This window comes from Meles meles, chromosome 5 (assembly GCF_922984935.1).
Source record: "Meles meles chromosome 5, mMelMel3.1 paternal haplotype, whole genome shotgun sequence".
Taxonomy (NCBI): domain Eukaryota; kingdom Metazoa; phylum Chordata; class Mammalia; order Carnivora; family Mustelidae; genus Meles; species Meles meles.
The window spans coordinates 65,057,987-65,346,344 of record NC_060070.1 but is presented as its reverse complement, the minus strand read 5'-3'; the positions used below and the strand labels follow the sequence as shown (position 1 = coordinate 65,346,344).

Below are 288,358 nucleotides of genomic sequence, written 5' to 3'. Positions count from 1 at the left end.
TTTGGTATGAAGTTGTTCCTCTGAAGTATCTCTGTCTCTGAGGAAGTTGGGTGAGAAGGCCACCACCAGGCAGCAGGCCACACACTGGCTTCCCAGCAGGCCTTGGCTTTCAGACCCACATCATTTCAAAAAATTTCCATGGTCTCTCTTCTTCACTCTGTCTTTTCAGTATGGCTTCCTCTGCCTCACTCATTCTTTTTCTGCCCATAATGTTGGAACCATTTATTTAAAAATCACCCTACAATAGAATGCTTTTATCATGGATCCCTTTAAAGAGGCTGAGCTCGTTAAAGAACTAGAAGGATCAGGAACAGGGTCAAGAATCATGATGGCAAGGCCAGCACTAGAGCAAGACACGGCTGAGATGGAAAATCATTTTATAAACTTCGAAAAGTGAGTTCCTTCAAGCTTTGCACACCCACATCTTCTAAAGGGCAAACTACAAAGAAGTAAGACTTGATTTAAAAAAAAATAGAATAGGTAAGCCCTCAAAATCAACATCTTAAATACCAAGATTCCATCTCTGACTCTAACATGATTCAGTCATGTGGCAGTCACCAGGAGAGTGGACACCCTTCCAGAAATGCACACTGAGCTAGGCACTTGTATACAGGTGCCAGCAACTATTATTGAGGACATGCTGGTGAACATAGGACACCCAGGCCTTTCCAGTTTGTCTCAGAGCCAGCAGCTGTCATTGATGAGCCGTGCTGGGGGTGACCCCTCTCTGCAAATGTTTTTAGGAACTTCAAAACTGACTAGAAGACCCCTGATCTAGATCAAAGCACCTCAGAAAACACCCAGGTGAACTGAAGCCAGCTTAGGCAATACTGTAATATGGAGGAGAAAGAACATTAAAAAAAAATGTGCTATCAATCAGAACTGTTTCTCTGCCCAAGTGTGATGAACTCCAGACTTATCTGGGAAGGAGCTAGGTGCTACTCTTGTGTGATCCACCCTCTGCATATATGGTCTGAGACCCATAACAACACAAAGGGATGAACAGCTGACTTTCCCTCATTCTATTCTTCCATCCACAAACCCACCCTCATGTCATGAGTGAACCAGGGTCAGAGAGTTCCTGGGGTTGCCCATTTGTGTGATAAGGTTGTAGAAACCATGAACAGACAACACAGGAGAGGTGCCCAGACTATGGGTGCCAGAAGAACTCTGCTGATGACAGACTAGAACAAAGTAGTCACTGAGGCTGTGTGAAAAACACTTGTCGGGTGTAGAATTGGTCAGCATGGGCTCCAGACCAAGGATGATTTCACCTCCAGGGGGCATTTGACAATGTCTGGAGACATTTTTGGTTGTCCACAACTGGGACGATGTTCCCAGCATCTGGTAGGTAGAGGCCAGGGATGCTGTTAAACATCCCACAAACACAGGACAACCCCCCTCAACAAAGAAATGTCAATAATGCTGAGGTGGAGAAACCCTGCTTGGGAACATGTCATCAGCCCTACCCTGAGCAAAAAGTAGGGAGAGAAGATTCAGAGAATTATCATTGGTTCTCAAGTAAGCAGAGAAGTATCCTGGGTTTGCAGTTGGCTCCAAGGAGTTCTGTCAGGGGTATCAGTGCTTCCCAAAAGCAGGGAACTAGTCATAATGTGATTAGGTCTGTCCTGTTGAGGTCTTTGGATTAGACATAGTATTTCTTACTTCAGTCCTTGTCAACAGTTATACAGGGAAAACTATGAAATGGAATTCTTGCAGATCCCTTATAGAACAGCTTTAAAAATCCCACTTTTTGTTTCAGTTAACAGAAAAGATGCAACTGAAGAGCAGGGGGTTTTGTCTGTCTTATCAACTGATATACCCTAAATTCCTCACAAAATACCCCCACACGTGGTAGCCACTCAAAATATATTCATCGAGGCCTCAGATCCACCCACCCAGAATCTTCCTCAGACCTCCTCCTCACTGGAAAAATAATACTTAGTAGCTGACATGTCTTGATTTTTAAGTGCTAAGAACTGTGCTAAATGCTTATCATATCTAAATTAATTGAATCAATCCTCATGACCTCTTTATGAAGTAGGCACCAATATTACCTCGATTTTACAGAGGACAATGAAGCAAAGAAAAGCCACATAACTTGTCCAAAGTCACACACCAGTAAGTGGTAGAGCCAGGATGCAAACCTAAGCAGTCTGGCTCCAGAGCCTGGACGCTGACACGGAGGCAGCACCATTTTCCCCAGAGAAGACCACATGCAGGGGTGGAATGCTGCTGTGTCTGGCTCAACACTGGTGAGAAATATCCCAAAAGGCAGAAAAAAAGAAAATAGTTCTTAGCCTAGAATCAAGCCCTGAAATTATGATGAAGGTGTAAGTCCAGAAAAGGGAAGAGTTGGAACACCCCTGTTTCCAAAAGAACCAGAGGAGACTTTGATGCTGGGAAATGACAGATGGGTGGGTAGAAGACTGCAGTGATTTGCCTGGTTCTCTCCTTCACCCTTCACCATGGGCCACAATCTCCAGCCCTTGGTGCCCACCCTCCATCTCAGTTGTGCCTCAGCTTCATTAGGCAGAACTAGAGGCCCTGTGCTCAAATGACTTTGCTTCACTTAGACATTAAGTTTAAGATCCAAATAACCCCCAACCCTCATCCCAGTTCCTGTAAGCCAATAACCTTCTTAAATTCTGCCAGTCCCTTCTCTTTCCCAAGATGAGAGCTTTACATTTGAAACCCCATTTTTGTTTCTATTCTGTTAGCTTCTGCAAGATCATCTGCTTGACCAAATCTTAAACAAATTCCCTTCGCTCAGCTGCTCTATGCCCACAAGCTGCTCCCCTGATGGTACTCTAACCTCCCTGGTTAGACCTCTCTGTTGCTGTTACCTGCTTAGACTGCCACCTGGCAGTAGTTCTCATCCTTTTCACAAACCGTGTTCCACCTTCCCAGACATCCCACTGCTTACAGTTGTGTTTTCCCTGGAGCATTTGCCCTGCCCCATTGGGACGGGTGTGCCAGTCTCCACATTATCTCTTCTGGTCTGTCTGGGGAAACTACCTTTTGAGAGTTGACACTTTATCTATGGTGCTGCTTGGAATGAAAACTGGACCAAAGCTTGAAGTCAGCATAACTGCATGTCTTCCCTCCACCCACATAGAGTTGTGTCACTGCCTTGTAGCTGTGAAGGTTTTCCTAAATCTCCCAGGACAAGTTGACCACTCATCCTTGGTGAACCCAAGCACCTTGGGTAGATCTCTAGGAGGACACCTATCACTATAATGACATTTACTTTTAATATGTGTGACAGGATAAATGAATATTCTCTTCCTTAGCAGCAGTCAGTAGATTTCTCTTGGGTCAAGAACTACTTTTGTTGGGACGCCTGGGTGGCTCAGTGGGTTAAAGCCTCTGCCTTCGGCTCGGGTCATGATGATCCCAGGGTCCTGGGATCGAGCCCCACATCGTCCTCTCTGCTCTGTGGGGAGCCTGCTTCCTCCTCTCTCTCTGCCTACTTGTGATCTCTGTCTCTCAAATAAATAAATAAATAATCTTAAAAAAAAAAAAAGAACTACTTTTGTTGTGAAATATGTTATTAACATCACTTGGATTTTGTGAGTTTCTGACAAGAAATATCTGGTGTTAAGGCCTCAGAGAATAGGTTGAGATTACATCAGAGAAGGAGAGGAATTCATTTGATCCTCAGAACAAATGAGAAGAATAAAGGAAGGAGAAACATGGACAGGAAGTTAAAAAGTAAAGCCAACAATATACAGAAGGCCACACACTATAATGAGACCCTTTCCCCTGGGAAAGCCAACCAGCTTTATAATAAGTGGATTGTTGTTAGCAGCAATGAGTTGGGAGTTAGCATCTAGGTGCATCTGAAAGAAGTCAGAAGTGTGACACCCACCTGGGCGGCTCAGTTGGTGAAGCATTGGACTTGGTTTCAGGTCATGATCTCATGGGTCAGGGATGAAATCCTGCACCAGGCTCCATGCTCAGTGGGGCATCTACTTAAACATTCTCTCCCTCTGCCTTTCCCCCAACTCTCTCTCTCAAATAAATAAATAAATCTTTAAAAAAAAATAATAACAACAGGATTCAGAAATAACATGTGTAGACATGGACCCAGAGTCAGAGGAATAATGAGATGGCAAGGAATTAGTTGTATATATAGATTTATCTTCTTATATCTGTATGTCAATAGATAGATGATTGAGAAAGAGATAACATCTTGGGGAGACTTAAGGTTTCTCAGCCACAATTTGGAGATCAAGGTATTCCCACCGCACATCAGAGATATATGGGAAGTAGGCGGCTGACATCTGAGTAGCATGGGCCTCCTCTATGACACATAGAACTTTTTGGAAGAAAAGACCACATCTTATTCATCTCTGTTTAGCCTTTATTTACCACAGTGCCGGTCTCACACACAGAAGGTGCTCAGCAAATATGTTGTGAATTAGTAAATTACTGCATCTCTTCTGAAGGCAGGCCCACCTTACAAAGTTTCTACAAGATGCCCTTGTATTTTTTCCTGTATTTTCAGACTTCCCCCTGAATAATGTCTATCACAGTGGGTGAGAAATCACCTCAGGAAAGTTACCAAGCCAGGGAGATATGTTTTGGTGCCTTGCTTGTTGGGGCAGAGGGCACAGAGCCCTGGGCAGAGGGGCCACCATCCTCTCAAGCCTCCGGAGAGTGCTGAGGCCAGCTTTCCTGAGTCACCCCAAGGGTGTGACCCATGTGGAGGGCCCCAGGTGAAGGGTGGGAATACTTGTCAAAACCTGGGTGGGGAAGGGCGAGGTAGGGCGGGGAAGAGCCTTGCAGCTTCAGTATGTGCCTGTTCACTCAAGTCTTACAAATACTGTCCTAGACTAGAGGCAGGTGTGGAAGGTAGGTACTGTATGAGAAACAGAGGGGACTCTGGAGGGGGTCACAGAACTAGAGTGCTTCAGGATTATTAGCCCAACCTAAAAACTTGCACTTGGCCCTCTCCTGTGTATCCTATTCCTTTGCCTGGCATCTGAGGCCCTCCTCAGTTTGGCCTAATTTACTTAGCCAACTGATTTCCCAACTTCAAAGAGAGACCTTCAGAAGTTGCCCTCACTTGCTAATTTGGAGGCTATGTAGGTGGGTCACAGGTGATAAAATCCCCACAGAAATCCTAAGAGCAGGGACTCTGAGAGACAAAAACCTTGGTCTTATAATTGAATGAGCCAACCATTTATTTCTGGGGTTGTTAGTCACTCACTCTGTGTTCTAACCAAAAGACAAGGTAGCTTCTATTTAAAGAGCCAGTTCACCTGATTTCTCATGGGCTGATTTCTGTGGGCAGTTCACACAAATGAGTACTCATGTACTTTCTGGATTGTATCACTGGCACGTGAGAAACTCAAGCAATGTTTATATGTGTTAAGTCCTATAGCAGATTATTTTCCTGGAAACAATTACAATAAATGCTACTTACTCCCTCTAATGAAAACATGCCAGCCTATGTATCATTCAAGAAGATGACACGTAGGTCTTAAAATGTCCTGAAGGAGGCTCTAGTATTCTGGCCACACTGCCTCTTCATAATCAACTTAGTTTTAAGAACGAGTAAACAGTCACTCACTTTGGGTTTTCCTTTAGCCAGAGGCTGACGTCACTCCTGCTCAGGCTGCCGAGGGTAATAGTCAGGTAATAATAACTAGAGTCATATAAGGAATATTTATACTCCATAGCCTGAGGAAAATGCTTCTGTGAATCAAACACCTAGTTTTCTCACAGTTCTACTGTAGGTCTCTCAAGACTGAACACAGCATCCTCTTCCACAACTGGTTATGAATAACTTTGATCTTCGAGCACTTATTCTTTGCAGGTGCTGTCTCTGGGGGGCCCCAGGTATTGACTCAGTTAATCCTCACAATCTAATGATATAAACACTTTGTGACTTTTGCCAAACAAGGAAATAGAGGCTTGTGCAAATTAAGTAATTTATCCAAGAGTATAGTTGATACATTATAGAACCTGGATTTGAACTTGGGAAGCCTGACTCCACGAGCTACAGGCCTGATGGTATGCTACTCCAAAATTAGAGAGCAAAGAAATGAAAGTTCCTGGGAAGGATGATATGTAAATGTAATATAGAACTAACATGAGTAAAACCATTTGAACTGGAAAAACGGAACAACAACAACAACAAAAAGAAAAAAACCAGAGAAGAAAAATTGCCCTTTCATTAGCTCTGTATTCTGTCCATTTTGGTCTATCTGTACTACGGTGGAGACATGGAGACCAAGTTAAAATACAAGGGGAAACCAAAGTTTGCTTTATGGATAATGTAAAGAATTTTCATGGATAATTTTATTATCCAGTATTTTTCCTTAGATATCGAGTTGAGACCCCAACTTCCTAAAAAATCTGACTCCATTCATTTGATGTAACTGATTTTGAGCAAATCTTGAGACATTTCTCTCATCACGAAATCATAGTCAAGAGGCATCATGAGAAACACCAACTTTGTGCTAGGCTGGCATTCAGAGCCATGCCTTCTTTCTGTAAGGCTAATAAGGACCTTGCTCCTACATAAATCATTGGGCCCGGTAGACACTAACATAGAGCTCACCAAATAATAGCAACTAAATAAAAACACAAATCTGCAGTCATAGATTGGTCAAAACTCCATTGAGCATTTCTTCATCATACATAAATCACCCATTAATAAGACTGGCTTCATCTGGAGCCTGTTAGTATTTTCATTCAACTATACAACAAAACATCTGTCCACAAATACCCAATGCTAACTGCTCTTCCACATTGAAAGCTATTTCCACTAAACAATGTCCCTAGTGTCATTTGATGAAGGCATTTTGCCAAAAGTATGTTGGGTCCTCCTCCTGAACATAATATTAGTCATTATCTTTGCCTCTGGTTTTAGAAGCTTCTCAGCATAACTCAAACTATCTTTGCTCTAAAACAGTTCATTTAGTATCAGTCTTTAGATAGAGAGCCCCAGATGGGAAGCTGAAATTAAGAACACTGCATTCAGAAGCCAATGAAGAGGGGTCAGTCTTTTGATTTAGGCCCATAGCTATTTATCATACTTCAGAATTACCTGAGGACCTAGATAATAATAATAATAATAATAACTCTTGAGCCCTACTCTAAAAGTTCTGACTCTCTAAGTCAAGGACATGGATACCTGGGAACATTTAAAAAGTTTTACAGGTAATTCTGTTAATCAGCAGAGACCAAAGCTCTATTGAAAAAAATAATACATTTCAGAAAACGCTTTATATTAAAGTTCTTTTCTATTAGTTTTAGATCTATCATCAAAATGTAATTCTTTTAAGGTCTAATGTTCATAAAAGATGAACTATTATTTAGCATCTCTTCATGAGAATTTAAGGTTATAAAATTGGCTTTTTAACACAATGTCTGTGTTCTGTGTTCTCTTTCAAAATCAAACGGAAGAGTACAACTTGGAGAAATTCTACATATTGACCATATTGACCATACCCTTGTGGCAATCACTTCCTGGTTATCCCTAGCAAGAAAGAGACTAATGAATTTAAAATGTTCCCTAAATAAGAAAGGAAGATGAAGGTACCTTAAGTGCTCTCTTTGGCTTAATAGTATTGCTCCCCTCATTCACTGCTTTCCTTTGGAAAACCAGAAGGTATCTGGGAATGGCAAAGTAGAATGCACTACAAACAAATGAATATCAAATATAGAAGTTGTTCTTCTATTTTTTTTATCCTATGATTTTCTCAGTGGTGGTGACTATAAACATGCTGGTTTCACATCAGAAGCAGGAGACATGGAACAGTGCCCAATATGTTCAAAAAACATTTGACCAAGTGTGAATTCCCTTACTCTATGGGGAAATATTAAATCTATAAATGAATTTCATTGGTTGATTTGACTATTGAATTTTAGTAATAGTTTGGGTTTCATTAATCCAGTTACTGGTATCTACTTAAAACATTGATTCTGGTTAGTTTAATAATGAAAAAGAGGTTTCTAGAACAAGGTTTCTGTTGTCATCCCCCTAACCCCCACCCTGAAGCTAATCCTACTGTGGACAAGCTCCTAATTCAATCTAAATATCAAGGACTGAATTCCTGAACCATTGGAAAGCAAGGTGGCCTCTGCCATATGCACTCAGATTAGGAGCTGGAAAGTAAATCCACAATCCAGGATCTGTCTTTCTTCCTCATTCCACAAAAAAGGGCATATTCTCAAACCAGACACAGGCTTACTATATAAACCAGGTCATTTTGACCCATAGATTCATCTGTATTTATTTCCTTCATGTAACCCCCCATGGTCAATAAAGCCTTACTTGAATGTTCTGCCTGCTTCAGCGATGCTTCAGGAACTCTAGGGGAGTATCCACATGAACCTGACGGGTCAGAGAGGAAGTACTCCTTTAAAGGCAAGGATGGTGGTGAATTGAAACTTGAGGCAGAGAGTAAATTTCAGGATACAGAACAGAGTATTATGGCCCAACTCTACCTCCCCATCAGGAAATTCTTCTTTTCAAAGAAACCAATGAAGAGGTTTGGCAATTTTTTCCTTATTAAGTAAAGTTGTATATCAGATGGAAATAATATCCCCATCTTACAGAATAAATACGTGAGGCCAAGGTCAATTAAATTTCTTTCCCCAAAACAACACAGCTACAAGTGGTAGTATAAGGAGTGAGAATTTTACCACTTAGCATTTCATGTCACTGGTTTGCAAACTTCAGGAGTACAGCACACCTCTGTAAGTCTTTCATGAAACTGTAGAGAAATACATAACTATATATACACATACAAGTTCAGTATAATGTTAAGTTTATGCACATTGTTGTGCAAGAGAACTTTATCATCCTGTAAAAGTAAACTCTATACCCATGAAATAACTCCCCATTTGCACATCCCCTCATCCCCTAAAAACCAACATTCTATTTCTGTTTCTGTACATTTGCCTACATTCGATACCTCACATAAGTGGAATTATACAGTATATGCATTTATTTCACTTAGCATGATGTCCTTAAAGTTCATTCATGTGATAGCATGTGACAGAGTTTTCTTTCTTTTTAAGGATTCATATTCCATTGTACATATATAGGGTCACATTCTCTTTACCCAGTCATCCACCAGTGGACATGAGGGCTGCTTCCACTGCTGGACTGCTGTGAATAATGCAGCTGTGAACATAAGATCGCAAACACCTCTTCAAGATCCTTCTTTCAAGTCTTCTAGGTATATGCCCAGAAGCAGAATTGCTGGGTCATAGGGTGATTTTATGTTGAAATTTTTGAGGAACTACTACTTTTGAGTTTTTTTGAGGAAAAACTACTGTTTTCCATAGTGGCTGCACCATTTCACATTCCCTTTAACAGTGCACAAGGATTCCAGTTTCTCCACATACTCGCCTATACTTTTTATTTTCTTTTCTAAATTTTTTTAATAGTAACCATCCTAATGATGTGAAGTGACATTTCATTGTGCTTTTCATTTGCATTTTCCTGATGAGGAGTGATGTTTGAGCATCTTTTCACATGCAGGCCGGTCACTTATATATCATCTTAGGAGGAATGTCTATCAAGTCCTTTGTTCATTTTTTAATTGATTTATTTGTTGTTATTTTTGTTGTTATTATTTTGTAGGGTTCTTCATATATTCTAGACATTAACTCCTTATAGATATATGATTTGCAAATAACTTTTATCATTATGGAGGCTGCCTTTTCATTACATTGATTGTGTCCTTTGATGCTCAGGGGTTTTTAAGTTTGATGTCTCATTTGTCTAGTTTTATTTTCATTGCCCATGTTTTTGGTGTCATATCCAGAAATAGTTGCCAAATTCAGGGTCATGAAGTTTTTCCCCTATGTTTCCTTCTAGGAATTTTATAGTTTCAGGTCTTAATTTAGGTTTCTTATCTATTTTGAGGGGTTTTTTGAGGGTTCTTTTTTGTTTTTTTTTTGGTATATGCTCTAAGGTAAGTGTCCAATTTCACTCTTTTGCATGTAGATATCCATTTTTTTCAACATCATTTGTTGAGGAGACTGTCTTTTCTCCTATGAGTGGTCTTGGCACCCTTGTTGAAAATGCTCAGTGCTCGAGCAGGGTTGCCTTAAAAATATGATTAAATCTCATGCATGTTGTAGTAACATGAATTATTTCTCTAACATTTGGCTGATTTGTTTCACTTAGCGTAATGTCCTTAAGATTCATTCATGTTGTAGCATGTAATAGGATTTCCTTTCTTTTTAAGGCTGGATCATATTCCAGAGTTTGCTATTCCTTTACTTCTTAGGTGTGCATTTCAACATCATTAATCAGGGCAAAAACAATAGCTGCTTATGCACTGATCAAAATTTGGTTACAGGGCACCTGGGTGGCTCAGTGGGTTAAAGCCTCTGCCTTTCACTCAGGTCATGATCCCAGAGTCCTGGGATCGAGTCCCACGTTGGGCTCTCTGCTTGGCAGGGAGACTGCTTCCTCCTCTCTCTCTCTCTGCCTGCCTCTCTCCCTACTTGTGATCTCTGTCTGTCAAATAAATAAATAAAATCTTTAAAAAAAATTGGTTACAAGCCACCAACAGGATTGTGATGGACCCGTGTGCCCCAACATGCCTGGTGAGCACCACCATTCTGTAGTGTTGTCTCTCATGGAAGGTATTTCTTGGAACCCTGAGAATATTTTGCCCATCCTTACTAAGCTAAATAATTACATGAATTAAATAAAAAGGATTAAGTTTTCTGACTTTTGTGGAAGACATTACCATGTTAAAGCAAAATACATACATAAAACTAAAAAATGGCTGCCATTTCATAAAAACAGACACATAGACAGGTGGAACAAAGTAGAGAGCCCAGATATGGAACCTCAATTCTATGGTCAAATAATCTTCAACAAAGCAGGAAAAAATATACAGTGGAAAAAAGACAGTCTCTTCAATAAATGGTGCTGGGAAAACTGGACAGCTATATGTAGAAGAATGAAACTAGACCATTCTCTTACACCATACACAAAGATAAACTGGAAATGAATAAAAGACCTCAACATGAGACAGGAATCCATCAGAATCCTAGAGGAGAACATAGGCAGTAACTTCTTCGATATCAGTCACAGCAACTTCTTTCAAGATATGTCCCCAAAGGCAAAGGAAACAAAAGCAAAAATGAACTTTTGGGACTTCATCAAGATCAAAAGCTTCTGCACAGCAAAGGAAACAGTCAGCAAAACAAAGAGGCAACCAACGGAATGGGAGAAGATATTTGCAAATGACAGTACAGACAAAAGGTTGATATCCAGACAAAAGGTTGATATCCAGGATCTATAAAGAACTTCTCAAACTCAACACACACAAAACAGATAATCATATCAAAAAATGGGCAGAAGATATGAACAGACACTTCTCCAGTGAAGACATACAAATGGCTATCAGACACGTGAAAAAATATTCATCATCACTAGCCATCAGGGAGATTCAAATTAAAACCACATTGAGATACCACCTCACACCAGTTAGAATGGCCAAAATTAGCAAGACAGGAAACAACATGTGTTGGAGAGGATGTGGGGAAAGGGGAACCCTCTTACACTGTTGGTGGGAATGCAAGTTGGTGCAGCCACTTTGGAGAACAGTGTGGAGATTCCTCAAGAAATTAAGAATAGAGCTTCCCTATGACCCTGCAATTGCACTACTGGGTATTTACCCCATAGATACTGATGTAGTGAAAAGAAGGGCCATCTGTACCCCAATGTTTAGAGCAGCAATGGCCACGGTCGCCAAACTGTGGAAAGAACCAAGATGCCCTTCAACAGATGAATGGATAAGGAAGATGTGGTCCATATACACTATGGAGTATTATGCTTCCCTCAGAAAGGATGAATATGCAACTTTTGTATCAACATGGATGGGACTGGAAGAGATTATGCTGAGTGAAATAAGTCAAGCAGAGAGAGTCAATTATCATACGGTTTCACTTATTTGTGGAGCATAACAAATAACATGGAGGACATAGGGAGATGGAGAGGAGAAGGGAGTTGAGGGAAATTGGAAGGGGAGGTGAATCATGAGAGACTATGGACTCTGAAAAACAACCTGAGGATTTTGAAGAGGCAAGGGGTGGGAGGTTTGGGGAGCCAGGTGGTGGTTATTAAGGAGGGCACATATTGCATGGAGCACTGGGTGTGGTGCAAAAACAATGAATACTGTTACGCTGAAAAGAAATTAAAAAAAAAAAGAAAGAAAAAAAAATGGCTGCCATTTGATTCATGGATGGGTAGGAAGAATGTTGCTCTGCGTATCTTAACAGATTTAACTGAAGTCTGTATCACTTCTTCTTGGGTCCTGTCCTCCTCAAAAGAATAAATTTTGTTATAAGTAATTGAGAATTAAGAAGTTTGGTGTTGTGATATTCTGGTCCAGGATGTATTACAGACAAAAAATCATCAGCAATATCTCCAAGATGGACAGATCCTTCTATAATAGAAGTGATGTGTGTGCCCTACTGTACACTCTACAGCGGTTTCTGTGCCTGTCCAAAGGCAGCCCAAAGGATAATAGCAACTCTCCATTTATCTGCCAACCATTAGCTCATCCACATAGCCACAGAGTAGATTATCTTCAGTTTTACAGAAAAGTAAATTTTAGGTCCAAGAGATGAAATACTTAGAGGATGCAGGATAAACAAGAAAGCATGGCATTCAAATTCAGATTCTTATTCAAGTATTCCATATTCCAGTAACTCATTTTCATTGCTCTGTTGTTTCCTTGATTTTAAAAAAGTTATCAAAAAATTTTGCATTAGCATTTACTACATAGCCTTTAAAAATACTAAGTGCAAACATTGTTTAGATATTATTTTTCACATATTCTCTTTTTTTTAAACAGCTACCATGATGCTGCTCACCTAATTTTTCTCCTTCCTCATTGGTAGCCCCCTTCTCAATGCCCTTTATATGTCTAGATGTTGGTAGACTTCAGAGTCTTGTCCTTGCCCTTCCTTTTTCTATGGAATCTAATCTAGACACATGGCTTTAAATAAAATCTTGTGCTGAGACATGACTTCTCCTCTGAACTTTAGGTAGATATACCCAATTGCATACTGAATTTCTTTACTTGGATGTTTAGTGGGATTTTTGCAAGGAATATGTCCAAAGAGAATTTTTGGTTTTCTTCCCCAAATCTGCTTCTGCCTTAGACTTTCTACTTCACCAATGTCCAGCTGCTCTGACTAAGAATGGAGGCATAATCGTTTATTATCCAGTTTCCCTCATTACTCACCATCCTCACAAACCATCACCCTATCCAAGCAGGTACTGTGAACTCCACTTCTGAAATATATCTGGATTCTAGCCACACCTCTTTACCTCCACCACTACCACCTCAGTTCACACCTCCATCTTCTCTGTCCTGGACTACTGAAGCAGTCTCTTAACTGGTCCCTCTGCTTCTAATTTATCCCAAGCTCACCCCTCTGTTCACAGTCCATTCTCCAGTTAGTAGACAGATGATATTCTAAAAGTATAAATTAGATAATATCATTCCCCAGCCCCCTCCAATACTCCCCATTGCATGTAGAATAGAATCTAAAATCTACATGATCTGGGTTTTGGCTCTCTTGCTAAACTCATACCTTACCACTTTCTCCTTATTCATTATATCCTAGCTACACTGGCATTCTTTCTATTCCTCATCCACGCCAAATCCATTCCCATCTTGCTATTCCCTCTATCAGGAACACCTTTCCCTGAAATTTTTTCTTGGCTTCGTACTCATCAACATTTTTTCTCACCTTTTCAGAGAAGCCCTCTGGATCAGGTAGAAGAATTCCCATAGTGCCACCATCCTCTCTCCCATTACTCAGATTGGTTTTTAATATCATTTATCCTTATCTAAAATCATCATGTTTGATTTGTTTGTTGACTATCTCCACCCATCAGAATGCCAGTCTTCTTTTTCTTTTCTTTTTTCATGGAAAACACTACTTTTTAACAAAAGTAAATCAGTGTACATGTTCCTATGGGCCAGAATGCTGTCTTAAGAGGGTAGGAAATTGGCCTATCTTGTTTACTTCTGAATCTCCACTGCCTGGAATAGTATCCACCACAAAATATATGTGCAATAAATGAGGGAATGAGTCGCAAAATGACAAATAAAGAAAACTTACAAAACATGGAGAATCATTAAAAAAATTTTAACCTCATTATCCAGAAGTAGCCACTCTTTAGACATTTTCAGGATTATTATTTTAACCACTCTCCATTCTCTCTACCTGTCTCCTCTCTCCTTTTCTAGCTCCATGTTCATATGTATATAATAATATATATATGTATTGTACATACTATTTTATAGCCTGCTTTTATCACTTGGAAATAACTATTAAACCTATACCCATAATAATAACAATTATTATAACATTTAGATGTGCCTGTTTTAAAAAAAGGTTAAAAAAATAATGAAAGTCATACCCCACTCAATCCAGTTCTCAGAATTAACAACTGTTAAGATTGGTATATATTGGGATGCCAGGATGGCTCAGTCAGTCAAGCATCTGCCTTCGGCTCAGATCATGACCCTGGGTTCTTGGGAGAGAGTCTTGCATCGGACTGCTTGCTCAGCAGGGAGCCAGGTTCTCCCTCTGCTGCTCCCCTGCTTGTGCTTTCTTTCTCTTTCTCTCTCTCTCTCTCTCTCACACACACAAATAAATACATAAAATCTTAAAAAAAAAAGGTTGGTTTATATTATTCCATGGTTCTTTCCTTGTCTATTAAACATACACACAAATACATACATTATATCTGTTATATAACATCATATATATGTAATATGTATGTGCAACTATATATGTATATATATTTATATATGGGGAAATAAGATCACAAAAATCAAATTTGCTTTTTGTATTTCAGAATAAACTGAGCTCTTCCCTTGTCGGCACATGTTGAAATTTTTAAGGGCTTTTTGGTCTTTAAAATGGCTGCAGGGTGGGGAGAGAGGTAAGCCAACAAGAGGCAAGCTGATTCCTGCTTCAGAGAGGTTCAGGAATTAAAGACAAACCCTATCTCTGAAGGCAAAGACTCAGCATGAGGTTTAACACAGGAGGATAGATTCAACATTTTTACAAGAAGCATATCAAAGCCCAGTTTCCTTTCTCAACAACACAGCTAACATCCTCAACCTTGGCAGAAGACTAGAAATGTGCCCAGAGAGTATTGAGGACAAATCACAGCTGAGAGCAAAATAAGGCACATGCTGTAAACAGATGGATTAAAGTCTACATAGTCAGCAGTGAAAGTTCCAGCTCATTCTTCCAATGACTCCTTGAGTAATAACAATGAGGCTCTATCTTCTAGGCAAGAGATGGGAAAATTCCACTCTAGGAAAACTGATCTTCCCAAGAAACAAGACGTACATATATTGGCAATTTGGAGTCTTTCAAACCGGGTTCATCCCCTTAACCAATGACAAGTCCCACCAGTTGAGCCCAATCAACATACAAGGAGTTTCCAGATACAAGACATACAAGACATAAAATGTCTTGTATCTTACTCTGAAATATAAATGAATAACCAAGGATCACTAAACATTCAAGAAAAGCCTCAAAATTGAGAAACAGAGACCAAAACATAATGCATAAACAATCAATAAGAGAGTTCAAAGGAAAAAGAGACACAAGCCAGAAAAAGACTTCAAAAACTTTTTATTAACATGGGAAATGAGAGATTTTGCTTCCACAAAATAAGTCAGAGTAATTATTTTTTAAAAGAAGAGAAATAATTAAAGAATAAGAAAAATCTCTTGGAAGCTAAGTCTATGTTAGAAGAAAATTTTTTAGATTCCAAGATTGAAAGATTAATATTGAGAAAATCCCTGCAAAGGAGCCATAAAAAAAACAAAGAGATGAGGACTGGAAGAGAAAGTAAAACCAAAAAAAAAAAAAAAAAAAAAAGAGAGAGAGAGAGAGAGCAAGAGATGGAACAATGGACAGAAAATTAGAAGATGTAACAAAGAGGTCCAACAAATGACTAATAGGAGTTGAAGAAAGTGAGAACAGAGACATGAAATACAACAAACGGATACAAACCAACACTAAGGGACATCAGAGATTTCAGAACATGGAAATAAAGAGAAAATACTGAAATCTGCCAGAGATGAAAAAATGAGTTATAAGCAAAGGAAATCAGATTGACACGACTTCTCAGGAACAATATGGAATCTAGAAGGAATGCCTTCAAATCCTGAGAGAAATTATTTCCAACTTGAAATTCTCAGCAAATGAAAAATGAGTCAAGAATTCATTATAATAGGGGTGCCTGGGTGGCTCAGTGTGTTAAGCCTCTGCCTTTGGCTCAGGTCATGATCTCGGGGTCCTGGGATCAAGCCCCGTATCAGGCTCTCTGCTCAGCAGGGAGACTGCTTCCCCCCCTGCCCCTCTGTCTACTTCTCTGCATACTTGTGATCTCTGTCTGTCAAATAAATAAATAAAATATTTTTAAAAAGAATTCATTATAATAAAATCAAAAAGTTGGGGGAGGAAACGAAATCATTTGCTATGAGAGTAGGCTGAGAACTATACTTACATAACCATTATAATATAAAATATGAGCACTTATGTAACATCACTGGGAATTTGGAAAAGGGTCTGTATGCGTGCATATGTGCTTCTGTGTGTGTGTCCACATGCACACCCACACATGTGTAGGGGTGAGTGGGATGGATATAAAATATGGATGGGTATATCCTTATCTTCCATGATAAGATGTCAATATAAAATTAAAAACTCAAGGGAAAAAGCACATGATTTGAAGAATGCAGGTAAATATCAGAAGAAATAATTAAAACAGTTTTCTGTGGTTATTGCTTTAGGAACATGGACATGAAGGGCAAGGAGAGAACAGGTAGGGCCTGCTGTTTTCATAACAAGCTTCTTGAGTTGTATGACTTTTAAATTGAGCATATGTATCATTTTGACTTGTTTTTTTAAAGGGTACAAAAACTTGGGAAAATATTTGCAGTGTTTCTGGATAGGATAAGTATTTCTTAATGGGCATTAAGTTTCAAAAATAAAAGATACTAATATGTTTGCTGTCATGAAAAGTGTCACAATTTTTGAAAAGTGAGAATTCTTGCAAACTGGAACAAAATTTCAATTTTGTCTATTATAAAACCTTTTTTGTGTTTTGTTTTGTTTTGTTTTTTGGTTTTTTAAAGATTTTATTTATTTGAGAGAGAGAGAGGGCACAAGTGGGGAGAGGGTCTATGGGAGAGAGAGAAGGAGAGGGAAAGAATCTCCAGCAGACTCTGTGCTGAGCCTGGAGCAAGGGGTAAGGCTCCATTTCACGACTGTGAGATCATGACCTGAGCTGAAACCAAGAATCAGATGCTTAACTAACTGAACCACCCAGGCGCCCCAAGACTGCATTTTCTACATAAAACCCCTTAAATTTATCTATGTTGATACACATAGATTTAGTTCACTTGTTTTAACTGCTAAATAGTATTCCATTGCTTAAGATTCATTTATCTAGGGGCGCCTGCGTGGCTCAGTGGGTTAAAGCCTCTGCCTTCGGCTCAGGTCATGATCCCATGGTCCTGGGATTGAGCCCCGCATCGGGCTCTCTGCTCAGCGGGGAGCCTGCTTCCTCCTCTCTCTCTGCCTGCCTCTCTGACAACTTGTGATCTGTCTGTCAAATAAATAAATAAAATCTAAAAAAAAAAAAAGATTCATTTATCTAAAATATACTTATCCATCCCCCTATTGACAGATGTTTAGGTTGTTTCCAGTCTTTCAAATCACAAAAGTTGTTACAGTGAAAGTGTGGGGAAGTGTCTCCTGGTATGCACAGCTGAGAGTTTTTCTGGGGTTTAACCCCAGAGGTTGAATTTCCGGTTAGAGAATATATACATCTTCAGCTTTTCTCAATATTGCAAAAATATTTTTTCAAATCACTGAGGCCATTTGCACTTTTACCAGCAGTTTATGAGCAGTCTAAGACCATGGAGTTATTTAAGCGTTGCCAAGGTTTCTGATCTTGCCAGTCCAGTGGGGGTGAAGTAGTGTATCATTGATCTGATTGTCATTTATCTGAAAATAAAGGAAGTTAACCATCTTATGTTTCTTGGCCATTCAGCTTCTCAATTTCTGAATTACCTACTCACATTCTTTGTCTGTTTTTTTCCTGGGGTTATTTATTTGGGTTATCTTCTTCTAATTCATTTGTAGACATCTTTTAAAGTATATTCTGGGTGGTACTAATAATATTTATGTATATTTATATAAAACTTTTGTTTTTTAATGACTGTATGACTGTATGATAGGAAATTTGGGTAATACCTAGAACTGGCAGTACCATAAGGCCTTGGAAAGCAATATGGAAGAATATTTCAGAAATGATAAGCACTTACTGAGTATTTATTAGATGGTAGGTTTTGGAATATCTCATTTAATCATTTTGGCAAACCTATGACATTGTCATATCTTTCCTTTTTGCATGTACACAAACTAAAGGTCAATTAGTCAAACCAATTGCTTGGGCCATGCCAATTACTAGTGAAAGAGGTAGGATTCTATTTGATAACAAAGTCTATACTTTTTCACAGCATTACCTTGGCTCTCTTTAAAATACAATCCACTCCTAACAGCCTATTCCCAAAGAAATAAATCTAGCAGATAAGTGAAAATACACAAAAATGTCTATTGTAACATTTATTGATAGTGGCAAAATATAAAAAGCTACGCCCTGATATAAGGGAATAATTTCCTAAGCCATCCCCCATAATGCAAGTGACTGTGAAAAATAAACAACCACCCACTCTCAAAGAGACTCCCTGCTAAAGCTGTTGCCATGTAACAAAAAACTAGCTCTTTAGTGAATGAAGACAATCCATGGTGATGGCAGATGACTAAGAAATTGATTAAAGTACCTTTTTGTGCATGAAAGAGGCAAAGGCTATAAGCAATTCATTTGTTAATTCATCTGTTCATTCATTCATTTGTTCAAGAGGTGCTAATGAGTCCCTCTTGCACCAGACGTTATGTTCTGTGTCAGTAATGAAAAACTAGTCATGCTCTCCGCCTTTAGGGGGCTGGCTGTTTAGCAATGATGAAATGGAAGCATAGGGGAGGAGGAGTCAATATTCGCACGCTGTGAGCGATACAGGTATGCCACACAAATAAAACTTAGCTCTTGTGCTTTCCATAACTGATCTCACTTCGCCCCTTCATGATGGCACAGGATGGGAGGAGGGAGAAGTGCACTTAAAATTGCCTGTGAAAGGTAACTTAGCTTGTTGCTATTTAAAGTCTGCCTTAAGTGACCTTCATTCCTTTAGAGTAAACACTTAGTTATCCAAAGTTCACACTTCTTTGTTTTAGCCTATCTTCAAACATCTTTCCATCCTTCCATCTCCCCTTTCACAGGAAGACAACAGGGAGCATTCCCCGCTTTGTGGGGAGGTGTAGATTTCATACTGAATTAATCCTAATCTTCCCCACTGAGTCCATCTTGCCTCCATCTCCACTGGCAAAGGCTCATCCATGGAGTGACAAACAGTCTGTTTCCTTGGTTCTAGCAAGACACAGAGTCAATTCTCAGGGATGCCAGTCATCAACTGCTGCTGACATGGTCCCTCCTTGGCTTCTGCAGGTACTGTGGATACCTGGAGCCCTTACATGGCCATGTGACAAAGAGCCTAAAAGAATAGGCTTTCTTGCCAGATGGCCTGAGGTTGAGTCCCAGTCTAGCCAATTACTAGCTTTGTGATTTTAGGCAAGTTACTTCACTTCACTATGCCTTGGTTTCTTCATCTGTAACATGGGGCTAAGAAAAAACATTATCTATCTTATGGATAGTCAGGAAGATTGAAGTAGTGCATTTAGAGGTGCATAAAACTGTATCTGGGGTTCTGGGACTGTTCCAGCCCTCCTGTCTGTTGGCAGGATCGTGCATCAGCTCTCCCCAGCAATCAGAGGCTGGAAACTCTGGATCTGGGCCAGAATGTCTTGGGGCAGAGTGAAATAATGATGCTCTTTGAAACTCTAAAACAAAATAATGGCCCCTTAAAGATGTTCAGGTTGAAGACAGATGAATCTACTGTGGAAATCCAGAAACTGTTGAAGGATGTGAAAGACAGCAATCCAAAAGTTGACAGTTGAATGCAAAGATACCAGAAGAGCCAGAACCTTATGTGGTCACTTCCCTTTCCTGAACATGCTGAGCTCATTCTCTAGTAATTACAAGTCTCAAAGAGTGACCTGATATCTCCAAGACACCTCATTAATGAAGACCAGATGGTCAAATGTTAATTACTGGTCACAATGTAGAATTTAGATCTGGCTTTCACGCTCTGGTTTATCTAGTAAATTCTGTACAAGTCACATGCCCACTTTATGTCAAAATGTTTGTTATCTCTCACAAGGATACAAGGACGATAAAAGGCAAGAATTCTGTTTGAAAAAAAAAATGTTCAATAAGTGTGACCCATTTTTCTAGCCTCTGACATCACCAGATCATTAGATAGCCCCTTCATTCCCCCTTGGCACTGTCAGGTACATTGTGGGGAAGAGGGTGGGGAGGACTTGGATCACTTCCATACCTGGTAAGCTGAGAAAGAGAGCTTCTTTCTAAAGTTTTCCTTGGGAAGCTAGGCACAGGATACTACACACACACACACCCATGAATGTTAGCTCTCCTCTCTATTTCTCTGTGACTTTTATTCTTTTTTGATTCCTCTTTTCAACCCAGAGTTTTATCCTAAGAGGAGAAGTCAGATGTTTAAACTATGCTCTTCTTTTACCCACCATTCCTCTTTTGGAGCAAGAAGTTCTTTCTCTTTCTGTTTAGTGGGAACTTGACATAAATCACATTCTGAGCTCTCTCGACCTAAGGCTTAGAGTTAAGACTTTGTAATCAGACCTCCCCACTTTGCTCTTCATATGTAGGAGAACTTTTAGAATAGAGACATTCTTTTTCTCTTTCAAGTAGGCTGATTTCACAACGAGGGGAGACTCAAGGAAATTGGACTGGAGACTCAAAGCTGGCCAACTACTTCCTTATTTTGTGTTTCTTATCCTCTGTCTAAAGGGGTGAATGCTGCATCCACCCCTACACATTATTAGCTTCCCTATTTTTCTCTTGATTCCTATTCTTGATTCCCCTCTTGATTCCTATTCTTAGACTAAGGAAGAGCCCCTGTAAAACAAGGCGGCTGGGGGAAAGCAATGTTAGAAAGTGTTCCCAAAAATCATTCCCAACGTATACACAAATGTTGCTTCAATTTCTTAAATACTTGGTATGTGTGAAGTGTTGTGCTTGGCTCTTTTCATAGCATCTTTCAATTAATTCTCACAGCAATAATAACTACCCCCTTTTGACAGATAAATAAACAGAATCTTAAAGATACTATTTACTGAATGAGCAATCTCAGAGTTTACTCACAATCACTGTGCTATTTTGCTTTGTAAAGATGCAATGATGTGGCATAAGATGATTTGGTGAGCCTAGGAGGGGCAGAGCTTGGTGGCCAGCTAGTGTCAGGGCTTAAGAGAAAAGGAAAAACAATTCTAGATAATATCAAAGAAGATTTCAGATCTTTGGAAGGAATCCAAAAAGGAGAGAATGAAGAAAGATAAAGACAGTGGTGAAGAGAGGAACTTCTTTCAAGATAGAAAAGCAGACAGAGCCAGAGCATGGAGGGTTTTGTGGTTTTGTAAGCCATGCTATTGAGTTGCAATATAATCCTATGGGCTATGAGAAGCAATGGAAACGAATGGGGTAAATAATCCAGAGATGTGTTTCCCAGCCAGACTTCTGCTACATGATGATAGGATCATGTAGCAGATGCTGTTGAAGCCCACCTTGAAAGCCTGTTGGCCCACTGCTGAGTTCACCCCACAGCTGTGGTGGCTGGTTCCCACGCATGTCCCAAGCGGCCGTGTCTCTCTGCCTCTTTGCCTGAGGGATTTGCCTAGCTTGCTAGCTCCACCAGAGGACTCCTCTGAAGTGCTGAGGATTTTATCCTCAACCATTCAGGGACAGAGGTCAGTTGATAAATACTTTACCTTCTGCATCTGTCATGGGACAGTCCTGTCCGGTTGCTCAGAGGGTCTGTAGCAGGATCAAGTCCCAGTTGCTTACAAAAGTAACCAGAAGTAGTACACACACTTTATAGGCTTTTCTCCCTTCTCTGTATTACTTTCCCCACTTCCTCACTTGAGATTCCTGGGATCACCTCCCAGATACTACCCGTACCTCAATGCTTGTCTCATGTTCTCCTTTGGGGAAAAAATAATCTAAGATAAGTGGATCTGGGAATGGCACCAAGATGGAGCCTGCCATTGGCTCACTCCAGTCAGAGTGCAGACAGAATTGCCCTGCTGGTGATATGCACTCCTGCAGTGACTCCTGACAGGCTGGAGCACTTACTAAAACACAATTTACTCTTATACTCTTACTAAATTACTAAATTTACTAAATTACTAGAACAATTACTAAATTACAATTACTAAATTACTAAACAATTACTAAATTACTATTACTAAAACACTCTCTGTGATGGTTGGAAGAGCAAGCACTGGCTTATTTGCTCTCTGAAGCACTTGAAAGATATGAGGGCAACAGTAATGACAAGGATAGTGGGATTGTGAACTGGAGAAAGGGAATAAAAGCTTTGGGTCAACCAAGCATCAATTCACTGTGGCACAATATGAAAGCCAGAGATCCTCCTGGAAAATATTTAAAGAGGTTCTGACCTCCGATATCTATAAGGCAAGCTGTGTTGGAAATCCAGCCTAAGGTTTGATATAAGGGTGATAGACATACAAAGGAGACTGAAACACAGTCATAGGTCTTCCATTTTAAAAACTGGGCTCTGATAGGGAATGAGTTGGACTCTAAGACCTGGGGTGGGGTCATTGGGTGCAAAGCTCCACACTAACAGAGAAATCTACCTCCCATTGCCTGGAACCGCACAAGGCTCCTTATTTGACACAGATGCCTCATGAAGTGATAGTGTCCTTATCGTTGTTCCTTCCCTCTTTGCTTCTAGACCAATAACTAGGGTGAGGTTTTAGGGTATCCTGAATGGGAGAGTAAAGTTCATGCCAGAAAGAGATGGCCTATCCACCAAAAGAGCTGCAGGGCCTGGTTGATCTATCCAGTCGGTACTGAGGGAATACACATGGGAATGGATGTTAGATTGAGAGACAGGTTGGTGGATGAAACACCCCTCAAAAAAATAAACCACGCACTTAGAGACATCAGACCTTTCCGTCCTGGAGCAGGCAGCAATTCATCCTATCAGAGTTGATGTTTACTTCTGTTTCCCTTCCCTGTCTACAGTGCCCCTACCAGCCCCATTATCCAAGGACTTACGGAGATATTGAGTTGTTGACAAGACATCCTATATAACATTTCCTTAAACTAAGGGAGCCAAGGGGACCATGAGGTCCACTGGTCTTCCCATACGCTATCCCTCCCAGAAGCTGCCAGACTGATAAAATATTAAAGTAGCCTTTCACAATCTTAGCTAAGCTACCAGCTCACAGACGTTTCAGGTCTGGGATCAGCCACTGGAACCTTTACTCCCAGTGTCTTGTTCGGGGGAATTTGTGCCCCCTCTAATAGAAAATTTGGACTATGCAGAATTAGAGGTCTAGGTCTCCAAGAGGAGGTAAGTTTCAATGAGAAGGACATAAGAAGGGTTCCCCTGAACCTAAAGCTACTACCACTGGTCCCTTGGGGTTCCTCAGGCAGGTAGACCAATAGGTCGATAATACAAGTTCATATGCTGGTGTTAATTGACCTTCATCATCACAAGGGGATATGGTTGCTGTAATGAAATATCAGTGAAAGCCTCAGCCAGAGTTGCAATTATGGGGACGATTCTTGGTTTCATAAATCCTCCCATTTTTAAATTCTGCTTAGAGCCCGTGGTCCACAGCTACCTTGAAGTGTTAAATACCAGAGTCCACCCAGGGCAGGACAAGGATGATCTAAGCAAAGACAGCAGTGAGGGACTATAGCAAACAATGTAGATGTCCAGCCATGTCTCCTTGACTCCTCTCTGATTAAGTCTGCAGCCACAGCGGGCAGTTGGCTTACACACTGACAGCTTCCCACCCACCCCAGCATCTACCTCTCTATCATTGGCCTGAGCGCTCTACCTGGTGCCTTGAGAGCTTCGCACACAGTCAGCCCAGCCGTGCTAGGAGGTAAATCCTGGGAACAAATCTCTACCATGAAAGACAGAGTCATGAGCTAAAAAGCCCAGGCTGCTTAGGCTTCAGGACAACTATTTCGAGGGGCATCATACAGGCTTTTCAGCAATCGTGAGCCCCAGTTGTAGTGATCTGACCACACACACACTTAACTTGTCTTTTTTCCTAATTTGTTTCCCCTCATCCCTTCGTTTGTGCTTCCTAGGATCTCTTCCCAAATAAACTCTGTATCTCTAAGTCCTTATCTCAGGAATCCAAATTGAAGCAGTGTGCCATGAGAAAAAAAAAGTGTTCTGATTTCAGAACCTCTTGATGATGTATAATTCATCTTAGCATATTACTAGTTCTGAAATTTATATGATAATAAAAACAAAAAGCAAAAAAATCTTTAATTTTTTAAAGATTATATTTGTTTATTTGACACAAAGAGAGAGAGCACAAGCAGACAGAATATCAGGCAGAGGGAGAGGGAAAAGCAGGCTCCCCACAGAGCAGGGAGCCTGATGTGGGGCTCGATCCCAGGATCCTGGGATCATGAGCTGAGCTGAAGCTAGGTGCTTAACCGATCCAGAGTGACTCAGGTGCCCTAAAACATAATTCTTTAAACCTTATTTACCTCTATATTTCCCAAATACATTTGTGTTCGGTTAAGAGAATGGGTTTGGAATCAAATGCACCTGGCTTGAATGATGACTCCATTATTTCCTTTGGAAGTCCCTAATGTCCCTAAATCTCAGTATCCCAAACTCTGATTTGGATGTGATCATGTGTCTGCCTAATGGGATTACTGCTATGATCAAATAAGAGCCTGGCACACAGTAAGGAAGTGAGACAAGGTAGGTATTATTACAATTACTTGACTGTAGAATCCTTTTTAGTAATAACTGCTAATATCCAGAAGAGGAATAGGTTTTGGAACTTTCTATATTCATCTCTCTTGTGAAAATCTGACCTCCCATCTTCTGCAGAGAATAGTAGTCAATTCTATATGGTGATTTCCTTTTCATAAAAGTCTTAAGAGCATTTGTACATTCTTACCAGTTATTTCTGCAAATGAGAAACCTATATTGAACATGCCAGCTTGGCACAGAATATAAGCCTTCCGGTGCCTCTTTGCAGATTCTCATTTTGCCTGTTTTCCCACCTTCTTTGGTCAATGGAAAAGGTGTTTCAAGAGAAAGCTATGCTTCAGAATGTAGGAGGTGTCTACACTTTCCCACCAGTCCTAACTCATGCTGTGAGGACTTGAGGGACAGTTTGAGGGGACAGATTGGACTGTTCTGTTACCAGAACAAACACAAGTCTCAAACGGTGCTTTCCTCATGGAGGACCGGCTAAGAGAAAGACCACAGCAACAGGCTGTCTTGTGTTTAATAGTCTGCCACTCTTTGTGTAGTTCCCAAAGTGGCCTTAGGATTACACAGCCATCAGTTCTAACACTTTCCTTACCTCTTCTTAGAATAAAAATCTGTTGTGTAAAAGCATGTGAACAGCTAGGCATATTTTATACAGAAGCCCCTGGGGACCGGCCCAGGACTCAGGTGGAAGGTTAGCAGACTCCGTGCTTGAAATGGCTTTTCCTTCAGCAACTCAGCTCTCCCAGAGTCCCAGGGCAGCACCCCTTTGTGCTCAAGCAGGGGTTCCCAGAGAGCCCCACTAGGACAATTAGGCTAAAAATCAGCCAGTTGTGACTGGAAGCTTCTTGTTAGCCTCTCAGGGCGGAAGTGTGCAGGAGGACTTCTGAGCTTAGGAATGTTATTGGGGTATTTATTACTTCTTAACATATCGTTCAATGTGTAGTTTCCCTTAAGGTCTGTGTATTTGCAGCACGTGTGACTAGAAAATGACAAACATCACTTGACTCAGTTTTGACTTTAATTGGTGGGTTTTTTTTTAAAAAACAGAATCAGTGTTTTCTCTCTTTTTTAAAGATTTTATTTATTTATTCATGAGAAACAGAAAGAGAGAGGGACAGAGAAAGAAGCAGGCTCCCTGGGCAGCCTGATGCAGAGACTAGATCCCAGGACACTGAGATCATGACCTGAGCCAAAGGCAGCTGCTGAACCGACTGAGCCACCCAGGTGCCCTAATTGGTGATGTTTCTGAATGTTGCATTTACCCTTTAAAGACATAAATTGGAGAACGGGGAGTGTGTTTGCAAGTCCTTGAGTCGATGGTGAGAGCTGCCTCTGTTTCTGAGCCTCACAGAGGAAAATCTGAGGAGGCATGTGGGGGTGGGGTGTGTAGGGAGACATGGAAGAAGGCTTGACTAACTTCTCAAAACAATCCTGGTAAGCAATTTTCATTCCTCCCGGGGCTCCTCCTTAAAGTGAGGACTGTTCCACTGTGGTATCTGGATGCCCTGATCTCCCAGCCAGGGCTGCTCAGTGGGACTCCTCCTAAGGGATGGCGCAGCCCCCACCCAAAGAACCACCCCAGAGTGGGGGCTGGGAGCGTCCTGCGTGGCTAATGTGTCACTCTGAGACAGAGGCATTTGTATTTGTTTGGGGCCTGCCAAGAATTCATTTCTTCTCATGGCGATGTCTCCAGTCTTGATGAACCCAACTTCTGACCACCTAGACATCTTCAGAAGAGATGATCGTTCCAGTGGTCTATCAACATGAAAGTCATCCTTGCCAATGCCGGCTTCCTATATGCACTTCAGTTTTTCAATCTTCTCTGTCTGGACTGAAATCATTTTTTTTTCTTTCTGTTGTATGTGTTTGTTTGTTTTTTCCTTGAAAAAATACGTTTAGGCATTGTGGTGTTACTTGACTAGAAATTGGGTAGGGTAGCATTTGGAAGCACCCATTGTCAATGAAGCATGTTAATTAAAGAATATCCGCTGTCAACCAAACAGAAAATATAGAAAGAGAAACAGAGGATTCACATATGGAACTTGCTTTCAAAGTCTCATTAAATTGACTTTTAGTGATTTAGTTCAGTTTCTGTTTCAAATCTAAGTGTTCCCTCTTGAAAGTAACCCATTCAAAAACAGTTGATAATTGCAGGCCAATTACCTTGAATCTTTGTACTGGAAAAACTGGCTGAGCAAACCATTGTACAACTGTCTATTAAGATTATTTGGTGACTCATTATCATTAAGACAACCTTATTTCAGTTAAATTAACAGGGTTCCATTTCTTCACCAGAGAGCTAGCTTTACACACCACACACACATACACACAACTTCTGAGTTTTTCTTTATCTCCACAGCTAAGGAGAGTAAATTCCTAGATCGACAATGAAACACAGAAGAGTACAAGTGGAACATCTTTAACGTGACAGGATCTGAGCCTCTTTTAACTTTCCTTTTCGGCTGTCTTTTCCCACACCTGAGGTGTGGCCACACCCAGAAAATACACCCAGATAATTAGCAGACTTGTGAAATCCAGGAACAATGAGCTGTACATGTGACAAGGCAAGCCCAGTTCTGGAAGAATGATCTCAAACATGACTCTGAACATTGACTGGCAGGTCCCAATCTCTCTCTCTCTCTCTCTCTCTCTCTCTCTCTTTTTTTTTTCAGTGTTCCAAGATTTATTGTTTATAGGTCCCAATCTTGGTCTGTCTTCAGGAGTTTTAAAACCCGAAACAATATCCACAGGGGTGAGATACAGCAATCTTTTGATCTCAGTAGACTTGTTGTTAACACTCCATTGGAAAACAAAACAAACAAACAAACAGTTGCAAAAGGAGTGAGGAAAGGGGAGAATTCAAGAGAAGGAATTCAAAAAGCTGGAATGCAGTCTCTTCATACCAAGTTCCCTGAGCTATGTACTCTTGCCCCTGATGGAGGAGTGGGATTCCTTACTTCATGAGTGTCTGAAATATTCTGGTTCAGAGTCATCCCTCTTTCACAACAATTTAGATTTCAAAATTGCTGGAATTTCTGTTATGATTTTCCTGGTAATTCTTTGAATTTCTTTCTACGGAAGGGAATTAACTACTAGAGGACTATTATAAACATTTACTCATATCTTCCACCTGAATCAACGTGAAGGTACTGGAAGTTCAAACGATGCATTCTAAGGAGACAGTGATGTCCCCAAATAGGTCAAATTTCATTCATATCTGCTCTATTTTATTTGAAGATTTGGAGAAGGGAGGTGGAGAGTTGAATAACTGTGATTCAAAATATTTTTATATTAAAAGAAGCATGGCTATATTTCAGATTAAACAGTTATGTAGACAATCAGGTGAAACTGCGAGCTGTGTACTCACCTTCCTATGCTAAGAGTGCTTAGGTGAAAAAGATCTATACACAGTGCGGCAGAAAAGTGAAAAGGAGCCCTTTTTCTATTTGTTTCTATTTCTGATAAGGAATACTCTCTAGCATAACAAAAGCTGAAGGACAAAATATGGTCTATCTATATCTAGGTACTCTATATGTTATGAGAATACTATGTGTTCACACATATTTAAAGGTTGCCTAAAAATAAGGAAGGCTCATGACATTCTGTAATGTATGGATGATTCTAATGTCTAAAAAAGTTAAGACCAGCAATCTGCGATATCAAAAGCAGCACATGTTAAGAGGACTAAAAATAAGTGCTTCAGAAAGATGCTGCTGGGTTTTTATTTAGGAGGCCCTCTCCATCAAGCCACCAAGTCAAGACTGGATCCTCTCGTCTCAGTCACACCTCTGGGATAATCTGGAAAATGGCTTATCCCTGCAACATTTACAATCACAGAGAAGTGATCTAAAAGAAGAGAGCACAATCATGAAAACTCAAAACAGTGTGGACTGAATTCCTCCAACTCCATGCAGTGAGATACACAGTTCCTAGAAATCTATTATTAAATCCCTTTTTTTCCTTTCTCCCATTTATTTTCTTTAGCTGCCCCCACCCAGACCTAGCCCTTTATGCTTCTGGCCCTCCACCTTCTCCTTTACTCTACACCTTCCCATTACACAATCCCTCCCCGCCAGTCCCCCAAACACACTGGGAAGGCACATCCTTCCCTAGAGTATGGAGAAGTAGACGAGGTTAAGGGCCCCACACCAATACAGTGGGGGAAGGGGGAAGCCTACCAGTACTCATCTGGTAGTATTACCTACCAGACTATTCTCCACTACACCAAATACCATAACACCGTATTTTGCACTTATTATTCCTATTATTTACTAGCTGTCTGATCTTGAGAGAGTTACTTCATGTTCCTATGTTTTCATTCCTCCTTTGAACGAGTAATAATAAACTAAACCCATATCAGAGGGTCAAGATGAGTTTGTATGGGTTAGTACATGGGAATAGACCATACTACTTAATAAGGGTGATCGTCATCTCTGGGTTTTGCCTACAGGTCAATTGTTCCCTTCTCTAAGGCGTAGGAGAGTCTGGTGGGAGGAAGGGGGAACAGACCAATGGGCACACTCTTCATGGAGCAGACCAATTGCCCTGATTTACATCCTCCCCCTTTCCCAGGGCTACTCTTTTCTCTGCCAGCTCCAAGCTCTGCACCTCTCTTTTTTTTTTTGTAAGATTTTTTAATTTATTTTTTTGACAGAGAGAAACACAGCAAGAGAGAGAACACAAGCAGGGGGAGTGGGAGAAGGAGAAGCAGGTTTCCCCCTGAGCAGAGAGCCGATGCGGGGCTCAATCCCAGGACCCCGGGATCATGACCTAAGCCAAAGGTAGACACTTAACAACTGAGCCACCCAGGCACCCCCAAGCTCCACACCTCTTTGCCACTTATCAGGCAGCACAGCTGTTAACTCTCCAACAGCCAAGTCGAGTTTATTCAGGGTGGTGGCTTCACTCCAGTGTTGACGATATCACTCATTTTTCATCTTCTCAAGATGAAGCCTTTGACAAAGGCTCTGGTCCCCTAATGGACATTTATCTTGATATGGACTTAATTCCTCTAGTACTTATTTATTATTCTACATTTTTCCCATATTGGTCAAAAATGATGGATTTAATGGAGTCCACTCTGTCATCTTGAATCAGAAGTTCCCTGGAATATACATAAAGCTTTTCTTCTAAGCTTTAGGGTTACTTGTGCTCATGGTAGAGTTCACATTCATTTATTTAGTGGTTCTTCCAACTCTAGGAATCTTCTTTTATTTTCAATTAAAGAAAATTCTGTCACAGTATTAAAATTTTAGTCATTGTCTCTAGCTGTGAAAGTCAGTTTGGAAAAAAGCCACATTAAAAAAAATAGCCTCACTTTACCCTATTTGCTTTTTCCCAAGAATATTTAAGTAAATTAACAAATACAAACACACCGAATCAAAGAATTTTGAAGGAGAAAAGGATCATTTGCAATCATTTTATGCATGAGGTTATAAGGCTAGGGGGAAGTAAACTGCCCCAAGCCTGCACAGCCAGCAGGTGCCAAAGTTGGATGAGTTTCAAATATGGCTTTTTCGGGTATGCCTAGAAAAACAAAACAAGTTGACTCAGCATTCGTGTTTATTTTGTGAATAGGACTGTCTTGGACGTTTGTAGCAAAAATCAACATAATGAAGATATTAGGACTATATTCTCCCACTGTTTTCATTTCCTTAGAAAAGGAAAGCCTATCAAACTTTATTGTCAGTTCTGCAGTATATGGTTTTGAAGCTAAAAGTAATTACACTCCATAGTTATCTTGTGTGACCACTGAAAGAACTTGGCATATTACTTCTTCGTTACGTTCAAGAGTAGATGGCACCAAGCATATCTGACTACTTATACCATGAGCGTGAGATAATTGTTTAGGAAGCTATAACTGCTTATTTAAAGGGTGGAGACTCTTGATATAATTACAGAGCCAAAAGTCACCTAGCTTTACTGGGGGAAATGCCATGCAATATGTTGTTAGTCTTCAGATGGTTTCTTAGTCAAATTCTTCATTACTCTCCAGAATGCTCTGGAATTCTGTAGATCCATTTATGACATAAATGTATCTGTTCTGGTGAAAATCAATCAACAAGGCTATTCCTGAGCAAGGCTGAAAGAAGTGGAACATTTTAGCCAAAGTAACAACACTCAGTGTGTCTTTGTTATAAACATTTCAAGTTGAAATTCCTCTGTTAATATAGACCATTGGTCCCAGGAAGCCATATTTTTTTTCTAAATGTGCATCATTAGATATAGTGTGTAACTTATTAAGGAGGTGAAGAAGAAAGCTGGACAGGGAAATATCCAAAGACAGGAATGCTCACTTTAGAGAACCTTGTATCTGAGAATACTTTTGAGGTATAATGGGTGTTCTAGTTTCTTAATGTCTAGCTACTCATTCTCTTTTGAGTTACTTCTGTTTTAGAGGATGACATTTTTAGCATTGTTACTTATCACTTCAAGTCCTCTACCTGCCATGGAATTTTTGAAAATTGTTGGTATAAATAATCACCCAGGTGCGTTTCTTCTAAATTTATGATGAGAAACATTAACCTCGTGTTTTGAAAAACAGAAATAAATTGACCACCAAGGGCCAACTAGCCAATAGAAGCACTAAGAAGTATGTCTAATCTCCCACCATGCCACCCAAAAACCCATCTTCACATTTCCACACACCAGAGGGGAATTAACCTACAACACATACTGTAAAACCATGATTAGATGGGAATGTGGACAAGGGGAATAGAAGAAACTGCTTGCTCTCTCACTCCCTGAGTGGAAGAAGATCCCATTTCAAACAGGAAGATGAGAGAAGAATGAACTTTGCTAAGCCATACAAACATTCCCTGGCATCTACACCTATGAGAAGTCTCTTAGGCCATTTCCCTCTGGTGGTACCACTGGATAGAGGCTGTATGGGATCTGTGTGCTGGGTATTGGTCATTGAGGAAGAAGTCCAGGGAGCAGACTCCCTGAATCCATGAAAGTCCCTTCGAACATTAACCTAAAATAAGCAAGATCCTTCAAGTTAAGAAAAAGCTACTTTTCATTTTATCCCATGTTCTTATTATTTTGCCCCATCCAAAGCATCTTTTAAAAATTCCCTTCCCCAGAACTGAAAAAGGAAAAAAAGCAAGACCAAAAACTACAAACTAGGAACAAGATTAAACACCTGGTTTATTGGGAAAAATTCATAATGAAAACTGCAATTGCTTATCCTGCAACTTACAAAATAATAATTTGATATATAAAATGAATTGGTTTTCACTATGTAAATACAAATGGTAAAAAAAAAAAAATCATAGTCAATACAACATATCCTCTATATGCCATTCAGAGAAATCTCACATCCCTGAATTCTGTATGTCTTACATCAGGTATTTTGTATCTCTTTTTCCAAGGAAGACCAGGTTTGTAACTACATTGAAGGTGTTGTTTACAACTGCAATCTACCAGAAGCTGTGTCTATATGATTAGAGTCCAGCCAAACCTGAGATGAACAATTCAAGCCACTTCCTCTCCTTCGGCTGTTTTAATGACACTTTGTGAGAGGAATGGAGCTCCGAAAGCTTTACTAAACCATTGGTTCATGCCCATCAGTCATGATGAATTAGACCTACATACTAGAATCCATCTACTGTGTTCCTGAACATATAGACACAAAAGAATACAGATTTATTAATACAGCATTTTCCCACACCCCAACCCTATAAACCACTTTAAAAGAAAAAAATTCATCTTAACATTTCACTACATAAGGAAGCCTTAATAATGCTGCAGGCTTTGGCTATGAAAGAATACTTTCCTAGTTGCCATATCATGGTAACAGAAAGCTTCACAAAAAGATCAGGATATTAGTTAGAAATTCTCACAAACAATATGCATTTAGGAAGCTATTTCGCTTCTTTAAATAGGTGAAGGCTTGGAAAATATTTATTTTTTTGCATTTCTTTTAGGATATTTGGTCACTGACAATTTTTACTAATGTCTCTCTCTTCTCGTTGGCTCTTAATGGACCCAGTCCATTCCACCTTGGAAAAGTAGAAACTTGATCAGGTCAGTCCTATCTTTGAAGCCTTCTCATTTTTGCCTTATACAGTGGTTACATTTCATATTCATATTCTTTTACAAATGTCGTATAAATGGTATTTATAGATATAAGGGGATATCGGCATATTATAGGTCATTAGTCTAAAGAAGTAAGCTTTGTTTACAAAATATATATAAAAGATGAATATGAAACTGTAACACCATTTAAGAAATATTTTCCCCCAAATTATTTTAGCATTGACTAGTTTAATGAGATGAACACTGCCCACAAAATGGGTTCAAAGGATGCTGGAGAAGGCAGTTTCTTGCTCTGGGATCCATTTTGGCAGCAGTGATCTTCTGCTCACTCCCCGCCTTAGGCAGATGTGTAGAAGTACCTGGGCTTGGCATTACCCAAAAGGTCATCTTCATAGTTGGGAAGGCAACAGAAGAAGAAGGCACAGCCGATCAGGATGATCGTGGCTGCCCACCCAAAACCATAGGCCCAGTTGTAGATGTAAGTGACAGCAGGGTTGGCATGAAGGTTGAAGGTCTGGGTGTACTTCACAGGGTAAATTACCAGGGAGATGATCTGGAATACAGCTAAAGGTAAGAAAAACATCCCAAAGTGAATACAAATGCACAAATGAATGCATGGGAACAACAGGTCAACTCCCTCTTCCACAACTGGTTTTTGGCTTTAAATAAGTGTTAAATCCACTTCCTGTCAATGAAAGGGACTTGGGGGGGGGCTATTCGTCATGAGCCAAAACACATTATTGACTCTTGTATGTCAGAGACCTGGTACTGAGCAGAATGCTGATTATATGAAACACAGACGGAAGGCAATTAGAGAGCCCCTCTTTAGTACCTGTGTAAGCATTGTGTTTACTAAAGTAAAAAGTGCAAAACTATGGTGTACCACTGAAAGCAGGGTGGTAGGTTTTCATCTTGGTATTTCCTGTGCCAAACACAGTAAATATTTTCAGGGCTAGCAAAAATAATATATATACACCTACACACGTGTGCGCACACACACACACACACACACACACACACACATATTTGACTACTGATATTTAACAGTACATGATTGGAATATTCATTTAATAAATGAGTAACTGAATGAATCAAGCCAATGATGTGAATGATCAACAGAGAAACATCAGGAAAGCCTGCAGAGGAGGCGAGAATCTGAGGAGTAAATAGAAAGGGAGAGATGGAGGTCAGAGGGAACAGCATTCCAGGCTGGGGTAAGAGAAACACAGAAGTGTTTCTCTTGGGGGAATGTAAGGAAGATCTAAGAAAGAAAACACAGGTCAAGAAGACTCCTACTCTCTTGGGCATTAGAGTCACCCTATTACAATTACTATTAATCATATTAGCACTTTAAGCAACTTTAAAAATAAGAACTTGATTAAATTGACTTTTTTTCTTTTTTCATGAACATGCATAACTCCATGGAGCTATAATGAGCACACACATGCTATGTTGTGCTCTGTATTCTTTTCACATCACATTTCCCATGTCTGTTGCCACGTCATAGGGCAGGAACACATTTTCACTCTGTAACATTAAGACACTAAGTCTACACCAAGCGGTGCCAACCGGCTGTGTGAGATCCCTAGTTCTGGTATTCCATTAATAAATGTTCACTCTGACCACACCCACCTGCATCACTAAATCTCCCATGCTGCAGAATCAGCAATATGATACAAGTTCCGGACCTGGCCCCTCCTAAGGTCTCCTGTCCCACTGCAGAAAAACTGTCTAAGACCCGCCACATCATAAGATTGTAACATTCCTTCTATAAGCAAAACGGCCTCAGCATGGGGCTCACAGGAGGACAGCCCTGGGGCCACAATGGAAACAGTGCAGTGAGTCAGCCCTGTGTCAGCTCTGGTCCCTCAAAGCAGGGGTGTCACTGGACATGGACGTGGGGTCACACAGCATGGACGGGGAACATGGGGTACTGCCTGAGACACAGGAGGAAAGGGACCTACACCTAAAAGCCCATGTCTCCGTTACTTCTGCGCATGGTGATACATCTCCTGACAACAGACTCGGAAGTGTAGTTGTCAAGGATTGTGGGTTGGATAGTACTACAGTGAGGTCTACTGAAGGTAAGAATGAAGAACCTGTCTTACCAGCCAGGGCCAGGAGGCCTCCAATCACTCTGAGAAAGACGAGCATCTGGGGTCCGCAGAGGGCAAAGAAGGACAGGATGAAACAGATCACCAGGATGATAAAGCCACAGAAGAGCATGGCGGCTGCTGCCCTTCCCCACGCTGTAAGAGAAAAGAAATGAATAAGACACACAGGCCACATTTAAAAATCACCTATCAAAGTATCAATAGACAATAGAAGTTTGGTTTGTTTTTTTTTCATTTTCTACTACTTATATTTGGTAGAAAGACATTGTTTTTGACGGGAATTAAGCATCTCCATATCTCAAGGGAAGAACAGGCAATTCATATGGAGGGCATTAATATCTTGCTTGTGGTAATACCTTCTCCCCTCAGACTTGGGGCAAATGTTTCTTGCTCTGAAATGAAAGTCAGAATTCATTCAACTCTTTCTCATGTAATAAAGAGGCCATATAAACAGGTATATTTAAAAGGCTCTCTCCTTCCCCTCCCTACGCTCATGCTCTCTCTCACTCTCACTCTCTTGTGCTCTCTCAAATAAATAAAATATTTTAAAAAATAAAATAAAAGGTTCATGCAAGTCCTAACATAACATATAATAAACAACACTTTTGGTATTGAACAATTAAGTTATAATCTCTTTAGGAAATGGTTCAAATACCTTCAAAAAGATCTTTGTTTTGTATTAATGTTTGGTTCTGTGCCAAAATAATCATTGAAAAGCGTACTTATGACTAAGCAGAGAGGTGCACTAAAGTGATTTAATTATAAAGAAGCTGTGATTTTTATAATAAGTTTAGGTATAAACATATCCCATTGTTTGTCTAAATGTTAACTCCTGAAGTATTCAGAATTTATAGCACGAGAGTTCTTAATAATGGATAGGACTCTTAAAAACTATCAGGATGAAGTGAAAATTGAGTTCTGGTTTTGAAAATCTGCGTGGGCACCTCCAGTCCTGTATTGTTCTACCTTCAGCCCGCGGAAGTAGGAGAGCCATGATACCCAGCTAACAATTCCAGTCAATAATTCCCGTTGTGCAACCTGCACTGATTTCAAAAATCTCTTCCAACACAACCTGCTTTCTAGAGGGCTTAACTGACATTGATGATGTAATTGCCCTGGCCAGGCACTGTGCTAAGAACTAGACATGCATTCACTAAATCTTCACAATAACTTTTAATGTCTTTTTTTTTTTTTTCTAAGAGAGGGAGGCGGAGGAGGAGCAGATGAAGGGGAAAGAAAATCTTAAGCAGGTTCCAGGCTGACTGCAGAGTCTGATGTGGGGCTCCCTCTGACGACCCTGAGATCATGAACTGAGCCTAAATCAAGGGTCAGACGCTTAACCAACTGAGTCACCCAGACACCCCCACAATACACTTTAAAGGTTCATACTACCATCATTTCTTTACTGGGGCACCCGGCTGGCTCAGTTGGTGGAGCATGGGACCTTTGATCTCAGGGTTGTAAGTTCAAGCCCCACGTTGGGTGTAGAGATTACTTAAAAATTTTTAAAATCTTTATCATCATTTCTTTAGAAATGAGCATATACTAAGGCTTTGAAAGTTCAAATGACCTGCCCATTGTCACATAGCAATTGCCACTGTGAGTGGTTCAGGCAGAGTTTGATTCCCAACCTGGCTAAATCCAAAACATGACTCTTCTCAGATATGTAATTTATATCCCATAAAATTCATTCTTTCAAATATATAATTCAGGGGTCTCTACTATATCCACAAGGTGGTGCAACCTTCACCGCTTACAATTCCAAAATTTTCATCACCCCCAAAAGAAGCCCCATATGCATTAGAGGTCATTCACCATTCTCCCCTTCCTCCAGCTTCCAGCAACAATTAATCTAGTTTCTGTCTCTGTCAGTTTGCCTTTTTTTTTTTTATGACTACCACCAATCATTACACTCAACTAAATCCAACTATTAAATTCAAAGAAGCAGATACTGATTTTTCCTTTTGAGTTCACAGGTTACAAACCACAATAAAAGGTGACATCTTCATAGGCATGCAGAGGAATGCAAACGTTGGGAAAAACTGCATAGCAGAATGTGAATTTTCAATAACAACAATAAAACTTCCTAACAAGGAACATATTTTGATAACCAAATTTTGACAGTCACAGATTAAGGTTTTGTAAGTATAGCTAAATAAGTCGTGCATGATGTAGCCTCGAAGAGTAACATCAATAATTACTCCTATTTATTTGGGGAAGATGAATACAGACTATTGCTATTACTACTCCTTCTAATGTGATAGCTGAGGTGTAATTTACAGTAGTTTGAAGTACTTGAAAGAAATTAAGAAAACAGTAAGCCAGCTCACCTAACCTGAAACCAACAGGTGAGCACAAACAGAAATACAGCCCATGTTAAGCACCTGGCCTATGCTATGTGAAATAATTCAGTCGTGGCTTGTTTGCTTAACATGCTGAGTCTAAAGAAAATCAAAATGGCAAGTTAAGTGGCTTCTTGTCTTGAGAAAGGCTTCTCTGGAAGTAGAAGGCATGTAACCTGCTCCTACAGCATGGGAACACCCAGAATGAGTCACTTAACTATCACTGAAGACCCAGATCTTGGCACGGTTTTGAAGATCTGGCTGATGAATACCAAGTAAGATGACCTGCCTTCTCATATCAATGACTATGTTGCTGTAAAATGATGAGATGGACCCTCCCAGGTCTGAGCAGGGTCAGCCCAGCCCAATATTGTGCCCGAGAAGGGGACCAACAGCCATGTAAACTTAGATCTTGGCAAATCTCCATGACATACATTTTGAAAAGCTGAGATAAGTCTGTACCCCCAAGTACCTTTGGTCTCACCTAATTACCCAGAATGAGCTTAATACCTGCAAATTTACCCAACCCTTTGGGGAACTATTTATATTTTTATATTATACCATGATCTAAATTATACCGTTATCTACCAACCCCAACAGAAAAACATCATTTTTTTAAAAAACTTGTCCATGACTGAACAGACAGATGGTCTTTGGCTCTTCAAAGGCAGAATGTGTTTCTTCATTGTGAAGACAAGTCTGTCCACCATTATTATTTTATATGCAAATTGTATTGCCTTTCCTAAATGTGGTTTGTGATAGAGGGCGGGGAGGATTCTTGTTCTCAATTAGCACTCTCTGAACAGAGACCACAAATCATGTAGGACTCCAGGTAACCAGATGCCGTGTCTCTGTGCAGGAATGGTTTCTGTTTGTTCTGCCCCCTTAAGGGAAGATGAATTTGGTGTTATATATGATTTGTTATGTCCTAATTTTTTTTTTCTAAGTGCCATTTGGAGAAGTTCCTATTATCAAAGAAACCAGCGGCCTTATAAATCCACTTGTAAATAAGATTCATTAAAGATCCATTTGGATGAAGAACAGCTTACCTAGTTTTGCCATCACTTGCAAAGATTAAACCTTAAATCAACACTAATGGTCACTGAAGAAATTCTGATTTTTTCCTAGGAAATGCTTTTAAGCTTTTTGTATGAGAAAAATGCTGTATCTTTTTTCCAGTGATGACATGTGAAAACACAATGTTACAAGTCAAATACAGCTAGGAAAAGCCCAGTGAGGTCAACTGATAAGAGAGGAGACAAATAAATAAATAGGTAGACAGTAGAAATAAATAAATACCTTGAATACCAAGCTAGAAACCATTAACCAAACTGAAGCTTGTGGCGGGTGGCGGGGGGCGGGGGGGACAACCAACAACAAAAAAAACTGTAAGATGAGAGCACTATTAATATTTTTAGTATTGTGAGCAACATTTTGCAGACTGTCACTAACCGTTCCTCCAAAGTTAGTTTTTCTTTTAATGGATTTGCTACATTCTTCAGTAGATTTACACATGGCCACCATACCCTGACCAGAACAGTCTGGCCTAGCCCCTTACTTAGCGTCCTGCAGACACCAACCTGCCGCCCAATTTGAGTAGGGTTCCTTTCCAGAACAGATTCAGCTATTAATAGTACAAAGGCCCTACCTAGTAAGTCTGAGAACGGGTCAGATCTCATACTGGTTGTATAGGGTTCTTTATGTCAGATTCTTTAGGTCATAGAACTGAAAACTGGATAAAATCATGGGTGAAAAAAATTAAAAAGTTAAAGATAACCCATGGGTGGAGTATATATGCAAAAAGACCGGGGTGTGTCCGATGAGGAGGTAATGGGCAGGAACACAGGCTGGGGCCTCTGAAACTGGAAAGCATTTACAAATCGCGTGGCTCTCTTGTGAAATATCAACCTTCCAGGTGATGCTGATGCCCCTAATCTGGACACGGTGATTTGCAAAAATTGAGAGGACAACTTATCACAGGCCTCCAAAAAAATCTACATCGAAAAAGCGATTTTGCAGAAGCTTTAGAAGGCAGTAAAGCAAGGTCAAGGTCCCATGGGATGGCATCCAGCTAGTGTGAGATTCTTCACATGCTCCGCATTTTCTCCGGAAACTGAGCCTGATGATAACTACTTACCACTGGGTTTTTACAGAACCGTGATACGTTCTCTCTTTATGGTCTTCTTATAAAATCTCAGCGGGGAAACCACCCTACCCAGGAAGATGTGAACACAGGGATTTGTACCCTGAACATAGACAAGATAACTAGCAGGGAATCGGGGAGCAATCCTCACAGACTTGAAAGTGGGTCAGATGAAAAAGGCTGGGAAGTAGCATTTACGTGGAAGCATACTCGAGCTCCATCAGTACAAGCCAAGTACTTTTAGACAGATAGCAGCGTCCAGAGAACTGAATTAAGTTGTGAACAAAGGGAAGAGGCTTAGCTTGTCGTGGGTGGTGTTGATGAGCACAGACTTTGGTGAAAGCTTGAACAGGTGTGCTCTTACGTTCTTTTATTATAGCCTGGGAGTCTGTGTCCGCTAGCAGGGAGAAAACAAGTTATGCCATTTAAAGGGAGTGAGGCTCCCAGGCAGTTCCGGCTAAATGAAGCCAGTGGGCCACTCATTGGTTCCCACACATCTGGATCTTATAAATCAATATAAATTTATATTTTTTAATTATGAAAATCAATTGAGTAGCCAATTTTTTATTTTGCTGTGTAAAAACCATGAACATCCACCCATAGTGAATAATCTGTACATGAATGCCTAATTTCATAAAACCGTAACATTTCTATACCTCACCCTGCCTCCCCGTCAAAGGGTCTCACGAGCCTAATCTCAACATGAAGTCCTTTAAGTTGAATTTAGCCCAATATAAACCTATTCCCTTTGTGCTTATCTTTCTCATTTCCTGTACATTTAAAAACCATAGGGCTAAATGATCTAAAAATATGTCCTATAATACTCTGATTCCTGAACTTACCTAAGACTGATTTCATGTAAAAGCAAAACAAACCAAAAAACAAACAAACAAACAGAAAACAGAAAACAGCACATTCAATGCACTGTGCCGTATTCAAAGGCGTCTGGTAAAAAGGAAGCTCTGTACTTGTGAGGCAGGCACTCTAACTGAGCTGCCCTGGGTCCCCACGGCCATTCCTGGCGCATAGACATCACCCTTAGTCTCCACCCTGACAAGTAGGTGCCTGCTTGGGATTTGAAATCTGTATCACTGATATTTAAAATAACCTCCTGATGTATTTTTTTCTTAAAACTGGAGAAGAAAGGGTGCTGGCAGAACAAAAACAGGATGCATGAACATGCATGCAAATCCAAGTTTGCATTTTATGTACCGGTGAAATCGGACCAATCATCGCAATGCTCTCTTCCTGTCTGGACAAATATAAATGTGAGATTCTCTCCATGCTCTACATGCTCATGATTTTGTTTAAAAATTAAATGGGTATTTGTGAAACTGGGTATTTCTGTAGTTGTTAATATCATGTAAAAGCAAATATTCAGGGGATAATTTAGTTCAATTATGAGGGAAAATGAGGTGATGTAACAATCTGAAATTCTTTTAAAAAACCGTCGATAACTCTGCGGAATATAATATTCTGCATTTTACATAGTTCTAATGGGTAATATCATGTTCTGCATTTTACAGAGTTCTAAGAAACTATTTCCCTTTACAAAAATGTCTCTATTATTAGTATTATTGCCAAGACTTGCCAGAAATAATCCATGCTTTTAATATCAAAATGAACACACTAATGTTATGAATATCAATTAATAGAAAGAGATGGTCAAGCACTTTGTAATAAAAAGGTATACTTTCTTAATAGTATTTACTCAATGTAAATCACAACATTTACACTCTAGTACATATCAAGAAGTTTTTTAAGAGTCGATACACACATTCAATCATATATATTAAGATATTATTTGATTTTATGTTAAGATTTTATTTATTTATTTGACAGAGAGAGTCACAGCGAGAGAGTGAACACAAGCAGGGGGACTGGTAGAGGGAGAAGCAGGCTTCCTGCTGAGCAGAGAGCCTGACGTAGGGCTGATCCCAGGACCCTGTGATCAGGACCTGAGCCGAAGGCAGATGCTTAACAAATGAGCCACCCAGGCACCCCTAAGATATCATTTTAATTAGAGCCATCCACCTTATTCCTTATTGTGTTTATACATATGCGGGAGTGTGTATAAACTGCTTACTACATTTTAGAGAAATCTCCTGTAAACATATTGTTTTCCAACCCAAAAAGCCTCCTGGTTATCTGAGAATCTCCAAAGTTAGAGATGCCTAGAAAATCGCCCTACAGTGTAGGAATACACAATTTCGATATTTGTGAAGCAAAACTAGCCAATAGTCAATGGCAGAAAATGAAGTTTAAGTATAATAAACACTCAACTCATCCATCTCAGGTGGACCTCTCTTTGGGGGGTTCACATCTATATCCTTCTTCCCACAGACGAATAATGACAGTGGATCCTGGATTCATGATTTGATTCTAGGTCTTGCACAAAAACTTCGTCTAACGTGTCACTGACACATACTTATCTTTGCAAAGGTCATAGGAGTAACTTAATTGGGATGTTAAAGCCACCACCCACTTAACGAACATCAGTCTTGCTGCATCATAAAGGTAGCAATAGATTTTTTTAACTTGGAAAACTGAACTTTACCGAAGACCAATTTCTACATCAATTTGAAACATATTTTATACACTGGATCAGCGTCGCGTTTACACTTAAAAGAGTTAATGCTTTAGACTTCTAATTAAAAAATGAAACCAACAAAACCTGTTTATTCCCTTCCATATACAAAGCTCAAGACACCACACCCTACGAAGGTGAGCTCATCTTGCCAGTCAAGAAAAATAAAAACTGTATTGTAGTGAGTTTCCCAAGAGGGCTGGAGTCACAGCCAGAGCCTTGCAGGCCAGATCATGTCCCAGCAATAGCGCTGCTGCTAGTGGTTCCACCAGCTCCTCTTCTTCCTGTGGTGCACTAAGTTGACTTCATATGCGGGGGATTGCAGAGTGCTCTTTGGGTCTGTACTAGTCTTTGTTCTGAAGTATGATTAACAAGTCTGTTTAAAAACACACCTGTTGAAGCAGTCCTGTTAAGTTTCCCTACAAGAGACTGAGCTCCAATGCGTTTTAACTAAAAGATACAGATACATTACTTCGAAGATATTAATTGCCTTTTAAAACCTAAAAGATCTGAGATAATAGAAACACTGGCAGGCGCTTTATTTGTTTTAAGAGAGGAAAAACACGGACGTTAAGGAAAGGAGAAATTCCATGCAGTCTTTACATTTTATTAGTTGCTAATGAGGACCATGCCTCCCTTTGCGGGAAAGCTCATAGTGGGAATTTCCAAACAGTCCACAGTAGATAAGATACAGCACCAAGCTCTGGATAGGGGCCCCCAGAACCACAAATAAACACTGTGTTTGGAAGCCGTGTGCCACTTCAGAGTAAAGAATCAAATCAATGGTCCTAGGAAGGGAATGAGAAATGGCAGGGTAGCCTTCTTTCTGAGTTTAAAACTATTAAATTCAGTTGCTAAGGCCCATTCAGTAGCATTTAGCTTTAAGTTTGGATTATGCTCATACTGAAACCCTCCTCTCCCGCACCCCAGGCAAACACTGCTAATCACAATAGATCCCTGCTGTTCTTCCCCACTATCCTAAGAAGGGAGTGGCAGCAGACAGAACTGTGCTCCTCTCCAGTCCTGCCTATTACGTAGAACACCCAGGCTTGCCCCCACGCTGGAAAAATAAAATACTCGATCTGCACTATATTAAATTTTTCAACTCCGGTTCCTTTTGCTGGTGTGGAAGATGTGTTTGCTGTGTCGATTTCAAATCAGATTAAAATAAGTAAGTTTTTCTAAACAACAATGGCGGACTTAAGTCAAAAAGACACCCCCTAAAGCTAACAAAAACTAGCCTGCTGCTTAAAAATACTGCGGTCCCTCTTGAAATCATGACTGCTAACACTTGGATGGAAAGGGCCTTTTTAATGGAAGAGTTGCTTTCACTTAGTTCCGGTTAAACGATACACCGACCTTGGGGAAGGCACATATTTTAATATTTTATTTTAATCTCATGAGGAATCAGAGGAAGAGGTGTAATGGTAAGAGAGTTCAGTAGGTCTTCAAGAAAATAGTTTGTTCATTGTATTTCCTCGCCTAAACCTTTTCCACGGCTGAAAATCTCTTGCACCTAACAGACAAACCCTACACGAAACATAGTTTGAACTAGGGCCGTTTTCGCTCCAGTGTTGGGTCTGGTTTTGGCCACTCAAAGCTGCTACTGCTTTCCTCTGTTCAGGTCGGATGCCTGAACCTAAGTTCTAAACACACTCCTCCCCACCCCACTGCAACCACTCACTACCGCTGCCCCAGTTCAGTCCTTTCACTTGGGGCGGTTTCCGAAAGAGGCGAAGGCCCAGCCGCAGCCCGGAGGGCTTCCCGGAGGCGGCGGCACTCACCGTACTCCATGAGGCTCTGACAGCCATCGTCGTAGGACCCGCTGCCGCCGCCCTCATGGAAGCATCGCCACCACAGCGAGGACGTCTGGATGTGGTCGCTCGACTGCAGCCAGCCGCGGCCGGCCAGCGCGATGATGTCGAAGGCGATGGCGCTGAGCAGCAGCAGGGGCAGGATCCACCTGCAGCGCTCGCAGGCCAGGCCGCAGCGCAGCATCTCGACGGTGGCGGCGCGGAGGAGAGGAGCGCGCGGGGCTCGGACGCCGCGGAGACTGGCCCGCGAGTGCAGGCAGTGCGACAAAAGGGAAGAGGCCGCAGGGAGGCGGCTCCCGGGAGGACGCGGCTCGGGGCGCCCGGGCCCCACCTAGATTCCGGTGACTCACCGCCCGGACCTGCCCGGCCGGCCCGGGTGCGCGCGGGGAGAGGCGGGGCAGGGCTCGGGTTACACGGGGCGTGGGGGAGCCTAACCGCCCGCGCCCGGCCTGGAGCGGCGGGGCGCCCCGCCCGGCTAGGGATGGGGTCCGGGGGGCCGGGCTGCAGCCGCCCGCGCCTCCTTGCCTCCCCACTGCCTCATTTCCCGCTTTCTGGAGCCTCTCACGCCAAATGTGGTTTTCACAGTGCCTCACCGGGTGCTCGTTTTAATCCGTGCAAACCAGCTAAATATTCAGTCTCTGCTGTCGGATAATGGTCTGACTTTAAACAATCCCATATTGGGGCACCTGGGTGGCTCAGTGGGTTAAAGCCTCTGCCTTCGGCTCAGGTCATGATCCCAGGGTCCTGTGATTGAGCCCCGCATTGGGCTCTCTGCTTGGCAAGGAGCCTGCCTCCCCCTCTCTCTGTGCCTGCCTCTCTGCCTACTTGTGATTTCTGTCTGTCAAATAAATAAATAATATAAAAAAATAAATAAATAAACAATCCCATATTTAAGTTTCAAGCAGTTTGAGATGGGTGTTCACGTTGTACCTGTGTGTCAATGCCGCACTGCGTTTGAACGTGTGTGCGCAACCCAGGAGCCGGTCCCTGAACTTCCTAGGCAGAGGTGGCCACTTCCTCCGGGGCTGCACCTTTGTACCTTGTACCGTAGCTCACTTCATACTCTTATCTGCTTATGTACCCGCCTAACCTGCTGGGTCTGGAGCTCTTTGCCAGCAGAGGCCATGTTTTATTTATCTGTGTATCCCTGGTGTCTAGCACTGTGTCTGGATGTTGGTGGGGCAGGTTGGGGGCTCAATTAACATTTAATGCATGAACGCACAGAGTTTAACAGATGCTCACTTAGGTCTTGGAAGAGTTTCATCCGCCTTCCGGGAAACCTTCAGGTCCCATCTGCAGCAGTCCACCCTCCCTATCACAGATCTGTCGCTATTTAAGCCCACTTAATCTACTCTTTTCGTTTACTATTTTGAGGTTTCTCCAAATAAAAACCGTATGCCAACATGCAACCAGCACCTAAACCCCCACCTCCAGTGTCCTGGCCCTGTCACCACCATTGACTCAAGTATGGGGCTGGGGGAGGAGCTGGAACCGCAGCTGGGAGTAGCACTGAGAAGAAACAAAATCTCAGCGCCAGGCTCCACGGTCGCCTTGGGCAAATCAAGAAAAGCGTCCAATGAGAGTCACATTTTTTTAATGGAGGTCACATCTCACCTTGTACCTTCAGAGCTCTCCTCTGAATCCCTTGCTTTTCCCACCAATTTAATATAAGAGAAAGGGGAATATTTAGCAAAGTTTAAAATTTAGTTCTCTGTATTTCAGTTTGGTATTCTCAATAGAAAAAGAATACTATTTTGTCTTACGGTTTTCTGGCAATTTTTGAGAACTGTTACAATAAACGTGCTGAGAAAGTTCATGTTTGAAGCCATGTGAAAAAAATCTCTTCAGCCTTAGTCTGACATAAACCAAATTCCCATATTTTCCTTAGAGGCAAATACTTTCACTTTGGAATAATAGCATAAATGGGGCTGGAAGGCTTCTGCCAAGAGTTAACTGCATACAGTGTAGATTGTATAAAGAAAATATGCTCTCGGGGTCTTCAAAAGTAATGCAATATTTGTTTAATTAGCTGTGTCTATAAGATATTTGTGAGTGGGGGGAAATCACATTCTTACAAATAAAAAAGAGAACTGATCAGGAGCCAAGTGGTTTCAGACCAAAATCAGAGTTTCATGGGTCTTAAGATCTCTAAAGGATTTTGGACAAAATACAACTTCTTTTTCTTGTTCCAGTAGATACGAGGAAAAGAGCTCATTCATGTTGAAGTGAAAGCAAGGAAAGTAGCTCTTCAGAATTTCCGGAAGAGAGTAAACCCAGCCTGGTTGGGTTCTAACTAGAACATACCTAATATAGGCCTCACAGACTGTGGAACCAGATGACTTGGGTTCAGATCCTTTCTCATACCAGCTGTGTGACACTGGGACACTTAACTTCTTTGTGCCTCAGTTCCCTTATCTCTAAAATGGATAGTGCTCACCCATTGTGTTGTAATGAGTATTAAAATGCTAATATATGTAAAGCACGAAGAATTGTGCCAGCATACAGCTAAAATTAAAGGGGTGGTGGTGGTGATTTTCACGTTAAGTTCCCACTTTACTAAGATTGGAAAGGGGCCTTTACATGTTTATAAGGAACAGATTCTTTACAAAAATATCAACTGTATAGATCGTTAAGTTTTCTCAGACAATGCAATCATTCCTCTTAGCCGTACTAGTGAAATGACTGCTTATAGTGGAGAGTAGGCAGCTCAGTAGTTCCCCCTGCTGGATAATCTAGGAATCGCAGAGCGCCTGACGATGTAAAGTATCTAAAAAAGGGTTTTATTTTTATAATTTTGGATTTTTATGGTTATAAAAGCAGTAAATTTCACAAATGAGGTATGTACTATTATAATCTTCATATATATGAGAAGACTGGGGAACAAAGTTCAGTAACTTGCTCAAAGTCACAGTCCCTGAGTGGCAAACCCTTGGCTCTTTGTCACCAGAGCCGGTGCTATTTACCACAATAACCATTTGTAAGAATCTGGAAAATATTCCTCCATAAGTTTCCTTCTTTCTTCCCTTTTCTCTGCCTTTGTAAACATCCAACCCACTACCAGTTCTCTCCTGAGCTTAATGAAATGGTCCCATTTATGCTGCCATCTTCTCACTAGTAAACCAAAGTAATCACGTGCAGGTGGAATGAGCACAGCGGGACAGGAAATCAGGTAGTCAGAAGTCTTCTTCTCACTGCTGACCCTGTGTTTCACCTCTAATTCTTGTCCCATCTCTCTTTTCCTCTGTTCCTGCAAACGTCTAACTGTCTCCACTCTCTCCCCTCCTATTCCTTCCTGTCTAGTCTACCCTGGTGTGATGGTAAATGTTTACCAACTTCCTGACCCCCCAAATCCTTGCTCTGTAGCATTTGCCAATTTCTATCATGTAAAACTCTCTCAAGCTGATTTCCATCTATCACCTGATGTCACTGAACACAGAATTGGAAAGAAATATACATAATTATCTCTCTCAAGCTAAAAAAGCACACCCTTGTGTCTACCCCTGGTATCCTACCAAAGCTGTTCTCACACTGGTCACCAGTAAGCTCCTATTTGCCAAATTCAGTACACATTGACCTTGTTGTTCCACTAGATACTGTGATGTCTTCCTCCATAAAACTTTTACTCTCTTGGCTTCTATAAAGATGTTAAAGCCTGGTGTTCAAAGATCATCATAAACACATCTATACTGGGGCACTTGGGTGGCTCAGTCAGTTAAGCATCTGCCTTCAGCTCAGGTCATGGTCCCAAGGTCCTGGGATCAAGCCTCCCATCAGGCTCCCTGCTCTGTGCTGGGGCAGGGGGTGGGGGGGTCTGCTTCTCCCTCTGCCTGTTGCTCTCCCTGCTTGTGCTCTGTCTCTGTCAAATAAATTAATTAAATATATTTTTTTTAAAAAAACACACCTATAGTCAAATAAAGTTAGATTTGTTCACTCTGCAGCAAAGCACACAGCATACCATGGGGTACTCTGGGGATGTCCCAGTGAGAGGATGTTAGGAGATCTTAGCCACAAAGATTAGGCTTATGTCAGGTGATTTAAGAGGGGGTTCAGAGATGTGGGTGTTTTGTTCTGAGTTACATCAGGAAGAGCGATATCTTATTTTGTAGTCACGTGGTGGTTTTTTTCTTCCTGCGTTCAGATATGATTATGGAATGGTCTTGTTTTTATTTTGTTCTATCACAATGACACAGTGACCTCATCTGATGTTTATATTCTGTGAAGTTACTCATGCTCAGCATTGAATTATCATGGCCTAGCTATTGGCTGCCAGAACAATTACCACCTGCCAGGGACTGGCTTTTTCTTTCTCTTTCACTAGGTCTCCATGAACCTCTCCACCCGTCCCTTCACGCCTTCTATAATGTGCTCGTTCTCCTCTGACCTCCGTCCTCACTCAGTAGTGGATTATCTGGGATTCTTTCCCATATCACTCTACTGTTCGTTTTCTTTGTGTTGCATTATCCACTTGGATGATTTCAACACCTACCTATATATTCATGATGTGCAAATACACACACTTTTCCTCAGCGCTTCAGAATTTTGTATCCAACTGCCAGAAGGTGGCGCCACCTGGATTCTCCTCCCCCTCCTCCCCAACCACTTTAGCATCAACTCGTACAGAGTTCCATTTGCTCTCTCCTCTACACCGTTATGTTCTTCCTGTAGACTCCATATCTCCTCCATCACCTTGGTCACCAAAATTAAAACTTCAAGATCAGCCTTGACTCCGTCTATATCCAATTTAAACCCAGCAATGTAAAGTTTTGCCAGCAGCCTTAGCTCCCAAGTACTTCTGCAGTGCACTCTCTGCTCTGCCCCTCCTCTGCCTGCCCCGGGGTCATTGACCTTCACCGCCACAACTGCCCCTCACTGCTCTCCCCTCTCCCTAAAATCCGTCTTCCATAAGACAACTAAAGTGATCCAGCTAGATGCAGATCTGAACCTCACACTCTCTTTGACTCACCCCTCACTGGTTCTTCATTGCCTCTGCCATCAGGAATGAGATTCCTAAAAGTGACACACAAATTCTCCTGTGGTCTAGCCCTTTTGCCTCTCCAGCCTCTCCAGCCTCATCTGTCCCCTCTGCTTGCCTTCTCATCTTTTAGGTTCTTCCCAGCCTATCACAATCTGATTCTGCTCATGCCACCACGTTAGAACAGCTCTTAATAAGATTATCAGAGTATTCAACAGTGCCGATGACTTCCTCTTGGAAACCCACACCTCCCTCTGCCATGGTGCTCTCACTTTTGACCTTTCTGACTGTCCTCCTCATTCTCTTCTACTGTTCACATTCTCCCTGGATGACTCAGTCCAGTCTTTTTCTTCCTCACATTCATGATACCATATTTGCTTTTATTCCTGATGTTATTTCTCGAATAACTTTCTTCCTAGCACCCTCCCCAACCACCTAGTTAATTCTTACTGATCTTGAAAGATCTGCTTCAGACACCATGGCCTCCAGAAAACTTCCCTGAATCTTGGCATATTCCTTCTATCCCTGCCTCCAATCTAGGGTAACTATGTGCTCTTTATGCTCCCAGAACACATGAACCATATGGAGTATTCATTTCATTTTATAGTAATCGTTTTTTTCATTTTATAGTAATCTTTTTGTGTGTTTCCATTAGACTGTGAGATCCTTAAAGAAAGTGACCATGTCTTATCTGTCTTTGTATCCCCAGCACCTTTTCTAATGCAGGTGTTAAGTAATTGACAAATAAATGAATGGATGGATGGATGGATGGTTTTATCAGTAGTTATGAGACTTGGCTTCTCTGAACTTTAGTATGTTCATTTATTTGTTGAAGTGACTAAAAAATAAACTGCAAGGAAACCTGTAGCTCTAAAATGCTATGAAAGCATTTTAAAAAATTCTTAAGACTTGAAATTGAAAAAAATGTATGTATTTGGAACAGTAGGTGGCAGTAGAATACAGTTTTTCAGCATAGTGTTTGCAAGACTTAAAATTGATCTAATCCATAGAAAAACTAATAGCCGTATAGCATATTTTAAATGTTTCTATACTTTAGTTAATAACAATGTGTCCAGATTGGTTTCCTAACTCCAGAAATGTACTATACTAGTGTAAAAGTCAATAATAGGGAACAGTAAGTATAGGGGGCTAGGGGAATTCCGTACTATCACAAGTTCTCTATAAATCTGAAACTATTCTAAAATATTTTAGAATATTTATCTAAAAATATTTATTTTTAAATACCTCTACACTGCTTAGTATATTGTTTTTCTCATACAAAAAATATGAAACCCCAATATCAGTCATTTCCTCATATAAAATTATAATAAAACCCATAATCCATCATTAGTCTTCAAGTTTTAAAAATAAGTTTTTGATATTCAGAAATAAAAGCTATTTATTTATTTAAAATGTTATTCTTCTGTTGTAATTATAAATGTATTATTTTAGAAAATCTGAAGAAGACAGACAGTATAAAGACCCAGTGCTGTGAAGTGTATAAACCTGGCGATTCACAGACCTGTACCCCTGGAGTTAATAATACATTATATGTTTGTAAAAAAATTTTTAATTAAAAAAAAAAAGAAAAGAAAAAAAGACTACATCACCCATAGACAATTGCTTCTTTCTTTTCAACCAGAGTCCATTGCTGCTAATATTTTGACCTTTTGTTTTAGACTTTTTCCCTGTGGGCTCTAATAGCTGAGATCCTCTCTTGGCTCCTACTAGCACACATTCTTCTTGTTTCTTCCCAGCCTGCCACAGGTTTCTTCCCTGGAACCTGTGGTCAAACCAGTGGGGTTCATCAGGATTTGGTCCCAGCAGCTTCTTCTCCCCCGCATTCTCTCTTTAGATGACCCTAACTACTTCTGGCTTAGACAGTATGCTAGAAACTTCCAAGTTTATTTCTGGGCCAGACTTCCCTTCTGAGCTTCAAGTTGAATGTCTCACAGATAATATCAAACATAAAACAGCCCAGACTGAGCTCTTTCGTCTTCATACCTCCTTCTTTGCCTTACTCATATTAGTAAATGGTATCAGCATCTTCTAGCTTCTAAGAAACCATCCTCTACCCATTTGCTCCACATCCAACCCATCAGAAAATATTCAGCTGCCACCTGCAAAAATGTATCTCAAATCCATGCAAGTTCATTATCACTACCCTATTCCAAGCCACCATCCTTTCTCACCTGGGCTACTTTAATAGCTTCTTCATTGATTTTCTAATGTCCATTCTTATCCTCTTAGAGCAGCCAAAGAGATGTTGAAAGATACAGTTCACTTTCCTACATAAGATTTTAATAAAACAGCAATGCCCATGGCACTTGGAATGAACCTTGTCCCACTTGCTGAGGTCTTCAGCAGCTGGCTGGTCCCTGCCTGCACCTGTTAAAAGAATTGGAGTGCCTTCATCTCCTGATAGAACTCTGATACAATTTTTAATTAGTGAGAATATAAGAAAGAACATGTTAAATCCTCATAACGCTGTTACCTACACAGAAACACAGTTAATATTTTCATACATTTCTTTCTACTTCTACTCTTTTTTTCTACATGGACATACTCCTACATATACATGTGTATACAGTATATTATAAACACATTTGCCTTTAGGATTCCACTCTATAATTTTCTATCCTGGTTTTTCATTTTCACTTGATAGGTTTTGCTAACACACATTGCCATTTACAATGGCCACTAACAAGCACTTAAGATCTGTCCTCCCTTTGCTATGTTTGATTATTTCCCCTGTTTGGACCTTTATATTCCTGTATCATGCTGCTTATAACATTCATTTCTCTGGGAAGCATTTATTGAGTTCATTTCAAGCTCACAGCACCGTGTCAGGAAATAGTGTAGAAATACAGAGGTCAGGCCCCATAGCCACCCACACAGTGGTCAGGGGCGGGGGAAGATGTCGCCAGCAAGTCATGCCGGAGCCGAGGAGGGGAGGCTGCACTCCCGGCCTTGGAGCAGTTGGCTCATTTATTAAGAGTGGGAGACAGGCAAGTATCATATGGTCTCACTTATTTGTGGAGCATAACAAAGAACATGGAGGACATGCGGAGATGGAGAGGAGAAGGGAGTTGAGGGAAACTGGAAGGGGAGATGAACCATGAGAGACTATGGACTCTGAAAAACAACCTGAGGGTTTTGAAGGGGCGGGGGGGGGGCGGGGGGGAGGTTGAGGAACCAGGTGGTGGGTAATAGGGAGGGCACGTACTGCATGGAGCACTGGGTGTGGTGCAAAAACAATGAATACTGTTACGCTGAAAATAAATTTTAAAAAATGGAAAAAAAATAAATAAAAAATAAATATATACAAGTATTTAAAAAAAAAAAAAAGAGTGGGAGACAGGGCTGTTTTCAGGCCCAGGTGCTCTCCATGAACTAATTCTACCTACATTCAATGCCATACTCCTCCCTAGGATCATCGGGACAACTTTCCGAAAGGGACTCACTGATAGCCTTCCAGGGGTTAGAAGCAACTAACATTTGTTTAGAAATGCTGTGGTCAAAGGACTCCCCAAAGTGACACGTGATATCTCTTAGAATTCTCCCGCCTGTCTTCAAGTTACTGTTATGCCCATTGCAGAGGCGAAAAAACTGAAACTGAGCTACTAAGTAACTCATTTTAGCCACTATTCTCATGTCTTTGGATATTATGCTGGAAACTTCCAAATTTGTTTCTGGTCCAGACTTTTTTCGTAAATCAGGGGGCTCGAGGCCCACCTTGCTTGTCCCACATCTGTGCTCTGTCCCTTCTAACAGCAGCAGTTTCTTACGTAAGCACAGCACTTGGAAATGAAGGGTCAGCCTAGATATACATTCTGTATAGAACGTAGTTATATCTCAACATCGTTTCCAAGCTTGGAACTCATTGAAAACAGAATGAGATACTGAGCTCAAACCAGGTCATCTGGAACCCCAGCTTTAATTAGAGATAATAAGCGCTAATATTTATTGAGCACTTCAAAGTGTGTAGCACTAGTCTTTGTACATGAGAGGTATGAATTACTTTATTTTCAGCATAATCCTAGGAGGTAGATACAATGATGACCTCTACCTTGCAAATACAGATATTAAAATAGAGTTTGAATTACTTGTTTAAGATCACCTAACAAGTTCAGCTTAACCAGGGTTAAAGCCCAGGCCAACTCTCCTAAGGTCTTGGCACCTAACCACAATGCGAATAATAATAATAGCAACTAATCATGTAAATAATAATAATAATAGCACCAACCCTTAGCATGTACCAGTGCCGGCTTCAAGCTCACATGCATTTCTCTTGTCCTTGCAGTCCCGTGAGCAATGGACGACTATTGCTACAATATCACGGATGAAGAAACTGAGGCACAGAGAAGTTAACGACTTTTCCTGGATAACTCAGCTAGTAAGTGGCAGAGCTGGGCTTTAAACCCAGACATTAGGTTGCAGAGTCTGCCCAATTAACACCTAAAACTCACTTTTAGTGTGCACAGTCTTTAATCTATTGGGGTACCTTTTAAATTTATAGCGCATATCCCGTCGCTGGTCTATATCTGAGGACTAGTCATGTTTCCAAGCCTAGGCCGACTGTGCTCCGTCTCTCCCTCTCCCCACCCGCCCTCTAGTACGAAGATGATTATTGTGCCCCTGGGACGATCACTAAAATGCATGTTGTATATTCTAGGGTTATTTCAGCCTGGAAAACTTCCAATAAATACTCAGCAAAGACCTCAATGTGCCAGTTGTGCTTTTAAAATACACTTTTTAAAAATATGCTCTCAAGATAGGGAAAGGAATGAAAAGCCTGGGCCCAGGATGCACACGGTGGCATCGAGAATCATGGATTTGTTTCTTTAACACTTTGAAGGAATCATCAGTGTTTGGAGATTTGTTGTTGTAGTTAAAACTCACACATTTCAATCTGTGGCTGATGCAGACATTTTATTTTCTTTGGTGCTTTCTGCGAGTTCCTTCCTGTTTACGACTGAGCCACTGTGTGAGCCCACCTCAGCCCAGCCCCTACGGGCCTTGTCTCCTGCCTCCGCACAGGTCTCCGCATTCTCTCTCCAGCTGACCTGCAAACCTCCAGCGGGCGGTTTGTACCTCTCTGTGTTCCTACGGCGTCCCCTTAACCTGCCAGGTGCCATAGCTCTTGATTTCTGAAAATATAACTGCCAGATAATAAATTGGATTGCCATAAGGGTAGAGATTAGAAGGAAAATATATTCTTAAGAATATAAATGTTAGGTAATATTTAGTACCTCTACTGAGGACAAAACAGCTGTTCCTCAGCTCAGGGAATCAGCCTGCTCTGACTCATATGTCCCCGTGAAGCAGATGGAGAGATGGTGTGGAGCAGCAGTCTAAGGTCATTCATTTATTCATTGATTATTTAATTATTAATTAATTATTATTTATCAATCATTTATTAGTGTTCAATTAGTGTTGAAAGAAGCGTTTTGGCTCTGAGAACTCACATGGAATATTAAATAGAATACAAGAGTAACTTCGGGCACCTGGGTGGCTCAGTGGGTTAAAGCCTCTGCCTTCGGCTCAGGTCATGATCTCAGGGTCCTGGGATCAAGTCCCACATCTGCTCAGCGGGGAGCCTGCTTCCTCCTCTCTCTCTCTGCCTGCCTCTCTGCCTAGTTGTGATCTCTGTCTGTCAAATGAATAAATAAAATCTTTAAAAAAAAAAAAAAGAGTAACTTCAAGTTGTTCTGTCAAATTTGCAGATTGATTTTTCTGGGGATGAACTCAGCAGAATGACTTTTCTTGTCCATTATTGCATTGTTGCCACTGTTTCGGTTCACTGGACTCACATGAGGAGGTCTCTGCTTTTCATTCTTTCTCTCATCCTGATGCCCTGTACACATGATTAGGCATCACACACAATATATGACATAGGAATGCTTTGTTTTAATAAGCCAGTGATAAATTTCTGGTTTGAAAAATTTAGTAAATTTGAGATTATGTCATTTGCAAAACTTAGAGAAATATTTATGTATCCTGTATAGTCTTGGCATATAGCTGGAGAATCCTAGAGGGCGTTAAAAAAGCCTGGGTCACTCAGTTGGTTAAGCATCTTCCTTTGGTTCAGGTCATGATCCCAGGGTCCTGGGATCGAGTCCCACATCAGGCTCCTTGCTCAACAGGGAGCCTGGTTCTCTCTCTGCCTGTCACTCCCCCTGCTTGTGTGCGCGCTCTCTCTTACTCTCTCTCTATCTCTGAGAAATAAATAAAATCTTAAAAAAAAATCATTGAGATCCCAAATGGTAAAAATTAATCATGGGGTCTTCTGGATTTGTTTGGTGTTTCCAAACCATTTGATGAGTTACGAAATAGTTTACAATCGATGTGCAATTTGCAGTTTAATTATGGTTGTTTTCTTTTAAGAGGGTCACTTTTGTACTTTTCCAAAGATGTAAAGTAGTGTTTCTTTTAAAATAGTTATGAGTTAATCAGGCACTTTGTCAGTTGGTTACGTGGCACCTAGAAAGAAATATAGACCCCCACCCCTGTTTCCTTTGAGTTTACAATTTAATTTGGAGGACAGCATCTACTGGAATATACATGAGAACAAGTAGCATTAAAAAGTATTTATGACTCAGTACTTAGCGGAGATCTATTGAGGAAGAATTCAGAGGAGAGCTGGAAAGAGAATTATGGATAGGCAGGTATGTGAGTTTTCTGTTGCTGTATAACAAATTACCACAAACTTGGTGACTTTAAATAACACCCAATTGTTAGTTCCCAGAGCCGAAGCTCTGAAATCCTGGAGGGCTCACACTACTATTCAGAGTTTTCTCTACTTAGGGTCTCCCGAGGTGAAATCAGGGAGTCAGTTAGGTCTGACTAGGCTCAGGGGAAGAGCGGGCTGCCAACCTCATTCACCTTGTCGGGAGAATTCGGTTCTTTGTGACTGTACCTCCAAGGTTCCCATTTTCTTGCTGGTTGTCAGTCAGGTCCTCGCTCTTCCTGGGGCTCCTCCGTCTTCAAAGCCATCTTCAGAGCCACAGTGCATGGAGAGCTTCTCACACCTGAAACCTCTCTGTCTTCTGCCACCAGCTAGAGAAAACTCCGCTTTAACAGGCTTGTCTAATTAGATTGCACCCACCCAGATCATCTCTCCTTGGCTATATGAGGTGACAGGATCACAGATCCCAGGTTCCACCCCACTCAAAGGGGGGGGGATTACCCAAAGGGGAGGGTTACTGGGAGCCACTCTTAGAATTTACAGAACAGTTCACACAGAGGGTGAAACCAGAATGCACCTTAAAAGAAAGCCAGGTTCTAGATAAGTAAGTGTGCTAAAAGGTTTATTCAAGAGGGAGGAACTGTTTAGTCATTTAATAGATATTTATGAAATACACTGATATCTGATGATTGGGATATAAATGATGAGCAAAGGAGACAAGCTTCCTGGCCTGACAAAGTGGACGAAAGAGAGTGACCACTGATAGATTTGTATGAGTCATGCTCAGGGACAGTGAACAGTCCACAGTTTGGGGGACAGGAACAACTCCTCTTAAGAGATAGAGTATGGAGTCATGTGGGTATGTTTGTATTAGGTGTAGATGTGGACACTTAAAGGCTTTTAGGACGAGGCAGGAGGTTTTGTATACGCAGCTCAGTGGCTTTTGAAAGGAAGAAATAGAGACATCTAACCTTTCTCCTGGAGACCTAAGCTGTTAAAAGCTGCCCGGGCGAGCCGAACACCCCCTAGCCCAGTCCACTGGCAGGGATGATCAATAAAACCCTGAATTTGAAAACACCATAAAGACAAAACAGGGTGGCCCAGCAGACTGGTCCCCACACTGAGTCGCTTGGTCGCAGGGAGAACAGTGGCTCTGGGCACATAAGGGGATGGCGTCCCACTCACATCCCACCTCAGCCTCCTGGTTGGCAAACAGGCACCCGGGGACGAGGTGATGTGAGCTGGGAGGGTGGGAGCCTGGCTCAGTATGGCAAGGAGCATATGTGACTGAGCTGGGCACTGATCCTTGACAGAGCTCCATGCCGAAGATGGAGGTCGGAAGAGGATGGTGGAGAGGTTCTCAACGGGCACTTCAACCCAGCTGTGGCCGCTGGCTGCAGAGAATGTCCGTAGGCTGTCAAGGTCCAGCAACTTGTTCTAGCAGATAATGACACTTCTCTAGCCTCAGAGGAATACAGGTTTAGGCAACTACACTTAGCATCTGTTTCAAAATTTCCCTGGGGCACCACAAAGTACGAGGAAGGAGGTGATGACCTTGTAAGAAGCATCACTTAATGAGTGCCCACGGTGAGTCAGGACTTGCGACAAGCAATTCCCATGTGTGCTCTGCACTCCTTCCTTCTCCAAACCCTAACACAGAGATACCGGAACTCTCACACTGCAGGTAGGGACACTGAGGCTCAGAGAGGTTAAGCACGTGCCTAAGGTCTCACAGAGAAGAATCGGTACCTAGGACTCTGCTCAGTCTGTTTAGTAAAGCCTGTGGTTTCTTACCTTATACATCACTGCCTCTTGAGATCATGTTCTAAAAAGGATGAAATGTGCTTTTAATGATTCCTAATTTTTCAGCTATCTAAAAACTCATGAAACAGCATATGACTATGTTACTAGTTGCCATAAAGGCAATGTCAGAGATGAATTTACTGATCAGAGCATGATATAAGTAATCTGGGGTGAAAAGAACAATTCCAACTGTCAAGAATGTTAGGGAGCCCTCACTAAAGAAATTCTGGGGCTTTGCCCGTATTATGTCTTGCAAACACCAGGACAAAAGCATTGGACTACTTAGGAAATCTAGGATATAGCCCAGTTGGGGTTCTAGAATGCTGGCTGTTGGCTCTCCCGACCAGAATACTTGGGAAGTTCTGGGACCTGAAGGTCAGCTACCCCATGGTGGGATGAGGATTAGAACGTGTCCAGGCTAGCAGAGTTCTGAGAAACTTGCCCTGTACTTCCAAAGGAAAGAGAGATCAGAGAGTGAAGATCAGCTAAGAATAGAAGGTGGGGAGATGCTTTCTCAGTGTGCCTAGTAAGTAATGGTGGAATGGATTTAAAGTCCCCTTCTCGGGCATGTGAGTGGTGTAGTCAGCTAAGCACCTGACTCTTGGTTTTGGCTCAGGATCGTGGGATTGAACCCTGCATTGGGCTCTGCACTCAGCACAAGGTCTGCTTGGGTTTCTCTCTCCCTCTCCTTCTGCCTCTCCCCTTGACCCCTTTCTCCCACCACCCCCCTACTCCCCACCACTTGCAAGCTTGTGTGTGGTCGCTCTCTCTCAAATAAACAAATCTTTAAAAAAGAGTCTCCTTCCAAGAGACCAGATGGTACCATCCCTAAAATGCGGATTCTGCACCATATTTAGCTCTGACCCAAAATCTCAGAACACTAGCCTGGATTTCACTCTTCTCAATTGATCTCTGAGGCAACATTATGGAGAAAGAATTGGACCAGGAAGTAACTGGAGTTTCAGTTGATTTTGCAACTAATTCTATGTCTTTGGAAAACACACTAAGTCTCTCTGCAATTCATTTTCATCATCCGTAAAACACTCTGCTAACACAGTTATAAAAATGGAATGTAAGGTGAAATCAATTATCCAGATAATCTTACGCTGAAATAGTTTTCTCCTGAGATAGCAAGATAATTAGGGCAAAGATGTTGGAGATGATTTCTGAGACTCTTCTAGAAAATTCCATAAATTTACCTCCTTATCTTTTATCTTTACATACAGTCAACATACAGTAAAATTGTTGTTGATGGAAAAAATAAACGTGACACCCAACCGACCTATACCTGAATATTTGGGGAGCCTGGGATGAGACTAGGAATGGAGGCCAAAGAACACATTTTAAATATGTAAAAGTTATAAATCAAGGCAACAAACTGAAATAAAATCTTTTCTATCCTCCTATCGCAACAAATATAACTTCCTAACAATTTGGAGGGACAGGTTTGAATTTAGAAACCATGGACTGTTGATTCCCAACCCACCCCCACTCTTTCCCATCTCTGGCTCCTTTCTGTATTGCCAACACCTTGTGCAACCCCGTGTGCGCACCCTATCCCACATGACAACCTCTGGCCAGAGTCCCTGCAAACAGCTGCCCCTCACTACCACATAGGCCTAAGGGTACCCATTGGGACCTTGGCAAGTATGTACCCAAGCTCAGGCAATCAGGACAGGGAATTTATGGGACACGGGTACCCAGAACCTGGTCCAGAGAGAACCAATGAAGGCAATGGGTGGCTGTGTCCCCTTGGCCTTGTGGATTCTTTATTCCAGGTGGAAGGCACAGTCAGGGGATGGCCAGTGTATGGCCCTTGAAAGCCAGGCCAGGGCAGGGACCTCAGGTGCCCTTTGTCGGCAAGGATTTGCAACTGGTCTGACACATCTGCCTTAAAGACTGACATCTAAGCATCTCTTTCTTCTGCGGACCTGGAGGGAGCTTCCGGCCACACTCTATAAAGCCCCACTGCAGTCAAGAGGAGCATCGTCTGAGAGGTCAATGACCCCTGAAGCTTGCATGCATCTCACCATCTTCTCTGCTCAAGCATGGGGTGGGGGCAGTGTTACCCACCTGTCCCTTCCTTGTTTCAAGAAGTCTGTTCTGCCACCATTCCCTAATTGTAGCTTTTTTCTTTATGATTTATTTATTTGTTTGAGAGAGAAAGAGAGAGAGTGCAAGCAATGGGGAGGGGCAGAAGAAGCGGGAGAGAGTATCTCAAGCAGACTCCTGCTGACCACAGAGCCCAACATAGGGCTCGATCTCATGACCCTGAGATCATGACCTGAGCCAAAATCAAGAGTCAGATGCTCAAACAACTAAGCCACCCAACTAAGATAAAACAGTATCTTCGTATGCCTGAGGAAGGACTGTGAGGATACAGGATATATGTTAACCACTGTTAACATTTGGGTGGTAAGTTATAGGTATCAAGAAATTTCTTAATTTTTTAAGTGGTTTTTATTTTTCACTTTTAAATTTATCTATAGTTTCTGTAGTGAATGTATTAATTTTAAGAGAAAGAAGCACAGGTTATATGATTCCTTCTGCAGGTCATTTAGGCACATAGAAGTACGTGACACACAAATGGTATGATACAGTTCATAAGGCTCTGCTTTTGTGACTTAATTTTTTATACTTATAGATACAGTTCTTCTCATTCTCTTTTCATTGCGCACCAGAATCCCATTATATAAAATACCCATAATTACGGCAACCCTTCTTCTATTGATGGATATTGAGGTTGTTAGCAGCTTCTTGCTTCTTACAGGCAATGCCACCACAAATATCCTCTTGTGTACTCATCCCTTGGGAAAAATCTTTAGCAGTGGAAATAATGGATTAAAGATGATATGTCAACTGATGGATATTAACAAATTGCCCTTCAAAAAGGTGGCACCTGTTTCCATTTCCACTAAGAGCGTATGAAAGTTCTGACAAGTGCTTGCCAACATTGCATTTTATAAATGTTAATCATTTTTGCAAGTCTGATAAGTAAAAAAAAAATGGTGGCACCCCTTGATTTGATTTTCAGCTCATTTTGAGTAGGGTAGGATGTAGGTATTGGACATTTGTATTTCTTAATAACTTAAAATTGAGATTCTGCCCAGAACTGAGCTTAAGGTGACTGCTACTCAGAACAAAAACATATGGGGAAAGAATAATGTCTTCCTTCTCTGAACTGCATATTCGGTGCCCAAGGACTCGTTTTATTTGGTGATTATTTCTTGTAAGATTTACATGCTTCTGCAATAAGACTGTGAGCCCCTTGGTAAAAATGACATCAGGTGCCTGCGGTTCATGTGTAGCAAAATATAACAGAAACAGAACTGGGTGTAACCTCACTAGGCAAGACTCATTTGCTTATAATGAAACCTAAACTCTTTCCTGAGACCTAAAGGCCTCTCCTGACCTGGTCCTTACTAACCCTGCCAACCCCACCTGGCACCACATTGCTTCCACTCATCAGGCTCAGTACTGGCCTCCTAATTTCCCTCCAACCCACCGACAACTTTGCCGTCCCCAGGCCTTTTCAGTTACTATTGCCTCTGCCTGGAACACACCTCCCTGTGCTCTTCACATGCCCAGGACACTCTCATCCCTCAGTCTCCAATCCATTCCCCATCTTAATGAGGCACTTTGCCTCAGTGAGTCTAACACATCATCCTGTTTATTTCATTGAATGTGGTCACAGTCAGACTCAACAACTTGCTGGAAGGAATCATGAAGCTCAAAGAGTTGTTTTATTCATGGTTATGGTTTACTACAGTGAAAGGATATATTTTGTTGATCAAAATCAACAAAGGGAGAAGGTGGATGGGCAAGTCACGGGGAAATCGGGGCATGCTTGCAGGTGCGCCTCCAAGTGGAGACACGTGGAAATACCCTTAATTGTCCCAACAACAGTGTATGCCAGTACCTGTGAGTATGGCCAACCAGAAAAGTGCACTGAGGCTCGGTGTCCAGGGTATTTACTACAGATCAGTGATGCAGGCTTGTAGTACCCATGTGACTGACCTTATTACTCAGTCTTCTAGCCCAACAAAGATCAAGCTGACATAGGATGGCCCAAATAAAAACACTGTTACCAGGCAGGATATTCCAAGGGCTCAGTGGTTATCTCCCAGGAGCCAGTCAAGGGTGAGTCTTCCTGAAGACAGGACTTTTTTTTTTTTTTTTTAATGTGGAGGGTTTGAACAACTTGGGGCTGCTAAGCTGGGCCTTTACTGCCCACCCTGAAATGTCTTGTTTGTTCATTCATTGTTTGTGGATTGTGTATTTCCCTCCCTAGAAGACGGTTCCCTTAAGGCAGAAAGACCCTGTCTGTATATTCCAGTGCTGCACACCTGGAAATTAGCCCAGTGCCAGACACTCATAACTATTTGGTGAATGAATAAGTGAATGAGTAAATGAAACACTTGAGTAAATATTTACAATAAGTTCCTCTCCCCTTCCGCTTCTTAGAAGAATTTTGGTGTGCTTGTACACCTTGAGAGCTTAGAATAAATTTATAAAACATAACACTTTCACAGAAAAACAATCCTCTAAAGCAAAGCCTTTATTAGCATAAGATTCCAAGCATTCCTTCAAGCAATTTTTAATTTCATAATTATTTGACTTGGCATGAGATTCTATCTAAATATGTCAGAGGCTTGAAAAATAATTTTGGCTTTGTAATGAATCTCACTTTATTACAGTCCCTGCCTTCCCTCAAATGATAGTAATAATTCTCCTATAATGCTTTCTGAAACATTTATGAATTCCTTTAACTTATACTTCAACGCCATCTTAATCTTTTGAACTTCCTGATGTGGAAATATCTCTTTATCTAATGTCATAACTTCTCGCAATGCATTCCAATGGAATAAAAGAAACTTCCATAAATGAAATAAGTTTTCAATATAGAACATTTCTGCTTTTTTTGAGGGGTGGGGAGAGTGTTTTATGATGACATTACCTGATGCTTAGCTCTTGCCATCTGCTCTGCCCACAAATTATAAATGACGGGAGAATAATTCACAAACATATAAGAGATAAAAATGATTTAAAACCTCTGTATCTGTTTCGTTCATTAAAAAATGCTGCTAAGACAATGTTATTCATGATTATTCATGATTCAGGCACAAATTACAAAACGAACTGGTCATACACGACAGACCAATTTATTTTCTGGACTAAAGATTTCTCCATGCTCACAGGATGCTGGAGAATGACTTCACTAAACGTTCATGACATCTTCTGTATTAAGGCACAACAGAAAGTGAATTATTTAAGGGCTGTTGCTTATGGCAGGGTTGATGACACAGATAAATAGTTGCGACTGCATTCACTTTGTGGGAATCTGTGTTTTGAGATGAAAAAGCATTTAGAAAAAGAAGGAGAATGAGAAGTGAGGATATATATAAGCAGATTTGCATAATCAGAATAATAATAAATCCTGCTGTAGTAAAATAAATCCTATGCTGGCAATGAATTCAAACCCTAACTAATAAAGCCAAGTCTCATGATATCCACACTGCTCTTGTTCAGGCAAGTGCAGGTCCGTTGCTTTTGGAAAAATCATTGATCTGCCCTGGTAAGTCAAATACGGATAGAATAGGCTCTATGCTGAAGCTATACTTTGGTAATCATAAGAATCACCAGGGTGCTTATTAAAATCATGACTTCCTAGACTCCATGCTGATAGAATATATTTCTGTAGTAAGGGAGGGGTGCATAAAATTTATCTTCCAAATGTTACTCTGGGCCAACAAGAAATGTCCTGGGCAAACGGAGCCGTATGGTCGTTAACAGTACGTCTGGGTGGATATTCACCAAGAACTCCACGTGATTCGTGTGAAGATGGAATGGGACTCCTCCTGAGGGAATCAATCTCCCTCGATCCCTCAGGACCTACAGCACTTCTAGGAAGCATTTCTGCCTGGAGGGAACCATCTGCTATGTAACAAGGAAGGGCCTTTCAGACAGAGTCACCAAATGTCCCAGTCTGTCTGAGACTGAAAGGATCTCCGGGACACAGGACTTTTAGTGCTAAAACGGGGATGCCTATCATAGGCAACCAGGCAAAGTAGAAAGTAGCTTTTCCAGAGCCTAGGAAGAAACACCAATAAGAGAAAAAGTCAGAAAGAGAACTGAGAACTCTCACAGGAGTGACGTATCATTTCTATCCAAAGAGAGGGAGGTATGCAAGAATCCCTTCCCTTCTGAGTGTTTCCATGAATTTCCTGGGGCTATCATAACAAAATACCAAAAAACTGAGTGGCTTAATATAACAGAAATCCTCTCGCAGTTCTGGAAGCTGAAAATCTGAAATCAAGGTGTTGGCAGGGTCATCTAAAGGTTCCAGAAAAAAATTTTTTTTTCCTTTACCTCTTCCCAGCTTCTGATGGCCAAGAAAAGTCTAGGATTGCAGATAGCCATGAGAAGCTAGGAATGCTGCACCCATTGTCACATGGACATCTCCCTTGTGGAGTGTCTGCGTATGTGTCTCCAAATCTCCCTCTCTTTTCTCTTATAAAGCCACCAATCCTTAGATTTAGGGCCCTCTGGAATCCAGCATGACATCACCTTAAGTGCAAAGACCCTATTTTCAAATAAGGGCTCGTTCTGGTTTCTTGTGAATGTGAATAGTGGGGTAGAGGGTGGGGAAACAATTTAAATTAGTCCAGCATATACGCTACACTAATGGAAAAAGAACTGAAATGATTTTCAAAGATGGTTCCTGCAGTTCGTTTTGTTTGGAGACCTCACTACATAGTGTTCTTCCTTGAAAAGATTTCCGTACCCATCTAGAGGTCCACGCTTAGCATCCCCATTGCACAAGCTCGAAACCCTGAAATGACAATCCTCACTCCCAACACACGAAGAACGGAGGCAACTGGGTACCAGTGTCACCATCTGAAATGTTGAATTCTGTTTCTTGGCATCACTGTGCCCTTACAGAGGTTTGCCGCTAGGTCCTCAAACATGAACTAAGAAGTGTATACTGGGGGCACCTGGGTAGCTCAGTGGGTTAAGCCTCTGCGTTCGGCTCGTCATGATCTCAGGGTCCTGGGATTGAGCCCCACATCGGGCTCTCTGCTCAGTGGGGAGCCTGCTTCCCGCTCTCTCTGCCTGCCTCTCTGCCTGCTTGTGATCTCTCTCTGTCAAATAAATAAATAAAATCTTTAAAAAAAAAAAAAAAAGAAGTGTATACTGGACAAGCAGGCAACTGGGTTTTTTCACACATACTTTTGGAATTTGAGATGGAAAAATAGAATGAAACTAGCATTTATTAAGCATTCAACTCTACTAAGTACTTCTCATCTCTTACTTCATTTACATTCATAATAACTCTGTGATTGGCATTATTAACTCTCACTTCTTTCCTCGAAGTTGTTTAACAGTTCTTATGAACTCATTTATTCCCAAGACCTCTCAGAGGTCAGCAGGGATTGGTCACTCTCTGCTTGGAAGCTTAGAGGAGCCAAGTTGAGCCAAACACAGAAGTTCACGTATTTGTTAGACTTATTTTCCCAAGTAGTAACAAAGCTGTCTTCCCTTCATTATTCAAAACACTATACTCTTGCTGCAAGCCTCAGTGAGTCTGTTAGCTCTCCTCTTGCGTCCGGCCATCGATAGTCTGTGAACAAGTCTGTCCCCCGTGAGGTGCGAAAATGGGGATTAGAGGCTAAGGGAGGGCAGAGGGTCAGTGGAAAAAGAATTGGGAGGGAAGGCAGGAGTACACCTGTGCAAGCTTAGAGTCCCGCTGGGCGGGCAGCAGGCCTGTGCGCATGCGCGTGAGAAAAGCGCTGTGGACTGTAGGACTCTGGCGCCAGGAACTGCCCCACTCCGGTTAGAGCCCCTTTGCCCCCGGCCCCAGGTGCGGTGGTCTCCCTCAGCGGCTGCAGAAGCGGGGATTCCCACTCCCGCCTGGCTCCCGAGTGGCAAGGGTAGTACCTGTCAGCCTCTGCAAGAGGTAGTTATGTGAGTAATCGCCGCCGCGCTGGGTCTTTACAGAATGAGGCGCTTTGCAATGCCAAGTAGTGCATACTTTCATTTGAACGTTCAGTTTTTCTGTTTTTTATCCAAGATTTCAAAAGATATTTTCTTTAATGTATGGAATGAGAAGGTTCCCTAAATCACAGTCAATTTAACTTCTTACAAGGGCATCATAATAGCTCATTCTGATGTATCTTTACGTGTCTGACAGGAAACATAGATCAAGTGTGAGGAAATTGTAATCTTTTTTTTTTTTTTAGATGTATGAACCAAGTCCTGGTTTTTTCAGGATTGAATTTAAGATAATTTAAGTTGAAGTTGAGAGAGTTTCAGATATACCTAAGAAATAAGTGTATAATGTCATAAAGATTTTTCTGTTTTCTTATATGTGGCAATAATTTTGCTTCTAAAATATTTTTTTGAAGGAGGGACAAGTGCACACTGGTGAATTTTATAAACATTGGGTCCTAATGTACAGTGTATTAACTATTTGAAAAATGACTGGGTAAAAGCACTGGTTCCAAAAGTCAAGATTTCTGGGTTCTCACTAGGTCTCGTGTAACTAACCATGTAAACACAAACTTCTCTAGTATCTTTGTGCCTTAAAAATCTTTTCTGTAAAATAAATATATTCAGTGAAGCTAGTTATTGTCAAAGTGTGCCTCCCTTGCCCCCCACACCTCAGCTAAGCTTTCATTCTGACTTCTTACTCATTCTCACTAGGAATTGCCAGAGGTTAATAAACAACCCTACCTTCATCCCTTTCTGTGTTAGTAAATGATTGAATGATCAATGAAGGAACTAGACAGATGGAGGGCAAAATCAGGTTTTGATTACTGATAGGAGCTGGACCAGTAGGAGGGAGTAGAGGGCCACCTTGTGCACTTATCAACACTGGCCACTGGGCCACCTCAGGCCTTATCAGATGGAGGGACGGAGAATGTATGTGTTCTGCAGAAGGGCTGGTTCCAAAAGGAACAGAAGCCCAGAAGAGCCCAAAATACTCAGTCCCTTTTTCTTTTCTTTCTTTTTTTTTTTTTTAAGATTTTATTTATTTATTTGAGAGAGAGGCAGTGAGAGAGAGCATGAGCGAGGAGAAGGTCAAGGTCAGAGGGAGAAGCTGACTCTCCATGGAGCTGGGAGCCCAATGCAGAACTTGATTCCGGGACTCCAGGATCATGACGTGAGCCAAAGGTAGTCGTCCAACCAACTGAGCCACCCAGGAGTCCCTCAGTCCCTTTTTCTAAATGTACCAACCGGTTAGGTCATCAGCTTGTCATGGGATGGGGAAGTAAGTAATCAGAAGCTAGGCGGTTTCCACCCATATTTCTCCCTCCTGGGAGTTTGTAGTAATGATGGCAGAACTCTGAAAATCTGAAAAATCAATAAACATTATAGGTTAAATGGGTAAACTGTGTGGTATATGAGAGTTGAATCTCATAAAGCTATTAATTTTTTTTAAAGATTTATTTATTTTACAGAGTGAGAGCACAAGCAGGAGGGTCAGATAGAGAGGAAGAGAGAATCAAGTTGACTCTGCACTGAGTGCAGGGCCTGACACGGGGCTCAGTCTCAGGACCCTGAGATCACGACCTGAGCTGAAAGCAAGAGTCTGATGCTTAATCCAATGAGACACCCAGGTGCCCCAGTTCTTACCATTTTATGCTTTCAGTTTTGAACATGCAGCTTAAACACCTTTTCAAAGATTTGTTGGTCATTTGTATTTCTTCTTCTTCTTTTTTTAAGATTTTATTTATTTATTTGACAGAGATCACAAGTAGGCAGAGAGGCAGGCAGGGGGAGGGGGGGGGTGCGGAAAGCAGGCTTCCCGCTAAGCAGAGAGCCTGATGTGGGGCTTGATCCCAGGACCCTGAGATCATGACCTGAGCCGAAGGCAGAAGCTCTAACCCACTGAGCCACCCAGGTGCCGCATTTGTATTTCTTCTTATGTGACTCCTTCTTCTCCTTTCCCATTCAATTTTCTCTGGTATTACTCTTTTTCTTATCTACATAACACTATACTATTTTTTTAAAGATTTTATTTATTTATTTGACAGACAGAGATCACAAGCAGGCAGAGAGAGAGGAAAAAGCAGGCTTCCCGCGGAGCAGAGAGCCCAATGTGGGGCTCGATCCCAGGACCCTGGAATCATGACCTGAGCTGAAGGCAGAGGCTTTAACCCACTGAGCCACCCAGGTGCACCCATAACACTATATTATTAGAGATATTAAACCTTTGTTGTATATACTATAAATGTTTTTTCTCATTTTGTCATACATTTTTTGGTCATTTTGTATTTATCTTTATTATTTTCTATAGGAAGAAACATTTTTATGAAGTCTCTGTGTTATAAATTCTCGCCTAAAACTCAAAATTCGGAAATGAATCCATCAAAATCACAGAGGATTTAATTGTAGTTATCAGTCAGTCAGAATCTTTATCCCAGGAATTCATATTTTTAAAATCTTCTCTGCATAGGTAGAAAAAAAAAACTCACCTACATGACAGTGTGGATAACCTTGTATACAAGATGGTGAAAAAATTGAATTTTCATGGGAAATGTCAACTTTGTCATTTTTTCACATGGTATTTAATATATGTGAAATATTAAATATATATAAAAATATATATTTATATGTTATTTAATATATTAAATATAATATATATTAAATAACATATAAATATATATTAAATATATATTTCCAATAAACAAGTTAGAACTTTCCCATTCTTTCAGATCTTACCAAAGTCCTCAGAGTCAAATTACCTGCTCTCCAACACCTGTCAAATGCTGATATTCGGCAGAAGCGGTGTATTTCCCTCCGTAGAGGGGGTGGGGTGAAGGGTGAAAAATTAAAGAAGATTAAGAGGTACAAATGTCTAGGTATGAAGTCAGTAAGTCACAGAAATGAAAAGTACAGCTTGTGGACTACAGTGACGCTATGTGACAGACATTTTTTAAAAGAACGAAATGTTTAAAAACTACTACATATACAAACATCTTCTGACTTGCAATAATACTTACAAAAATACTTACAAATGAATAACTACTACCACATGTCCACAAGTCCTCTCCTGTCTCTGAAATCTTCCTCCAGGAATCTCCCCCCATCACTGACAACTTTATCCAGGATTCCTTCCCCACCACTGCTGGGAGACCACCAGGAACGCCTGTCTGGGTGGGGCCTCTCCAGCCCATGGCACCTTCATGCGTTCTTCCTTATGAACAAAATCATCAGGGCTCAGGAGTCTCAGGACTCTCAGGACTTAGGGCTTAGGATTCAGAGTATGTGGTGATGGTCAGGTGTCTCTTTCTGGGAATACTAAGAGCTACACTTAGAAATATTTCATCCTCATGATGGATTAAATAAGACTTTGTGAGTTTGAGAATGTAGCCATATTTATAACATTTCCAAGCATAGACCCAACAAAGTATTTTGGGGTTTATAAGTCATTCATAAGTTGGGAGTTACCTATAAAGTGAAGATTAATAGTTACAATAATATTTTTATTTTTATCTGATGAAGTATTAAATCAAATGTACATTTTATCTTTAATATAAAGCCCAGGCCAATTGTAAAGATAAAAAGGAAAGTGTTCCTTTCTGGGCATGCCTGCAGCTAATTCAAGGGACCTTCCAGCCATAAAGGCAAACAGAATTTCTTTCCCCTTCAAACACATTGCTTGTTCATTCCCTTCTACATTTGTTTTTGTACTAAAACCATAAGCTTCTGAGGGAATGACCTGTGCTTATAAAACAATATACATAATGTTTCCCCTAAATTAAAAAAAAAAAAACTAAGTCACAGAGGAAAAATATTCATCCTTGCTCACCTCTGGATTTCTAAAAAATCTCCTTAAGTTTTGTGAAAATCGAACATTTCTGCAGCAATAAATATCTAAGTGTCACAACGGCAGATCAGAAGATTGCTCTAGAGGACATTGCTGCATAGTTCTGTGCCTAACACACAACTTTCATTTCCTCCTAATCCTGGGACCAAAAGTGTCTTCTTTAAAAAAGCCTTGGTGCCTAAGTTGGCTGACCTTCCGACTCTCGATGTCATTCAGGTGGTGATCTCAGGTCATGATCTCAGGGTCATGGGATGGAGCCCTGCATCAGGCTCTGCACTCAGTGTGGAGTATGCTTGAGATTCTCTCTCCTCTCTCCCAGCTCCTCCCCTGCTGGTTATCAATATCTCTCTCTAAAACAAATAAATAAATTAAAAAAAAAAAAAAAAGGCAGGCCCATGCTTAGAACTCTTCATTCTCCGAACCTGTCCTCTCCCCCAGCCAGTCAGCTCAGCCAGCCATTTTCACCATCAGTCAGGGACTCCCAGAGCCTCCACTGCACCCAGTAGAGCTGTCATCAGGAGTAGCACATTGCTGCCCTAGTTCCTACAGGTCAAGTGTGCTTGATTGATTATAGTTCTCTTTCTTTGCCCCTCCACCAATAAGGTTAGAATCACTGGAGTTGAGAGAAATGAAGTCCGTTTTGCTTGGTTCTTTCTTTCTTATTATTTTTCGTTTTAATTCCAGAGTAGTTAACATGTAGTAGTAAATTTGTTTCGAGTGTCCAACATAGCGATTCAGCAATTCTCTGCATTGCTCAGTGCTCATCACGATAAGGGTACTCTCAGTCCCCATCACCTATTTCACCATCCCTCCCACCAATCTCCCCTCTGGAAACCATCAGTTTGTTCTCTATAATTAAGAGTCCATGTCTACTTCTTGGTTTGTTGCTCTCTCTTTTTTTTCTTTGCTTATTTGCTTTGTGTCTTAAATTCTGCATATGAGTCAAATTTTATGGTGTTTGTCTTTCTCTGACTGATTTATTTCACCAACATTATATTCTCTAGCTTTATCCATGTTGTTGCACATGGCAAGATTGCATTCTTTTTTATGGCTGAATAATATTTCATTGTATTTATGTACCACACCTTCTTTATTCATTCATCTGACCATGTACACTTGGGCTTCATCCATAGTTTGGCTATTGTAAATAATGTTGAAGTAAACATAGAGGTTCTTGTATCCCTTTAAATTAGTGTTTTCATTTTCTTTGGGTAAATCCCCAGTAGCTGTGAAGTTAGTGGGTGCTATGGTAGTTCTGTTTTTTACTTTGTGAGGAACCCCCACCCTATTTTCCACAGTGGCTGCACCAGTTTGCCTTCCCACCAAGAGTGCACAAGCTTTCCTTTTTCTCCACATCCTTGCCAAAATTGTTGTTTCTTCTGTTTTTGATTTTAGTCATCCTGACTGATGCGAGGCGACATCTCATTGTAGTTACGATTTGCATTTCCCCGACAACAAATGATGTTGAGCATCTTTTCATATGTCTGTTGGCCATCTGTATGTTTTCTTTCGAGAAATGTTTGTTCATGTCTTCTGCCCATTTTTTAAATTGGATTATTGGTTTTTTAGGTGTTGAGTTGTATCAGTTCTTTATATATCTTAGATACTAACCCTTTTTAAGATATGCCTTTGCAAATAATCTTCTCCCATTCAAGGTTGCCTTTTAGTTTTATTGATTGATTCCTTCGCTATGCAGAAGTTTTTGTTTTGTTGTAATCCTAGTAGTTTATTTTTGCTTTTATTTCCCTTGCCTCAGTGTGGGAAGCCGCGGTGGGGCTCAAGACGAGAGCCAAACCAGGCTCGGACTTGTGCCTCCTCCAATGTCTCACTGCCTGATTCAAGGCAGAGGATGATGGAATTGAGTTGCATTTGAGAAAGAGCCTGTGCCATGCGCTGCTTGCTCACCTACATGACTTCTCACACGCCCTCTAGATATTTGACCTTCAAAACAACCCAGATGCACTCCTTAATCTTCTAGTGGTTCTTGCTGTCCTGTTAGAAGCTATGAGATAATCTTTCAAGTGTGTTTCTAGTGGATGATGTTTACCATCCACCACCTGGCGCTGGTATGTCTGTAGGGAAAATTTTATGAAGCTGGTGTGTGAACCTTTAATCCTGCAGCAACACTTAGATAAGTCACCCTTTCGCTGTAAGACTTCTATATACTCTCTTGTTTTTACTAATAAAGCGGCATTGGTGGAAATCATCCCCTATGCTCCTCCTGCCCCCATGTCTTTGTCTCTTTAATTTCTTTTCACCATCCTCTTACCCTTGCGCTTCCTGGTCGATTTGTCACGTGGGCCGTGGCACCTCAGGAGACTTAATTTAGAAATATGTTGCTACAGCTGATGTCAGATGAACTACTGCCTGTGCTCTCTTCTAAGATTTTTATGGCCTCAGGTGTCACATTTATGTCTTTAATTCATTTAGAGTTTATTTTTGTGTATGGTGTAAGAAAGTGGTCCAGTTTCATTCTTTTGCATATTGCTATCCAGTTAAATCCATTTGATTCAGTGTGTCATTGGGAGCCACTCTTGCCTTATTCATTTTCTGTTTGTCCATTGATGTAGGTGGGATGTTAAAGCCCCCTACTACTATTATCCTACTATGAATTATTTCCTTTATGTTTGTTATTAACTGTTGCCTGTATTTGGGTGTGCCCATGTTGGGTACATAAATATTTACAATTGTTGGATTGTCTCCTATCTTATTATAGAGTGTCCTTCTTTGTCTCTTATTACAACCTTTGCTTTAAAGTCTATTTTGTCTGAAATAAGTATTGCTACCCCATCTTTCTTCTGAGAGCCACTTGCTTGATGTTTCTCTGTTCCCTCACTTTCAAATTGTTGGTGACTTTAGGTCTAAAATGAGTCTCCTTTAGGCAGCATATTGGTGGGTCTTATTTTTTATCCACTCTGTCACCCTATGTCTTTTGATGGGAGCATTATTCTATTTACATTCGAAGTAATTACTTATATGTATTTGTTGCCAACTTGTTACTTACTTTGTGGTTGTTTCTGTAGTTTTTTTCTGATTCTTTCTTTTTTTTTTTAAAGACTTAATTTATTTGACAGACAGAGAATAGGCAGAGAGGCAGGCAGAGAGAGAGAGCAGGGAACCAGGCTTCTGGGTGAGCAGAGAGCCTGATGTGGGGCTCGATCCCAGGACCCTGAGATCATGACCTGAGCTGAAAGCAGAGGCTTTAACCCACTGAGCCCCTCTGATTCTTTCTTTTCTTCTTCTCTTTCATAGTTCACTTTCTTTAGTGATATACTTGGATTCCTTTTTCTTTATTCTTTGCATATCTATTACTGGTTTTTAATTTGTGGCTACCTAAGGTTGGTATACAACCTCTTCTGCATATAGCAGTCTATATGAAGTGATGGTTGCTCAAGTTTGAATTCGTGTTTTAGGTATATGGTGTCATATTTTACAACCTTTTATTCTGTGAATTCCTTGGCTGGTTTTTCAGATACAGTTTTTTTTTCTTTTTACCACTTTTATGTTTCCTACTTTTCATAGTCTCATTTATGGCCATTCCTTTTCTTTCTACTGAAAGAGACCCCTTTAATATTTCTTGTAGGGCTGGTTTAGTGGTCAGGATCTTCTTTAGTTTTTGTTTGTCTGAGAAACTCTTTATCTCTCCTTCTATTCTGAATGATAGCCTTGCTGGATTGAGTATTCTTGGCTGCAGTTTTTATCCCTTTCAGCACTTTGAATATATGGCTGAAAGCGCTTTGGATATATGGCTCCTTTCTGGCCTGCAAAGTTTTTGTTGAAAAATCTGATAGCTTTTAGTATTTCCCTTGTATGTAACTGTCTTCTTTTTTCTGCTGCTTCTAATTTTTTTTTTCCTTAATTAAATGACTTTTTGCCATTTTAATTAATAGGTATCTTGGTGTGGACATCCTTTTGTTGATTTCGTTGAGGAATCTCTGTGCCTCTTGAATCTGGATATCTGTTTCTTTCCCCAGATTAGGGAACTTCTCAGCTATTATTTCTTCAAATAAATTTTCTGTCTCTTCAGGGAAATACAAATCAAAACCACAATGAGATATCACCTCACACCAGTCAGAATGGCTAAAATTAACAAGTCAGGAAATGACAGATGCTGGCGAGGATGCGGAGAAAGGGGAACACTCCTACACTGTTGGTGGGAATGCAAGCTGGTGCAACCACTCTGGAAAACAGCATGGAGGTTCCTCAAAATGTTGAAAATAGAACTACCCTATGACCCAGCAATTGCACTACTGGGTATTTACCCTAAAGATACAAACATAGTGATCCGAAGGGGCACGTGTACCCAAATGTTTATAGCAGCAATGTCTACAATAGCCAAACTATGGAAAGAACCTAGATGTCCATCAACAAATGAATGGACACAGAAGATGTGGTATATATACACAATGGAATACTATGCAGCCATCAAAAGAAATGAAATATTGCCATTTGCGATGATGTGGATGGAACTAGAGGGTATCATGCTTAGTGAAATAAGTCAGTCGGAGAAAGACAACTATCACATGATCTCCCTGATATGAGGACATGGAGAAGCAACATGGGGGGTTAGGGGGATAGGAGAAGAATAAATGACACAAGATGGGATTCGGAGGGAGACAAACCATAAGTGACTCTTAATCTCACAAAACAAACTGGGGGTTGCTGGGGGGAGGTGGGGTTGGGAGAGGGGGGTGGTGTTATGGACATTGGGGAGGGTATGTGCTATCGTGAGTGCTGTGAAGTGTGTAAACCTGGCGATTCACAGACCTGTACCCCTGGGGATAAAAATACATTATATGTTTATAAAAAAAAAATTGGAGGGGGAAGTGAACCATAAGAGACTGTGGACTCTGAAAAACAACCTGAGGGTTTTGAAGGGTCAGGGGTGGGAGGTTGGGGGAACAGGTGGTGGGTAATAGGGAGGGCACGTTTTGCATGGAGCACTGGGTGTTGTGCAAAAACAATGAATACTGTTACGCTGAAAAAATAAATAAATTAAATCCTGAAAAAAAAATTTCTGTCTCCTTTTCTCTCTCTTCTTCTTCTGGGATCCCTATAACATAAATGTTATTATACTTGACGAAGTCACTGAATTCCCTGCTTCTATTCTCACTTTGCATAATTTTTTTCTCTCATTTGTTCAGCTTCATTACTTTCCATTACTCTGATTCGTGGCTGCTAATTCATTCCTGTGTCTTTTCTAGCCTGCTATTTATTCCACCAAGTTTATTTTTAATTTTAATTATTGTGTACTTCATCTCTGATGGGTTCTTTTTTTATCTCTGAGTTAAGGATCTCACTGAGGTCTCCACTCTTGTCCCAAGTCCAGTGAGTATCTTTATAATCATTACTTTAAATTTTCTATCAGGCGTATTATTTAAATCCATTTCGCATGGGTCTCTTGCTGTAATTTTGTCCTGTTTCTTCATTTGGGACATATTCCTCTGTCTCTTCATTTTGCCAAACTCTCTATGTCTATTTCTGTGTTCTGGTAAGTCAGCTATGTCTCTTGCTCTTGAACGTAGTGGGCAGGGCATGCACTATTAACAAGATATCACTGGTCCCCTTCTACAGGGGACTCACAGCCACTGTAGAGGCTGGGGTAGCTGGAGTCACTCTGTTAAGTGCACACATATGGGTGGAGGTTGTGTGTTTTTGTTTTTGTTTTTGTTTAGATTTATTTATTTATTTATTTTAGAGAGAGTGAGCAAGATGAGGGACAGAAGGAGTAGGAGAGAATCCTCAAGCAGACTCCCCACTGAGCATGGAGCCTAACACGGGGCTGATTCCAAGACCCTGAGATCATGACCTGAGCTGACATCAAGAGTCACCATTTAGCTGGCAGCCACCCAGGTGCCTCATCAGAGGGTGTAGTTTTAACAAGGTGGTTGTGTCCTCTGTGGGAAGTTGGGAGACACAGTGTTGGCAAGGTTTGCACCAGTCTTCCTGGGGAGGGGACCAGAGGCATGAGGACTGAAGCAGGCCCAGCTGGAGAGGGCAGGGCACAGTCAGTATAAGCAAGTTAGGTAGTGAATACCTGTGCAGGGCTGGTTCCTGCAGGAGGCTGTAAGATTATGCTGGGGAAAGTGGGAGGGTAATGGTGCCTGCCAGTTTCTTTGTTCCCCGAGAGGTCCCTCAGTGAACTCCGAGATTAGTTACTAACTCTGCCTCCCATATACCCCAGGAGTTATGAAACTGTTGTTTCTAAGCTTTATCTTTGAGGGCTGTTTGTTGCACTGAATCTTTAAGGGCAGGGACTCAGCTTTCTATCACCTTCTGGGCTCTCCCAGAGCCACGCCTATTGATTTTTAAAGTTCTAGGCTTTAAGTCCCATTGGTTATAAGACCTCATGAAATTTGGCCCCTCTGATATTCAAAGTCAACTGTTATGGGGATTTGTATTCCCTGGCAGCCTCCTGATGTAATAGTCTGATTCTCATCACTCTCCATACCCACTGCTCCCTCCCTCTGGTGGCCAGAACTCCCTACCACATCTCTGCCCTTCCTGCCCTCTTGAGTGTGGCCTCTTCTCTACATTCAGTTGCAGAGTTGGTTCTGACAGTCTCTTCCATTCTCCCTTTTTCTGGGTTATTTGAGCTGAGGTGAGTGTTACGGAGCTGTATCTGTGGGACGAGGTGAGCTTAGGGTCCTCCTACTGTGCCATCTTCCTGGAAACTCATTTTGTTTGCTTCTTATATTCACTCCTTAGTGCCCAGAGAAAATCGCTTTTCTTCCAACCACTAAATTACTGAGTCAGTGAGTCTCTCAGAGTTTGCTAACCAAATGCAATCCTTTATCTAAATGATGTCCTTTGACAGATGAATGGATGAAGAAGAAATGGTATGTATATACAATGGACTATTACTCAGCCATCAGAAAGGATGAAATCTTACCATTTACATAGATGTGGATGGAACTGGAGGGAATTATGCTAAGTGAAATAAGTCAATCAGAGAAAGACAATTATCATATGGTTTCACTCATATGTGGAATATAAGAAATAGTGCAGGGGCACCTGGGTGGCTCAGTGGGTTAAAGCCTCTGCCTTTGGCTCAGGTCATGATCCCAGGGTCCTGGGATCGAGCCCCGCATTGGGCTCAGCAGGGAGCCTGCCTTCCCCCTCTCTCTCTGCCTGCCTCTCTGCCTACTTGTGATTTCTGTCTGTCAAATAAATTAAAAAAAAAAAATAAATGGAAAAGCAGAAGAACCTGGGCTTAGAAAACAGGCCAAATCCAAAGGAGACCAAGTGTAGAGGTTTCCAAGTCAAGTCTCCAGGCAGAGGATGGATTAACCAGCCACCCCACACCTGGTTCCACCTGGCTATTGCTGCCAGATGCTGTAGGAATCATTGCGTTTCGGTGCGGGAATGATTCCAAACCATCCCTTGTCTCTTTGTTAAGTTGTAAGGGGAAATCATACCCAAAAAGGGGGGGGGGGGTATAACATTTATGTACAGTTTAAAGAATAATAAAGTGAACAATTTTATAGCTACTGCTAAATCATGATTTTGAAGTTTCTTGAGTACGTTTCTAATAACTTTCCTTATCTTGGAGGAAACTGAAATCCTGGATTTTTTATACAGTTTTATTACATATTTGTGTCCCCAAACTCTATACAGCTACCACTTTTTTTTAACTTATATAAGTGAAATCACATTTATATGTTCTTCTGTGACATGTGAGATTGTAATTTATATATATACTTGGTCCTCCTCCCATATCTGGCATAGAGCTTTTAAAACTCTTAAAATTTCCTAAATGGTGAGAGCCCTAAAGGTGTTTTTTTGTTACATCAATGCATTAATGCATGACTTCTGGTCCCCATCTAAGGATGAGGGCTGGTTGCCAGTAGACACAACCATATGACTGGAGGGTGGGAATTTGTAGTCCTCCCATCCTTACCTAAGCAGAGGGGTCAGGAAATCCTCCCTCTCCCCTCTGGTCCTCTGGAGAGAGGTGCGGTGAGGGGCTAAGAGCTAGAATTAGAATCAATTGCCAATGATCAATGATTTAATCAACTGTGTATAATGAAACCTTCATAAAAAACCAAAAGGACAGGGTTCAGAGGACATCCAGCCTGGTGAACATGTGGAGATTTGGGAAACCGGGCTTGCCTAGAGAGGGCATGGGAGCTCAGCACTCCTTCCCACCTACCTTGTCCTATGCAGATTTATATCTGGATGCTCCACATTTTTTATATCTTTTGTATCTTTTTATAATAAGCCGGTGATCTGTAGTAAGATGTTTCTCTGAGTTCTGTGAGCCACTAAATTGTGGCAAATTAATTGAACCTGAGGAGGGACTCAAGGGAACCTCTAATTTATAGTCAGTCAGTCAGAAGTACAAGTAACCACCTACACTGTGATTGGCATCCTGAGTTGGAAGAGTCATTGGAACTTCAGGTGGGTAGCTGGTCAGAAACACAGATGACGACGACCTGAGCTTGGGACTGGCGTCTGAAGTGGGATGGGTCAGAGAGGGCAGTCTTGCAGGACTGAACCTTTGATCTGTGGAATCTGATGTTGTCTCCAGGTAGATAGTGTCAGAATTGAGTTGCATTATCAGACACCATCCAGGTGGTGTCTGAGAATTGCTTGTTGTATGTGTAAGAATCATCAAAAATGTTGTGGGTTTTAAGACCTTTGGTTTTACAGCAGCATGCATAGCTAATTAAATTTGAGAAAATATTTTCCTCTAATTTAATTGCACGATCTCACAAATTGTCTTTACTTCTAAATTTCTTTTAATTTTTTAAGATTTTTACCCATTTCTCCCACCTCCAGTCACCTGTATCTGGCAATCACCAATCTGTTCTCCATATCTATGAGCTTGGGTTGGTTTGTTTGAGATTCACTTGTAAGAGAGATCATATGGTATTCGTCTTTCTCTGATTTATGTCACTTAACATAATGCACTCATGATCATGCATGTTGTATCAAGAAGCAAGATTTCATTCTTTTTTTTGACTGAATAATATTCCACTGCATGTATATACCATAATTCTTTATTTATTCAGCCACCAATGGACACTTGGGTTATTTTCATATCTTGGCTATTGTCGATAAAATTGCAATGAATATGGGGTGTATATTATCTCTTTTTGAGTTAGTGTTTTCGTTTTCTTTGGATAAATGCCCAAAAGTAGAATTGCTGAATCATATGGTGGCTGTGGTTTTAATTTCTTACAGAAACTCTAAACTATTTTCTGTGGTGGCTGCACCAATTTACATTCCCACCAACAGTGTACAAGGGTTCCCTTTTCTCCACATCCTCATCAACATTAGTTATTTGTCTTTTTTAAATAACCCTTAAAGCAGGTATGAGGTGATTTCTCATTGTGGTTTTGACTTCCATTTCCCAGATGACAAATGATGCCTAGCATCTTTTTATGAATCTGCCAACCATCTCTTTGTCTTCTTTGGAAAAATGTCTATTTAGGTCTTCTGCCCACTTTTTTTTTAAAGTAAGCTCTATGCCCAGTGTGGAGCCCACTATGGGGCTTGAACTCATGACCCTGAGATCAAGACCTGAGCTGAGATCAAGAGTCACATGCTCAACTGACTGAGCCACCCAGATGCCCCATCTTCTGCCCATTTTTAAATCAGATTCCTTGTTTTTGCTATTGAGTTGTAGGAGTTAATTATACATTTTGGATATTAGCCCTTTATTAAATATATTATTTGCAAATATTTTCTTCCATTTAGCAGGCTGGCCTTTTCACTTTGTTGGTGGCTTTCTTTGCTGTGGGGAAGTTTTTTAGTTTGATGTGGTTCCCTGTGTTTATTTTTGCTTTTGTTGCCACACTGTCAGTGTTGGACTAAAAAAATTATTGTTTAAGACCTATGTCAAGGAGCCTATGTTTTCTTCTAGGAGTTTATGGTTTCTGGCCTTAGATTCAAGTCTTGAATGCATTTTGAGTTAATTTTTGTGTATGGTGTAATATAGTGGTCAAGTTGCATTCTTTTGCATGTGGCTTTCCGGTTTTTCCAGCATCATTTATTGAAAGAGACTTTCTTTTCCCCATTGTATAGTCTTGGCTATCTTACATGGCTGCATAACAAAACTAAGGTAGCTAAAACAGTGTGATATCAGCATTAAAACAGACACATGGATCAATGGAACAAAATAGCCCAGAAATAAAACCATGCATATTTGGTCAATTAATTTACACAAAGGAGCCAAATGAATTTTAAATTAAGCCTTTTGTGTTCCATGAAAATACCCACTGGGAATTTCACTAGAATTGCTCGTCGTCAAATATTTTTTCTTTATAGAAGCAAGATATGTCTCTCTATTTACTTGAATCTTCTTAAAATGCTTCAGTAGAGACATAATATTCTATACAAAAGATCTGTACATAATTTCTTATACTTATTCCTAGATGCTTTATATTACTTTATGCTGCTAAATTTCTGTTTGTTTCTGCTAATAAGTAAAAATGCAATTGTCTTTTTATATTGATACTACATCTAGAAATCTTGCTAAACTCATTAATTCTGACCATTTTTCTATATTCTTTTGAAGTTTCCATGTAGATAATTACAATATCCACAAATAATGACAGTTTTATTTGTTCCTTTCTTAACTCATGTACTTACTGTCTTGTTTCATTGTATTGCCTTATAATCTTTAGTCAGTCCACTGTTGAAGAGAAGCGGTGACAGGAACATTCTTGTCATGGACCTATGTCATTTCCTTCTTTTTGGTGCTTGCTTCAGAGTCAGCATCTCCAATGGATGCATTGACGAGGAAGAAATAGATGCCATACATTGGCATCCACAGGATGACAGGGTTTTTCTCTAAACTTCTGAGGAATCGATCCCCAAATGGTAGAATATTCAGATGCCAAACAGTGCAAAGTAACCTGTAAGTGTCTGGATGCTTGCCTTTATCACAATGTTTCCACCTGTCAGTTTAGTCAGCACTCATAATAATGTGTCTGTAGGCGAATGTATTCTTTACTTCAAATTGAGACTCTAAGAGCACACCTCCCTTTGTTGCACACATAATATCAGAATTGGGGATTCTCCCCTTTCTAAATCATTAATAGAAGCTGCTGTGGCCTATTGCAGGGTCTATTTAAGAAGCTAAGACTTGGAATGGATGACGGTGAAGTACAGAGCATTCTAAAGAACAGGAATGTTCTACTAATATAAAACCTTAGAGGAGACTTTACAAAGTTACATTTACAGTAATTCCCTTTCTCTTCTCCCAAGGGTTTATCTATTTCTGTCATCACCATATTGCCTATTGTAGCACTCATGTTTTCTTCTGCCTAAGGTACTGATGAATACAACACAATCTCCTTTGCTTTTACACCTGTGAAGAAGTTCATGTTCCTTCATGGTTTTCTAGAAGATTACTTCTGGCAACAATGAGAAAGAGACTTAATAAGGAGGATTCTGCTACCAAAGTCTCTCTCTCTCTCTCTCTCTCTCTCTCTCTCTCACACACACACACACACACACACACTTTGAAATGTCTATGTAGTGATTCATAAAATGAAAAAACAAATTACAAATTTAAGAAATACATTTGCATTCTTTATGACAAAATTACTACCCCTGATATAAAATCAGCTCTTACAAATTAATAAAAAGAGGTAATATCCTAACTTATTAAATGGGTAAAAGACATGAATGGGCAGAGATGAGGCGATAAAAATAAGATGTTCAGCCTCATCTTTTAGGTTTAGTTATAAACTAAAAAAGAATTAGAGAACAACTTTCTCACCACTTCAGTTGGTGAAAGGGGAGAAGATTTTCAATATGTTGTGAGGCTGAAGAGTAGAAATACGGGTTCTTCTGTGCACTGTTGGTGGAAGCAAACATCCGTGTTCCTTGAATCTCGTTTGCCAATATGTCATCAAACACTTTAACTGTGTGTGCCTTTTGACTCACAATTTTTACTTCTAGAGATTTACTCTAGGAAGATATTCTAATAGGGAAGTCATGTAATAACCACAGAAATGTTCACTGAAGACTTCTCTAAATGGTAAAAGTGGGAACCAACAACATGGATTGATTAAGCTTTGCTAGGGTCATACAACAGAAAAATAAGCAACCATTTAAAAGGAAAACTTCCTGTCACATACCACTGAGTGAAAAGAAGCAGAATGTATAATAAGAGCATATATAATATTACCTCACTTACATAAAAGCATATGAACATGTGCATATACATATACACATCTGCACACATAGACATACCACAACTATGAGAAAGGCTATTTATTAAAATTTTATTAATGAGCAGGTGTCAAGTCTTTGAGTCATGCATTTTATTGTTTATAATATTATCTATACTTTATGTAGCCTTCACACTGTTGTGCTTTCCTTTTCCCTGGCACCTTGGTTCCTCAAGTTCTAATTGTCTTAATAATTCAGAACTCCTAGCTTTGTTTTCCCAGACTTTGGGAACTCTGACATCGCTAGGCCACCATGTTTGACTTGACTTCTATGTACTGTGACATACTGGCAGTGCTCCAAGGGAAAAAAGAGAACATCTGACCCACTTCTATGCATTCCCCTTCTCTCCAGGATCTTGGCCCTTAAATCCTGATGCCTTCAAACAAGCAATCTTAATTTTTTAAATTCAGTTTTATAATGTCTTTCAACAGTAAGTTTGTTCTGATAAAAGGTCCTTGAATCATAGCCAGAAGCAAAAGTTCAATTGTATCATATTTAAGTACACAGATAACATTAATTTTTACTAAAATAGAAACTTCTTTGCAAACAAAGGAATTATTTTAAATGTTAATAATTGTTAATGTTACCTATTTGGGGATATTTGAAATATTTCCCTAAATAAAGGTACACTATATTTTATACAAATTACTTAAAATGTATTGGAAGTAGTCATTTGTTTTTTTAAAATGTTCAAGATCACTAATGATTTTGTAAGCCATCTTCAAATTAAATACTATTTTCCTAGACTGAATTTAATACAACACTGAATTTAATCTAAAATCATGCTTATTTTACTTCCAGATTATACTGGTGCTTGTTTGGGTTAAACAATATTGTGAACAAGTTTCTTCAGTATACTGTGAATTAGGTACCAGAATAAGTGAAAAGATCAATGATTTGCATATTAGCCAAAATAAACTTGAAAGGAAAATTCGAACTGGAAATTTGGATTTAGCATCATCAACATGGATGGTCAGCATCTGAAGCAATAATAGCACAGTCATGAGATATCACCAGACTTGGAAATTTTGCTGAATTGGGACTGGTCCATAAACATTCATATACAGGGAATTTCCAGGGCCCTTGTCACTTGAAGGAGGCTTCCTATGCATCCTCGCACACCTCTCTTTCCCATTTCCTCTATTTACATCTCCTAGATTCACCAAACAAGGTATCACAAATCCCTAAACACACCAAAACCCAGTCTTCCATCCTCCCCTCCTTACTTAGAGGTTGGTCTTCAGACCCTCCTTGGACTGATGACTTTCTGTACACTAAATGTGATCTTTCCCTCCTCTTACAATGCCTATTTCACCTGTTGGATTGGCTGCCTCCTACCTATTCACTTCTACCTTTAAGTCTCTTTTCTGTCACTATATAAATATACTTCTCACCGATAGACTCTTTAAATCTCCCATTGGTCTAGTGTTTTCCAAATTTCAGGTTTACCCATTAATGGGTTGTGAAATCAGTTAGTCTCTTTCACCAGAATGTGTTCTTTTTAGAAATGAAATATTATGGAATCTTCAATATTGGAATGTGACACTTACATTCTAAGTCATGCTGTTCACACTGTAGCAAATACTGGGGTCAACTGAGTTGAGTGACAGCTGATGGAGGGGATGTAATGACTGTGTGCATTGGCCGGGAGCCAGCTGGCCATTGGCTTTTCTGTGCACTGGTGTTTCATTTGGTTTTCTGTATTTGATCATAATTGTATCAGGAGAGTTAATGGTTTATAGTTTAATTTGTGTCAGTGTAATTTGCAGTTAATTATGAAGTGAGGTTTAGAAGAATTTATCCACTGTTGGCAAGGGCAGAAAGAGTTCCTATTAACTTTTGGTAGTGAGTTAATAATTTTCAGTGTGAATTTTTGGATTAGGCATAAACATTAGGCATTTTTTGACTTTGCAAATAATCATGCATCTTAATCAAACTTGCATAAATTCTTCTTAAGATAGTTTATTTTTATTTCATTATTAGAAAAAATAAGAATGATGATGTTAAAAAACACAGAAGCATGTTTTGGTTGAACTGCCAAATTTGGACTTATGAATAGTGAAAACATTAGGACAAATGTCTCTTCTACTCAATACATTTTTTTAAAATCTGAGCTTAGTAAAAAAAAAAAAGTTTTAAGTATAGCTTTCAAATGCTCAAAACCACTAAAACACTAAAAATGTATTACTTACAGTGACATTCTTTTTTTAAGAGATCATTATTTTTTTCTAACATTTGCCAGATAGTTGAAGGTATTAAAAGTATTAATAATCAGATATTAGCTGATAAAAATATATATTAATATATTAAGTAGTATTTTTAGAATTTATTTTTTATTGAAGTATAATCGACAAGACCATATTAGTTTCAGATGCAACATAGTGATTTGATGTTTGTGCACATTGCAACATGATCACCACAATAAGTCTAGTTAGCATCCATCATCATATAAAGTGGCAAAGTATTTCTTTCTTGTGATGGGAACATTCAAGATACATACTTTCTTAGCATCTTAACATCTTTCACATTTGTAATACAACATTATTTTTTAATTTTATTTATTTATTTGACACAAGAGAGAGATCACAAGTAGGCAGAGAGGCAGGCAGAGAGAGAGAGGAGGAAGCAGGCTCCGTGTTGAGCAGAGAGCCCGATGCAGGGCTCGATCCCAGGATCCCAAGATCATGACCTGAGCCCGAAGGCAGAGGCTTAACCTACTGAGCCACCCAGGTGCCCTGTAATACAATATTATTGACTCTAGTCACCATGTTGTACATTATGTCTCATGACATTTATTTTGGGGTTTTTGAGGGGGTTAAAGATTTTATTTATTTATTTGACAGAGATCACAAGTAGGCAAAGAGGTAGGCAGAGAGAGAGAGAGAGAGGAGGAAGCAGGCTCCCTGCTGAGCAGAGAGTCCAATGTGGTTCTCGATTCCAGGCTCCTGAGATCATGACCTGAGCTGAAGACAGAGACTTAACCCACTGAGCCACCCAGGCGCTCCTCATGACATTTATTTTGCAACTGGAAGTTTGTACTTCTTTTTTTTTTAAGTAAAGGCTTTTTAAAAAAATTTTTTTAATAAATTTTTTTATAAACATGTAATGTATTATTAGCCCCAGGGGTACAGGTCTGTGAATCCCAGGTTTACACACTTCATAGCACTCACCATATCACATACCCTCCACAATGTCCATAACCCCAGGAAGTTTGTACTTCTTGATCCCCTTCACCCATTTTGTCCACCTCTTAACTCCCCTCTCCTCTGTCAATCACTAAGCTGTTTTCTGTATCCGTGAGTACTGTTTTGTTTGTTTCTTTGCTTTGTTTTTTAGATTCCACTTTATAAGTGAAATCATATGGTACTTGTCTTTTTCTGTCAGACTTATTTCACTTAGCATAATACTCTCAATGTCCTTCCATGTTGTCCTAAATGGCAAGATTTCATTCCATTGTATGGCTGAGTAGTATTCTATTGTGTAAATGTAAATACCACATCTTCTTTATCCATTCATCAGCTGATGGACACTTAGGTTGTTTCCATACCTTGGCTATTGTAAACAATGCTGCAATGAATGTGGGATGCCTATGTCTTTTCCAATTAGTGTTTTCATTTTCTTCAGCTAAATACCCAGAGGTGGAATTGTTGGATCATATGGTAGTTCTATTTTAAATTTTTTGAGGAAACTCCATACTATTATGCATAGTGGCTTCACCAATTTATATTTTCACCAATAATGCATTTCCCTTTCTCCATATCTTCACCAACACTTATTATTTCTTGTTCTTTTGATAATAGTTATCCTAACGGGTATAAGGTGACATTTCATTATGGTTTTGATTTTCACTTCCTTGATGATTAATGTTAAGCATGTTTTTATGTGTCTTTTGGCCATCTCTATGTATTTAGAAAAATGTTTATTCAGATCTGTCCATTTTTAATTGGATTGTTTAGGATTTTATTTGTTTGTTATTGGGTTGTATGAATTCTTTATATATTTTGAATATTAACCCATAAGTGGATATATGATTTGCAAATATGTGTGTCTTCTCCCATTCAATAGTGGCCTCTTAAAAATTTTGTATTAACATATAATGTATTATTTGCCCCAGGGGTACAGGTCTGTGAATCATCAGGCTTACACATCTCACAGCACTCACCATAGCACATACCCTCCCCAATGTCCATAACCCAACCACCCTCTCCTTGCCCCCCACCACCCAGCAACCCTCAGTTTGTTTTGTGAGATAGAGTCTCTTATGGTTTGTCTCCCTCTCAATCCCCTCTTGTTCAATAGTGGCCTTTTTATTTTATTGATGGTTTCTTTTGCCATGCCAAAGATTTTAAGTATTTTGCAGTCTCAATTGTTTTATTTTTGCTCTTGTTGCCATTGCCTTGGGAATCAAGTCCAAAAACAATATTCCCAAGACCAGTGTCAAGGAGCTTATTACTGCCTATGTTTTCTTCTAGGAGTTTTATAATTTCTGGTCTTACATTCAAATCTTTAATCTATTTCAAGTATGGTGTATGGTGTATGGTGAAGCTAGTGATCCAGTTTCATTCTTCTGCTTGTGCCTGTCCAGTTTTTCCAGAACCATCTATTGAAGAAACCGTCCTTTCCTTATTATACATTCTTGCCTCCTTTGCTGTAAATGAATTGACTGTATATACAGGGATTTCTTTCTGGACTCTCTATTCTGCTCCATTGATCTATGTGTCTGTTTTCATGCCAATACCATCCTGTTTTAATTGCTATAGCTTTGTGATATAATTTGAAATCAGGGAGTGTGATGCCTTCAACTTTGTTTTTCTTTCCAAGGTGCAATGATATTATTGAAAATGAAAATTTAAAGTCTTACAAAAAGGACTATAAACTTGGAAATACAGCAAGTCAAATTTGTTGATAAGGCCCTCACATATTTTCAAAGAAAGAAAAAAAGACAAATTTGTCAACACTATTTTACCCTTTACATTAGTTAATCAAGAAGTGTTACTATCATATTTAGCTGTATAGGTGTGGCCAAAGAGAAAGTTACTCACATAGTTGCTGAAAAACAAATTATTCTTGGCATAGGTGGTCATGGTGAGTATGATTTTTGATGATAAGTCAGCTGAGAAATTTAAAACCATACTGTTAAGTGATAATACAGCCCATAGAATATACAGAATAGCATTAACACTTATTAGCCAGGCAGGAGCAGGTATAGGTTGCATGATTCTACCTAATGAGAACACTAATACTTCAAGTTACTACACATTCAGTTTATGTCAAATATATGTGACAAGTTTTATGAAGGATTTATTGTATTGTTTCAATTTAAGCTAACACATAACTGGTTTAGGTAATTCAATAGAATTGGAAAAACACTGTTTGAAAAATATAAATTAAACTGGTAAATTGTAATAGAATTGAAAGTGATTCGGAAGTAAATATAACTAGGAAACATAGCAGAAAAATTTAAAATATTATTAGGAATTTCCTTCTACTTCGCTACTTGAAATCACTGTTCACACATGTTCATACATTTGGCATCCTAAGAATTCTGCTGAATCTCTGCTAACTCTCTGGAAAACAACTGTAGCAATAGTTGTTAAATTTCATTAAGAGAATTGTTATTTTTTGATATGTTTTGTTCAAAATGGAGCTGTTACTGATATTGGTGGCCGTCCACCAAATCCTCCTCCCTCTGCCACAGGAAGAGATCTGCGGTGGGGGCCCTGAGGTCCCAGATAAACTATATGGTATCCAAGTGCATCTCTGCAACTGTCCTCACCAGTGGAATATAAGGGAAGGAATTTGCGTGGCTTCTGCATCTGAAGCCTGGGCTCATATACTCTCTGTTCTTCTCCCTATCAGTTAGAATGCAACCTGCCTAGGTCCCATCTTGGGGAAAAAATGCCTTCCAGGATGGTGGAGCAGTAAGATGTGAGGTATATCGTCCTCGAATGATCTCCCGGAGCTGCTATGCTAACCCCCATCACTGACTCACGACTTAGTTTAAACTATAAATAAAAGTCTATGTTCTGCCAACCACTGTATCATTGGGTCATTGTTAAAGTAGCTTAGCCTTTCCCTTAGCTAATATTTGCATGTGTTATGTTATACTGGAGTTATTGGCTGGTATGAGAAAAATATTAAGCGATATGAACACAGGAATGGGATTCACTTTTTTTTCTGTTTAAAAGCAATCTCATTTGGCTATCATTTTTGGAGATGGAATTTTAGCAACAAAATTGGCACGTATAACTCATATTTTTAACATTTTTTAATTGTTGGATTTGGAACCATAGGGAAAAAGTTACACTCTATTTCAAGATGCCTAATATATACAACAGTTACAAAATACATTTTAAGTAGTCACCATGGTTACTATATGTCCTCAACCTTTGCAACACAGAAAGAGAACATTATTAGTAAAGACACTCTGAATGGAATAAAATTAAAGACATTAGAGATATTGCAAGTCTCTGTTTCAAACTTTAAACATTTTCAATAAAGAAATTTGAAATACCAAGAAAAAAACATTTGGATAAAAGATTCATTGTTTTTCAAAATCCTGAATCCATATTTGCATTACAGTTGATGCCCAAAAAGGAAACCTACTTACTAATGCTTTGTTGAATACATATTATTGAATGCATTGAAGAATGATTATAAATTTATCACCATTTTGGATTAAGATTAAAGAAGAATCTGCTGACATTTGTAACTTCAGTTGCTAAGTAGTGTGTATTGTTATAAGTAGCATACACAGCAATGTGTTTCTGTGAACCAGAATTTTTAACCAAAATAACTGAGAAGAGTGGGAAGGAATAGACATCAAAACACAAAACACCTGGCTTGTGCATGCAGCATTATCCTCCTGTCTCCAGCCTGGAACAGATTTAAGAACAGGCAAGCATGCCCATAACAATGAATCAAATCCTATTTAATAGTAACTCTATTCTATTTAGCAGCAAGGATTGTTTTATAAATAAAAACTTTGTTTGAGTGATCTCTGCTGGCTCAATCAGTGAAGCATGGGACTCTTGATATCCGGGTTGTGAGTTCTAGCCCCACGTTGGACGTGGAGATTACTCAAAAAAATCTTTTGCTTCAGTGTTTAAATATATATATATATACATATATATATATATACATATATACATATACATACATATATATGTATATATATATTTCTGGGTATACTGGGGGTGGTGATGCAAAGGGTATTTTCTACTAAGGTGATGTTTTTTTAAAAAAAGTGTTTTGACTATTTTACTCTTAATGTCCTTCATAGTCAACAGTTTGAGTGAGTTGTTTATACATGCATTTCTACCTGCTCTTAATTAATCTACTGCAACCAGGCTCTGCCTTCATTATTCTTCTTAGGCAGACTTCCTATCTAAATTCTTGTGCCCATTTGATCCATTTGTATTTATCTCTGTCCTCCCATTGCCTGTATACTACTTTTATTTTTTTTTTCTATCACTAAAAACAAAACACTTTGCAATTATAAAAAGAAAAATGTTTATTTTCCTGTGTGTGCATGTGTATTTTTCTTTAAAACTCCTATGTACTTCCACATTAAATATTTAAATAATAAAACTGGGCTCAGTCAGTGCATGGATGTATGCAATAGCATATTACAACTTCCTTATTTCATTTAACTATGTGGTACCAACCACTTTTCATATCATTGAACATTCCTCTCCTACATTATTCTTAAAGGCTATATATAATATGCTGCTTTGTGGATACATACATCATGGATTTTTTTTTTTTTTTTTGCCCATTTCTTTACTGTTGGACATGTAGATAGTTTTCAATTTTTAAAAAATGATTGAACAGCATATTGAAATTCTTGTAGAAAAATCTTTATCCACTTCTATAATCACTTGCTTAGGATGAATTCCTAAAAGTAGGATTGCTGAATCGTAGCCATATCTGTGCTCTATACATATCTAGAATCCCTCCAGGATGATCCTCCCACTAGCATCCATGACACAATAGGGTCCAGTTGGCCAGCTCTTAGCCAATTTGATTGATTTTTGAAAAATCACACTTTACTTGAATGTTTGTGCTCTTTTGATAAGTAGGTGTTTGAATATTTCTCAAAGGTTATATAAGTTATTTGTATTTGTGGGCTGACTTCACAATCATTGCCCATTTTTTTAGAGTGTGCAAATGCATCTGTTTTTTAATACTCTGCAAAAGCTTTATTAGAACTTTCTAATAGCTTTAGAACAAAGCTATTAGAACTTTATATCTGTTATCACCTCACACCAGTCAGAATGGCTAAAATTAACAAGTCAGGAAATGAGAGATGCTGCCAAGGATGCTGAGAAAGGGGAACCCTTCTACACTGTTGGTGGGAATGCAAGCTGGTGCAACCACTCTGGAAAACAGCATGGAGTTTCCTCAAAATGTTGAAAATAGAACTACCCTATGACCCAAAGCAACTGTACTACTGGGTATTTACCCTAAAGATACAAACGTAGTGATCCTAAGGGCACGCGCACCCGAATGTTTATAGAAGCAATGTCTGCAATAGCTAAACTATGGAAAGAACCTAAATGTCCATCAACAGATGAATGGATAAAGTAGATGTGGTATATATATACAATGGAATACTATGCAGCCATCGAAAGAAATGAACTCTTGCCATTTGCGATGACGTGAATGGAAATAGAGGGTATCATGCTTAGTGAAATAAGTCAATCAGAGAAAGACAACTATCATATGATCTCCCTGATATGAGGAAGTGGAGATGCAACATGGGGGGTTAGGGGGGTAGGAGAAGAAGAAATGAAACAAGACGGGATTGGGAGGGAGACAAACCATAAGTGACTCTTAATCTCACAAAACAAACTGGGGGTTGCTGGGGGGAGGGGGGTTGGGAGAGGGGGGTGGTGTTGTGGACATTGGGGAGGGTATGTGCTATCGTGAGTGCTGTGAAGTGTGTAAACCTGGCGATTCACAGACCTGTACCCCTGGGGATAAAAATACATTATATGTTTATAAAAAAATAAATAAATTTTTAAAAAGAACTTTAAATCTCTGAAATTACTACATTTTCTAGTAAATTTCTAGTAAATTTGTTTTTAATCATAAAGTAATAATAAATACTCTTAAAAAGAATAAGGGGACCCCAGCTTTCTTTCTGGCATCCTGCTCTACCCATTCCATCCACTGCCCCCTGCAACCTTTGCCAAACCCCAGAAATCAATAACGCAATACCTGAAGGCTTTCAAATCCTCATTTCTATCACGCAGCACTGTACTACGTTCCTGCCCATAAGTGAAACACTCTGTGGGTTTCTCATTATCATTTTCCACCTGAATATGTTCAAAACTGAACTCGTATACTCCCCAGATTCCAAACCCTTTTCTTCTTTTCTTTAACTTGAAGATGGGGCCACAATCCTCCCCTTTTTCCAGAAAAGAAACCTGGAAGTCATTCCAGATGCTAACCACCCCAATCCGTCAGTAAATCCTACTGCTTCCACTCCTTAAATATCTCTGGCTATATTTTCCTCTATTCCTTTCCACCTACTATTGGCCTAACTTATTTCTAGATTACTGTAGAATCTTCTTACTGTTCTCCCAGGTTCCAGTTACTCCTTTGCAAAAATTTTTTTCCACTACACTACAGTGACATTTTTAAAGAAAAACGAATATGCTTAAAATCTGTTCTTAGCACCTAGTCACGATTTTCACAAGAGGGAAACAATGAGATGCCTAATGAGATTCCTGTTTCCCCCTCCCTCTTTCGTTCAAAACCATCTGGCAGAGCGCTCTCAGGACCTGAGGCCCTGGCTATCTCTGCCTTCCTCCAGAATCTGGCCACCCCACAGTCTGTTTCCCAAGTTCAGCCCAAGTGTTCTTCACCGGGGAAGCTCCTCCTGTCCATCCTTTCCCACCCCCACCAAAGTTAGACAGCTGCGTGGGCCCCTGTGCGTCCCCCGCCTCCCCCCCCCCTCCAGAGGGTAACAATTTAGCGCAAGAGAATAGGGAAAAGGGGGGTTGGATTTAGGAATGTGTTTTGAGGCTAACTCTGGTAGGTGTGGGAAGTAACTTAGCCTCTCCTGCCTGGTTTCCTCCTCTGTATAATGGGGCTACGAACCCTCATCCCACACCCCCTCCGCGAGATCGTGTTGGTACCCGGTAGGGAGAGGCAGTCTATTCACAGGTAGCGCCCGAGCCCGGCGCAGAGAGTGGCCCAGAAGGGCTGTGCACTGAACAGTGAGCACCGGACACCGGGATGCTAGCGCGCGCCGCCACACTGCGCCCGAGGCTCGGTGAACCCGGCGGAGCCGACCCCACCCCGCCTGGCGCCGCGCAGGGGGGTCGCGGGTAGGGATCCGGGTGGGCGGAGGGCGGGGGGGGAAGGGTGACAGCGGCTAGGCCCCTCCCCACCCGCTGCCCGGGCAGACCAGACGCTCCCTGGGGCCGCGCCGGGCCAACGCCCGGCAGGCGAGCCAGCTCCGACACCCGCTTCCACCTTCCCGCGAAGCCTTGTGGCCCCGGGGCCTGCCTCGGCGGCAGGTCGGGACAGCGGCCTCCGGCCTCCAGGCTCCAGCTCGCCGCCGTTCGCGCCTAGCGCACCTGACCCTGGCGGGCGGGGCGGCGGGCGGGGCGGGGCGGCGGGGCTGACGTGGCCCGCGGCATGGAGCGGGCGTGATTCATCAGCGGCCGCGCGGGGCCGACGGGGGGCGAGCGCCGCGGCAGCCTAGGCGCCAGGAGCCAAGCAGGCGGCGGCGGCGGAGGCGGCGGCGGAGGCGGCGACGTCCCCGGCCGGGCCTCCCAAGCGTGCTCCTCTCCCTGTCGGTGGCCGAGACCCTGCGAAGGTCAAGATGGAAGAGATCCTGAGGAAGCTGCAGAAGGAAGCGTCTGGGAGCAAGTACAAAGCCATTAAGGAGAGCTGCACCTGGGCCCTGGGTAAGCGCGGGACGCGAGGCGCCGGGCACCTGCCGGCCGGTCGGGCTCCCGCGCCCCTGCTCGCCGCCGCGGGAGGGCAGCGCGGGCTGGGGCTGAGCCGGCCCTGATGCGTGGGGGCTTCCGCTGAGCTGCTGTTATGCATGCGTTTCGCGCGATTGAGAGAGTTGCCTCGGTGAATTGATGCGGGATATGAGAATTTGGGTTCGGGCGTTGACATCCATCTGCCTCTTCTCTGGTCTCTGTCTTCTACCAGACCTTAACGGGGAACCGTGGTCCTCCCCGCCAGGAGGCCCCCTTTCCCCTATTCCCAGCAAGGTGGACGATGGTCACCCATCTCCGAGTTAGACAGGACCACCAGCCGGTGCGAATCCAGGGGCCTGATTCCAAGCGCCTGTGGGAAAAAGGGAAGTTGAGCCATCAACCCTGATCTCAAAACACTGGCGAATGTGACCAGGAAGGAAAGGCTTCTTTGATTTTCCAGATAGAGGTCAGCTTGTTAAGTATTAGCTTCCATGGTTATTGTACATGAAACATTACGTGCGTGTGGGATTGCGTTACCTCTGCAATTCTGCTGTGGTGTGCCCTTCAGACAGGTGGGATTTTAAATTTGTGAGCCGTGCAAGTATTGAAATAAGTTCCAGGTAGCACATCTGTGATTCCCATCAGACTCGGGTTTGCCCAACTCCACTTCAAAGAAGACTGCAAGACATTCATTCCAATTCGGCACGAATTTGGGCAATCAGAATTGTCTGGATGGGAATGCAGAGGGATCCGGAGCATACTTTGGGTGACAGTCATCTAACCACGGTAAGGCGGAGGAGAAACCAAGGCAGCCTTGGGGGCCCCTGGCCTGGCCCAAGCCTGGGTGCCATTCAATTACAAAATAAGATTGAATCACTTTCTCTCTTAATCAGAGAGCAATCAGTGCGTGATATGACACCAGCTGTGATACAACCTGAAAAGAGAGAAGTGCCATTAGCAGGTTTTCCACCAAATGTGGAATCCAGTGGTGTTTTAGGTGACTCTGTTAATATTCAGAAGATCAAAATTCACATATATTTGGTGTATGTGTACAGGCAATCCTAGCAACGTCATTTTTCTTTAACATCTGCATATGTCATGGAAGTTTATCTTGTAGGCTGAACTTGACCATTGTTTACTGTTACAGGAATAGGGACCAGATATACTTGAGCAGCTAGTCTCTTAAAGCCACAGTACTAATTTTCTATTGCCATTGTCATTCAACAGAGCCATTGAGGGCTAGATTCCCAAATCCCTCTAATGAAGGGTCACAGATGGCTGAGTAACATAATAAAGCCGGGCCTGACTGTGCTTTAAACATGCCATTCCTGTGTTCATTATTATTTTGCTGAAAATTAAGCAGATTGAGATAACAGGAAGGGGAAGAGTAATTGAGTATTTTTAATGTTTAAATTTTGATATTCAACATCTTGTTAAGTTAAACTGCAGCGTTGCTGAGTCTAGATCCTTGAAACCATTTGGGAAGCCCACACGTGAGGCAGGTATCTGAGCCAAGCCTGGAGTCCGACTTGACCACAGGAGTGGCTCTGATTCCTTTCCCAGTGACTGTTCTTCTGTAGTTACCGAGGGAAGACAGAGTGCATGAAATAGTTAAGTAACAGTGCCTGACATTCACTGTGAGGGCTGGGATGAGTAAATCAGGAAAACAGATCAAAGAAGAGGGCATAGAATATGGGGTCAGGGGTGGGGTGGGGAGGAAATTGCTTGTGAGCTGGTAGGGCTTTTAAAGTAGATTTGCCTTGAAATCATGGGTGGGCTGTGGATTCCTTCTTCTCTTCAGTTATTTATTTAGCAAACATTTATGAAGGCCTCCCCTGTACTGAGCATGGGGCTAGAAGGATGAGTACAAAGCTTCTTCCCTGTAAAGAAGGTGTTAGGAGGGCATGTGAAGGGAGAAGGGAGCATGAACAAAGACTATATGGCTCCCTGCTCTCTTTTCTGCTCCAGTCCATTTTCTACCATTCCACCAGTTGTTGGTTTTGTTTTTGTTTTTTACTATAAAACACATCCCCTTCAACCCCATAATTTCTTTCTAGATTAAAGTGTAAATTCCTTAGAACACTCTTTAGAATCTAACCCCAGCTCTTGTTTCTTCTTGCTCTGTGACCCCCAAGGGTTCCATAAACTACAGTGAGCTGCAGCTCTTCTGTGAACACACTGGGCACTGTCTGCTTCTATGCCTTTACTCGTGCTGGGAATTCCCTTTCCAGACTCCTAAGGCCTAACTCACATAGGAAGCATTCCCTGGGCTCTTCAGGCAAATCCGTTCCTCCCCTGGGTCCAGAGCCCTGCCTTCATGACTGCCTTAGAGCACCTAATACTTTGGATTATTTAGCCATGACAATTCTTCTAGGGGCAGGATAATTGAGAAATATTGTATTCAGGAGACCAAACTCTCCTGCCCCCAAAACAACAGCAACAACAACAATAACAATAACAACAACAACAAACCCCTAATTCAAGCTGACTTGAGCAAAATGGAATTTATTAACTCTAGTCACTAAATATCCCTTGTAAAGCTAGCTGGCTCAGGAATTACAGTTGAAAGACCTTGCTCTGCTCTTTTTGGGGAGATTAAAATGCTCCTCATGAGTCTCCACAGCTTTGGGCTTGTGAATCATCACATTGAGACCATCTCATGAGAAAGAAGCATCAGCCCACATAGGCCATCTGAGGGGAGAGGGATCAACTCCCATTAAAACCACCATGGGAGGGAAGAGTCATTTCCACACTTAGTCCATCTGAAGAGAAAGGGGTTATCTCCCACTTGGACCATTATAGGGGAAAGGGGTTACCTTGACATCACAGGAGAGAGGCGTCATCTCCCACTAAAACCATCACAGGAGAGAAGAGTTGTCTCCCACCGAAAGCATCATAGGAGATGGGGACATCATAGCCATATGTAGGCCATCACAGGAGAAAGGTGTCCTCTCCCACTTGCCTGTCATCAGATCATCTTAAGAGAGTGGAGCTCTTGCAGTCACTTCTGCCCAGTCTCCGGTTTCACTTTTTCTCTTGGTCCTGATGGGTCATGCGTATACCCAAACCAGTCCTCCAGCTAAGGAATAGAGTGGGCTATCTGGCTTCGATCTAGGCTACAAGGCTTACTCAAATCCCTGACTCAGAAATGGATAGTTTCTTCAAAACAAATTTAGGATTCTCTTTCCGACGGCTGGTCGGCCCAAACAACAAATGTCAACAGTGTAGACATGTGCTTCTTGAATGGAGGGACTGTCCCTTACGCTTCTGTGTGGCTTTCACACCTACAATAAGAGAAGCAGATGTTTATAAACAGATCAGCCCATTAATGACTTGTTTGGGTTTTAAGTGAAATTCATCTATTTTTTCTGTTTGCAAAAGTTGCATATGCTCATTTTAGAATATTGAAAAATATTTGGACAGTATAAAGAAAAAAACTAACATCACCTGTAATCTCAAAACCTAGAAAGAACGCTAATCACATTTTGGAGTTGTTCCGTTCTGCAGAGGGTCATACTATCTATGGCAGACTATCATTTGTTTTTTCTTAGCTTTAGCATCTTCTATGTTTTCATTGATACTTCTCTGAAAATCGGTTTTCTTAATGGCTGCATAATAACTAACAAGCAATATATATATATATATGTATCTTCCCTCTACTTTGAGCAAGTTAGGTTGTTAGATATTTTTCTTGTCAGTGAGGAAATGGTCTGATGAGGTCATAGAATAAGGGACGGTGACAGCTTGGGGAGAGAGGAGACAATGGCATTTTCCTTCAAGACGCTTGATCTTGGAAGCATGTGAGCTCTTGGGCTGGATGACACAGAATGTCGAAACATTGAAACGGCCGGGACCATGTCTTCATTTTAGAAACCTGTGATGTTTACACATATCAGGAGACTTGTTTCAAAATGGATTTGGAAATGGAGGAGAGGAGAAAGAAAACTAGGGGCTGCAACACCAGGTAGGGGAAGAATAGTCTACCCCCCCTGCTTTCCCTCTACCTTCCCACCTACTTTTCCTTCCAGCCAGTTTCTGTTACGTTTACAGCTCGACTTCTCAAAAAGTCTGTAGTGCATGTGGCCACAGCCTGGTTTTCCACTCCCACTTCCACTCACCTCTGTCTGTCTCCATCTCCCATCATGCCACCACCTGGTGGTGAAGAATCCCCATCCAGCTAAGGGATTCTCAGCTGCATGGAACACACTGGCACCCAACTTCCCCTGGCCCCCAGGACCACGCCTGGCCTACTGTTATCATGCCTCCCAAGCGGCCCTGCTCCCTTTGCCAGCTCCCGCACTTCTCCCTCGCCTAAATGTTTGAGTTTCTCAGGAGTCAGCCCGGAGGCCTCTTCTCTTCCTCCCAGCCCCACTGGAGTTGACCGCACCCATCTCCACAGCTTCAGGTCAGCAGCTGAGAATGTGATGCACCCATTTCCCTTACTAGTCCGCCCCTGGGTTCCCCACGTGACCTGGTGCAGGTACCTACTCAGCGTCTCTGCTTGACGAGGATAGGCTCAGTATGGCTGCTCTGCAATCTTCCTTTGTCTTTCTTTCTTCGGGTTCTTGGTTAGCCTTTGTAGGGTGGGGCGCTATTGAACATCCTGAGTTGAATATAAACCCCCTGTCTAATGAGGAAAACTGCCAGGATTTGGTTGCTGAGTGTCAGCACCTCCCCTTGGAGAGCGGCAGGGTATTGTCCGAGGCCCTGGCCTGCTAACCACTAGGCCACACTGACCTGACCGGCCTTTGATCTGCTCCCCGCATCTGCATCTCAGGGCTTTGCTTTAGGGTTATCCTGTCTCCTCTTAATGACTAACCTCAGTTCTTCCACTTCCTCCTTTGGCCTTGTTGGCCATAGCATCCCGGACCCTACTGATCCCATCTTTCTCTTTTGCGGATTGTCTTGCCTACACCCATTTTTTGCTCCATTGGCCACAACAGGCTGAGATCCTGTCGTCATGTTTTACACTGCTCTCACTGCTGAGTCTTGGAGATACATCTGGTATCCATTTTTTCCTTCTTTAAGCAGACCAGCAGAAATAGTTCTCCTTCTCCAACGAAACTGGTTCATACCGACAGAGCTTGTGGACTGTAAGCCATGAAGAAAGGAATCAACACAGTTTGAGCTGAAAAAACTGGGAACAAATCAGAACTTGTGATATTGAGATTTCTAATAATAAATAAATATTTGGTCTTTGTCCTTATTTCTGGCACAGAGCCCCTAAAATCCTTGAATTTCCTAGGTGAAGAGGACCATAAAGTGTTTTTGTCATGTTAACGGAGCAACCTAAGGGCAGTTGCTAAGAGGCCGACCCTGTGTTTAGGGAGTTGGAATTTTCAGTCCCTCCCCAGACCTCCAGGGAAGGTAAAGGGGCTGGAGATTGCATTCAGACTCCCATGGCTGATGATTTAATCAGTCATTCCTGTGTAATGAAGCCTCCATAAAAAACCCAAAAGGATGGGTTCGGAGAGCTTTTGGGTTGGTAAACCCATGGAAACATGGGGAGAATGGCACCCTCAGAGACATGAAGCTCGCCTTTTCTCCATACCTTGGCACAAGCTTCTCTTCCATTTGGCCCTTCCTTCCTGAGTTTTGTCCTTTTATAATAAACCAGTAATGTAGTACATGAATGTTTCTCTGAGTTTTGTGAGCTGTTCTAACAAATTAACTGAACCCAAAGAGGGGGGTCATTCATACCTTCAGCCTATAGCTGGCCGGTCAGAAGCCACGACGACAACCTGTATTTGGGATTGGGGTCTGAAGAGGGGGTGCCTTCCTGTAGGACTGAGCCCTTAACTGTGGGATCTGATGCTGTCTCCTAGTCAACAGTGTCAGAACTGAATTAAATGGTAGGACCGCCAGCTGGTGTAAGAGAATTACTTGTTCGTGTGGGGAAGCCTCCCCCAACCACACATGTTGGAACTGGATACAGAATTGTTAGCGCTATTGAAATAGAACAGCTTTGGTTGGGAGGCCATGGGGGAGGGGGAAGAGAATAGTGTTTCATTATCTCTACAGTTGGAGGCAGGAGTAGTGTGAATAATCCACAGCAATGGTAAAGGAGTGAACATCCAGGCTGGGTTAATGAAATTTGAAGGTGAGCCTCCTTTCAATATCCCTAACTATAGGATGATTAAAAAAAAAAAGTTTTAACTACCATGTCATAAATGTATGTGAGCATCATGAGATGTTGCGTAAAATGCTTTGTGAACATTGAGGCTCTCACAATTATAAATTATTATTGGAGGGTGTGGAAGCAGTATTTCAAGGAAAGAGTTTCCCTTCTATATTTATTATTTTTAAAATCGAAGTTTAATTGACATACAAAACTATATTAATTTCAGGTGTACAATTTAGTGTTTTGACCATTCTGTACATTACAAAATGTTCACAATAAGTGTAGTTACCGTCTGTCATGAGGCAAAGTTCTTAAAATGTTATTGGCGATATTTCCTGTGCTGTACTCTTTGTCCCTGTGACTTATTTATTTTGTTACTAGAAATTTGTACCTCTTAATCCCCTTCTCCAATTCAACCCATTCCCCCATACCTCTCCCCTCTGGTAATCTTCAGTTTGTTCTCTGTACATATTCATGAGTCTATTTTTGGTTTTTTTTTTTAATCTGTTTGTTTTGTTTTTTAGATTCCATATATAAGTGAAAGCATACGGTGTTTATCTTTCTCTGACTTATTTCACTTAGAATAATGTACTCGGTGTCCATCTACCCTCTCACAAATGATGAGATTTCGTTCTTTTTCTTATGACTGAGTAATATTCCATTATATATATTGCACCCCATTTTCTTTATCTACTCATTTATTGAGGGATGCTTAGGTTGCTTTCAATTTTTGGCTATTGTAAATAATGCTGCTATAAACATAAGGGTCCTATATCTTTTTGAATTACTGGTTTTTTTTTTTCTTCAGGTAAATACCCAGTAGTAGCGGAATTATTGGATGCTATAGTGGTTCTATTTTTAATTTTTTGAGGAACACCCATACTGTTTTCCACAGTGGCTGAACCAATTTATATTTCCACCAATAGCGCATGAAGGTTCTCTTTTCTGACACTCTTGCCAACTCTTATTTCTTACCTTTTTGATTTTAGTCATTCTGACAGGTGTCAGGTAATATCTGCTAGTGGTTTGGATTTGCATTTTCCTGATGATGAGTGATGTTGAGCATCTTTTCATTTGTCTGTTGGCCATCTGTATGTCTTCTCTGGAAAAATGCTTATTCAGGTCCTCTGTCCCTTTTTTAATTGGATTATTTGGAGTGGGATTTTTTTGGGGGGGTTGAGTTGTATAAGTTCTTCATATATTTTAGATATTAACCCCTTATTAGTTATATGATTTGCAAACATTTTCTCCCATTCAGTAGGTCACATTTTGTTTTTGCTGGTTGTCTCCTTTGCTCTACAAGAGCTTTTTAGTTTGATGTAGTCCCAAGAGTTTATTTTTGCTTTTGTTTCCCTTGTCCTTTGTCTGTTTTTATTGCAAGAATATAACATTTTAGCCAGTTGTAGATTAAATTGGAATTCTGGTTCAGGTTGAAATTTAGTTATTCATTCTGTGTTTCTGTAGGGAAATGTATCCTAATTTTTTAACTGCTCTGAGGAAGTCTTTTGAGCTATCAAGAGAGGGGTTTTAGGTATGAATGCCTTGCATGCAGATAATTGAGAACTGACTAATGTGTAATTATAGGAATTTCCAGGGAAGAAAGAAACTAACAGAAATTTATCTGCAGATTCTCAGTCTATACATATTTATTTTTAACTTTGTAATTTTCCTTCTGCAGAAACCCTGGGTGGTGTGGATACCATTGTCAAGATCCCTCCACACTTGCTGAGGTAAGGAGACTGGAGTTATAAAATATGGTGGAAGTAAAAATCTCCCACTGTGTCTTCCTGAAGGTCCGGGTAGCCTCACTGGCATAAAGCATTTTACTTGTTGACTGAACGCCCTTTTTTAAATCCGTGAATTGGGATAGTTCATGAGGTTAACATGATGGGAACCTGACTGCAGTGATTTCTAGGCATCTGTGGAGTGAGTGAAATCAGTAATCCAGAGAAGGCAGCTGAGGAATGAGGTGGAAGTGTAAAATTGGTCAGGGAGAAAAATGTCCAAAACCTAAGAGAGAATGTAGACATTGGGCAAGATCTTCCACTGCAGACTAGGAAATGCCCCCATCCCTCGCTGGGGAGAAGCAGTCCTACACTCTGTGGGATGGATTTAAACTCCTGCTGGTCCCTTGGCTGGACACCATCTCTCACAAACTCTGTAGCCATATTCAACAGGCCAGAGGTAGTGAGCCTGTTTCCCCACCTTCCTTATGGTTCCCCATTCCCCTTTATCATGAGAGAAATGCCCTGTGTGGGACATTTGAAAGGAACAAATAAGAAAGTTGCCTATAATTACATCACCTAAGGATAACCACTGAAAACTGTTTAACAGATTTTCTTAACAGACTTTTTCTTACATATACACATTTTTACAAATTAGTATGAATTTTATTTATTTTGTTTCTTCTTTATTTTTTCAGGCCACATAATATGAAGAACATTTTCGAATGTCAATATATGTTCTTCAAATTAAAATATTGTATATTCTTCCATTATATGGCTACTGTGACATTTATTCAGTAATTTTCTTATTATTAAACATTTGGATGATTTCCAGATTTTTTTGACATTATTAAAAATATTGACTTAAACAGTCTTTTGTTAAGTAAAGTTCTATATTGTCAGGATATTATGATTTATTAGGTGTTTTCCATCTCTACAAGTAGAAAGAACAAGAATTATGATTCTGTGTTTTTAAAAAATTTATTGCTTCTCCTATAGTATCTGCTACAAGCTGATATATTGTAGGGGAATTCATGTATTAATCAAACCAAATGTACTTTTATGTGTACAAAGCTAAATGAACAGAATGCCTGGCAATACCACTTTTGCCTGGGGTTGGGGGGGCGTGTTCCAGGTGGGGTATCCATGCACACAGGAGAACATGAAGACTTTCCAAGACATATTCAGGTGTCGATGGTTTAGGGAGATGGTTTCCTGGTCCCCATCATCTATAGATTCTTTTTCTGAAAACTGCTTTTGCTACATCTCCTTTTCTATCTTAACTATTAGAGTCCCTCTTCTCCTTGACCAAGGAAGGCTCAGCTATTACCCAACAACCCATTCGGAACCTTACTGTGCTGTGTTGTCCTGGGGTGCAAGTCTCATACCACCAACAAAGCACTATGAAAATACTAGGGTTTGTGTTGGTAAAGAGGCCAAATATAATGGTTAGACCACACATCTTTTTGTAAGTTAGTTTTTACATCTTGGCTTTCAACAAAATTGAAGGAAGAGCTAATCTAATTATAAGATAATAGACAAAAATATGTTTTGATGGTAAGTGTCCTTCATTCTCTTCTTTACGTAAATAAGGTTTCTTACTGCTTACATTCATAAAAAAGAAAAGGTATGGAAATGATGTTAAATCCCCACCTTATTATAGCAATAAGGAATACTCCATCTATAGGTATATGAAGTAATTGGAGAAAAATAAACTTGGCTTATCTGTTTCTTTAGAAATGCATTCTATGGGCTCCTGGGTGGCTCAGTGGGTTAAAGCCTCTGCCTTCAGCTCAGGTCATGATTCCAGGGTCCTGGGATTGAGCCCCGCATCGGGCTCTCCGCTCAGCAGGAAGCCTGCTTCTCTTCCTCTCTCTCTGCCTGCCTCTCTGCCTACTTGTGATCTCTGGCTGTCAAATAAATAAATAAAATCTTTAAAAAAAGAAAAAAAAGAAATGCATTCTAATGAAACAGAAAAAATAAAAAAGACAGAGTGAAAGTATACTTTTCATGTTAACTACATTAACATTCTTATAAATATTCATTAATGTTGTTTGGATCAGTTGGGTCCGTTAGTAATCACACCTCCAACCAGAAGAAAAGTGAACACTTTTATATAGTATGGACGTAGGAAATTTTAAAAAATCACTTTATACACATTTTGTTATACAGAAATGTAATAGGGAGATTAATAAAAGCCTCTCAAGAGTTAAAACATATTATATTGAGAGAAAATTAAGTTGGGGAAATAGAACGGAAATATAAGTTCAAGGAGAAAAGAGACCAATGCAGCATTGTTTACTGTTAAAGAAGAGTTTGCTCATAAACTTTTTTGTTGGATGAAGGTGGTTTTCAAACTGTTGTGGTATTCAGATTTCACTAGATACATTTAAAGACTTGTTATGTTTTAATTAAAAATTGTAGTACTTTCAATATGCCAGAATTGTAACCTTTTCCATTAATTAAAATTATGATGAAGAAATGTAAATGTCAATTTAAAATACATGAAAAACAGAACTTTAACTTTTTCTTAGTGGCTGTTTGAGCAAAACAAGTTTGGTTAAGGGCGCCTGGGTGGCTCAGTGGGTTAAGCCGCTGCCTTCAGCTCAGGTCATGATCTCAGGATCCTGGGATCGAGTCCCACATCGGGCTCTCTGCTCAGCGGGGGGCCTGCTTCCCTTCCTCTCTCTCTGCCTGCCTCTCTTGTGATTTCTCTCTGTCAAATAAATAAATAAAATCTTTAAAAAAAAAACAAAAACAAGTTTGGTTAACAGTGCCTTAAAGGCGAGTTCCTGATCCAGAGAGTTGTTGAAGCTGGCGCTGGGCTTCTTGAGGTTCTGGGTCTGTGATGAAAGTTCTGCCTATAGTGTTGGGGTGAGAAGGCGGTGATAACACTGGAGAAGCCTCCTGGCCTGCTGGGTAAGAACATTCATCAAAAGACAACTGGTATTTTCCAACCCTTGGTATGTGTGTTGGGGCGTGGAAAGATGAGCTAGAGAATATGCCATATTAATGGGACCTAAACATGGTTGGTCAGCATTTAGCCATGCCATTTAGCTTTGCTTTCACCCATGACCTCGAGATTTCCCCAGAGCCAGCTTGCCTTCTTGTACAACCCAGAGAAGGGCGGGGGCGGGGGGTGTCACCAAATTGTTGGGAAGGATGCCAGATCAGGAGCTGTGGACAAATATATATCGGTGTCTTTTCATATCTTCACCACTGTTAGCAGACAAATCGGAGTGTTTATCCTAACGAGAAAGAGCTGCCGAGGTCATCCTGTGTATGTGTATTTGTTCTCGGCGTGAAGCGAGGTCTATCAAACATCTTTGTGCTGAGAACTAAACCCTATGTATGAGAAAAAGCAGATGTGAGCATTGCTCTTAAGGGTTTTATATTCAGAAGGAGGAGGATAAAGGCATGCAGAACTGGAAAACCGTGTTTTGTGCTGGCCACTGTGTATTTATGGGTAGAATTGTATACATATAAGGGGGTTTCAGTTTGACCATGAGTCATAATAGTTTTCAGGCCTCTTTTAGGGTATGGGAAGAAGCCATAATTAGAACAAAAAAAGAGCTCTTGAATCAATATTTGTCTGATTTACTATTTCTCTTTATCGTAAGAGAAGTGATATAATGAGTTATGCTGTAATGGGCTTTTGTCTCTTTGTTGTCAAGTCAGTTTTGCTTTAATCCTTTGATTCCACTGCCAGGCACTTTGAAACCCAGAGAGTACTTAACTCTGTCCAGTCACTGCGTTTAACCGAGCATCTTTCTATTGTTTGAGTACCTGCTCAAAATAAATAAATAAATAAATAAATAAATAAATAAATAAATAAAAATAAAAAAGATCTAGTCACTGTAAATATGTATACCCAAGAAAGAATTTGGATATATTAATTATTTTTCTTCAATTATATTTTAATTAGTTTTCTTCAGTTACAGTTCTATTTAGCACATGAGAAAGAAACCAGATTCATTAACTATGTCTTGCGTTCTCCTGATTTCGTATTCAGTTTCCATTTCCATTTCTGATAATCGCTTAGAAGTGACTATTTACAGATATTTTGTTGTTTCAGAAAGGGCAATAGGGAATAATTCAAATCTCAGGTACTTTTGCTATGCTGTTTTTCTTCAGTTTTGCCACCGACTGATTGCTTTTTACATTAACTATATTAACATTCTGATAAATAATTACTCATACTGTTTTGCTCAATTGTGTGCATTAGTAATGATAGCTCAGATCAGAAGAAAACTGAAACCTTGAGAGACTTGTGGTTGCATTATCTTCTGTTTTTCTTTTACTGTTGATTGCTCTGTGGACTTCTTCTCCAAACTAAAATTGTCCTGATGTCACATGAATAATTTTCGTCACTCCAGTGACTGGACTCAGTCATACATAGAGCAGTGCAGGGGAGAACCCCATGGTAAAATATTTTAGGTGAAGATAAGGAGTGGTCGGAGGCATTGCCTTTTCCGCCCCAAGCTATCAGTGAGTAGACGTCCGCTGTCATGGTTGGTAAGTGAGCCTCTGTAGCAACAGGGGTAGGGATTCATGCAGAGTGCTGGTGGCAGCCTGTGTCAGTGCTGGAGGAAGGCCCAGGGATCCTGTCCTGTGGATATTTCTGAATTTGTTAGTAGGTAGTAATGTGAAAGTCATTCTGTCTTTCGTGCCCAAAGTCTTGCTTTTGAGCTTGGCAGTGAGTTTAAGGGTCCTTACCTTCCTCTTGTCCCCTCATGAACTTTGCTTCTCTTTTCCTTCTTCTTAAACTTCAGTCCTTCCATGTCTTCACAGGGTTGAAAACCTGTGAACGAGTGGGCTGTTGAAGTGTCCTTAGACTCAAAAAGGAGGTCATCGATAGCTCAGGCTCTTCCTTTGATTGGGGTCACCATTTCCGTATTCTACTTGTTTTACAAGCAGAAGGCAACTAAGGGTGCTCCCTTAGACTTGGTGAACAATCTCTGACCTAGTCAAGTGAGCACAAAGTGTTGTTGACGTCGTTTGTTGTTAGCCACTGGGTTTTCAACCAAGTGATGATAAGACTGGAAGCTACTGGTCAAGAAATATCAGTAGTTAATGGGAAATGTTTTCTATTCTCAGACGTTTTTTCTACTTTATCCTGTCACCCTCTCTACTTCCTTGCTTTTCCTGTGTGGTCTGGGGATCAAATGATAGAACCAAAATAACCTGGTCATTTCTGGAATCTTCAGGGCTGTGGTGGTTTTTGTTATGAATATTCAGGGCTGATGTCTGTGTTTTGTGAAGCTGTTACCAGCCTTGCTTGGCAGGAAACACCTGGCTTAAGCCCACCTGGGCTTAACCACAACTTCTGGAATGTTTGGCTTCCTGCAAGTTGGTTCATCAGCCATCCCTCTCCATGCCCCACTGTCCTTGTGATGGCTTGGTTATGATGATACCTGGTTCTGTCTGATCATCTTTCCCTCAGAAATGTTGAAGAGTTTATATTATATCCAACCCTAATTGTGAAAAAGAAAAGGGCTCTTCTGTGGGCCTTTCAGTACTCTTGTTATATGTAGTCACAGCCTTTTCTAGATCATTCTTGACCTGCTGGCACATTCCCCCAAAATGGTCTTCCCTGTCTAATGGAGTTTTGCAAAGATCTTCTGCTTCTGAGTCTTGGTTGGGTGTGGTCAGTCTCTCTGCTGGCATCTGGGCAAGAATGGTTTGCCTGCTGCCTTCTCCAGTGGCTTTGAAACTCCAAATTCTGGTGACTGTGGATCTCGATATCCTCACATTGTTCTACTTAAATCTGCAAGAAGGATGATTTTCACCCCATGTGAAGGGCAAGAGACCTTAAGCCACCACCAGTTTGCTGCCATAGTTGAGCTGCCTGGCTCTCTGAATTTTCTACTCTGTCTTTCCTGTCAGATTTCCAAGAGGTTCGCTCCCCTTCAACTGAGACCAGGTAGGGTGAGTGAGGTGGAGTCATGCAAATACAGAGTTTGGTATTTTGTTCATCATGGAATTTGGCATTCATTTTGAGTTTTTAAAATGTGGCATTAAAACACCTCACACCTGTCAGAATGGCTGAAATCAAAAACACAAGAGGCAAGTGTTGGTGAGGATGTGGAGAAAAAGGAACCCTTGTGCACTATTGGCAGGAATGCAAACAGGGGCAGCCACTGTGGAAAATAGAATGGAGGCACCTCAAAAAATTAAGTAGAATTAACATATGATCCAGTAATTCCACTACTGGGTATTTACACAAAGAATATGGAAACACTAATTCAAGTTTATCACAGCAATTAAATTATTCAATTTATCACAGCATTATTTACAATAGTCAGATTATGGAAGCAACGCAAGTGTCCATCAGTAGATGAATGGATAAAGAAGATGTGATATATATGTATACAATGGGATATTACTCAGCCATAAAAATGAATGAACACTTGGCATTTGCAACAACATGGGTGGATCTAGATGGTATAATGCTAAGCAACATAAGTCAGAGAAGGACAAATACTATATGATTGTACTCATGTGAAATTTAAGAAATTAAACAAATGAACAAAAAGAAAAGAGACAAACAAAAAAACCAGACCCTTAACTACAGAGAACAAACTGATGGTTACCAGAGGGGAGGTGGGGGATGGGTGAAATAGGTGAGGGGATTAAGAGCACACTTATGATGAGCACTGACTAATGTATAGAATTGTTGAATCACTGTATTGTACACTTGAAACTAATATAACACTATTAATTATATTAAATTTTAAAAATGTGGCATTAAAATACTGTTTATCGGGGCGCCTGGGTGGCTCAGTGGGTTAAACCTCTGCCTTCGGCTCAGGTCATGATCTCAGGGTCCTGGGATCAAGCCCCGCATTGGGCTCTCTGCTGGGCAGGGAGCCTGCTTCCTCCTCTCTCTCTCTGCCTGCCTCTCTTGTGATTTCTCTCTGTCAAATAAATAAATAAAATCTTTAAAAAAAATACTGTTTATCTAGCTGACTGAGTTTTTTAATGCTCCCTAAAATTTTGTACCCAAGGCCAGTGCCTCAGTCATCTCACTGGAGTTCTAGCCCTGCACTCCCGGTGCTCTCAGAAAGTTCTCATGGCTGCTGGGGCCACCACATTCAAGTCAAGCTTTATTCTGCCCCCTTCAGATTCCACAGACTGTTTCTTACGAAAGACCTTGGTTTCTGCCCTGCTTTGAGTGGAACCTCAGTCACATGCACCATCAGGAAAAAAGCTCTTTCCCACGATCAAGGCCGTGATTAATAAGACCCCCACTTCCGGGATATGCTATCCCACGTGTACTAGTGTTTTACTTAAGGCATTTCCCAGCCTGGGCCCAACTCAGAAGTTGAAATAAAGCATGCTGTTACAAATCCTCTTCCTTCCTCATGCCAAAGCTTAGACCCAAACAGCTGGTCTGTGGTATTTGGTTACCAATCCCAAATTCCCTTAAGCAGGAAGTATTTTTCTGAGCTGCTCTTTTCATCAAGATTGTCCACTGGGTGTCTCATATACATGCAGCCTTTCCCACTTCGTTATCCTACTGATCCTTGAAGAATGAGCTGTGTTTGCTAGACGAGATCCTTCTCTCCTCTGTGCCCTCACTACACTCTGCGTAAATCTCTCATGGCGCTTATCCATCAGGTCGGCAGTTCAGTCTAGGGGTTCTGTTCTGAAACCCTATCCTCAAGAAGTTCATATATATAAATTAGTCATCTTTTTAAAGATTTTATTTATTCGAGAGAGGAGAGTGAGAGAGAGATCACAAGTAGGGGGTAGGGTAGAGGGAGAAGCAGACTGTCCACTGAACAGGGAACCCAATGTAGCACTCGATCCTGGGACCCTGGGATCATGACCTGAGCCAAAGACGCCCAAATTATTCATCTTTTCATCCCCTACTTTCATGCTCTGTATAAGTTTGCAGGATGAAACTCTTCTCCAAACCGCACTGCAAATCCCAGGGAGCGCCTCATCTCCTAGATTCTTAGGAAACATAGTATTTGGAAGAATCCATGCCAGGATGGAATCTCAGCTTTAGCAATAGGACTTGTCACATCTCATTGACTGAAAGGGGAGGTCCCAGAGACTAGGACCAGAAGCCCAACACCCAATCCATTGATCTCACCTAGTATAGTCTTAAATTCCTCACTCTCTCCTCAACCAAAGCCCTGACTAGCCTAATGTGTATTGGATCAGGGGTTAAGAGTTGGTGGTACTTATTGGGACCCTGATTAATGTTCTGTGCCAAAGGACATTGACTGTGCAAGCATTCGAGCTCTCGTTGGCCCACCTGGAAAAGGCAAGCTGCCTCCCCTCCCACACTCCCAACATGAATTCCACTTGGGAGTATTTCTGTTTTAAAGAACACTCACCCCCAGATTTGCCCCTTCTCTTAGCCCAGGTTATTTACCATAAGAAAGGTATAGATGAGATAAAAATGTCAAGGGAATCCTCGAGCTGTCTTGTTAAAAGGCAGCCATTGGCAATGAACCTCTTGTTGGCATTTCTCAGTGCCCCTCTGGGAACAATCCCAGACATGACTCCAGCCATGGCCCCGCCGCCTTTCACTCACCTTCTCTGTGATTATTTCGAGCCAACCTTAGCCTAATTGCCTTTCTCCTGCCAGTTTCTCTTCCCAGAAAGGCTCTAATAGCACTTTTCCCATTTGTCCTTGTCCGTGTCCCCCACACCACTCCCGTCCCCACCCTGGCTGAGCCTCTGCCCAGCCTTCTGCTTCATTTTGCCTGCCTGGTCCACATCCTTTTTTCAGCTCAGATGCTGGCACATGTGTCCCTATCTTGACTGGGGGAAACTACTGATCTTTCCACACTCATCAGCATTTATGCTTTGAGAGAATCTTCCACAGTATCTTCCCACTCTTTGTATTTTTTTTTTCAGATTTTATTTCTTTATTTGACAGAGAGAGACACAGCAAGAGAGGGAACACAAGCAGGGGGAGTGGGAGAGGGAGAAGCAGACTCCCTGCTGAGCAGAGAGCCTGATGAGGGGACTTGATCCGACCCCGGACCATGACTTGAGCCGAAGGCAGATGCTTAACGACTGAGCCACCCAGGCACCCCAGTATGGTTTTATTTTAATGGCTTTTTCTGCTGCTTTTATCTGTTTTAGTGTTTCAGTTCTATGCTTTGAATCCTGGAGCCTCTTCAACAGGATGTGCAAAATGTTTGTTTATTTTTTAACTGAAATAAACATGGTCACATCAACTGGGAAAGACTGATTTAAAATGGATGAGAACAGCAAATACCTCCGTCGTGGTTTTTGGCAGACAGTTTCAATCTCGGCGTTGTTTTTGTCTTTCTTGTATCATGGAGGAGTTTTGGGTTCCCCTTGCTAGCTCCTCTCATCCAGAGGAGAAAGCAAAGGATGCTCATGTAGATTTCCCAGGTCCTGTTTCAGCTGTGCTAACTGAAAGGCAGCTGTTAGCAGAAATGCCAGACAGGTGCTTCTAACGAGGCTTCCACTTTCTTCCAGGTGAATTTCAAGCATCTGTGCTTCTCATGGATTTAAGCTCATCTTGAGGTCTTACCTCTTTCTGGCTTCTGCTTTTCTTCCCTAGTACAGCTGACTCCCTTTGCAGAAGCAGGCAAATATAAGTCAGTTTTGGCTCTGTTGATCTTTTGCTGGTTCTGCAATAGGAAGATGATGATAATAATAATAGGTTTAAGACCCTTTGGTTAGTCTAAGACTGGCTCATTTTCAGTTATAGAGAATTCTTTATCTCAGTGAGTCATGAAAGGAAGGAGGGAGACTCTGTCAACCTTGCTGGAGGTAGATGGGGACAATTTAAGTGAACAAGGACTTGCCCTGGAGTTGAGCTGATGTTCATCTTCCTGAGATCAGGCTTGCCCTAAACAAGTGAGCAGAATGATATTTCTGTGTTGGGCACAAAAACCCATTGGCAAGAAGAACGTGATATCTGGAGAAGCCTTTAGCAGTAGGGATGCTGAAATCCATGTTCGAAATCAAGGTGCCCCAAAGATCTAATTTCTCTTTTTCCTTTTCCTGCTTCTAGGGAAGACAAAGAGTATTCCTGTCACCTTGCAACATAGCATAAGTAACAATACTATAGATGTCCTAACTTACAAACAGCTTCTTCTGTGTGTTATCTGCCAGCCTGTAGGCCAATCCTAATGGTTTTCTTGTTCTATTCCCTTTGATAAGGAAGACCTACAATTAGCTCTCAATTATAAAGCTTCTCCTTGTTAATAGCCCCTGACCTAAAAGCACTTTTAAATGATCGGTCAATTAAATAAGTGCATAACCCACCCAACTATCTTGTAGGGGATATTGGGCTTGATTGACATTTTGGGATGTGAGCAAGATATTAATGTTCAAGAGTAGCCAGCCATGCATCATTCCTTCATGACAAGTGGTTGATGTCTTTATTTTATAGCCCTTGGTTCTAAAGGGAAGTATTGGAAGGAAACATAAAACCCTGTTTTGAAAAAAATATAACAATCCCATCATGAATCTTCTTTCTTGAGCCTCTTTATTATTTTTGAATGGAAGGAAGGTAGGCTTTTTATTCTATGTTTGGTTTCTATAATTAAACTGTGCCTTACAGGCAATTTAGGTCCAAATTTCCTACTTTATTTCAGAGTATACCTCTGAGAAATTGTTTCTATTGATGGGTTGTAACAGTGGATTCCAGAAGACGGGTAGGGACTGGAGCTTATTGATTCCATGATGTGAATAGTTCAGTGAGTTGTTTGTATCTTTCTTGTTCACCCTGTAGGATGTTTTTTCCCCTACTGGGGAAGGCGTGGTGCAAAGACTAAAATCATTTAGTTTCTTTGGACATCTTCATTTATTAAATATTTTATATTTTTTTCTGTTTTCATTCTATTGCATATTTCTGTGTCGTTGAACTGTTTATAAAGCAGTACAATTGTGTAATTATACAATAATGCCCTGGTGTGTCTTTTTCAAGTGAAGTTCAGTAAACTTGACACAAGAGATCTCCTTTACCTCCTCTATAGTCTGGTACTCTGTTAATGTGGTGCCTTGTAGCATGCTTTATAGCCGTCTGACTCATATTTTCTCAACTAATTTGGGGACACTTAAGAACACAAGTTTTCATTTTGAAAACCTTTCTTATGTGACAGGACCTCTCCTAGGCACCGTGCCGCTGGTCTCCACCCTGACAGCCCTTCCTTGAGGGAGGGGAACGACTCAGGTGTCGAGAGACCTTGTAGGCAGCCACACTGCTCAAGCCATCCTGGGGCAGCGTCGGAACTGCTCACCTCCAGAGTTTACTGTCTTACCATGGGGTATTCCCCCGACCAGTACTGATTCATCACAGAGGTTTATCATTTCTTCTTCGTAGCTTCTATGAAAAGCCGAGATACAGAAAACTACATTTCATGCAGCAGATTATTTGATGAAGCACCAGCGTTGAGAAGAGCACTTGAGAAATCTGTATTAGGCCACTGCCCATTCAGAGAGCAACTAACGAACGCAGGAGTAGGGTTAAGATCACCTGTCACTGAAACAACTTTAAATGCGACTTCCAAGGAGCCAGAGCTCTTAAAAGAGGGGGTGTCACAAGATGGGATTGGGAGGGAGACAAACTATAAATGACTCTTAATCTCACAAAACAAACTGGGGGTTGCTGGGGGGAGGTGGGGTTGGGAGAGGGGGAGGGGGTTATGGACATTGGGGAGGGTATGTGCTATCGTGAGTGCTGTGAAGTGTGTAAACCTGGCGATTCACAGACCTGTACCCCTGGGGATAAAAATACATTATATGTTTATAAAAAAAAAAAATTGGAAAGGGAGGCGAACCATAAGAGACTATGGACTCTGAAAAACAACCAGAGGGTTTTGAAGGGTCGGGGGTAGGAGGTTGGGGGAACAGGTGGTGGGTAATAGGGAGGGCACGTATTGCATGGAGTGCTGGGTGTTGTGCAAAAACAATGACTACTGTTACGCTGAAAAAATAAATTTAAATACTGAAAAAAAAAAAAAAGAGGGGGTGTCATATATTCAGGCTGACGGAAGAGCCGTGAATTATCGAAGCTGTTGAGATCTGTGCGTATACAGAACTTTGCCAGGAAAGGACCTAAACTGACTTTTCCTCTTTGTCAGGCAGAAGGAGACCTTAAGATAAAGGACTCTGGTCTGAAACTAGTGTTGAGCACGCACTAGGGAGGTCCGAGTCATTATGGAAATAACTAACCCTTACCTCTCTGAGCTTCTGCTCACTTGAGTAAGGAAGAGGGTTAGCAGCAGCTGACGTGAGAGGGTCAAGGTGAGCGAGCCTACAGGACTCCTGCGAGGAGGCTTAGCACAGGCCTGGTTTTTACGGGGTCAGATGCTAAAGAAACACATCCAGTCCAAGGGTGCCTGGGTGGCTCAGTGGGTTAAAGCCTCTGCCTTCAGCTCAGGTCATGATCCCAGGGTCCTGGGATTGAGCCCCGCATTGGACTCTCTGCTCAGTGGGGAACCTGCTTCCCCCTCTCTCTCTCTGCCTGCCTCTCTGCCCACTTGTGATCTCTGTCTGTCAAATAAATAAATAAAATCTTTTTAAAAAGAAAAAGAAAAGAAAAACACATCCAGTCTAGATCACATTCTGTGGGGGAGCCGACCTGGGCTAATCTTCAATTTAATGAGGTCCAGAGAGTACTGTTGTATTTTAAAGATTTTTTTTTTTCTCTCTCTCTCTGAAATTGTAACTTCCCCATTGCTTGTTTTATTTTGTGAGCCTTGTTTTGTTTTTCTGTATTTATCAGCTGGGAGAAAAGTCTTTCAAAGACAAAAGAGGTTTTGTATGTTTATTTCAGAGTCTGTTGGTAGAGAAGAAGTCCAGCTGTGGTTGGCAGAGATGGGCTGAACACAGCGTGCGTTGTGTTCCCCTGAGTTGACCTGGGGAGGGTGACGGTATTTGCCCCATGAGATTTTAACCCCCATTCTAAAATATAGCTGAACATGGAAGACGGGGCCAGGAACATGACATTGCTCATGTGTCTTAGGCATAGTAAAAATATAGCTGTCATTTTATAGTCAAGAGGATATTTGATTAAGAAAGAAAGTGATTGTTAGTTTAAGGTATGTACGCCCGAGAACCTAGTACAGTGGACACCTTCATAAATATTTGCTTGTGATGGTGCCTTGCAGCTCTGTCTTGAATGCCTGGAGCATCTGGAGCTGTGATCAGTAGCAGGAAGACAGTGTGAGGGGGTCTGGGCTGTGGTGGGAGAGGCAGTGGCAGGTGGGGACCTGGCAGATGGCTCAGAGTCAGCCAAACAGGCCATATTCTGTGTGCTGGGAGTAAAACACAGACCATCTCCCCTCTGAGAGCATGCCACGTAAGGGGAAAGGAAACAGGGAACGCTGTAATAAAGTAAGTCCTGCATCCAAGTCCTTGTTCTTCCATGTATAACTGCTGGGACTCTGAGCTGGTCATTTTGCCTGTCAGCTTCTGTAACTGAAGATGGACAGTGAAAGGTGGTATGGTGCCTCTGTTTCCCCCGTGCGATCATTGAACAACCAGTACATACAGAGAACAGAGAGACGTTGTTCCAGACTACAGAGACAGACTCTGTCTCCCCAAAGAAGGGCTCAGCGTTTTGCACGCTCTCTCCCCTGCAGGCGAAGAGACACAGATTTACCTCCCCCTTTCTTTTCTCTTCTCAGCGTTTGAGCAGGAGAGCAGCCTCTAGCCTACAGGCCTTGTCTCAGGTCCCTCCACATTACAGGCATATATTGTTTCCAGCTTTACCGAGATGGAATTGACATAACATTGTGGAAGTTCAAGGTGTACAACGGGATGATACAATATATGTTTACATTGTAAAATGATTACCACATAAGGGTACTTAATGCCCATCCCCTTACATAGCTGCCATTTTGTGTGCGTGTGTAACGAGAACTTTTAAGGAAGATCATACAGTATTTGTCTTTCTCTGACTTATTTCATTTAGCACAGTGTTCTCAAGGCTCATCCATGTTGCTGTCAACGGCAGGATTTCCTTCTTTTTCACAGCCGAGTAATATCCCATCTTGTGCTCATGTACCACTTTTTGGAAAAGTTCATCTGTCACATCTGCATTCATCTGTCACATCTGCATTCATCTGTCACATCTGCATTCATCTGTCACATCTGTGCAGCCGTTCTCAGACTTCTTGGTCTTAAAACCCATTACGCTTTTAAAAGTTATTGAGGACCCCAAAGGGCTTTTTAGGAAAAATATTGGATTGTATCTATCAGTATTTACCACACTAGAAGTTAAAAACAGAAAGTAAAAAAATATTTATTAATTCTTAAAAGTAATAAGAAACCTTTATAAATGACTTTTTTTTATGAGAAGTAACTACTTTAAGAAAGTGTAGCAAGAAGAATTTCACATTTTTTTGTAAATCCTTCCTGTGTGGCGCTGTAGAAGGAAAGCGGCTGGAATCTCAGCTTGGCTTCTGCATTCAGTCTGCTCCAATATGTTGCTCTGGTTGAAGGAGATAAAGAAAATCCTGCCTCATACAGATAAACGGTTTAAAATGGGAAAGGAATCTTAATCGCCTGTTCAGATAATGGCGGATGTTCTTTCTTCATAGAGTCCACCATATACTCCTGAGAGATTGAGACCGAAAATACTTTTGAGTTCGTGGACCCTCTGAAAGGGTCTTGGGTATCTAGGTTCCCCTCTGAGAACCATGTCTTCCCCATTTTATTTATTTATATTTTTTAAAGATTTATTTATTTATTGGAGAGAGCGAGAAAGTGGATGAAAGAGTGCATATGCGGGGGGAGGGGCAGAGGAAGAGAGAATCTTCAAGCGGACCCCTGCTGAGCGCACAGCCCGACAGGGGTCTTCATTTCTGGACTCTGAGATCATGACCTGAGCCAAAACCAAGAGGCAGATGCTTAACAGACTGAGCCACTCAGGCACCCCTCTTCCCCATTTTAGACGTCAGAATCTTGAATCCTTGTGTCCTTCCTTCTTAAGATTCACCAACCGGGTGTACCTGGGTGGCTCAGTTGGTTGAGCATCAGTTGGTTGAGCTGTGTGGCATTCACTCCCTGTGATCTCAGGTGTCGTGGGGTCAAACCTAGCATCAGGCTCTATGCTGGGTAGGGAGTCTGCCTGAGACTCTCTGCCTCTGCCTCTCCTTTTCCTTCTGTCCCTCCCCCTGCTTGCATGCTCTCTCTCTCTCTCCTCTCAAATAATTATTTTTTTTTTAAGCCACCAACAGTTCCTCTTACCTGAGAATAGGAGCTTCTCCCAACCCTGCCCTTTCTAGGCCTGCCCTTTCCAGCCCCTGTCCTTGGGTTCCAAGCTTTAGGCCTGCACAACAATCATGTTATAATGCTCTGTAGGGAGGTGGGCCTGTCTTGTACCATTCAGGCCTGTGGAACTGTCACCTGGGTCACATTGTTACTCTGGTATTATGCCCAGGAGCTATGGAAATTGCCCTGGAACAGCACTGCAAATAATACTTACTGGGGTCTAATGAAGATTGCTTAAGATTTTAATTAAGATGGTGCTTTACAGAATGTACATGAAATCATAAGTGAAACACCACCTGATAAAACAGGCCCATGGTGTTTCGGCAGTTTGCAGCAAGATTCAAGGTCTTTGGTTCGGTTTTTCCCCCTAACTTCAGCGCTGAGTTTCAAAGTGTTATTTTAAATAGAAGAACAGATTTCAGGTACAAAGGAGTAGATAAGAGTTGGAATTAAAGCAGAGTTATTTCTGATCCCTCAGAACCCAGAGAGGCCTAACTGGTCTTTGGGAACTAGAGACAAATGAGCCCGAGCAGGTGCCATCAGTGAAACTTCGCTGTGGCAGTTTCAGGGGTTTTTCCATAAATTCTAGCATCTGAAATAAGGAAGGTGAAATCTAATGGCACTCTGTCTTCCTCTTCCACTTTTGCTTCTAGACTCAAGCAGTGTCTTTGAGCTGGCCTCTTGTGGCAGTTCATGATGAGGCTGGCTGTTGATGGAATTATGGGGGCAGGGGGAGGACCCAAATCCAGCAGAACTGCACCCTGTACGTACCTAAAGGCAGTGGTTTGGTTTGGTTTGGTTTGGTTTTGAACCAGAAGACATGCAGGGGTTTTCCTAGTTAGGAGGTAATTGTCAGCATGTGTAAATTCTCTGCACCTTCCATCATTCTCCCCCAGAACAGAGACCTCTGATCGCTTACCCAACATCCAATCACCCCTACCTTAACCAGCAGGACCTGACTGAGTGTCACGATCTGCTTTTATTGTCCATCCTGTGCTTCAGAGGAGCCTGCCCCATCACAGCTGTGACTGTCCCGTCTGGCCATGGCTGTGCCCTGTGTCAGGGGTATCAGAATGGAATGCGAGAGGGATGCTCTGTCCAACTCATGAAGGGGAAGTTCTTTCTTCCCGGAGCCTTCTCATCTTCCAATGATGCTTGCAGTGGCCACAGCTTTCGTTGCAGCTGTGAGGGGAACCCGTGGAGGGTGGACAGAGGTGAGGAGGGGTGGGGGGGGGGATGGGTAAAGCAGACACTTAAAGGGCGGATCACCCGAACGATGGAAAGAACCTTGGTTCTTGGCTGTGTCATCGGAACACTGGATCACCTAGAATTGGGGCCAACCTGCCTCCATGTTTAAGCCACTTAGGGAGTTGATTTCCTGTCACTCCAGCTGAAAGTGTTCTCCCTGATACACCCACTTTAAAGGAATCCATGTGACCCCAGGGTCCAGGGGAGGGAATTCAGTGAATGTGGCAGCCCGGGAGATCTCTAGGTGGAGTCCCTTTCCTGTTGTCTGGCTGCATTTTGACCGTTTTGCTGACCTTTTAATTTCTTCTCTGGGATAAGGGTAAGGAAACTCTAAATTAAGTATTTTGTAACTCTGGGGCAGTAGTACTGGATATTTACATCTGTGGCGTTTACAAGGTCTGGGGGCCTGGAGCTGAGGCGTTGGCACCCTCTCGCACACCCTGGCCACACTGGGCCATATTGTAGCCGCCTTCTTCTGCCACAAACAACTGATTTGCTCGTACGCTTCTCTGCAGCTAGACTCTAAACTCTGTCATCCTTATTCCCAGCAGTGTAACGTGCCTCCCCGCAGTATTGAAGGAGACCAAGTGTGAGGCATCAGTCTCTGCCAGGAATTGTGCTAATGACTTTATACATCATCTTATTAAATTTTGCAGTAAGTACAATAGGTACGAAAATCATTTATATTTGAATAAGAAAACTGAGGCTAGAGTGATAAAATCATTGCCATGAACTCTCACAGCTAATACAGGATAGACAGAGGTTCAAGTACAGCTTGGACTTGAAAGTTGTTCTTTTAGCTAATATAATCTATGTCTTCAATGGATATTTGCTGAATATCGTCTCCTAGATATGTTAAAATAGGAATTATTGTTGTCCCTGTTAATCCCCTCATTTCCCCTCTCAACTTTAGGAAACGTATTGGGGCAGAAGGCACACAAGTGATTACTTGAATATTGGCTTTTCTCTAGAAATTGGCTGTAGGGTGTGTCTGGCTGGTCAGCCAGTTAAGTCTTGGCCTTCTACTCAGGTTGTGATCCCGGTTCCTGGGATCAAGCTCTGCTTTGGGATCCTTGCTCAATGGGGAGCCTCCTTCTCTCTCTCCCCACCCTCCCTTGTTCTCTCTCTACCTCTCTCTCAAATAAATAAATAAAATCTTAAAAGAAAAAAGAAAGAAATTGACTTTGGTAGTATGTAAGTGACAAATGCATTCAGCTGTAAGTAATGGAAAGCCTAACTATGGTGTAAACAAGATGGGGCTTATTTTCCTCCTGTAATAGGCAGTCTGGGATGTCTAGGATACTGCTGAACTTCCATTATATTTGGCTTTTTGTACCACAAAATGGTTCTTGCAGCCATAGTCAGCACGCCCTCACCCCAGACAGAAGGCAGAAGGACAAAAGACAGAAGGGCAGTGCCAACTAAACCGGTCTTGTCCTTTTCATCAGGAAAACCAAAGTACTTCAAGAGCCATGAGGGAGGCAGTGAAAGTAGGAACCAGGATTGTCGGAAACAACTTGGACCTGTCTTGATTTACCACTTGAGGCTGGCCATGCCATCAGCCAAAAGCAAAGTTGTAATCAAGTTACAGGGAGAGGCTGACAACTGCAAACCACACAGCTCAAAGAAGCAGAGGCTATGAGAATTCGAAGAGGTGATGGAGGACCCCCCCCCCCAAATCTCGCTGCTAAGACGGCTGAGACGTAAAGACTAAGAGCCGGTTTCCTTAGACTCTGTTCTTACTGCGCTTCCCAGCTATTTCCCATAAAATGTTTGTTTTCAAAGCTCTTTCATATCCCTACTGTTTATCCTTCCCATCCTTTCAAAGGAGTCTAGAAAGCTTCTGCACCTGTCTTGTGAACAGAAATTGCATACCAGAGAGACCAAAGTAATATGCTTAGGATTATCCCTGACATTTCTTGGCCAAAACAAAATCACCGATTTCCAAGTTGGGCCAATGTTTTTTGTTTTTGTTTGTTTGTTTTTAAGATTTATTTATTTATTTGACAGACAGAGATCACAAGTAGGCAGAGAGGTAGGCAGAGAGAGAGAGGAGGAAGCAGGCTCCCCGCTGAGCAGAGAGCCCGATGCAGGGCTTCGATCCCAGAACCCTGGGATCATGACCTGAGCTGAAGGCAGAGGCTTTAACCCACTGAGCCACCCAGGTGCCCCGGGCCAATGTTCTTTTAACAGACTCCATTGCCTTCCCTGACACTGTGATCTTCCCCGATAGCTTTATACGTAATCCAGAGCCGGGGTTGGGGGGCGGGGTGGGCTTCCTGCCCAAATACCTTGAGCTTTCCATTGGGCAGGCCCAGCTACCCCAGTTCCCCAGCATGGATGGTTTGGGCTTTTCAGGGACAACTGGGTGGAGCCCAGCCTGCAGAGAGACATCAGGTCCCTCGGAGTCCCCAGGGAGGAAGGACAGCCAGCTAGTGCCCATAAGCTGGAGTATAAACATTTTTTCCAAGGTATTTGACCCTGTCTTTTAGCAGCAGGGTTCTTGGTCATTTTGAGCCTGGTTGGCGTGTTCTTGCCTCCTTCGGCTGGAACTGAGGGTTCCCCGGTGCCTCCTGACACACGGGGAAGAACACGGTGATGCGAACACCGTGTTGAATCACCCTAGTGACGCGGCCTCTGAGCAGTTGGAAAAGTGTTTCGGTGATAGAGTCCGTTAATTGCAGCTTTCCATAGTGGGGACCTCTCCCATCAGTATTAGGATAGAAAATGAATGGGGGCCCCCCTTTTTTTAACCTTATAGAAGAGGGGACCCCTTTCCTTAGCCAGAGGTTTCTACCTAATGAGATTTTGCCACTACAAATAAGTATAGCAGAATTTTAGTTCTAGTGTTTAAAATACTTGTATCACATTTGTCTACAAATTTCCCTTTCTTCCATACTAACATCCTTACGAGCCTGCAGGATCTCAGCTTGTTTTCCTGGATTTTGTAGGGACCCATGTACATACTTTGGCAAACCCACCAAGTCCCTATTTGGATGTAGGCCATTGAGAGCCAAGCCTGTGGCAGCTGGCTGAGTGGCATTCACTCCCCGTGATCTCTGGGGGCTGTGGCTGGCGACAGTAACACCAGGCCAACTCATGGTAACACCATAAGGCAAAGGGGCACCACCACGGCCCTCCGGGTCTGGCCAAGCCTTCAGTCCCTTGAAGTCTCGTGTTCGTGCCCCGGACTGGATGGTTGTCAGACAGGGTTTGTTTCCTGATCTACAATCATTTTACTAAGAGAGTCATCCGCTGCTGCTTTTTCTCTTCAGTACATTAAAAAGGAAAAAAAAAAAAAAAAAAAAAATACGGGGCATGTTTGTTTTTCTTCCAGTATGTGTTTCATTTAGGAAGGTCATGTGGGTGTGTAAGAGTCGATAACCACCTTGAGTGGAATAAAGCAGCCCCTTGGTGATGTGTTGCTGCAAACACAGCTGCTTTCAGGATGCTTGGGCTCCAGGGCAGGTTAGCGGGCTGAAGGGTAACTAGCGCCCAGACACAATCCCAACCTTTAAAATTATATTTATCCCGAGAAGCAGTCTTGTCTTCTTATCAGATTTTGCCAGACCTGAGGCTACTGAGTGGCAGATTAGCATGGATCTTGTTCATTAGAGTCTACAGGAGGGACGAGGGGAGGCATAAAATCTACATTATGTTTAAAGCAGACGGCTAATAAGAAAACAAACCGCTCTTTTTGGCTCTCACCCAAGGCCTATTTTTCGAGAGCGCTTACAGAGCGGGATCTTTTGGGATAGTCAGTGGTTAAAACACCACACACACATGACTGTTGGGAGAAGTTGCTATTTATGGGAATATAAAATTTTACATCATTGTTCTCTGACGCTTATTGCCAAAATGTATTGCTTTAAGGGACGTGATCTTTGTACGTGAGTGGCCAAATGTGATTTTTTTTATGCCGATGGGGAAAGAACTGTGGGGTGTTTAATGGGACAGAGGCTGTGATTTCAAAAGATAAAAAGGTATTCAGTGACTTTTCCCAGCTTTATTGACAAAGAAATTTGCATATATTTAGGGCGTATAGAGTGACGATTTGAGATATGTATACGTTGTGAAATGATGATCACAATCACGTTAATGAACATATCCATCACCTCACTTAGTTACAATTTTTGTGTGTTAGGAGGACACTTAAGATCTACTGTCATAGCAAAGTATTACTAACTATTGTCACCATGTTGTACATTACATCCCCAGAATTTATTCATCTTATAATGGAAACTTTGTACCCTTTAACCAACATCTCCGTATTCCTCCACCTTTCAGCCCCCGGTGGCTACCATTCTACTCTCTTTGAGTTAGACTTCTTTAGATTCCACATATAAGTGAGACCGTGCACTGTTTGTCTTTCTGACTCTGGCTTTTTTCACTAAGCATAACGTCCTCAGGTTCATCCATGTTGCACACTTGGCAGGATTTCTTTCTTTCTATGGCCGAGTAATATTCCATTGTGTGTTTGTGTATTTATGCTTGATATCTAAAGTATAGGTACCTAGGTACATCTGGTACATATGTAGATATCTATATTTTTATGTATTTATGTATAGATCTATATTTACATATCCATATCTAGGTAGATACCACATTTGCTTTATCCATTCATCTGTTGATGGACACTGAGGTCATTTCCATACCTTGACTATTGTGAATAATGCTGCAACACACATAGGCATACAGATATTTCTTTGAGATACTGGTTTCCTTTCCTTTGGGTATATGCCAAGGGATTGTTGGACCATATGGTAGTTCCATATTTAATTTTTTGTGGAAGCTCCATAGTGTTTTTCATAATGGCTGTGCCAATTTACATTACCAGTAGAGCACAGCGCTCCCTTTCTCCAATCCTCACCAGCACTTGTTATCTCTTTTTGAAAATAGCTACCCTAACAGGTGTGAGGTGATGTCTCATTGTGACTTTGAATTTGCATTTTCCTGATGATTAATGATTTTGAGCAACCTTTTAATGTACCTGCTGGAAATTCATACGTCTTCTTTGGAAAAATGTCTTTTCCATTTCTTGGCCCATTTTAATAAGATTGTTTATTATTATTATTGCTATTGAGTTGTATACATTTCCTACATGTTTTAGATATTAGCCTCAATCACATAGATGGTTTGCAAATATTTTCTCCCATTCTGTAAGTTGCATTTTCATTTTGTTGATTGTTTCCTTTGCTGTGAAAAACATTTTCAGTTTGATCCCCCTGTCTGTGCCTTTGGTTGTTATCCAATAAATTGTTGATAAGGCCAATGTCAAGGAGCTTTTTTCCTATATTCTGGGAGTTTAGCGGATCAGGTCTTACATTTAAGTCTTTAATCCATTTTGAGTTAATTCTTGTGAGTGGCAGAAGAGAGGGGTCTAAAAGGAATCATTGTGTCCTACAGTATGAAATATACATGTTTTAAATTATCTAGAAAGTAAGATTAAACACAAATGACACACTCTTGACAGAGGGGAAGGAATGTTTTTATATTGTAAAGTATGCTCATAGTGTAGAAAATTCAAAAGCCTACATTCAAAATGTAATTCTTGATGTGCAATGCCATGTTATTTGAACTATTCATAGGTTTCATTACATCTATACTTTATAGATGAGGATACTGAGGTATGAAACAGCTAGGACCCAGTAATAACTGGTTAAGCCTGAACTCCCACCCTTGACAGCTGGATGCAAAAGTTGGATCATCTAGAGATAATAAATCTTATCACTGATTTATTTTCTTTTGAATGTATGTCATGAAAATTAGGTCACAGTGTATGTAATGTTTTGCAACTTACTAGTTTCACTTAATATTGAAAACAATTTTCAAGTGCCACTAGGAATTCTTTAAAAACACTTTGAAGGCTATTAAAATTCCATCCAATTGGTATACCATAGGAAAAGTCATTTTTAGTATTTCCCTCATTGTTCTAGTAATGGATCAAATATTGGCATAAACTGCTAGGGAGCTTCTCTTCTTTGAAGGTATAGTCTCAGTTTGGGGCGCCTCGGTGGCTCAGTCATTAAGCATCTGCCTTAGTCTCAGTCATGATCCCAGGGTCTTGGGATCAAGCCCTGTATCAGGCTCCCTGCTCTATGAGCCTGCTTCTCCCTCTCCCTCTGCCTCCAGCTTATACACGCGTGGGCGTGCGCTCTCTCTCTCTCTCTCTCTGTCAAATAAAATCTTTAAAAAAAAAAGTATAGTCTCAATTTTAAGGTGTAGTATGCCATTGTAATATTAGTAAGGTAGTTCACTTGCTTAGTAGATTTCACAAGGACCTTCCAGTTGACTTTGAGTCAAGAAAGGTGAATATATTTCCCTCCACAGTTATTTAACAATATCCCTGACCACCTGTGTAACCAGCTACTCTATCCTGTAGGGTAGGGGAGGCCCTGACCCAGCCAGAAGGGACTCTAGAAATGCTAGTAGGGTCAGGCGGAAGCGTGGAGGAGGGTAGAATTTGTAAAGATGGATGGACGTGTAAATAGAGAGGACATGAGGTTTAAAAGCACTGAGCATGCCTGTGATGAATGATTGTTAGCTTTGAATGGTACAGTCTATCTTGACACTGGAGATTAAGCTTTAATGTATTGTTCTTGGCCTTTCCCTATATTCAAACTAGCCAGATGCTTAGGTTTTACATCGTGGACTAAATTTGACAATTTAATGCTGAAAATTTTATTGCTGTAGATAAAAAGTCAATAACAGTAAAGGATACAGATTTTTCTATTTTCTGTGGCCTATAGGCCTATACATTTTATATCTGAGTGTGCTAATTGGATGGAAACAGTTCTCAGATGGACGCCTCCTGAGAAAAGTGGGGACTATTACACTGGCTTTCACGTGCTGGTTTGTTTTGGGGGGAGAACATAGGTCACCTGGAAAATAAAAAATTTTATTACTTTGGCTAATTTGCAGGGATGCCTGTGCTTGTCTCCATATTGTAGATGCCTTTCTCCTCTTCTTTTATCTTTTGCTTCCTCGTGATGGAGAGGTAACATGCTGCTAGGAAAGAGAGAAGGCTTTCGTGTTGCATAGTCCTTACATTTGAATCTGGACTCATCCATTTACCACTTTTTTTCATGCATATGTGATTTTGGGAGCCTCCATGACTTGAACTGTAAAATGAACTCAATAATGGCCACCGTCCAAGTTCTCATGAGGATTAAATGAGTTCTAACATTATGGGAAAGTTCCCAGCTCACAGCTTCCTCTGATGGATGGGCTTACTACCTCTTTCCACATCTCCTCTAGAGCAATGACCAAAGTGTTCCTTGTTTTTCCTGTTTTAATAGTAAGGTTATGCTTCTAATGGGACCTAATGCTGTACAGCAGCTAAGTGACATGGGACAAAGTACTTACCATCTCTGAGTCTGTTAGCTCATTGATCAAGAGGAAGTAATCACAGTTTTGTAAGTACTCAATTAAATGAGATCATGGATGTATGGCCAGTTCTTATGCCTGGCACAGAGCGGGCACTCTGAGCTCTGTCCTTCTGCTGTCCTTCCTGTACTTTGCCTTGGAAGTTTCAATCACTTCCAAGGCTTCAGCTACCTTAAGATGGAGATCTTCTAATTCCTGAGCTCGAAACCAGTACTTGTACTGGTACCAGTTTTGTACTTACCAATACTTAGATGCCCAAAGGAATCTGAAATTCCATAATATATAAAGATACAGTTATCATCCATCCCATTTCCATCCTCAAAACTCTTCTTCCAGTAGGTCCTCTCTACTCCACTTCTGTACTATCTCTAGGTTCCATTTCTTCCTTTCCATTCCTGAATATGTCCTAACTGCATTGTACTTTCAGCACTGGGCCCTTATAGCAGTGTAGTCCCTTTCTCCAGGCTTGGCTGCCTCCAGTAAATAATGATGACAACAACAAAACTATAGTAACAAGACAGTGGTGACAGTGAGAAAAAGTACCAAAGACAATAATAATTTGTTGAATATGTGCAACATGCTAAGCACTATCATATCACCATAAGTCTTGGGAGAAGTGTGACCCTTCTCTGGGCTCATGTTGTAGAGGCCCTGTTCTTGTCCTCATCAAGGTGGAGGGAATATTCCCACCTAGAACCCACCCTATCCCCTCAGTTCTTGCTCTGGGCACTTGAGACCTCAGGATTCCCTCCTAGACTATGCTGAGCCTCCTTCCAAAAACTGCATGTGGACATGGCTTTATCTTTCAGAAGGCAGATGATGCCATAGATGTCTGCATTCTAGGCCCAAGGGCTGGCTAAACAGCAGCTGTTTGCATAGCCTGTAGTCTTGAGACCCATGCTATGAGACCCTTGTGGGGCAGGACAGAGCCAGAGGTGGCAAAAGAAGGGGGCTGGGCCAGGAAACTTCAGGAGTGCTGTAAATGTTAGGGTAAGGAATCAGGAATTTTTCTAATGTAGTTTTTTATCTAATCATTGTAACACTTCTCCAGTAGGTAATATTAGGTCCATATATAAAATGAGAGTTGCAGAGGTTACTTAGTGTACAGATTATAATTGGCAGAGCCTGAATTTGATGCAGATTCACTGAATTCTAGAATTTTATTCCATGATAGTCTACTTTTTATCATTCCCTACATGTTAGCCAGGGTTCCATTTTGTAGAAAATGTCTGAGTTCACAATCTCCCCTGGATTAAAAATCTTCCATTAGCTCCTCATTTTCAACTGGCTAAAGGCCAGTTCCTCTGGAATAGCATGCAAAGACCCTTCAAAGGCTGTTTAGAATCTACCCTACCAAAGGTAAGGCTCCTTTTTCATGAGTCTTCCCACTGTGACTTATCCAGTCATAATGAACACACTCTGTGCCTTTGCACCTACAACCTCAGTGTGGTATGTCTTTCCTACTTCTTTCCCTGGCTTACCAAGTCCCATATAACACCCCCAATTTCAAGGCCAAATAAATATCACCTTGTCCATGAAGACACTTGAATTTTTCTAGACAGGATCTCTTCTACTCCTGTTATACATTCCTAGTTGACTGTTTATACTTTGATAAAGTGTGCATTGCTTTCTTACCTATGTTTTTATATTATCCCATGTCTGTTCCTTCCTTGAGGCTGTGGCTTCCATGTGGACATGAACCAGGTGTCTTTTCATTATATGCCCAAGTTTTCATCCAGAGTCTGGACATATATGGTAGGCTAGATAATTTTTTTTGAAAGACTGTTTTAATACTAAGCATCTTATGTACTTTTCACAAGGGAGTTACTGACAATTGAGAAATCCAAATTTTAGTTCTGCCCATTGTACTGACCTGCCAATGGACTGGTTTTTTAAAGGCATTTGACATCACAACCAGCAATTTCTATTTCACAGAAAAATGTCACTTTACTTTTAGTCCTGTAATTACACTATCATGGCATTTAAGTGATGAGAAGTCGCTGTTAAAAAATGTGTAGATCTGTATTATTTGTGAACTTTAACAGGCCACTGAGTTCTGAATAAAGCATAAATCACAGTTTTGTCTCAATGTGACTGATTTGGTTTTGCCTTTTCAAGTTACCTGTCTTTAGTTACATAGACTTTTCTGAAAGATATTTATACCATTAATTGTTATTTTTCAAGAGGTAGCTATTTGCATAAAATATGCTACCTATTTGCATAAAATTGTCGGCACATAAAAAAGATTATGTTGTATTGTCCAGCTGCTTTTTCTTCTTCCCTAAGATTTGAATATTTGAGTTAGCGATCCTTTCTGTTTTGGTGGTTTATTGCTTTTTGCCTCCTCATGGCAGAAATTCTGGGCAGAGTCCTACCTCTTGATTGCCAGTTGGAACAGTTCCATCATAAAAAAAAAAAAAATCATTAAGTATCAAAACGCATGTGGTTCTGTGTTATGGTGCAGGGCAGAACCAGTCCTAGAGGCAGGCTTCATGCTGTTGGTATATTTACATGCTAAGCCCAAAAGTTTGATTGTGGGAAAATCTGTCCTAGGAAGAAGCAAAATGAAATCAAGCATACTTATTTTAGATTACATGACTGAGGTAATTATATTTTAGGGTGACAAGCAAGCCTATTTTCAGTCAAAAAGACTTGAGGGAGAAGAAAGAATTCAGGAAGTGTTTGAAGGATGGCAAAAGAATGTCTTAGAGGAAAGGAGAAGGGAAACTGTTCCAGGAATTATGGCCTAGTTTTTGATAAAGAGGGAAGGGTGGTGACTTGACAGAGTATGAGAAGTTGGCACAGAAGCAGCTCAGGAAGGATTAGATGAAAGCTGTTACGGGAAACACGGCCATTCAGGGTCCCGGGCCAAAAGCTTTGAAGGAAAGTGAGATGGTGTTTTTGCTCATGTAGTACAGGGCAAGCTTTACATTTTATTTCTAAAGGCAATATATTCTTGAAAAAATTTTAAATGTAGAAACACATAATAATAAAACCAAGATCATCCATGTTCCCAAAAGGCAGAGAGAGATTTTGGATGTGTTCTGAGGAATTTCTTACCAGCCTCTCTCTCTCTCCTCCACCTCTTCTATAATCGTAGTAATGGTTTATTTGGGGGGGGGGGGGGTCATGACACGGTATATATTCTCCATCGCATTTTCATTTTTAAATTTTTGGCATAAGATTTCAAAGTGCTTTCCGGTGTCAATGAAAACTTTCCAGAATACTTTTAATTATTATCTATTATTCCCTTCTATGAATGTGCCATGATTTCTTTAACCTTATTTACCTTATAAATAAAATGACAATAAAAAGCCTTTGCGGGGCACCTGGGTGGCTCAGTGGGTTAAAGCCTCTGCCTTTGGCTCAGGTCATGATCTCAGGGTCCTGGGATCGAGCCCCCCTCGGGCTCTCTGCTCCGCGGGGAGCCTGCTTCCTCCTCTCTCTCTGCCTGCCTCTCTGCCTAGTTGTGATTTCTCTCTGTCAAATAAATAAAATTAAAAAAAAAAAAGTCTTTGCATCCAAACCTTTGTTACATGTATAATGATTTCTTTAGAACAGATTCATGGAATAGAAAATCCTCGGCGAAACTGTATTCACGATCGTAAGCTCTGGATAGCTACTGACAAATGATTTTTTATGGAAGTGTTAAAGAATAAACCTTTCATGGGGCCACAGGGAAGGGTTCTGCGAGGAATTGCTAAGTGTGTTGATGGAGGTGAGAAAGAGTTTACAGTGTTTCACGGTGGAAAAGTGTACAAGCCTGTGTGTAAATGGTTGACATGGGGGATGATGTGAGGAAATACTGGATTGACAATGGACAGGAAGAAAGGAGCTGGGCTGTTTGTTTATCTTTCATGAAAAGTCCTCCACAGGCTTACTGGGTGTAAAATGCTTAGCCCTGTCTTGGAACAGGGTTCGAGAGTGACAAATGATAATCACTAAGGTTCTCTGTGGCTGAGGAACTTGAGGTCACGGCTCCTGTTGTGCCCCACCTCGTTTCCAGGAGTGAGTTTTTCTCTCTTATGCTCCTGCCCCTCATCGATAAATGCCAGTATTTTTTGTCCTTTCTCATTGGCTTGGCATGAAGCTTAAAGCAGATTATATTATTACCTAAGCTCTTAAAGTGGTGCCCAGGATACTGAAGCCTTTATTAATAAATGGTGTTTCTACACTAGCAGGGCTCCTCCCTCTAGTTGGGCTGGCTGTGACAGAACACTCGAGCCAAAGAGAAACCAATATGTTGTGTCTAATACAACGTTTGTGTCTGGTGGAAAGAGAAGGCCACTTTCTTTGATCCTTTTATTGGACTCGCTTATCTTTATAGGCTCAGCTCACCTTAATAGCCTTGATGCTGACATTGTCAGTCATTTTCCTTCTTTTTGAAGATCAGAAGTTTGAACTGACACTTGCCCCTATCTTGGGCAGGAATGATGTCTTCTTTTCCCTCTGTTCTGTACTCTGTGCCCAGTGCACTGACCTGAATGTAATAAACACTCAATAGTTATAGAAAAGGATGAATTCTAGAGCAGCCTCCCTTATGATTAGTGTGGACTTCATGTCTCTTCCTCTAGAAATTAAAAAAAAAAAACTTTAGTGTTTTTGTACTTAATTACACAGAATGTATATCTTATGGCAGAAGTATTACCAGATTGTGGGGGGAAATACCAAGCCACATTGTGTTTTTCATTTTTTTCCAAAGATAATTAAGCTCTAAGATGTCATGTACAGCATGGGGACTATAATTAACAACACTGTTGTGTATCTGAAAGTTTCTGAGAGAGGCCTCAAAGTTCTCATCTAAAAGGCTTCAAAGTTCTCATCACAAGAAAAAAATATAACTATGTGAGGTGTTAGATGTTAACTACTTACTGTGGCTATCATTTTGCAGTATACATATATTTCAAATCATTATGCCATACACCTAAAATTATTATGTTATAGGTCAATAAGTATCAATAAAACTGGAAAAAGGTATTTTCAAAATGAATAAAAATGCATTCTCCTTTATGAATTGTTTTCTCGATCCATCGTGCTCTGTAGTTTTAAAAAGGTAAATGGGTTTACCATTGTCCCATCACAAGAATGTAACAAGATAATGTTTTGTGTTTGTTACTTTCTATTCTTTTGCAGCTTTTTTCTTCTGAATTGACTTCTTTTATTTTAAAAAATGTGAAGAAAATAAGTTTGGCTCTTATATGTTAGAAAATATGATTTTCAAGGTAAATTCTAGAGTTTGAACAAATTTAAACTACCTCCATTCATACACCCATCTACTAGAGAGGAGGAGCCATCAGATCTATCAGATAGCAAAGGTAAAATCCAGGCAGTAGTAGAGCTTGAGTCGGGTGTCACAATATCCCCAGCTTTGGTTTTCTTTTTCAGCATTCCCCTGGCAATTCAGGGTCTTTTCTGGTTTCATACAAATTTTAGGATTCTTTGTTCCAGCTCTGTGAAAAATGTCAGTGGCATTTGGTAGGGATGGCATTGAAAGTATAGATTGCTCTGGGCAGCTTAGACCTTTTAACAATGTTTATTCTTCCAGTCCATGAGCATGGAATGTTTTCCATCTCTTTGAGTCTTCCTCAATTTCTTTCATCCTCAACTTCTTTCAGAAGTGTTCTGTAGTTTCTAAAGGATAGATCCTTTATCTCTTTGGTTAGGTTTGTTCCTAGGTATCTTCTGGGTTTTGGTGCTACTGTAAGTGGAATATGATCCAGCAATTACACTACTAGGCATTTACCCTAAAGATACAGACGTAGTGAAAAGAAGGGGCATATGCACCCCAATGTTCATAACAGCAATGTCCACAATAGCCAAACTGTGGGAGGAGCCAAGATGTCCTTCAACAGATGAATGGATAAAGAAGACATGGTTCATATATATAATAGAATATTACTCAGATATCAGGAAGGATGAATACCTACAATTTACATTGGCGTGGATGAAATTAGAGGGGATTATGCTCAGTGAAATAAGTCAAGCAGAGAAAGATATATATGGTTTCACTCATGTGGACCACAAGGAATAGCATGGAGGACCACAGGGGAAGGAAGGAAAAACTGAATGGGAAGAAATCAGAGCGGAAGGCAAACCATGAGAGACTCTGGACTCCAAAATGGAGGGTTTCTGAAGGGAGGGGCTTCGGGGATGGTGTAGCTGGGTGATAGGTATCAAGGAGGGCATGCATTATGATGAGCACTGGGTGTTATAGGCAAATAATGAATCATTGAACACTACATCAAAAACTAATGATATACTATATGTTTGCTAACTGAACATAATAAACAAATTTTTTAATTAAATTTTTAAAAATCTAGATAGTATTTACAACTTTTCAGATAACTGATGGACAACTACAAGCAATTAAGTATGCTTTTCATTACAAAAGCAAATCAATTTTCATAGTGTGGCCTATCGTATAAATGGAGGCTTTCTTTATGGACGACAACAACAACAACAACAGCAGGTATAACTGCTATAAAGAATGGACTATAATGGGGCACCTGGGTGGCTTAGTCAGTTACATGTCCAGCTCTTTGATTTGGCTCAGGTCATGATCTCAGGGTCATGAGATCGAGCCCCATGTCATTGGGCTCCACGCTGGGTGTGGAGCCTACTTAAGATTCTCTCTCTCCCTCACCTATCTACACCCTTCCTCCCCAGCCAGTCATTTGTGTGCACGTGTGTGTGCTCTCTCTCTGTCTCTAAATAATGATAATAATAATAAGAAGAAGAAGAAGAAGAATACATGGATTATCAGTGTGAGTACCAGTAAGAAATGGGAGAAAATTTAGTTCCATATTTAATATTTTGCCTAAGTACAAGCAAAGACACTCACCTTTTTGAGCTGAACAGAGGGAAATACAATGATGGTTATTTTTGTAAGGAGCCAATGGCTTTATGACTTTAAAAAGTATTTTGTTCAAATTATGCAAGTATATTCTAGAGTTATATAAAAATTGATATAAATAGAAAGTATAAAAAAAAAAAATTCCCCCATGCCACTGTCTAAAAACACCCATCATCAACATTCAGCTCACTCTGTCTTGGAGGGTACCTTAATTGACTGTCATTGCTATCTGTCCCTCTGTACTGTTTGAATGTTTTTAGGTACATGTAAACCTTTTACCACAAAACAATAGTGAAAATATATATTTTGAGAGAAAATATGAGCATAACCATATTATATTATTTGGGATTTTAGAATAGATCATATAAAATTGCTGATTTTCAACGCTTTCCAACCTACACAAATGGTAATTTCATGTGCTCAACTTAATAATTATAGGAGGGTTGCTAAGAAATCTTGAAGGGCTGCAGGAGAGAAGGAATTTTATGTTGTTCCTAGTCGCATTTGTAGGGCCTAAAGAAGTTCCTGGAGGGTGAATCTAATCTTTGGTACGAAATATAAAAGATTGATACTGATAAAAATAATTTTATTAAAATAGCAATGAAAATCATGATACAATGGAAGCGTATTTAACAGCACAGCAGAGGAAGTCAATTAAGGAACCAATTAAATTCCAATTGGTTCCATAGAATTGGCCCTGGCGAACCTTAGTCAATGAAAATTCATTGGTGTTGATACAAACTCTTTACAGCTTCGGAATTCATAAACATGAATAATAAAGTCCCAAGTGTCACACAGGGTGGAGGGGAAGCAGTGAAAAAAACCTCCTGAACTCAAATAAGGAATGTCTGTGGCCACTCGGAAAAGTGGATGGCTATAGCTTGAACTCACAGTTCATTTTAAATCCACACTTCCCAGGGCACCTGGGTGGCTCAGTGGATTAAGCCGCTGCCTTTGGCTCAGGTCATGATCTCAGAGTCCTGGGATCCAGCCCTGCATCGGGCACTCTGCTCAGCGGGGAGCCTACCTCCCCTACCCTCTCTGCCTGCCTCTCTGCCTACTTGTGATCTCTCTCTGTCACATAAATAAATAAAATCTTAAAAAAAAAAAGCCACACTTTCCCATTCATCTAAACTCTCTATACCTTCTCATAACTACATACCAGCTGTCAAATATAATTCATCAATGGTCAGTCAAAATAAGGTAATTTACATTACTTGTTTGATGCCTGCCCCAGTCTTTTTACTTGGGAATCATTTGAACTGCTATTTTTAAAGCCATGTGTCTTATGCCACAGTTGATGGGGAGCTGTGTACTGGTGAAGGCATTGGGGTGGCCTAGGCTGTGGGTCTTGAAGACACATATGGTCCAAGTTTAAACCACAGCTGTTTCATTTACAAACATGGGACCTTGGACAGGTTATCTCATATCTCTTCACCTTGTTGACAATTAAATCTCTACTTTCAAAAGTTGTAATTAAATAAAATAGGAAGGATGAACATGTGATCATGGGCATTTGCACATATAAGCCTCCAATTTTCGATCAGAGCCATGGTTATTACATGAAGCATTTCAATTAGCAATAATTGCGCCTCGGATAAACCTCATTGGCTACGATACTACCACTGCGCAAAGCTTACATGAAGCATTTCAGGCAATTATTGAGTAAATGGCTCAGATCCTAGAATCCTAGAATTGGTGGGTCAGCAGACCTTACAAGTCTAAAGTGTCTCTGTGTCCATCCAAGAGGAATCAGCCCAACATTCAGGAACTGATTCGGTTTTACTTCAAGTTCATATTGAAGTTGGTATTGAAAGCTGATTTTTGGTAAATCCTAACTTTCCTGCTGTTGACCTATTTCAGTTGCCCCGTGTTCATTGCTCTCTTCTAGCCCAAAAACGCTGGTCTTGACAACACAGTAAAGGAAATGGGTTTTGTCTCCTTGACACAACCAGACACAGTGTCATGGGATGGTGAGTTCCACGTGCACATGCAACACTGCTAATTCTTCTTTAAGGAATAATCGCATGTCAGGACATGGAACCTGAGGCCACTGCCCTTATTTAATTAAGCTAGAGGGAACGTTCACATGCCTGTGCATAAAAATAATCACTTACTGTAAATGAATATTAATATTTGGTATGCCCTTTTCCCAATGAGGCAGCATCTAGAAAGATCAAAAGATGATTTATTCTAATACAGTACGGGCAAAGGGGACCGGGTGTGCACCACCTTGCAACTTCTTTATAAATTTCATCCCGAGACCCAATTAACAGGCCTGTTATTCTCTTTTATGAAAATCACTTAAAAAAACTAAGACAGCAGAGTTTTCATGGAACCACAGAGCAAGCAATGAAATCAGCCGTGCCTGTGAGCTTCTTTCATTTCGAGAAATGAGGAGCTGAGGCTTGTGATGCTAATCTAGGGCATTACTGGGTCTGAGGAGAGAAGAAATCTGGGATCTTGGAGAGAGTCTCACACACAGACACACCCTCCTTCTCTGCCCCAGGGCTCAGCATAACATCACTTCAAAGCCTATCCTTGCGGAACTCTTAAGCCCAGTCAGGGAGCGTGTCCCTCTTCCCTGACCCATCAAGATTTCTGCCATTTTGGGCAGGGTCCTTTCCCTTGAAGTTGGGGGCTTTTAACTTGCGATCCATATGAAGTTGGTGTTTGGGGGGGTGGTCATGAGTCCTCAACATGATTTCAGTACTTTTCCTAGGAAGAGGGTCATGTGCCAGATATGTTCATGATCCAGAAAAGGTTAGGAAACGGGTCGATTCTAATTTTGCTTTAATCTTTTGAGATTAAAAGGTGTTGGAAGGAACTTGGTTTTAGGGGGTCAAATTCCATTTGGATTGTATCTGGTAGATTTTAGCTATGTAGCCTTGGGCAGGCTACAGAACCTCTCTGAACCTCCAGTTTCTCTAATGTAAAACCAGATAAGAATGCTTATTTAAGGTTGAAGTGACAGGTACACTTAAACAGAGAAATAAGGACGAATTTTGTTTATTTTTTTCTGTCTTTCCTTGAATGAAATGAAAGCAAGTATCTATTCAGTTGTGGTTTGGGCCAGATTTTTCTGAGCACCCTGATGGTGTCTTGCTGGCACTTAAATGTTGGTTGAATAGATGGTTGGATGGATGGAGTGCCTTGGCTTCGCACCTAGATGAACTCTGTCTCCTTTCTCAAAAGACATTATTTACTAAGAGAGATCTTGGTCCTAAAAGATCTCTCTCTAGGAGAGACCTTGGTTTTGTCAAAGTCCTCCCAGGACAGTTAGCTCCATATCCTGGACAAAATCTTTCTACATACTCTGACAAGATTAGATCTTATTATCCTGAGGGAAATCATGATCTGTGCTGCCATTATCTGTATCAGGACTGGTCAAACTAGAGTCTATAGGCCAAATCTGGCCTGTTGCCTGTTTTTATAAACTTTTATTAGGACATAGCCATGCTTATTGATTTCTGTCTTGTCTATGACTGCTCCTGAACTATGGCAGAGTTGAGTACTTAGGACAGAGACAATGTGAAGAGAAAACCTGAAATATTTATTACCTGCCTCTCTATGGAAAAAGTTTGCCAACCCCTGATACATTATTTGTACTCCTTAGTGCTACCCTGCAGGATTGGTCTTCAGATGCCCTTTTTCTGGACTGGGAAGTAAGAGCCAACAGAATTAAGTATCTTGAGATCATACAATGTATAGTAATCCAGGTCAATGTGATTCTTTCCCCTAAACACTGATACGTTTCACTTCAGCCCAAACCTAGCTGAACCACTACATCTGTCCAGTGACCATGACCAGCACATGGAAGCAGGCTACACAGTGATGTCCCCTAGAATCACGGTACAACCCTGGGGGGCAGGGGCTGCCTGTACAGGTCTGCAGTACAAATCCTGTGAATGTGGGAGTAGATGAGAAAGTGGAATGAAGATTTCAAAGACTAGTTCTGAGACAGCAGAGCCATAGGAGTCTGTAGCTGCTTGTATGCCAACACAGGGCTGCTTACCAAAGGTCATGAGGTTCAACATTTCCAGAGTGTCCTTGTGGCTGCCAAGTGTGGCCTCCGCTCTTGTTTGGTACCCTCGGTGGGTGACATGTGCGACTTGTGCGTTTGCAGCACAGAGCCACTCAGCAGAGACTTTCCTTCCTCTGGGCTGTGAGACCATGAGGGTTTTAGACCTACATACTTGCTCATGGGTACTGAGCCTTCATTGGCAGGTCTGACTCCAAATATGAGCAGAAAGTTCTTTCCCAGTGAATGAATCCTGATGGAAGTTTGTTTTAGGGGTTTGCAGATGAGACTGTGGTTCTTCTGTTAATACTCCATCTGCCTGTTATTTCTACTTATCAGCGTTCACCTTTCCAGTTAATTTGTACAGCTTATAAACTGGTTATGATTAAACCAAAGGGGAAAAAAAAAACAACTTGGGAACAATTCAGCCACTCCTACTTTACTCGACTGCATAGCCAAGTTTGCCTTATAATGGTAGAAGCTGGCGGTAATGGGTACAGTAACAAAATTCCAGCCCCCCTCCCCCTCCCAGCTGGAAGGAACATAGTTGGGTAATTTATCCATCTGTCGCAGGATGTGTCTAATGAGAAACGGCTGCAGTGTTAATTGACTGTCACATAAAAATGGCTATTGTAGCACTAGGTTGGTGAGGGGAGAGGTGAGAAGGAATGGAAAGGCTCATGTTCTCTCTAATGGAGTCTGTATTTGTTCTGTCTTTGTGGCCAGCATCAGGGATGGTCTGGGACTCTTGCTTCATCTGTTGTGGAGCTGCTGTTGGAGGATCCACAGAAAAGCAGCAGGGCTGCAGGGCCTGACATCCTTCTGATAGGAAGGAATCAGAGCTATAATTAACTTTCTGTTTCATTGTGCTCTACAACAGTGACCCTTAGTTCTCCAAAGACGAAATCCCATAGCCTCACCCTGTAGCTTTCACACTCCACGAACATTTCAGTTTATGCTGAAAATAGAAAACAGATAAAAATGAGGTTGCTGTGGTTTAAGTGGGGGCGGGGGAACCTGGTAAAATTAAGTAACATTCCATTTGTTGTGCCAGTGTAGCTCCATGGGGAAATAATAGGTTGATTAAAATTCTTGGATATTGTTTAATTATTTAGAGTGAATGTTCTAACAGAAAGATGGGTTTTTTAAACAGCTCTTTTGGTTTATTCTTTTTTTTTTAAAATATTTTATTTATTTGACAGAGAGAAATCACAACTAGGCAGAGAGGCAGGCAGAGAGAGAGGAGGAAGCAGGCTCTCCGCGGAGTAGAGAGCCTGATGTGTGGCTCGATCCCAGGACCCTGGGATCATGACCTGAGCCGAAGGCAGAGGCTTTAACCCACTGAGCCACCCAGGTGCCCCTCTTTTGGTTTATTCTTAACATATTTTAGTCTCCAGTTATTTTTTTAAGCTTTAAAACATCTGAGTACCTCCCCATATACATCTTTTTCATCTTTCCCATGGTACCGGAGACTTCTTGTTGGTCAAAGATGCTGGTATTTATATTTCTGTCCTGGAAACATGTTTATGGAAAAGCCATCACACAATTCAGCTCTACCTGATGGAGACTAAAAAGTGAATTTAGAAATGATACATGGCTGTTGAACATTTTGAATCGGAGCGAAACTGACACGTTAATGGAATTTCAATTTACATTGATGAAGCAGAGTAGTGGTGGTGATGCATTCACTTTGTAGACGAGAGAGAGGTATGAGCCAGACAGTGTAATCTGTATCAATGGTGCTTTCTAGAGTTGTTCACCGCAGGTGTACTGGGTACAGCAATTATATTTACGAGAGAGTAAGGCATGTCACTGGTGAGACTGCTGCCATGTAATAATTTGTACACTGAAACAATTGGTCGAGGGTCCTTGTGTTGGCTCTTCCTGTGGCCAAGGAAAGTGCCGATATGCTCTCATTTACGCACAGGTGTTTTGGTTTTTTCTTTTTTCTTTTCTTTCTTTCTTTTTCTTTTTTTTTTTTTTTTTTTTTTTTTGCTGTGTGTTTTTTTTAAGTCCATGTGCATTTTTATTCTCGGTTATACTTTTTATGCATGTGTGCCGCAGTATTTGGGAGTGGGTATGCAGAAGGCTTGTATCACTTGACTGCCAGCTTTGCTGAGCTCATATGTTGTTCTTATTTATGTGTTTGCCAGGGAGAAATGCTTGCTTCCTCTCCAGTTGGCTTTGGAATCCAAGAATGTGAAACTGGCCCAACATGCCCTGGCAGGAATACAGGTATGGCTCTCACTGGGCGCAACCAGGTGACAGAAATTAACAGGCTACTTTGGCATTGAAAGAGCAAATACTTAACATTTTAAATACTAGCTGTTTAAAGACCCGGACCACAATTTGATTGAACTAGGTAATAACCACAGAGGATAACCAAATTTTCATATATTTACCAGCATTTCTTTGGACATAGCATTAGATTGCTGAGCGTTTGTCATCTGCCACTAATTCCCAGCTAAGCTCACACAGAAATGAAATACTTCAGGGGATGTCCAACTTTGGGAGGACAGAGGATCCCAAGAGAGACACCTCAGGTTCTGTACCAATCCAAATCTTATGTACATTCAACATCTTTGGTTCTGTGGAAGGAGAATTAATAGTAAACCGGAAAGATTTTGTCTTGTTTTCTATTTTACAGTTAGGTTGGTGAACAAATTCATGTGTTTTGTTTCCAGAGCAAGAATGGGAGGGGGAAAAAATTTAGCCTAATCAGAAAAGTCAGATTGCTTGAGCACTTTCCTTCTCTGAGCGTTTGTTCATTTGTATTTTACACCGTATAGAATAGGTCTAATTCCAACAGTGCGAAGGTGATGACTATATAATATATTGGTTTTTAAGTGGCTTAGTTCCTAAGTGACAGGCCTGTGGGGTTTGTTCAGGGTGGCCATGGATTGGTGGCATTTGTCAGATTTTCACATTAGCGTTGACTATTTCATCCTTTAAGTGTCTTTCTCATACATATGGAAGAGTGAGAAGACTATGGCTCTTCTTTCTCCAGTGGATTGAAATTAGATAATGTGTTTTAATATGCATTCGTATTAGACCTTTTTAAACATTGTCAGTGATATTAAAAACTCTTTGCTTTCTCCGACATGATTGGGCCAACCATGGATGTGAATGGAGTTTGTTTTGACCTGCTATGTATGTTCCCTTTTCTCTAGGAAAATGTACAGATTTCCCATTTATTTTTTTTAAGATTTATTTATTTATTTGAGAGAGAGAGAGCGCAGAGTGGAGGCAGAGGGCAGGGAGAAGGAGAAAGAGAATCTTGAGCAGACTCCCTGCTCAGAATGGAGCTGTTATGGGACTTGATCCCATGACCCTGTGATCATGACCTGCACCAAAATCAACAGTCAGCCACTTCACCGATGGAGCCACCCAGGCACGCCCCCTTCATTTACTTTTTTAACTCCCAAACACTCCAAGCTTTCAAAACCGTGTTTGCATGGGCTTGCTCTATCACTTTAACTCCGGGGACTTGCTGGGCAGTGAGCATTCCTCCTACCACCTTACTTCCTCTGAACTTTCGCATTCTTGCAGGGCTTTCCAGGCCTTATCACATCAAGTAAAAACACGTTTGTATATAAATTAAACTCCAGGGTGCCCGGCATGCACTGTGTGACAGTGTGGGGGGTGGAGGGGATCTCTTTTGAGAGGATATGAACAAGATGTCAGGGAGTCCTGAGAAGGTTTGAAGAACTTGTTTTCTGGATCTACAGTGACATTCCACTGAAAGAGTGAGTCCTTACACAGGATGAGTCAGAATTTCAAAGTTTCTTGGCTGCAACTGTACGCGGAATGGGATGAGGGCAGATTTAATAGGGATAAATATAAAATCCTACGCTAGGGTCTCAAATAGAATAGCTTAATTGCAGCCCTTGCGAATGAGAATTAGGGATTTCAGGGTGAGTCAGCATAGAATGCACTGTGACTTACAACGAAGCTCATTTGATCTAAGAATATAATTAAAGTCAGGCATTGCTGTTTTTCAGATTTTGGTTTTAGGCAATAAACACATTTAATTATCTCACTTAACTAGAATTCTAGAGGCAAGCTTTTCTGGTTTGGGTGTGACCACTCAATGGTGCCACCAAAGACCCCATTTATTTTTGTCTTTCCCTTCTGCCATCTTTTAAAGATTTTTTTTAAAGAGCAGTTTTAGATTTACAATAAAATTGAGAAAAAGGTATGGAAATTTCCCATATGCCCCCTACGCCCACCCATGTCTAGCCTCCCCCATTATCACTCACCAGAATGGTGTGTATGTGTGTGTGTGTGTATTTTTTTTAACCAGGGATCAACTAACAGTGGCAGATCTTAATCACCCAAAGTTCAGAGTGTACCTTAGGGACCGGTCCTGGTTACATAATTCTTTAATGTCAGACCACCCCTTCAAGTGTGACAGTCACTCTGGAGTTCACGTTTTTAAGCAGGAGAGCATCTGTGAAGCCATCTTACACCAGGAACAGTTGAAGATGCCCCAGGAGGTTTAGTATGGAGAAGAAAAGACTTGGGGGGACTTCTCAGCTGACTTCTGAAGTTTTAGCTTAGTCTTATGGCTCCAGGAAAAGATGAAGGAGTAGGAGTTCTAGGAAGGGTTTTTGTACAATCTAAGAATTTTATGAAAAATGAGAGTTGTCTCCTCACAAAAAAGAACCATGATCTATAGTATCTCCTGAGAAACCCCATGAAAGTGAACGTCTCATTTTAGTTTTTGTGGGATTCATTTTCTGATGGAAACACATTAAGATTTGTGAGTTCATGAATACTTCTTGGGTAAATGATTGTTCACGTTAGGAAATATCTGAAAAATGAACTTGTTGTCTACAAGACCTTCTCCTTTCCTATGACAAATCTATGTTCAGAAAGGGTTATGTGTGAATGTGACTTTGGTTAGGTGCTAGATGGCCCTGGGCACATTCATCCTCTGTCCCCACCAACCACACTACTTGTATGGTCGCCATGTTATTTAGAATGAATTCTCTAACAGCAGCAAAAAGTCTTTGCCCAGGGGCACCTTGGTGGCTCCGTGGATTAAAGCCTCTGCCTGCGGCTCAGGTCATGATCTCAGGGTCCTGGGATCGAGCCCCATGTCTGGCTTCCTGCTCAGCGGGGAGCCTGCTTTCCCCTCTCTCTCTGCCCACTGCTCTACCTACTTGTGATCTCTCTCTCTCTCTGTCAAATGGATAAATAAAATCTTTGAAAAGAAAATAAAAGTCTTTGCTCAGACTGTGCGAAAGGTTTGATGCATTTGTCCTTGTTTGGTGGCATGTAGCATGAGTTCTTTCCGAATGGCCTCCACCAACAGGGCTCCTGAGTACGAAAAATTATCCTCAGGACATACTTAGATACAACAGACTATGGCAGCAGGGGAAGGCCTGTCTGTGATCATTGCCTTGTGCCTCTTTACAGAAGCTTCTGTCAGAAGAGAGGTTTGTATCCATGGAAACAGACTCTGATGAGAAGCAGCTGCTCAATCAGATCCTGAATGCTGTGAAAGTGACGCCTTCCCTCAATGAAGACCTGCAGGTGGAAGTGATGAAGGTTGGTTTGACGTGGCTGCTGTTTTGCGTCACTGGGATGGGAACAGACTGACCCTCCTCCCCCAACCCCTCACTGTTAGCCTAGAAATGCCTCCATATTGTGGTGATGTTGGCTCCCTTTTCATTTGGAATATATGGTTATTCTTGCTTATGGTCCCCCAGAATTACCTGGATTGTTGAACAGAAATGACAACTAGGTAAAAAGATAGAATTTCGGTAAATCTATATGATTTTTTTGCTTGATCCTGCATATCCAATATTATTAGGTAACGTCTTTATCACTTTTTGAGAGAATGCATGGGAGTAGGTCCAGCTTATAGATCTGGTCATTCTGGGTATTCTGCTGCCTATTTATGTTAAAACAAAGCAGTGACCTAATGATGTTTTCACATATACTAAGGCTTTAGAAATAGACAGTTTAGGGTCAGGAAGAGCAACTTGGGGAACTACACTAGAATCCCATCTTTCTTGTCTATCCTCAAATTGTGGGAACCTTATCTCCCCTATTTCAATTACCACTTTGAGGGATGGCACCTCTCCCTCCCCTTTCCCTTTGCCCTCCCTTTGCGGATCACCATGATTGGGAGCCCCTTATGCCGACTCTGGAATGTGTCCTATCCTGTGAATGAACAATGAGTTGAGCTGCAGAGGATGGAAATCTCTGCCCCAGAACAGCACCTCCGTCAGAGCAACACAGCAGGAACCACTGGGCTGGCTTTTAATAACGCCATCTATTCATTTTTCTCCTGGAGGAATAAGTATAGAGAAATATTTAAGAATAGTTGGTGTTTTTTTTTTTTTTTGCACTGTTTCCCTTTTTATTTATTAAAAAAAAAAAAAAAAAGAATAGTTGGTGTCCTAGAATGGTCGATTTCTTCCTGGAAATGCACTGAAAGATTTTTGTCTCGGGTAAGAGAATTCACTCCTCTGAGTTTCGGTTTCTCCATTCAGAGAAGATGATTTCAGTAATGATATTTTCTCAGTGCCCTGGGCCTCAGCATAGCCCATAGCTGACGGGTAATTTCAGTGCAGTGGTGACAAGCTGAGACTCTGAAGCAGCTGATTGACTTTTCAGATGGATGTCCTCAGGTAGATTCCTTCACCTCTCTGTGCCTTGGTCTCCTCATCTATAAAATGGGGGAAATAGTAGCACGTACCCAACAGGATTTTTGCAAGGATTAAATGAGTGATATTTGTAAAGAACTTAGCACAGTATCTGGCATAAAGCCAGTGCTTTACAAGTGTTAGCATATGCCTACTACTTCCCACCTGCGGGTGCTGAGTCATAGTCTCAGTGGGTGCATCTAGGAACATTATTTTTTTAAACACTCTTTATTTGAGAGAAAGGGAAAGAGAACACAAATGAAGTGGGGGAGAGGGAGAAGCAGACTCCCCAATGAGCAAGGAGCCCGATTCAGGGCTCCATCCCGGGATCCCAGGATCATGACCTGAGCCAAAACCACATGCTTAACCTTCTGAGCCACTGAGGTGACCCTAGGACTATTCTTAAAGTAAACATTGAGAATCCACGAGCTAGCTGATCCCGAAAATCTCATTCGTCTTTAACTCTCTCTAATTCTGTAATGCACAGTTTTGCCGTGTCCTCTAACATCCATTTGGCAGCTGTGCATTCATAGGAACTGAAGAGCAACCACTTCTAGAACTTATTTGACTTCTCCACTTCCTCCATGCTGCCGTTGAGAGAGAGAGACAAGGCCGACTGCCATGTTAACTTTTGTGGCTTCCAAGACAGTCTGCTGAGTTGTTCTTGTAGTATTAGGTCTCCAAGTACTGGAGGGTGAGCTGTGGTGTCACAAAGAGACACACACCCCACAGACTCACATTCTTATGGAAATAGAAGGAGAAAGTGCCCATTCTTCTATAAGTCTTAGAGAAGCAGGATGTTTAATGGTTATGTCAACAGTAACACCTGTTTTGAAAACTTACGCCTGCTTCCTCGTTCCAGCCCAGCAGTGCCTTCTGCTAGCCTTGCTGAGGACAGAAGTTGACACATGTTAACTCTACTGGAAATCCTGGAAAGCCTATCTTAATGGACTTTCTAATGACACCATGATAGAATTTGACATTAATGCCCAGAAAGAAATCAGGCATTGTCAGACAAGAAGAAAACAGTAATTTGGCCTGCCATTCTTTAAAATTAGATTTCCAAAGTGCTTAAAAAGAGAAGGGCCTTTGCCTTATGCTATTAATCATTTTAACCATTTAAACATTGGGATGGGGAAAAAAATACTTCAGTTTACAGCAAACCTAGCCTTCAATTACTTTCTTTTATAGTGTACTTTTATCTTAGACAAACCTTTTTAGACAAGATAACTAACTATACCCTCAAGTGATATTATTAGCATCAAGTGGAACTCCAGAGCTGGTGGTCCAACCGTGAGAGTCCACGAGGGAAGGTTCCATGATCATTACTTATTTCTGACATTTAAATTATTTGGGTATAAGGACATACCCAAATTATAGCATTTCTAGCTTAGAAATAATAATAGTGTTTATACCCTTTCTCTATGCAGGAAAAATTTCTGCAGTAATTTCAGTCACCTTTAGAAGCGTGTGCCCTTTTCTCTTGGGTGCTATCCTATTTATAATGGCCCAACTAAAAACTCCCAAATACATCCTGGTTTTGCTAATATCATTACCATATTAAAATGATTTTGCCACTTGTTCTCCCCAAAAGAAAGAATTGGATGAGCCCTCAAGGAAAAGCTCTATCCCCATTACACAGGAAGGGTATATTTATTCTTGATGCTTTATATAACTCATCCTCATGATAAATGATCTAAACTAGGCATCTCCTATAAAAATCCATTTTATATAAATATTTTGTAGGTACTAGAAAATCTTTTAAAGTGAGATATGGCAGGCATTTTTAGATACCGGGACGTTATTCAGGAGCGATAAAGCCACACCATTCAGTTTTTATTTATGTCTGTCTAACCACAGCAGGGCCCATTTTTATGACAAACCCCAGGTGCCATTTTTTTAAGAAGCTATGCCATGCATTTTACTCACACCTTGCTCTCTGGTAGTGTTTGTAAACATGAGAAATTGAACCCTGTCACACTCTTAAGAGTGTGGAGCACTTGTATTAAATTTCTGGAGAGAAAATAATATGGTTTCCTCTTTGAAGTTTCCCAGAGATTAAACAAACTATCTAATAATGAGACTCAAGATTCCAAAGGTAGTGTTCTCATTTGGAAAGAAGGCCCTAGATTTCAACTGGAGGGTTAAAGAAAAAAAATCAATGATGCTTACTCCTGACAAATTAAATCGGAGTGAGGTTAGACCACTTAATCTAAGATCTGTTCTGCATGGTTTTACTGTCTAACAAAAGGGGGAGAAAAGGCAATTTTGATTTATGGAAACAGCCATGTTTCCATATAAAAATTTTATTTTCATTATGATTTATGGAAACAGCCATGGAATCCAAATAAAAATTTTATAGCTTGAGCAAATCAAGGATCAGGACTGTAGAATCAGAAAGAAGGTTTCTCTGAAGGTAGATTATCTTAGTAATGGATTAACAGACAGCAGGGAACTACTTAATATTTAGGTTAAACACTTGCTGCTTTGGTAACATTTTCCCATGGTGGGTGCCATTTGGGTAAATGCCACGCAGATTTCCCAGGAGCCGGGTACGTAACTAATGACATCTCCGACTAGAGCAATTAGGACTTTTTCCCCCCTTCTTCCTGATAGATAACCTTTAGAGAGGTTATTAGCTGATACAGCTGGCTGAGTCTTTAAAACTGAAGGGAACTGTGGCTGGCCTTCTGCCTCCAGAAATGTGTCAGAGATGTGAGCATCCTATCTGAGACAGGCAGCCGGCTTTGTGGATAAGGAAGGATGTGATAATGGATACTGAGAAAGCATCTGATGGATGTTCTGTTATTAGATGTTTTACTTTGGTGATAGAAATGATACTGGTAGGATTCTTCACAATTTTTCAAGGAGAAATGACAGGGGCTGATAATTTGATATTTACTGTGCATCAGATGTGCTGGTCAATACTATATATTCACACTCAGGTCATACATCTGGTCAAATGGCGGGGCCAGTATTTGCCCTCTAATGCTGCTGGAGGTCAAACTTATGCTCTTAAACAGTGGGTTAGGTCACTTGCCTTTTTTTTTTTTCCTTTTTTTTTTCTTTCTTTTTTTTTCTTTCTTTCTTTTCAGCGTAACAGTGTTCATTGTTTTTGCACCACACCCAGTGCTCCATGTAATACGTGCCCTCCCTAATACCCACCACCTGGTTCCCCCAACCTCCCACCCCCTGCCCCTTCAAAACCCTCAGGTTGTTTTTTAGTGTCCATAGTCTCTCATGATTCACCTCCCCTTCCAATTTTCCTCAACTCCCTTCTCCTCTCCATCTCCCCATGTCCTCCATGTTATTTGTTATGCTCCACAAATAAGTGAAACCATATGATACTTGACTCTCTCTGCTTGACTTATTTCGCTCAGCATAATCTCTTCCAGTCCTGTCCATGTTGCTACAAAAGTTGGGTATTCATCCTTTCTGATGGAGGCATAATACTCCATCATGTATATGGACCACATCTTCCTTATCCATTACAGATGTAGTGAAAAGAAGGTCCATCTGTACCCCAATGTTTATAGCAGCAATGGCCACAGTCGCCAAACTGTGGAAAGAACCAAGATGCCCTTCTGCGTCTATTCTAAAAGGTGCATGGGTGTTAGTCAGCACTATCCCTATTCGAAAGAGAATTGAATGGAAAAGTTAAGTCAGAGGCTGATAAGGGGCAAAGCTAATAGTGGCTCAGAACCCTGTGTGTTTTTGGCATCCTCCATTACCATACATTCTTTTTGTAGTTTCAAGACCTAGATTCAAGTTTGAAGGAAAAATCAATGTCTTTTCCACCAAATTAGCTAATGGCTCTCTCTCTGTGTGTGTGTGTGAGGGGGATAGAGAAGGATTGAGATTGACATCAGGCTGGGGGGAGGGAAAGAATGTCATTTAATGTTGAGGTATTTTTACATTTTGCAACAAAAGCCAACCAAACACCTACAGAAAATACAGATAAGATGGAAAAAGAGCGGATGGCTGTAGAGCTGATAGACCAAAGCTTTAGGGCGTGCGTTTAGAACTCTGGTCTTACAGCGAGAAGGAGAGCGCGCTTTTAAGTTACGTACCAACAATGCAGTCAGTGCCTTGGTCTGGAAGAAAGAAACAGACCAAATAAAGGGACTGTTTCTAAATTCCTCTTCGTCATGTCCTAATGGAGGAGTCTCATACTGGCTCTTTATCCAATGGTTAGCTTTGATGCCCATGACTCTGGGCAGTGGGTCTTCCGGAGTGCCTCATGTGAGAAACAATCTTTAGTGCAGTTTCAGGATGAAATGGTTAAATTGTCTCCCCCTCTTGTAACAAGGAGAAAACCCTCCTTAGTCTAAAGTTACTGAGACAATTTAGAAGATCTGCAACGATCTCTGGTATTAAGGAAGAATCCAGAATTTGATGAAAACCGTTTAATTTTAATGTACCATTGTTAGAGATTGATCTGACTTGTTTACAAAAACATTATTTCTGTAATTAATGCAGAGAAGTGTGTAAAATATGTGGATCTGCTAAGTAAATGGTTCTTAAACCACCCATTTTCCTGCTGCTAAGATTGAATGATGATCCTCTTTTCCTAATTCATACTCACACTGATAAAATTCTTACTACGTTTTTCTCCCAGGTTTCTTTACTCTTCACTATGACTGCTTCAGGGAGACAATAAAAATATATGAAGAAGTAAGAAGCAAACACCGAAACCTTAGAAATGCCATTTTCCTTTCAATAGTATGCATTATTTTTAAGATGAAGATATTTCACATGATCTATTTTTTTAAGTGCCACAATTTCCAATGCCATGCCCTTTGAATACATCTGAGAACAGTTCTGCTAAATGTTTTACAGGTTTTCCTCATAATTTTTATTAAGCAAGTACAGATGGAGAGGCCTTCACTGTTTACTGTGGATGGTCCACAGTTTCTAGTAGGGTAGGGAGATCCTTTAAAAGTTTCAGTCATTTATTCCTCAAATATTGTATTGCTTCTTGTGTGCCAAGCACTATGCAAGCCACAGAAGATCTTTGGTGAAGAAAATGAACCAAAACCAAACAGAGGGGAGGTGGGGTTGGGAGAGGCAGAGGGGGTTATGGACATTGGGGAGGGTATGTGCTATGGTGAGTGCTGTGAAGTGTGTAAACCTGGCGATTCACAGACCTGTACCCCTGGGGATAAAAATACATTATATGTTTATTAAAAAAAAAAAATTGGAAGGGGAGGCGAAACATAAGAGACTATGGACTCTGAAAAACAACCTGAGGGTTTTGAAGGGGCAGGGGTGGGAGGTTGGGGGAACCAGGTGGTGGGTAATAGGGAGGGCATGTATTGCATGGAGCACTGGGTGTTGTGCAAAAACAATGAATACTGTTACGCTGAAAAAAAAAATAAATTAAAAAAAACAGAAACAGAGTCTGTTTGGAGGTTAGCGAAGGAGATAGAAATCAGTGAAACTCGGAAGTACACATATATTGTGATGAACACGAGGAAAGAAAAATCTAGGGACCTAAAAGTGTATTTCTAATAGTGCCTGATGGAGGATAGATGAAGAGGACGACAGAGAAGGCTATCCTTAAGGAGTGACATTTAAAATAAATAACATTTAACATGAGGGGTTGAGCCTGGGTGTTATACCCAACTGAAGAATTATTGAATGCTACATCTGAAACTAATGTTGGTGGTTAATTGAATTTTAATAAGCAAATAAAATGACATCTAAAGCATAAAGAATCAGACAAGAGGATAAGGCTGGAGAAAGGGAAGAAAAGATTGTTGTATTAATTAGAGATCATTTCGGCTGACACAGGGCGGAGGTTTATTTTCATTTTTTCACAGACTTAGGTCATTATTGGCTGGACCTCATGCTCTAAAATCGTTGTTTCTGGAATTTTGTTTCTCCACCTTGTGGTCCATGATGGTGCCCCATCCTCAATCAATGGTTCACACTCCAGCCACCTGGCAAGAGGATTTGTTTCTGCTTACAACCTATTGGCCATGGATGTATGGCAACTTCCATCATAAGAAAGGCTGGGAAGTGTAGTCTTTATTGGGGCAGCTGTGTGTCCAGAGTTCTATTCTTAAAAACAAAAGGGACAATGTTGAACAATAACTGGCAGTCTTCCACAATCACTTGTCACATGGGGATTACAGTCTGGCATATTTTCCCAAAAGGCAGCTGGCCCACCATCCCCTCTGTTACCTTTCTCTGTCAGGGGCAGAAGAGGGTGGCCTTGTGTTCAGGGAGGTAGGAGTTTAGCCAAGGCCCAGGGGACTACCTACAGGGGGCCCTTTGGGGAAAGTGCACATTATAATCTCTCCAAACTCCTTAACTATTGGTCCAGGCATAACTGGAAAAGTTCACTAGTTAGTGAAAACTAATTACATGTTTTAGTATTGTTTTTATCCCTTTAGTGCCAACCAGAGCATCTGGCACATGGCTTACTAATTGCTTGTTAACTTAGTTATTGATGGATAGAGAGGCGAAGGTTTGACCACGAGGGTAAGCAACAAGCAAAAGGAACTAAATTTGTGATGATAGATAATTGACGTGTGTGAGTTCACAGATGAGAAGGATTAACACAGATTCACACTTTAGAATGGAAGTAAGTTCACATATCATCAGATTCTTCTTTTTATAGGTACATTGAAGCTGTAATGGTCCAGTTACTTGTCTGGGCTTACACAGTGGTCGGTAGCAGGGTTACTTTTTCAACTATTTATATTTTTCGGCAAAGACTTTGTAGCAAGCCCGGGAGTTGATCCGGTCTCCAGATGTGTGCTATTGGATGGGTAGAGAAGAAAACTTCTTTGAATTGTGTTTAAGTAAACTGCAAGGTCAATGTGAGTCCTATGGCTTCTGAAAAATAATGGAACCTACTGAAAGAAGAGCACTCTCTTGCAGTAGATAGACCCCCCTGAGGAAAACTTAAGTGGCCAAGTGAGTCTGTGGGAGTAAGAGATAGCAGAGGGTTAACTGTCCTATGAAACAATCATGAGGCTCTATTGTTTTTAGACTTCTTATTACTTTTCTTTGTTTCAAAATACTTGGTAGCAGAGTGGTAAGGGTACAGTTCTGGAGCTAGAACGCCTGTTGACCTTGGGAAAGGTGATTATCTGTGCCTCAGTTTTCTGATCTGTAAAATGTGACCAATGATGATGCATACCTCCTAGAGTTGTTGTGCCTTCCGTGAGTTAGTATGAAAGAAGTGCTTGCAGCAATGCGGAGCATGGGGTTGGTGTTAGCTTTCATTGTTGTTACAGTTATTAGAAAAGAAGATGTGTAGCATAATAAGAAAATGAGTACCTCTAAACTCATTCGAATTATGAACCAGAACATTCGAACTAGCTTTGCTTTAGGAGTTTCTTCTTCCTATCTCTTTTCCTCCTCTATAGTCCCGCCCTCTATACAGCCTATAATGGTAATTTTCTTTTGTCATAATCGAAGAATGTGTATTTCATCATATATTTCTGATTCCTAAATATGGGCTTCATCATATTTACTATTGTTGAATTGTAGCTTCAAAGAAGAATTCTGTAAATTCTGATTTATCAGTTGTCCACCTACATACATTTCAGGTCCTAATCATTTACTGTGATTCCACAGTCTACAGAAAACACCCCACCATTTACACCCATAAAATTCAGTTCCATCCTACTAGGCAGAATTCATATGATTTGGATATTCTAGAAGAGCTTTATAATTATTAAATTGTTAAATATTTCACATATAGAGAATCAAGTTGGCTTTAGCCCTTTAGATACTATCTTGTGGAAGTTGGTTGGTCTTGTCTACAAGCATTGATTATGAAATATCAAAAGCCTTGAGTATATATGAGCAGAGACTATCTGAGATGAGGTGCCCATTCTGGGGAGAGTCTGAGAAGAAAAGAGAAGGAAGGAGTAAAGGTGTTATCTGGGACGTGCTCATGAAATTTACTTCTTAAAGCATCAGCTGTGAGATTAGGTCAAAATAAGTTTGTCACAGACTAACCTAGAAAAAGATAATTCATTGAGCCTTTGTTTTCTTTTAGATTTATTTGCATTGGTTTGTCCAGTGAAGGTATTTTCATTACCAGCAATATATAAAACTTTGTAGGATTAAAAGCCATACATTCAAAGGCAAGTGCTCATAAACTAATCGGAAAGAGATAATGATATTTACCATAATTCAAAGTATTTGTGTATGTTGTCACAGAAGTGGAGTTAGAAAAATTCAGAAGGAGAAACTACATTGAGCTGGGTAGATCAGCATTTCAAGGAGGGGATACTATTTGAGTTGAAGTTTGAAAGGTGTACGGAATTAAGACAATTTTGGGGGGGGAGGGCAGGCATTCTTGGTAGAGGAGAAAAGCCCCGTGGATTGGAAAGTGTGGGCTTATACTGGGATTCCTGAAGGTGGGTGAGCCATGAAGCTGGAGGTTAGGTTGAGGGAGATTCTCTAGGGCCTGGTCAGAGGAAGCGGGAAGGGGCCACTTCCAGAGCTGAGTGTTAGATGTTGAAGGTGCACAGGAAGAAGGAAGGGCTTTGCAGGATGGTCTGAAGTCAACAGGACTGAATCAGAGGCACTGGTGAACTGGCTTATTGTAAGAGCCTAAACGAGGAGTCCTGAGGACGTGAATCAGATTGCAGCAATAGGAAGGGTCCTTAGCAACGCTGTGCAGACAGGTGCACCCACGTGCCCCAAGCCAATAGGCAGGGAGAGAAGCAGGAGCCACGGTGACTGGCACCGGAGTAGGTGGTAAATGGGCGGGAAAGCAAAAATCCAAGGTGGTGATGGGACGAGGAACCAGAGTTTCTGACAGAATGATGGATTTTAAGGAGCCAATTAAAGAGAGACGTAGTGAGTTCACATTGTCAGATATGAAAGAATCATAATATTGTTAAAGGGTCATGTAAAGAAATACAAGGAGTTTAGCGCTAGAGGCTTTCCAAAATGGAGGAAAGTTCACTGTAAATCCCATAAGGATGACTGGCTTTTGTGTATTTGTTTCTAATCATATGTATATGTTCACAGTTATATTCATTGTGTATATAGACTTTTATTTCTTTTCACTGTAGATTATAAACATTTCCCAGATGGCTTTATTTATTCCTTCAAGTGTAATTTTTTCTTCTTCAAGTGTAATTTTAATGGTTATATAATTAGGAATTTGAGAGGTGGGGGAAGTATTGTCTGTTTACCATGTTGGAGATTTAATGGTTTTCATGGAATTGCATATACTCATTGGTGATGTTGAGAAGTTGAAATTAGGGATGGAAGCTTGGAGGAAATGTTGGCTCCAATGATAGATTTTTGAGTCTCCAGTTAGAGGGAGAAATTACAGGAACTTGCCAAGGGAGAGAATTTGGAGGGAAGAATAAGAATGGTTTATTTATTTGTTCAAGTGAATCAGCCAAGTTCATTATGATTTAATATTTACAAAGAAATTTTGTACAGATATCACTGTTATAGTATTTCCTAGAATTAGGTGCTAAGGGTTTATTGATAAATATGAATGAATATCAGACTTAACTACTAGAGGCACCAAATCAAGGCCAGAAAAGACACAACCATATGCCAATGAATAATTAGAAATATTTTCCAAACTGGGTACTCAGGAACACTAGCAAAATATTTTCTATGGACTAAAAAAATCTCAGAATAGCCATTTGCCAGAATGTGGGCAAGTTGAACCAGAAAGTTATTTCTCAAATTATCTGTCACCTCAGCCTAAGAGAAGTCAGTTCAAGTCCTAAGGGGTAGAGGGTTCATGCAATACAATAATTTCATTTATTTTCTTTGAACCAAAATAAAAACTGGGGTCATAGCTCAACTACTTCTTGTTACCTTCAGTCTGGGGTCTCTGAAACCTAATGAAGGATCAGTGGGTGCTTCCCAGATGCCATCTGAAAGTTCTGGATTCTAGCTTGGAGGCTTCTGGAAGCAGAGTATATAACACTATATTCACAGGGTGTGTGGGGTATAAGTGATCTAAAACAGTGGAGTAAAAAATACTCTCCACTGGGGAGTATTTTGTCCCCCAGAGAACATTTGGCAATATCTGGAGACATCTTCAGTTGTCACAGTTGGGATTGCCACTGTCATTGGAGGGGAGAGGCCAGGGGTACCGCTAACACCCTACAATGCACAGGACAGTCCCCCAGAAAAGGAAGTACTTGACCCAAAATGTCCATAGTATTGAGGTTGAAAAACTTTGATCAAAGAATAAGGGGGAAAATTCTTATTTGGGGCAGCCACATTTTACACTTAGATAAGAAAATGTACCCTGACATTCGGTATATACTTTGTGACTACCCGCAACCCCACTCTGACGGCACACGTTCTGCCCTCTCTGGAAAACGGAGTCTGCTTTGTTGCTTGTATTTCAAGTCCGTTTCTACTTCATGGCCAAGGCATACTGTCAGTGGTGCACACCCCGTAAGGCTGCAGGGGCAGAAGTGGGACATGCCCTGCACTGAATGGAAAGGCATTTGGTGGCTCAGAATTCCCATGCTCAACACTGACGTTCCCATCCTTGTTTTTGCCATATTTGGCAGAGTAAAAAAAAAAAGAACTGGAAGGTTTCTAAAGAGAAAGAATTATGCAATCATTTTTAATTTTATGAAGTTTCATGCCAAAACATAGCAAAGGCCTGAAGGAAATGTGCATTAAGGAACAAAGTTAGATTTTCAGCCAGAACCCGAGCTGGGGTTTGAAATGCACTTGGCATTAAGAATTTGAAGAGAGTCTCCTCCTCTCCATGCACCAGGAAAGACAAGGCCTTCTGTGGGCTGTACTCAGGGTTTTAGCTACTTTTTTGAGCTCTGGTGGATTTTGTTTGGTTTGATTTATAAATAACATCTGGTATTTAGAAAAATGAAACTACCGTCACCTCAAGATGCACTCATATGTTAAGTAAGATAATTTTAATAGTTTAAGAAAGAGGAAAAGAAGAATTCCTTAGTATACCCCATGTCCTCAGTGGGCCTTGACTCCCCCAAATCAGCACATGTCTTGATGGAACCCATGTCTTCTTCCCTAGGATTAATTTATTAATAGTGTGTGTTGTAGTGCATTAAATTTAAAGGCCCACTAAAAGATGAAAGTAGCATTACAGCTAGTATGCTCTGAGTTAGACCCTGAGAGCCTTGTCCAGAGTACAGTGTATTTTCCCAGTCATAGTACCCATCACAATTTATTGCAACCCCTTATTTTATGATGGCCTTCAACACCAGGTGTTAGCTCTGCAAGATCAGGGGCCAGCGTGTCTCTTTGGTTCAGTACTATATGTCCAACACCAGCATTAGATCAGACCCCTAATAACACACCCATAAATACTTGTTGGATTCATGAATGGAAGCCTGAGTAATGCAGCACAGGTTAGATGTAAAGTAGACATGCAGTTGCTACCCATTGAGGTCAAGAACCACTTCTCCACTCCAGTATTTGCAGGAATGGTCCTGGAGAGGACTCATTTGGAACCTTGGCAGAAATGAGATCTTTGAATCCTAAATCTTTGGCAAGTTACCATTTACTGTGTTGACCGCAAAAGGTAGGTTCTCAGCAGAGCATAGCAGGAGGTCTCAGAAAGGAAAAAATGTTCCATGAGTCTCATGGGAAGTGGCCTCTGGTTAGGAGAGATGATTTTTTCTCTGTCCAGAGTGAGGTCCTGCCAGGACATCCCAAAAGGAGGCTTACAAAATTCTGATCACCCTAACCAAGTCATCAGAAACTCTAGGATTCTTACCTTATGTGCTCACAAAATCTGCCATTTTGTGATGGCACACAATACCAACCTGATTCTGCCATTCAGATTCCCAGGATCATTTTCTTCTGTATGACTGGGCTGTCTTAATATGTTGTCTACACATTTTACAATAATGACCAGACATGAAGGTGCACAGTCTCACTGAAACTCTTAGGGTCATCATTCATGTGGACCATGCATCAGAAGGGGCAAGCCTGGGCCAGGACACCACACCTCTTGGGGCCTGGCAGGTTGCTGGAAACATGGTGGGCATCAAAAAGTCACACTTTACTCCTCTAAAAAGCTTATAAATCTAATGAGGCATAGAGAGGGTGCACAGGTTTAACTGATATGTCTAAGTTGCTCCAAAGAAATGTATAGAATATATGAACCATATCTTCTTTATCCATTTGTCTGTTGACGGGCATCTCAGCTCTTTCCACGTTTTGGCTATTGTGGACATTGGTACAAATGACCCTTCTTTTCTCTACATTTGTATCTTTGGGGTAGATACCTGGTAGTGCGATTGCTGGGTCATAAGATAACTCTATTTTTTATTTTTTGAGGAATTTCTGCACTGTTTTTCCAAAGTGTTTACACCAACTTACATTCCCACCAACAATGTAAGAAGGTTCCCCTTTCTCCACATCCTTTCCAACATTTGTTATTTCCTGCCTTGTTGATCTTTGCAATTCTAACTGGTGTAAGGTGGTATCTCACTGTGGTTTTTATTTGAATTTCACTCATAGCTAGTGATGATGAACATTTTTTCATGTGTCATTTGTATGTCTTCATTGGAGAAGTGTCTGTTCATGTCTTCTGCCCATTTTTTTGACATGATTATCTGGTTTTTCGGTGTTGAGTTTGAGAAGTTCTTTATAGATCTTGGATTTCAGCCCTTGGTCTATAGTGTCATTTGCGAATATCTTCTCCCATTCCATGGGTTGTCTTTTTATTTTGTTGACTATTTCCTTTGTTGTGCAGAAGCTTTTTATTTTGATGAAGTCCCAAAAGTTCATTTTTGCTTTTGTTTCCTTTGCCTTTGAAGACATGTTTAAATTTATATAAACCTCATAAACCTCTTTTTTTTTAGTGATTTTATTTATTCATTTGAGAGAGAGAGAGAGCAGAGGGAGAAGCAGACTCCTGGCTGAGCAGGGAGCCTGATATGGGTCTCAATCTCAGGACCCTGAGACTGTGACCTGAGCTGAAGGCATATGCTTAACTGACTGAGCTACCCAGGTGCCCCAAAAAGTTTGTATACATCTTTTAAATTGAAGGGTTGCTTCTTGTACACCATAGCTATTTGATTATTTTTTTTTTTTAATGATTGGGATTTCTCTCAGTCTTTGCAATGATTTTTCCCATTTCCTGGAAAATCTTGTACCCGTTTTCCGTATCCTCATAGCTCCTCTGATGGAGGCCGTGCCAGCAAGCTGGATTGTGAGACACTGCCAATCACCCAAGTTCCTTCTGTTCAGCAATGACAACGACTTAGTCAATAAGCTTTACTGACCCTGTGAAGGATGTATTTTTAATGGACTCGCCCTCAGGGTTTAGTCACTCCTGTTTTCCTTGAGGCCAGTGTGCGCAGAATGTGAACCCAAACTTTCTGCCTACTCATGATGCAACAGAAATCAGATTCTTTAAATTCATTACCTGTCCTCCAAATGTCCTACCCAGTCTCTGTTTTAATCCAGTGAATGAATGCTTACTAGGCATTGGGCACATCAGCCATTTCTCCACTGATTGTTTTTGATAAGTCATTTCTGTCTACTGAGTCATCCTTGCCAGACACAGTGCTCTTTATATAGACCATGTGAGTCATAGGGGCCCAGGAGCACTGTCCTCCCTGTATTTAAAACCTTCTATGCTTCTGACACCAGAAACTCTACCTGAGCTTAAGGAGCTTTCATTCTCTTTGTTTGTTCTTAGTTTTTGCAAATAACTCCATGAGTCTTTGGATATTGGTGGCCAGACATGAAGTGTGGAAAGCCTTTTTCCAAGATCTTTTGAACTCTATCAGCATTAGCTTGGTCCAGAGATCCTCAGCTTCCTTCAGACTGTTGCTGGGGGCCCTCATTCTATATTGACTGGCTTCCCTGTGGCAAAGGAAGTTGACCCTCCTCTGTTCCCCAGAGAACCTTGATTACCAACTACCACTAACTCAGTGTCTTTCATGAAGACATCCCCATTGGTATCGCTCCCAGTTCCCCCAACCCCTTCTGCCCAAAAGCATCTCTTGTCACAGAAAACTGCTTTGGTTTTTGAAAACTTCTTTCCAAATTCACTCTTGTGTACCTTGTATGGATGTACAGAGTAATGGAGGGCAGAAAGCTGATCACCAGTCTTCTAAGTAACAGTAACCAGTTTAGACAAATATTTGCCATTATTTTCACCTTAGAAAGTATTGCCAGTTGCCAGTATTTATTGTAAATACTTAAAAAGCCAAGAGCCCAGATGGAAAAGCCATCTCCCAACTCCATGGACCACCATCTCCATCAGTTCCTCATAACCTTCCACTCACCTGCCAGGAATCCCAGCGCGGGGAGCAATTCAAGAGAGGGAAGGTGTATGACATAGCAAAAACTCAAAGTAAGACAGCACCCTATGAGAAAGCCTTGAGGGTCTTTCAGGTGCCCAGTGGATGTTATGGTCTAAAGGGAAGATTATCAATAAGTAAACCTGTTGTTTATGAGACTGGCACATGCTCTTAAGTCATGAAGCAAAGGGATGTGACAAACCAGTTAGAGGGTTTTGTTGTCAGAGGAGGACACCTCTCTGAAGGGGTTACATTTATGCTGAGACCTAGAAGAAGCCAACCAAATGAGCCACATGAGGAACAAATGCAGGAAGAGCCAAGGACAGGAGTGTTTCAGGAAAGGTATCACCAAATACAGAGGCATTAGAAGGCATGGCCTCCCTCCAAGCCCAGTTAGGTCCGGTGACACTGCTCTCTCTCCTCAGTTTTCATCACTTCTTGTCTACCAAGCCCCAGCCCCCAAAGAGATTCATTCAGCAGAAGAAAGCCTTTTCCCATGAGGACTTAGGACAGCTGTTCCCACAATCTCTGTCAGCCTGCTTGACATGGGACGATTTTTATCTGGAGTTGACTCTTGGGTGTCCGGCACCTTAAGGATCAGAAGACTGAGGGACAGACCCGCAATGAACTTATCTAAGCTCATGGCTAAAGTTGGCAAAAATCCCCTTTTCCTTATTTAGTCACGTACATATTTGTTTTCCCTGGAGGAGCAGCTGTTCCTAGGGTGGCCTGGCCAGTAACTAAGACTGAGGGATTAGGAGAGATTCCTTGTCCCATCTGGCAATTGCACTTTTTGCTGTGCTGATTAGGTGTATATCCTGAATTAGGTAGATTTGCGAGGCTTCAGCATTCTTTCATGAATTGGACAGAACCAGATAAGAAGCCTCCTCAGGCAACCCCCACTGACAGGCCAAGCTGCTGGCAGGACCCAGGTGTTGGGTTTGAGATCAAGGAGCAGACATCGGCAGTTATATCTCAGACTAGCAGGGAGAAAATTCACAGTGCCGCAAGTCAGAGGATGGAACAGGGAGAGTCTCACCTCTTATCTACAAAATTAGAAACAATTTTTTAAATGCCGCAGGCTTTTGTCCATCTGTTCTGTGATAGCTCTACAGATACAAAGTGAGATTTTTAGTGGTCGTTAAAGATCTTGCAAATGTCTCTAACTCATTTTCTATCTTGTAGAATAAGGGTCCCCTGAGATGAACCAGTAAATGCTGGGCAACATCTGAGGGGATGTTATAGGAAGGAAGAGGAGAGTGCCTGCTAAAGAATTTCTAATCCCTTGGGGATTTGGGAAGGGGACAGGAACAGAAAGTACGATGATGCCTGGGTCTAGGAAGAGGACGGGACAGATTGCACCGTGGTTCAGGGCATGGAGTCCTATTCCTTGGGTTCAAATCTCAGCTGTAGAGCTTGTTACTTGTATGGTCTTAGGTGGCTTAATCTTTCTAAGCATCAATTCCCCTATCAGGGAAATAAGGATAATAATCGTTACATTTACTGAAAGTATTAACCTAGGTAATTCACACACCGTGCATAGCACTGAGCCTGTTATTATCAGATGGATTTCCTAAAGTTACTGAGGAATGCTTTTTTCTGGCCATTCTTGTAGTGCCCATTCCCTGTGGGGAGAGGGTAGCTCCCTTTACTTACAGTATTAGTCTCTGTTTTACTGGGCAATGTGCAGCCACTCATTAGAGAGCAGTGAGTAGCATGGGCAGAAACATTAGATAAAGCAAAGAGCAGGGGTGCCTGGGTGGCTCAGTAGGTTAAGCATCTGCCTTTGACTCAGTTCATGATCCCAGAGTCCTGGGATCAAATCCTGCATCGGACTCCCTGCTCAGCAAGGAGCTGAGCCTTTCCCTGCCTTTTCCTCTCCTTCTGCCTGCCACTTCTCCTGCTTGTGCTCACTCTCTGTCAAATAAATAAAATCTTTAAATAAATAACTGAGTAAATTGAAATAAAGCAAAAAGCAAAGGAGGCATGAAAACAGGGCTGCACAAATGATATGTGAAATCATGTTTCTGTTTATTTTTTAATTTTTTTAAGATTTTATTTATTTATGTGACAGAGGGAGAGACACAGTGAGAGACAGAACAAAAGCAGAGGGAGTGGGAGAGGGAGAAGCAGGCTTCCTGCCAAGCAGGGAGCAGGGAGCCAGGAACCAGATACGGGGTTCATCCCAGAACCCTGGAATCATGACCTGAGCTGAAGGCAGACACTTAACAACTGAGCTATCCACGTGCCCCACATTTCTCTTCATTTCTGAATTTTTAACCCCTTCTCTCTCCCTTCCTCCCTCACCTCCTGGTTGCTAAAGGTTTTACTCTGCATCACATATACCCCGACATTCGACCTGAATGGGAGCGCGGTGCTGAAGATTGCAGAGGTGAGTAGTGCCCCCCTCCTCCCAGCGCGCGTGTGCTGTGCTCCCTGGCTGCCTGCTCGCAGCTGCCTCCCCTAGGCTGGGAGAAGTCCCGGGAGGAGGGGAACTGAGGCCCGGCAGTAGGGTGAGCCCTTCTCTGATCATTACCTTGGGGAGTTTCCACTAAGGAATTGCTCTGTAGGAAGCAGGCTGGGGGCTCTGTCACCCTTGGTCATAATGCTCTTCTGCATGCTTTGGTTTGCTTCATTTGAGGTTTTAAAATGGAAATAACAGTACTGGTTCTCCCAACGCTCCTGCACCTAGGCACTGTGCCTCGTTTTGCTTTCTGTGTCTATTTTTCTTAAAAATAATTGAAAAGCATTTGATTTTAAAAAAATGGTTTTCAAGAAACCAGGTATGAGAGTGAGAGAGACGTTTACTGATGAAATTCCAGACCCGTCTCCTAAAGCCCAATGAACACATTTTGTAACTATCGTTGGAAAGCCTTCTCTTTCCCATCTGTGTTGCAGGCTATGGAACCATGTGCCTTCCAGCACTCCCAAAAGCATGTCCAACAGAATTCTTGGCTTCTCCAGTGCCTGGCAGATGCCTCTGGCTTTTGGAAATGTCAGTATTCCAAAGCTATACTTTAATACACTTAGAATAATTTTCCTTCCATTTCTTGAAAAGAGTATCTTCAGGATTCATGTGTTTTGACAGGAATACATGTGCAGACCTCAAAGAGGCAATGATAATCTGAATTCTGAAATTAGGAAGAAAAAGAAAGCCTAACTGTCAGCACTTATGGGTATATATGTTCTTTTTATAGTAATGATCATCATTTCTCGAGTATACCAGGTAGAAACGTAGCATTTTGGGCAAGTTTTCTTTTTTTCTTTTTCTCATTGTTGAGATATGATAGACAAAATTCTATATATTTTAAGTCTACAACTTGATGTTTTGATATACATACATATTGTGAAATAATTACCACAGTGAAACTGATTAAAATGTCCATCAACTCACATAGTTAACCTTATCACGAATAGTATTTATCTTGTCCTCTACTTGTGCCTTCTATGGTGTCGCGTGCCTTAAAGAATGAAGAGTAAGAGAAAATTATTTTTGAGCACATTGACCATTTTTATGTGTCTATCAAAAGAACAAGAAATGATTAGCCAACTTCTAACTACAACATAAATTCCCAAATGCGTATTTATATAGGTAGAAAGAACACCTTTCTTTAACCTATTTATGTTTTACTCCATATAGGTAAAGAAACAGAATATCTATCAGTAATTTTTTTCAGGCGATTTTTAAGGGATACCTGTGAGTGTTCCTAGTATTTGCACATTCCCTTTTTTGTTGTGTGTGTGGTAAGAACACTTAACACAAAATCTACCGTAACGCATTTCTAAGTGTACAATGCGGTAATGTTAACTACAGGCACTATGTCACTCAGCAGATGTCTAGAACTTACTCATCTTGTGTAACTAAAACTTTAGACCCATTGAAGAGTAACTCCCTATCCTACCCTCCCCTCAGCCCCTGGCAATTACCAGCCTCCTCTCTGGGTGATTTGGACTATTTTCAGTAGGCCATGTCAGTTCGCTTTTTAAATGACAAATGTAGTTTCTAATTAGAGCAAGAAAACAAATTGGCATCTAAGTGGCCTGTTAGCCCTTTGCCATGTGAAGGGTGAGAAGGGAAAGCAGCTGTTCCTGCCTAGTCAGTCCCCACTGCCCACACCCCAGCTGATGGAGCTTGGGCGGTGGGGGATGGGGCACATGTTGTTCCAGGACCTTCAAGAGGGGAAAGAGAGCTACCAGAGTTTCCCAAGCTACCTCCCAGAGGAGGAGGAGGTTGCCTTTACCATGCTCTCAGGAACAAGTGTTTGAATGCAAATCTGATCAAGACATCATTCCTGAGCAGTGGACACACACTGCCTTGACGTGCCCAAGCTCAGGCTGTTTACGGCAGGTAGTTAGAACGCAGAGTAGAGACTCCGCAGGCCTTTCTAGATAGAATAAAGCATCAAAACACAGTGGTCTCTACCAAAACCTACGAAGGAAAAACAAAGCTTTTTTTGTTTTTGGGGAAAAAAAACCAAAAACAAACAACAACTCTCCACCCCAAAGCAATACAGCGACAGAGGCCTTCCAGCTTAGCGGTGGTGGCGGTGGCAGGAAGGGAGAAGCTACGCTCTGGGCTGCGGAGGAGCACTGTTTTTTTTGTTTTGTTTTGTTTTGTTTTTTTAATATTTTATTTATTTGACAGAGAGAAATCACAACTAGGCAGAGAGCCAGGCAGAGAGAGAGGAGGAAGCAGGCTCCCTGCGGAGCAGAGAGCCCAATGTGGGGCTCGATCCCAGAACCCTGGGATCGTGACTTGAGCTGAAGGGAGAGGCTTTAACCCACTGAGCCACCCAGGGCCCCAGCACTGTTTGATGTAAACCCCAGCGCTGCCACCTCCTGCCCGCCTGCGGTGTTGCTTTGGCTACCTCCCCGCCCTGCATTTGTTTTCTGTGAAGGCAGTGTTAGCTGTGTGCTTGTGCCATTTGGACAAGGCGGAGAGAATCCAGGTGAGAAGCTGTGGGGCAGACCCAGCCTCGCAGTAAGTTCAGGTCGCTGCTGTCAGGAGCTGCAGGTGATGATGACGTCCACAGTCCACTGGGCAGCGCTGATCTGGCCAGGACCCTGAAAGGATGGTGCATCGATCAGGCCGCTTCCTGTGGGAGCGGTAACTAGCTCACTAGCTCTCCATGTCCCGCTCCAGCCCTCTGCGATCCTTTAGTTGGGGAAGAGTCCCTAGAAGGGCAACTGTATGAAGGTTGTGAAGCCGGGGTCACACCATCACAGAAAAGCGCGTAGTTGCCCCATGCTGGCATGGACTTCAGAGTTTATGATGAAGGAGCTTGAGACCTTAGCCTCTTGAATTTGGAAGGACTCGGTGAAGATCTTGAAAATGAACAGTCCATCATGTATTGGGTGGTGGGGGGTCTCCCGTTAGGGTGCAGGCCCCCACATGATGTTTTAAGCTCTGCCTCTTCTGCGGGCCCACAGGCAGGCCCTTCCACCTCCCTGTTCACTGCGGGACACGGTTTAGTCGGCCAGGTCTCCTGTGCCTCCCTCCATCTGCCACCTTGCTCTGGTCCCTGGACAGAGCAGGGCTGTGGAGACTGCATTGTCATGGCCGTGAGAGTCGCCATTTCTTTTTAAATATTTTATTTACTTATTTGACTTTGGCAGGGGGAGTGCGAGAGGGAGAAGTAGACTCCCCACTGAGCAAGGAGCCTGATGCGGGGCTCGATCCCATGACCCCGGGATCATGACCTGAACCGATGGCAGATACTTCATGACTGAGCCACCCAGGCACCTCAAGAGTCACCATTTCTAAGTGCCTTAACGAATGGCAGCATGCAGAATTGCTCCTCTGTGCTAGTACAGACTTGGAATAGATCTCAGGTTCAGGAGAGTAAGAATCCCACTCCTCCGTCTGGCCAGTCCATGGGAAGGACATTTCCAACCCAGTCTGATGAGAGAGGAAGAGTGACCCCAAGCATGACGAGCCCCACAGATGCTAGACTAGACCTGGGGCTTCCGTCTCCAGCTGCCCTGATCCCAGAGCCGACAACAGACATACCCTGGAGCGTGCACCTCCCATGGAGAACAGTGGCCATTTATCCATCAGGCCCACCCACCGCCCCACCTATTTCTACGGGGCATCAGCTCTAGTTCTGAGCCCTCAGTGGCCACTCTCTCTCCAAGCCGGTAATTCTGAGGAGGCACGAGAACATATCATGTCCCCGGTTATGGCGAGAGACAAGTACATCAGCTCAAAGACAACGTTCTATAGCTGTCCCTCATGTTCATTTAGCACTTACCCTGGCCAGTCGCTGTTTTAAAAGCTCTGCCTACAGGAAATCATACAATCCACACAGCAATTCTGTGAAGCAGGAAACCCTCTTATCCATCTTTGACAGACAGAGAGAGGGGCACCAACATCCCAAAAGTCAGACAGCTCAGCTGTGGTGGAACTGGGAGGTGAGACCAGCAGGTCTGACTGGGCTTCTGCTCTTCACACCATGCAGCACACGGCCCCCAGCTTGGCTGTGGACGCACCCCCACCCCAGGGGGCCCTGTTGACCTCCTCTGTAAATGGTGGAACCCTCCTAGAGGCTACCCACCGCCCTGCATCCCAAACCGTGCTCAGGGACGAGCACTGTGCAGACACAGTGTTGAAGTTAAACTAGCCTTGCCTTTTATCTTGAAAACATGTGTTTTGATGAAGTGAATAGTACACAGCATTGACTAGCAACAATCAAAGATCAGAACAAGGGATAGGCTTCTAAAAGGTTGCTTATGTTCCTCTATAAGGTTGGCCGTTTGCAGTAGTTATCTAAGTTTTTGCTTTTCCTCTTTGCACTCCTGAAAACCCCTGTTCTGTGTGGGACACTTATAGCCACCAACCTTTGGAGCCTTCCTCCCGCATTGGTGGTTCTCATCAAATGGCTGCATGTTAGAATCACCTAGGAAGTGTTAGTAAAAATAAGATGTGTAGGGTTGCCCCAGAAAATTTGAGTTGTTCGCTCCTGGGGGGACCTGTGCTTACACATTTTGCAAGAGGTCCCCGATGATTGTGCTGGGGACGTCAGGTTGAGAACAGCCGCCCTGATGGTGACTCTTCACTCCCACCAGCCTTCTCCATAAAACCTCCGAGTGTGGTCCACCGACCCGAGGCATCAGCAGCTGCTGGGAGCTTGTTAGAAGCACAGAACCTCAGGCCCCACCCCAGACTCAGGAGTCAGAATCTGCTTTCCATTTAGAGCCCTCTTGTGATTCATGGGCCTACTCAAGTTTGGGAAACAGTGCCACGTTTGAATATCAGTATAACCTCCTTTTAAACGATCTAAAACCCAGGTGAGCACTGTCTTCCCCAACCAGGTATGGAATCCGACCAGCAGCAGCATCCCCTCAACCATGATCCCTCGATAAGTACAAGGTTTTGATTCTCCCATCCCTCTCACCCTTCATCTCCTGCCAGATCACCTCCACACTTTCCCCTTCCCATTTGTCAGTGCTTGATATATATCAAGGGTATTGCTTATGCTTTAAGGGTCTAATCTGCTACAGGGTCCCACTGTTCCTCAGTAGGACACATCTTATTTTTACTAACCCTTCCCAGGTGATTCTATAGGCATGGATTTTCACCATAAGGCCCACCGTCAGCCTTTAAAAAGGGGGGAGGGGAATGCCCCCACCTCACTCTGTAATTCTGTAATCTGGCACATGCTGAGCAGATCTATTTATATGAAAAGCACAGCAACAATTTATAAGCATATGGATCCATAGTTACAAATACTAGATTATTAGATGACTCATATATAGATAATTTAAGAAAGAAAAACAGTAGGACCATCTGAAATCATGGTTTACATTAGCTCCGCAAGAGAGGAAGAAACTTTTCTCACTGGCCTGTATCATTCCTCACATTTGCAAAACAGCTCAGAACCTTTCAGTTCCCACCGTAGTAGTCACGTAAGAAATGATTTTGCATCAACAGAAAGAATTAACTATGTAAGAAAGTTATACTGCCACAAAAAAAGAATAGCATTCTGTAGACTTCAATGCAATGATTTTGTAGATTCTTGAGTGCTTCTCACCTGCTCGTTTAGCCTTTGAAAATCTGCATCTTGGTTTTGAAAATAGGACATCTCAGCCTAAAACCACCAGTTAGCTCCTGGAAGCTTTCTTAGTTGTATCTGAACTTTTCATAAAAATAAGCCTTTAACTTAATGAAAAATAAGTCTTTAACTTAATGAAAAAAGAATGTTGTATTGTCACTTTTGCTATTAACTTGGGAAACAATTTATAAAAAAAAAAAAATTTAAACCATTTAAAACTCCTGTGGAAATGTTGAGAAAAAATCCAGACATCCTTTTCTTTCTTACCCTGCTGCAAGGGTGACTTTTACTCAAGAACAGTGTTTACCCTGAAACCTGTTGATCAGGAAATAGGGATGTGTACTTAACTATGAAGAATGAGGCCATTTCCCCCAAGGCACTGTTGAAACAGTAAAAGGATCATTAAGCACTCAAAATGTAAATAAACTTTCACTTGTGCATCTCACGTTAACTTGCTTAATTAAACTGTAATAATGAAAGTTTTTCAGATCACAGTTTTTCATGATATAGGAAGAATAAGACATTTTGTCAAATTTAGAAATGGGTAATTATGAAATATGCAATATGTGTTTTCTGTTCAATTTCATGAATAATCAGAAATTTAAAACTCCCTATGGATACATAATCCTTCTTGCCATTGCTTGAAAGCTAAACCAAGATTTCTCTTAGCATGATGCCCAAATGAGCAGATTTGCTGTTGAGTTTTCCAGAGGTAGTAACTTAATATTGGAAGAAGCCATGGGAGTAAAAATTGCCAAAGTCTTTGGGTAAAGGAAGAAGAGAAGCCATAGCCAGAAGCTCTGTGGAACGAATTTGAAAATGGTTAAGGTTGTTCCTTTGGAAAGTTTCAGGGTGTATTCTCATGCCTGCTCAAGGTTTCTCTGAGAGATTTTTCAAAGTGAGAAAGCCTTGTTTATAAATGTGTATTTGCTGGTTCAATCCTACTGACTCGTGGGAAACTTCCAGTCTTTGATCCCGTCAAGCCCAAACAAAGTCTGTCTCAAAGACCATTCTTTGTTTAAGGTTCTTAGTTTCAGGGTCTTCTATCTTTCACTCCATCTGTCCATCCATCCCTCAACTGCTAAACACTGGTTAATAATAATAACCAGCTAATAATGGTAGCTACTAGCCAGAGTCTCTAGGATGTGTCAATAAGTTGTGTTTTCTGTACATTCTCCTCTCATCTTTATCCCAAACAAGGCAGATAAAGAATCCCATGACAAGTGAGAATAATTTGCTGTCCAAGTTTCTACAGCTAGGCATTCAAATTCAGACTTTTTATATTTCAAATATGGGCTGTTAACCACTATATTATGTTGCTTCCTCACTACTATCAGTCTTAGAAAATATTAGTAGGATCTTGCCTTAATAATATTAGCAACCAACTGACATTCTTAGGCGTCTCATCCACCTTGGATCTTCACCACGGTGCTTAGTTAGAAAACAGCTGTGTGGTGTTCTCACATGTGAAGCATAGTATTGATGAATTTTACTTTTTTTGTGACCATAGATTCAAGTGACTGGCAGGCATGTGCCACCTTCTTGGGTATCTTTATGCATCGATACTCAGCTTATCTTCTCTGAGCTTTATGCTAGCATCAGATGACCTGATGTTTATATGTTTATAGTTTCGTTTAGTGTCCCTTGTTACCCCATGGGAGTTTAAAACCATTAAGGCTGAAGATCTGCTACCAAAGATACTGATTTAATGATTCTAGTTGTCACTAAAGTATTTTTTTTAGTTGGGCTGACTTCTAACTCCTGAGTGTTCAGTGATACTTTTTGGTTCTTTTAGTTTGATGTAGTAGCATTATTCCTGAGACATACAGCAAATTAAATATTCTACAGTTAAGGAGCAGATTAGTCCACAGATAAAATCCAGAGGAAAAGTACACAGGAGACCCGGTCAGTTTTTCTTGGAAGCATCTTGTTTGTTATGTTCTACCTAAAACTGAGAGGAGTAACCCCACCTGCTGGCAAGAAAACTGGTCAAGGGAGCCCAGACTGTTGTGTCAAATTGGCTGAGGCCACTGAAGTAAGGAAATCCTGTTCTAAGGAGGAGCGTCTCTCCACTTTCCCTTTCGAAAACCCTTTCTTTTCGTCCTTCTGGGCCTGTCACTTTACTGACTCTGATTTGACTCCTTGGAAGTGTCTGTTCTCTGTTTATTTGCTACTGGATGGGCTTTGAGCAAACGAGTCCTTTTGCAAAGACTTTCCCCACTTCCCTGTAACGTCTGACTTACACAGTTCTTGAAGAACTTGCATGGAGTTAGAAGATACACAGAGCGGTTCAGAGATCCCTCTACTTCATTTGGGCTAGTTCATAGGGCAGGGCTAGAGTTCAGTAGATCTGGAGACCCTGGTACAAGAACTAAAGGGTTGAGGTGCCTTAAGCCATTTTAATATGCCAGCTTAAGCCAAGAGGAATATGGAGGAGGAAAAGGGAAGTCACAGAAGTATCCATGTATGCTTAGGCTCTTGAAAAAGTTCCAAAAGTAAAATCAGCACATTTCCCGACCTAGCATGGGGGTCTGACTTACTTATATACATATTCCTTAGGAATAATAGCTTCAGTTATTCTGTGTGTGTGTGTGTGTGTGTGTGTGTGCACGCGTGCACGCATGTGTATGTGTGTGTATCAGCAGGAACCATTTCCTGAGGTGCCTTCTGTCACATTCCCACCTGTTACAGCTGTTCACCTGGAAACGCCTTGGCCATCAAGTTGTCATCATGATTCAGTGTAGAGTTGAGACTTGTAGTAATGGTCAAAATTGTCTATGGTTCCAATGTGATCAACAAGCTTTCGCAACTTCCCTATATAGAAAAACATTTCTTCTGCTTCCTTGTAGCTCAATCTTTGATCTTTCTATTTTTTTATCACCATAAATTATTTTTCATCTCCGTAAAATTTTCCCATTGAAAACACACTATCCCATCTGTTTATGGAACTTGTTACTCAGTATCATACACAGATTTGACAAAGCTGTGCCAGGAACCCCATTCAGATGGGAAAGAGAAGGCGAATGCACAGTTCAACAAAGCGAAGGTCATATGTATTTTGCGAAGCTAAACAGATTTCTCTTGTGGCAGCTACTTTAAGATTTGTCATCGCTTTGGCCAACGCTGAGTATCAAATTACATTCTATTATGCTGCTTTGTATTAAGTGACAATGATTCTGCCCTGGGTTTAACCACGTACTGTTATTTATCCATCTTCTTACTTGAGGACACTGCTTACTCTTGTTGCTTATGTATGGCTTGCAGACTTGTATTTTCTTGTTCTTTTTCCTTCTGCTTTTGGCATTTGTTTTGCTTTATTAACTCTGTGGTTTTGCCCTCAGTTGTGTTTCGCATGCCATAAAGCTGGACGTCCGCAAATGCATGAAATGGCTAAAAAGTCCGTTACGAAACTCCTCACTGCCCTGTGTCTTCGTGCATTCCCTGGCCATCAGGGGCCTGTGGCTTTTCACAAGGTATTTAACTTGGCCCTTTGAGCCTGTGGTAGAGATACAGGATTAGGGTCCTTAAGGGTCAACTCTGCACTACGAAAGCGAAGGGCACGGGGAGGTAGAAGTGCCACTGGAAATACTATAAGAGGAAATTGATGAGCCTTTTCCCAGAAACTCAGCCTGCCTTTGGACTTGCTATTCTCTCGACTTCTCCGATTCAGTGCGCTCATTTCAGCGCTACCCCCAGGTAAAGGCAGAAAAATATTTACAAAGGGAGAAAGCATTGGCTTGGAATATAGTGGTCAGGTTTGTCATGAAAACCTTCCTTCTAGGACCCTTCCTGGTTTACCCATTTATTATGATTGTAAAAAGTAAGAGAACTTTTTTTTTTTTTAAGAAAATGTCAAGATAGCTGATAGAGCATTTCTTTGTGTGGAATTAAAGATAGTGATATTATTAGGTGCATGGTCATTTTTATATTTAAAAGGATAAGTACTTATACATCCATCCTAAGCAGAGTGAGCTTCTTAGATTAACTCTTTTTAAAATTTATTTAAGTAGGCTACACACCCAGAACGGAGCTCAACATGGGGTTTGAACTCACAACCCCGAGATCAAGACCTGAGCAGAGATCAACAGCCAGATGCTTAATAGACTGAGTCACCCAGGTGCCCCAGATTAATACCTTTTTTTTTTTTTTTTAAAGCTGAGTAAGCATGCAAGGTGTCCTTCCCGGTGTTATACCCCTGGGATCAGCAACTAGAAGTGGTGGTGATGTTAAAACTCAAAGAAATGCATTTGGCATTTAAGAAGTTCTTGCCCGGATACAGTACCATGTGCATTACATAAACTCTGGTTCCTCATCCGTGCTTTCCATTCATGGGTCTAAAGCGACTGATAAAATTTTTGAAGGGAGGTTGTAGAGCCGCTATGGCTGTCCGAATTTAAAAGAAGCATGCTTAGACTGAGTATGAGTTTAGCTCTCAAAATAGCTACTTTCTCATCTTTAATGCTTCTGCAGCTTCAAAATCCCCCTTCAGTTAATGTCAGAGCTCAGAGATCTTAAAGATCAATAGCTCTGAAGATTTCTGGGGAGAACATGGGATTTAAAGAAAACTGTTAAATTTTGAGTCACGAGTAGTTCTGCTATGCCGAAGGACACTCCAGAGCATTTGTTGCCTCAAAGTGATGCCCCACACTCATTTGGATGTATTTCCCTCATTTGAACATCATATCATGACACGCCAAGTAAACGCATTCCGGGATGAAGACAGCTTTTTTCTATCTATGTATAGTTTGTGCCTTTGTGTACATTCTAATCCATGATCATTGGAGAAAATGAATTTAAAACTGACATGCCCTTCGATGGCAATTTGAAAAATAAATTAATTTGCTTTTCTTTTTTTCTAAGCCAACTTCTGATTAAATTTATGAGTTGTAAATCCTCAGTCAGACTACTAAGGATTCAATAGATAATTTTAGCTGTTGGAAAATATTTACTTTTACATTATTAATTTTACTGAGAAGTTATGACTGTGAGGCCCGAAAGAAAGTTCCAGCATAAGCAGTAGTGGCCATGAAGGTTAACACTTAGTATGTCTTCCATCTCCCTTCTCATCCATCAAATCAAGTTTGTCACTGAGGTGAGAACACTTTATTTTGATTATAGATAATCTCAGAGTTATTCCTCAAAAAATAATTTAGGTACATTAAATCTCTTTTTGTGGGTCTAAATATACTTAGTAAACAGGAAAGGATGACCCACCATATAGACAGAAAGCAGCAGGTAAATTTAAAACACGCTTTTATTGTTATGACTATCCCTATCACTTCCAGTAGAATTAGAGGCAATAAAATCTGCGAAGTCATGACATTAAACATCATCGTCATCAAATCCCCAAACTGAGATTTCTCCATGCTTGCAGCCATCAGGGAGTTTACTCAGGTCCCAGTAGACATTCAGACTCACAAGACCCACATAGGCCACAACTGGCATGATATCTGCTTAATAGATCCACGACAGGGAAGAGAAACAGGGCCGTGGCAGGCATTTCTCTCTCCCAGGAAGGAGTCCTTGCAGTCGTCCAGATGCTACTCTGTGGCTCTCAAATGTCAGCCTTGAAACAAGAGATGAGAGCCCCCTCGGTGGGTGCAGTCACCTTGGCTTAGGAGCCCCCATGTTTCCACCACAGAGGAACCAGAATTTCCATAACAACTCCATGAGGAAGCAGAAGTCTCTCAGATGACATGAGCAATGACAAGATTCACTCAGGAAACCCAAACCTGTGACTTCTTGTCAGGTTTCTAAAGTCCATCCACAGTCTCCCCAATTCAGATGCAACTTAGTCGAGAGACACTTTCACCCGAAGCCACGCTGGTCAGTTACCCAAGCCGATGGTCCATTTGTATCAGGTTTCCAGAAGAACACAGCTAGAGCATAAATCCAAGATCACTGTTTACAGTGCAGGAGAAAGGGATTCACAACCCTTTCCCCATACTTCATAACATAGGAGTGAGTAAATTCTGTTCCTGTTTGACCATGGAAGGAGTTTTTCCGGATTAATTTCCAGCCACCTGAGTTTGCTCTCAGTAGAATTATCTGGCATATCTAAAAAATCACTCCTTTGCATTCTCCTATGATGCTGAGAATAGTAAGTTCTGAGAGTGATAGTCTTTTTAGGAAAATGTTACTTGCCTATAGGCTTAAAAACAAATTTTCAGGGATTTTAAATATTTATAGTACTCATCGATAATTAGTCCTAAATCAGGCTGACTTTCTGTTCAAGAGGGATTTACTGTCCTCTCTGGTTAATTCCAAAGCATGTTGGTAATGAACTGGTATCTACAGAGCGTGTATGTTGCTATCTTATCTCTTTACCAGGTGTGCATTGAGACATACATATGTAGCTGTCACCAACGTAGTATAAACACGGCTGTGCGAGCAACTCTCAGTCAAATGCTGAGTGACTTGACTTTACAGTTACGACAAAGGCAGGAGAACACGGTGAGCGGGCTTGCCAGCGCCTCTGTGTAACTGCATGCTGTGTGTCCCACACCCTCGATGCGATGCTCCCTCCCCCACCTGCTGCCAGGGCGGCTTCCTCCTGAAGCAGTGGGAGGGGCTTGCTTGGTTTAGAAGAACATTCATTTGTATAAATTCAACTCTTTATATTTTTGCCTGTTTAAAGTTTTGAGAGTCATTTTTCCTTATAGTTCCTATCATTTTTAGTCATTATTTTTTAATTCACTTTTGTTTTTTAAATCATTTTTTAAAAACTCAGATTGAAAATTTTATATAAAAATATTATGTTAATATTCTAACAAATACCAGAAGTAAGTTCAAAATTAGGCAAAATTAATAGCAATTAATTACATGCTGTGAGGCTTGGTGTCTGTTTCTCTTTGTTAAGTAAAAGATTATTCTAGATCTTTCTTCACCTTCTGGGGCCATCAGGGTAAATCTTGATTTGCCTTCTCTCTGTCACCAAAGTCCATTGGCACTTATTGATCTAAATTTGAATAGACTGTCTAAAATGAGTGTTCCCAAGAAAAATGTAAATGTCGTTGGCTTCTCGTATATTTTATCTTTGGAAAATGTTAATGAAGGAGATGATTCTTCTTTAAAATAGGTGTGTGGTTTTTTTTTATCTGCTTCTGAATAATTCAGATTAAAATTCTTTAAAAATCTACAAGAAGTATTCTGAAATGAACACTTTATTATTCTCTAGAATAGAAGTCTCAGGGGCGGTCTGAAATATCTCAGAAGTTAACTTTATAGAAGTGAAGTTCTCATGTTTAACTTAAATTATTTCTAATTTTTAACCTCAATTATTTTCTAATTTTTACAGCTGAGTGGAACCTTAGGGTTTTTCTAGTCAAATTCTTTTAGCCCTCATTTTACAGATGAGGAAGATAAAGCCCAGAAAGGTGAAATTGAAATCTAAAATGAATGAGCTTATCAGTAAAAGAGCCAGAACTAAGCCACTGGGCTCCTGCTTCTGCGGCAGATAGGGTTTGAAAAGGCAACACTAATCTGAAAATGCAAACACTTTTTTTTTTTTAATGCTTGTTGGTTTTTGTTTGTTTGTTTGTTTTACATTTTTATGTTTGCTATGTCCACGGCCCAAGTTTCTATTAAAAAATTGTTTTATCTTGAGAGTATTACCTTAGGTGACCCTTTGTTAAAAACGACTTCACTTAAATTAGGATTTTGAGTATTATAGCGTGGAAATAGTAGTTAAAAAGAAATGCAAATTATAAATAGCAAACATGCTAAGAAAAGAAACCCAAAAAACATTAAAAACACATTTTAAAAGAAGTAAACCTCAGATGTTGGAAATCTTGTATTAATCATACATTCATAGTTCATCCTTGCTAAATGGCAATGTGATGAAATAGTGTAGTACTAATGGTGTCTCCATGTTTTGAGATGAAACATTTAAATGAAACTTTGTAGTTTCAAAGTGATTTCCATTGTATCCCCTTACTTAATCTTATTTTTAAAATGTTAAGGAGGAGATTATGAGGCTTTAAGTGAAATGACTCAGCCTTTGGCTCACATTGCTCTTCTGCAGGAAGGATAACAGGTACACACTCTAGTGGTCAGGGTAAAACCCAGAGTGTGCGACTCTTGATCATGGGGTTATGAGTTTGAGCCCCACATTGGGTGTAGAGATTGCTTAAAAATAAAATCTTTAAAAAAAAAAACCTCAAAAACTCAGAGGGTTATCTTCCTTTGCTTGTGGTATTACGTGTCTAACAAGCCCTCTGGTCCTGCTCATCAGGACCATCTGGACTTACCTGACCTGAGGCAAGATCCCAAATTAGGTGGAAAATTAGTGTTTCCTATCATTTCCTTTCCATTACTCATGCAATCCCCAGAGATGTTTCCATGTCCCAGAAAAATAATTCCAGGATGCTAATATTTGAAGCATATGCGATGTCTACTAGCGGGAGACCTAAGTTTTGTCAGCTAAGAACAGTGATTTTTTAAAAGGCTAGTAAAGGGAAGTGGTCTACAGGAGTGGAGAGGTTCATTCAAAAGAGACTGTGTGTTCGCCCACAGCCCACCTGGCCTTACCTGGGGAAGATATGTCATGTGTACCATGACCCCTCACAGGAACGCATCATGGACCACCTCAGAATTAGGAAGGCTTAAATACAACAGAAAGAAAATGAATCTAGAATGCCAAAACCCTTAGCAGGATCCTTGAACAACATGGGTTTGGACCGCACGAGTCCACTAATAGATTTTCTTCATAAATATAGTACTGTATTTTTTCTTATGATTTTCTTAATACTTTTTTTTCGATCCTGCTTTATTAAAAAAAACAGACTATATTACATACAGCATACAAAATATGTGTTTCTTGACTTGTTATGTTATTGGTAAGGTTTCTAGTGAACACTATGCTCTGAGTTGTCATGTTTTACTGGAGTCAGAAGGGACACGCGGATTTTTTTTTACTCTAGGGGTAATCGGTTCCCCCAACCTCCACATTGTTCATGGGTCACCTGTAATTTCAATTTAATGGCTATCCCTACTCCCAGAACAGATCACACATTTGATTTTGTGCCATCAGGATCTTGGAGTTACTATCAAGCTTTATTGTCGAATTATTTAGGTGATGAAAGCCATTGTTAAATTATAAGTTACTAATTTCAAAAAGCAAAAAATGCCAAATGTAAATACTAGGACGTAGGTGGTAGTGCTTCTCCTGTCCTTTAAAGATGATTCAGATGTATCTCCTCCAGAAAATGTTATTCTACACTCTCTATTTAGCCACTGCTGAGCTGTAGATATTGACATAACCTTTCACCATGAATGCTATGAAAGCCGCTGAGCTTGCAAATTGATGAACAAAGAAAAGTAAAAATATGTGCTTGTAACAAGTTTAAAAGACAAAACAGTGCCCTGGGAGGATTTCTATATCTGGCAGTTGATCAGCCGGAAAATACCCTCTTCTCTCCCAGTGCTCAGAGGTAGGAAGACTGAAGAACCTTTCTATAGACCTCTATTTTAAAGTTCAGGAACCTGATCCTTCTCATTACTAAGAGTCCGTTTTCAGTAGGTGCCAACCAAAGTAAAGGCTGTGACCTTGGAACAAACCGTCTGTGCAAAGGTAACTCACCTGTTTCCATAGGGACAGCTCCAGGCCCTAGCTCAGCACCCTGGAATCATACAGTGAGCAAAGGGCTTAAACCTTTATGAAGATTGTGGAGTCTGGAATGAATTATTTTAGGAACTGATGAGCTCAGTTCCAGACATCAGAGTCTTCACCCAAATACCATGAGTAATGAAATGCTGTCAAGACCTGGAGGGGGCATGTAGGATAGTTGAGCCCAGAGCACTCAGAATGACATTTGTTCCCTAGAATTTTCTATGGTGTAGGAGTCAGGAATTTTTGTGCCTGAATCTCCTAATTGTCCTGTGTGTGTTTCCCTTGCTAGATAATTGAAAACCCGGATGTCCCACAGGAATTCAGGAATCAAGGTATTGCATTTCATTTTTGCTAGTTCAGTTTAAAAAGTGAGTCTAAGGGGCGCCTGGGTGGCTCAGTGGGTTAAAGCCTCTGCCTTCGGCTCAGGTCATGATGATCCCAGGGTCCTGGGATCGAGCCCCACATTGCGCTCTCTGCAAAGCAGTGAGCCTGCTTCCCTTCCTCTTTCTCTGCCTGCCTCTCTGCCTACTTGTGATCTCTGTCTGTCGAATAAATAAATAAAATCTTAAAAAAAAAAAGTGAGCCTAAGAATGCCTACTATGTGCTTGGCACTGGGGATATAGAGGTGAGTGGGGATCTCAGGGAGCTCTCCGGAGGTTCTGCTTACCTTTGCTTTACCAGCTAGTACTTCATCAGCTGTTCCCTAACCTTTCTTCTGGCCCTGAACTCTGCCCCTATACCTATTTCCATTCCAACTAAGGAGAGTAACTCTTCATATATCTCCCTGTTGGAGGCTGGGGTTTTTTGTGGCTTTGTTTTTGTTGTTGTGTTGTCATTGTCTAATTTTTTGTTTTGTTTTGTTCTCCATGAAGTAAGGTTTATTAATTGTTAAAATGAGAATTAGATAGAGGGTTGTAGAAATCTGATTGGCATAGAGCTATTGTACCACAAAAAGTTGGTGAATGCCATTTTTTTCATATAAAAAAATATGAATCTCACGGGGAATCTGACAGTAGGACAAACAGCTCAGTGTAGGTGGCAGATGAAATCCAGGTAAGGAATTTCATTCTGACCGAGAGGAAAAGGTAAAACAGAGGTCCACCTATAACTGACAAGCAGTTTGTCTTTTTTTGGAGGGGAGGGGTCCTTTGATTTGTTTCTTAGTTTGGTAGTATTTTCTGAAAAGATAGGAAAAATTCAAACCATTGAATTTAAAAAATGGAAATGTGTTTTATCTCAGATTTTATTCAGTAATTTTAAAAATACTAGAAAATCTGCTTTTCTTTGATATTTTTGCATGTTAATAATAAGAAAAGGTGGGGGTGAGAGGAAAGTTGGTTACAGAGAGGAGGAAAAGGGGAACCAAAGGGGGAGAGAAATGCAGCCAAACAGCCACAATTAGGAGACACAGGATGAAAGAAAGAAACGAGAAAGGCATTAAATCACCTCTGAAGGCACTGCAGGAGCGTGGTTTCCATTCCCCCTCACTCCTGTCTTGGGCTGCTGACCAGAATATGCTTCAGCATCTTGCCACCTGTGGAAGCTCCCAGTGACGCGCTCCACCTGTCTTTTCCTCTCTTGGGCCATTGCGGTTCTATAAAACCTTCACTTTGGTTTTAATAAACCAAAGAGGAGGTCCAAGCCCTCTTGGCCACAGGTTTAGCTTTAAGTATATATTAGTAAAAAAAATGGGTGGACCCACTGACATTTATCTAAAACTGAGTTTATGGACTACTTATGGGTTTTATCTGTTTTTAGTGGTGTCTTATTGTTGTCTTATCATTTCTCAGGTTTGTTTCTTCATGGAAGAGCATGAATTCTCAGGATTAGCTATTTCTCTTTCCCATCCTCCTCTGACTTCACTGTCATCTTCTGTCTTATGCTCTTGCCATTTTTTTCTCCATCATTCTTGACCTCGTGGTCATTTTTTTTTTATCTCTACATTCATCAAATACTCAGCCACAATTGTATAGATCTTTAAAGGTGTTTGTTATTAGAAAAACAAACGCTTTCACTTGTTATTTCACTGGGCCCAACAATTCTGTGAGATTGGGATTATTTGTACCCATTCCCCCAAAGGGAGAACTGAAGCTTACCCAAACTCTCATGGTCAGCAAGTTGTGGACCAGTACCTGACCAGATTCTAAATTTCACCCTTTCTCCAATATGTTCAGTGCTTCTGTGGGTGGTTTGTTGCTAGCTTCTGAACATGAACATGTCTGGAGGAAAAATTATTTCTTCTGGCCTTGGTCATTGCTCTGTTAACAATTGTGTGCCCTGAGGATGCTGGGAAAATAGGTAAAGTAGTGCAAATGGGGAGTAAGTTATTTTGCCGTCTTTCCCTGGTTCCTTAGTTTGAGAAGCCCATCTTTCTTCCATGCTGCCACATTTTATCTCTTTGATACAACTCAAATCTGCTCAAGAGATCCAGAAATTCCAAAGGTCAGAATAAGGGGTACATTTGTAGTCTACCGACCTAAATATTGTGGAAATTGTTGTCAGTTGTATTGTTTCTTAAATTAATGAACTCTCCTTTTGTTAAGTGTGAATGAGTTTTATTTATAATAGTAAACAATGTATCATTTTCTTTTTGAACCTAATTTTTGAAGTGTTTTACTTCAGAAATGAATAATTATATTTTCTATGATCATTTTAGTGGCCTAAGAAAGGCTCAGCACTTGAAAACCTTCTTTTCAGTCCTGAAAACATCAAAAGCAGAGGATGAGAAGGACTGTTGAGGAAGCTTCTAGTGCCCTCTGCCAATGTCTAATGCTTGTAATCTCTTCTGTTTGAAGGGTCAACAGTTGAGTCCCTCTGTGATGACCTTGTCTCTGTGCTCACTGTTCTGTGTGAGAAGCTGCAAGCCGCCATTAAGTAAGTGCCTTCAACATTGGTGTTCTTATTCACCACTAGTCTATTTCTGAGATAATTTTTGTCCACAGCATCACTTACAATTACAGATTATAGGGGCAATGGTTACCCCCATTGGTATTCACCTGCCAATCCTGAGAAATCTATTCAGTGACTTTGGGCAAGCCCACACTACCGATACCATTACTGAAGTTATATCCTTTTTCATGAGAAATGGGAAAACAATAGCTTTCAACGAAGACTTAATCCCTCAAGCATGGAGCTAAGTGAGAAGAATGTTGGCTAAGAGGTAGTTAACAAAGTTAGTTGATGTAACCCGGGCACATCCCAGCTGTGTGACTCTAAACTTCTCACTGACATCTGCTAATGGCAAGGACAGACTCTGTGGTCTTTCTGTAATTCTTCTAACATTTCCTGAGCTGTGAGTTCACATGCATATTTTTGAAAAGAATACATTGTTCTTTTATATTCTCATTTTTTGTATGCCAGTTTAATCCTTGATATTAGCTCATATAGATGATATCCACTGCTCCAACTCTCCATGTAGTAAGTTAACTTATTAATTCGTGCATCTTTAGTAAAGCCAAATCATAAAAGGACTAGACTTTCCAAGATGAGATGAAAAGCCTCTACCAGCTACATATATAATTAATTACAAAATCTACAACACAATACAATTCTGAAAATGCCCTTTGAGTTATGAAAGACACTATAATTTGCTAGTAACTAGAATATTTGGTAATTCAGAAAACTTTTACTCGTAGAATTTCCTAAATACTAATAAGTTGAGAGACATAGTCTAGTTGAAACATTAGTGAGGCTTCTCACTTTGCTGGAAAAGTTGCAGAAACTTATTGGGTTTTTGTTTTTGTTCTTGTTTCTTTTTTAAATAAACTTAGGATTTTTAAAAGCTAAGCTTAGAATGACTCTTTAGAGATTTTGCCCAATGGTTTCTTTATGGTGTATCCATCATTCCTTTAGGTCACCAGCATATTTTGACCAAATGAAGCTACCTTCGTATTAGGCACTTAAACAATGAAAAGATCTAGTGAATCCATAGGTACTACAAGCGAAAAAGCACTTCTTCCACAAGCCCCACCTGCAAGTTTCTCTCACCCCTGGACCCTGGGCAGAGCATTATTTTCCCTCAGAGGGCATATGTCTAAAAGCAGATGCCACGTGTAGTTGGCTTCTCCTTACTCTGCTCAAGTCTCCATCTCCCCTGACCATGGAGAGTTAGGGCAGTAGGTCTGGGATCCAGACTATGATCTTAACCTCAAGACTCTAACACCAACTACAATGACCCCATCTGTAGAGACTTCATGTGACCTTATTACCCTGGGACAGTTCCAGGTTGTACCTATTCTGTATGATTGTAATCACCCTCCTTCACTCTTGACAGGGTCCTGGTGGGGATAGGTGATATATTCACTCTACCTATCCATGACCAGGGTTTATATTTCTTCTAGTGCTCACTCCTCTCCACCCCTGTCTAATTCTACTACCTCACAGCAAAGCCAGCAGTTATATCAGAGCTGAGGGATGCTTCTCATTGGCTTTTCTCCTAAGATATAAACATATCTGGAGTTTAATCACTATTGGCTCAACTACATTATCTTTGTTGCATTCGATGAGTAAAACCCATTTGGCCCCTTACTACCTCTTGACTTTGTGCAGAGCTCTCAACCACTGTAAGCTTATATATCCTGTAAAAAAATTAATATATTATTTATTATTATTTGTATGTGATACAGTATTAGTGATATAAAATACATTAAGGTTTTTGTAAGAATGAAATGAGAAAATTTACTTAAAAGATAGTTGAGTCCCAATAACCAAAGATTACCTGAGGCTGAGAGAATTTGGTTTATCAGCTTGTATTAATGAAGGAGCCTGTACACTCTAGGGAGCCAAGGGGAATCAAGCAAAGGATGTTAGGAGGGATTTTTATAGGTTCGAACCAGAGTTAGGCGATCTGGAGTGGGTGAAAGGAACCGAGGCTCTGTTCAAGGATTGGGTGCTGTCAGAAAGTAGGGGCATTCCCAGGATGGGACATCTTCATTTTTATTTAGCTGATGGAAGGAACAGTTAAGGAGCTGTCATTGTAGAAGAAACAGGAGTCATTTACAGGGAGGGTGATATTTGGTCATTTTTGTGGTTGTACAGGATTCCTTTTTTTAAATCTCTGATGAGGCCAATTCATAGATTGGCTTTCATTTTGTTCTGTTGCCATTGTGGAGAGCCCTCATCCAATATTAACATTCTGTGAAATTGTTTGTGTTCTCCAGGGGGACATCCCAGCTGGCTGGTAGTAACCAGGCAGTCGCCAGCTGTCAAGGTGCTGCTTCTCCATCCTCCACCCCCTCAGGTCTCAGCATTATGAGGGAAAAAAAACAAAGACCATCAAAACTTTGAAAAATATAAAGGCTATGTTCATTACCTTGCAGTCAAAGGGGGAAAAAAAACTGCACATTTTTTTCCCCTGAACAGTGTGCTAAGAGAAAACTAAGATTTTAAGTACTAAAAAACCTCAAGGTAGTTATGCCATTAATAATTGAAAATCAGCCACCAAGGTATGTCCGAACAAATCTGTAGGTCTATGAATGATAGATTTAAAACATACCATTGTTCACCGGTCAAGACTGTCTTCAGCTAGGTCCAATAAGTGCTTCAAGTTCATGGCTCTTTAAAACCTAGATGTCTCTAACATCAGCTGAAGGGACTGCCATCTGTAGAGTGACCACATGATCTAGTATACCTGGACAGTCTGAGGTTACACCTGTTGTACTTATTATAGGTTGTCAGTATTGGTATCTTCTAGGAAGTTTGGGTTAAACAGAATTTTTTTAACTGCATAGTGCCTAACATGTAATAAATATTTGATATTCTAAAATTATTTGTTGACTTTTAGAATTGTCAGTGCTATTTCCAGTTTATGATGCAGTCTGGGACATTGAACTTCTTACACCAGACATTTATAGATTATTAGGAAAATACATTGCACAAACACACACTGCAAATGCATGTATACACATATTACCAACTAAAGGGCATAGATTTCTATCAGTCACTAAAAAAAGATGAAAACCTTTTCTGAGCCATATGTCTTGGGAATTGATTTTAAACAGGAAAAGTAATTCATGCAGCACATACATGGTTTTCTAGGATTTCTCATTGGACTTTAGCTCAAAGATGGCTTTAGGCGTGTTGTTAATAGAGATTAATGGTTTTTATAGGATTCCCATGGTCTTGCTTGGTTTTTCAATGCAATTCCCCAGGCATCATTTTGCCTCTAGAGACTGTTCACTGTGTTTGAGTATGGCCTTTCCCATCATGATTCCATTTCCCTAAGATGAGGGTTCTGTTGCTAAGGACACTGGGGTACTGCCAGCTTAAGCATTAGCTTCAACAGGAGACTTGTAAGGCCACCTGATCAGATGGTACCATGCTCTTGGCTACTTTCAATCTGGTGGTTCTCTTTATTCTTCTTGTTAAGTTTCCACATCTTTTACAATTTCTTCTGAATTTGCTACCCAAACTCCTTTTATTTCTACTAGCTAAACTTGATACTTCTCCTACCTTCTAAATATCTTCTTCCTCTGAAATCACACTATGGTCAGTACTTTCCCTCAACAGCCATTTCCAAAAATTAGTGCCCATATACCTCATTTCTTTTTTTTTTTTTTTAAAGATTTTATTTATTTATTTGACAGAGAGAGGTCACAAGTAGGCGGAGAGGCAGGCAGAGAGGCAGGCAGAGAGAGAGAGGGAGAAACAGGCTCCCCACTGAGCAGAGAGACCAACGCGGGGCTCGATCCCAGGACCCTGAGATCATGACCTGAGCCGAAGGCAGAGGCTCAAACCACTGAGCCACCCAGGCGCCCCTCTTTTTTTTTTTTTTAAAGATTTTATTTATTTATTTGACAGAGAGAGATCACAAGTAGACAGAGAGGCAGGCAGAGAGAGAGGGAGGGAAGCAGGCTCGCTGCCGAGCAGAGAGCCCGATGCGGGACTCGATCCCAGGACCCTGAGATCATGACCTGAGCCGAAGGCAGCGGCTTAACCCACTGAGCCACCCAGGCGCCCAACCTCATTTCACTCTGTAAGGGCATGTATTCATGATACACTCAGTCTCCCAGGAGAATTCATAAAATTCATCCAGGTACGCAGAATAACTCACATGCCTTGGAGATGTGTTATTAATAGAACTCTATATTAGGCATGTTGAGTTACATGATACTTTTTAAATCCAAGGGTTTGGGGAAGGATAATTGGGCTTAGAAACATATTTATTCATCCTCTGCCCATTGGTCTCCTATCAGCCCCTCCCCACTTCCCTCTCCTCCCAGTGCTGAATGTCAGAGACAAGTGCACACCAAAGCAGTCTCGGAACCAATGAGACAAGGCCAGGTGTTCCTATCATGTGTTTAATTTCATTCCACTTCTTACACAATTATATAAGTCCCTCTCTCCTTTTGCTACCTAAATTTGAATTGTCTCAAGGGGGAAGGGGTAAGATCCAAATGATTCACCATCAAACAAAATTCTAAGAACTCCAGAGATCCAGAATGTGCTGCCAGATTACCTTCGCAGGGACCTTGTCAGGATGGGGGCTCCTTAGCTTTCAGGGCCCACTGGTCCTGGCCCACTGGTCATTCTCCATGGCTCTTGCACCTGGGAAGAAGTTCAGTGATGGACAGAGAACAAGACCAGCAGCTCCTCAACCTGCCAGCCATGAAATTCCCCAACGGAAGACCAGGCCGAGGGACTCGCAACCCTCCATGTTGGCAGATTTTTCCTCATGTGTTTTGAAAGGGTTGGCTGGTTTCTTGGCTTCTCGCCATGCTGTGCCTTCCACATATTTGTCTGTCTATAGTCAGACAAATAAGAACTGCACACACACAGGGCACATGCCTGTGTGTATCTCGCAAGGCGCACGTGTGGAAGTTGCTTACATTTCAGCTCTTTTAGTGACGTGACTCATGCAAGGCCACGAGCCCCCGTTTTTCCAGACTGCAGCAGCCCACAGAAAAGCTGCTGTGTTTGGTCTCCAAGGAGACTCCCAGGCCAGTTACCTTGGCAATGCCTCCTCTCTGTCATCGGGTGTGATGACTCGGGCTTGCAGTATTGCTGCTGCCTGCGTTCTCTGCGGATACTCAGAGGAACCTTGACTGCTCGTGGCTTTTCTGCAGGTCTATTTCCAGTTTCAGAAACTGGGAATCTTTACCGTCTATAATTCTTTTAGTTCTGCGATCTGAGACTGCCAGTTTGAAAGAGACGTTTTGAATAGGGATACTTAATAGTTATTTTTTTATTATATCTTATTTAAATTCAATTAATAACATAGAGTGTATTATTAGTTTCAGAGGTAGAGTTCAGGGATTCATCAGTTGCATATAACACCCAGTGCTCATCACATCATGTGCCCTCCTTAATGCCCATCACCCAGTTACCCCATCCCCCACCCCACCTCCCCTCCTATAACCCTCAGTTTGTTTCCTGTAGTTAAGAGTCTCTTATAGTTTGTCTCCCTCTCTGCTTTTGTCTCATTTTATTGTTCCCTCCTTTCTCCTATGAGCCTCTGTTTTGTTTCTTAAAATCCACACCTGGTGAAGTCATAGGATAATCATCTTTCTCTGACTTAACTATTTCACTTAGCGTAATACCCTCCAGTTCCATCCACGTCATTGCAAATGGTAAGATTTCTTTTTTTGATGGCTGAGTAATGAGTCCGGTGATTGGTCAGAAAGACGAACCTGAGACTATAGCAGAGATGGTCCTTTCGGAACTTTTTCAAAATGTGGCTTATTGGTTTATGACCCTTCTGTTTTACCTTCTCCAATCTGTTCATTTCTACAGCATCCAGAATGATTGTTCTAAAATGTACATTTGGTCCTGTCCCTCTCCTGCCTGCAGAATAAAGTCCAGAACGAGTCCTCCCAATCCCTTTCTGGTCTGGCCCCTGCCGCCTCCCCAGGCCCACCTCTAGCTGGTGGTATCCTCACAGTCCACTCCAACCACAGACCACCACCCTCCCCCCAGCACTGACATGGAAGACTCCTACTTGAACTTTAGGTTTCTGCGAAGATGCCATTTCTTTTAGACATTCTTTCTGGGTCTTTCTAAGGATTAGATGCCACTCCCAAATACTCTCATAGAACCTTGTGTTAAATTATTCATGTGCAGCCATTCCTACACAATGCTTTACCTACTTGCTTCCTTATTTCTCTAGTCCCTTGAGAATGAAGAACGTGCTGTTTCTGGTCAGGAATGATGTCTTCCACAAGAGCATAGGGAAGCTTGTGGGTGTAGGAGATAGAAATATGAAGTCCGTGCCTGGCCCCAGAATGGCTAAGTAGGTATTACCTTTTGTGTTCTTCCTCCAACCACCACCTTCCTCTTGGCAAATAGTAATAATTTTTGTGGAAACTCAGCCTTTACCCACCTCTTCTTTCCCCATCAGCAGGTGTGGGAGAGTATATCCAAATATAAGCGGAATTCCCTTTAAAATATATGTGTGTGTGTGTGTGTGTGTGTGTGTATTTGACAGAGAAAGAGAGAATAAGTAGGGGAGCAGCAGGCAGAGGGAGAGGGAGAAACAGGCTCCCCGCTGAGCAGAGAGTCCAACGCAGGACTCAGTCCCAGGACCCTGGGATCATGACCTGTGGCGAAGGCAGATGTTTAACCGACCAAGCCAACCAAGCGCTCCATGGAATTCCCTTCTTCAGAATAATGGTGTTATTGTGCAGTTCTCTTTGGACAAGGGAGATCGTCATAGAGTATGAATCAGCAAGCTTTTTCTGTAAAGGGTCACATACTACCTCTGTTCCTATTCATTTCTCTTGTTTTTCTACAACCCCTTAAAAACATAAAAATCATTTTAGATCATGAGACCATGGGCAGGATTTCACTCTTGGATATAGCTTGCCAACCAGTTTTAGAACTTGATGTCGGTTTTACAGAGACCTATTGCCAAAGAATCTAACATAGCCCTTAAACGAGGGGCCCGTAGCACCCCCCGTCTTGAGGTCCTATGTCTTGCATCTGTACAAACTTTCTCAGTTTGGCAATGGTATGTGTGTAATCTAGGGGGCTTTGGGATGGGCTGGTGTAAACTTTTCTTCCTTTCTGTCTCAAGTTTCTAGTCTCCCTGTCACTGGTCTTGCCTCTTATGTCCACCCCCTTCTCCTGGGAGTTATTTGAACTGTTAAGGGCATTAAACTTCCTTTTGGCATTTATTTAAGTTAGGAGAAAAGATACACAACCAAAAATGATTTTCAAAGCAAGTTCCTCTTATTTTGGAATATACAGGACTCCTGAATGAATTCTCTTAGACGTATTTATTATATATTTATCATAAATGTGCACTCAAACAGTAAATTCTTCCTTATTCCTGTCGGTCACTTGCCACCCACCTGGAGTTTAATACTTGCTGGTGGATTAGACAGAAAACTTAGCCTGGGTATAAGAACGTGCATGCCCTGAAGTTGTCTGTTTTTTTTTTTTAATCTGGCTGTATGGATTAATCTCATAATGATAACTCTGAGAAAAAAATTTGTCAATTGAAAAACCATGTTGCCTTCAAAACAAATTCAAATTAAAATTAGTGAAGTGTTGACCATTTTTTAAAAAATATTTTATGTATTTATTTGACAGAGATCACAAGTAGGCAGAGAGGTAGGTAGAGGGAGGGGGAAGCAGGCTCCCTGCTGAGCAGAGAGCCCCATGCGGGGCTCGATCCCAGGACCCTGAGATCATGACCTGAGCCAAAGGCAGAGGCTTAATCCACTGAGCCACCTGGGTGCCCCAAAATGTTGACCATTTAAAAGATAATGTGATTAGTGACCTTTTGGAAAGTTTAGACAATTTGAACACATTAAGAGTTTGAATGTTTCTGGAATAAACTGTGGAATTTAATTGATAATGATATATCCATATTGGTTCTTTAATGGTAGCAAATGCCAGCGAGGTAGAACATGGTAACTGTTCCATGCTCGGTTTTTCTATATATCTAAAACTCCTCTGAAAAACAAAGTCTGTTAATTAAAAAAAAAAAAAAAAAACAACTCCCCCGAACTGTATTAGTTTGCTTGGGCTGCCATAACAAATTTCCTTAGACTGGGTGGCTTACGGAACAGACATGTACTGCCTCCCAGTTTTGGAGGTGGGATGTCCAAGATCAGGATGTGAGCAGAGCTGGCTCCTTCTTAGGGCTTCAGGGAAGGATCTGTCCCACACCACTCTCCTCAGTTTGCAGGCAGCCATCTTCTCCTTATGTCTTTTCCATTGTCTTCCATCTGTGTGTGTCTCTGTGTCCAGTGTTCTCCATTTTATATGGACATCAGTCATACTGGGTTAGGACCCACCCAAATGACCTCCCTTGAACTTGATGGCCTGTGTCAGAGACCCTGTCTCCTATCAGGGCACATTCTGAGGTACCAGGGGTTTGGTCCTCAACATAGAAACATGCAGGAATGTAATTCAACCCCTCATGCTAACTGCCCCCCACAAAATGAGCACTTATCTCACGTCTGGCATTCTTCCAAGTGCTCCCCTAAAACCCCTCTTTAATTCTGCCTTCCTGTGCACGCATCTGTGTGTTGGTTTTGTTCCGCAGTGACCAGCAGCAACTGCAGCTCCTGTACTTGGAGTGCGTCCTGTCCGTGCTCAGCAGCTCCTCGTCCTCCATGCACCTGCACAGAGCCTTCACCGACCTGATCTGGTGAGCCCCCTGGCGCCCCCCACACCCACCGGACTCTTCCCCCTTCCAGCTCTGCCCCCCGGGTCCCTGCCCATGGCATCCATGCCCGACCAGTCACCTCACCTGTGTGCGAATAGTATTTAGAGGGAAAGTAGGGAAATTGCTTTGCTCACATGCACTGGATCAAAATACGGACAGAAGCTAGATCCGAGGGCCTCTTGTGTTTTGTTGACACCACAGGCTCATGCGACTCAAGAATGAGGAGAGTATTTTCTAGGTTATTAGATCATCCTAAAAGTATACGAAGGCACCAGAAAGTTGCTCAGGGGGCAAGAGCTACTGAATATTATTCTTAGCCCTTGCCTTGGTACATTCTCCATCTCAGCCTGAAGACTAGTCACTCTGTTACAGCCAGAGGGCCCCACAGGTGACAGGGTCCCAAGCAGCCCGCTAGTTGCTCAGGGTCCCTGGGCTTTTCCACAGGGAGGAAGTCGAAGGATATGTGACAGTGTATGTGTCAGAATCTTAAATTAACTTCTCACATTAGAAGTAGAAATAATTTTGTTATTTATGGTAAAATGAAGCTTTCTAACTAAGCCATTTAGCATTTTGAGTCAGTTTCTTTATATAAGATGGTTTCTTAACACTTCTCTTGGTATTTTTATTTAGTTCATTCTGCCTTGAGTTATGAAAAAGCTATTCTATTCATATACCGAGAAGTGATGGAGAGACAAGGAAGATGAGGGCAAGATGTCACCCAAAAGAGGAGCAGCAAAGAACCCAGCCCTTACTAGTCATTTCTGTGGCATCTGGTATTTACCCTCAGGACTGTATTCACATCTTATCCTTTTGCCTTGTTAGCAAAACCTTTTTTTCCTCCTGTGTCTTCCCAGGAAAAACCTTTGCCCTGCTCTCATCGTGATCCTGGGGAATCCGATCCATGATAAAAGCATCACCTCCGCTCACAGCAGCAGCACTGGCCCGGGCATCGAGTCAGACTCTGCATCTCCGGGAGTCTCTGACCATGGCCGGGGGTCGGGCTGCTCATCCACCGCACCAGCCCTGAGTGGGCCCGTGGCTCGGACCATTTATTACATCGCAGCGGAGCTGGTCCGGCTGGTGGGGTCGGTGGACTCCATGAAGCCCGTGCTCCAGTCCCTCTATCACCGTGTGCTGCTTTATCCCCCACCCCAGCACCGGGTGGAAGCCATCAAAATAATGAAAGAGGTAGGGAGGCATGAAGAAGGCCACCATGCTTGCCAGAAGGCGGGGGGCAGTATCTGACCACAGTGGCTTGCCTACAGGAAGCACTCAAAACACGTTTGCCGATCACCTGCTAACACTTACTTGCTACCGCATGGTATCTAGTAATCTTTAGGCTGTATCTTTAGGGCTGGAGTGTGGGCACATGTGTTGGGAGCCTGGGTGAGGAGGGATTGATCGGTGCTCATTGATGCAAAGTCATTGATAATTGAAGCTGCGGGCATCTGACTGGGCTGCAGGCTGATTGCATTCTCTTCCTTAGGTACTGTTTGTGCAGATATCGGTGTTTATTCCCTTTGGCTAACATTGGATTTCAAGCTGATTTTATGCTCAGGTTGTACATTATCCAAAGAAAAAAAAAATTACTAATCCCTGACTGGTAAAAGGAATCCCTTTGCCCCATTCCTTCTTAGGGCTCATATCCCAAACATCATGACCCCTTTGAGAAGGTAAACTTGTTCAGCTTATAATAGAGATCCATCTTTCACCATTTTGAGGAGGTACTTCAAATAAGAATTTCTCTGCTTTCTTGTAAATAACCAGAAAGAAAAGTGATCAGCACTTTTGTACTTGTGAACTTGTTCATTGCCTTTGTTTTTCATACCTATTCCCAAACAACAACAAACCCGGAGTAACAAAATTCCTTTGTTGATGATTCATTTAAGTAATATTTGCTACTCATCATTTTTTCAAAAGCTTAATTTAAAATGCCTCTTGGTGTTGTTTTAATAAGATTTGAGTGTAATGAGCAATGGAAAGTTCTGACTCAACATTTCTAGAAATGAAGGAGTGATCCAGATCCATTGTTCTTTAAGAAAATCTATGAGCACACCATATTATTTTCTTACCTTCTATCTGCCCAGCACTTCACATATATTATCTTTAGTATTCTTAATAACTCTTTGATGTTATATATCAACATTTTCCTGTGAAGAATGGTGTTTCTTTCCCCCATCACAGCCTCAGGCAATGAGAACAAAAGGGGTCAGCTTTAATACCTGGCTGCTCTTAGGTTGGTGAACCCAATACGGCTTTGGAGGCAAGTGAGACTAGACTAGTTTGTTACCACCCCGACAGCAGTGGCCCTCCCCTGGGGACCTGGCTCTACCCTTGTTGAGTATATACTGGGGACACAAGATGGGCTTTGTCTGAATAAGCAGATCTTCAAGGGGAAGAAAGAGGGAGGGACTGGCTATACATGCTCAGCTCCTTCTAAATCCACCAGTTAGATGAGACTCCCCCTCCATCGGAAGGAAGGAAGAGAAAGAAGAGAGGTCCAGAATTTTATTCCACTAGATATTCCTTCTCGTAGAGATATAAAGCCAGGAAAAGGAATTTTCCCTCCTGCAAAGAAACTAAGATCCCAAGGGGTCAGACGATTTGCCCAAGGTCACAGAGAAAGAGGAAGGGTGTATACCTTGGTCCATCTGACCTGAAACCCATCATCTTTTTCTGCAACACACTTATTACCACACTTTGATATTGCAATGCAAATGATTCTGGGAGTCCCTTTCCATGCTGGCTCACCTACCCCTTTGTGAGTCTGAGTTGAAGAGTCAGGGTTTGGATCCTGTCTCTGCCACTCCCCAGCCAGGTTGTAGCAGCTAAATCATTTAACCCTGAACTCACAATTTTTTATCTTTACATAGTAGTAATATTCCAAAGGCTCAAAATGCATTAACGTTGGTATAAATACTCTGTAAGTATAAAGTGCTAGATAACTATTTGGCATGTTTATTGCTATCCTAAGGAAAAGAAGAAATATGTGGAGGCTGAAAATAGCTGGTCCTCATGACCTCCTGCCAAGAGTAGTATACCAGTTCTCGCTCAGCTCCTTGTCTGCCGCCTGCCTGTTTTCTTCCTTTTGTCTTTCTGAATTTAGGTCATAAATCACCACTGTTAAGGTTTTCCAGGCTCTAATGGCTCCTGTTGACTCTCTCAGCAAGCCTGAATTATTCTGCCCAGTTTCCAGATCCTTCTCCCATCATTCTCATTTCCCATCATTTCCCAGGTTCACCCCCCTTCCATCTGACTGACCCTGCTCTGTCCCGCTCCCACTTTCCTGCCTCTATTCAGATGCCCCTCCCTTCTCCCCAGGGCCCATGCCCCGTAGCAGGGTCCAGTAGTGATTCCACTGTGCTAGGTGTAGTTGGCACTACATGTTCATTTATTTACAAACCCTCTTAGGAAGAGAATACCATGCCCAATTCCCAGATGGGGAAGCTGAGGCCCCATGAGAAGTTACTTGCCCAAAGTCCTTATGAGTAGCCGGGCTACCAGGTGAATCCAGACATTCTAAGGACAGCTGCCTCTGCTGTCAAAATCCTCCTCCTTTATAGTTCTGCTTCCTTAAACCACAAAATTCTTTAAATTCCATCATTTAGCAATTAATTTTATGTCCCATCCCACTGATCGTTTCCCAGTATGACTTGGTACAAACTTCCTGTCTCTTCAAGTATGTGTGTGTGTACGTTACTCTTATGTGCGCCTGCCCACCCCAACGTCATCTAACGCTGCAGAGTGCTTGCCTCAGCGTAAGTGCTCAGGGAATTGTGGCTGAATGACAGATGGACCTGAGGACAGAATATCCACAAAGAGGGTGTTTTGAGAACAGCAGAAACCTTTCTTTCCCACCCAGACGTGACTGGTCCTGGGCTTGTGGCTGCCCACGGCAGATGCACTTGCTGCCTGAACGCTAAGTAAATACATCGCATTACGGGGCACATAGGTGTCTAAATGTATTTTCAATAAGCATTTATTGATCACCACGCAGGAAATTTGGCATGTTTTCCCCTTTCTCATCAATTTGTCTAGCTCCCCCCAGATGATTTTACAAGAGTAGTATGGCCAGGCCATGCTACCCCATGGAGCATAGCTGACCGATGGGGGCCGGGTTACTCCACTCACTATGACAACCAATCATCTGGGAAGCTTGGTAACTTGGAAACCAAAATGCACCATCTGTGCATACAAGGAAAACCACTGGGCACCCAGGATGTTTGTTCAACCTTTCAGAGTTTGAGCACTTGGTGTGTTATTTCCCTGTTGTCTTTGTGACTTGTCACCCCGCCATACACGCCGTGTGCCTATTAATCAAAGACAGGACATTTTGTTCTTCAAATGACAATTTTCTTTTCTGTTTCTGCGTTCCCAAAAAAGGAACAGTGATCAAAAGTTCACCTTTCTTCCTTTCCTCTTTCCCTGGTTTGGCTTCAGAAGGAGTTCCTTAATTTTTTTTTAAGATTTTATTTATTTATCTGAGAAGGGGAGAGAGTGAGAGAGCACACACATGAGCAGGGGGAGGGAGAAACAGACTCCCCGCTGAGCAGGGAGCCCAATGCAGGGCTCCATCCCAGGACCCTGGGATCATGACCTGAGCCAAAGGCGGACGCTTAACCAACTGAGCCATACAGGTGCCCAGGAGTTCCCTAATCTTTATCAGACAGTAACACCCCAGCCTCTGGCAGCACATCCCTCCCTCCCACTGGAGGAAGCTCAGATTCAGCACGCCCTGCCTTTCTTCAAGTGGTTGTTGAGGGTTCTTCAGAAGCGTGATTGCTCAGCATCCTTTTCCTTCCAGATTTGGAAACAACTGAGAAATAAACCCAAAGTTAATGTGGGGATTCAAGTATGTCATCTAACTTATTACTAGTAAGGTTAGATTCGAGAATGTAATGAGATCCCAAGAGGAAGTGAGATTCCCCACAGCTATCCCTCTGAAATGCACCTTCCCTTCTAGCCTGAGAGGGGGCAGCTGGAGGCTCTTAGGCTGGCCCCTTCCCTTGGATGCAGGGCAGGCTGGTGGTTAGAGAGAGGGTGGAGGGAGGAGGGAGGAGAGGGAGCAAGGGCAAGAGAGAGAGGAAAAGAGGGAGAGGGAGGGGAAAGGAAAGAGAGGAGAGAGGGAAACTTGACTCTCAATGTAAAAAAAAAAATAAAATGTGGAGAGAAAAGTTGAAGCTTCATTGCTATACCTCTAAGAGAGACATTCCCAATTTCTGGGTACAAGGAAAATGTGAAAGGAGGGAGGGAAAGGAGAATGCCCCTGAACTTTTTCTAGTTAATATACCTTTTCCTGTGACTATAAATTACTTTGAAAATAATGGGTTTAGTGATGGGAAGTCTGTTCCAATACACTTAACCCAGTCTTTTCCTGAATTGATTAGCTTCAAATTGAAATTCTCTGCAAGGATTTCTACCACATGGAAATAAAAACTAGTAAGAACTGAACAGTTATGAAAATGCTATACATGAAAACTTGTAGGATGTAGCCAAAGCAGTACATAGGAGGGCATTCGTAGCTTAAAATGATTGTATTTTAAAAACTGGAAACGTAAAATTAATATTCTAATATTCCAAGTTAGGTAGCTGGGAAAAGAGCAGATTAAGTTCAAAGAAAGTAGAAAGGAAAAATAAGGATGAAAGCAGAAAAGAATGTGATGAAAAGCAAATAGAGTGGATCAATAAAGTGAAAAGTACCAGGACTCTGAAAAGACTAAGGAAGTTGAAAATCTCTTGATAAACACAATAAAAAAAATCCAGAATAAGTAAAAACAAGTGGAAATAGGAATGAAAACATGCATGTAACTACAGGTATTAAAACATTAAAGAAGGTATTAAGGCCACTAAGACCAGTAGATTTGAAAACTTAAATAAAATAGAAAAATCCCTGGGAAACAATACAGCCTTTAACAGTTTGGCTCAAGAAGAAATTGAGAACCTACATAGTTCTAGAATCTTTAAAGAAATTGAATCAGTATATAAAAATATTACCATTAAAAAAAAAAAACTGACCTCCCCATATAACTTTAAAAACTAGTTTTACTGGGGCGCCCGGGTGGGGTCGTAGTCCCAGGGTCCTGGGTTCGAGCCCCACGTCGGGCTGCCTGCTCAGTGGGAGGGCTGCTTCTCCTTCTCCGGTTCCCTCTCTTGCTGTGTCTCTCTCTGCCAAATAAATAAAATCGTAAAAAAAAAAAAACCCAAAAAACTAGTTATACCAACATTTAATGAATAGGTAATTCCAATAATATATGAACTTTTCCAGAAAGTAGAAAGAGGAAATACTTCTCAACATGTTTTTTTTTTAATTTTTAAAAGTTGTTTTACCTTTTGACCCCCTTCATCCATTTTTTCCCGTCTTCCCACCCCTCACCTCTGGCAACCACCAGTCCATTTTCTGTAACTATGAGCTTGGTTTTTTGTCTGTTTCTTTAAGATTCCACCTATTGGAGAAATCATTCAGTATTTGTCTTTTGCTGTCTGGCTTATTTCACTTGGCATAATACCCTCTAGGTTCATCCATGTTGTCACAAATGGCAAGATTTCATCCTTTTTTATAGATGAGTAATATTCCTCTGTGTGTGTGTGTGTGTATTTCTTTATCCATTTATCCACTGAGAGACACTTAGGTTGTTTCCATATTTTAGCTATTGTAAATAATGCTGCAGTGAACATGGGGGTGCATGTATCTTTTTGATTTAGTGTTCTCATTTTCTTCAGATAAATATCCAGAAGTGGAATTGATGGATCATATGGCAGTCTATTTTTAATTTTTGAGGAACCTCCATATTGTTTTCCATAGTGGCTGTACCAATTTTCATTCCCGTCAGCCGTGCAAGGCAGTCCTTTTTTCTCCACATCTTTGCCAATACTTGTTTTTTCTAGTCTTTTGATAATAGCTATTCCAGCAGATGTGAAGTGATATCTTATTGTGGTTTTGATTTGCATTTCCCGTGATTATTAATATTGAACATCTTTTCATGTGCCTGTTGGCCATCTATATGTCTTCTTTGGCAAAATGTCTATTCAGGTCCTCGGCCCATTTTTTAAATCAGAGTATTCGGTTTTTCGCTTTTTTATTGAGTTACTTGAGTTCTTTATGTATTTTGGATATTAACCCCTTATCAGATATATGACTCACAAATACTTTCAGTAGGTGACCTTTTCATTTTGTCAGCGGTTCCTTTGCTGTTTGATGTAGTCCCACATGATTGTTTTTGCTTTTAGTGTCAGATTAAAGAAATTCTCTCCAAGACTCATGTCCGGGAGCTATTGCCTTTGTTTTCTTCTAGGAGTTTTATGGTCTCAGGACTTACATTCAAGTCAATCCATCTTGAGTTAATTTTTGTGTATGGTATAAGACAGAGGTTCGTTTTCATACTTTTGCTTGTGACTGTCCAGTTTTTTAAGCACCATTTGTTGAAGGGACTGTCCTTTCCCTAGTGTATATTCTTACCTCCTTCGTTGTAAATTAATTTGATATATATAGGTTTATTTCTAGGCTCTAAGAATAGAGAGCCTAGAAATAAACCTGTACTTTCTGATCTATATGTCTGTTTTTAGGTTAGTACCTAAAAACTGTTTTAATTATTATATAAATGCTGATTTAATTATTATATAAATTGTTATATAAATGCCATTTTATTATATAGGTTATTATATAAATGCTGTTTTAATTATTATAGCTTTATAATATAATTTTAAATCAGGGAGTGTGATGCCTCCTGCTTTGTTCTTCTTTCTCGATTACTTTGGCTATTCCAGGTCTTTCAAGGTTCCATGCACACCTCAGGTTTATTTGTGCTATTTCTGTGAAAAATACATTGAAAATTTGAAAGGTACTGTGTTAAATGTGTAGATTGCTTTGGGTAGTATGGACATTTTAACGATACTAATCTCCCAGTCCATGAGCACAGAGTATCTTTCCACTTATTTGTGTCATCTTCAATTACTTTTATTAATGTCTTATAATTTTCAGTATTCCAATCTTTCACCTCCTTGATTAAATTTATTCCTAGGCATTTTATTGTTTTTTCTTAAACGTTCATGTCTTTTATTAACCCATATATAATTACTTGTCTTCCGGGTTGTTGAAGCAATAGGTCAGACCACATTTGCCACAATAACGTCGGTCGAAGTGGCTAGCCATAAAAACTCCAGCACCACACGCATCTGAAGGGCACTCCCAAAGAAGGCGACTGATGTTGCCATTCTCATCCACCTTAAGGTATTTCAGAACAGCCGTTTCTCTTAGTTTATTCTTCTTGGGAGCAGTGTAGGACTTATTCTTCCTTCCTTCTTCTTAGCACCACCATGAAGTCTCAACACAAGATGAAGAGTGGGCTGCTTTTGCATGCTGTAGTCGGACAAATTACATCCATCTTCCGGTTGCTTGCCAGCAAAAATCAGTCTCTGCTCATCATGAGGAATTCTTTCCTTATCCCGAATCTTGGCTTTTACACTGTCTACTGTAGCCGAGGGTTCAGCCTTAAGGGTTTTCACGAAACTTTACATCTTGGTGGTAGCTCCACGGCAGATGGTGGGTTGGAAGGACATTTTATTATTTTTGATGCTTTGTAAATACGATTTTTTTTTTCATTTCTCTTTCTGAGAGTTTATTTGTAGATAGAAATACAACAGATTTTTGTATGTTGACTTTGTGTCCTGCAACTTCACTGAATTCAGTTGTTAGTTCTAACAGTTTTTTATAGAGTCTGTAGGGTTTTCTATATATAATATCATGCCATCTGTGAATAGTGACAGTTTTACATCTTCCTTTCCAATTTGGATCCCTTTTATTTCTTTTCTTGCCTGATTGCTGTAGCTAGGACTGACAATACTATATTGAATAAAAGTGGCGAGACTGACATCCTTGTCTTGTGCCTGATCATAGAGGAAAAGCTTTCAGCTTTTTACTGTTGAATATCATGCTAGCTGTGAGTTTATAATATGTGGGCTTTCTTATGTTGAGGTATGTTCCCTCTATGTTCACCTTTTTGAGAATTCTTGTCGTAAGTGGTTGTGGAATTTTGTCAAAATATTTTTTCTGCGTCTATTAAAATGATCTATTTTTTTCCTTCATTTTGTTAATGTTGTGTATCATTCCACTAATCTGTGCACATTGAGCCATCTTTGCATCCCTGGAATAAATCCCAGTTGTTTATGGTGTATGATCCTTTTAATATGTCATTAAATTTAGTTTGATCACATTTCATTGAAGATTTTTGCATTTATGTTCATCAGGGATATTGGCCTATAATTTTCTTGTGGTATCCTTGCCAGGTTTTGGTGTCAAGGTAATGCTAGCCTTACAAAATGAGTTTGGGACAGTTGCCTCCTTTTCTATTTTTTGAGAAGGATTGAAACTAATTCTTCTTCAATCGTTTGGTGGAATTCACTGGTGAAACCATCTGGTCCTGGACTTTTGTTAGTTGGGAAGGGTTTTTTCCATGTTAAAAAATAATTTTAATATATGAATTTAATTTTTTATTATATTCAGTTAGCCAGCATATAGTACATCGTAAGATTTTTTGTAATGTTCAACGATTCATCAGTTGTGTATAACACCCAGTGCTCATCCAGTTGGGAGGCTTTTGATTACCGATTTGATCTCCATACTGGTTATTGATCAGTTCGAGTATTCTTTTTCATCAAGATTTAGTCTTCATAGGTCGAATATATCTAGAACTGTATTAATTTCTTCTGGGTTGTCCAACTTGTTGGACCTATATCCTTTATAGGAGTCTCTTATGATCTTTTGTATTTCTGTGGTATCAGTTTTAACATCTCTTTCATTTCCGATTTTATTTACTTAAATCTAATGGGTGTTATGCTTGTTTGTTTTTTGGGGGGTTTTTTGTGAGTCTAGTCAGAGGTGTGTCCATTTTATCTTTCCCAAGAACCAACTCTTAGTTTCATTGATCTTTGCTATTATTTCTTAGTCTCTATTTCATTTATTTCTGCTGTAATCATTCTTATTTGCTTCTACTAAGTTTGGTCTTCACTTTTCCAGTTCCTTAAAATGTAATATTATTGTCTTCATGTAATTAATTTCTATTTTCATGCCAGTGTGGTTAGAAAAGATGCTTGTTATGATTTCAGTTATCTTAAATTTAGACTTGTTTTGTGCCCTAACTTATGATCTTCCTCAGAGAATGTTCCATGTATACTTGATCAGTCCTGTTTTTGAAGCTAACCAGCTTTGAGAGCAAAATGAGACAGAGTACAGAGAAGTTAAATTATAGGCCATTCTCAATAAAGAACGTAGATGCAAGTGCCTTATGATTCTGTGCTATAAAATTTTTTGAAACAATCCCTTAGAGAATTTGCTTTGTCTAAGCCAATCCTGAATTACAGAGCAGGGAACCTGTGTACTCCGTGACAAGAGGAATACTAGATCAGTTTTATTAAGATTTGCAGTTGCAAATAGTTGTGTTTTTCCTTTGAGTAAAATATATGCTTACTTGAGCTCACAATTTAAAACCTTGTGCTTTTTTATGGTATTCACTACACTTATTTTTCCCCCCTTTTTCTTAAAGCTACTTGGGAGCCCACAGCGTCTCTGTGACTTGGCAGGACCCAGCTCCACTGAACCAGAATCTAGAAAAAGATCAATTTCAAAAAGAAAGTCTCATCTGGATCTTCTCAAACTGTATGCTACATTTCCCTTTTCCATCTATTAATTCTTGGCAAGGACTGTTTCTCTGAATACATTTGACCTTGTTTTAAAATCCCTGAAATTTTTATGAATCTGCATTATGTGGAATTTTATTGTTTAATAATGTTCCCACAAGCTATATGAGAAGTCTTATTTCAATGTATTATGATCATGTGCTTTCCATATTTTCATATTGACTTAAAGCAAACCCAGTATGCAAAGTGAAACATACAACAATTATTCATTGGGGTTATTTTAGGCAAAAACTTTTTGAATCACGGTACTATAAGGTTCCTTTAGCCCTTCCCTAGAAAACTGAATATTATCTGATTTGTAATAGTTGTACTCACATGCATCTGCTCAGGAACATGTTTGTTTTATAGAGGATATCCTCATTATTGGACAGCCATTGTGAAAAACTGAACATAATACAAAAGTGAGATTATTCTGTCCTTGTGGAAATTTTAAAGTCCATCTGGAATTTTTGTGCGTATGCAAATAAACCAGCCAACTGAGAGAGAATGTGATTCAAGGTGGGCCACTCTACCTGAAGGTTTTCCTCTGTGGGCCCCAGGCATGTTAGTTTCATTTCCTCCTTGGCCCAGACCATTTAATTCCATGCAGATCAGAGGATCTCTCTTAAATACTGTACTGTTCACCAGGCACACATTTCTTGTTCCTTCTGGAGCATTCTCCCATGTTTCTCACACTGTTTTCTTCTTTGGACACTCAGCATCATGGATGGCATGACAGAAGCGTGCATCAAGGGTGGCATCGAAGCGTGCTATGCTGCCGTGTCCTGCGTCTGCACCTTGCTCGGGGCCTTGGACGAGCTCAGCCAGGGCAAGGGCTTGAGCGAAGGCCAGGTCCAGCTGCTGCTGCTGCGCCTGGAGGAGCTGAAGGACGGCGCCGAGTGGAGCCGGGACTCCATGGAGATCAACGAGGCCGACTTCCGCTGGCAGCGGCGCGTCCTGTCCTCGGAGCACACGTCGTGGGAGCTGGGGAACGAGAGGAGCCCCGACATCAGCATCAGCGTGACCACCGACACGGGTCAGACCACGCTGGAGGGCGAGTTGGGCCAGACGACGCCCGAGGAGCACGCGGACCACCACAAGAGCAGCCTCAAGTCGCCCGCCGTGCCCGAGAGCAAGGAGATGCTGAGCAAGGTGCCCGAGGCCGAAGCCGTGGACCAGCCAGACGTGGTGCAGAGAAGCCACACGGTTGCTTTCCCCGACATAACTAACTTCCTGTCGGTGGACTGCAGGATGAGGTCCTACGGCTCCAGGTACAGCGAGAGCAATTTCAGCGTGGATGACCAAGACCTTTCGCGGACCGAATTCGATTCCTGTGATCAGTACTCGATGGCGGCGGAGAAGGACTCGGGGAGGTCGGACGTGTCGGACATCGGGTCGGACAACGGCTCGCTGGCGGACGAAGAGCAGACCCCTCGGGACTGCCTGGGCCACCGGTCCCTGCGGACCGCCGCTCTGTCCCTGAAACTGTTGAAGAACCAGGAGGCGGACCAGCACAGCGCCAGGCTCTTCCTGCAGTCCCTGGAAAGCCTCCTTCCCCGCCTGCTGGCTCTGCCCAGCGTGGAAGAGGTGGACTCAGCCCTCCAGAACTTCGCCTCTACCTTCTGCTCAGGTTCGTAAACCGGGCTTGGCTATCGAGTCAGAAAGGGTGTTAGGGCATTTTGCTGAAATGGGAAATTACTGTCTGGCCTGTAGTTTGAAGTGATCAAAACATCTTAATCACGCCTCGGGTTTCTTATATTTGAAGAGAACAAAGGAATGTAAGACCTATTGGCACTGGCTGGAATTGTAGGCAGCTGATGGCTGGGATATTCTGAGGTTGATAGAGCTTACTACCTTCTAGAAAGTTACTGCTGACTGAAACAAAATGACAGTCTCTGACTCTCAAAACCTTGAGTTCTTGGTGTGCTTCGACACCTCCGTGTCTAAAAATCACGAAGCCATACACTTCGGGTATATCAGTATGTCAACTATTTTAAATGAGGGTTTGAATCAGCTGTAGGCTGACTCCCCCGAACATGCAGTGTGGGATATCCCAGCATCTGATCACGCGGGGGGGCTTTCTGGTAGCCAGTCCCCAGCCAGCAGCCCACCCAGAGTCACCTCCTTAGAACAAAAGGCCTTCCTGGTGCTCTTTTCACTTAGGCATTTACAAGGGTTTTAGGAGTCAGGATGAGGTCAAAGACAAATACTAGACCAAGAGATCCTTCTAGAGTTCATATCACTCAGGAAATTGTAAGGATTTTAGGAGCTCTGTGCCAGGAAATGGGTGGAGACTAATTATCTCACAGGACTACAGAAAGAAAGATGGATGCAAACATTTATGGCAACCTAGGAGTGCCTTACTCCTAGGCAATCACCTGTGCCTTCCCCTGACACTCAAGGGTTTCTTGACCACAACCCGCTGAGCTGGTTGGAACTTGCTGGACTTGTGCTCACAGAGAAAGGACTAATCCTAAAAATGAACACTACACTGTTAAAAGTCAGGATCACCATTTGCTCCTCCACATCTAAGGCTTGGGCATGTGTCTGTCATTGCACTTACCACATCTATCAAGTTATCTGTGATGCATCCACCTTCCCCTCTGTCCTTTGAACTCCTTACATGCTCCAACCATGTCTAACACATATTCAGTCTTCCAACAAAAGAACACATCACACACACATACAAAAAAAAAAAAAAATCCTAGCCCAGTTACTGGATCTTGGTAGAGCTCACTGCTGTACTGTTAAGAGGTAGCTTAATAAGTATCTTTAAGAAACTGACCAGGTTAGGGCGCCTGGGTGGCTCAGTGGGTTAAAGCCTCTGCCTTCGGCTCAGGTCGTGATCCCAGGGTCCTGGGATCAAGCCCCATGTCAGGCTCTCTGCTCAGCAGAGAGCCTGCTTCCCCTCCTCTCTCTCTGCCTGCCTGTCTGCCTACTTGTGATATCTCTCTGTCAAATAAATAAATAAAATCTTTTAAAAAAAAAAAGAAAGAAAGAAACTGACCAGGTTGTCCTTTGTCAAAAGTACACAAAAAAGACTTTAATTCAGGTATATTTAAGGAAGGACATTTTTAAATATGAGAATGATCTGAAGTTGTAAGTACCAGCAGAGATAAAGAACTTTCCATCCTGGACTAATACTCCTGGACTTCTCAACCTATCCAGAGATTGAAAGAGACATATAATGTTTCAGCTTTCCTAACTGTACTATGATTCTTTTCAAGACATAAAAATTCCTATTTTTAAGGCTGCCCAATATTTTTTTCTTGATACTTGTCCTATTGGAATTAAATACAAAAATAAAGTTAGGATATTTGATTTATGTGAAGGAACACACACCCATCTGCAAAATTCATGTTTCATTGAGATACTAAGATAATATGTAAATACTTTTCCTAAAAATTATTAGTATATAGAAATGCAATCAAAAATCATATACTATCATTACAAAGGTTTAGAAAGTCAATAATCCCCAGTATTGCTGAGTAGGTGCAACAGTGTTCTTATGTACCATTGGTAGGAAGAAAAGTTGTTACAAACCATTGGGAAGATATTTGGGCCATATCTGTCAAGCTTTATATATGTCTTTAGTCTACGTTAAGGAATTTATCCCACACATACTTGCATAAGTGCTAAAAGTCGTTTCATCATTTCAGCTTTTTGTCGTAATTGAGACTACATAAACGTCTACCAAGAGAGCATTAGTTACATAAACCATACTCCAAGCATGCAGTGGTATGTGCATAGTTAATTGAAAAGAATGCGATAGATCTGTAAGTGCTAGTATCAAGAGATATCTAAGGGTTCCTGCAACTGGGTGGGTCAGTTGGTTAAGCATTTGACTCTTGGCTTCACCTCAGGTCATGATCTCAGGGTCATGAGATCAAGGCCTGCATCAGGCACCACACAGAGCATGGAGCCTGCTGAAGAGTCTCTCTCCCTCCCCCTTTCCTCCCACCACATACACACACACTCTCTCTCTAAAAAAATAAAATAAAAAGAGATATTTAACATGTATTGCTAAGAAAATACCAAGTCATGGTACAGTGTATGTAGTATGATCTCATTTGTGATTATAGTTCATAATACATATAAGGAACTAATACATACATACATACAAGGAGCTAAGTCTGCTGGGATAGTTAATTGGGGCTTGGGAGAAGCAGGGATCGAATACTCTTATTTATATTTTTTTAGTACTCTTAAGTGACATAAGTAATGTTTATTTGAAAAAAAAAAAAACACATCTAAGGCATGGAGGAGATGTTTCAAGGTCACTTATGCTAATTTTGTATCCAGTCTTTTATCTTTTACTGGTAGGCAATCAAGCAAGTGACCCAGCCTTCTGTTCCTGACAGTAAAGAACATCTTAATTATAGAGAGAGAGAATGAACTTTAGTTACAGAAAACTGGAAAAAACAAATAGCCAGAATGCGTTAAAGGTCAGATCTCCTATAGTTGGTCACTCCAAATTTATAACACGTCAATGAACCCAATCAGAGGATGAATTTAAAATAGAGTATCTGTTTGAGAGGGACATGATAGAGTACAATCTTTTAACAACATTAGAAACAAGTACAGCATGGCATTGTGCAAAAATCCTGGAGTTTGGGCCCAAAATACCTTTGCAATTTCTAGCTATATAACTTTAGGCAAATTACTTTAATATTTCTGAGGCACTCTCCTTACTGGGAAAATAAAGGAAGGCAATCAATATAGACTTTATATGTCAAATGAAATAAAGTATAAGAAGAGATTGGTTCTAAAACTTAGAAAGCACTTAATACATTGTAGCTATTTTGTTATTTCCATTATTAACATCACCAGTGAACTCTATGTGGTATGGCAAGAAAATGAGTGTCTTCCTTAAGTTGATAGATTATACATCCTTTTGTTTCATTCTCAAATTTGCGAGCTCCTTGTAATGTAAGAAATTAGCCTGCTTACAGAGAGAGAAGTCAGTACCAACAGATTGCTCCTAACAGGCTGACAAATCATTTCAGAACTCCACATACGCACTAGCCCTTCTGGAACGTTGTCACACCTCTGCTAGTGATTTGGGTCTCTGTGTCAGCAGACACATCAGCTGCCTTCTTCCCTTTCAGCATCTGAGTATGTGCTTGGTTTTCCAAACCATATCCAAGGTAAATAGTGGTTGGTTTTAAAACTTTAAAAGAAATTATTTCTGAAGCCTGAGATCAAAGCCATTTGCAAATGCCATTTTCCTAGTTCACAGATTCAAATATTCCTTTCATCTATGATCGCGGATAGTTAAATACCAACAATGCTGAGATCTGCTTTCTATTTACCATAGAAAGAGACCCATCATGTGTCCTTTATCTCCTCCGGAGACTAGAACCAACCCCACCAGGACCTTAAGAGTATGGAGTGTTTCTCTGGGCCATCACGGAAGAAACACATTGCCCATGTCCTGGTCAAGGATATCATTTTTTTTTTCAAAGATTTATTCATTTACTTTAGAGAAAGCGCTTATGTGCAGGCGGTAGAAGCAAAGGGAGAGGGAGAGGGAGAATCCTCAAGCGCACTCCCCACTAAGCGTGAAGCCAGCACAGGCCCAATACCAGGACACCAAGTTCATGACCTGAGCAGAAACCAAGAGTCAGCTGCCTAACCGGCCGAGCCACCCAGGTACCCTAAGGATGACATTTTTAAATCTCTCTCAATCTTCCTTTTATAAATGCACCTCCACCTATGATCACAAAGTGCCCTCAACAAAATATTTCTTATAACAGCTGCAAAGTTCTTAAAGGAAAGCCCAGGAGATGCCTAACATTTGACTGAGTAAAGTGGTTTTATGGGAATAAGCTATATACTTAACACCCACTAAGGGATATTTATGCCGTTTTCAAATTTACCAAAAGTCTTGAAGATTTTTCAGCTTCAAAGCTTCTTCTGGCCCATGTCCTCTTGTTAGTATATTCATTAAGAAATCCACAGGGAGGGGTGCCTGGGTGGCTCAGTGGGTTTAAGCCTCTGCCTTCGGCTCAGGTCATGATCCCAGGGTCCTGGGATCAAGCCTTGCATCAGGCTCTCTGCTCAGCAGGGAGTCTGAATCCCTCTCTCTGTCTCTGCCTGCCTCTCTGCCTACTTGTGACCTATGTCTGTCAAATAAATAAATAAATAAATCTTTAAAAAAAATAGAAATCCACAGGGATATAAGTAATGATTCCAGTTACAAATTTGTATTTCCAATATATTTGATGGATAGTGTTGAAAACTCTTGCATTTTATAGAAGAAGTACTTTTGTTTTAAAGATTTTATTTATTTATTTGACTGAGAGAGAGAGATCACAAGTAGGCAGAGAGGCAGGCCAAGAGAGAGGGGGAAGCAGGTGCCCCAAAGAGGTACCTTTTTGATCACAGGATAATTGTAAGCATATGAAGATCATATAGACAAGTGTCGTTTGCATGCATATTATTTCAGATGGTCTGAAATTTCTAAACCAAGCATCAGAGTATATGTAGGACCAAGAGGTCTGAAATTTCTAAACCAAGCATCAGAGTGTATGTAGGACCAAGAGGAGCACTGAGGCTGATGTGGGACCAGATGAAGAGAACCCAACCTGAGGAATGTTTGTCCCCCACATTCTCTGAAGTTTGAACAAGGCACTAATCCTCTCTGGCCAAACAAGCCCATCTTTAAAGCCCATCTATGACATATAGTTGTTTCTTTGTTTCTTCCAGTTAATTTGTATAAAACACATGGAGCCCTTCAAAATGAAAACCTTTTAAGCATAAAATGATGTTTAGAAAAAATAATGAGGGAAGAACCAGCAGCTACTCCTTTACAGATATATTTTAAAACTCTGTTTCCTCATTTAAGAGCATTATTGAAATAAAATTTATTGAGATACAGTTCACATACCATACAATTCACCCATTTAGAGTGTGCAGTTCAGTGGTTTTGATATATTACATTATTTATTTTAATTGGGATAAAATATATATAAAACTTAAAAATTTCCACTCCTCCCATTTTTATGTGTGGCACTCCCACAATTCAATGGCACTCCCTACATCCACAACGTTGTATTACCATCATCCTGACTTTCAGAAATTTTATTTATCATCCCAAAGAGAAAGTCTTCTCTGCCAGCTCCTGGTGACTTCTCATCTACTCATAATGTCTCTGTACATTTGCCTCTTCTTGCGTGGATCATACAATAGTCATCATTTTGTGCCTGGTTCCTTTCACTCAGCATGTTTGCAGCGTTCATCCATGGGGAAGCATGGATCTGAACTCTGGTATGTGTGTACCATACTCTGTCGATCCATTCCTCTCTGATGGGCACTCCAGCCATCTCCATGTTTGGCAATTGTGAATAACTGCAGTGAAATTGGCATACAAGGACCTACTCAAATCCCTGCTTTTAATTCTTTGGAGCATACTGTATACCCAAAGAGCATAATTACTGGATCATGTGGGAATTCTGCTTGTTTTTTGAGGAACACTATTACTTTCTTAAAAGTATGTTCTTATGGGTTACTGCACTAAGCATCTTACTTGTGTTATTACGTCTAGTTCTCATAACAAACGTGTTCATTCATTCTTAGCACATTTTTTTAAATTTTTTAATTCTTTATTAACATATATTATTAGCCCGAGGGGTACAGGTCCTGTGAATCGCCATGTTTACACACTTCACAGCACTCACCATACCACATGCCCTCCCCCGGCAATGTTTTTTAAGAGTCTTCCATATGCCAGGCACTTTTCTAGGCACTGGGGCTTTTGTAGTGAACAAAACTAATAAAGTCCGCCCTCTCATAGATCTTACGTAATAGTAGATAATAGTAGTGACAGCAGGCAATAAATAGATGTTAATACAATGCTGGGTGGCATAAATGACATCAAGGCAATGAAAACAATGCAAGGTGAGCAGGAAAAATAGCACAGCAGTGGTGGGAGCAGTGGGATGCTGTCTGAGATGGAACTGGAAGGGAAGACCTCTGCAAAGCTGGTGCTCAAGCAGAAACCTGAAAGAAGGGAGTACCTCCTCCAGAGATCTTGAGAGATCATTCTGGGGAATGGCAAGAACAAATGCAAAGGCCCCGAGGCAGGCCCAGTCTTGGTGTGGTCTAAGGAGCAGCACAGGTCCTGGTGGCCCTGGGGCATGAGAAACAGAGAGGAGGGGAAGTCCAGGTTTTATTTTGTTGTGATGGGAAGTCATTGGAGACTTTGAGCAGGAGATGGACACAGTTGAGGCTGAGACTTGGGGGGGTCTGAGTGATTTTACCAAAGTAGCTGGTGAGTAGCTCATCCAGACTTGCCCAAGTCTCTTCACTCCAGAGTGCATCCCTGTCCCCAGCAGGCTAGGGCATATATGGGTCCCTCACGATGCTCCTTGCGGGCCTTAGCTGCTTTAAGTGTCCTACAGGATGCATGTTTCCATCACGAGGATTGGGTCAGGGCTCTCCATAAGCCAGCCTTGCCGGGTGCCTTGTCTGCAGCCCCAGCAGTGTCTGCACTCTGCCCCGCAGGCATGATGCACTCCCCCGGGTTCGACGGGACCGGCAGCCTCAGCCTGCAGATGCTGATGAACGCAGACAGCCTGTACACGGCCGCGCACTGTGCTCTGCTGCTCAACCTGAAACTCTCCCACGGTGACTACTACCGGAAGCGGTCCGCCCTGGCACCAGGCATGATGGTGAGCCTGACACCTCTTTGCCGACCCTCCGAGGACAGGTGGCTGGAGAGCTGAGCACCAGTGTCCTGGGAGGGGTGGCATGGGGTGCTCTGTGCCCCACTAGCATGGCATGGGCGACGTGGGTGGGGGGCCGTGGCGGGTCAAGGGGGATGCGGGGCGTTTGCAGAGTGTGATGGGCCACATGGCTGGCTACCTTGCTCCAGAGAGGCAAGGACCCAAGTGCCTGGAAGTGGCTGCCTGCCAGCAGCCCAGGAATGTCCCCCCAGTAGCACTGTTACACACACATGTGTGAGCTGCAGTCCAAAACAGGTGATCGGAACGGACCGTTCAAACATCAGAAGACGGGCAGGGAATGGTCCCCTTCTCTGAAAATCAAGGCCTGCTTTACCAGCACTCTTCATGGTCTTCCAGAATGTACTCAGATCTACTCGTAACCCACAACCATACTTCCCACTGGTCAGAAATAGAGCACCGTGTAAGCTGCTGCGTGAGAATGATGGCGATCGTCCAGCGGTCATCTCCGCCCTCATGTTGGCTCGTGAGCCTCCGTCCATCGAGCTGCATTTGTTTGCTGCATAAAGTATAAATCCACAGGGGTAACGGGTATAAATCAAGCAGCTCTTGAACCGCATGGGCTTTTTCAGGGAACACTTTCCATCTCTGCTGCTCTTGGGGCAGTGAGACGGAGCTGCTCTGTTCATATTTCTGCACCGTCTCTAGTCCCCCCACACATCAAAGAGGGCAGAGATGAGAGGCGGCGATCCTAATCCTTCTACGGGGTTTCTTAAAAAGATACTATAAGTAAAAGGAACTTCATGAAGTTTAGAACTTCCGCATCTTGGTTTCCCCTTCCCTGAACCACACTCCCACTATGCCCCTGATCAATAAGGTTTTATTTTTTCTAGAAGCCTTGGCTCAGGTAGGAGATGCGTGAAGGGAAGTGGCAACAGGGAAACATGTTCATTTGTGAGGGATCCTATCGGGTCCCCTTCTCATGTGATTCTCTCCATAGAAAGAGTTCACGAAGCAGGTCCAGACCAGCGGGGTGCTGATGGTTTTCTCCCAGGCCTGGATTGAGGAGCTCTACCATCAGGTGCTCGACAGAAACATGCTCGGAGAAGCCGGCTACTGGGGCAGCCCAGAGGACAACAGTCTGCCCCTCATCACCATGCTGACTGGTCAGTGGCTCCTCACACAGCTCTGAGACTCTTGGTGTGGAGGGGAGACAGACACTCCAAAGCCCCTTTCAGAGAAGCCAGCTTCAAAACAGCACCCACAGAGCCTCCCCGGCAACTGGTAACAGTTCCAGGGATGTGTCATGAATTCATCTCATAGGAATGTTCTGTCTCTTTCTCACATAGGACACTGGGGGGACTCACTGTGCCCCATTAGATAAGGACTACTTAGCACCTGTGTCTGTCAGAGTAAAACAACGGGCCTCTCTAGGGATATGAAGTACTTTCTGGGCTTAGAGTCCAGAATTATTCCTGGAAACTCCCATGTGCTAATAGATAACCCCATATCATTTCGTGCTCCCGAATTTGCCAGAAATGTAAAATGCTTGATCTTAAACTTGGCTTCTCTTCCCTTCCCGACTCTACGAGAATTTGAAATAATACCCAGATGTTACCCAGCATCTTTGTTTTCAGTGTCCAGAGTTTGTAAAATCCTGTTTATTTGAAATTTTACATGAGAGCATAGAGAGCTCTGTGGGTTGTGGTCACAAAGCAGGGGTTTTTGTTTGTTGAGTGTGTGTGTGTGTGTGTGTGTGTGTGTGTGTGAGAGAGAGAGAGAGAGAGAGAGAGAGAGAGAGAGAAAGCAGTCATTCATGGCTTCTCACAGCTTAGATACGGTGTCATGTAGACCAGGGAGTGCTCAAGACCTTGGCCATCAGTAGGCTTCATATATTATATCCAGGCTCATCTTCTGTTTGATCTGAGTTCCCAGACTGATTTCTGATCCAAGTTATCATCTCATGGCCCCAGGTGACAGGGTATGTAGGGCACAGCCCTATGTCAGATACCTCCCCTGCCTCTGTCATGTCACGTGTCCACACCAAACTCAGCATGGCTCTGCACCAGGCAGGGCACATGGTCTGGACAGTCCAGGGAGGAGGCAGAATCTGTTGTCCAAAGACAATGTTATGTTACCTGTGGCCAGTTTGGGGGCGAGGGGGCTCTTACAAGAGTAGCAGAGTAGACCACTGACAGGTAAAACCCAACAAAGATTTGGACTGAGGTGCTCCTTAGGAATCAGGCAGGGAGTCAAGACCCATAGTGAGGTCTGTCCACAGCAGACAGAGCCTTGATCATTGGCTAGTGTTTGGAGTCTTGGTTCTAGAACTAGGATGCAACTGGGAGAAGCAAGAGCAAGGTCCCTAACTGCAGGGATCAGGATCACTGGACAGGTGACCAATTTGTGTTTGACTAATCATGATAACTTTCATATCCATTTGAAATCTAGGACTTCATAAATGTGTGAGACATTTATTCAGGCATCCTATAAGTAGTGCGCAGTTTCCATCTTTCCTTGTAAAATCCCTCCAATAGGGATTGAAGGTACTTCCTAGAGCTTAAGGTGCCTTGGGATTTGGGTAAGGATCCTAAACATGCCAGCTTTAATTTTCAAAGACCACAGTTTCTGCCCAAATGAATCTCTGTGACTCTCTTACCTGAACCTTAACAAAGGGAGACATTCAGTAGTTATAAAAATGAAGAAATAACAGGCCATTCACAGTAACCACTTGCATCACACATTCCTGTGTATCAGCCACCTCTTTGTCACGGAACTGCAAGCTCAGTTGCTACCTCCATGGGAGAGTCCTCTAGACACAAAATGATATAAAAGCACAGGTTTTTCCATACAATTCTACAAAATGAAATTCTGTGATCCTTTGTGGCAAATTCCAGGTATGAAATGGCAAATGAATTTGAGCAGCAGCTAACCTGGAGCTTGGAAGCTTCCACCTGATCTTTTCGTCACATGTAGGGAAAAGCAACAGCAGCAATCTTATTATCAACGTTATAAAAACTGGCCATTTCTGATGTCATGGAAAGGTGTTCTATAGAACTGGAATTTTAGTGCTTAGATTAGCTTTGTATTACTTGAATTCAGCAGTACTTTACCTAGCATACAGGAAACCTCATAACTTCCAGAAACGGCAATTTCCGGTGAATGCCATAAGACCATTTGACTATAAGTCAAATTAATGTCATTGAAACGGGCCTGTTCTCACTTTAGTAGCCATTGAGGTTTCTCCCTGCTTCTGTTCCCCAGTTTTGTTGAGACATAATTAACATGAAACATTATGTTAGTCCAGGGTATAGAACATGATTTGATGATATATATCATATATGTGTGTGTGTGTGTGTGTGTGGTGTGTTACTGCAAAATGATCATCATGGTAAGTTTAGTTAATGTCAATCCCCTTACACAGTTACAATTTTCTTGTGGTGAGAACTTCTAAAATCTACTGTCTTTGCAACTTTCAGAGATGTGTTGCCTAAAGTCCCTAGGCTTCTTGGACTTTCTGTAAGAATCAAAGATATAATAAAATAATTTCCAAACAGCGTGCAGAGAGGGCTCATCCTATTGGTGAGGGTCAAGTTCTAAGGTCAAGGAATAAACTTCAGCTACCCTCTTTTCCCATGCCCTCCCCGGCTGGTATTCAGCTATGTTAGCTGCATTCAAGTACATATGCCCCAATTCCATCACTTCTCCAGTGGTTCCCTCCTTTCCACTGAGACATTTGGGGCCCAGAGGATGCAGGTTAGCCCCTGGCTACAAGGCTACTTAATTCAGAGCTAAGGCTTCTCAATCCCAGGCCAGCTTCTTCTTGCCAATATATTAAGAAGTGTTTCATTGAAATGATTCCAGAAGTGAGTGTTTTAACAAAAATTCAAATGAAGGAGAGTTAAGATTCCTGTATTGAGCTGGATGGAGTGTGTGATGGCATGGAAAGAGGCCCAGATGGGAATCCGAAGACGTGAATACTAAGTCTGATTCCTTCCTTTGCTGGCCCCATGGCCTTGGGTAGCTTACCTACTTTGAATATTTATTTCTTTTTTGGTGAAATGGGAAAAATACAACCTATCCTCTTTACTTGCTTGGAGTTGACAGAAAAATCTAAATGTGGAAACACTTCATAAACTGTAAGGTGTTATTATCAAGTGATTGTTGTATTTTGGAATCAGATTATGTGATTATCTGATCAAAGAGATACTATTCTTCTTTTCTTTATTCTTATGAGGAAACTCTGAAAGAGAAATCCAGGTTGGGGCAACCTGCATGTATAAAATTTGGGAATAATGTCGCTGTTCTGGATAAAAGGAGTATTCAGACATCTAAGTATTCTAAATCAATAGATTTTCCAACAATAGACATAGCAGAGTTTATCTTCCTTTTTTAAAGTAAAAAATATACAACAGCCTAACAAGAATGTTCTAGCAATGAAAGAAAACTGGACTATGAGATTAAACAAAAATTTTAATATTCTGATAAAAGATTATTATTTTCTTGCTACATAATAGATCCAACGGATGTTTGTTCGGGAAGAAATGAATATTGTGGTGGCCATTTGTTTTTGACTAGAGTGTTCTTAATCAGGAAAAACCTTGTCTTTTTCCTTGACAGACATCGATGGCTTAGAGAGCAGTGCGATTGGGGGCCAGCTGATGGCCTCAGCTTCTACCGAGTCCCCTTTCACCCAGGGCAGGAGAATTGATGACTCCACAGTGGCAGGTAATGACTTGGGTCTTGAGCTTATGAATATGCATGTGTCACGTATGTTACCAGCAGCTAAATCATTAAGTGGCAGCTTTGCGTGCTGACGTAGATGAATTAACGTCTTGTCCTGTTAGAAAAAGCGTGCCTGATGGAAGTTACTCTGCAGCATCTTGCTGATGATGCAACATTCATTATTTATAAACACACAAATGTTTAATGTAAAATGCAATCCAATAGCCATTAAATTATATTTCCAGTAGGAGAATGCCTCACAACTCAGGCTCGCTATTTGGATGGTCAGGAGATCTCGTACCACCCCCTGCTGGGTTGTTTCTGCCTCTGGAAAATGATGCCTCTGCCCTTTCACGTTCCAGGTGTGGCATTTGCTCGCTACATTCTGGTGGGCTGCTGGAAGAACCTCATCGATACTTTATCAACCCCGCTGACTGGCAGGATGGCAGGAAGCTCCAAAGGGTTGGCCTTCATTCTGGGAGCTGAAGGCGTCAAGGAGCAGAACCAAAAGGAGCGTGATGCCATCTGCATGAGCCTCGATGGGCTGCGGAAAGCAGCGCGGCTGAGCTGTGCTCTAGGTACCAGAGAGAGTGACGTCCTCTGATGCGCGGCCCAAGAGGCATCCCTGAGGAGCGCTTGGGGCATGGCCTAGTGGCAAACAAGTCTTCTGGAAGGGCCCTGCTTGGTAATGGTTGGAGAACAGACTCAGTGAGTGGCAATCGTTTGTTGTCTCTGTAGGAGTTGCAGCTAACTGCGCTTCAGCCCTTGCCCAGATGGCGGCTGCCTCCTGTGTCCAGGAAGAAAAAGAGGAAAAGGAAGTCCAAGAACCCAGTGACGCCATAGCCCAAGGTAACCGCTGAAGGGCCAGAACCCACTTGGCGCCTTCCGTGCTGTCTGTACACACCCCCACACACAAGCAGATCCCTGTCCCCAATCCCTGTGGCATGCACAGCCTATGTTTGCTGCTGATCGCGAAGTCCCAGGCTGGATCCGTCCAGATCCCAGTCGTGGCTCTCTTTGACACGGCTGACCCTGCAGAGCGCCTCCATATATCCCTATGGGGATAAGAGACATCCTGGCCCTCACTGACCAGGAAAGTGCTCATGGCTGCTCACAGGAGTCCTGCGGGACACCAGAGGTCTGCCTGGCTGAGCTGTTCATTCTTCTTTCCTCATCTGGCCACATGCTTTGGCACTGCACAGAGTACCCATCTCAAGACCCCTCGGGTCATAGCAGGGAAAGGCAGAACAGCCAGTTTTCTGAAGAGGGAAATCAAATGGGGGAAATCCCTGAGAGAGGCTTCAGGAAAGCTTTGTTCTTGGAAGAGAAAAACCTGAGATTTGTGAACTCCCGAAAGAGTTGATTTTTAACTTGTGAAAATCGGTTAGCCAATGAAGTGGACGATTAGTATATATACTTGATATGCACAACCATAAATTACATAAAAATCCTTACATTTAAAGTTCTTAAAAAATTATAAAACCAGAATTGATGTCCGAGTTATATACAAATAAAGAAAATCAGTATCACAGCCATACAACAAGGACACTTGGCTAAAACTCAGTTTGCCTCTCACAGCAGGTATATGGTTTTGCTCCTCTGAAGTGAGCATGCTGTGTTTCTAGGCTCCAGACCATCCTTCACGTATGCCCCTGGACCCATCTTCCAATGAGTTGATACCTTTATTCATGGAGGATGTTGACATTGGGCCTTGCCTTGGCATTTTGCGTAATTGACATATTAAGTTACCCTCTGCATCCTTTCTCGTTAGTTATCTACAATTTAAAAAGTGTTTTTGAAGATCACAGGTATAAACGTAAACTCAGGAAATGAAATGATCTGATGATCATGGGCTCAGAGCATATATACATATACGTATATTTTAGATGATCATCACCATGAACCTGTGATGTTAAACCTCAGAGAACTCACAGATTACCAGGAATTCTGTCTTATCAGTGTGAGCACATGGGTGGGGAAGGGCTTGGGGGCAAACAGCTTTACCTGGGATGAGCACCTGAAGCCCATCCTCACTGCTGTCACTGACTTATAACCCACAGGCGGGTCTCGAAGAACTGCAGCCACCAGCCAAGAACCGATCCACCTTGTGAGGCTGCCAAACTGGGCTCACCAGCGTCCGAGGGGCGGAGGGCTGGGTAGCTTGCACACTGAACCACAGGGATGTGCTGTTGAGGAGCTGGCTGCCAGTGCCATCAAGTGACATCTGCTGTTTCCCTTTTGCTCTTGCATGGCAGCCCATTCTCTCCTTTTTATCCCTTCTCTCTTATCCTTCTCTGGCCCTGTCTTGGACCATTACGTTAATGAATGTCTCTCTGACACAGTGAAACTGAAGGTAGAGCAGAAACTGGAGCAGATCGGGAAGCTGCAGGGGGTCTGGCTGCACACCGCCCACGTCCTATGCATGGACGCCATCCTCAGCGTAGGCCTGGAGATGGGAAGCCACAACCCGGACTGCTGGCCCCACGTGTTCAGGTGCATGATGATCCCCCAACCCCGATCAGTTACAGAGTTCACAGTACCTATAAGGCAGAAGCAGCAATGTTTGCTCCACAGTTCTCACGAGACTGAGACAAAAAGCATGTCTTGCAGGCATTGACTTTGGGCTGACCTGGGACAGAGAAGCAGTGTCCATGGTGCAGGCACGGGGCAGGGCCCAGGCTGTTTCCTCGCTGCCTCCTCAGTGCACTCCCGATGCCTTGCACCAAGCTCCATTCTGGAAGAGCAGCAGTGGGGCAGACAAGGGCAGGGCCCAAGCACCTAGACCTCACCCAGAGCCCCAGCCAAATCTGGGTTCAGTTTGATGCCCTCAAAGCAAATACAGTTGTAAGTGTCTGTTGGGTTTCAAAGAGAGAAGCATGCAGGTCATTCAAGGATTGCAAACCCCGTCTTGGGGGGAACATGTGAAAGAGCCAATATGAATTAGCCTGGAGCAAATGGGTTTCAGCGTGGGGGCTGGCGTCCTGCTGCTCTTCATTGTGCTCACAGGCAAAACAGGAAAAAGAAAATGACTTAAATTGCAGCAGAGCATTTTATAGGGAATCAAAAAATTGCCTGAGCATAGACCACAAGAGTGGGTTATTCGGGATGGTCTTTACCAGTAACTGGACTTCCTCTGGGTTACTGGGCCTCTTATGAACCATCATAGCCCCAGGGTGTGTTGGGCATGAACAGTTTGGAAGTTGGCAGCTATCCCCTACATTGTGGTGCTTCTCTGGGTTTGCCACGATCAGGGCGATCAGGGCATGACCCCAGCACCAGCACTAGGTGCTGTTGAGGCCAGTTGGGCGTGGCTGGGCAGAGCCCTTGAGAGTGGGCCCAGTGTGGCTGGCGGGCCTGCCAGGCACATGCACACTCCAGCTGGGATCCTAAAGAAGGGCTTCCCGAGTCCTCATCAGAGCACTAGAAAGAAGGGGAGAGGGCCCCTTGGGAAAACTCCCTCAGACAGCCCAAGTCCAAATAAGCCAGTAAGCTGGACGGGATGGAATTGGACGAACAGGGCTTCTGTTACCCACCTTTCCTCGCAGCACAGAAGGCAGCCTGAGGAATCCTTACCCCACTTCCAAGTCATCTGGTCCAACTCAAAAAGGAAAAATAATATGGATAGTGAGTGGGGAGAGGGAGAGGTTGCTCTGCCAAGAGAAGAAAGGAAATTGGTGGGGGGACTGCAAAGCTGGGTGGGGTTTCTTTCTCTCACTGTGGGATTTACAGAGCTGGCCTGCTGAGCTACGCGGCCTAACAGCTGTCTGTCTGCGCCTCTGTCTAGGGTCTGTGAGTACGTGGGCACGCTGGAGCACACCCATTTCAGCGACGGCACTTCTCAGCCCCCTCTGACCATCAGCCAGCCCCAGAAGGCGTCAGGGGGCTCTGGACTCCTCGGGGACCCAGAGTGTGAGAGCTCAGCCCCGGAACAGAGCCTAGAGCCAGAGAGCTCCATGAGCACGGCCCCCATCATCCAGCCCCTCTCCATCCAAGAGCTGGTCAGGGAAGGCAGCCGAGGCCGGGCCTCTGACTTCCGCGGGGGCAGCCTCATGACCGGGAGCAGTGCCGCCAAGGCCGTGCTCACGCTGTCCACCCAGGCCGACAGGTAAGAGCGCCCCAGGGTCTTCATACCTCAGAGTAGTCCTCCCTGCAGAGCACCAGTGGGCAACGCCACACCCATGTCTCTCCTCTCAAATCACTCCCAGGACAACTAGATGTGTTGGCCAGTCATTTAAACCTCTTTTTTCATTTTTTTCAAACATACCTCTGTCTCCCATCAGGCCCCACACTTAAAATGAACTGCTGTCTGTTGACTAAGAACAGAGCCCTGGAGGCGGGTTCCCTGGGGCTAGTGCCCTGCACTTACTCTGTGATCTTGGGCAGGTTCACCTCCCAGGGCCCTGATTGCCTCATGTCAAATAAGGCCATGTGGTCAGCCTCTCTCAGGGGGGTCATAAGGTTAAATTAATTACTACACTTGAAGCACTTAAGACAGAGCTTGATAAATCATAAAAATCCATTTTTTTTAAGATTTTATTTTTTTATTTGACAGAGAAAACAGAAGCAGGGGAGACCAGCAGGCAGAGGGAAAGGGAGAAGCAGGCTCCGCACTGAGCAAGGAGGCTGACTCAGGGCTGGATCCCAGGATGCTGGGCTTAGGACCCGAGCTGAAAGCAGATGCTTAACTGACTGAGCCACCCAGGCACCACCAAAAACCCATTATTCTTATGATATTTATTATCTATAGTCCCAGGGGTGATATGTTCTTTAACCATATTGAGGTTGAGAGGAAAAACTCAACAAAAACCCCAGCCCCAAGGGGCAACTCCTCCTGATGTTGAACCTGCTGCTGGTTGTCACCGTCACATGTAGTCCCACCACACTGCACTGTCCACGCTGGGTCACTGTACCCCCAGCCCCAGGCAGTGAAGTTTATACAGGGAGCCCGAGGCCGGGGAGTGGAAAAGCTGGACAGCACTCATGGGAGCTCAGAACACCTGAATTCTTTCCTGACTTTGACACTAATCAACTACAAGGTCATGTCTGCATAAAGAGTTACGCTGAGACTCCGTGCAGTTTCTCTTTTCCCGGCTTATCCAACAATGTGGCTGGGAAAGTGTGTTGGTATCTGGAAAGTAGTATGCAAGCATCCGGGGGGGCATAATATTCATTGCTGTTCTTTTACTAGCAACGAGAGAGAAGAAGTGGTTAATAGGACGCAGACACTAAGTGACATTAAAATTGGATTTACAAAAATAGCAAGGAAAAAGTCTTTGTTTCCATCATTTGTGAATGCTTAACCTACTAACTCCCATCTTAAAACCTGTACATCTCATATAACCTCTTCAAAAGGGACTCCATATTCAATTCCTTTTGGAGACCCGCTCCCTAGCTCAGCACGTGACAGCCCACGGGGCTGCTTGCCCTTCTGACGTAAGCACAGATTTGGTGGGCAAGCCGCAGATGACTGAAGAGCAGTGAAAGGCCGGCCATAGAGACCCACATCGGATGCCAGCCTTCTGAATTCCAGTGAGCCTCAGCTCCTTCTCCAAGCCCTGCTACCTGTGTTCCCCTCCTCCTTCCGCTAGAAATATCTGCGCCCAGCAGAGTAAAAACAAAAGGAACCTGCAAGGTCCATTATGTTAGGGAATATTTGTTCTTTTAGTAGCTACTTGAGCTCCCACTGCGTGCAGGGCGCTGGGTGTATGAGTCAGAGGCAATAATTAAACTAGGCCCACCCCCAGGAGGCTTACAGGTTTGGGTATACTTTGGTTTTGTATCCTTCTGAAGACCAAACCCAGCATTAGACTCATCAATCGTAGCCCAGCAAAAGCCTTGATTGACTTAATGTGTTTTTCTATCACATAGTTTATGAAGCTAAAGCTAATTCTAAGGATTCCATTCCCAGTTATTCAGTTTTGGGGGTGATGCTTTGCCAAGTTTCAGCTTCTTGCCAAATGTTTTATGAGTGCCCAGCATGGCTGAGCTAAGCCATGCAGAAACAAAGTTTTTTTTTTTTTAATGGTCTGTGCCCTTTATATGAAAATCTCCTAGTTCGAGCAGACTTATACACAGTAATAATAGGTAGAGAAGCATAATGCACATTTCTTTACAGTTTTACACATTTTCATTACTCACAGTTAACAAAATTACCATCATCATTCTACCGCAAAGACTTGGTGGAATTGTTCCCAAGTAAAAATTTGTTTCTTTCCTCCAGGCTCTTCGAAGATGCTACGGACAAATTGAACCTGATGGCTCTGGGGGGGTTCCTCTACCAGCTGAAGAAAGCGTCCCAGTCCCAGCTCTTCCATTCTGTTACAGATACGGTGGATTACTCTCTGGCAATGCCAGGTAATTCTTTCCCAGAAGAACCATGCCACGAGATCAGCAGGAAGCAGCCTGGATCTCTGAAAGCAGCGGCCCACCTGAAGACTTGAATCCCCATTCTCATCACACATGGCTAAGGTCTAGTGCAGATTTGTCATCAGTTTTCAGGCATGCTGGGGGAAATGCTGCTGCGGCCAGTGCTGCCCCTGTTCCCACTGGAACTGTGCCAGGTGGTTCTGCAAAGTTTTGTGCTTGAGATAGAGAAAATTATGTGGCTACTCAGGGTGCAGGTAGTTCCCATGAGGATGGGACCCCCTTCTCTGTATCACAAGCCACCTGTCTTGCTTCATTCAGTTCAGCTGCTTGAAAGAAGCAGCTCCTGATTGCACAAAAGGCTGGTGGGAGAGAAGAGTGGAAGGGGGAGAAGCTGCCTGCTACTCTTAGAAAAACTGCTGTTGAGGCATATCCCTAATGATAGGTCAATGTCACTGTCTTCACTGATGAGGACCTTGAAGGGAGCACAGTTGTAATGAGCTGCCCAAGAGTCCCAAACGGGTGGTAGGCTGCTCACAGATACAACAGTCCATCAGTAGCCAAGGTTGTCATGCCGAAACAGTGAGCCTCTGTCCCGATGGGTCCATGCAGGGGCACAGAACTAAATGCTGGAAACACACTGTACCGGCAAGTTGGATCATACAGCCTCTTGAGGTCCCATCTTTAGGGATCTGAAGTTCTAAGTGTGTGCATTTGGCCTTTTGATCCTTACTGCAGATTCTGATTTGAGAAGCACAGTCCCTTCCCTGCTAGTTTTTAATAGACTTTAAAACCTTAGCTCTATAACGCCAACTTCCCAGACCCCTCGCACTTCCAGAGCAGCCCTGGATGTGGGACACACCTTCAAAGTGTTTGGGGTTGAAAAATTAGCAAGCTCTCAGCTTACCAAAAAGCAAGGAGCAGGGTTAGGAAGAGGCACCTGGGAGGAGGAGGCATTTGCTTTGGGATGAATCAGATAGGAGTTAAAATGCTGCGTCCATCTTTTACCAGCTACACTCTCTTAGGTGAGTTGGTAATAATATTACTGTCATTTTGAAGTTTATCTGCTATGGCAAGATTAATTAGAAAGGAGCAGTCTGATTGCAAGAGCAAGATAATGATCAGCATTTTGTAGGCAATATAGGAGAAGCAGTAGGACAGGAGCAGGAAGAAAGTGATGAAAAGGGAGAAGACCTAGGTGACAGGGAAGAGCAGTAGCAAAAGATCGGAGGAGGTAAGGATTACACTGAAGCAAGACAGAGCACGTTCAAAAAGTAAGTCCTTGAGTAGAAAGGGGCCTGACCTGCTTGGTAAGCACTTCAGAGGTGCCATTAAGGGCTGGCAAAGTGGATGACACAGTGACAGCAGTAATGCTAATGGCTAACAGCAGGGGGTGTTTAGTATGTGCCCAGCCCTGTGATAGGATCTCCATATTTAATCCTTCAAGTCACTTGAAGAGGTAAGTGCTGTTAGTCCCACTTTTACACGAAATGTAGCTTAGAGAGAGAAAGTCCTGGTCCAACATAGCCTAGCTACTAAATGGTGCAGCCAGGAGTTGAGCCCAGGCAGTCTGAGTCCCCACCCCTCCTACTTAACCACCAGGCCATTCCCCCTTCTCCACAAACAGTGCTCACGCTTGCCCCACAGGTCCTGGGAGTATGGTGGCGCATAGGAGAGGTGCTGAGTGAACCCCCTCGTCCCTCTTGAACCCTGGATCCTCTCCTCCCTCAGTTGGCTGCATTGACTAATCCTACCACTCTGAGTATTTTTCATCCCCTTTGATTTTCATCCTCTCTGTGCTTGAGAACAGGCCGAACTACCCCTGTGTTCGGACTTTATGGCTTCTATCGTCTTGCCTTCTAGGAGAAGTTAAATCCACCCAAGACCGGAAGAGCGCCCTCCACCTCTTCCGTCTCGGGGACGCCATGCTGAGGATCGTGCGGAGCAAGTCGCGGCCGCTGCTCCACGTGATGCGCTGCTGGAGCCTAGTGGCCCCACACCTGGTGGAGGTGAGCCACTGCAGCCGAGCCCGCATGGGGCTTTCCAGGCGGGCGGAAGAGCGTCGTGGCCTCGGAGCAAGGCTAAGGGTCCCAGCCCTCCACCCCCACCCCAAACCCCGGGCACAAATGTCACAGGTCTCGATCCGATGTCCCGGCATCTAGAGAATCACCCCAAAGGGCATTGCCACCTTGGAGTCACCCTAACCCTCTTTATTTAGAACTGTGTGACTTGGCGAAGTACCTCCCACAGCCAGCTTTCTGATCTTTATGCTTTACTTTCAGCCTGAGGCTGGAGTTTCACTTTCCTTTTTTTTTTTTTTTTTTTGAAGATTTTATTTATTTATTTGACAGACAGAGATCACGAGTAGGCAGGGAGGCAGGCAGAGATGGGAGGGGGGGAAGACTCCCCTCCCATCCCCACTGGGCAGAGAGCTGGATGTGTGGCTCCATCCCAGGACCCAGAGATCATGACCTGAGCTGAAGGCAGAGGCTTTAACCCACTGAGCCACTCAGGCCACCCAGAGTTCACTTGTATACATGATTATAACAATGCCTCTTGTTCCTGCCAGTCTCTCTCTTCTGAGAGCTAAATGTACTCTGGGAAGCACCCTGTAAGTAGGTGAACAATATGCCCTAGTTTTCCCAACAAAATTAATATTAGCACCCCTTTCACTCTATACAAAGTAGTGCATGTGTTAAATTATATCCTATGAACTAAGCATTTCAGTACATAATGACTGGCTCCTTCTCAGTTGGTGGGGAAATTATTGCCTCCTTTTTCAGTAATAACAATTCTTATTAGTTCTTCAGTGTTAATCTGGCAGAGTTACATAATCAAATAAAGTGTTTTATGGAACTTAATTCACTAAACTGAGAACATCCTAGTAAGGAAAAGGGATAGAAAGTCACAACTTAGTCATGGAAAAACAGGGTTTATGACTTATCTGTTAAATTACAACCAACCACCCGCAAAATCTGGCCACATAAAACAACTACCATTTATTTAGCTGCTGATACTGTGGGTCAGAAATCTGAGCTGGCTTGAGCTAGGCTTGGCTGAGCTCTTCTTGCCTCACTTGTGCACCTGTGGTCAGCTAGTTCACGACAGCCTTGACCAGGAGGGCTGGACAGGGGGGCCTCTCCTCATGGTGTCTCTCCCTTCAGCAGACTAGCCCTGGCTCATTCACATGGTATTCTTAGGATTCCCAAGAAAAGCGAGAGGGCAAACACCAAATCAGAGCTACTTTCCAGTTCTCTACTGATACAATGTTTGGTATTTTTCCTTTGTCCAAAGCAGATCACACATCCAAGCCCAAGGTCAGTGAGAGAGCGGGCTCCACAAGGGCATGCATACAAAGATGTGAGCCAGTTAGGCCATCCTGGGGGCAACTGGCTCACTTCCTTGAGGGACAGGTGACACCTCTGATCATATTCAGAACATGGCTAGAATGAGACCACAGGCAGTTCCCAGACTAGGTTCCAGTGTCTTTATAGTCCATGTGCTCTTTACCACCCAAGAAAACTGTCATGTTACAAGAAGAAAAATGAAAAGGAAATTACTAGAAAGTCTCATTTTTCCAAAAATATTAAGGTGAAACTAGAGTTGTGTGTGATCTTTAGTTCAATTATTAAAAATTTAACTTCAGTGTGTGCTATTCATCTATACTTATTCCTTGGAGTTATTTTATTTTTATTTATTTGTTTATTTTTATGTCAACAGAATTGCTGCTTCTACCTCCCCACAAAGAAGTGGGTTAGGAGTTTAAGAGACCATTTTCTTACTTCCGTAAGGTCCTGATGGTGTTCTACTCTCCCTTGGATTTTGCAGGCAGCCTGCCATAAGGAAAGGCATGTGTCTCAGAAGGCTGTTTCCTTCATCCATGATATACTGACAGAGGTTCTCACTGATTGGAATGAGCCACCTCATTTTCACTTTAATGAAGCACTTTTCCGACCTTTTGAACGTATCATGCAGCTGGAGTTGTGTGATGAGGACGTCCAAGACCAGGTCAGTGGGGTGTGGAAGTCAGCATCACCAGCATCAGAGCTGGCCCCCCCTGAGTGCCCTGGCCAGCCCTGCTCTATGGTCTTTGCATGTTTCATCTTTCCAGTAATCCTTTGTGGAATCCGTGACAGAGGGGCTAAGCAATTTAGCTGATGATACATGGTTCATGATTAGTGGAACCGGGGTTTGAACCTAGGCAATCTAGCTGTACCAGTGTATACTTTGATATACCTAACCTATACTCTTCATCACTACAATACCCTCTGCCGGGAGACAGACAGTAAGGAGACTAACTTTACTTCATATCATAATGGTGGGCTAGGAACACAGACAGATCCTCTGCCTCTGAAACCTCCAAAAAGGTCGAATAAAGGTTTAAAAATTCCTTGTAAATGCATTGACCCTTTCTGGCAAGAATACTAAGGTGTCCAAAACTAAGTAACCATGGGAAGCCAGAGCACTAAGTAGAGTCCTAAGCCTGCTTTTGCCATGAGGGAATTTGCCATTGGGTGAAGCAGAGATCTGCTTAGCACATCCTTGAGGCCACAGAAATGGAAGATCAATCTCAGGGCAAACTGTGTAAGACTGGTGTTCATTCAGGGCAAAGTTGAATTCAAAATGAACCCAATACCACCCTCCCGTGGATAGTAGCAGCCTCTCTCTAATACTGGCTCTTCATAGAGACTAAAACACAAACAAGAGGGAAAAAAAAAACTCTACAGGATTTAAATTTACAAGCTATCCCTTCTAGCAGGTCAACAAATGAAATTACACCACCTTTGTAGTCTGAAAAACTTTATACAGGCATGATACAAAAGCAACAGAAATTCCCCCAGAGGAACTCATTTCAACCTGGGCCATAAAAGAATCCCACAAATAAAGTTCCCAGATATGTGAGTTCACAGTATTTCCAAAATATTACAAAACACACAGGGAAACAAGGCAATACTCAGAGCAAGCTGCTGGAATAACAGATGGTACAGTCAGGACTGAAAAGAATTGAAATGTCGGTATCCTTCCTGCAAAATATTAAATGGGAATGTCAAGTAAATTTAATGAAACAAAAGAAAGCAAAATGAAAAGTGAGTTAATGCCAAAAGACTAAGTTAGAGGATTTCCATCATAATGAGTTAAGTAGGTCAGATCAGCTTTCCACAGGGAACAACCAGGAAAAGTTGGATTAAAAAAATTTTTTTTCCTCATTGTTAGATATTGGAACATAAGGCAGTGAATAACTGAGGCCAGTGTCTAGGAGAAGAAGAATACCCAGAGTCTGTGCCTGGTATTGGAGGCTACCTTTCCTGAAAAGGGAGTCCACTAATTTCAGAAAAGGAGGTTGCAAGATTGAGAAACTAACCAAAACTTGAATCTGGGGCCCACCAAGTCTGGTAACTTAGGGACATCCTGGGACAGAACCATGAAGAGAAAGAGACATATTAGGAGGAAGAGTGAAACTTAAATAGACTAATCATACCAGGAAATAATCCCCAACTTTAAATAATCCCAATCCCTAACATGAGATTAGATGATTTGCAAATTCTGGGGCCTCTGCCCTAGCACAAAACAGCTCTCTGACAGAAGATGACATCATCCCAAGGATTCAAATTATTTCTTGATTTGCATATGTAGTGTCTACATTCAGTCAAAAATAATCAGGCTCATTAGGAAATAACACGTCACTGACAACAAAAAGAAAAACAATAAAAATAGACACACACACACACACACACACACAATCACATGCTCAGCCAGGGATCCAGAGTCATCAGAGACAGACTTTAAAATAACTATGCTTCAATGTGTTCAGAAAGATTTAGAACTGGGGGGCCTGGGTGGCTCAGTCAGTTAAGCAACTGCCTTCTGCTCAGGTCATGATCCTGAAGTCCCGGGATCAAGTCCCATATCGGGCTCCCTGCTCAACAGGGAGTCTGCTTCTCCCACTGACCTCTCTTCTCTCATGCTCTCTCTCTCATTCTCTCTCTCTCTCTCCCTTTCAAATAAATAAAATCTTTAAAAAAAAGATTTAGAACTGGAGGGATTTGGGCTATGGCAGCATGAAAAAGTTAATGAAGCTACCTCAAAAAAATCAAGTATAAAATAAGACAAAATTGTCAAAATCAATGGTTTCAGGTTTCTGGAAATTGACCAGGGCAGGCAACAAATTGAGTAGCATTTATGCTTAGAAATCCTTCTTGCCAGAACTTTGCTTAAGAACAATGGAAGTTCGTGACCTCTTGCCAAACACTGTCCCCATCACCCTTACTCTCAAGCTATTGGCTTGTATAGTAGTTTGACTAGTGTGAAGCTAACTTAGAAAATCAGCAGCTTTTCCACTATAAGGGACAGACTTAGTTTAAAGAAGACTTAGAGGGACACCTGGGTGGCTCAGTCAGTCAAGCCTTTGGCTCAGGTCATGATCCCAGGGTCCTGGGATCCAGCCCCAAATTGGGCTCTCTCAGCAGGGAACCTGCTTCTCCTTCTCTTTCTGCCACTCCCCCTGCTTGTGCTAGCTCTCTGTCTCTCCCTTGCTCTCTCAAATAAATAAATAAAATCTTTAAAAAGAAGTAGTAGTAGTAGTAGTAGTAGTGAACAGGGGAAACTGCAATTTTGCTAGCCTAAGGTTACATTGAGCAGTGATCGAATAAGAAACGTAACATGAGTCCCTGGAAACCAGAGACTTACAGAAAGACTAGATCAATTCCTCAGGCATCTCTCACTGAATGAAACATATGCATATGCAGTATAGACCATACAAATCCCATCAGAAAGTAAAAAACAAGACCTGGCTAAACTTAGAATATTTTCCCCAACCTACACATGTGGATTGGTTGAGGAGGGTGGAAGCCTTAAAGGCTCAAGTTGTCTGAGCACAATTTCTGCCCAAATCATCAGCTGACCCCTAACCTATTCAGACATGGGGAGGATTGTTAAATAGTAAATCTAAGATCTAAAAATAAAAAAACTGATCCAGACACACTGGCTCCTCACACATGGGAAGAGACAGATTTCACAGTATAAATCCAACCCCTTATTTAGGAAAAAAAAAAAAAAAAAAAAACAAAACCTCAAAAATTAGAATTCAGCATTGCCACAATATATTATATAAAATGTTGACTTTTCAGCAAAGAAAAAGGAAGGGAAGAGGGCAGGAAGGAAAGGAAAGGGGAAAGGAGAGGAAGGAAGGAAGGGAGGCAAATGGAAATGGACAGAAGAAAGGAAAAAAAGGAAAGAAGGAGGGAGAGAGGAAGGAGAGAGAGAGAAAGAGGAAGGAGGGATGGAAGGAAAAGGGAAGGGAAGGGAAAGAAGAGACAAGAAAGAATGATACCTATTGGGAGGGGAGGCAAAAAATAGAAAGTGACTTTGAATGAGCCCCGGTGTTGGAGTTGAGAGCCAGGCTTTAGAGCAGCTGCTATAAATATTATCAAAGAATTAAAGGAAAATATGATGGCAATGACTAAAAACAGCCTAATTGGAGAAATGGAACTATGAAAAAAATGCAAACTCTAGAGTTGAAAAGGCAATGACTGAAATGAAAAATCTATTAGATGGTCTTACCAGCAAGATTTGAGAAGGCAGAAGAATCTGGGAACTTGAAGGTAGATTAATAGAAATTATCCATTCCAAAGATTGGAGAGGATTGTTTGACCAGAAATAAACTCTTAGAGACCTGTGATAAAATGTCAAGTTTATGTGTAATGGGAGTTGAGAAACGGAAAGGGTCAGAAAATAAATTTAGAAAACTAATGGAACCCCAATTAGCATCAACACAAAGATAAGCACAGCAGATACATTATAATCAAACTGCTCTAAGACAAAAACAAAACCTCAAGAGCAGCAAGAGAGAAAGAGTTTGTTACTACAGTAGAATTAAACGCTACTTTTCCAGAAAGAAGGAAGGCCAGAAGACAAGGCAATAACATACTTAAAGTGAATAATTTAGAATAATTTAGAGTACTTGTGCTTCAAAAATGAAGATGAAATAAAAGCATTCTCAGATAAACAAAAAGCAATAGAATTTCTTGCCAGTAGACCTATCGTATAAGAAGTACTAAAGGAATTCCTTCAGACTAAAAGGAGATAACAGAGTAAGTCAGTTTCACAAGAAGAAATGAGTGTGTGGGTAAATATATTTTTTAAGATTTTATTTATTTATTTGACAGGCAGAGATCACAAGTAGGTAGAGAGGCAGACAGAGAGGAGGAAGCAGGCTCCCTGCTGAGCAGAGAGCCTGATGCGGGGCTCGATCCCAGGACCCCGAGATCATGACCTGAGCTGAAGGCAGAGGCTTAACCCACTGAGCCACCCAGGCACCCCAATATATTTTTTAATTTTAAAAACAATGTTTACATAAGCACTGGCTCTAACACTGTATTTTTTAATTTATTAACTATAAAGACGTATATAGCTGTAGCAAAAAGAAAGGGGAGAAAATGAAACTATTAGAAACAAAGTTGCCATATTTTGCCAGAATTAAGTCATTATTAACTTGAATATTGTGATAAGTCGAAGATGTATATTCTAATCCCTAGGACAACAGCCTTGAGGATAACACAAAAATAAATTTAAAAGAGAAGAATCAAAATGATACACTAAAAATATGTTTAACACAAAAGAAGGCAGTAAAGGAGGAACAGAGGAATAAAAAATACATTATATGTAGAAAACAAGTAGTAAAATGACAGATGTAAATAAGACCATTTTAATAGTATTAAATATGTATTTGTGAAAAGAGGCTCCACATCTTTAGTCATTAAGGAAGTGCAAATCAAAATCACAATGAGATATCACTTCAGACCACCTAGGATGACTTCAGTAAAAAAGATAGTAAGGTTTGATGAGGATGTGGAGAAATTGGAATTTCCATATGTTACTAAATGCACTGCCATGGAAAACAGTCTGGGAGTTCCTCAAAAGGTACATACCCAAGAAAAATGAAAACATATAACTGTACAAATCTAGACACAAACATTCAGAGCAGCATTATTCATAACAGCCAGAATGTTGGAAACAACCTAAATTCCATTTGCTGATAAATGGATGAATGTGGTATTTCCACACAATAAAATACTATTCTGTAATTAAAAAAAAAAAATCAGTACTGATTTGTGCTACACCATGAATGAAGCTTGGAAACATTACACTAAATGAAAAAAGCCAGTCACCAAAACAAACAAACGAAAAAAAGCCACATTTTATTTCATTTATGTAAAATGTCCATAATAAGCAAATCTAAGGAGAGAAAAATTAAGTTAGTGATTACCTAGGGCAGAGAGTAGGGTTCTGTGGAGGGAATGACTACTGGCACGTGCTGGCTTGGGGGCATAGGCAGGTCAAGAAAATGTTCTAAAATAGATTCGTCATGGTTGCACAACTCTCTACATATGCTAAAAAAAAAACCATCAAATTGTATAGTATAAATGGGTAAACTTTATCATGTGGGATTTATATCTCAATAAAAATGTTAAAAAAACAGGGCGCCTGGGTGTCTCAGTGGGTTAAAGCCTCTGCATTCGGCTCAGGTCATGATCTCAGGGTCCTGGGATCGAGTCCCACATCGGGCTCTCTGCTCAGTGGGGAACCTGCTTCCTCCTCTCTCTCTCTCTCTCTCTCTCTGCCTGCCTCTCTGCCTACTTGTGATCTCTGCCTGTCAAATAAATAATAAAATCTTTTAAAAAAATGTTAAAAAACTTGAAATGACCAAGCTATCAGAAGGCAGAATTTTAAGGGTGGATATAACAATAAGATATTATAATACACAGTTTACAAGAGACAGATTTTACATTCAAAGGCACAAAGATTGAAAGTAGAAGAGGTGAAAATGATATGCCATGCAAACAGTAACCATCAAATGGCCGGGGTAGCCATATTAACCTCCGGCCAAATGAACACCAGTATGGCAAATATTACTAGAAACAATCTTTGGGCCCTTGGGTTAGGCAAAGATTTCTTAGGAATGACACCAACATGATCCATAAAAAGAGAAGTTGATGAATTAGGTTTTGTCAAAATTAAAAACTTGTTCTTTAAAAGACACCATTAAAAAAATAAAAAGACAAAGATGTAAAGAAAAAAAAGTAAATCATGTATCAGAGGAAAGATTTGAATCTAGAATACGTAAACAACTCTAACAACTCACTAAAAAAAGACAGTGATGAGGGGTGCCTGGGTGGCACAGGCAGTTAAGCGCCCAACTCTTGGTTTCGGCTCAGTCGTGATCTTGGGGTCATGAGACTGAGCCCCATGGTGGACTCTACGCTCAGCATGGAGTCTGTTTGAGATTCTCTCCCTCTACTTCTGTCCCTCCCCATCTACTGCACATTCATTCTCTAAAACTAGATCAATCTTTCTTTGAGAAAAGACAATAATGAGAAGACAAAAAATTTTTTTTAAAAAACAGCAAAACATTTGCTGATGGCAAGTAAGCGTGTGAAAAGTTGCTCAACATTAGTCATTAGCAAATGCAAATTAATGCAATATGGCGGCTCCTTTAAGATTTTTGAGTGGGTTTGGACGAATTCTGGTTTTTCTTTTTTCACTGAAATTAACCCAGAAATATGAAGTGGAGAAGTATATGCCCCTTCCCAGAAAATTTCCTCCTGCTTTGAAGGGAAAGATTTTAAGTGCCACCCCCTTTGCCTCTGGCAGGTCGTGACATCCATTGGCGAGCTAGTTGAGGTGTGTTCCACACAAATCCAGTCAGGATGGAGGCCCTTGTTCAGTGCCCTGGAAACTGTGCACAGTGGAGACAAGTCTGAGGTGAAAGAGTATCTGGTTGGTGATTACTCCATGGGTAAGAACGTGTGTTTGATATTGTATCCTAAATCTTTAATGAATGCAGTTATTAGTTATAAAGTTTTGGGTGGCATCTTCAGGATTTTCTAAACAAAATAGATCATGTGATCTACAAACAGTCAATTTTACTCTTTGCTCTCTCACTTGGATGTGTTTTGTTTTTGTTTTTGTTTTCCTGCCTACTTGCTCTGGGTAGTATTTCCAGTACTATGTTAAATAAGGGTGGTGAGAGGAAAGAATGGGTAGATGATTTTTATCATAAAGTATGAATTCTTGATGCCAATTTTCATGCTCTCAAAAGAAACTAAACAACAGGGAAGGCTACCATTCAGCCATATTTTCTTGGTAGGAAATGACCTGTTATAGCAGGGGCACCCATTCTGAGTTCTGCTGGCAGACCAAGAACCCTGAGCATTATCAGGCCCTGCTCTCACTGACAGATTAGACCAAATGCTGACACTTCTGTCTTTTCAGTTATACGTATCTGTGTTGAGTTCATTCCTAAAGCCAAAAAAGCAAACATTATTTGCTTCCTAGTAAGAAGCACAAAAGCATCATAACACAGTTGAATCCCAGTTAGGGAAATTGAGCTTAGCTGGAAATGAATGGAGACCCATAAAGCAAGCCAAGAGACCCAACAGGGGATGCACAGGACTCAGCATATAGGTAAGCTAAGTCTTATTGCATGGCTCAGATTTATCACGTGGCTAAGATTATCATGGCAACATGGTGAGGACAATCCAGATTGTAAGGGCAGAAGACACAGAATTAAGGCAAATTCCTGTGCAGGCTACCGTGTGCTCTCAGCCTCACCCAAGGGTCCCACAGAGCACACTCTGCTCTGGGAGTGAAAATGCAGCAGCATGAGTCTGATGTTTCTCCCCAGCGAAGCCCATTGGAGACCCAGCTAAGAGCTAGCCATCTAAGCACCCCCTGCCTAGCACCTACCAAAATCCCAGACTCCCCAGAGGAAAGCCAGTGTTCAGAACAAACCATGTTGTTTTCATAGTCTAGGCACAGTGAACCACCCTCATCAGTTCACTGTTGCCTAGGAATATTCTGAGAACCAATTTCCCAGATGTGAGCCAGAGGCCAAGCTTGTAAGCCAGCTTTTCTAAGGATAGCAATCTCGAGACTGTTAACTCTCTCCTGCGCAGTTGTGAACCAATTACTATATGCCATCAGGGCATATCTAAACCTTCCCTTCCCTATAGTTACGTGTGCGGAATCCCAGAGGCCTGCATGTTTCCCAAAGATGTAGACCCACCCATTGCCACAGCGCTGCACTTAGCGGGCTTTGCCCTCCAGTCCCTACAGAGGAGCTCTCTGTATTTGTAGCCGTCCTGCAGCTCCCCCTGCAGGCAAAGCTGAGAAGGACAGCATTGCAGCCGTGCTCCCTGTCCCCTCAAAAGGCCAGGAATTTCCTCCAGTAACAGGTCTTTTCCAAGACTTCATGGAAGGTGCTGGGAGTATGGATGACCTGAAGGGTAGTGTTGATGTTTTTAATATTCTACAACCTTCCTCCCTTAGGAAAGAGCCAGGCTCCAGTGTTTGATGTATTTGAAGCGTTTCTCAATACTGACAACATCCAGGTCTTTGCTAATGCGGCCACAAGTTACATCATGTGCCTTATGAAGTTTGTCAAAGGACTGGGTGAGTGGAGTCTTCTTCTTGTCCCTCACGACAGCTGGGGGCCCTTTCCTGGGTGACCGTGTGTGAAAAGCCCTGGAGACGGGCCCACTGCCCTCCTGGAGCCAGTAAGCCCACCGCCTGGGCTTTAAGCAGATGGCGGTGTGCGTTGTGTATTCAGAAGCAGAAAGCTTACTGTAAAAGCAGCTTGGATTCTGTCCAGGGTTGCTATTTTTCATCATGTTCCTGGAATGCTCTTGTAGTGTAGCATGTTTTCAATCTATATGTTACTTGACTCCAACTTCGTTTTGAATCTTAAAATATTCAGTATCATATGCTATAATCTTCCTGACACGGGAGCTGCTGTCCTCAATGTCACATAATTAGCAGCCTGAGCTTCAGTTTCCAGCTCCTCCTAAGCAAAAATTTAGGATGCCTCTGCCTTGGCCATATTAATCATAACATTTCTTTGGAGGGTAAAATTCCCCCTGCTCTGAAACACACAAGGCCTGATTTTCCACTTAACTGAGCAATGCTTGAACAAGGGAGAGCCTTGCTGTACAATTTGACCTGCTGAAGCAGATTTTTTATGGAGCCCAAGTTGATCTGGGGTGAAATGGAAGAGAGGGCAGTTAGTGAAACCAAAAATTTGAGAAGGACCGGAAGTCTTAAAGTTTTGAGAACCTCACCAGGGAGTACTCTTAGACCCTGAGGCTAAGAACAATTTGAAGAAGGACAATATAAGGTTCATAATATTTTTTAAATGTTTGCTAAATAGTCAACAGTTCACTTTCAGAAAAAGACTGGACACAAAGAAACTAGGGGACATCATTCATGTTCCCCTTCTTGGGGAGCAGGAACAAAAATGCAAGTTTCAGGATAGAGTCAACAAGTCTGACGTGTTGACCATTGTTGTTATAGTCTATTATGTATTACATGTGCCTCATTCTGTTGTTACATATACCCCAGAGAATGGAGGACTGAGCAGAAGGACAACCACAAACTAGCCTTCAGAAGAAGATTTCCTGTGATCTGCAGCATCAGATTTTATTTATTTTTTTTAACTCTGCTCTATGTTCAATAAAAACCAAATTATTTAGTATCTCCATCACAAGAAGACCTTTAAGTATGAATCTTTGTCTCAGGTAGTAGAAAATTTGGTTCTTATATAGGAAAAGCTCACCCTGGGTGGCTTCTTTGTTCCCTTCCCCCTCTGACTGGCACCCTCACGGTGCTCTGACACTGGACATTGGGGTGGGGGGTAGGGGTCTCACACCATGCAATATTCTGCGACACCAGCTGGGTGTCCTGTAACTCAATTCAGTTCTGGCACTCCCCAGAGTTAGCTCAGACTCCACAGGTTAGGGACTCAGTCCCACAAGGCTCCGCCCTCTGCTTCGCATGCCAAAACAAAGGTAGATCCCCGGGGTACCCACAAGTCTGACATAGCTACACTTCAGGGGTTCCATGGGCGCACCCCTTGGATTTGGTTTATTGTTGGAACAACTCAGGAGAACGTGGTCACCCTTTCTTATATAATGAAGGGTATAATTAGGGATACGGATGAATACCCAAAGAGATACATACATTGGGTGAGATCCATAAGGGTCCCAAACACAGGAGCTTTTGTCCCCATGGAGTGAGGGTGTGGCACCCTCCCACAATGGAGATGTGTTCACCAACCCAGAAGCTCTCCACACTTTTGGAATTTTTATTTAGGCTTCATCATGTAGGCAGGACAGATCTTTAACTCTGTTTCCAGGCTCTCTGCCCTAGGATGTGGAAAGTGGCTAAACATTTCAACTTCTAGTCACAGTTTGGTCTTTCTGGTGACCAGTCCACATCTAAGAGCCCACTACATGTTGCCTTGATTATAAGACCCTCCTATCATCCAGGAAACCCCAAGGAGTTAGGAGTTCTGTGTCAGGAATTGGGAGTCAAAGACCAAACATTAGACCACAAGATGCTTCCAGTACTCTTATTGCTTGGGAAATTACCAGGGTTTTAGGGGCTCTGTGGGGGGAACAGGGAACAGAGACCAATATATGCATTTGCTACTATGTCACAGTCTTATATTTCATTTAAGAATCATTACTGGTGAGGCACCTGGGTGGCTCAGTGGGTTAAGCCTCTGCATTCGGCTCAGGTCATGGTCTCAGGGTCCTGGGACAGAGCCCCACATCGGGCTCTCTGCTCAGCGGGGAGCCTGCTTCCCGCCTCTCTCTCTGCCAGCTCTGCCTGCCACTCTGACTACTCATGACCTTTCTCTCCGTCAAATACATAAATGGATAAAATCTTTTTTTAAAAAAAAAGAATCATTACTGGTATTCTCTTATTCAGTGAGCAGTTAGGTGCCTGCCATGGGGCACAACAGCCCGTATGTACCATGAAGGTATAAAGATGAACAAAACATGCTTCCCGCCTACGAGAGGCTCACAGCCTCTTCTTAGAAACACACATAAATCAATAAGTACAATTCAGTAAGATGAATACTTTTGTGGAGGATAGTAAAAAGGAAAAAGGCATTTAAGCAGAAATAAACAAGCCTCTGAAAGAGATGTTTGGTTGTGGGGGCCCGTGCAGACTTCAAAGAGGAAGAGACATTTGAAATTTGTGGAGTAAACTATAGGTTTGCTTTTCTAAAAAGCAGGGTATATTGGAGGTACCCACAAAAGAAGGATAATAGGTGATGAGTTGGAAAGAAAGGAAGGGGGCAGCTGGGGAAGGTGCAAGGAATCCAGAATGTGTGGGGAAGTTTTCTTTTTTAAGAAATAACTTAGAAATTTTTTTTAAGATTTTATTTATTTATTTGACAGACAGATCACAAGTAGGCAAAGAGTCAGGCAGAGAGAGAAGGAGAAGCAGGCTCCCCACTGAGCAGAGAACCTGATGCAGGCCTCGATCCCTGATGCAGGCAGGATCCCAGGACCCTGAGAACATGGCCTGAGCCGAAGGCAGAGATATAACCCACTGAGCCACCCAGGTGCCCAAGGTTTCTATGTAAAGAATGATACAACCAGATGAACTCTGGCAGGCTGATGCCCCCATACATGGGGATGGGCAGCTGCAGGTAGAGAGAAAGGAGACAGGATGTGATTGGCTCCAGCTCATGGTAGAGGTGGGATCTGTGAGGCTTGGCCCTGCTCCAGTGGAGGCTTGGACTGGAGGAACTGAGCATTGCTCTCTGCTCCCCTTCCAAGGACTGGTGTTACCCAGAAATAAGGTGTTCGAAAGCTGAGCAGATTAGGTGTAGAGGAGAAGAACAAGTTATGAATTCTATCCTTGGACATTTGGAGAGGTTGAGCTTCTGTGAAACTCCATTCGAGTGGAAATGCCTAGCAGCAGGTTACAAATTTGAGATTTTATCTTAGGGAGGGAGATAGAGGCAGCAAATAGAGATGCAAAATAATTGGTATGCACGAGGAGGATTTTTTTTTTTCTGTGAATTATAAGGGGAGTTACTTGTGTGGGGGAGCATGGAGTCTGCGGGAACCCAAGAGCCTCCGTTGCTGGCTATGTCCTGCCCCAGACTCTAGGGGGCGCCATTTGCATAGACTTTGACGTGAAACACGTGGCCTTGGTTAAGAAGACGAAACAAAAGGGGATGCTCACTCTGACCAACAGGCTAAGAAATGAATTTATTTTTAATTTAATTTAAAAATGAATTTAATTTATTTTAATTCCCGCTGGGTTATTTCAACATGAGTTTGACCTAGTCTGTGTTTTTATGTTGTAAAATATGTTAACCCAAACCAGGGGCTGGCCAAACAGTGGCCTGTAAGCCAGATCCAACCTATCTATAGTTTTTACAAATAAAGTTTATTGGAACACGGCCGTGGTCATTTGTCTATAACTATTTTGGGGTTACAATGGTAGATTCGAGGAGTTGTAACAAAAACAGGATGACCCGAAAAGCTAAAGTATTTATTGTCTCGCCCTCTACACAAATAGCTTGCCAATTGCTGATCTAAAATACAACTGTTTATCTTTTCTAAGGAGAACATGCCTCTTTGTCTGAATTTTAACTAATGCCTCATAATTAGGTGTGTTTACCCACAGGGCAGGGTGCCTAGTTGCTACGATTGTAGACAATTAGAAACAATTACAGTACCATGGAATGATTTTATTAAGAGTATGGAATAGATTCATTACATGAGAATAAAACTGATATTCCTCAACTATTTACTTATAGAAAATCTAGATCTCTCCAGATCTGTGAAATCTCTAGATACGTACCACAAAAAAAAAAAAAAAAAAAATAGAAACCATTTCAATTCCATTCAGTAGTCTCCATCCCCAAGCCCCAGATGTTCAGACTCCACCCAGGGACTTAATTTATCATCACTGTTTATCACTGAACACTGGCGGCAAATGGGTCCTTTTCCAAACAGACGGTGACCTAGCACTTCCCTCCAGCCCAGCGCGTGGCCTGTCACCAGGATTATGCTTTGTCATCAAGCTTCAAAGTCACACCACCCATAGCAGGGACACAGTGAAGGGAATTCCAGTGATCCCAGGTACAAAAGAACGCTGGCCAGCCACTGAAGGAACTGTGGTAGAATACGGGGAAAGTATGGGTTAGTGAAGAGGGGAATTACAAAATGGGTTAATCCCAACAAAATAAGAACGGTATGATTCCCAACTGCATGTACACCACGCAGAGGGGAAAAAATGACTGAAATGATTCATCTCAGGGTCGCAGAGTTCAGGATCATTTTTTCTTCTATTTTAGCCAATGTTTAATGAACAAATGTTGTGTGAATAAATAAGTCTCCCATTGAAGGGGGAAACACAAGAGTAATTTTTTCTGTCTGTCTTCCAGGAGAGGTGGACTGTAAGGAAATAGGAGACTGCATCCCCGGACCTGGAGCCACATCCCCAGACCTGTGCCTCCCTGCCCTGGATTACCTCAGGCGCTGCTCTCAGGTACGCTGAGCTCCAGGCCCTGAAACCCACCTCAGATGATGCTCGAAAGCCTGCCTGAATGTCTTTTGCCGAAAGAGGAGATTGGGGGCTTAGATCTGGAGTAGGAATTTTTGTTCCCACCTCCTCCATGAAGGAGAGAAAAAGGAATAAGTGTATGCTGGTACACACAATTGAACTGAAATCTCTGAAACTTCTCACATATACTCAGACACAGAAACTGTCATCATCTCTGTATTTTCGTCAGGATATAGGGAGAGAGGTCACGAGGTCCTGGGAAGTCTTCATGATAGGACGTGGACGGTGGGGATGCCACCAATGAAGAGAGACGAAAACAAAAGAGGGGCACATTCTGTCAAGATCTAGTGAAGAAATCCCATGAAGCTACACTTGTCAAAGGGAACAGTGCCCTTCATTGTGCTAAACCCAGTAACTGCCATTATTCCAAGAGGATGCTCCCTCCTGAAGCCCTTTCTCCCCCAGGCTTCAGTAATGCTCAGTCGTTGCCCCCTCCTATCTTTGCGGGTCATGTCACCAGGCCTTTTCCAGTCTGTGGAACCACTGCTGCGAGGATAGCAGCAATAGTGTGAAGTCCCAGGGCTTTGGAAAGGATCCCCAGCCCCAGCTTCTTCCCCAGCTGCCTCCACAAGGCCCCACATGACAGGACCCCAGCTACCTTTTTCACCCTCAGATTCTTCCGTCTCACTCTGGGCTCCAACCACACTGACTTTCTTCCCCTCGGATACATGGTTCCTTAATGCTCAGGGCCATTGCTGTTTCCTCTGCCTGGAATGGCCTCTCCCTGCATCTCCTTGCGACACTCCTTATCTTCCTGGCTCTCATCTGATGCACAACCTCCTCAGAGAGACCAGAGCTTGAGTATTGACAGGCTCACCGCCAGTGCGCCCACGTACCCTGCTTACTCTAGTATCACCTAATTTTTTCTATACCTTTTATGTCCAAATTTTTATTTATTCTTTGTGAAAGGATCACTGTAAGACCCCAGCTGTCTCACCCACAGCTCTTTCCCTAGAACAGCAGGCACAGTTCTAATCCATGAAGATCCTTGGGTGTTTGACCCAGTAATGAGGATTCCTGGGGGGCGGGGCTCTAGCAGTGAGGGGAATAAAGAACCCAGGGCAGTCTGTCAGCTCTGCTTCCATACCTTCATCTGTCCCCCCTGGCCCACAGATACCTCCCTTTCCCCACTTACTGTTGGCCTCCTGGCCCTGGTGTTGAAGCAAGGGAAGGGGAAGTCAGTCTGGTATCCCATTTACCTAGAGACCCTCTTCTCAGTAATCCCCACAGAACACTTTCCCATAGACAAAAACTCTTGGCATGTTTTGTGGTTCCCTGGGTCAGTTTACAAAAGTCTATAAAACTCATAGGTAATTGAGATGCTAAAAAAGTATCCCTAGAGCCTTTTTCCTCTACCTTTTTGTTTCTACTAAATACTATTTCGTCAGCTCCATGGGATAAGAAGCCTCTCATGAGCTACTGTTTGAGTCCAAATCACTAACACCCTCAAAACTTCCATGTTGGGAGCTTCTCTGGTTTTCCCAAACCCCAGTATTGCTGGTATACAATTTTATTCTTTAACCCCCAGAGTGCAGCTTTTTCCGACATATAATTGCAATTTGGTATTCCGTTATTTAGTTACTGGCCAAAATCTACAAAATGCCCTTGAAGCCAATATTTCTTAGTGGGCGGCTCGCTAGCTTGCCTCGAAGACTTCAGGAGCAGTCAGCGAGCAGCGAGGATGGAATGGAGTCGGTTCTGTCAGATTTTGATGACGACACTGGTGAGTTGATTGACGGGACTGAACGAGGTTATTTGCTGTGTTCGTATTCCCAGAAACTTGAGCCCTGAGTTCAGTAGCTTATAAATCATAAGAATGATCACCCATTTATGTTGCTACTGTTTTTAACTTTAACAGCACAAGCCTACCTAAAGTTTCCATGGACTGTTTAAAAACATCATTTGGTGTCTTGTCTCCAAACCCATCCTTTTTAGATGGATGCCTCCCTCCAAGCTCCATGCGGATCTGCAGACTTCACTAAATATAGTTTCTAACTCTGAATTCTCTATAATTTAGCAAATTGGAATGTGGTTGCATTGGTACTTAAATTGGCTGGTAATTGTCTTTAATACCTTCTAGGAAACACAATCATTATATAATTACTTCCTGCAGGACTATTTGGTTAGAGACTGGGGAAATTAAGCCACTACTGAAGAGAGAATCTATTTGTGACTGGTGGAACTGAAGGCTCATTAAAAGAATAATTTTAAAGAATGTGTTTCAAATTAGTTCCCATGTAATTTCCTGTGGATTGGAACTCAGTCTAGTAACTTTGGGAAATTTTCAGATGGGTTAACTCATGCTCATGCTTGTCTTCTGATTCAGTCAACCCTGCCGTGTTCTAGATCTAAAAATGGAAATTACATCCTTAAAGGGGACTAATAACTGGCATAGGTTGATTCAAACCCTTGCAAAAGGAGTTTTGGGAGAGGTGGTTTTTAATTTGCTTCTTTATTTGTTTTTAATTTTTGTTTTATTTTTCTGTTATAAATTCACTTAGAGTAGCAAGAGGATTTACAGTTTTCCATAGGGATTACAAACAGTAAAGCCTCAGTAGTTGAGACTAATTTTAAGGAAAAACCATAGGAAAGAACAGCTAATGTAGAGAACTATTAAAATGGAAATTGGCTAGATGTTGCTCAATAGAGGTTTCATTTAATGATTAGTTAAGAATTTTTACTTAGCCTCTTAAACCTCCAACCCAGACAATTATAAACAGAAGCTAGTGCTGTTTATCTATAATACAGTCTAAAATGGTTGTAAATGGTTTGTGTACGTGGCAGTCAGCAATCCCCTTTCCATTCATGCAAATCATTAATCCATTGGGTTTTTTTCTATGCACCCCATTTTTTAAGGATTAAGTTCAGCCAAGACCTATCTAAACTTTTCCACATTATCAATTCATTGATATCTTTCAATTTATAATTATATATGAAGCTATATATATATATATATATATATAGCTCAGACAAAAGAATTGAAAACAAAAGCTTCAACTTAGTATTAAAAATTGATATGCTCTTAGATGTTATTCCTCTGGTTTCCAAAAGCAAATATTTTTTTTTCTTATTGAAATTTCAAACATGTGTAAAACTAGACTGGTATAATGAACCTTCATGTACCCATCACCCAGCTTCAACTATTAACTTACGGCCAATCTATTACGTATATTTACACATATACCCTCACTCTATCTCCTCCCTCCATTCACATCCTCTATTTTATATCAGATCCCAGACATTATAGCATTTCATCTGTAAATGTTTCAGTATGTGATCTTTGAATATAACAAACATAACCATAATTCCATTATCACACCAAATAATTAACAGTAATTATTGAATATCAGATTCGGTGTTAGTATTTCCCTTTTCTTATGTCAGTGAATTTCCAGGACTGGTGTAAGATCTGCACTCTGTGTTTGGCTGATAGGTCTCTGAAGTCCTTTACAATCTCTAGATTTTCCTCTTCAACTCTTTTTCATTCCTTTGCTCTTCATTTGTGGAAGAAGTAAGGTCCCATGTCCCGTGGAGTTTTCCATGTGGACTTTATTGGTTATATCCCCTAGAGTGGTGCATAACATGTGATTCTGGCTTCTGTATTTCCTATAAATTAGCTTGTTCATACTGCTTATATTCTGAGGTTCATGAGCCTTTGTCCCCTAGTTTTATTATATCTGTGGTTCATGGGTTTGGTGTAGCTTCCTACACCAAATGAATCTGAATTTGATGGGGATATTCAAAATTGTGGAAGTAGATTTTTTTAATGGAAATATTTATTTTTTTTAATATTTATTTGACAGAGAGAAATCACAACTAGGCAGAGAAGCAGGCAGAGAGAGAGGAGGAAGCAGGCTCCCTGCGGAGCAGAGAGCCCGATGCGGAGCAGAGAGCCCGATGCGGGGCTCGATCCCAGGACCCTGGGATCATGACCTGAGCTGAAGGCAGAGGCCCTAACCCACCGAGCCACCCAGGCGCCCCGGGAAATATTTATTTTTAAAAAGATTTTATGTATCTACTTGAGAGAGAGAGAGTTAGAGTGTGAGCAGAGGGGAGGGGCAGAGGAAGAGGGAGAAGCCGACTCCCCTCTGAGCAGGGCTCAGTCCCAGGACCTCAGGATCATGACCTGAGCTGAAGGCAGACACTTAGCCGACTGAGCCACCTGGGTGCCCCAGTGATTAATGGGAACATTTAAAAGCAACCATCTTTTGACAGTTGTCTTCAGAGGAAAATGAGAAGTATTAGGATTAAAATGTAGGGTGGACTATTTTTTTAATTCTCTGTCCTGGGGTCCTTTGGGATGAAGCTAGGGAAGTCAAGTCCCTTCCCTGCAGCGGTTATCTGAGTGTCAGATTCATAGATTTCCAAAGGCAGGGGTGAGCAGAAATGTTGGCTCCGACAGTGCTTCTGTAAATGGCAAAACTAAAATTGTTCAGATGTAATAAAAAGCTTCTCGTGCTTTTTCCCTTCTCTAGTAATGAGCAATACTAAAAGTTAGTATGTTATTTTAAAAAAGAAACTCTGGCGGGGAGGAGGAAGAGAGAGGTGTGTAATGAGAGGTGTGCTGCTCTGGGCATGTGATTCTGTTGATGCAGTTGAGTACCATTCCCCACCTGTGAGCAGTACACAAAGTGATTTGCATGTACCCGGGATGAGAGAGCACCAGCAGTCCCTACTGCAAGGTGGGCAGGTAAATTAAAAATAATGTACAGATAGAAAAGAAAAAAGAGAGAGAGAGAGAGAGAGAGATGGGAGATGAATGATGGACCTTTGGAGAAAATGGGGCACAAAGAAGAGCAAAGTAAATAGAGCAGCACACACAAGCAAGAAAAGAAAAACTGGTTGACTTTGACTCCATCAAATTTAAAGAGTTTTGTGCATCCAAGGCATTATCAAGAAAGCAAAAGAACAATTGAAAGGAGAACATATTTGTAAATCCTATTTCTGATAAGGTTATAATATCCAGAATATATAAATAATTCCTAAAACCCAACAGGACAACACAATTTAAAAATGGGCAAGGGGCCTGAATAGGTATTTCTCAAAAGATCTACAAGTAACTGATGAGCACATGAAAAGATGCTCAACGTCATTAGCATCACGGAAATGTAAATCAAATCCATGGGGCAATACCACTTCACACCTACCAGGATGGCTATAGTTAAAACAAAAAACAACTTAAGTGTTGACAAGGACGTGGAGAAATTGGAACCCTCACAGGAATATGAAATGGTACAGCTCTATGGAAAATAGCTTGGCATTTCTTCAAAAAGCTAAATGGAACTACTAGATGACCCAGAAATCCCTCTCTTGGGTCTATACCCTAAGGAATTGAGAGACTGAAACAGATACTTACACCCCTGTGTTCATGGCAGCCTTACTCAGCACAGCCAAAGGTGGACACAACACAGGTGTCCATCAACAGATGAATGAACAAACAGAACGTGGTACAGCATTCCAGGGAATACTATTCATCTGATACACAGTACAACACCGATGGACCCTGAAACCATTACGCTAAATGAAATCAGCCAGACACAGAAACACAAATACTGCATGATTCCCGTTATATGAAATATCCAGAATAGACAACTTCATAAGGACAGAGAGTAGATGAAAGGTTGCCAGGGGCTGGAATGAGGGGAGAACAGAAAGTTACTGGTTGCAGGGCTTCTATCTGAGATGATAAAAAAAAAAAAAGCTTTGGACCTAGGGAGTGGTGATGATTGCAACAAAACTGCATGAATACCACTGAATTGTATATGTAACAAGACTTAAAGTGGCAAATTTTTGTTATATATTTAAATGTACAAGAAAATTATATACATATATATGTATGTTATATACAGTAAAATAATTTTTAAAAATATACTAAGATGATGCAAAATGATATTTTATTATTTTGGTATTGTCAGCTCCCAAGAAATCTGAACTTTATTTCATTAGAGTAGAATTTACCACATAATCTTCTTCCTGTAGGGGGATGAGAAGAAATTTTGGGTTTTCTTCCCTTTGACTTTGTTAGAGCCTATTAGTCATTGTCTGCCCAGGCTTGTAGACACTGAGGGCTACCACACCATGTGGCACTCTGCCACGCTAACGACGCTTAGTTGGCTCTTACAATGACTCTGTACTGTGTCTCGCTAGATCTCACTAAGACCTGCTGCTTGGTTTCCAGGGCTGATAGAAGTGTGGATCATCCTCCTAGAGCAGCTGACAGCGGCTGTGTCCAACTGTCCACGTCAGCACCAACCACCAACCTTGGATTTACTCTTTGAGCTATTGAGAGACGTGACGAAAACACCAGGTAAGAATTTTTATGTCTTTTGTGGGTAGTTGTGGTACGTAAAACTTTTCAGGAAGGTATTTCTGTGTGCCTGCCCATTTCACAGCTCTAACCCTAGACTCGGTACAGAGCCTCCCGCATAATAGCTGCTCAGTAAACACTTGTTGAATGACAATGAGGCAGTGATGGGTTAAGATATGTCCTGTTATTGTTGACATATATTCCCACCAGTCTGTTTACAAATAATGTATGCTATTCAGTTAGCTGGGTGTGTTGGATCCCTCCAATAACCAGGCGAGGTTATTGGCTTTGCTCTGTTCCACAATCACAGCCTTCCTCTTTAGCTAGATCTTACATGCTTTTGGCCCCAAGGCTTGTCGGTAGGGCTTGCTGAGTTTCCAAGGACATAAACCACTCAGAAGTATATACAGTATTAAGACAGCAAGATCCTTAATGTATAAGGGTCATAGATCATTAGATTGAAAAAGGACATGTAGGGGGGCCTGGATGGCTTAGTCAGTTGAGCCTCTGACTCTTGATCTCAGCTCAGATCATGATCTCAAGGTCATGAGATGATCCCCACATTGGGATCCATGCTCAGCATGGAGCCTGCTTAAGATTGTTTCTCTCTTCCCCTCTCCCTTGCCCCCACCCCCGCTCAGGCGTGCTCTCGCATGCACTCTTTCTCTCTCTCAAAAAAGGAATAAGACTTGTAGTGATCATCTATACCTTGATAGTATAAGAAAAGAATGGCCCTGAGGAATTTATTTCCTCTTTTGAATTAATTAAATTTAGCATGTGCACTTAACACATGCAAATTTTCCCAAGATCCAAGCAACTTACAGAAATTTTAGTTTTCACAATCAGAACCACAAATGAACCCACTAGTTAATTCCATAGTAATAAGAGTTTTGTTATCACAAACTGATGAAGACTTGATACTTGATACTGTTTTAAGATCCACTGCAAAGTTTATAGGAGAATTTTTTTTCAGAAAATCCAGCACAGCTACTCCCATGTCAGAATGTTTGTCTTTTTTCCAAAAATAGGCAGGTACTTTATAGAATTAATTATATACCTCTCTTTCACTAGTCAGTACCATTTTCTCTTTTCACATTGCCATTGAGTGTATGTGAGGAGACCTTAATTCTAGAAATCTATCATCAAAGGAAATTGATGATGAAGACAAAATGGGTATATAATGATTGCTGAAATATACTGAATACCATAAAAATTACGAACACCTTAACTGTGCTAAGTAAATTATGACAAGGGCAGATGAATTTTCCACATGAATTCAAATGAGTACTTGTGAATAATATTTGAAGTATATATACTATGGAATATAATCACAACATGAAAGTTTATGCATCTATAAATACATACGTACATTCAAGAAGACTAGAAGTCAAACGAAACTGATTATCTCTGTGGGCAAGGTTTCTTTCTTCTTTGTATTCTCGTGTTTTCTGTTTATCAGGAAACGGATGCTTGCTTTTGTGATCAGAACTTTAAAAACCGATCACTTTCACAAGGATTTTCACTATAGCATTATCTATAAAGCAAAAAATTAGAACACCTTAACTGTCCATCAGTAAGGGAACAGAGAGGTAACTGTTATCTAAATCCACTGACACAGAATGATCTCTAACTCATGTTAATGTGTTTCTTGATGTTTCCTATAGATACTTGTATGTGCACTTTAGAAGTTATTTTCTTACAATGATACAGATGCATATACACCCAGATACATATGTCTGGGGACTGGAGTTAATCAGATTATACTGTAGCTTTATTGGTATTATTTGAATTTCTATGAATTTATTTGTGTGTCATTTGCATAACTAAATTCATACAGAAACAAAAAAGAGGAGCACCTGGATGGCCCAGTCAGTTAAGCTTCTGACTCGATTTTGGCTCAGGTCATGATTTTGGGCTCTTGGGATCGATCCCCCATGTCCAGCTCTGCAGTCAGCAGGAAGTCTGCTTGAGATGGTCTCTTTTCCTTCTGCCCCTCCAACTCAAATGCTCTCTAAAATAAATCTTTTTTTTTTTAATTTTTATTTTTTAAGCATAACAGTATTCATTGTTTTTGCACAACACCCAGTGCTCCATGCAAAACGTGCCCTCCTATTACCTACCACCTGTTCCCCCAACCTCCCACCCCTGACCCTTCAAAACCCTCAGGTTGTTTTTCAGAGTCCATAGTCTCTTATGGTTCGCCTCCCCTTCCAATTTTATTTTTTTTTTATAAACATATAATGTATTTTTATCCCCAGGGGTACAGGTCTGTGAATCGCCAGGTTTACACACTTCACAGCACTCACGATAGCACATACCCTCCCCAATGTCCATAACCCCCTCCCCCTCTCCCATCCCCACCTCCCCCCCGCAACCCCCAGTTTGTTTTGTGAGATTAAGAGTCATTTATGGTTTGTCTCCCTCCCAATCCCATCTTGTTTCATTTATTCTTCTCCTATCGCACTAACCCCCCATGTTGCTTCTCCATGTCCTCATATCAGGGAGATCATATGATAGTTGTCTTTCTCCGATTGACTTATTTCACTAAGCATGATGCCCTCTAGTTCCATCCACATCGTCGCAAATGGCAAGATTTCATTTCTTTGGATGGCTGCATAGTATTCCATTGTGTATATATACCACATCTTCTTTATCCATTCATCTGTTGATGGACATCTAGGTTCTTTCCATAGTTTGGCTATTGTAGACTTTGCTGCTATAAACATTCGGGTACACGTACCCCTTCGGATCACTATGTTTGTATCTTTAGGGTAAATACCCAGTAGTGCAATTGCTGGGTCATAGGGTAGTTCTATTTTCAACATTTTGAGGAACCTCCATGCTGTTTTCCAGAATGGTTGCACCAGCTTGCATTCCCACCAACAGTGTAGGAGGGTTCCCCTTTCTCCACATCCTCGCCAGCATCTGTCATTTCCTGACTTGTTAATTTTAGCCATTCTGACTGCTGTGACTCTAAAATAAATCTTAAAGAAAAATGCCACTGAAGGCCATATATTCCCTAATTAGTAGTAAATTCTCTTTCCTTGCAGCTTCTCAGAGAGGGGGAAGGAGGGCTCCTGTGAAAGAGAAGGGCCATGCCAAGCCATGGCAGTGACTTCCATTTCCCTATAGGAAAGCTGTTGCGATCACAGTTCTGATGCTAATTTTTCTTTTTCAGGACCAGGATTTGGTATCTATGCAGTTGTTCACCTTCTCCTCCCTGTGATGTCCGTGTGGCTCCGTCGTAGCCATAAAGACCATTCATACTGGGATGCAGCTTCTGCTAATTTTAAGCATGCCATTGGCCTGTCTTGTGAGCTGGTGGTGGAGCACATTCAAAGCTTTATACACTCAGGTATCTATGCTCCCATAGAAGTCCATGCTGAGTATATTTTTCATGGGAAGCATCACTGTCTAAAAGTGCTTATAAATACCAGTGTATGATTTTGTCTGGAAATTTCTCAAAGAGAAGTATATGGTCAGTACCAACCTTCTCCTAGATTATCAAAATGAAACTTGACACTTAACACACATATGTGACTAGAAATATGCCACCTAGTAGATCTGTGCATGAGCAGAGGGGAGGCAAGTTCAAGTATATAATCAATTAAAAAAAGAACTGGCCCTGTGGTCTAGGAGTGAGAAGGGGGGATAGCCTCCTGCCTCCTCTGGGAGGCTAAATGGAGGAGAGAAGATTTTAACAAAGGCTTCAGTTATAGGCAAGAATCTGCTTAGGAGGTTAGGGGTGAAGCATCTTAATATCTGTGGCACTTTGAAAAAGCATGTGGTGGATAGTATATTAAAGTCAGAAAAAAAATCACTGTTGGCCCTAGATGTTAGAATTCTATATGCCTTTGGCTTTTCTTTATAAAGGAGAGGTTAGAGAAACTCATAAGATGTTCACCCCAAGGGAGAGTCAAAAAGCAAAGATAAGAAATGGGTAGCTCTATTAGATTTAATGACAACTTGCCTCCACAAAAAAAGGAACATTAATTGAGAAAGAAGACAAGTCGGTGTTTCCACGTGTAACAGTAACTATCCTTAGAGGTAGATGTTCTCAACTAGATCATTGCTTTGCCCAGCACAGAATCACTGAGGAGGCTACTGAAAATTGGTTCTGTGTCATCACAAGGACTTTGAGGAAAAGAATAGAGATGTATTTCTTGAATTGGGAAAATAGAATGTGATTCGGGAAGGTCTCGTTTTCTTTGATCTGGGGATAGTGTGCAGACTGAAGCCAGACTGAGAGGTTCAAGATCATAAGCTGAGAGAGGATTTGTTTGCCAGGAGCATTTAGTCTATCAGGCGTAAGGGAAGTATACGTTTCGTTTTTCTCTCTTCTTTTTAAGAATTTAAATTTTTTTTTACTAGCTACTATTCAGGCTGTTCTGTGTTCTATTCTGTGTAAGTAGATGAATTATATGCGTAACTTCAAAAAATGTACATCAACACATCAAAGTAAGCCACCTACATCATCGTGAAATGATTAATACAAGCTAAAATCGAGTTTTAAAAAATCCAAGAAAAGTACTTTTTCCCCCCAGGTATTTATATTCTTTTTATTGCTCAGACTTACTCCTTTAGCTATAGATGCCATTTCAACCCCCTCCTTTACAACAGGGTTGAGTGAAATCTTGGTTTTACTTTTCCATGCAGACATCCGGTATGAGAGTATGATCAACACGATGCTGAAGGACCTGTTTGAGTTACTGGTAGCCTGTGTGGCCAAGCCCACAGAAACCATCTCCAGAGTGGGCTGCTCCTGTATTAGGTGAGGAAAAACCTTCCCTAGCTCTCCACGGTTTGTATTATGAAATCCAACGGGATTAAATTATTTTATTGTAGCAATTCACTTTTCGATTGCTTTCTAGAGGTAAAAATGTATGTATATGCCAGTAATTCCTCATTTCAGTGTTTAATCAGCAGGTATTTATCACGTAAGGCATTATACGAGAGGTAGTCTGCTGCATGGGAAGTCAGCCAAGGCCCCTGCCCTCGAGAGGTTTATAGCCTTTTCTAAGGGACATAACAGAAAGAGGGGCACCTGGGTGGCTCAGTGGGGTAAAGCCTCTGCCTTCGGCTCAGGTCGTGATCCCAGGGTCCTGGGATCAAGCCCCACATCGGGTTCTCTGCTCGGCGGGGAGCCTGCTTCCCTTCCTCTCTCTCTGCCTACTTGTGATCTCTGTCTGTCAAAAAAAAAAAAAAAAGAGAGAGATGCATAGAAAATGATAGTAGGAAGGAGTTACTCTACATGCCAAGGAGGGCAGGGGAGTAGACGGTCAGTAAGAGCTTTTTCTATTGATAACGCTTTGTCAGGTCCCCCGAGGTTGGGCAAGCTCTTGCTAGGTGGGCACTTGTAAGTGGGATATCACAGACCTAAGCATGGAGATCAGAGTCACCAGTAACAGTTATTTTGGTTGGTATTTGTCCAGGAGTAGTAGAAAATGGGGCTAGAATGGAAAAAGTAGTACAGAATATATACAGTCTTGCATGCAAGCCTAAATTGAAACATTGCCCTGTTTGTCATGGGGACCCATTGATATTTTATAGTGAAATGCCTTAGGAAATCGTGCTGGGACAGTGGAACACCAGCAGGGTTGAAGACAAGAGGCAGTAAGGCGTGCATGGAAGCTGTGGGATGAATCTGGGTATGCTTCTGTAAGGGCAACAACACGGACAGATTCAAGACTCCTTTCCTTGTCTCCTCGAACAGGTACGTCCTCGTCACTGCGGGCCCCGTGTTCACTGAAGAAATGTGGAGGCTGGCCTGCTGTGCCCTGCAGGACGCCTTCTCCGCCACGCTCAAGCCCGTGAAGGTAAACTGCTGGCAGAGAGAGCCAGAGCGGGTTCCCGTCTCCTGTTGCCCCCTCATGCCTGTCAGGTGAGGCATCTGGATGCCGCCCTCCTCCTCCTGGAAGGCATTCTCTCTTAACTCCCACAGGGGTGGAAAAAGAAGTTGTCAGAGCAGTGCTTTTGTCCCAGACTCAGGGACAATGGCTGCTCCAGGATGGGGCCGGGGGCAGCCAGGGAACCTTTGCTGTGTTTCTCCCCAGGATCTGCTGGGCTGCTTCCACAGCGGCACCGAGAGCTTCAGTGGGGAAGGCTGCCAGGTAAGGGTGGCAGCCCCCTCCTCCTCCCCCAGTGCCGAGGCCGAGTACTGGCGCATTCGAGCCATGGCTCAGCAGGTAAGGACTGGGGACTTCTAGAAGCTTCTTCCTGATGGTCCTGCATCACCAGACTGCCTTTCATTCCATTAGAGAGCTACCCCTCCTGGCTCTGACACCTTGTCAGTACTGTTCTTGAGGAGGAATGATGTGCCCAGATCAGCTGAAGTCCTTTGTCTGCCTGGCCACTACACTTCATACACCACTTGACTTGCTTGGACTCCTTATGTTATACGTATTTGCTTAAATATTGATGTTACTTGCAGTCTACAAGTGCCTAAGGATGGCAAACCTATTTGGTTTTTTCCCTTATATCTCCCCTACAGAGCCTTTTACAAGCTGCTTAATTTCAGTGGAATGTAAGTCATACGTAAAATTAAAATATACTTACACATGCAGGGATCACCATGTACCAATGACTTTTTTCTTCTGGCAAATGTCAGAAGGCAGAAGAATTGGTTGTAATCTCCTGAGGAGCAGAGAACATATTCTATATACTTTCCCCTGGTGTTCCTAGAGCATGGCATGTAGAAGACACTTACTTAATGTCTGTTGAGTCTGAGAGTTACTAAATCACAAAAGGCCTTCCAACATTAGCTCGAGCTACAGACATGCCCCCAAATACTTAAGTGACATGTCAGTCTGTCTCTGAGATAGACGGCATGGGGCTTCCAGCAGCAGGATTAAGCACTGTCGCTAAATATACATATATTCAAAATAGACTGAATTTTCAACAACCACTCACTATCATTTATTGGCAACAGACGTATTTGAAGTATGTCTTCACATGCAGAAGATATTTTGCAAATGTGTGTGGTATGGTTAAAACATTAAGCAATTTTTATAAATGTATATGCAGTGTTAGATTAAATTTTTGGTTAAGTATTCTAATTCTTTAGAAAAATAAAGTGAATTGGGGGTTATATTCAAAGGCACCCTTTTTCTATAGGATCTGTTTAAATCCTTAATAAAATCTCCCCTTAGTACACAAATAATCCAGGATACCCTGATTATCAGTTGAGAAGTTTCCTGGCTAGGTCTGGTTTCTGAAGGGCTTTCCCTAGCACGCCTCACAGAGTGGGTCAAGAACCTTCCACTCTTTGCTTCTCCCATCCTCTGCTGTCCACATTCATGACAGCCGGGACATGATGGCTTTGTTGGGAAGGGAGAGAGCACATCCCACTGAAGCATCCATGGCCAGTCTGCAGCGGTCGAAAGAGAAGGAACAAGGCTGCAGTGAGGATCCACTTCCACCCGCACAGCTGCCACAGAAAGGCACCGTAACAGGAAACCAAGAGGTGGTCCTCTGACAGGATAGCTTCCCTAAGGGGAATCCATTACACTGCTAACAATCCTCCCCTGTGCTTACAATGGGCTTCCAAACTACATCCCAACACACAGCAAGAACATGGAACCTTCTTCTGAAACAGTAGATCGTTAATGGAAAAAAAAGGCAGAGGCCATTTAGTGAAGCTTTTACTTTTTAATATTTTCTCTTCCTCAGTCCCTAACCAAAAACTTTGGAAAGAAAACATTTAAAAGTACTTCTATTGGGGTGCCTGGGTGGCTCAGTGGGTTAAAACCTCTGCCTTTGGCTCAGGTCATGATCCCAGGGTCCTGGAATCGAGCCCTGCATCGGGCTCTCTGCTCGGCAGGGAGCCTGCTTCCCTTCCTCTCTCTCTGCCTGCTTGTGATCTCTGTCTGTCAAATAAATAAATAAAATCTTAAAAAAAAAAAAGTACTTCTATTTTCAAAAGGAAGAATCAAGTGCTTACAGTTTTTTTAGTCACTTCTCCCACCGTCCCGTAGAGTAGCATGGCCACATCCAGAGTCCTGAGAGGGTGCTCGCTTCGGCAGCACATATACTAAAATTGGAATGATACAGAGTCCTGAGAGGGGGCCCTAATTAATCTCTTCCTCCTGTGTTGGACAGAATATAATACCACACAGACGTCAAAATCAGAGATTTTTTTTTTTTTTACAAACACAGCCCCTCTTTATTTACTCTCAATTAATATTAAATATCAGCGCTTGCTAGTTGGAGTGTAATGAGTTGTCATATTATAAAATGTTATTAGTATTAGTGTCAGCTGCTAACTTCTGAATGTTTATTCTTCTAACACTATACGTACATAATACCCACATATTAACCCTCTCAACAAACACACCAGGTGGAAGACCAATATCAACCTCATGTTACAGGTGAGATGAGCAGGAAGAGGTAGCAACTTACCCACAGCCATCCAGCCAGTCCCTGGGGGAGCCATGTAGAGGATGATGGAGCTCCGAACTGAACCTTTGCATACCTTTGCAGGTGTTTATGTTGGACACCCAGTGCTCGCCGAAGACGCCAAACAACTTCGATCACGCACAGTCCTGTCAGCTCATTATTGAACTGCCTCCTGATGAGAAGCCAAATGGACACACCAAGAAAAGGTAAGCAGCAAAGAAGCTTAAACATGTGGGCAACTTAGAATGAGGGAAGTCCATTTATCTTCACTTCTGGCTGCTTGTAATCCAAGCTTTGGCTAAGAATACTGAAAATATTCATAGAGTCATTTAGCAAGGGTTTTTACAGAAAATTGTCCACTCTTTAACCAGAGCTTCCACGCTTCACATGAGTACCCTCCACTGGGTGGCTCAAACAACAGAAATGCATTTGCTCACAGTTCTGGAGCCTAGGAGTCCGAGATCCAGGTGGTGGCAGGGCTGGTTTCTTGTGAAAGCCTCTGTCCTTGGCTTCTGGTTGGATGTTCTCTCCCTGTGTCTTCACTTGGATCCCTCTTCTGTACATGCCTGCATCCTAATCTCTTCTTAGAAGGACACCGGTCATGGTGGATTAGGGCCTCCCCTAATTATTTTTCAAGACATTATCTCCACATCCAGTCACTCTGTGGTACTATAGGTTTGGACTTTGATATGTGAATTGGGGGGAGAGAGGACACACCTCAGTGCGTCTATAGTATTATCCATATTATACCTTTTAAAAATAAATTTGTAGCATAAGGCATGATTCATACTGTTTTGGGGAGAAATACATCAACTTCTCATGAGCAATACAACTGTCAGGAGACAAAAAGATCTGTGCCTTGCTACATGAATCTTGCCCTTTTTAGATTTATTCATTTATTATTTTAGAGAGAGCTGGGGGGAGAGGAGGAGAGAGAACCTCAAGGAGACTCCCCACTGAATGCGGAGCCCAACACAGCCTGGTCCCAGACCCTGAGATCATGACCTGAGTTGAAATCAAGAGTGGACGCTTAACCTACTGAGCCATACAGGTGCCCCTAATCTTGCCCTTTCTAAATACTATCATTTTGCCTAAAAACTCTTGTTCCTAGACTTGAAGAAAATAGCCACAACTGAAATCTCCCATTTTTAAACTTCAGCACACAAATAATGATGACGACTACTTGAGCACTATATGTGAGCCACAGTGGCTGTTTCCACTCCCACTTTAACACGGGGAAACATTCAGAGAAGCTGGGCCACCTGTCCGGGGGCACACAAGCACAAAGGCAGGGAGCCACCTGGCGTACATGGATTTGACTCTTATTACAGAGCAGTTCTTAACTTACCAAAAGATATAGCACGAGATGAGTTAGACCTACGGAAGGTTCCTGCCATCCAGTATATCTTCAAAGGTCCATGTCGAAGTCACCCATGGAAAAAGACCTATTAATAAAGAGAAATCTGGGTGTGGTTTTAAATCACCTTGGCAGGGATTATCCTGAGCTTTACCCAAACTGCCTCGTATGCGAGCTTTAAGATGTGGTACTTGAAATTCTGGGTCTGTTTCCCTCTGAAGCTAGTATTAGCATGTCTTGTGTCAGCCACCTGTTGGACAATTAACTCTCCGGGAGGACAGCTTTCCTTTGCATTTGGCCTCAGAAGCACTTCGTAACGGGTGTGTGGAGAAAAAGGTTGAAACACTTGGGTACAACAAATTGAAAAATTATCTGTTGATTTTGTTTAGTTCCTGTCAGCATAGGTGATTAAAAGTTGCACTTTGGCGGCACCTCGGTGGCTCAGGTGTTAAGCGTCTGCTGTCGGCTCAGGTCATGATCCTAAGGTGCTGGAATCGAGCCCCACATCGGGCTCCCTACTTGGCAGGAAGCCTGCTTCTCCCTCTCCCACTCCCCCTGCTTGTGTTCTCTCTCTTCCTGTGTGTGTGTCTCTCTCTGTCAAATAAATAAAATCTTTAAAAGTTGCACTGGAAGAGATTATGCTGAGTGAAATAAGTCAAGCAGAGTCAATTATCATATGGTTTCACTTACTTGTGGAGCATAAGGAATAACACGGAGGACATGGGGAGATGGAGAGGAGAAGTAAGTTGGGGGAAATAGGAGGGGGAGACGAACCATGAGAGACGGTGGACTCTGAGAAACAAACTGAGGGTTTTGGAGGGGAGGGGCATAGGAGGTTAGGTGAGCCTGGTGGTGGGTATTATGGAGGACACGTATAGCGCGGAACACTGGGTGTGGTACATGAATAATGAATTCTGGAACACTGAAAAGAAATTTTTTTAAAAAGTTGCACTCTGTAACCTGTTATTTTACTTTTTCTGTGCCTTTCTGAAATGCTTATCTCACTATTGATCCTGGTGCTTTTCTTTTCTTATTGCACATCGTGTGGCTTGAACCTAAAGCAAGAGGAATTTTCTGTCCTTTTCACATGCACACTTAGCAGTTTTATCTCCTAAAGCATCAAGGGGATGATCTTGGCTGATAAAGATACTCCAGAATTCAAGCATGGCCTCGAATCCACCATCCTTTTAGGAAAGGGCTTTCTAGCTCTCAGGGAAGGTAACAGATCATGTCCTGTGGGCCGTGGTGTTATACCTTCGGAAGGTTGGTCAGACTCCCACCTCTCGCTGTGGTTCCTGCTGCAGGAGTCCAGGTTGCCAGGGCCATAGGGGTGAGGTGTCTGAGCCTTTTCTCCAGAAGAACACTTCCTCCAGGCAGCAGTCTGTGCAGGCACCTGCACATAGAACCAATCTGTTACTCCGTTGGTCTTGGACACTTACTGAGTACTGCTCTCACCAGTTTCCCAGGCCCTGGGACAAAGAGGAATAACATACCGCCCTGCATAGTGTACTGGGATGGACAGATAAGGGAACAGACCTGAGTGCCTGGTGACAGGAGTTCCCTTTAGTTAGCATCCTATAGCTGTAGACCTGAAGTGTTAGACCAACGTGGTAGCTTTTTGAACCCTCTTCTCCGGAAAAATGCACATTCACAGTTCCTAATACCTTAAATAACTTACCAAAAGGAGGGGGGGAGGGAATGGGGAGTTATTGTCCAAGGGGTATTGAGTTTGGGATGAAAAGATTCTAGAAACAGTGGTGACAGTTACCCAAAATTGTGCAGGTGCTTAATGCCACTGAATTGTACTTTTTAAAATGGCTCAAATAGCAACTTTGTAATCATGTATATTTTACCACCGAAAAAAAAAAGAAAAATTACTTGAGTGATTTGTTAGAAAGGGTTGGAGTCTGTAAATGATAGATCTGGGCTGAGCCTACTGTGTTGCCTCAGTGTAACACCCCACCAAGGGCAAGTTCAGCCCTTAAATGTACGAAGCATTTGTGTTCTTTTCTGCTAAAAGAGTCCTTTTTAAATGCAAAGTCATGGCTAGACATATTAACATAATAATTGGACCTCTGAAGTAAACAATTAATCAGAGGATGTAATTTTATAATTACCCTGTGAGGAAAATTAGTTTGCAACATAATGGCATAAGCTACTTTCATGCAATTCCAAGAGCACTGGAAACAAAGTGAAACCATAAACCACAAACCACAAAGGTGAACTAAAATATTTAGTAAAGGTAGCGCCTAGAATTGAAATTGTTTTCTTAGTCTAAGAATCCAACCAGGGATACCTGGCTGGCTCAGTGGGTTAAGCCTCTGCCTTTGGCTCAGGTCATGATCCCAGGGTCCTGGGATGGAGCCCTGCTTCGGGCGCTCTGCTCAGTGGGGAGTCTGCTTCTCCCTCTCTCTCTGCCTGCCTCTCTGCCTACTTGTGATCTCTGTCAAATAAATAAATAAAATCTTAAAAAAAAAAAATCCAACAAACAGAAGAGGCCAAATCACCAAAGGGCACTTTGAAGGCTTCCTTATGTGGGCTGTGCCCGCTTCTCAACCAGGAGTCCTGGCCAGGTGTCCAGGGAAGATTCGCCCCACCCCCATGCCACACAGCTGACCTGAGGGGTATCTCAGTTGATCCAAAAGAGCATTCAGGGTCCACAGAGGTGTCCTGTGGCCATGATGGCAGGAATGGATGTGGAAGAGAATTGTATGTGTTGAGCGAAATGGCTTTCTCTCTCCAAGGTTTGGTTTAGAAAGCTTGACTTATATTATCTATCTATTAATATTGCAAATGTTTGGACCTCATCCATCTCACGTGCTGGAAGCACTGAAGTTTTTATGTCCACTCACCTAAGGCATTAAAAGTTAATCCTAGTAAACTGGTTTGGTCCCTAGAAAGCTAGACTTCAGTGAGATTGCTCACAACTTTGGGGTTGAGAAAAAAGCCCAAACAGTAGAGAAGAAAGCCACTTAAAATTCAGAGAATTAACCAGACGTTGTTACTTTCTGATTTTATCTCCTTCGAGTTACGAGTAATAAAATGTCAAATGGTGTATCCCATTACTGTGCCTCTATTGAAAAGTTTTTATAAAACAATAATATCATACAGTGCCTAGATTTTAGGAATTATCAGCAATTCCATTAATCATGACTAAAATGGTGATCATGTAATGGCTCCAGAAGTTGGCCTTTTTTTTTTTTTTTTTTTAAGATTTTATTTATCTGCTTGAGAGAGAAAGCAAGCATGCCAGGGTTGGGGAAGCATCAGAGGGAGAGGGAGAAGCAGACTTCCCACTGAGCAGGGAGCCTGATGTGGGGTTTAATCCCAGGACCCCAGGATCATGAGCTGAGTTGAAGGCAGACGCCTAACTGACTGAGCCACCCAGGCACCCCCAAGTTTTCCCTTTTTAAAAGAAGGCATTGAAATAAAGCAGTTCAGCCTATAGTTTTGTCTATGTCATTCTAAAATGTGTAACATCAGAATCCCTTTAAAGTAACCCACATTGGGCAGAAGGCTACTAATCAACCCCTTCTTTTCATTTGAAGCGTTTCTTTCAGGGAAATTGTGGTGAGCCTGCTATCCCATCAGGTGTTACTCCAGAACTTGTATGACATCTTGTTAGAAGAGTTCGTCAAGGGCCCCTCCCCTGGGGAGGAGAAGACGGTGCAAGTCCCGGAGGCCAAGCTGGCCGGCTTCCTCAGGTACATCTCCATGCAGAACCTGGCGGTCATCTTTGACCTGCTGCTGGACTCGTACAGGACGGCGCGGGAGTTCGACACCAGCCCCGGGCTGAAGTGCCTGCTGAAGAAGGTGTCGGGCATTGGAGGGGCGGCCAACCTCTACCGCCAGTCCGCCATGAGTTTTAATATTTATTTCCACGCGCTGGTCTGTGCTGTCCTCACCAACCAGGAAACCATCACCGCCGAGCAAGTGAAGAAGGTGCTTTTTGAGGACGAGGAGAGAAGCACAGATTCGTCCCAGCAGTGCTCATCCGAAGACGAAGACATTTTCGAGGAGACGGCCCAGGTGAGCCCCCCGAGGGGCAAGGAGAAGAGGCAGTGGCGGGCCCGGCTGCCCTCCCTGAGCGTGCAGCCCATCAGCAACGCCGACTGGGTGTGGCTGGTCAAGCGGCTGCACAAGCTGTGCATGGAGCTGTGCAACAACTACATCCAGATGCACCTGGACCTGGAGAGCAGCCTGGAGGAGGCCCCCGTCTTCAAGACGGATCCGTTCTTCATCCTTCCATCCTTCCAGTCAGAGTCGTCCACCCCCTCAACCGGGGGGTTCTCGGGGAAAGACACCCCTTCCGAGGACGACCGGAGCCAGACCCGGGATCACGCCAGCGAGGCCGGCAGCCTGAGGGTGGCCGGCGGGGACTTGCTGCTGCTGCCGCCGAGCCCCAAGGTGGAGAAGAAGGACCCCAGCCGGAAGAAGGAATGGTGGGAGAACGCGGGCAACAAGATCTATACCATGGCCACCGACAAAACCATCTCCAAGCTGATGACCGAATACAAAAAGAGGAAGCAGCAGCATAACCTGCCCACGTTCCCCAAAGAGGTCAAAGGGGAGAAGAAGGGAGAGCCACTGGGTCCGCGGGGCCAGGACTCCCCGCTGCTTCAGCGTCCCCAGCACTTGATAGACCAGGGCCAGATGCGCCATTCATTCAGCGCGGGCCCCGAGCTGCTGCGACAGGAGAAGAGGCCCCGCTCCGGCTCCACCGGGAGCTCCCTGAGTGTCTCCGTGAGGGATGCCGAGGCACAGATCCAGGTGGGTTCTCATCAGCCTGGGGGTGCCGGGAGGCACAGCTGGCAGTGTGTGTGTTGGGGGGTGGGGGGGCTGGCCTTCCAGGGACAGACGTGTCCTCCTCAGGGAACACTCACACATTGTACAAGTCGATAGACACCAGTAGGAGACCAACCCATTTCCCCACCAAAGTCAGAGGGAGGGTGGGCCGAGCCTAACCCAGAGCATCTGTCTGGGTCAATATATCAGTGTGAAATTTTACTGTTACATAACTTCAGGAATTATTTTTAGGGGTTATAAGAGATATTGAGAACTCAGAACTCACCTGGATAAACAAGATGAAGCTGAAACTTCTAAAGGAGTTGTGCTTTCGCTGGCATAGGGTCCTGAGTTGATGTTTGGAAGAGGCATGGAAGAAACGTGTAAAGGAAAAAAAGCAAAGTGCCTATTATTATGTGGTTATACCAATAAATACCAATGTTTTCATCTCGAGGTTTTCTAACCCATTAGAAGCACACAACACATCTCATTCTTTAGAGGCTTTGACTGTTCCTGTTCCTTCATATATTTAATACTCGTAATTCCATGGTATATCAAAAACAGCTTGAGAAGAAAACAATGTTAGTGCTGTTTGTTCAATTTAAGAATAGATGAGATGGCAAAAGAAACAGAGGGATCTAGAGTCATAGAGACCCTTTAAAAATAATCCAGGTGTTTAAATTTGGGCTCCTGTCACAAGTATAAGTTGGAAGATCTGAGATCCTAGGATTCTGTGAACTGACACAAAAATGTGTTCTCAGAATAAACATAAATTTGGACTTAGCATGACTCTTGCAGGATGCCTTATTTTCCTGTAAGGTACTTGAATGTAGAACCAAACTTCAGAATCCAGAAAAAGCAGACTAGATTTGTAAAAGTCCAATCAAACAGAAATGTATGGTTGTTCTATAATAGATGACCCTCTTGACAAATAACATGTCTTAATTTTCTTCATGTCTTGGAGATTTGCTTGATTTTAAAAAGTTATTCTGAGGGAAGGTCGTCCTATTCCAGTTTGCTCGGCATTATAGAGACTGATAATTTAAAATGTCCTATCGAAATTTCACTATGAGAAGGCAAGAGTGCCTTTTAAAATCTGAGGAATAAATAAGATTTTGTACAGGCATACCTTGGAGATACTGTGGGTTTAACTCCAGACAACTGGAGTAAAGCAAATATCAAAGTGAATCAGATGCATTTTTTGGTTTCCCAGTGCATGTGAAAGTTATGTTTACATTATACTGTAGTCTATGAAGTGTGTAATAGCATATCTAGAAATATATATATATATCTATACACACGCCTTAATTTAAAAAATACTTTATTGCTAAACAATGCTAACCATCATCTGAAGTTTTCAGTCAGTCTTTCTGCCAATGGAAGGTCTTGCCTCGACATTGACGGCTGCTGACTCATCAGGGTAGTGGCTGCTGAAGGTTGGGATGGCTGTGACAGTTTCTTAAAGTAAGGCAACAATAAAGTTTACTGCATTGACTCTTCCACGAACAACTTCTCTGTAGCATGCGATGCTGTTTGGTAACATTTACCCATAGTAGAACTTCTTTCAAAACGGAAGTCATTCTTCTCAAACCCTGTAGCTGCTTTGTCAACTAAATTTATATGACATTCTAAATCCTTAGTTGTCACTTCAGCAGTCCTCATGGCATCTTCACCAGGAGTAGTTTCCATCTCAAGACACCACTTTTTTGCTCATCCATAAGCAGCAGCTCCTCATCTGTTCAGGTTTTATCAAGAGATTGCAGCAATCCAGTCCCATCTGCAGGCTAATTCTAGTTCCCCCGTGTTCCCACCGCAGTTACTTCTGCCACTGAAGTCCTGAACTCTCACCGTCATCCACGAGGTTGGAATCAGCTTCTTCCAAACTCCTGTTCATGTTGATGTCTTGATCTCTTCCCATGAATCACGAATGTTCTTAATGGCATCCAGAATAGTGAATATTTTTCCAGGTTCTCAATATACTTTGCCCAGATTCATCAGAGGAATCACTATCCATGGCAGTCATAGCTTTACAAAATGGATTTCTTATATAATGACTCCTTGATCCATGGACTGCAGAAGAGATGTTGTGTTAGTGGGCATGAAAATAGCAGTAATCTCACTGTGTATCTTCATCAGAGCTCTTAAGTAACCAGAGCATTATCAATGAGCAGTACTATTTTTTATTTTTTAAAATTTCAATTCACCAGCATACAGGGCAATCATCAGTGTTTGATGTAGTGTTCAGTGATCCATTAGTTGCATATCACACCTAGTGCTCATCAGATCATGGGCCCTTCTTAATGCCCATCACCCAGTTACTTCATCCCCCAACCCTCCCCCCCCTTCTGCAACCCTCAGGTTGTTTCCTGGGATCAAGAGTCTCTCATGATTTGTCTCCCTCTCTGATTTCTTCCCATTTAGTTTTCCCTCCCTTCCCCTGTGGTCTTCTGCGCTATTCCTTATGTTCCACAGAGGAGTGAAACCATATGACAGTTGTCTTTCTCTAATTGACTTATTTCACTTAGCATAATCCCCTCCAGTTCCATCCATGTCAATGCAAATAGTAGGTATTCATCCTTTCTGATGGCTGACCAATATCCCATTGTATATATGAACCACATCTTCTTTACCCATTCGTCTGGAAGGGGTCTTGGCTCCTTCACAGTTTGGATATCATGGACATTGCTGCTATGAACAATGGGGTACAGGTGCCCCTTTGTTTCACTACATCTGTATCTTCGGGATAAATACCCAGTGGTGCAATTGCTGGGTTGTAGGGTAACTGTTTTTAACTTCTTGAGCAACCTCTGTACTATTTTCAAAAAGTAGTAGTATTTTAAAAGGAATCTTTTTTTCTGGGTAGTAGTTCTCAACAAGGGGCTTAAAATACTCAGTAAACCATGTTGTAAACAGATGTTCTGTCATCCAGGCTTTGTTCTTCCATTTAAGGAGCACAGGCAGAGTAGATTTAGTATAATTCTTAAGGGTCCTAGAATTTTCAGAATGGTAAATGAGCACTGGCTTCTGCTGAAAGTCCCCAGCTGCATTAGCCCCTAACTAGTCAGTCTATTCTTTCAAGCCAGCCATTGACTTCTCTATTGCTATGACGTCCTAGATGGCATCTTCCCATAGACAGCTATTTTATCTAACTGAAAATCTGTTGTCTTGTGTAGCCAGCTTCGTGAATGATTGAGCCAGACCTTCTGGAGAACTTCCTGCAGCTTCTACATCAGCACTTGCTACTTCACCTCGCAACTTTCTGTTATGGAAACAGCTTTTTCCCTTAAACCTTATGAACCCACTTCTGCAAACTTTAGACTTTTCTTCTGCAGCTTCCACACCTCCCCAGCCCTCACAGGATTGAAGAGGGTTAGCACCTTGCTCTGGATTAGGCTTTGGCTGAAGGGAATGTTGTGGCTGTTTTGATCTTCTATCCAGACCACTCAGACTTTCTCCATATCAGCACTAAGGTTGTTTCTCTTTCTTGTCATCTGTGTCTTCACTGGAGTAGCACTTTTCATCTCCTTCAGGAACTTTCCCTTTGCATTCACAACTTGGCTAACCTAGGCTAGAAGCTAGGCTCTTGTGCCAATCTTGGCTTTCATCATGCCTTCCTCACTAAGGCTAGGTTTTGATTTAAAGGGAGAGACCTGTGACTCTTCCTATTCTTTGAAAACTTTAGAGGCCAGTGTGGGGTTATTAATTGGCCTAGCTTCAGTAACTGTTGTGTCTCAGGGAGTAGGGAGACCTGAGCAGCAGGAGAGAGATGAGGGAGCTTGTCAGTGGAGCAGTCAGAACACACACATTTATCGAGTATGTTTACCATTCTATATAGGCACCCCAAAACAAGCATAGCATCATCAAAGATCACTGAGCACAGATCACCATAACAAATAATATAATAATAATGCAAAAGTTTGAAATATTGTGAAAATTGCCAAAATGTGACACAGAGATACCAAGTGAGCAAATGCTGTGGGGAAAATGGTGCCACCAATGGACGTGCTCCACACAGGGCTGCACAGATGTTCAGTCTGAAAAGAGAAAAAAGAAAAAGCAATATCTGGGAAACACAGTACGGTAAAGCAAAGCACAATAAAACAAGGTATGCAGTCCATGAAACCTGAAAATAAGGTATTCCTAATGTTTTTTTTTTTTTTTTTTTTTTAAAGATTTTATTTATTTATTTGACAGAGATCACAAGTAGATAGAGAGGCAGGCAGAGAGAGAGAGAGGGAAGCAGGCTCCCTGCTGAGCAGAGAGCCCGATGCGGGACTCGATCCCAGGACCCCGAGATCATGACCTGAGCCAAAGGCAGTGGCTTAATCCACTGAGCCACCCAGGCGTCCCAGGTATTCCTAATGTTAAAGGAGACTCTGCTCTGCCTTGTATAGATGAACTTAAAATGACAACTTTTAGCCACATTAAATTAGTAAAGACTGATTTATTGCAACCTAAAGCCTGAGAAAACTCACCTGGCAATTGGCAGGGCTTAGCCACACACCTGAGAGTTCAAATGAACCTAGAGAAAGCTGCTAATAATTCTCCTCAATCCTTTCTCGTAGGCCTGGACCAACATGGTGCTAACCGTTCTTAATCAGATTCAGATCCTCCCAGACCAGACCTTCACAGCCCTCCAGCCGGCAGTTTTCCCGTGCATCAGCCAGCTGACCTGCCACGTGACGGACATCAGAGTGCGCCAGGCTGTGAGGGAATGGCTGGGCAGAGTGGGCCGGGTCTATGACATCATCGTGTAGAAGACTCACATTGAGGAAACAGAATCACGAAGGTTAGAGAATGCCCACCAGTCCCCAATGGATAGCATTTGCCCCACTACCAGCCCCACTGAAACCAGTGTCAGAGAACAGTCTACCGGTCCCTCGCTAATCAGCACTGGGGCCATTCTGGACACTCACCTTGTATTTGGAGGACACCAATGATACTCTGATTTTGCACATTATTTCAGAAACGTCTCCATTCTTTGACACATTTCTAAATCTTGATGTCTGTTTCCCAGTGCTTTTGCCTGCCATGCTACTCCCAAAAGGGTCCCTTTGAAGGACTACTCCTTTGAAAACGCCACACTGATCCATTTGATTTTTTTTCTTTTGAATGCAATTGTTAAGGAAATATCCACTGGTAAGTCATGCTGATGTGTAGGCACTCTGGCATCTAGTAGCAGACAATCTTCATTGGAAGAAGATTTCCATTATGATTATGGGCTTAGCAGGGAAGAAAACAGCTGGAAAAACAATTCTGGGTGTCATGAGCAAAAAAGGGGTGACTTTCTCTGTAACATGTTCCAGAACATTTCAAAGTTGTCCTAAATTGTCAAGATTTTCTGGTTGGCATAACCAGATTCTTTTAAGGTACTGTTGTGCCTTTATTTCTCTATTTCTCAAGGAAGAAAATGCTTTCCTGGCAGGGTTTTAAGTCTGTGTCCTGGCAGCTGTTGACACACAGCTCCTAGTACAGTGGCTGATACATTTCCTGCTAGGAGACGTGAGACTGCCCTGCCATCCTGGCTTCCCATTAGTCTTTGCTTTTTGTTCCCAAGGCAAAACAGGAAAGGGAAAGAAAAAAACGGTGCCTTAGTTTCTTGTTGCACAGACATTTCTATGCTCCAGTTATCTGAACATAAGGCAGAACATCAGGTTTTTAAGAAAACAAAATATTAACATGCAACTCGTTTTGTATCAGCACCCTTGGAGGAAAGGACTCCGTTCTCCATCCAGTGAGCAGACTTCTCAGGGAACGGGGCAGGAAGTGTGGGGTGGTAGGGAGACAGCTGGGAGGGGTGAGAAAGGAGACTGGGAGGAAGTCATTTTAAACCTTAAAATATTATACAACCGTCACATGAAATTACAGTGTCAGACATCCAAGCTCCAGTCTCAGAAGAAAATAAAACTAAAGGAGGAGGGGACCAGGTGAAATTTAGGAAATAAAGTTTTTCTATTTAAAATATTTGTCCTCTCTGGAAAGTAAATTTACCCTATGTCTGAGGTCTTTCTAAATGGCTATTTTTACATGGATTTTTTCTTTTAGATAGAACTAGAAAATTAATTTGGAACCTTCATCTTATTTACAACATACTTAATAGTTCTTAAATTATAATGATTGAAACTCCTCAGTCAAGCCCACTCGTGTACATTCTAGAAAGTAGAGTTAGTTCCTAAGACATACGTTATCATCTTCCCAGCCCCTAAAAATGTGTTCATAATTGAGTATCATTCTTTTAAAATAAAACATCAACTCTTCAGTATAGGAGTAAGGATTTAAAACTTACAACTTTACTCAGTGCGGATTTGTAAACTTTGTCTTCCTTGAGAAAAAAGTAACTATCTACAAGGTTAAGATGAAGACAGGGTTCCGTGATTTGTTTAGGCAATATAAAAGAACCCCATCATTCCATATACCATCTAGAAATCACCACAGAGTTCAGAAGACATATTTCAGTTCTACAACACATTCCCTTTGCCTTCAGGTTTTACCCAGTAGACAAATAAGTTTAGAAACAGATCAACTATTTGATGTTAAGCAATGACCTTCGGGGATAGCAGTGAGCTATTATCTATAAAATTTTTAAATTTTGGAAGTAGAATTGAAAGGTACTTTCTCCTTTTTGTTTTAACAAAAGCTACAAAAAGAAACGGAACCACCATGATTTACTGCTTATCTGAGGTTTAGCTCCCCTTTTTACCATGAGGACCCCAAAATTTACTTTGACGGTGAGGAAGAAGCTTCAGTAGAGTGTCAAATCAGAATTATTATAAAATGCTTATATGTAGCAACTTTTTAAGAAATATAAAAATTCAAGGAAAGCCAGTCTCAATGTAGAATGTAATGTCCCAGAGTATGTTAATTGTTTAGAAATCAGACTCCATTCTCCCATAGATTTTCTGTTATGAGATCCAAGGCTAGTTTATGAAAATAAACTGATCACAGATTCCAAGAATTAAAAAGTGAGGAATTGTACATAGTTCTTTACCTACAGTTTTTAAGACAGTTTTGACCCCTTCCTATCATCAATTCTGCAGTCTACCCCAAGGCCTGCATTGGTCTCTGCCCACCTCCATTCCCAGCATACCCCATGCTCCAGAGCTACACCAGATTTCAAGCTGAAAGCTAGCTAAACCACCTTAATGCTTCCCAGAGGTATTTGTGGTTGCCAAAAAGGATATTGCCTGATGCAAATAATCTCTAATGAATAGGACGTCAGGTCACAGTGAAGTCCATCTTCTCCGGGGTAGAGAGGAACCCTAAGTAGATAAGCGATCCCTTTCCAGACTGCCCTGGTCAACTTCTCACACTCTCTTGGTGTCTTGGTTTCTGCCTTTCCCCATCTCTTCCTTCACTCCCTCTCTCCCAAGGTCTCTGAAAGACCAAGGTCAAGACAGCCTTGGTGGTTAAAAACAGTCACTACCATATATTTACTGATCTAAGCAGAATAAGATTTTCACGTTGCTTTCAGTTGCTTGTATTTACTTTAAGGTTGGGAATTACTCTTTTTAATATTTTGGTAAAGTATGTATCATGAAAGCACCTAGAAAATTCAAAGTGTTTAGGAATTCCTGGCCGCCAAGTAGACCACATTTATCAGATTTTTTCCTTGCCATAAGGGCAGAGTTTTGTTTTGTTTTGTTTTTTTAAGATTTTTTATTTATTTATTTGACAGAGAGAGATACAAGTAGGCAGAGAGGCAGGCAGAGAGAGTGAGAGGGAAGCAGGCTCCCTGCCGAGCAGAGAGCCTGATGCGGGACTCGATCCCAGGACCCTGAGATCATGACCTGAGCCGAAGGCAGCGGCTTAAACCACTGAGCCACCCAGGCGCCCCCATAAGGGCAGAGTTTAATGGAAGGCTAAGATCTCTCCCAGCTCTTGCCTCTCCTGATTAGCTTCTAAAAATGGTTCTGCCTCTTTACACCACCTAATTCTCTCTCCCCTTATGATTATTTTCTAGCCTTCACCATCAATATAAAACTAGGGCATGTTCTACCATCTTTATGCTATTTAGTGACTGATCAAGGCAGATTCTAACATACATAACAGCTCTGATTAAAATATTTGTAATCAGATGTGACAAAGATTTAACATAATTCAAAAGTACCTTTAAATGGAAACTTCTTGGTACAGTATCACCAGGCTTTTAGCTCTTGCCGTTTTAAGAAGAAGGCTTATACAGAGTCAGTAGAGAAAGTCAAATGATCTATAACCATAAGAAGGTAATGCAATTGTATAATGGATAATCCCGGACTTCCTCCAAATACATCACAAGACTGCTTAGGTAGCAATGTTTTTCTTAGAAAAGAAAATCCTTTTGTGTTCCACCCATCAAACTAAGCAGAATAAAGACCTTTGTTGGGAGCTGGTAACCACAGCAAGAATTTACAAACGGCGGGGCGTGGTGACATTTGTCAAGAGCCACTGTGAACGTAGACCTGACCTACATTAGCATTTCACCTGGCCAAACGGGCATAGATTTCCTCATTTTTTTTCAGATGAGGATACAGACCCAGGGAGGTTAAGAAACTGGCGCGAGATAGCCAATAAATGACAAAACGCATTGCCAAAGAGGTGTTCCTGAATTCGAAGGCCATGCTCTCTACGACACTGTGCTCAAAGTACACAGAGTAAGCACTTTAGTGTTTCAAGGAATTAAAAAGTTAAAATGAGTCGAAAATATCTGATTGGTGTCCCAGATATGCTATGATATAGGGATTTTTCAAATAGGGTTAAAAAAAAGAAAAAGCTAGTGTTTATACAAAGAAAGATCACATGTAACGTAATGTTTTAAGTGAAAATAAAACAAGGTCTGAACTTGAGTCTTAAAACAGGCCTTCAGTGGTAACTTAGAAAACTTGCCTAATTAGTTGGAAATGATGGAATATTATTGCTCATGGCCAGCTGCTACGCAGAAAAACGTGGCAGTCTGTGTCCCGAATGACATGTACGCTTGGTAAACTTTTTTCAATTGTCATTTAACCACTCAAAATAAAGTGCCCTGTAGCCAACAGTGCCTCTCTACTTGCTTCCCTGGGAAGTATATAGTAGTAAAAATGGAAGTTATCATCAAAAGTTTGGGAATATGCAAAATAAATTATAACCGGTTTTCAAATGCACTCTCTGAAGAGGAAGCTACGGGTAAGACAGGATTGTTTAAAGATCCAGGGACTGGAGGCATCAGGTCAATATCCATAGTAACCATGTGCCATATGCCTAAATATTTCTACATACTCTGCAGACAAGGAAACAGGCAGAAGGAAAATCCAACATATTGCATTAAGCAGGTGACGGAACTTGGATACAAATGGGTACCACTTAGGTGATCCTAGGGACATTTAGTGTGGCCTTAAAAAAGTAAGAGACTCTTTTTAAGCACTTTTTATTGGAAATATGAACTTGCTATGGGGCAAGACTTGTGAAACTAGTAAAGAATTCATAACTATACTTCATCAAAAAAATTGTGTTCTCTTCCCTCGTAGTAGAGCTATCTAGAAAACTGTCTCTCCTCTGTGAGCTCCTCTTCCTCTGCTTGTAATTGTTTGTATTCAATGTGGAAGTAAGAAATAGTTTAATACGAAGTTTTGGACTAGAACATCACTTAGATTTCCAAAATACAATTATTGCTTCAGGGAAAACAGACCAAAAAAAAAAAAAAATTATCCCCGGGGATAATTTATGAGAAACTCAGTTGAGAACTATGCTCAATTTCCTCATAAACTATGGCACCACTTACTAATTAAAGAAAACTCGATACCACACCACTAGCACCATACAAAACCTTTCCCTTCTATCTTTGTGTCATAATGCATGAGAGCTCCAGGGAGGAGAGACTGGCTGACCATCTTAGCAACAAAACTTTATCAGCTGCTGATGAATCCCATCCAGTTATGGTCCTTCCGGCCTTTCAACCACCAAGGATTATTTGTACTATTAATTACTATCCTGAAGGTTAAGTAGTGGTTGTGTAGTATCTTTTGACTTTGTTCTGAAGTGGTTCTCAAACATTAGCACCCATCAGGATCACCTGGAGGGCTTGTTAAAACAGGTTGTTGGGCCCACGCCCAGGGTGTCGGATTTAGTAGGCCTGGAAATTTGCATTTCTGACAAGGACCCAGGTGAGGCCAATGCTGCTCGTCTGGTAGGCCTGGAAATTTGCATTTCTGACAAGGACCCAGGTGAGGCCAATGCTGCTCGTCTGGGGACCACACTCTGAGAACCACCTTGAAAACATTACCAGCTACTATCTTTAAGATCAGCCTGACTTATCAAGCTCAAGAGAAACACCAAACTGAACCTTGGGCAGACAACTTGGGATTGAATTCTCTACAGCATTCCTATTCCATCTTCCCAGTTTCTAGGTTTATTATACCAACAATTCGATTTTTTACAAGCTAAAAGACAATGAATGTATCTGTTCAATGGAACAGTGAGATCTGTGTAAACTTCTTGTCTTTGTATTTAGAAACACTGGTTCTATGGATAATCATTTGTATCATGTTGACCTTTGACTTGTACTGATGTGATTTTAAATTTCGATATGTAGGGTTTGAGTTTCTTCTGTCATTACAGCTTTACTGTTCCCATCTCAACTCTGTCACAGCCTTGGCTCCTGGCTTCCAGAGGTTTTTGAGTAGTTGCTTGCTTGCCAGTAGGTTTCTCTCTCTCATTAGTCACCCAAATATTGACACTTCAAAATGATGTTACACTACTTGATGTACCTTCATCTTTCACTTAACGGGTGTAGATTAATATTTTAATTTACTGTGTACTTGTCAAGAGTCTACCAAGTGGTTTCAAAGACATTTGCAAACTGAACAACTCCCTTTCGAGCAGTACATGTGTCTGTTTTAAGGACTTTTCAGTAAACGTGGTTGTGTTCATATCCACACAGCGAAGACTGTATTCTCTCATCTTCCAATGGTGGGAGAAATGTACACATGCATCAGTATGCTTTGGGAATACAGTGAAATCATAATTCAAATATAGGTGGGGCCTTAGTTTACTTCCTAACACTTTGATTAATTAGCTTTGAAAATTCTTTTTGCATTAAAAAAAGGATCGTCAAATAATTCAAGAGAAAAAATTAAGTACCTTAAAATTATCATCCACGTATAAACTATAGTAATTACATATAATTCTTATTGATTTAATTTTCTCTAAAGCCTTCTGCTTGAATATTCTGACATCATTTAAATTACTTTAGGTTATTGTATAAACAGAAAGTAATGACAATATTTGCTAGAATTAGTGAGATCAGAAAGCCTGTCAAAGTGCTAATGATACTAAAGAATCAAGTTCTTGCTTCTGTGGATGGAAATAATCCAAGTGGTTTATTTCACTTTTGTTTTCCATAATCTGTTTTGGAAATTAGGTTTGCTTTTAGTTCTTCTAATAGTAATTGATTTTCAAATTAAATTTAAAATATTAATCTCTAGGAATAATTTATTTCCAACTTATGTTACCAACTGGTGCCAAAAAAGGGAGAGGGGAATCTAAAAGCCAATCTTTCGAGCTACCACATACAATATGTTTTCAAGTTAGGGAATCTTGGGCCCTGACACTACCAGCCACCAATGGTCACCCATGGCGACCTCATGATTACATGTGGGCTACCTTGTATTCCTCCCTTGGCAATTCTTCCATCTAAATTTTGTGGGAAGTGGTTCTCTGTAATAAAAATTCATTTCCTGCTAAATAGGCAAACTGGACAAAGATTAATGGTGTTAATATTTTGGGTTTCACTTCAATGGAAACCATACAGTAGGATATCCAGGTATGGCATGCTAGGGACAGGAACAGGTGCCTAGAGGGAAAGAGTAACTTCACTTATTTTTCTTTGTTGATTTGTTTTCAGTAGATGGGTGGGGGTGGGAGGAAGGGAGCTAAGAATAAGATGTTTATTGCCCTAATCATGCCAAAAGACTATTATTTAAGATTGTTTTCCTGCTTTTCTAAGAGAAATAAATTACATTATAAATAGTTCCCCAACTATCATTTCCCACTCTAAATAAAGCCAGTGGGTGGTAAGTGTTCTTTTATCCCTTCTTATACTATGCCAAAGAATTGACTTGTTTCCACTAAAAATTATAAATAAATGAAGCTTGGTATAGCCATAATGATTTGAGTCAGTATACCATTTTATCTATAAAATGCAGAATTCATCCTTGCAATCCCATTCACCAGGAGCCTTGAAGCATTTTGTTTACTCCAAAGGACTTGTCAAGGAAGTACAGTTTTTATTTTGCCTTCTTATTTAGTTTGCTCACATTTATTAATTTAAAAAAAACCCTGAAACTACTCTCCTTTGTATGTTGATAAACTGTTTGATTTGATAGAATCTGTCTGTTCATTGTTTAACAGGTCCCTGTAAACAAGCTTGCAAGTGTATTTTGTGTACATTTTATCTGAAGTGAAAATGAAAATTCTAAAGAGAAAATATTTTAAAAGATATTGTATTTATGTTGCCTGTGTTGTAGAATAAAAATTCAAATGCATTAAAAAAAACCTATGTGAAATAGTTTTCTTTACCTAATAAGTGTATCAAAATAATTTATATAAATACCTTATGTTTATAGAATTTGGCCAAAAAAATGAGGTTCCTTTTTCTATGGAATTTCACAACTGAATGAAGAGGCCCCTTCCAGTTCCATAACACAGAGATGGTCACTGTTAACAATTGGGTACATGCCTAGAAAGTACATTTAAAGAAATATATATATATACATATATATGTATATATATATATATAACCTATATATAATTTTTTAAATATTTTATTTATTTATTTAAAGCAGGTCTCATACCTAACTGAGGTTTGAATTCAGAATCCAGAGATCAAGAGTCCCATGCTCTACCAACTGAGCCAGGAGGGCACCCCTATAATTTTTTTTCTTTTTAAAATAAATTCATAATATCAGTAGATATTATAATAAATAAAATATTTATTAAAAATAAAAATAAAATAAATTTATTTAAAATTTATTTAAAATAAATAGAATTTATTCATTACAAAATTTGTTACCTTTTGTTCAAAAATAATTAAATCCTTCAATTAATAGAAATAATATTATTAGAAGGTAGTTACTGAAAAGAGAATACAGCCACTTTTAACATCATGGTCTTATTAAATTGCAGCTTTAAAACTGTTTCAAAAGCCTATAATAGTATAAGCCTAGGCATCATCATGCCTAAATTGTGCAAAGTTGGCCATTAGAAGGATAAAAGAAGTCCAAGATGCCTAGGGATGGAATCTGTGTACATGACTTTAAACCATGGTTCTCATTCTATCATACACTGGCAATCTCACAGTTGTATCATGAAAACACTGTCCCTTTCCTCTTATGGATGAAATAAAACTATATTAGATACTACTATATTTTGCATATGGACATCACAAACATAAGTGACCAACCATGTTCATGGATGGAGAGGAGCAGAGCCAAGGCGGCCCTGGACTTGAGCCTGAAAAGCAGAGTCCACATCCCAAGCTTTACCCCTTCTCAGGAGTGGGAAAACCATACAACATTTGAGTACAGAGCTCAAGGTTCCCACACTGTAGAATGAATATAAACTCTAACCTCAGAGCTGCTTCAAGATAACATGAAAGCCCCAATGTTGCAGTACTTTGTAAATGCTAATAACTACTAAATGCAGTACTACTGTGTGCTGGAGAATAAGCCATCTCAGAAATAGCGCCACTATTTTGCAAGATAATTTATAGTTGAGACCTCATGTGTACATGTCCTTGATATTCATAGCCATGAATACACTCCAACACAAAAAGCTTAACTTCTGTGCCAATCATATACAAGGAGGTTAGCAGCCCAGATGCAGATCTCTTTAATCAAACTTTTTGGAAATAAATTCCAGGTCAATAGCCAGTTCTTCTATTATTAATATCCAGCAATGAATATAATATGTGCATTAATCTTATGTATTTCTTTAAAGTAGAGACGATATGCTTCAGCTATTTGGCTTATGATCAAAACTTGCATAATCTAGCTTTGATAAATATTTCATCTCGCTCATTAGAAAATTCATTTTCCCATCTGGCTTAAAGGTAGGTTCAATAAGAAAGTGAAAATAGAATTGAAGCATAATGTAATATTGTGGCTTTCACATATTGACAAACATTCCTGTTATCTCCAGCCTTTGAAAGAATACTCTAAAAGTTTGCCTTTTCTCTCTTCCTTGTTTATTTTTATAGGTTCCTAGTTACAACATCAAGTCATAGGCACCCCCAATCTGCCCCACTAATTTAATCTGATTGCTCAAAATGTTTTGTTGTCAGAGAAACAAACTCTCCAGCTTAATGATCTCATGCAGACTGAGAGGGGGCAACAGCATAATTAAATCCCAGAAAAGTTTATAAGCAGTTTCTAAATCAGGAAAAAAAAAAAAAGTTGATCTCAACCTGAAAGGATCAAATTTACAACAGTCTAGACCTGGGAATCCAAACACTGAACTTCAGTTGACTTCGACCTGGTTTCCCAGTCTCTTGCAGAGAATAACCTTCAAGAAGATAAATTAGATGATAAATGTTGTGAAGCAGAAGGCTCCATCATACCTCAACTTGAAAAAATAAGAATCAAAGTTAATTTACCAGCTGTAAAGAAGAAGATACTGTTGGCTATATTATAGTTAAAAATTCAATATTCCTTCGAATCAGTAAATACTCAATGAGTTTTCTAAGATGACAATAAGTTATAAAAGTAACATTATTCTAAAAGCCTAGAATAGATTTTTCTTTCAAGTGGGAGGAATAGATACTACCACGGACTGTCAGGTCAAACCATTTGGAAATGAGCTTGTTGGAAAACCGAGCCTTATCAACTGAAGACACTGGCGATGTTTACATTAGTACAAATTTAGGGAGTTAAATTTTACATTATTAAATTGGTAAATTTATTTTAAGTAGCTCTTATTCCAATGAGGTGGAAAAGCCTATAAAACCCTTGGGGATTAGAGCATGCCCTAAGGATAATAATTATATCTCCTCTCACCAGGTCTCCCTCAGCCCCCTGCCAGGTTTGGCTGGCGGAGGGTTTGGTGGGGGCAGGAGGGGATGCTCTGCCCCACCCCACACACACAGCTGGCCTGTGTCCTGCTTCCTTCCCTCTCATGCCACTCCAATGAATCAAATGGTAAGAAGTTAACATAATCATAGGTGCACGGGATTCATTACTTATCAGAATAACCGGGACTGGGTCTTTTGTGAAACTCTTGACTGGCCAATATTCAGGAATGGGCATAGATACAAATTACAGGACCAGATCCCTGATTCAAAGATCATAGATGAATCTACCAGGGCTTCTTTCTTGAATATAAGTCTTTCTTCAAAAGCATTAAGTAGAATCCTGTGACTAACAAGTAATCGAGATACTAACCCATGTTCTTTTTTCTCCCCGTATTCAAGTAGGTAACTGGCTCAGGGGTTCATTGTTTCAGGGGAGGGTTATGATGGGGCAGAATGACAATTAATTGCCTGGGACATTTTCTGGCTCTTATACTCCAAAAGCCTAAGCCATACACATACATGTGCATATATATGTATGTATACACACACAGTTTGGGCTTTTTTAATATGGGTTTTGAGGGAAGAATGCCATCGAAAGGGAGGTTATAGACAAACTCTCTAGGCTAGAAACATAAGGAGAAAGAATTCCTTTGTCCTTGACTAGAAGTGAATCCCCAGGGATGTAAGGAAGCAGGGAAAAGAGGTTCAGTAGCAGGAAGACAACAGGTCAGGGAGGACCGTTGCAATGACAAAACTCTAAGAGTCCAGAGAAGGCCAGTCTGCATGGTGTTCCTTGCCTGCAGGTTGACCAGCTAGCCTGGGGAAAAGTCCCAGTCTCTGGTTGTGGCACAGGGTAGCAGAAAGATCTCCACACCTCCTGGTGTAGAAGCAGCATAGTGAGCAGGCACCTGTAGAGAACAGAAGCTTGGAATACTTTTTTTCATTGAGTCAGAAAAAATAAAGATCAAAATGTGATACATGAAGTTGTGGGCTGAGATTTATACCTGATTTTGTAATGAATAATCTAAAAATCACAGTATGTCTGATTTTGTAAGGTGTTTGGAATGGAGGGTAGGTAGAGGAGACAGTTGCCCCCACAAACACAAAGTTATTTCCAAGGAAGGGCCAACTGAGTTGGCAATTGGCAAGATCCCCCCACCCAGGCTCAATGTCAGTGGCCCTCAGTGTCAAAAAGTTGTCTGCCCCCTTTGGGAGCAAGTCTGTCTCATTAAATCATGAAGAATTGGGCTCCCGAACTGTCTCCGCTTGGATGTATGAGCTGTTTTGACCAAGGGCAATTTGGTTCCTCCAAATGGGCAAGGCTCCATTGCTGCAGATAAACCCAGTCAGTGTCCTCCACCTGATTCCAGATCCTTCCCCCTATTTTCTTCTGGGTGAACCTAAGCAGCTCACCTCCTCTTCTACAAGCAGCTGCAATAGTCCCACTTCAGGTTTTACCTAACCAGTAAAAGACTTTACCCATCCATGTGTATTATAGATGAATGCAGATTTAGAACTAGTTTCTTTATGTAATCATCATAAGAAATATAACAGGACAACAGTTTGCAGAGTGACTTCAACCTCTGTCAAAATCACGCGTCCCCACCTACAAGCCATCTTCCCACCTAGCTCATGTACGCCCATTACTAGCTCAGCTACCCTAGACAGTCTCAAGCTGGGATGTGTATAACATCCACTTGACTAATTGTTGAACTTGCAGGTGTCCAGGCCTTGCCTCAGAAATTCTGACCCAGGAAAAATGAGGCAGGGCTCAGAAATCTACAAGGCAACAAGCTTTCAAAAGTGTTCTGATACAGAAAACCTATGGATCACTCTTCGAAATTATTCTAAGATGCTTAGTCTTATTCTAAGATTCTTACTCAAAGAATCTGTTTCTAAGAATCTGATGTATAATCTGACCTAAAATTAAAACCTGTAAGTTTGGTCCTTAAATACAAATATTTAAGTTGGAGGCCCAGAAATACTGTAGCTGTTCAAGCCTTTACTTGCCCAGATAGCTTCACTTTAGAGCAGAGGTTTGTAACTTGGGATTCCCGAGAAATTAGGGGGTCAATGAACAAGAAAAAGAAAAATTATAGCTTTGTTTTCCCTATCTTCTTTTTTAATGTAATCTCTCCACCCAACATGTGGCTCAAACTTACAACCCCAAGATCAAGAGTCACATATTCTACCGAGTCAGACAGGCACCTCCTATTTTCACAGACTTCTAACTGAAATTTAACATGTCCTTCATTTTTTATTATAGGCAACAAACCCCCAAGATGTTGGCAGGCCTGTGACTGGTTTCCCACAAAGTCTACAGATCTCTCTCTCTTACAGATCCCTCAAAATTCCCATACTTGGGAAGCACTGGAGTTGCTATTAGAACCACTGCTAGATCTTGTTATCTAATGTGTTAATGTGTTAATACTCTTTCAGGGGCGCCTGGGTGGCTCAGTGGTTTAAGCCACTGCCTTCAGCTCAGGTTATGATCTCAGGGTCCTGGATCGAGTCCCACATCCCACTCTCTGCTCTGCAGGGAGCCTGCTTCCCTCTCACTCTCTCTGCCTGCCTCTCTGCCTACTTATGATCTCTCTCTGTCAAATAAATAAATAAAATCTTTAAAGAAATACTCTTTCAAAGGTGAATATTTTGATAACTACACTAGTTTTGTTTCCTTTTTTAATAAAATATATTTTACTATGTGCACTTAAAGGTATTTAAAATACTTTAAATTATTCTGAAAAAGGATTCATAGACTTCTCCAAACTTCAAGAAATATATGGCAAAATAATCAGCTAAAGAAATTCTGTCCAAAGGGGGGCCTGGGTAGCTCAGTGGGTTAAGCCTCTGCCTTCAGCTCGGGTCATGGTCTCAGACTTCTGGGATCGAGTTGTGCATCAGGCTCTCTGCTCAGTAGGGAGCCTGCTTCCCCCCTTTCTCTCTGCCTGCCTCTCTGCCTACTTGTGATCTCTTTCTCTCTGTCAAATAAAAAAAATCTTTAAAATTAAAAAAAAAAAGAAAGAAATCCTGTCCAAAATTCTCATAAGGAAGAATGGCTATAAATCTAGGGTAAATGCATCAAATCACATTTGGGGTAAGAGCATTTTCTCTCTCATGTCACCTTATATTTTAGTGTGATCACCTGAGAATCAGGAGTCCTAATTCCAGTTCCAGATTAGCACTGTTTGTCAGTAAATTACCTCTGAGTCTCATTCCCTCACCTGCCATGCGACAGGGCTGGTAAAGTGATTGCCAATGGCACTTGAAACATCAACCATTCCACTTTCCTGACCAAAATTCTGATAGCAAGACAGTTCCTGTAAATTCTCACAAAAGCTCTTGCTTTGGAGGCATTCAAATGGGGACAGTGCACAGATTTTTTCCGACTAAGAAGAAATGTCTCCTTCCTGTAGAGTAAAGCTTACTAAAAACATAATTCTGTACGTATTCATGAATTTTATACAAAATTCCAGTTGGTTTGAATTTTTAAAGCTCTGTAGGAAAAAAATAGAATGGCCTAAAATCTCCCTCTGCTCATATTGTGAAAAATGGAAAAATTCAATGTTTTTAACATCAGATTGGACCTTTCTTTAAATTAAAAAAAGACTAATTTCATGTAAATTTTAAAAATTGTTTTGAATTAGAAATATTTCAAAAATAAAAAATAGAGCTAGCAGTGTTAAAAGATGAAATGAGCAAAATATCAAATCAAAAGAATTAACTTTAAATTCTTATTTAGATTCAGCTTCCCACTAATGAATATACCAGGAATGCCTGGGTGGCTCAGTTGATTAAGCATCTGGCTTTGGCGCAGGTCATGATTCCAGAGTCCCGGAATCAAGTTTCACATGGGGCTCCCTGCTCAGCAGGAAGTCTGCTCCTCCTCCTGCCACTGTCCCACCTCCACCCCGCTCATGCACACGTTCTCTCAAATAATAAAATCTTTTTTTAAAAAAATAAATATATTAACTCTTTAGAAGTCTGGAATCAATTTGACTACTAAAGTCTAAGCTAATATTTATTCTAAGATATTCAATAACTAATATTGGCAATGATTTTACTGAGGAAAACTGATGAATAAATGGTCAAACCCATTTATTATCACAATCTTACATTATCAGTCCATAGACTATGAAATAAATTGAGGGGAATTTTACTTACAGCACTAACCCTGGAGCAACAAAACTATTTAATCATATCTTCATTATTTTCATTTTTAAAATTAATTCATAGATGATTGAAGTAATCCTTTTCTAAAGATTAATTATTTTAGAGATAGAGGGCACATGTGAGCAGAGGGAGAGAAAGGGAATCCCAAGCAGACTTCACAATGCGTATGGAGCACAACATGGGACTTGATCTCAAGGCTCTGAGGTACTGAGCCAAAATCAAGAGTCAGATATTTACGCAACTGAGCAACCCAGGTGCCCCAGAAGTAGCCATTTTTTAGAGAAAGGCAAGACTGAGAGGATGGACTTTTTAAAGAAACAGGAGTCTAATAATCCACACTTAATCCATCATAAGAAAACTATTTCCTGTCTGAATGGAACATTAGATTGTGGAGAACCTAAATAAACTCCACGTCCAATGTTCACTATCTCAATTAGACCTGTGTAGAGTACTTTATGTAAAACTGTTCTCAGGAACACGCCACAGGGTGATTTTCTCAGATATCTTTTACAGATGAGGAAAGCAAAGTCTCCAAGAAATGAAAGGGGAAGTAAATTTCTGAAGGTCACATGACCAGTAATTGGCAGAGCCAGGATTCAAACCTCAGTCTGACCAGAAAGCCATGCTCTCTCCATTAGAACATGATACACCTCAAGGTTAAAATTTAAATGAAATTAATAGTGTGGAGGAAGACTTGCCCTGTGCAGTACCTCCAACCTCAATCAGATAAAATCACCTGCAAACTTAAATTCAAACATTTTTTTTTCAATCAGTACTCTCAAAATAATTGTGTTACATTAGTCCTCACAATGAGAGACAGTCTGGAGTTATGACCATAGAAAATACAGAATAAATTAATCTGCTATAAGAATAAGCAGCATGAAATTCAATTGATGGTTGTATTCAACCCAGCAATCTAGCATTTTGCCAAAGGATAACTTGAAAGAGCTAATACTCACGAAAAACTTAAAGGTCATCTTATAAACACACAATTTTTAGAATTTCTAATTTTATTTTTGCATTAGGTTATGCTGTTGAGAAGCTATGTATTCAAACTAAATTATCTCAGCTTCCTTTAGAAATGCCTTCACAAATTAAGATTTAATGTTATGTCCTTGGCTTTTAAAGAAGGTCAATACAAAAATTGCCAAATTTGTCTTTTTATAAATCTATATTTATAGTAGTAGGTACCCATTACACTACTCATTTGCTTTCTTATATAAGAAACTCCAAGGAGTTCTTCTGTGGGAAACTCCAAGGAGTTCTCAAATTCAAAGCCATGGTATTTGATAACAATTATTTGATCTTATACTAGATATTAACTTCTTCATTTTTGCTTTAGTTTCCAGGAAACTCAGAACTAAATTCAGTCTGAAAAAGAGTGTTGAGGAATAAGGGATGAACAAACCATAAGCACCATTCTACCTACTGCATCTCCTGACTCTCCTTATTTACTCATTGCAACACTTAAGGTAGAGTCAGTCATGTTATCTTATGGAAGGAAAGTGCATGAAGATCACTTCCCCAAGGAGGCAGCTAGAAAACAGCATTCAAGTCCAGGTCTGAGTCAAAGTTCAAATCTTCCACAAGGTGAAAAGTATTGTTTCACTTTTATTCCCTAGTAGCACCTATCCCCTTGCTTTTTAATTTTGTATTGTTTTTGTTTATTAACAGCCTAAAACCTTTTTTTGAGTTAGATATAAGTCACATGTAAATAAAATATTCCCTTGGGGAATATGTAACCTAGCTAACACTATGAAATAATTAGCATAAATACTTACAAGTTCTCTTAGCACGCCAGATACCCAAATTTCAGGTCCTTACTAGCCAGTGGCAAAACTCCGTGGCATAATCCACAGAATCAGAAGCAGGTGAATCTGACCCACTTGGGTCCCTCAGCATCCATGGGGACAGGGAGGGAATGTAGTTTACCAGTCTTTATTTAGATCACATTCTTGTCTAAAGATTTAAGATCAAGAAGGGAGACAGAGAGATGACAGAGTAGTAGGATCCTGAGCTCACCTCATCGCATGAACACACTGAGATGTCAACTACATATATGCAACTAACTCTGAAAGCCTGAAGACCAGCAAAACAGACCTTCCACAGTGAATGGCAAAGAGAAGGCCACATTGAAAAGGGTAGGAAGGGTGAAGACATGGCCAGGAACCAAACCCACAGTGAACCTAATCACAAATGGAATACCACAAGCACCACACCCACGCCCTGGCCAGAAGGGAAGATAACTCCACACACACTGGTAATATCCACAGTTCCAACAGCCCAGGTTCTTAGCTGGCTGCTCAGGGAGCAAGTCCTGACATTCAGTGTGCCCACAACTGTGGCAGGGAAGCTAACTGCCAACATGTAGGCTGATTGCTGCTCCCACTCACCAATTAACCCCTGATGGCCTCAGGCCTCTCTACAGCAGGTAAAACAAACCCTACCCACTGTGCTCATAGTAGGCAAAGTGGGTCATTGCACCCAGCTGGGAAGAAAGCAGTTGGAGCTCAGCCACAGCATTAGGGCCAAACAGCCCATAGAGAGGACACCCCTGAAGCACATGGTCTGATGACCAGGGGGCATTGCACTGTGGGGTGCCACAGGATCTCTTTGATACAAAGCCACTACTTTCAAGACCAGGAGATATGGCTGACCTTCCCAGCACCTAGACACAAACACAGAGAGTTAGACAAAATGAGAAGACAGAAGAATGTGTCCCAAATGAAACAATAAGACAAAAACCACAAAGAGCTAAATGAAACAGTTAAGCAATATACCCGATAAAAAATTCAAAGTTATGGTCATAAAGATACTAACTAGACTTAACAAAAAAGTGGAGGAACTCAGTGAGAACGCCAACAACAACAACAAAAAAAATAGAAAACCTGAAAAAGAACCAATCAGAGCTGAAAAAATTCAATACCTACAATTTAAAAATAGACTGAAGGGAATCAACAGCACACTAGAGTTGTAGAAGAACAAGTCAGTGATCTGGAAGACAGAGTAATGGAAAATAACCAAACTAAAGGAAAAAATAAAATAAAAATGAGAATTTTAAAAAATGAAACCATAAAACGCCTTTAAGAAAACAAAAGCAGTAATCTCTTGGACATCACCTTTAGCAACATATTTATGGATATGTATCCTCAGGCAATGGAGACAAGAGCAAATATAAACTACTAAGATTACACTGATGTAAAAACTCTTTGCACAGCAAAGGAAACCATCAACAAAACTAAAAGGTGACCTAGTGAATGAGAGAAGATATCTGCAACTGGCATTTCCAATAAGAAGGTTAATATTCAAAATATATAGACATATACAACTCAACACCAAAAAACAATCCAATTAAAAAACAGGTGGAGGACCTGAATTTTTCCAAAGAAGACATGCAGCTAGAAAACAGACACACAAAAAGACGCTTAACATCACTAAGAAATAGGGAAATGTAAATCAAAACCATAATGAGACATCTCACTCCAGGCAGAATGATAAGTATAAAAAGACTAAAAATAAGTTTGGCAAGGATGTGGAGAAAAGGGAACACTCATGCACTGTTGATGGGAATGTAAATTGGTACATCCACTGTGGAAAACAGTATGAGCTTCCTCAAATACTTAAAAGTAGAAATACCATATCATCCAATAATTTTCACCACTGTGTATTTACCCAGATAAAGCAAAAACACTAATTTGAAAGGATACATGCACTCCTAGATTTACTGCACTGTTATTTACAGTATCCAAGATGGAAGCAACCTGTGTCCATAAACAGATGAATGGATAAAGAAGGTTTGGTATAAATACACCATGGGATATTACACACGCATAAAAAAGAATGCGATCTTGTGATCTGCAACAACATGGATGGACCTAAAGGGCATTATGCTAAGTGAAATAAGTCAGACCCAGAAAGACAAATACCATATCATTTCATTTATACATGGAATCTAAAAAACAAAAATGAACAACAACAACAAAACAGACTCTTAAATACAAAGAACATGTTCATGGTTACCAGAAAGTAATGGGTGAAATAGACAAAGGGGATTAAGAGGTACAAACTTCTAGTTACAAAATAAATGTCAGAGAGATGGAAAATACCATATATGAAATATAATCCATAACATTGCAATAATGTTGTATAGTGACAGATGGTGACTACATGTATTGTGGTGAACCCTGAGTAACGTATGTATGGAATTGTTATATCAATATGTTGCATACCTGAAACATAACATTGTATGATAATTATATATCAATTTAAAAAAGACTTGAGAAAGGGGATTTTGACCAAACAGCTTTCAGAGTTAAATTTGTTAAGTTTATAATTCTTTTTTAATAATAGAAATAGCATTTCCTATCCTCACTGTGGTGAACACTGAGAACATCTTAAGTACAAAGCATTTGACATGGATCATTTCATAAAATCCTCAGGACAGTTTTGAGCTAGGCATTATCTATGATTTACAGAAGAAGCTGCAGCTTAAAGAAATTACCTATCACTCAAAGTCATTTCTGTTTAAATAGAAGTAGAACACTAACCAATCTCCCCCGAGAAGTTATGCCTTTTACTACTGACCTATAGGCATGTTCAAAAACTCATTGGAGCAAAATAACCTAAAGAGTTATAAAGCTTATCAAAAAACTGCACCAATTAGCATTTATTTGTACATTTTTAAAATTTGTATTAGCCTAGAATAGGTAAAATTCAATGGGATATATAGTAATTGAATATTTAATTCTCAGAATAGCACAAGATAGTCTAAATATTTTTCAAAATAGCAAGAAATAAAAGTTTTCTATTAGTCTAATTTATGCTTAGACCCAAAATCTACTTTAAAAAAAAGTGAGTTACTACTGTACACTGTTTCCCCCCCCCAAAATTCATATGTTGAAACTTAATCCCCAATGTAATGGTATTAGGAGGTGGGGGGGGGGTCTTTCAGAGGTGATTCAGGTAGAGGGTGGAGTCCTCGTGAATAGGATTAGTGTTCTTATGAGAGAGACCCCAAGAGCTCTCTTGCCCCTTCCCACATGCGAGGACACAAGAAGACATTCATCTGGAACTAGGAAGTAGCTTCTCACCAGACACTGAATCTGCCAGTTCCTGATCTTGGATTTCCTATCCTCCAGAACTGTGAGAAATAAATTTCTGTTGTTTATAAGCTACCCGGTTGATGGTGTCTTGTGATAGCAGCCCAAAAAGATGGAGCAGTCATTCTCTAGAATTATACTTTTATTGCTTTTGATCCAGTTACAGTGGTGATCTTATAACTGCTCTATTATTAATAAACTCCCCTTCCTCAGCAATATTTTTCTAGACAGCTCCCTCCACTTCCTTACCTTAAAAAAAAAAAATCTTGTTTTTTCTTGATAATTCCACAGTCCTTAAAACTTTCTAGGCATAAGCTTAGGAGAAATATAGGACACCTTCAGGCCCCCACCCTGTTTTATACCATTGTTATGACTCTTCTGTCAACTGTCTCCTTTGAAACAGTGACCAACTTTGCCCTCCAGGCTATCCTTTTCTCCTCTAACTTAATATTTATTCCATTTTCTGTCCTGGGATGATTGGACAGGTGAACAACAACTAGACTCTGATCTAATCCTCATGATCCAGTCCTTCACAATGTAAGAAATCCAAAGAACATTCCCTAAGACCTCATTCAGTCCAGGTCACACTGTCTGATAGGCAGTCCGGTCATAGTCTACCAGTCCCTCCACCTGAAAGCAATTACTTGGACAAATGTCATTGCCTTTGCCCAAATATGGACCCCCATTCACAGTCGGGCATAAGGAGCTGAAGTTTCCAATTGCATGTAGAAAATATCTTCAAGTGTAAGGGGTAAATCATGTTACCACCAGTTATCAATTTCTACTAAACAGAACACAACTCAGGCTGAAATTTCTACACTGGGGTCAATTCCTCAGCAATTTGGAACTTCTGCTAGAATGAAGGATATCTCCCAACACAAACGAAGGGTCTACCCTAGAAAGCAGAAACTACCTAAAACTCCTTAAACTGCAGTTTTCCAACTTAACATTTTTTCATCCAACCTTCATATTTGTTTAAAAAAATACATACAATCACAAGTATACAAATTGGAAGTATATATACTAAAATTTTTAAATTGATAAAATTAATAGACATGTTAATTTTCTTGTATGTTTAATTTTCTAATCCTTGTGCCATGGATTACTCTAAATAATCAGAAAAATTGTTTACTCTAAATAATCAGAAAAATTGTTTTTAAAAGGAAAATATTTTCTAGGCCCAAATCAAAGGTCCACAAAAAGGAAAGGATAAAGATCTCCAAGACCTTCTTTATGTTCATTTCTACTACATTTGAACTTTTCTTTGACCCACATGTCTCAACAGCCTCCCAAATGCTCTCCTCACTAACTCCAAACTTTCTCCTCTCCATTAGCTTCCATCCACACTGTTACCAGAGGAATTCGTGTATCATTTTCCCTCCTTAAAAATTTAAGATCATGTATTTATTTGTTTGGATTTGACAGAATGTAGCTTTCATATTACTATCATTAGAGTAGAGTTAATATGTACAATCGTGGCACTGAGGGCTCCACATAATTAGCTTATTCTACTTTCCTGTCCTCTCCTTGCCAATCTCCTGAAATTCACACTGCTCTCTCTTGGTCCCAATCTTCATTCTTTGACAGTTGAAAAGACTATCATTCTTCATTCAATCAGTAGGTTTCTACTGAGCACATACCATGTGCTGAGCACAAGGACAGAGACTGGATACACAGTAGTGCACAAGAAAGACCCCCTCCTGCATTCATGGAGCTCCCAGTCAGCTTCTGCTTTTCCAAAAATTCCTTCAAGCCTGCCAAACTACCCAAACAATTCCAGGTATGCCTCATGTACTGTGCAATCTTATAGCATTCTAAAAAAAAATAATTTTTATAGATATCCAAGTTACACATAGTGAAATCTACCAGTTTAAGTGTACAATTTGGTAAGTGTGACAAATATAATACTGTGTGGCTAACACATCAATCACGATAGGTAATGCTTTCATCCCCAAAACATATCCCCTTACCAGCCAGTCACCACCCTCCAACCTGGCCTTTGGCAACCACTATTTTGTTTTCTTCTTTATTGATTTTTTTCCCTATGGTTTCATATATAGCATTGTACAGTGTATATATACTCTTTTGTGTTTGACTTTTTATACAAGGGTAAGGTTTCAAAGATTTCTCCATGTTGATGCATGTGTCAATAATTCATTTCTTTAAATTGCCAAGTGTTCCACTGTAAGGATTCTTACAATGTTTTGGCATTCTTTTTTTTTTTTTTTTTTTAGAAAAGCTGGTTTTCTATTTATTTTTTTTTTCCATTTTATTTATTTTTTCAGCGTAACAGTATTCATTCTTTTTGCACAACACCCAGTGCTCCATGCAAAACGTGCCCTCCCCATTACCCACCACCTGTTCCCCCAACCTCCCACCCTTGACCCTTCAAAACCCTCAGGTTGCCCCAACCTCCCACCCCTGACCCTTCAAAACCCTCAGGTTGTTTTTCAGAGTCCATAGTCTCTTATGGTTCGCCTCCCCTCCCCAATGTCCATAGCCCACTCCCCCTCTCCCAATCCCACCTCCCCCCAGGAACCCCCAGTTTGTTTTGTGAGATTAAGAGTCATTTATGGTTTGTCTCCCTCCCAATCCCATCTTGTTTCATTTATTCTTCTCCTATCCCCCTACCCCCCCCATGTTGCTTCTCCATGTCCTCATATCAGGGAGATCATATGATAGTTGTCTTTCTCCGATTGACTTATTTCACTAAGCATGATACGCTCTAGTTCCATCCACGTCGTCGCAAATGGCAAGATTTCATTTCTTTTGATGGCTGCATAGTATTCCATTGTGTATATATACCACATCTTCTTTATCCATTCATCTGTTGATGGACATCTAGGTTCTTTCCATAGTCTGGCTATTGTAGACATTGCTGCTATAAACATTCGGGTACACGTGCCCCTTCGGATCACTATGTTTGTATCCTTAGGGTAAATACCCAGTAGTGCAATTGCTGGGTCATAGGGTAGTTCTATTTTCAACATTTTGAGGAACCTCCATGTTGTTTTCCAGAGTGGTTGCACCAGCTTGCATTCCCACCAACAGTGGAGGAGGGTTCCCCTTTCTCCACATCCTCTCCAGCATCTGTCATTTCCTGACTTGTTAATTTTAGCCATTCTGACTGGTGATATCTCATTGTGGTTTTGATTTGTATTTCCCTGATGCCGAGTGACGTGGAGCACTTTTTCATGTGTCTGTTGGCCATCTGGATGTCTTCTTTGCAGAAATGTCTGTTCATGTCCTCTGCCCATTTCTTGATTGGATTGTTTGTTCTTTGGGTGTTGAGTTTGCTAAGTTCCTTATAGATTTTGGATACTAGCCCTTTATCTGATATGTCGTTTGCAAATATCTTCTCCCATTCTGTCAGTTGTCTTTTGGTTTTGTTAACTGTTTCCTTTGCTGTGCAAAAGCTTTTGATCTTGATGAAATCCCAATAGTTCATTTTTGCCCTTGCTTCCCTTGCCTTTGCTGTTGTTCCTAGGAAGATGTTGCTACAGCTGAGGTCGAAGAGGTTGCTGCCTGCATTCTCCTCAAGGATTTTGATGGATTCCTTTCTCACATTGAGGTCCTTCATCCATTTGGAATCTATTTTCGTGTGTGGTGTAAGGAAGTGGTCCAATTTCATTTTTCTGCATGTGGCTGTCCAATTTTCCCAGCACCATTTATTGAAGAGGCTGTCTTTTTTCCATTGGACATTCTTTCCTGCTTTGTCGAAGATTAGTTGACCATAGAGTTGAGGGTTGATTTCTGGGCTCTCTATTCTGTTCCACTGATCTATGTGTCTGTTTTTGTGCCAGTACCTTGCTGTCTTGATGATGACAGCTTTGTAATAGAGCTTGAAGTCCGGAATTGTGATGCCACCAACTTTGGCTTTGTTCTTCAATATTCCTTTGGCTATTCGAGGTCTTTTCTGGTTCCATATAAATTTTAGGATTATTTGTTCCATTTCTTTGAAAAAAATGGATGGTATTTTGATAGGGATTGCATTAAATGTGTAGATTGCTTTAGGTAGCATAGACATTTTCACAATATTTATTCTTCCAATCCAGGAGCATGGAACATTTTTCCATTTTTTTGTGTCTTCCTCAATTTCTTTCATGAGTACTTTATAATTTTCTGTGTATAGATTCTTAGTCTCTTTGGTTAGGTTTATTCCTAGGTATCTTATAGTTTTGGGTACAATTGTAAATGGGATTGACTCCTTAATTTCTCTTTCTTCAGTCTTGTTGTTGTTGTACAGAAATGCAACTGATTTCTGTGCATTGATTTTATATCCTGACACTTTACTGAATTCCTGTACAAGTTCTAGCAGTTTTGGAGTGGAGTCTTTTGGGTTTTCCACATATAGTATCATATCATCTGCGAAGAGTGATAGTTTGACTTCTTCTTTACCAATTTGGATGCCTTTAATTTCTTTTTGTTGTCTGATTGCTGAGGCTAGGACTTCTAATACTATGTTGAATAGCAGTGGTGATAATGGACATCCCTGCCGTGTTCCTGACCTTAACGGAAAAGCTTTCAGTTTTTCTCCATTGAGAATGATATTTGCGGTGGGTTTTTCATAGATGGCTTTGATAATATTGAGGTATGTGCCCTCTATCCCCACATTTTGAAGAGTTTTGATCAGGAAGGGATGCTGTACTTTGTCAAATGCTTTTTCAGCATCTATTGAGAGTATCATATGGTTCTTGTTCTTTCTTTTATTAATGTGTTCTATCACATTGATTGATTTGCGGATGTTGAACCAACCTGCAGCCCTGGAATAAATCCCACTTGATCGTGGTGAATAATCCTTCAGTTGATGTGCACTGCCTTGTTTCCAATTAGAGACTTTTATGGATAAAACACCATAAGCAATCATAGGTGTCTGTGTAAAGATATATTTTCAAATCTCCCGATACATACCAAGTGGTGACATTGTGGTTTTAATTTTTTTTTAACTGAAACATTTTTCCAAAGTGACACTATTTTCATATCCACAGACAGTATACTAGTTCTAGTTACTCCATATACCTGCTAAAAACTGTTCTTATTATCAGGGAGATTAAAATCTCTTTAATCTCATACATTCTAGACAAATATGTAGTGACATCTCATTATAGCTTTAATTTGCAGTTCCCTAATTACTAATGATGTTGAGAATCTTTCTGTGTTCTTGTTTTCTTTTTTTGATTGGGGGGGATGAAATACTGTTCAAATATTTTATGCATTTTTTAAAGATTTTATTTATTTATTTGACAGAGAGAGAGATCACAAGTAGGCAGAGAGGCAGGCAGAGAGAGAGGAGGAAGCAGGCTCCCTGCAGAGCAGAGAGCCCGATGCGGGGCTCGATCCCAGGACCCTGAGATCATGACCTGAGCCGAAGGCAGCGGCTTAATCCACTGAGCCACCCAGGCGCCCCTATTTTATGCATTTTTATGTCACATTGTCTTCTTGTTATGATAAGAGTTATTTCTGAAAAAGGAATGTTTAAAGAGAGTATACTTTAAAGGGTCTCTTGGACTACATCAAGCAAAGAAACATTTGTATTATAGGGGTCCTAGAAAAAGAAATAAAGGCATGGAAAACATACTTGAAGATATAATAGCTGAAAAATTTCCAAACCTGGAAAGGGGAAAAACATCCAGCTTCAAGAATCACAGAAGTTCCAAACAAAATGAACACAAGGAGGTCCACATCATGACACATTATAATTAAAATGGTAAATATTAAAGATAGAGAATTTTAAAATCATCAAGAGAGAGACAACTAGTAACATACAAGGGAAACCCCATAAGGCTATCAGCTGATTTTTCAGCTACAAACAAAAATTCTCTGCTGGCAAGGTTATCATTCAGAATTGAAGGAGAGATAGTCTCCCAGAAAACAAAAGTTAAAGAAGTTCATTAGCACTAATTTAGCCTTATAAAAAAAATGTTTAAGGGACTTCTTAAATGGAAAAGAAAAGGTCATAATCAGAAGAAAATTATGAAAGGAAAAAAATTCACAAGTAAAAGGACACATACCAAAAAAAAGTAGAGCAATCATTTATCAAAGTAGCAGCAATATTTTAAGCAAACAAAACAAACTTTAAATCAAAGACTATCAAGTGACAAAGAAGGGCATTGCCTAATGTCAAAGGGTTGATCCAACAAGAGTCTATAACAATTGTAATTATCTATGCACCAAACATTGGAGCACCTAAGTATATAATGCAAATCTAAGCAAAGGGAGAAACTGACAACAATACAATAATGGTAGAGGACTTTAACACCTCACTTACATCAATAGATATACCATTCAGGCAAATAATCAATAATGAAATAGTGTCTTTAAATAAAGCATTAGACCAAATAGACTTAACAGATATATATAGAACATTGCATCCCAAAACAGCAGAATACAGATTATTTTCAAGTGTACATGGAGTATTCTCCAAGATAGATCATATGTTAGGCCATGAAACAAGTCTTAAGAAATTTAAGAGAACTAAAATCATATCATGTATCTTTTCCAACCACAATGGCATGAAAATAGAAATCAATTATAAGGATGCCTGGATGACTCAGTCAGTTAAGCTTCTGTCTTTGGCTCAGGTCATGATCATGGGATCTTGGGATCGAGCCCTGCATTGGGCTCCCTGTTCAACAGGGAGTCTGCCTCTCACTCTCCCTGCCACTCTCACTGCTTGTGCGCTCTCTCTCTCTCTCTGTCAAAGAAATAAATAAAATCTTTAAAAATAAACAAATAAATAAAAATACATGTAGACAAATGGAAAAAGAAAACTACATTCCAAAATTTCTGGAACACAGCAAAAGCAAGTCTAGGGAAATTTATAACAATACAGGGCTACCTCAAGAAATAAGAAAAATCTCAAATACAAAAACTACACTTACACCCAAAAAAAAAGCTAGAAAAAGAAAAACAAACCCCAAAGTTCATAGGAGGGAGGGTATAATAAAGATCAGAGAAGAAATAAATTAAATAGAGACTAAAAAATACAACAGATCAATAAAACCAAAAGCTATTTCTTTGCAAAGATTAAACAATATTAATAAACCTTTAGCCAGACTCATCAAGAAAAAAAGAGGAAGGACTCAGATAAATAAAATCAGAAATGGAAAGGAGAAATAAAACCAACACCACAGAAATTCAGAGGGTTGGGTCATCCAGGTGGGTCAGTCAGTTAAGGATCTGACTTAGGCTCAGGTCGTGATCTCAAGGTCCTGGGATTAAGCCCCTTGTTGGGCTTCATGTTCATCGGGGAGTCTGCTTGTCCCTCTTCCTCTTCCCCTCCCCCACTCATTCTCTCTCACTCTTTCTCTCTCTCAAATAAGTAAAATCTTTAAAGGCCACTTGGGTGGCTCAGTCAGTTCAGTGTGTGACCCTTGATTTCAGCTCAGGTCACAATCTCAGCATCGTGAGATCAAGCCCCCATCAAGCTCTACACTCAGCATGGGGTCTGCTTGTCTGTCTCTTTCTCTGCTTCTCTCTCTCTACTCTCTCTTTCAAAAAAATAGATAATTTTTAAAAATAAAAGAAATACAGAAGGTTATGAGGCTATGAAAAATTATAGGCCAACAAATTAGATAAATTAGACAACCAAGAAAAAATGTTTCTAGGAACATACAATCTTCCAAAACTGAAACAAGAAAAAAAAAAGAATATCTGAACATACCAATTATTAGTAATGAAATTGAGTCAGTAATCAAAAAATTCCCAACAAACAAAAGTCCAGGACCAGATGGATTCACAGGTGAATTCTACCAAACATTAAAATATTTATGAGCATTTAATATATCAATAGTCCTCAAACTATTCCAAAAGTAGAAGACAAATAAAAGCTTCCAAATACATTCTATGAGACCAGCATTTGTATACAAAATCCAGACAAAGTCATAACAAAAAAAAAAAAAAAAAAAAAGAACTGTAGGCCAATATCCTTGGTGAACATAGATGAAAAATCCTCAACAATACAATACCAAACTGCCTTTAACAGCAAGAATAAAAAGATCATTCACCATGATCAAGTGGGATTAATTCTGGGGATATAAGCATGGTTTAATATTTGCAAATCAATCAATGTGATATACCATATTACCAAAATGAAGAATAAAAATCATATGATCATCTCAATAGATGCAGAGAAAACATATGACAATCCATTTATGAGAGAAATTCTCAAAAAAGTGGGTTTAGAGTGAATATACCTCAACAACATAAAGCCCATATATGAAATACCCACAGCTAACATTACACTCAGTGGTGAAATACTTAGAAATTTCCTCTAAGGTCAGGAACAAGACAAAGGTATCCACTCTCACCACTTTTAGTCCATATAGTACTGGAATTCTGAGCCATAGCAATTAGACAAGAAATAAAAGGTATCCATATTGGTAAAGAATAAGTAACACTCTCACTGTTAGCACGACATCATACCATATATTTCATCCTTAAAGACTTCACCAAAAAGCTACTAGAAATGACAAATGAATTCAGTAAATTTGCAGTATACAAAATTAACATATAGAAATCTCTGCTTTTCTATACACTAACAACAAAGTAATACAAAGAGAAATTAAGAAAATAGTCCCATTTACAATTACACCAAAAAGGATAAAATGTCTAAGAACAAATTTAACAAGGAGATGAAAGACCTATGCTCTGAAAAGTATAAGACATTAATGAAAGAAATTGGAGACAACTCAAACAAATGGAAAGACATATCATGTTCATGGATTGCAAGAAATGGATTGGAAGAATACTGTTAAAATGTCCATACTAGCCAAAGCAACATACAGATTCTATGAAACTGTTATCAAAACACCATTAGCACTCTTCATAGAACTAGAAGAATTTGAAAATTTGTATGGAATTACAAGAGACCTGAAACAGGAAAAGTAATCTTGGGAAAGAAGAACACAACTGACAGTATCAAATCCCAGGTTCCAAGATACACTACAAAGCTCTAGTAAAACGGTATGATACTGTCATAAAAATAGACACACAGATCAATGGAACAGGATAGGAAGCCTAGGAATAAACCCAAACTTATATGACCAATTAATCTACAACAAAGGAAGCAAGAATATACAATGAGGGAAAAGACAGTCTTTCCAATAACTGATGTTGGGAAAACTGTACAGCTACATGCAAAAAAAAATGAACTTGGACCACTTTCTTACACCACACACAAAAATAAACTCAAAATGGATTAAGGACCTAAAAGTGAGAACTAAAATCATAAAATTCCTAAAAGGAAACATAGAGAGTAATATCTTGGACATTGTCATTAGCAACATATTTCCTTCCTCAGGCAAGGGAAACAAAAGCAAAAGTTAACTATTGGGACTACACCAAAATAAAAAGCTTTTGCACAGTGAAAGAAACCATTAACAAATCAAAAAGGTAATTTACTGATTGGAAAAGATAGTTTCAAATGATATACCCAATAAAGGGTTAATATCCAAAACACATAATTTATACAACACTAAAAAAAAATGATTAAAAAATGACAAGATTCGACAATTTTCCAAAGAAAATATACAGATGACAAACACACACATACAAAGATGTTCCAGGTTACAAATCATCAGGGAAATGCAAATTAAGACCATAGTAAGTTATTTGTCAGAATGGCTAGAATCAAAAAGGTAAGTAACAAGTGTTGGCAAGGATGTGAAGAAAAAGGAACCCTCATGCCGTGTTGGTGAGAATGTGGATTGGTGCAACAACTGTGAAAAACAGTATGGAGGTCCCTCAAAAAATCAAAAGTGAAAATAGTGTACAATCAAATAATTCCACTTCTTAGCACTTAACACAATAAAAACACTAATCTGAAAAGATATATGCACCCCTGTGTCTGTTGCACCATTATTTACAACAACCAAAATAACTTAATGTCCATTGATAGATGAATGGATAAATAAGATATGGCATATATACGCAGTGGTATATCACCCAGCCATAAAAAAGAGTAAGACCTGTCATTTTCTACAACATGGATAGACGTGGAGGGTATTATACTAAGTGAAATTTCCAGACAAAGAAAGACAAAGACAATATGATTGCACTTAAGTGGACACTCTTTAAAAAAAAAAAATGAACAAAGAAACAAA

The 288,358-nt window shown here is 41.3% G+C and overlaps 2 protein-coding genes, 1 non-coding gene and 1 pseudogene across 4 annotated transcripts; 1 reads left to right on the top strand and 3 right to left on the bottom strand.

The window, feature by feature from the left end:
• Positions 1 to 32,156: 32,156 nt before the first annotated feature.
• On the bottom strand, positions 32,157 to 44,420 carry LOC123942668 (p53 apoptosis effector related to PMP22). The gene is made up of 3 exons (XM_046006742.1): positions 44,042 to 44,420; positions 35,180 to 35,320; positions 32,157 to 33,635 (listed from the first exon to the last, which is right to left on the bottom strand). Exons 1-3 carry the CDS (start codon positions 44,253 to 44,255, stop codon positions 33,409 to 33,411), a joined length of 582 nt encoding a protein of 193 aa, XP_045862698.1. The 5' UTR covers positions 44,256 to 44,420; the 3' UTR covers positions 32,157 to 33,408.
• A 47,826-nt stretch (positions 44,421 to 92,246) lies between these two features.
• Positions 92,247 to 261,583, top strand: ARFGEF3 (ARFGEF family member 3). Of its 2 annotated transcripts, XM_046005550.1 has the most exons (34): positions 92,247 to 92,475; positions 100,296 to 100,347; positions 137,222 to 137,303; positions 140,490 to 140,621; positions 158,303 to 158,371; positions 170,361 to 170,483; positions 173,930 to 173,972; positions 176,436 to 176,514; positions 185,129 to 185,233; positions 186,106 to 186,439; positions 195,790 to 195,902; positions 196,642 to 197,552; positions 204,428 to 204,594; positions 205,607 to 205,772; positions 209,227 to 209,334; positions 209,694 to 209,909; positions 210,070 to 210,180; positions 211,674 to 211,824; positions 213,116 to 213,436; positions 215,552 to 215,685; positions 217,558 to 217,703; positions 219,523 to 219,702; positions 226,345 to 226,489; positions 228,022 to 228,144; positions 232,943 to 233,046; positions 234,700 to 234,844; positions 239,300 to 239,428; positions 242,607 to 242,783; positions 244,085 to 244,199; positions 245,142 to 245,244; positions 245,482 to 245,613; positions 247,907 to 248,028; positions 252,728 to 253,949; positions 258,530 to 261,583. In XM_046005550.1, exons 1-34 carry the CDS (start codon positions 92,391 to 92,393, stop codon positions 258,719 to 258,721), a joined length of 6,537 nt encoding a protein of 2,178 aa, XP_045861506.1. In that variant the 5' UTR covers positions 92,247 to 92,390; the 3' UTR covers positions 258,722 to 261,583. The 2 variants fall into 2 exon arrangements, with proteins under 2 accessions (XP_045861506.1, XP_045861507.1); XM_046005551.1 differs by lacking the exon at positions 170,361 to 170,483.
• Positions 132,551 to 132,684, bottom strand: LOC123942813. Its single transcript, XR_006818474.1, has one exon. It is a non-coding gene; the product is annotated as a U4 spliceosomal RNA (small nuclear RNA).
• LOC123941534 lies at positions 193,294 to 195,500 on the bottom strand (annotated as a pseudogene).
• Positions 261,584 to 288,358: the final 26,775 nt, after the last annotated feature.

Excerpts from the sequence above, each read along its gene's own strand:
- ARFGEF3 (XM_046005550.1), top strand. The coding sequence starts at position 92,391 with ATGGAAGAGATCCTGAGGAAGCTGCAGAAGGAAGCGTCTGGGAGCAAG. Across the intron at positions 217,704-219,522 it reads TGGCCCCACACCTGGTGGAG|GCAGCCTGCCATAAGGAAAG; the intron begins GTGAGCCACTGC and ends TGGATTTTGCAG. Across the intron at positions 219,703-226,344 it reads ATGAGGACGTCCAAGACCAG|GTCGTGACATCCATTGGCGA; the intron begins GTCAGTGGGGTG and ends TGCCTCTGGCAG.
- LOC123942668 (XM_046006742.1), bottom strand. The coding sequence starts at position 44,255 with ATGCTGCGCTGCGGCCTGGCCTGCGAGCGCTGCAGGTGGATCCTGCCC. Across the intron at positions 35,321-44,041 it reads TCAGAGCCTCATGGAGTACG|CGTGGGGAAGGGCAGCAGCC; the intron begins GTGAGTGCCGCC and ends TTTCTCTTACAG. Across the intron at positions 33,636-35,179 it reads AGGCCTCCTGGCCCTGGCTG|CTGTATTCCAGATCATCTCC; the intron begins GTAAGACAGGTT and ends TCTTACCTTTAG.